This window comes from Gopherus evgoodei, chromosome 7 (genome assembly GCF_007399415.2).
Source record: "Gopherus evgoodei ecotype Sinaloan lineage chromosome 7, rGopEvg1_v1.p, whole genome shotgun sequence".
NCBI lineage: Eukaryota > Metazoa > Chordata > Testudines > Testudinidae > Gopherus > Gopherus evgoodei.
Genome location: NC_044328.1, coordinates 129,719,081 through 129,996,240, shown reverse-complemented (window position 1 = coordinate 129,996,240; position 277,160 = coordinate 129,719,081). Strand labels below are relative to the sequence as shown.

Here is a 277,160-nt window from a genome sequence, read left to right as displayed (position 1 = left end):
GGCTGTCGCTGTTCCACCAAGGTTTAAGGCTGGAGTCCTGGTTCTGTGAAACACAAGGGCGAGCCTGGCTGGCACTTCCGGCTTAAGCTCACAGTAGAAATCGCTACAACCGAACAACCTTCCTGTGTGCCACCTGCTGCCCAGACTGCTGGGCCATAAGGGCTGCCCGAGCTGTTGGACTGGACTGTGACGGGGGCAAATCAAATTATGTTTAAAATCCAAGGTCTCTCTCCTGAGTGGTCACAGCTAACTTAGATCCTGTAATTGTAAATGGATAGTTGGGATTCTGTTTTCCAATGTGCATTACTTTGCATTTATCGGCATTGAATTTCATCTGCCATTTTGTTGCCCAGTCACCCAGTTTTGTGAGATCCTTTTGTAGCTCTTCACAGTCTGCCTGGGACTTAACTATCTTGAGTATTTTTGTATCATCTGTAAATTTTGCCACCTCACTGTTTACCCTTTTCCAGATTGTTGTTGAACAGGACTGGCCCCAGCACAGAGCCCTGGGGGACACCACTATTTACCTCTCTATCTTCTGAAAACTGACCATTTATTCCTACCCTTTGTTTCCTGTCTTTTAGCCAGCTACTGATCCATGAAAGGACCTTCTCTTTTCTCTCCTTACTTTGCTTAAGAGCCTTTGGTGTAGGACCTGGTCACAGGCTTTCTGAATATCCAAATACACTGTACCCAGCGGATCCCCTTGTCCACATGCTTGTTGACCCCCTCACAGAATTCTAGTAGATTGGTGAGGCATGATTTCCCTTTACAAAAACCATGTTGATGCTTTCCCAACAAATTATGTTCATCTACGTGTCTGATAATTCTGTTCTTTACTATAGTTTCAACTAGTTTGCCATGTACTGAAGTCAGGCTCACTGGCTGGTAGTTGCCAGGATGGCCTCTGGAGGCTTTTAAAACAAATCAGCATCACCTTAGCTGTCCTCTCGTCGTCTGGTTCAGAGGCCGATTTACGCCATCGGTTACAAACCACAGTTAGAAGTTCTACATTTCGCATTTAGGTTCGTGCAGAACTCCTGGGTGATACCATCTGGGCTGGTGACTTGTTGCTGTTTAGTTTGGCAGTTTGTTTCAAACTGATACATTAACCTCCTCTATTGCACTCAGTCGGGGACAGGACAGTGCCTTGGTTTTGTCACCTGAAAACAATGGCTCAGGTGTGGGAATCTCCCTCAGCTCCTCTGCAGCACAGGCGCCGACTTCCCCTCTGCCCGTGGGTGCTCAACCCCCCACACCCCTGGCCTCCACCCCCATTCCACCCCCTTCCCCTGGTCCCAGCCCTGCCCTGCCCCTTCTCCGCCACCTCCCCTGAGCGCGCCATGTCCCCGCTCTTCCCCCTCCCTCCTGGAAAGTCCGCAGGGCGCCAAACAGCTGTTAGGTGGCAGGAAGCGCAGGGAGGGAGGGGGAGGAGTGGGGACGCACCATGCACAGGGGACAAGGAGGCGAGGAAAGGGTGGGGGAGGGGTGGGGATGGGGGCAGAGGGAGCTTGGCTGGCGGTGGGGGTGGAGCACCTGCTAATTTTTCCCCATGGGTGCTCCGGGGCTGGAGCACCCTACGCTCTGCAGGGAAGACTGATGCACAGAATTCATTTCATTTCTCTGCAATCCCCCTGTCTTTGCTGAGTGCTCCTGTAGCACCTCGATCGGCCAGTGGCCCCACGGATTCCTGCTTCTGAGCTGCTTAAAAACCCAGGACAGGTACCATGATCCAACGTGCTAGTGTCCTGAGGCTCAGGGTGACAGTAACATGTTATTGGGGAGAAATGGGAATGCATAAGCTCCCGGCCCCCCTTGACAAACCTCCTCTAATGGGGAAGGGGGGCTCCCTGTGTCATGGAGTGTGGGGGAGTCCAGCCCTGCACCCCTCTTCCTGGGACTCACAGCGACTCTCAGCCAGCCAGTAAAACAGAAGGTTTATTGGACAACAGGAACGCAGGTTACAGCAAAGCTCGTAGGCACAGTCAGGACCCCTCAATCGAGTCCTTCTGGGGTTCAGGGTGCTTGGATCACAGCTTGGGGTTCCCTGAATTCCCACCACCCAGCCCCAAACCAAAACTGAAACTAACCCCCTCCAGCCAGCCCCTTCCTTTGTCTAGCTTCCCGGGCAAAAATGTTGACCTCCCACCCACCTGCCTAGCTCAGGTTACAGGCTCAGGTTACAGGCTCAGGTATTGTCCATCCCCTAAAGTCCTCCCCTGCTCTCCCAACCCCCACACAGACAGCCCCTACTCCATCACATCTCTCCCCCCTTCGAGACTGAACTGAGCGGGGTCACTCTGCCCAGTGACCTGGGGAAGTTCAGGGCCCCCCCCCGGACAACGCGTCCGCTGTCAGGTTGGCACTTCCCTTCCCATGGACCACGTCCATGTCATAGTCCTGCAGGAGCAGGCTCCACCTCAGGAGTTTGGCGTTGGCTCCTTTCATCTGGTGCAGCCAGGTCAGGGGAGAGTGGTCGGTGTACACGGTGAAGTGTCGCCCAAAGAGATATGGCTCTAGTTTCTTAAGGGCCCACACCATGGCCAGGCATTCCTCCTCGATGGCCGCGTAGTTCTGCTCCCGGGGTAGCAGCTTCTTACTCAGGTACACGATGGGGTGTCTTTCCCCCTTTTCATCCTCCTGCATTAACACCGCCCCCAGTCCCGTGTCTGAGGTGTTGGTGAACACCATAAAGGGCTTGTCAAAATCTGGGTTTGCCAGAACTGGGCCACTAACCAGAGCCTCCTTCAGCGCCCGGAAAGCCTGCTGGCACTGCTCGGTCCAGATCACCTTGTCTGGCTTCCCCTTTTTGCACAGTTCAGTGATGGGGGGGGCCATGGCACTAAAGTGGGGCACGAACCTTCGATAGTACCCCGCCATCCCAATAAAGGCCTGGACCTGCTTTTTGGTTTGGGGAGCAGGCCAGTCTCTGATCACCTCCACCTTGGCTGGTTCCGGCTTCAGGCAGCCGCTCCCGACCCGATGGCCCAGGTAAGATACTTCAGCCATCCCCACCTTGCACTTCTCAGCCTTTACTGTTAACCCAGCCTTTCGGAGTTGGTCCAGGACTTGTTTAACCTGGGACACATGGTCCTCCCAGGTCTGGCTGAAGACGCAGATGTCGTCAATATACACCACGGCAAAACTCTCCATCCCCTTCAGTAGCTGATCCACCAGGCGCTGGAAGGTGGCCGGTGCTCCCTTGAGGCCGAAGGGCAGGGTCAGAAACTCATAGAGCCCCAGAGGGGTGATAAAGGCCGATTTCAGCCTGGCATCTGCGTCCAGCGGCACCTGCCAGTAGCCCTTTGTAAGATCCATGGTGGTGAGGTACCGAGCACCTCCCAGCTTGTCTAGGAGCTCATCAGGCCTGGGCATGGGGTAGGCATCAGATACGGTGATGGCATTGAGCTTTCGATAGTCCACACAGAACCGGATTGACCCATCCTTCTTGGGAACCAGCACCACTGGCGACGCCCAAGGGCTGGAAGATGGCTGGATCACCCCCAAAGCCAGCATGTCCCTGACCTCTCTTTCTAGGTCCTGGGCAGTTTTCCCGGTGACCCGAAAAGGGGAGCATCTTATAGGGGGATGTGACCCGGTCTCCACCCGGTGGACAGTCAAATTAGTGCGTCCAGGCTGGTTGGAAAACAGCTGTCGGTACAGATGCAGCACCCCCCTGATCTCAGCGTGCTGGGCCAGGGTCAGCTGATCAGAGAGGGGAATCGCCTCCAGGGGGGAACCAGCTTTTGTCCCAGGGAATAGATCTACTAAGGGGTCATCTCCCTGCCCCTCCCAATGTCCACACACGGCCAATACCACATTCCCCTGTCATAGTATGGTTTCATCATATTCACATGGTACACCCGACGGTGATGTGCCCGGTTTGACAGCTCCACCACATAGTTTACCTCATTTAGTTGCTTGACAACCTTGAAGGGCCCTTCCCAGGCAGCCTGGAGTTTGTTTCTCCTCACGGGGATGAGAACCATCATCTGATCCCCAGTGGCGAAGGCACGGGCTCGTGCTGTGCGGTCATACCAGACCTTCTGTTTCCTCTGCGCTAGGGCCAGATTCTCCCTGGCCAGGCCCATGAGCTCGGCAAGTCTTTCCCGGAAGGTCAGGACATACTCCACCACTGACTCTCCCTCGGGAGTGGCCTTCCCCTCCCATTCGTCTCTCATCAGGTCTAGGGGCCCCCTTACCCGCCTTCCATACAACAGTTTGAAAGGTGAAAACCTGATAGATTCCTGGGGTACCTCCCTGTACGCGAACAGCAAGTGAGGTAAGTACTTGTCCCAATCCTGCGGGTGCTGGTTCATAAATGTTTTTAGCATCTGTGATGGAGTAGGGGCTGTCTGTGTGGGGGATGGGAGAGCCAGGGATGTCTTTAGGTGAGGGGCAGGATCTTTAAGCCTGTAACCTGAGCCAGGTATGGGGGGGATCCGGTCCTGCACCCCTCTTCCTGGGACCCACAGTGACTCTCAGCCAGCCAGTAAAACAGAAGGTTTATTGGACAACAGGAATGCAGGTTACAGCAGAGCTTGGAGGCCCAACCAGGACCCCTCAATTGAGTCCTTCTGGAGTTTCAGGGTGCTTGGGTCCAGCACAGGTGTCACGGAGTCACCGGGAGATGCTCTGGAACTGCTCCCCACCAAGCCAGTCAGGACTTTGGGGAGCCTCCTGTCCCTTGGAGCAGACTTATTCAGGGCAAGAAGCTCACACGTCTTCACCTCCTGGGTCTCTCCTTGGAGCATTCAGCATCCTCTGCCCCTCCGTGCACTTCCCACAGCAAGCCTGCCCCAGCGGGGTCCTGGGGAAGCCACATGGTCCTGCACCCCAACCTCTCCAGCCCCTCCTCCTCTGCTCAGCTCCTTTCCTGGGCCAAGAGGTCACCTGATCTCTTTGTCTCCAACATCTTCAGCTGGCACCTTTGCAGAGGGGGGGCCCAGGCCATCAGTTGCTAGGAGAAAGAGTGTCAGGCATTTAGGTGCACTGGCCCTTTGCTCTGCCAGATACTTAAGAACTGCCATGGGGACACTGAGGCACCAAGACCGTATTCAGAGAAAACATTAAGAACATTCCTTGTTCATCACAATAGGATCCCCTGAATTCCCCTCATCCAGCCCAAAACCGAAACTGAAGTGCCCCTCCTCCAGCCAGCCGATTCCTTTGTCCAGTTTCCCAGGCCAAGGTGCTGACCCCCTCCCCACTACCTGGCTCAGGTTACAGGCTTAAAGATCCTGTCCCTCACCTAAAGACATCCCCAGCTCTCCCACCCCCCACACAGACAGCCCCTACTCCATCACAGCATCATCTTCAGTGTCCTGTTGAACCTTTCTACGAGCCCGTTGGACTGGGGGTGATACGCTGAGGCCCAGTTGTGCTGGACCCCGCATTTCTCCCACAAGCACCGGAGCAGGGCTGACATGAAGTTGGACCCCTGGTCCGTTAAGACTTCCTTGGGGAACCCCACCCGTCTGAAAATGGTCAGCAGCACATCTGCCACGGTGTCTGCTTTGATAGAGGACAAGGCCACCGCCTCGGGGTAGCGAGTGGCGAAATCCACCACCACCAAGATGTATTTCTTCCCCGACCGGGTCGTCTTGCTGAGGGGTCCCACTACGTCCATGGCCACCTTCTGGAAAGGTTCTTCTATGATGGGTAAAGGCCTCAAAGCCGCTTTCCCCTTGTCCCGGGCCTTCCCCACCCTCTGGCAGGGGTCACAGGATTGGCAGTACTGTCGGACCTGGGTAAAGACCCCAGGCCAGTAAAAGTTCTGTAGCAGCCTCTGCCTGGTGCGCCGGATTCCCTGGTGCCCTGCGAGAGGGATGTCATGGGCCAGGTACAAGCAGCTTGTGGCGAAACTTCTGGGGAACCACCAGCTGCCTCCTGATCCCCCATGACTCTACTTCCCCTGGGGGAGCCCATTCTCGGTACAGGAACCCCTTCTCCCACAGGAACCTCTCCTTGCAACCTCTCCTCATGGTCTGTACCGCACTGAGGTTAGCTCGGTCCCTGGGCTTCCGCAAGGAGGGATCTTTCTGCAACTCGGCCTGGAACTCAGCAGCTGGGACAGGGATGGGGACCTGCTCTCTCTCGCTGGCTGCGTCTGAGGTCGCAGCCTCTCTGAGCCGTGTTCCTGTGGGAGAAGGGGTTCCTGGGCGTTCCCCCCCCCACCAGGTTAGGGTCCTGCACCTCAGGCAGAGCCCCTTCCCCGTTATCAGGGAGCAGTGCCCTTCGCTGACTCTGACTGCGAGTCACGACCAGGGCACTCTGGGCGTTACTTGGCCAGTTCTCGAGGTCCCCTCCCATTAACACGTCTGTGAGCAAATATGGGTGTACCCTCACGTCCTTAGGGCCCTCCTTGGGCCCCCACTTCAGGTGTACCCTCGCCACTGGCACCTTGAATGGGGACCCGCCCACACCCATCAGGGTCAGGTAGGTGTCGGGCACCATCCGATCTGAGGCCATCACCTTGGGCCGGGCCAGCATCACGTCTGCGCCCGTGTCCCAGTACCCAGTGACCTTCCTCCCATCTACCGCCAGGGGAACAAGGCACTCTCTCCGGAGAGGCAGCCCTGTGCCCACCCTGTAAACCAAAAACCCAGAGCCTGGAGCATCCAGCCCCCCAAAAGAGCTGACCTGGGGACCTCCTCCCTCCTTCACAGGTGGTACGCAGCCAGCCCCCCTTTCCTGGGAATGTTGCCCCTCCTCCAAATGGGTTTTTACCCAGTCAACCCTCTGCGGGTTGGGTCTGCTCGGTCTGTCCCTGAGCTTGGGGCACTGGGCCCGTATGTGGCCTCGTTGGCCACAGTGATAGCAGCCCATGTCTCGTGGGTCCCCTTGAGTGGGTTGGATGGACCTGACGCTGGATGTTCCCCTTTGATGGGGGTTCTCCATAGGCCCCCGCTGGGAGGTCCCATGGTGACTCTCTCTCTGCGCTGAGGCAGGCTTGCTCCTTCGAGACTCCTCCCTGTTATCCCCTGCCTGACTGTCCACAAATTGGTCGGCCAGCTGGCCTGCGTGTTCTCTGGCTTCCAGTCCATCAACCACAGCCTCAGGTCGGACAGGCACTGCTCGTACAGGTGCTCCAGTATGAATAGGTCAAGCAGGTCCTCTTTAGTTTGGGCCCCAGCTATACCCCTGTGCCCGGTTGACCAGTTGTAGGTATGTGACCTCACGGGTTTTACGCTGACTTCGGAACTTTTTCCGGTACATCTCCGGAGTCAGCTCAAACTCGCGGAGCAGGGCCTGTTTGAACAGTTCGTAGTCCCCTGCCTCCGCCCCTTTCAGTCGGCTGTACACCTCCACGGCTGTGGAGTCCAGTAAGGGGGTGAGAAACGGGATCCTGTCTGCAGGGTCAACCCTGTGCAGCTCGCAGGCATTCTCAAAGGCCATCAGGAAGGTATCTATGTCCTCCCCCTCCTTACGCCGGGGCAGCAAGTGCTTATCAAAGCTCTTTGTAGGCTTGGGTCCCCCTCACTCACCGCAGCCGGGGCCTCACTGCTCCTCAGCTGGGCCAGCTCCAGCTCATGTTTACGCTGTTTCTCCTTCTCCTCCAGCTCATGTTTACGCTGGTTCTCCCGTTCCTTCAGTTCTTGCCTCCATAACTTGAGCTCTTCCCGTCTCAGCTCCCTGTCATATTCCAGCCACATCTGCTCCATGGATGCCGAGTGTCGCCGGGAGGATCCCCTGCTGGCCGGGGGGGTCACGGTGCCCTCGGCCTTCACTGGGCTCCTCCCCGCACTTCCCTTAGGCCTAGGAAGGGGGGGTCTCGGGAAGCCCTCGTCCGCCGGCTGACCACTCCCAGCGGGGACAGACACTGGTGCCTGCGCTGCATTTGCCCGGCTGCTTCCCTCAGAGACAGGGCTCCGTTCATTCATGCAGTCTCCCTGCTCCAGCCAGGCAATCAGCTGGTTCTTGCTGAGCCTCCCCGGGCGCAGCCCCGTCTGCTTGCACAGCTCCACCAGGTCGCACTCGCGCCGCCTGGCATACATCTTCCTGCTGGGCACTCACAGGCCGGGGTGCTCGCCGCTCCCCACGGTTTCCAGGGAGACCCCCAGTGCACCAGCCCTTCTTAAGGTCACCACCTCTCTGCCAGGGTCGAGCTGCAGACTCCTCCGCCCCTGGGACTGCTTGCTGCAATCTCCCGGGGGACCCTGTTACTGCAAAGTCCTTCTCACTGGGCACATACTCACAGGGGCTAAGCACCCCTAAAATCGTCCCTTTGTTTTACTGCTCCCCAGTCACTTACTGCAGGAAGCGCCGTCCACAGGGTGCAGTATCTCCTGCCACTGCCACCAGTTGTCACGGAGTGTGGGGGAGTCTGGTCCTGCACCCCTCTTCCTGGGACTCACAGTGACTCTCAGCCAGCCAGTAAAACAGAAGGTTTATTGGACAACAGGAATGCAGGTTACAGCAGAGCTTGAAGGCACAACCAGGACCCCTCAATCGAGTCCTGCTGGGGCTTCAGGGTGCTTGGATCCCAGCTTAGGAGTCCCTGAATTCCCACCCAGCCCCAAACTGAAACTGAAACTAACCCCCTCCAGCCGGCCCCTTCCTTTGTCCAGCTTCCCAGGCCAAAGTGTTGACCTCCCACCCCTCCTGCCTAGCTCAAGTTACATGCTCAGGTATTGTCCATCCCCTAAAGTCCTCCCCTGCTCTCCCATCCCCCATGTAGACAGCCCCTACTCCATCACACCCTGGCACTTCAAGAGCCCACAGATCTGTCTGCAGTGTCTGCGCTGGTGCTGCCAGAATGGGCGGAAAGCTGAGGCCAGGGCTAGAGAGCAAGCGCTGCCGGAGGAGCAGTGTCACCACAGCGTGGGGTTCACGGCTGCTGCTCTCAAGGTGCATTGGGCGCGGCAAGGGGAGCTGGATGGGCCTGGCTCCTTGCAGGGCTCTGGCTCGAAAGTCAAGCCACGCGTTAACAGCCATGCTAACTTGTCCAGCTCTCTGTAACCCTCCTGCTGCAATCCTCTGCTCTGCTGTCCTCACCCTCTGTTCTCATCACCCAGCCTCCCTAGACCTCTCCTCAGGCTTCTTCCACTGCATCCCACTGCCCCACACCCCTCACTGCCTGGGACAACCTCCACTAGCTGCCTCCTTTGCCCCAGGCACATCCAGCCGCTCTGCTCTCAGCTCTGGACCATCTCCCCCTCCTGCCAGCTAAGCACTTTCTCTACTTCACACCCCTCCAAGAACGCCATGTCTCGCATGACTGCTTCCCAGGCAGCCCCCGGATGGCTGTGAGCAGCCCCTGCTCAGCACAGCAGTGTCCCCCACAGTGCAGCCCCCCACTGAGCCGTTTTATCTTCTCTCTGATTGCACACTTCCGCGGCAGAGCCACTGTTGGTCCTGTAAGGCCTGGCAAGCGACGTGTCCTTCGGGTGCCCTGCTGATCACAGCTTGGAACAGAGCCGAGTCAGTTTCTTCACCGGGTCAGTTTCCAAGCCCCCTGTTCAATACATTCATAATCTGGAAAGGCAAGAGAGCAAAATACCAATTTCTTTATGTGAGTCGGGCCCAGCGACGCCTGTGAGGAACTTCAGGGAGACCTCAACACACTTGGTGAATGGGCCCCAGGATGGCAAGGGAAGTTCAGTGTTGATCACTGCAAAGCACTGTACTTCAGAGCAGAAAGTCAAACTCCGGCACGCCCTGCCAACTGCATCCGCTCAGCAACCGGACCTGGTCAGCGCCAGGGGACTCAGCGGAGACCTCTGCTCCGGGTGCAGATGCTAACTCGATGTCAGGGACATAAGGAATATGGAAATATTCTCCTGCCTTAATATTAATCAGTGGGGTGGCCTGAGGGGAGTACTGTCTGCAGGTGGGCAGCCCATCTCCCATGTGATAGCGCAGAGCTAGAGGGGCCCAGAGAAGGGTGATGAGAATGATCAGGGGGCTGGAACCTCCCCCCACCCCATGAAGAGAGGTTGCCAAGACTAGGATGGCTCCTTTGGAAAGGTGAATAAGAGGGGACATGCTGGAGATTAAAATCTGATCAAAGAAAATATCTTTCCACACACCCATATTACACTGTGGAACTTTCTGCCCCAGGAAGTCACTGAGGCCACGAACACTGGCTCCTCCCCTCCACCCCACAACATGTTCTAACTGCCAAGTGCTATTTGCTTTGTATTTATTTGGCCACAGAGAGGCTAGCATGGCCGAGAGTCTCAGTCCACATCTTGCATTGGGCTCCAACCCAGCCCTGGGCCATCCTGGGCCAGTGAGAGGTGTCCTTTGCTCAAGACCTAAGGCCTTGTCTACAGCACACAGACTCTGACTGGCACCGCCTGTAGTGTAGACGCTGAGTGGCCAGCAGCAGGCACCATGCCCTCTATTCTGCCAACAATGTCAGCCTCTTCTTTCCCCAGACAGCCGCCAGAGCTGCTCCTCTCGCCTCCCTCCCTTCCCTCTTGCATGCCCATTTCTCTCTCCAGGCCCCCCACGGGGATGTCTATACCGCAACCCCCCGCAGCAGCAAGTCTCAGAGCCCAGGGCAACCGACTCCAACTCAGGGGCTAAAAATAGCCATGTAGACCCTCCTGCTAGAGCTGGAGCCCTGGCTCTGAAACCTGGCGAGGGGGAGGGTCTTGGAGCCCTGAATGTCTACAGCGCTCTCTTTAGCCCCATGGGCAGGGGTGAAAGTGGGCCAGCACGAGATGGGACGGTGTACCGGTAAGAAGTGGCTGCCAGTCCCAGTCTGTACGCAGCCAGGGTTAAAGCGCTGCTGCGCTGCTGGGGCCAGGGCCAGGGCCAGGGCCAGGGCCAAGCAGGGCAAAGGCCACAGGCCCTTCTGAGGCAGAGGAAGGTCAGAGCAACCCCTGTAGTGGCTCATCTTTAGGCTTCTGTTGATGCACCTAGTCTGCAGGGAGGCTTGGGCTGCTTTCAGGTTGTTGACGTGACACTGCAAGGTGCTGGTTCAGTTTCGTTTTGCTCTTTGGACCCAGTCAGGCCAGTGCTTTGTGATTGAGTGTGTGAATTATTGATACAAAAGCCCAGCTGGTGGCATGACTTCTTGCATAACTGAAGTCCCATAAATACTGGGGAGGGAGTGGGAAACGGGCCCAGATACTGAGTCTGTGTCCCTGGCTCTTTGCCTCTCTGCAGCAGCGACTGCCCAGCTGATGCCCAGTGCTGCAGACACTAATGCACCCACCCACCAGGACAATTCAGTGCCAACCCACCAACAACGGCAGCAGCCCGTTTGGCAGGCTGCAGACTCCTCCACAGAGGCCATGGCTAGGAGGATCCCAGTTGTTTTGAGAAATGGCTAATTCCCTTGTTTGCTTCTGGGAAAACAAGCCATTCCCAAGGGCAAGGAGGTGGGCTTTCCAGTACCAGGGACATTCCACAGCCCACTTGTCACTTCTGAGAATGCCACAGACATCCATGCCGGAAAGCTTCAGCCCAGGTGCCAGCAGCTCCACTGTCCCGGGGGATTGAGTTTAACTGCTGCCCTGAGTGGTGCAAACAGAGACTGGCCCTGAGGCCTTGCAGATAATCTGGCTTTGCCCAGGAAATGGGGCGATGCACCCAGCGGTTGGGGGGTAGCCGGGGCTGGGGAAACCCAGGTGCAACTCTAACCCTAACCCAGCTCACTCAGCCCCCCTGTGCCTGGTCTCACTCTGCCCAACGGGGCACTAGCCCTGCCCTCCCCGCAGGTGGCCTGAGGACGCCCCCATCACAGCGCGGGAGGGGGCGCCCGGCGCAGGCAGATCAAGGAGGAGGGTGACGCTGGTGTAGAGGGGGCTGTGCCGCAGCCGGCTGGCCTGGCACTTGGGACCCGGGGGGGGGGGGGGCTGCCCAGCTCCCTCCCCTCCCCGCCCTAACGCCATGTACCCCCCAATCCCCCCCCCCGGGACTAACCCCGCCCCATCCCCCACCACGTGGCTCCCGTCTTGCCCTGACCCTTTAAATGATACAACCGGCAGCAGTCCTGGCTCCGCCCCCTCCGGATGCTTCGGTTCCCATTGGCTGAGTTGCCGGCGACCCATATCCTGCCGTGCTCCTCCATTGGCCATCAGGGCCGTCCTCGCCGCTGATTGGTGAAACCTCCTCAGCGCCCGCCTCCTGCTCGCTGATTGGGCGGTGCGGGCCGCGCCCCCTCGCCGGGCGGGGCAGCGGCAGCATGGCGGCGGGGCCGGACGCGCTGAGCCTGTTCACGGCCATCGGCCTGAGCGAGCCCAAGGCTCGCGAGACCCTGAAGAACGAGGCGCTGAGCGCGCTGCTCCGGGAAGCCGTGACCCAGGTAACCCGTGACCTCTGACCCCGCCCGGAGCTGCGCCTGACCTCTGACCTCTGACCTCTAACCTGGCTCCCCCCGCCACAAGCTCCTCCCCGAGCTGCGCCTGACCCCTGACCCCTGGCCGGGCCCCCCAGCCATGCAGACCCTGACCTCTGCCTCCAACCAGGCTCCCATCCTAAGCTCCTCCCCGAGCTGCGCCTGACCCCTGACCTTTGACCTCTAACCTGGCCCCTGCCACAAGCTCCTCCCCGAGCTGCGCCTGACCTCTGACCCCTGTGCCGTCCGGCCCTTGACCTCTGCATCCTGATCCTACCCTCTGACCCCCACAAGACCCCTGCCCTTTGGCTCGAACACAGCGCTTCCTGCTCCTCGCTCAGCCCCCTTTCTGCAGCCACTTTCCTGCCCCTCTGTCTCCTCCTCCTCCTACCCCCTGTGCCTCGGCACCAGCAGCAGCCCACCCTCTGCAGGCAGGGGCAGTGCAGGAGAGAGCCCCCTGTCCCCAACGCACACCCTGGGGTCTGCAGGCGCTGCGCCCCCGGAAGTCCCTGGGACCTGGGCCTGCTAACGCCAGGGCTGACTTGGCCCACTATCAGCATGGCTCATGGTGAGGGTCAGGGCCTGGGTGCGGGTTGCAAACCCAGGGTGGAATCGTTACCATCCGAGCCACTGCATAGAATCAGAGAAGAGTTTTCCTCAAACTAACCGCGTTGGCAACTTCCTTGCGCTCTAGCATAGGCTGCACTCTTTGTGGCCCAGCCGTGCTCCTCTCCTGAAACAGCCACAAGCCCGTTATCTTTGACAGCTGAGCCCAGCTCTAGGTGTGTGAAACTCAAGCCCTGCAGCGCTGGGAACATGGAAGTGCTGCCTTGGCTTTTCATTGCCATGCAGGGAAACTGATTGGCAGACACAGAGCATAACCAGGGAGCTGGATTTGTATCATTTGTGTGTTTTAACAGGGTAAGACGTGGTCAGTGACCCGATTGTTTACAACGCAGCAGTTGTATCTGGATAGATGTGCCCCTTTCGGGGAGGCTGAGTCAGTTTTGGTTCCCAGAATGCATCTAACTGCCATGGCTGAATGCTGTAACTTCTCCCTAGTGTGTGACGGGACCCCTAGGCATGGGGCTGGGTCTCTGGGCCGGAGAGAGTGGGCTTGCAGTGTTCAGAGGTTTGGTTTTACAATGGGATTCTTTGCAACAAACAGAAACCGAAACTAACTCCTACCCGTAAAAATTAATATCAGCAATTCCTGGATAGCTCTGTCTTGGAATCCCTGTGCTGCTGACAGCAGGGCTCGGATAGGACATTTATAATGGTCACGTGGCCTGTCCTGGCAGAGAAGCATGTGCTCCAGGCGGAGAGAGTGGGAGAGGAAGCACTGCTTACCCGGCTGCGACTCTCAAACTACAGCGGGAGCACAGCCCCAGAGCCCCCACAAGGCACTGCTGAGTTTGAGCTGTCCCCTCTCTCACGACTCTTCCTAAGACAAAGAGAGGGGTTTGCCCTGGTTGGCCCACTCCTCCGCCCTAGGCTGGTTTTCACTCTCTTCCTACCACACTAACTTCACAGATTTTTTCCCTTTGGGTTTCTCAGAGGAAACATCCCCTTCCCCTTCGATGCCAGGGCTCTGCTTGGCTCCCTTTTCCTGCTGGCTCAGGCTGGGTCTACACCCAAAAGTCAGGGCAACCTAGTGTTGCTCAGGGGTGTGAGAAATTCAACCCTGATCACTGTAGTTAAGCCAGCCTAAGCCCTGGTGTAGACAGTGCTGGGCTGACTGAATAATTCTCTCATCGACCTCGCCGCCCCCTCTCACTGGGTGGGTTTGCTACGGCCACGGAAAAGCCCCATCTGTCGATGGAGAGAGAGTCTGCACCCCAACAGCATAGCCATGGCAACACTGGTAGTGAAGAGGTAGTGTCGCTCGAACTATGTTCTTCCTTCCTGGGCTTTAGGCACAAGGAATCCTGGGCCCAAATGTTGACAAGGCGACTGGAACCCTCCTGTACAATGTGGCTTCCCGGCTTAAGGACCAAAAACGTCTTCGTTTCCTTGTGGGCTGCATCACCAGCAAGAAGATTGTCACAGACTTGCAGCTCAGTGGTATGATATGAGAGGCGGGCAGCTCGATCTGCTCCCCTCTTTCCCATTTACAGCATGGGCTCTGCTGGCCCAGCCTTGCCCTGAGATCCAGCAGCTCAGCCGGGTTTGAATTCCCTGCTCCCACTCCCGGCCAGGCTGCAGTCTGCTCTGTGCGTGCAAAGTGCTACCCAGCTCCCTTTGCTGCGGCTGCGCCTCACCCCTTGTGCCTGCGGTTGAGTCTGGGGGATAATTCCCAATGTAAATGGGACATTTTAACCCCTGCCCAGCAGTAAAATGAGTGTGTTCTCTCGCGAGCCTCAGGCTTTCCCTACTTCAGCTGTCTGCGTGGTCTGTCCCACAGCTTAGCCTGGTCACTCCAGGCACAGGCATCAGCGCAGGCTCCTGTGTGGTGGTCTCTGCCAGCCCGTGGCAGCCAGACCCCGTGGCTGCTTCCTTTCGGTGCTGCTTGTCTGCGCCTGTATTAACAAGAAGGAGCATTTCCTCGTGGAGTGGCCTCCCCAGGGAAGGGAGGGGAGCACCTAACACGTAGATTCTTTAAACAGGGCTGGACAAAGACCTGAGAAACATGCCACAAGGAGCATCCTGCCCTGGCCTGTGGGTGGGACAAAGGAGCCCCAACAAGTCTTGTGCCTTGGATCCCAACCAGTGTCGCCTCCCTGTGCCTTGGGCTGTGTGAGCTGCTTGCTGCAGGGCCCATAGTCTGGTGGTGCTGGTCCCAGCTTGGATAGCGGGAGGGCTCTGGGCATGCAGCCCCCCGGACCACTGCATCCCATGTCTCAGCTGAGCAAGTGCGCTGCAGTGAGCCTGCAGAGCAGCCCCCGGGACCCAGCGTCACACGGGGGCAGCACTCTGTGAGCTTGGCACAGGCACAAACCCCCTGAGAGTTCAGGAACTGGCCTGGCTTTGTACCAGGATCAGATCTGGAGGGAATGTGTCCAGTCCAAGGCAACAGAGGGGGAATCTGATACCTGGGGGGTGGAGCAGGAGCCAGTTGACTGATGTCCTGCCTTGCCTTCTGCGTTGCCTGGTCCGGGCTTATACTGTGAGACCTGGGTGACGTGAGCCTGAAGCCCCAGGCAGAGGGGCCAGCTGCTGCTGCCTAGATGCAGGTCATGTGTCTAGGAGACCCTTGTGGGCAGGCAGGGACCCCCATGGGGTCTCCTGGCTTCTGGAGCCTGGTTGAAGCAGCCCACGGCGCTGCGTGGAAATACCGCTCGCCTGAGCTGCTTGTTTGCCTCCCCCAGCTGCCCTGGAGTACGTGCGGAGCCACCCGCTGGACCCCATCGACACGGCAGACTTTGAGCAGGAGTGTGGTGTGGGAGTGGTCGTGACCCCAGAGCAGATCGAGGAGGCCGTGAGTACAAGGGCCTGGTGTGGGGAGGGAGTGAGCGAGGGGCCTCCCTTCGCAGAGCTGTGGAAGGGCAGCCCATGGTTTGGGGGGCCAGGAGGCCATGTTGATGGCACCACAGGCAGCGTGTCCTCAGTGGGGTGCAGCCCTGGTGGGCTTGGCTGGCATCCCTGCTCCTAGCGGCTGTGGTGGGGCTGTGGCTGGCAGGAGGCTGTTCCTGTTAGCGTGCTGCTCTCGGGGGCCCTGGGAGAGAACGCTCCTGTTTCAGGACTCGTCGCTGGGCCTCCCTTGCTCCAAGGCTGACGCCAGCCTGGACCGGAGGTGCCCTGTGCCCGCTGTCCTTGCAGGACTTCTGGGCACAGGGCAGGGGGGCCAGGTGAGCTCTGCAGGGACTAGGAGGCAGATAGTGCCCATTGCTGTGCATGTCAGAGCCCCGCCAGCGAGGATGCGGCCAGCTCAGCGGACGGGCCCAGGCTGCCCTAGAGCCTCTCCCCAGACGAGATGTGGGGGCCCTTGCTGCGGTGGAAGCTCCTTGCCGGCATGGCCGTACCGGTAGCTCCCTCGGGTGTCTGAGCCCTGCCCGTCTGGCCTGTGCGGTGGCCCTGCCCTGTCCGCGCCGGTGCCAGTCCCCCTCTCCCGTCACTGAGAGGAGTTTGTTACATGTGAGTCTCTGCCCGGCAGCCCGTGTTCCCCGCTTGCTGCCGCCTGGCTCATTTGCACTCTCCTGCTCGCTCTAGGTGGAGGCGGCCGTTAACAAGCACCGAGCCGAGCTGCTGTCGGAGCGGTACCACTTTAACATGGGGCTGCTGATGGGTGAGTCAGCAGCTCAGGCGGGCCAGGGGGTGGGTCTCCGGGGGGGTGACCTGTGTGCGGTTCTCCATGGCGTAGATCAAGAAGTACCCCCCCCTCAGTGTGTCCCTTGGCTCTGTTCCCTCCCACCCTGCTGGGCTCACTCCTTGTGCTTCTAATAGACCAGGCGCAGCGTCCATGTGCCTGTCTCCTCCGCACCTGCCCGCCTCTGTGCCTCCTCTTCTGATCCCCCTCCCAGACCACCCTGCTTTCCCAGTTCTCCAGCATGCCCCCCACGCCTGCCACCTGCCCCACATCTGCCAGAGCTCCCTAACCGCGCCTGGGGGCAGGACCAGGGCAGGAGGCATCGGCCGGTGCCCTGCTGTGAGCACTGTGCAGCGTCTGCTCAGCTGCTGCTCCAGTAACTCGCCCGAGGGCCACAGCCAGAGCACGCAGCATGGCCAGGTTCAACCACAGCTTGTTGGCCAGGAGCCTGCAGAAGAATTCTGGAGCTGAGGTGGGGGTGGTTGTGCCTGGGAATCGGCCGGCAGGATCTGGCCCTGTGCTGGTTGTCTCTGCCCTCCTGACCCTCGGGCTGGCGGGATCTGGTTTGAGGGCTAGCTCCCTGGTGGTGCTGTTGTGTGTGCCCCTAGTCTAGGGGATCCCCCTGGAAATGCTTCTGAGAGCCAAGTGGCTGCGAGCAGGGCTCCTGTCCTGGCTGCCCTGCCCTGGCGCTGAGCTCCTGCCCAGCCGCCCTGTGCCCTAGCACCGCTGGGGCTCTGCTGGGCTGCGTTGAGGAGGTTCCCTGGCCTGTGGGTCTGGCTATTGCAGAGATGTGTGTTGAGCCATCAAGGGTAGGGGTTGCCTGTGCTGGCACGTTGGCTGGAGTCCCCCTCTCCTGGGCTCCTTGTGTGTGTGATTAAAACCATCGCCGGCTCCTGCGGCTGCCTCGGCTCTGGGCCCCTCCTAGCACTCACACCCTGCGAACAGGAACTTGTTCGGAGCCAGAGTCAGAGAAGACAGACCGCCAGCCCCGCTCAGCCCCGCACGCTGAGCCCAACAGCCAGATATAGATCCAAGTACAGGGTTTGCGGTTTCCTGGGAAACTGATTTAGCGCAGGGCGCTGCCAAACAGCGGCCTGAACCCTCCCGAACCTGGGAAAAGAACCACATCAGTCTCCAGGAACACAAAGTGACTCTCTTCAGTCTTTCCATATGTCCGTTCAGAGCAGGGAACAGGCTCTGCCCAGCCACTTCACTGCACAGCCAGAAGGACCAGGATGGGCAGCCTGCGGCTCGGCGACCGCCACCCCCCGCCCGGGGCTCAGCGGCCGCCGCCCCCTGCAGTTCTGCATTATTGGCCTTTTCATGCTCTCAGATGGGTTTGTTTCGATAATATAGAAATGAGTCACGAGATGTGTTTTCTGAAGGAAGTGACACAGACCCAGGATGTACACGGGCATTCGGCTGCTCAGTGCTACATTTACGCAGTTTGCTGCGCTGTCTGCTGCACGTTTACTTTTATTTGTACAGCCCTGAATGAATCTCTGAATCGGCAGCCTTGTGAGCATGGAAGAGGAAGCGCAGTGGCAACGAGACAGTTTTAAATAGAAAACGCCTTAAACTGGGATTAACTAGTATTCCTGGGGCAGTAGAAACCACGGTTTCACCTGGTGAAAGCCAGCTGTGGTCCATCCCTGCTGTGGTCCATCCCTGCTGAGGGCCTCAGTGCCCGAGGCCCCCATGGCAGGGAAGTGATTCAGTGGCCTGCACCCCAGGCCGCAGAGGAAGGCGAACCCCCCCGAGGTCACTGCCCCTTTGCCCTGGGGCGCTCGGTTAGCCCCGGAGCAGGTGAGCGAGAGTCAGCTGCCCAGCACTGAGAGGGAGACGGCTCGGTGCCCCTCAGAGCCCTGGACAACATCCTCCTTCCTTGCGGCTCCTGAGCCAGCTGGGCAAGTGTGTCTGTTGCTAGGCAGGCTGGGAGCCGCTGCGCCCTGACTGTGTTTGGTGCTGTGCAGATGTCTCAGTGCTGCCCCTGCCCGGGAGAGCTCCCCAGCCCTGCCACGAGCGAGTGTGCAGGGGAGACGCCCAGCCATACAAGATCCCTCAGGGCTGGCACTGGCTGACCCAAGAGAGCTGTGCGAAAACATCCCTGCCATGGCTAACCTCTGCCCAGCCGCCCTGGGGGCAGCAGCCCTGGGAGCCCCAGTGTTGTACATGTCAGCGCTCTGCAGAGGTGTGGGCAATGGGGCAGTTCAAGGCCCAGCAGCCTGTTGTCTCAGGGCTGCTGGCACCAGCTCCCCAAGTGTAGGCCCATTCTGCAGCTCCCTCACCCTTGTGCAGCCAGGGCCCTGCTGCACCCGGTGGCTTCGGGGCCTTGTCCAGGTTGGCAGCAGAGAGGCTGCTGGAATCTGCCCGTGGCTGAGTGAGGCTGGGGCCCTGACTCAAGAGGGAGGTGCTGTTGCCTGTCCCAGGGGGATCCCTGAGCTGGGTCTGCCCACACCCGTCCCTTTGTGTTCGCTTGCAGGCGAGGCACGCGGCAGGCTGAGGTGGGCGGATGGCAAGAGCATTAAGAACGAAGTGGACCTGCAGGTAGGTGGGGCTGGGCCGGGCTGCCAGCGAGCAATGGGGCCTGGCTTCTGAAGGCAGCGCTGGCCCCAACGAGCCCTGCGCCTGGTTCGTGGCCCACGCAGGAAGTGCCTGGGCACAGGCCCATGGCCCAGGCAGGGCAGTGGAGGGATGTCCTGCTGGCACTGCCGAGGAGGGGGACCACTGAGATTCTGTCTGGGCTCCAGCCCGAGTATGGTCATGCGGGGGCTGGTGGGGAAAGGAGCTCCACCCAGACTCCTTGCCCCCCGTCCACCCCTGTTCAGGCCCCACTCCCCTCTCCTGCAGGTGCTGCACTTGCTGGGCCCAAAGACAGAAGCTGACCTGGAAAAGAAACCAAAGGTACCATGTGAGCAGGAGAGGAGCCCCGAGCCTGGCTAGCTGGGGGTGTGTGCTCTGGGCGCTGGGAGGAGGGGCCGGGCGGCTGGCGGTGCCCTGAGCGATGAGGGGAGAGGCCGGGCGGCTGGCAGTGCCCTGGGTGATGGGGGGAGAGGCCGGGCGGCTGGCAGTGCCCTGGGTGATGGGGGGAGAGGCCGGGCGGCTGGCAGTGCCCTGGGCGGTGGGGGGCACATATGAGGTCAGTGGAGCTGAAGGGGGCTGGAGCCATTCCCCATCGCTGCGTGGCCAGGGTCCAGGCTCGTTCTGGCTGCGGGAAGCCAGCGTGGAGGGAGATGTGGCCCCAGGGGAGGAGGCTGCTTTGCGGGGCCGGCGCGGGGTCTGGTCTCCACCACAGAGCTGGGCCAGGCGGAACCTGTGGGCGCTGAAGGCTGCTCCCCTTCTGTCCCGGCAGGCTGGGAAGGCCAAGCCGGCCGAGGCGGAGAAACAGCAGAAGGCAGCGGAGGAGGAGAATGGTGAGCTGCTGTGGGGGCCTGGCTGTGCAGGGTCTGGGGGCTCCCCGCATCCTCGTCTGTGCCCTCATAGGTAGCCTGCTGCAGCGGGGCTGGGGAGGGTGCGGCCCGGAGAGCCTGACCTGGGCTGCGCCATGCCCCTCTCAGCAGACACAGGCAGGCATCAGCCGGGAGGGCTCCCCTTGTCCCCGCCCAGGGATCAGTGCTAGGGCCAGCGGGGCATTCGCTCTCCCTGGGGCTGCTGCGGGGCACCCGGCCCATTTCCCACAGCCCCTGGGCAGCTGTCCGGGGCAGGGACCTCACAGCCAGGGCTGGGTTCGGGGCAGCCAGTGGAGTCCAGCCGGGGCCCAGCTCAGCTCCACAGGGTTGAGCCCAGCCCTTGGGTTGCTGCCTGGCTTTGGCGCTCTCTGGAGCCAGGCGGTGCCCTGCGCTGAGCACTATGCTCGGATGCCCCCTCGTGCCCCGGGGCTGCCCGTGGCACGGCCATTGCACAGGCCCCGGCTGGGATCCATAGGTGACGACGGTGCCCTGATCTCAGGGCAGGGCTGTTCCCCTGGGGCTGCAGCCTGCAGCGATCCGGGTGCCAGGGTCCTGGCGGGGGCACGAGCCCAGCATCTGAGCGCGTCCTGTCCCTGGAAAATGCTGTTCACCAGACGGGACCTGCGCGTGCCAGTGTGTTACCTGGGGGGGGCTGTGAGGACAGGGCCATCAAATGCCCGGCCCCCGAGCGGCCCAGTCCCTGGCCATACTGATCGGTCCTGGGAACTGCATTTCAGTGTGCCCTCTCTTGCCCCAGGGCCTGGGGCATCTCCTCCTGGGGCGTGGGGCTGCCCCCCACCTACCACCATGCCCCCTGGGGCCTCAGAGCTCCTCCTGGGGTGTTGGGCTGCCCCCCACCGGCCTCTGAGAGCTGAGGAGCTGACTGCCAGGCCAGCTCCACTCTGCAGCACTAACTGCACACGCAGGGTCCCTTGTGGCTTCAGGGCTCATGTGCTTGCCCCACCGCTGGAGCTGGGAGCTGACATATCGGTCTCCTTGCCTTCAGCTGGGAGCTGGCAGCCTGGCCTGGGCCCTGATTCCTGCTGCTTAGCGCCCCCATCCTCTGGCTTTGCCTGCTGCTGCTGTCCATGGGCGGGGGGCAGAGGGGACCAAGGCCCCTCCCCTGCTGGCTTCATGGTCCCTGCTGCATGGCTGATGGCGGGCCAGCTCCTGTGCGGGTCTTGGCTCTCGGGAAGGGCAGGCCAGCCGTGGCTGGAAAACGATTGGAGAGTTCCCAGGCTGGGAACTGGCCTGGGTTGGCAGGGCAGTGCAGCGAGGCCGGCCTGGGCTGGTGGGTGCCCAAGGGGAAGGGCCTTGGGCCAGGTGGCGCTGAAGGTCTGGGAGCGAGGGGCTGGGTCGCTGGGGCAGAGGTTAACACACCTCGCCCCCTGTTCCCACAGGTGGAGTGACCCTGGAAACAAAGTCGCTGATGGAGCAACTGAGGGGAGAAGCCCTCAAATTCCACAAGCCAGGTGAGTGCGGCCTGCCTGCTCTGGGCTCCTGGGGCCTCGGCCTGGCAGCCTGGGGCTGCTCTCGACTGGCTCTGGAGCCGCTGCTCAGAGGCTCAGGATGGGAGGGTCCGTCCCATGCTGGCTGGGCAAGGTCGGGTCCTGCTGTTAATCCTGCCCCCGGTGTTCTGGAGCCTGTGCTGGGGACACCCTACCCTAGCCTGGCTTCCCCGGGAGTGGGGCAGGGCACTGGAGCCTCCCATCCCAGCCTGGCTCCGGTGCCCCAGGTGGGCAGCCCAGCTATGGAGCCCTGGGGTTGTTCCTGGAGCAGGACCTGTGCTGCTGCTGAGGCACACCAGGCTGGGCCCATTAGCAGAGGGGCGTGTGAGTGGAGTCCCATGCGTCCCTCCCGGCCAGGGGCTCGTGCCCCAGGCCTCCCCCTCCCCGTGCTCACAGCTCGCTGCTCCCCCAGGTGAGAACTACAAGACAGAAGGCTACGTGATCACACCGCACACCATGGCCCTGATGAAGCAACACCTGGAGATCACTGGTGGGCAGGTGGGTCAGGCTCTTCCCCCAGCTCCTCTGCAGTGCCTGGGGATGCCTGCTTCTGTCACTCATTAACCACAATTATGAGTGCTGTCCAGCTAGTCATTAACCCCCACAATGGGCCTCAGAGGCCATTAGGTACATGGGGAAACTGAGGCACATGTGGGAGACATTTGGTGGCAGGGTCAGCTGAAGAGCTGGGGATAGAACCCAGGGATGGGACAGACCCCTCCAGACCCTCCTCTGCCCAGTTTCTGGGGAAAGGGGCATCAGACACCACAGAGACCCTCCTTCCTGCTGAGTGGAAGCCAGCTGAGTGAAATGGGGAGGGGCCAGGCCAGCAACCCCATCCCACCTTCTAGCAAGGGCAGCTGGCCCTGGTCACCTAGCAGCAGCTGGAGGGGCTCTGGCATCTCCCCTGGGTACCTGGCCGGTCCCCTCTCCACCCCCAATTGCTCCTGCTCGCCCCCGCCCCCACACTCCTCATACCCAGCGGTTCCTGCTCTGCCTCCCTCGCCCCCCACTCCTCGTCCCCACAGCCTGGGCACTCCTGCTACCCCCCAGCCACTGCCGCCACCCCCTGTATCCAGCTATTCTCCTCCTCCACGCCTGGAACCCAACCACTCTGCCCCCTGGCCCCGTACCCAGCCACTCCACCATGTCCCGGATGGCGGTGAAGTACTTCTCCTCTTCCTTCTCGGGGTTGGTGTCATCGTACCGCAGGAAGCACACGCCCCCGTTGGCCTGAAGGGGGCACGGTGTGGTTAGCCAGCTCCCAGCACCCCCTGTGCCTGCAGCCCTGCCAGCCCCCATACCTGCCCCTGCACCTGGCACCCCCTGCGCCCGCAGCCCTGCCAGCCCCTGCGCCTGGCACCCCCTGCGCCCGCAGCCCTGCCCACCCCCGCCAGCCCCCGCGCCTGGCACCCCCTGTGCCCGCAGCCCCACCAACCCCCATACCCGCCCCTGCACCTGGCACCCCCTGTGCCCGCGGCCCAGCCAGCCCCTGCGCCTGGCACCCCCTGCGCCCGCAGCCCTGCCCACCCCCGCCAGCCCCCGCGCCTGGCACCCCCGCAGCCCCACCAACCCCCATACCAGCCCCTGCGCCTGGCACCCCCTGTGCCTGCAGCCCTGCCAGCCCCTGCGCCTGGCACCCCCTGCGCCCGCAGCCCCGCCCGCCCCCGCGCCTGGCACCCCCTGTGCCCGCAGCCCCACCAACCCCCATACCCGCCCCTGCGCCTGGCACCCCCTGCGCCCGCAGCCCTGGCAGCCCCTGCGCCTGGCACCCCTTGCACCTGCTGCCCCGCCCACCCCCACCAGCCCCCGCGCCTGGCACCCCCACAGCCCCGCCAGCCCCCATGTCACCCCCGCACTGCCTGCGCCTGCAGCCCTGCCAGCCCCTGTGCCCGGCACCCCCTGCACCTACAGCCCCACCCACTCCCACCAGCCCCCCCACACAGCACCCCTTGCCCACCGCTGCCAGCCCCTGCACCTGGCACCCCCTGTGTCCGCAGCCCCTGTGCCCGACACCTCCTGCACCCGCAGGCCCAGCAGCCCCTACCCTGCAGCCCCACCAGTCCCTGTGCCCGGCAGGCCCCTGCGCCAGCATCCCCATCAGCCCCTGAGCCCGGCACTCTCTGCCCCTGCAGCCCTGCCCACCTCCGCCAGCCGCTGTGTCACGGAGTTCCTGGGTGGTGCTCTGGAATTGCTCCCCACAAAGCCAGGCAGGACTTTGGGGAGCCTCCTCTCCCTTGGAGCAGACTTGTTCAGGACAAGAAGCTCACACGGCTTCACCTCCTGGGTCTCTCCTTGGGGCATTCAGCATCCTCTGCCCCTCCATGCGCTTCCCACAGTGAGCCCACCCCAGCGGGATCCTGGGGAAGCCACCGGGTCCTGCACCCCCACTTTGCAGTCAGACGTGACTCTCAGCCAGCCAGTAACACAGAGGTTTATTCGATGACAGGAACAGGGTCTAAAACAGAGCTTGTAGGTACAGCGAACCGGACCCCTCGGCTGGGTCCATTCTTGGGGGCAGTGAGCCAGACCCCCCATGTCTCCCTCACTCCTCGTCCCCAGCCAGCTCCAGACTAACAACCCCTCCAGGCCCCTCCTCTCTGCTCAGCCCCTTTCAAGGGCCAGGAGGTCACCTGATCCCTTTGTCTCCAACACCTTCAGCTGGCACCTTTGCAGAAGGGGGGCCCAGGCCATCAGTTGCTAGGAGACAGAGTGCCAGGCATTTAGGTGCACTGGCCCCTTCCTCTGCAGCAATCACACCCCCTTATTCCACCACCTAGATATTAAGAACTGCCATGGGGACACTGAGGCACCAACACAGTATTCAGAGAAAACATTAAGAACATTCCCAGTTCGTCACACCCTGCGCCCAGCACCCTCTGCTCCTGCAGCCCCACCAGCCCCTGCGCCCTGCACCCCCTGTGGCACAGGTCAGGGATCAGAGGGGCTGGGCGCAGCTTGGAGGGGGAGAGCCCAGGGCACCACCCTGCCCCAGCTCTGCTGGAAGCTGGTTTCTTTCTGTTTCTAGGCCCTTCTCGCTCCATCAGGAGAGCCCACTGTCCCCAGGGGCTGGAGGCCGCCTGGCCTGTGGGCCAAGTCCTGTGGGGGTGGGGGCTGCATGCCTGCGAAGGGCATGAGGCTGGCGCCTTGTCTGCTTGCGTGGCCTGGCCCAGGGTCGGTAACGCTCCAGACCCTGGGCTAGTGGGTCTGGGAACTCCTCTGCCCTCAGGTGCGGACGCGGTTCCCTCCGGAGCCCAACGGGATCCTGCACATCGGCCACGCTAAAGCCATCAACTTCAACTTCGGCTATGCCCAGGTGAGCCCCCCCTCCCCCCCCCCCGGAGCTAGCTGCACCCACTGGGCCGCTTGGCTATGCCGAGGTGAGAGCCCTCCCCCCCTCCCCGAGCCAGCTGGGCCCCCTGGCTATCCCAAGGTGAGCCCCACCACCGCCAAGCCAGCTGCACCCCCTGGAACCCCCGGCTATGCCAAGGTGAGCCCCCCTCCCCCCCCCCCAGCCAGCTGCACCCTCCTGGGTCCCCTGGCTATGCCAAGGTGAGAGGCACCCCCCCCCCCCGAACCAGCTGGGCCCCTTGGCTATGCCAAGGTGAGCCCCTCCCCCCCCAGCCAGCTGCACCCTCCCGGGTCCCCCGGTTATGCCAAGGTGAGCCCCCCCGAACCAGCCGACCCCCCCGGGACCCCCAGCTATGCCAAGGTGAGGCCCCCCCCCAAGCCAGTCACATCCCCCGGGACCCCCGGCTATGCCAACGTGAGCCCCCCCCCCCCCGAGCCAGCCGCATCCCTTGGGACCCCCGGCTATGCCAAGGTGAGCCCCCCCCCGAGCCAGCCGCACCCACCCCGGCTATGCCAAGGTGAGACACCCCCCTCAGAGCCAGCCGCACCTCCTGGGACCCCTGGCTATGCCAAGGTGAGCCCCCCCCAACCCCCGGAGCCAGCCGCATCTCCCGGGGCCTCCCTGCTATGTCAAGGTGAGTTCCCCCGGAGCCAGCCGCACCTCCTGGGGCCCCCCAGCTACACCAAGGTGAGCTCTTGCCCTGCCCGCCTGTGCCAGATGTGCCCTCCCAGCTCCCCCACGGCACCTTGCTGGTGAGGCCCCTGCTGGTGGGGCCCAGTCTGATCTCAGCACTCTCACACGCCTGACCCCACGCAGGGGCTGGCTCCAGGAAGCTGCTGGCCCTGCCCTCTCCCCAGTGTGTGGGGTGGGCCAGGCTGCGGGCCCAGGGGGTGCCGGGCGTGGGGGCTGGTGGGGGTGGGCAGGGCTGTGGGCCCAGGGGGTGCTGGGTGTGGGTGGGCAGGGCTGCGGGTGCAGGGGGTGCTGGGTGCGGGGGCTGGCGGGGCTGTGGGCGCAGGGGGTGCTGGGTGCTGGGGCAGGTGTAGGGGCTGATGGAGCAGAGGGTGCCGGGCGCAGAGGATGGTCGCGGTGGGCGGGGCTGCGGGCACGGGCTGGTGGGGCTGCGGGTGCAGGGGGTGCCGGGTGCAGGAGATGGTGATGGTGGGTGGGGCTGCAGGCATATGAGGTGTTGGGTGAGGGAGCAGGCGCGGGGACTAGCAGGGCTGTGTGCTAGGGGTGCTGGGCGCGGGGGCTGGCGGGGCTGTGGGTGCAGGGGGTGCCAGGTGCTGGGACGGGTATGGGGGTTGGTGGGGCTGCAGGCGCAGGGGTGGACATGGGAGCTGGCGGGGCTGCAGGGGTGCCAGGTGCGGGGGCTGGTGGGGGTGGGCAGGGCTGCGGGTGCAGGGGGTGCCAGGCGCAGGGGCTGGCAGGGCTGCGGGCGCAGGGGGTGCCAGGTGCAGGGGCGGGTATGGGGGCTGGCAGGGCTGCGGGCACAGGGGGTGCCAGGCGCGGGGGCTGGCGGGGGTGGGCATGGCTGCGGGCGCAGGGGCTGCCAGGCGCAGGGGCTGGCAGGGCTGCGGGCGCAGGGGGTGCCAGGTGCAGGGGCGGGTATGGGGGTTGGTGGGGCTGCGGGCACAGGGGGTGCCAGGCGCGGGGGCTGGCGGGGGTGGGCAGGGCTGCGGGCGCAGGGGGTGCCAGGCGCAGGGGCTGGCAGGGCTGCAGGCACAGGGGGTGCCAGGCGCAGGGGCAGGTATGGGGGCTGGCAGGGCTGCGGGCACAGGGGGTGCCAGGTGCAGGGGCGGGTATGGGGGTTGGTGGGGCTGCGGGCACAGGGGGTGCCAGGCGCGGGGGCTGGCGGGGGTGGGCAGGGCTGCGGGCGCAGGGGGTGCCAGGCGCAGGGGCTGGCAGTGCTGCAGGCACGGGGGTGCCAGCCGCAGGGGCGGGTATGGGGGTTGGTGGGGCTGCGGGGGTGCCAGGCGCGGGGGCTGGCGGGGGTGGGCAGGGCTGCGGGCGCAGGGGGTGCCAGGCGCAGGGGCTGGCAGGGCTGCGGGCGCAGGGGGTGCCAGGTGCAGGGGCGGGTATGGGGGTTGGTGGGGCTGCGGGCACAGGGGGTGCCAGGCGCGGTGCCAGGCGCAGGGGCTGGCAGGGCTGCGGGCGCAGGGGGTGCCGGGCGCAGGGGGTGCCAGGTGCAGGGGCGGGTATGGGGGCTGGCAGGGCTGCGGGCACAGGGGGTGCTGGGAGCTGGCTAACCACACCGTGCCCCCTTCAGGCCAACGGGGGCGTGTGCTTCCTGCGGTACGATGACACCAACCCCGAGAAGGAAGAGGAGAAGTACTTCACCGCCATCCGGGACATGGTGGAGTGGCTGGGTACGGGGCCGGGGGGCAGAGTGGTTGGGTTCCGGGCGTGGAGGAGGAGAATAGCTGGATACAGGGGGTGGCGGCAGTGGCTGGGGGGTAGCAGGAGTGCCCAGGCTGTGGGGACGAGGAGTGGGGGGTGAGGGAGGCAGAGCAGGAACCGCTGGGTATGAGGAGTATGGGGGCGGGGGCGAGCAGGAGCAATTGGGGGTGGAGAGGGGACCAGCCAGGTACCCAGGGGAGATGCCAGAGCCCCTCCAGCTGCTGCTAGGTGACTAGGGCCTGCTGCCCTTGCTAGGAGATGGGGTGGGGGTGCTGGCCTGGCCCCTCCCCATTTCACTCAGCTGGCTCCCACGAGGTCCCTGCATGCTGCCAATGGGAAGCCGGGAGTCCCTGGGGATGCTGACTCTGCCCCAGGGGCCCTGGGCGATGGTGGCTCTGCTTCCTACGAAGCCGGTGGGCGATGGTGGCTCTGCCCCGGGGGCCCTGGGCGATGGTGGCTCTGCCCCGGGGGCCCTGGGCGATGGTGACTCTGCCCCGGGGGCCCCGGGCGATGGTGGCTCTGCCCTGGGGGCCCTGGGTGATGGTGACTCTGCCCCGGGGGCCCCGGGCGATGGTGGCTCTGCTCCCTACGAAGCCGGGCAGGACTCTGGGGAGCCTCCTCTCTCGGAGCAGACGGTCCCCAGGGCAAGAAGCTCCCACAGCTTCCACCTTCCTGGGTCTGAGCTCAGAGCATCCAGCATCCCCTGCCCCTCCGTGCGCTTCCCGCAGCGAGTCGCCCGGGCGGGGTCCTGGGGCAGCCAGTGGGCCCGGCCCCCCCCCCCCCCCCGCAGGCAGACGGGACTCTCAGCCAGCCGGGGAAACAGCAGGGTTATCAGTCACAGGATCACGGCGAAGGGCAGAGCTCGTTAGCACAGAAATCAGGGACTTTCAGCCAAGTCCATCTTGGGAGTCCTGGGCCAGGCAGCCTGGCTTCCCCCCTTCCAGCCCCTCACACAGACTGCCAGCCTCCAGGCGCCCCACCTCCGACACCCCATTGTTCTTCCTCCTTCTCTTTGTCTCGCTGCACCTGGTCACATCCCCTTCCTGGCCCCCCGGTTACGAAGGGCATCAGCCATCACCTAGTGCAGCAAGGGGAAATCCCCACTTTGTCACCTGGGGCAGCCCCCTGTCTCTGGGGCAGAGCCGGGGGTGAGGCTGGTGCTCCGGGTGGGGGACGGGGAGGGAGGGTCTCCCTCATGGGCTCGCTCTGCCATAGGCTACAAGCCGCATGCCGTGACACATGCCTCGGACTACTTCGACCAGCTGTACGTGTGGGCCGTGGAGCTTGTCCGGCGGTGAGTGCGTGGGGTACGCGGGGCTCAGGAGGGGCGGAGCCGCCCATTCTGGGGGGCAGGGTGTGCCTGGCTGCTCCGGGGAAGGGACGGAGCCTAATGGGGATCCCCGCAAACAGCCTGGGCCGCCTGCCAGGGCCAGGCCGCTGGGTCCCGTGCTGGGCTGTGGCTCGCGTGTGTGGGGCGGGCGTGACGTCCTCTCCTCCCCAGGGGCCACGCCTACGTCTGCCATCAGCGGGTGGAAGAAATCAAAGGCCACAACCCTCCGCCCTCCCCGTGGCGGGATCGGCCCGTGGAAGAGTCACTCCTCCTCTTCGAGGTACGTGGGCCTGGCACGTGGACCCCTGCCCCCTGCTGGGCGACCGCCCCGTCCCCCCGGTGACCCCTGCCCCCTGCTGGGCGCCCCCCCCGGGTGACCCCTGCCCCTGCTGGGCGACCGCCCCGTCCCCTCGGTGACCCCTGCCCCCTGCTGGGCGCCCCCCCCGGGTGACCCCTGCCCCCTGCTGGGCGACCGCCCCGTCCCCCCGGTGACCCCTGCCCCCTGCTGGTCGCCCCCCCTGTGACCCCTGCCCCTGCTGGGCGACCGCCCCGCCCCCTCGGTGACCCCTGCCCCCTGCTGGGCGACCGCCCAGCCCCCCCGGTGACCCCTGCCCCCTGCTGGTCGCCCCCCCTGTGACCCCTGCCCCTGCTGGGCGACCGCCCCGCCCCCTCGGTGACCCCTGCCCCCTGCTGGGCGACCGCCCAGCCCCCCCGGTGACCCCTGCCCCTGCTGGGCGCCCCCCCCCGGTGACCCCTGCCCCCTGCTGGGCGACCGCCCCGCCCCCTCGGTGACCCCTGCCCCCCGCTGGGTGACCCCCCCCCCCCTCGGTGACTGCTCCCCCGGCTGGGCGACCGCCCCGTCCCCTCGGTGACCCCTGCCCCCTGCTGGGCGCCCCCCCGGTGACCCCTGCCCCCTGCTGGGCGACCGCCCCGCCCCCTCGGTGACCCCTGCCCCCTGCTGGGTGCCCCCCCCCTCGGTGACTGCTCCCCCGGCTGGGCGACCGCCCCGTCCCCTTGGTGACCTCTGCCCCCCGCTGGGCGACCCCCCCCTCGGTGACTCTTCCTCCTGCTGGGCGACCCCCCCTCAGTGACCCCTGCCTCCCGCTGGGCGACCATCCCGCCCTTCAGTGACCCCTGCCCCTGCTGGGCGACTCCCCCCCCCTCGGTGACTCTTCCTCCTGCTGGGCGACCGCCCCGCCCCCTCGGTGACCCCTGCACCAGCTGGGCCACCCCCCCCCTCGGTGACTCTTCCTCCTGCTGGGCGACCGCCCCGCCCCCTCGGTGACCCCTGCCCCCTGCTGGACGACCCCCCCTCAGTGACCCCTGCCTCCCGCTGGGCGACCGCCCTGCCCCCTTGGTAACCCCTACCTCCCACTGGGCGACCCCCCCCTTGGTGACCCCTGCCTCCCACTGGGCGACCGACGCGCCCTTCAGTGACCCCTGTCCCCTGCTGCGCAACCCCCCCCCGGGTGACTTCTCTCCCTCCTGGGCGACTGCCCCGCCCCCCCGGTGACCCCTGCCCCCCACTGGACAACCCCCCCCGTGACTCCTCTCCCCACCCTCTTGGTGACCCCTGCCTCCCGCTGGGCGACCGCCCTGCCCTTCAGTGACCCCTGCGCCCCCCTCCCCCCCCACTGGGCCACTGCCTCACCCCCTCAGACACTGCCCTGCCCCTTTGGTGACCCCTGCCCCCTGCGGGCCACTCGCCCCACCTCCTCGGTGACTGCCCCACCCCCACGCTGTGCGACCGCCCTGCCCCCCGCTGGCCACTGGCCCCCCCCCCTCGGTGACTGCTCACCCCACGCCCTCAGCAGCCCCCTCCCTCCTCTGGGTGCTCCCCCCACCCCATCCCCACGGGGCCCTGCCCCGCCCCCACAGCCCCCCGGCTGATGGGCCCCGCTGGTCTCCCCCGGCTGTCGCGGCAGGGGATGAAGAGGGGGAAGTTTGAGGAGGGGGAGGCCACGCTGCGAATGAAGCTGGTGATGGAAGACGGGAAGCTGGACCCTGTCGCCTACCGCATCAAATACATGCCACACCACCGGACCGGGGACAGATGGTAGGCTGCCCCCCCCCCCCCCGCCGGGCCCTGCTCTTTGGCCCGACCCCACCGGAGAGGCCTCGCTTCCCGGACCTGCCTAGAGCAGCGCAGGGGACCTGGATGCAGGAGTGGGGGCCGGGACCCTGGGCTTTGCTCCTGTGGTGGGGCAGGTGGCTTCTGTGTTGGGCTGGGGCCTGAGGGGGGTGCAGTTGCTGGCCAGGGGCTGGGGTCGGTGGGGCAGCGGGCACCGGCAAGGGGCTGGTGTCGGAAGGGGGGGCAGCGGGCGCCGGCAAGGGGCTGGTGTCGGAAGGGGGGGGCAGCGGGCGCCGGCGAGGGGCCGGTGACGGAAGGGGGGGCAGCGGGCGCCGGCGAGGGGCTGGTGTCGGAAGGGGGGGGCAGCGGGCGCCGGCGAGGGGCCGGTGACGGAAGGGGGGGCAGCGGGCGCCGGCGAGGGGCTGGTGTCGGAAGGGGGGGCAGCGGGCGCTGGTGTCGGCAAGGGGATGGTGTTGGAAGGGGGGGCAGCGGGCGCCGGCGAGGGGCCAGTGTCGGAAGGGGGGGCAGCGGGCGCTGGTGTCGGAAGGGGGGGCAGCGGGCGCCGGCGAGGGGCCAGTGTCGGAAGGGGGGGCAGCGGGCGCTGGTGTCGGAAGGGGGGGCAGCGGGCGCTGGCGAGGGGCTGGTGTCGGAAGGGGGGGGCAGCGGGCGCTGGTGTCGGAAGGGGGGGCAGCGGGCGCCGGCGAGGGGCTGGTGTCGGAAGGGGGGGGGCAGCGGGCGCTGGTGTCGGAAGGGGGGGCAGCGGGCGCCGGCGAGGGGCCGGTTTCGGAAGGGGGGGCAGCGGGGGCTGGTGACGGAAGGGGGGGCAGCGGGCGCCGGCAAGGGGCCGGTGTCGGAAGGGGGGGCAGCGGGCGCCGGCGAGGGGCCAGTGTTGGAAGGGGGAGCAGCGGGTGCTGGTGTCGGAAGGGGGGGCAGCGGGCGCCAGCGAGGGGCTGGTGTGGGAAGGGGGGGCAGCGGGCGCTGGTGTGGGAAGGGGGGGCAGCGGGCGCCGGCGAGGGGCCGGTGTCGGAAGGGGGGGCAGCGGGCGCCGGCGAGGGGCCGGTGTCGGAAGGGGGGGGCAGCGGGCGCCGGCGAGGGGCCGGTGTCGGAAGGGGGGGGCAGCGGGGGCTGGTGACGGAAGGGGGGGCAGCGGGCGCCGGCAAGGGGCCGGTGTCGGAAGGGGGGGCAGCGGGCGCCGGCGAGGGGCCAGTGTTGGAAGGGGGAGCAGCGGGTGCTGGTGTCGGAAGGGGGGACAGCGGGCGCCAGCGAGGGGCTGGTGTGGGAAGGGGGGGCAGCGGGCGCTGGTGTGGGAAGGGGGGGCAGCGGGCGCCGGCGAGGGGCCGGTGTCGGAAGGGGGGGCAGCGGGCGCCGGCGAGGGGCCGGTGTCGGAAGGGGGGGGCAGCGGGCGCCGGCGAGGGGCCGGTGTCGGAAGGGGGAGCAGCGGGCGCTGGTGTCGGAAGGGGGGACAGCGGGCGCCGGCAAGGGGCTGGTGTCGGAAGGGGGGACAGCGGGCGCCGGCGAGGGGCCGGTGTCGGAAGGGGGGGCAGCGGGCGCCGGCGAGGGGCCGGTGTCGGAAGGGGGGGCAGCGGGCGCCGGCGAGGGGCCGGTGTCGGAAGGGGGGGCAGCGGGCGCCGGCGAGGGGCCGGTGTCGGAAGGGGGGGCAGCGGGCGCTGGTGTCGGAAGGGGGGGCAGCGGGCGCCGGCGAGGGGCCAGTGTCAGAAGGGGGGGCAGCGGGCGCTGGTGTCGGAAGGGGGGGCAGCGGGCGCTGGTGTCGGAAGGGGGGGCAGCGGGCGCCGGCGAGGGGCCAGTGTCAGAAGGGGGGGGCAGCGGGCGCTGGTGTCGGAAGGGGGGGCAGCGGGCCCTGGTGTCGGAAGGGGGGGCAGCGGGCGCCGGCGAGGGGCCGGTGACGGAAGGGGGGGCAGCGGGCGCTGGTGTCGGAAGGGGGGGCAGCGGGCGCTGGTGTCGGAAGGGGGGGCAGCGGGCGCCGGCGAGGGGCTGGTGTCGGAAGGGGGGGCAGCGGGCGCTGGTGTCGGAAGGGGGGGGCAGCGGGCGCCGGTGTCGGAAGGGGGGGCAGCGGGCGCCGGCGAGGGGCCGGTGTCGGAAGGGGGGGGCAGCGGGCGCCGGCAAGGGGCTGGTGTCGGAAGGGGGGGCAGCGGGCGCTGGTGTCGGAAGGGGGGGCAGCGGGCGCCGGCGAGGGGTGGGCGTCCAGCCCTCAGGCCCTGCCTTGCCTTTCAGGTGCATCTACCCCACGTACGACTACACGCACTGCCTGTGCGACTCCATTGAGCACATCACCCACTCGCTCTGCACCAAAGAGTTCCAGGCCCGGTGAGGCGGGGCCAGCAGAGCTGTGTCTCCTCTGCAGCTGTGGGGAGCTTGCTCTGACTGTGGGGGGCAGTGTCGGCGGCTGTGGGGAGCCGGGGATGGTTGGAGGCCAGCAGGGGCAGTGCCTGTGGCCAGTGGGAGGTCAGTGCAGCTGGGGCTGAGCCCAGCTAGCAGCGGGACAGCAGTGTGAGTGGCAGGGCACGGAGGGGGCAGTGGATGGGCAGGGTGTGAGTGGTGGGGGCAGGGCACGGAGGGGGCAGTGGATGGGCAGGGTGTCAGTGGTGGGGGCAGGGCACGGAGGGGGCAGTGGATGGGCAGGGTGTGAGTGGCAGGGCACGGAGGGGGCATTGGATGGGCAGGGTGTCAGTGGTGGGGGCAGGGCACAGAGGGGGCAGTGGATGGGCAGGGTGTGAGTGGTGGGGGCAGGGCACGGAGGGGGCATTGGATGGGCAGGGTGTCAGTGGTGGGGGCAGGGCACAGAGGGGGCAGTGGATGGGCAGGGTGTGAGTGGTGGGGGCAGGGCACGGAGGGGGCAGTGGATGGGCAGGGTGTCAGTGGTGGGGGCAGGGCACGGAGGGGGCAGTGGATGGGCAGGGTGTGAGTGGCAGGGCACGGAGGGGGCAGTGGATGGGCAGGGTGTGAGTGGTGGGGGCAGGGCACTGAGGGGGCAGTGGATGGGCAGGGTGTGAGTGGTAGGGGCAGGGCACGGAGGGGGCAGTGGGTGGGCAGGGTGTGAGTGGCAGGGCACGGAGGGGGCAGTGGATGGGCAGGGTGTGAGTGGTGGGGGCAGGGCACGGAGGGGGCAGTGGATGGGCAGGGTGTGAGTGGTGGGGGCAGGGCACGGAGGGGGCAGTGGATGGGCAGGGTGTTAGTGGCAGGGCACGGAGGGGGCAGTGGATGGGCAGGGTGTGAGTGGTGGGGGCAGGGCACGGAGGGGGCAGTGGATGGGCAGGGTGTTAGTGGCAGGGCACGGAGGGGGCAGTGGATGGGCAGGGTGTTAGTGGCAGGGCACTGAGGGGGCAGTGGATGGGCAGGGTGTGAGTGGCAGGGCACGGAGGGGGCAGTGGATGGGCAGGGTGTGAGTGGAGGGGCAGGGCACGGAGGGGGCAGTGGATGGGCAGGGTGTGAGTGGTGGGGGCAGGGCACGGAGGGGGCAGTGGATGGGCAGGGTGTGAGTGGTGGGGGCAGGGCACGGAGGGGGCAGTGGATGGGCAGGGTGTTAGTGGTGGGGGCAGGGCACGGAGGGGGCAGTGGATGGGCAGGGTGTGAGTGGTGGGGGCAGGGCACGGAGGGGGCAGTGGATGGGCAGGGTGTTAGTGGTGGGGGCAGGGCACGGAGGGGGCAGTGGATGGGCAGGGTGTTAGTGGCAGGGCACGGAGGGGGCAGTGGATGGGCAGGGTGTGAGTGGCAGGGCACGGAGGGGGCAGTGGATGGGCAGGCTGTGAGTGGCAGGGCACGGAGGGGGCAGTGGATGGGCAGGGTGTGAGTGGTGGGGGCAGGGCACGGAGGGGGCAGTGGATGGGCAGGGTGTGAGTGGCAGGGCACGGAGGGGGCAGTGGATGGGCAGGGTGTGAGTGGCAGGGCACGGAGGGGGCAGTGGATGGGCAGGGTGTGAGTGGTGGGGGCAGGGCACGGAGGGGGCAGTGGATGGGCAGGGTGTTAGTGGCAGGGCACGGAGGGGGCAGTGGATGGGCAGGGTGTTAGTGGCAGGGCACTGAGGGGGCAGTGGATGGGCAGGGTGTGAGTGGCAGGGCACGGAGGGGGCAGTGGATGGGCAGGGTGTGAGTGGTGGGGGCAGGGCACGGAGGGGGCAGTGGATGGGCAGGGTGTGAGTGGTGGGGGCAGGGCACGGAGGGGGCAGTGGATGGGCAGGGTGTGAGTGGTGGGGGCAGGGCACGGAGGGGGCAGTGGATGGGCAGGGTGTTAGTGGTGGGGGCAGGGCACGGAGGGGGCAGTGGATGGGCAGGGTGTGAGTGGTGGGGGCAGGGCACGGAGGGGGCAGTGGATGGGCAGGGTGTTAGTGGTGGGGGCAGGGCACGGAGGGGGCAGTGGATGGGCAGGGTGTTAGTGGCAGGGCACGGAGGGGGCAGTGGATGGGCAGGGTGTGAGTGGCAGGGCACGGAGGGGGCAGTGGATGGGCAGGCTGTGAGTGGCAGGGCACGGAGGGGGCAGTGGATGGGCAGGGTGTGAGTGGTGGGGGCAGGGCACGGAGGGGGCAGTGGATGGGCAGGGTGTGAGTGGCAGGGCACGGAGGGGGCAGTGGATGGGCAGGGTGTGAGTGGCAGGGCACGGAGGGGGCAGTGGATGGGCAGGGTGTTAGTGGTGGGGGGCGGGCGAGGCGTGACCAGCTGGGTGATTTCCCCCCCAGGCGCTCCTCCTACTTCTGGCTGTGCAATGCGCTGGGCGTGTACTGCCCCGTGCAGTGGGAGTACGGGCGCCTGAACCTGCTCTACACCGTGGTGTCCAAGAGGAAGATCATCCGGCTGGTGGAGGCGGGCGCCGTCAGGTGAGGGATGTGCAGGCTGCTGGGGCGGGCGGGGCGGCTCCATGCTGCCCCCTGCTGGTCACAGCTGGTGTTGCCGTTTCAGGGACTGGGACGACCCGCGGCTCTTCACGCTGACGGCCCTGCGCCGCCGAGGTTTCCCCCCGGAGGCCATCAACAACTTCTGTGCGCGGGTAGGTGCCCTGGGGCGGGGGGAGCAGGTGCTGGCTGCCCCTCCTGGGCAAGAGCTGAACACAACCTGTGCCCACAGGTAGGGGTGACGGTGGCGCAGACGACAATGGAGCCCCACCTGCTGGAGGCGTGCGTGCGGGAGGTGCTGAACGAGCGTGCCCCGCGCGCCATGGCTGTGCTGCAGCCCCTCCGAGTCATCATCACCAACTTCCCCACCCAGAAGGTGAGGCTGGCAGAGCCTGGAGGGGCGCTGGGGGGCTGCAGGCCTGGGGCGCAAAGGGGCTCAGCATAGCCCCGCTGGTGGCACTGACCTGCTTGCTTCCCTGCCAGGCCCTGGAGGTTTTTGTGCCGAACTTCCCAGCCAACGAGACCAAGGGCTTCCACAAAGTCCCCTTCCAGGCCACCATCTACATCGAGCAGAGCGACTTCAGGGAGGTGAGCAGGGGTGGGGGCACCGGCATTACCCTGGCTCCAGGGCCCCTCCCCATAGGGAATGGGGTGTGGGGGACAAGCACTGGGAGCTGGGCTCCATACAGGGAGTGGGACTAGACTGGTCAGTCGGGGCACCTGCCAGCCGATGAACGGGAGAGCCCAGCCGGTCTGTATGGGTGGGGGCTGGGGCCGGGGCCGGGGCTGGGGCCGGAGCTCGGCTGACGTGGGGCCGGGGCTGGGGCCGGAGCTCGGCTGACGCAGGGCCGGGGCTGGGGCCAGAGCTCGGCTGACGCAGGGCCAGGGCTGGGGCTGGAGCTCGGCTGAGAGGGGCTCGGGACGGGGACGGAGCTCGGCTGATGTGGGCCAGGGCCAGAACTGGAGCTCAGCTGACGGGCTGGGGTCGGGGCTCGGCTGGGGATGGGGACGGAGCTCGGCTGACGCAGGACGGGGCTGGGGCAGGAGCTTGGCTGATGCGGGACAGGGCCAGAGCTCGGCTGACAGGGGCCAGGGCCGGAGCTCAGCTGATGCGGGATGGGACGGGGCTGGAGCTTGGCTGACAGGGGCCGGGGCCAGGGCCGGGGCCAGAGCTCGGCTGACAGGGGCTGGGGCCGGGGCCGGAGCTCGGCTGACGAGTCGGGGCCGGAGCTCGGCTGATGCGGGGCTGGGACAGGGAGGGAGCTTGGCTGACGGGCCGGGGCCGGAGCTCGGCTGATGCGAGGCCGGGACGGAGGGGGAGCTTGGCTGACGGGCTGGGGCTGGGGCCGAAGCTTGGCTGATGCGGGGCCAGGGTCCTAGCTCGGCTGACGGGACGGGGACGGGGACAGGGAGGAAGCTCGGCTGACAGAGGCTGGGGCCTGGGTCGGAACTCGGCTCACAGGGGCCTGGGTCGGAGCTCGGCTGACAGAGGACAGGGACGGAGCTCGGCTGACGGGATGGGGACAGGGAGGAAGCTCAGCTGACAGAGGCTGGGGCCTGGGTCGGAGCTCGGCTGACGGGAGGGGGCTGGAGCTCGGCTGAGAGGGGCTGGGGCTGGGACAAGGGCTCGGCTGATGCGGACTGGGGTGGGGGCTTGCCTGGCCTGTGTTGGGGACAGAGCTCGGCTGACGGGCCGAGGCCCGACCTCGGCTGATGTGGGCCGGAGCTCGGCTGATGCGGGCCGGGGTTGGGGCCGGGGCCGGAGCCGGAGCTCGGCTGATGCGAGCCGGGGCCAGAGCTCGGCTGATGTGGGCCTGAGCTTGGCTGATGGGGGCCAGGGCCGGGGACGGAGCTCGGCCGAGAGGGGCTGGGGATGGGGACGGAGCTCGGCTGATGCAGGCCGGGGCCAGGGCCGGGGCCAGAACCGGAGCTCAGCTGACGGGCCGGGGTCGGGGCTCAGCTGGGGATGGGAACGGAGCTCAGCAGATGCTGGACGGGGCCGGGGCAGGAGCTTGGCTGATGCGGGGCAGGGCCGGAGCTCAGCTGATTCGGGACGGGCCGGGGCCGGAGCTCGGCTCATAGGGGCCGGGGCCGGAGCTCGGCGCACAGGGGCTGGGGCCGGGGCCGGAGCTCGGCTCACAGGGGCCGGGACAGGGAGGGAGCTTGGCTGACAGGGGCCAGGGCCGGAGCTCGGCTGATGCGGGGCTGGGACAGGGAGGGAGCTTGGCTGACGGGCCAGGGCCGGAGCTCGGCTGATGCGGGGCCGGGACAGGGAGGGAGCTTGGCTGACAGGGGCCGGGGCCGGAGCTCGGCTCACAGGGGCCGGGACAGGGAGGGAGCTTGGCTGACAGGGGCCGGGGCCGGAGCTCGGCTCACAGGGGCCGGGACAGGGAGGGAGCTTGGCTGACAGGGGCCAGGGCCGGAGCTCGGCTGATGCGGGGCCGGGACAGGGAGGGAGCTTGGCTGACAGGGGCCGGGGCCGGAGCTCGGCTCACAGGGGCCGGGACAGGGAGGGAGCTTGGCTGACGGGCTGGGGCAGGAGCTCGGCTGATGCGGGGCTGGGACAGGGAGGGAGCTTGGCTGACAGGGGCCGGGGCCGGAGCTCGGCTCACAGGGGCCGGGACAGGGAGGGAGCTTGGCTGACAGGGGCCGGGGCCGGAGCTCGGCTCACAGGGGCCGGGACAGGGAGGGAGCTTGGCTGACAGGGGCCAGGGCCGGAGCTCGGCTGATGCGGGGCCGGGACAGGGAGGGAGCTTGGCTGACAGGGGCCGGGGCCAGAGCTCGGCTGAGAGGAGCCAGGGCCGGGGACGGAGCTCGGCTGATGCGGGGCCGGGACAGGGAGGGAGCTTGGCTGACAGGGGCCGGGGCCAGAGCTCGGCTGAGAGGGGCCAGGGCCGGGGACGGAGCTCGGCTGACGCGGGCCGGGGCCGGAGCTCGGCTGAGAGGGGCCAGGGCCGGGGATGGAGCTCGGCTGATGTGGGCTGGGGTCTCTCCTTGCAGGTGGTGGACCAAGGCTACAAGCGACTGGCACTCGGCCAGCCAGTGGGGCTGAGACACACTGGCTACGTCATTGCTGTCCAGAACGTGGTCAAGGTGGGCTGGGGCCGGCGGCCAGCACTGCCACTGCCTTGGGGTCGCCTGCCGTTAGACTGATGTGCCCGCCACATGCCCTGGCTTCTCGGTGCGACCTGCCTCGTCAGCACCAGGGGGCGCTCCTTCCAATCACTGTCAGCTACATGGCAGGGCAGAGGGCGGGGGAGCCAGGATGCCTGGGCTCTGGGGAGGGGAGGGGGGGGGAGCTAGGATGCCTGGGTTCCAGAGAGAGAGTGAGGGGAGCCAGGATGCCTGGGTTCCGGGGAGGGTGGGGCGGAGGGAGGCAGGATGCCTGGGTTCCGGGGAGGGTGGGGCGGAGGGAGGCAGGATTCCTGGGTTCTGGGGAGGGTGGGGCGGAGGGAGGCAGGACGCCTGGGTTCCGGGGAGGGTGGGGCGGAGGGAGGCAGGATGCCTGGGTTCCAGAGAGAGAGTGAGGGGAGCCAGGATGCCTGAGTTCTGGGGAGGGCAGGGGAGAAGAGCCAGGATGCCTGAGTTCTGGGGAGGGCAGGGGGGAAGAGCCAGGATGCCTAGGTTCCAGAGACCAGGAAGAGGAGGCAGGACGCCTGGGTTCCGGGGAGGGTGAGGCGGAGGGAGGCAGGATTCCTGGGTTCTGGGGAGGGTGGGGCGGAGGGAGGCAGGACGCCTGGGTTCCGGGGAGGGTGGGGCGGAGGGAGGCGGGATTCCTGGGTTCCGGGGAGGGTGGGGCGGAGGGAGGCAGGATGCCTGGGTTCCGGGGAGGGTGGGGCGGAGGGAGGCAGGACGCCTGGGTTCCGGGGAGGGTGGGGCGGAGGGAGGCAGGACGCCTGGGTTCTGGGGAGGGTGGGGCGGAGGGAGGCAGGACGCCTGGGTTCCGGGGAGGGTGGGGCGGAGGGAGGCAGGACGCCTGGGTTCCGGGGAGGGTGAGGTGGAAGGAGGCAGGACGCCTGCGTTCCAAGGAGGGTGGGGTGGGGCGGGGCAGAGCAGGACACCTGGAGTCCGGGGAGGACTCGGCTGTTGCTGGGCCTCAGGCCTGCTTCTCTGTGCTTGGTCCTGGAGCTGCGGGAAGCTCTGCAGAGGGGTGGGAGCTGGCACAGGCAGCCATTGGCCTTGGCTCTCCAGCCCCCAGCCACTCGGCATGCGGCAGACCCCCCCTTCTCCCCAGGCTGCCTGTGTGGTGGGCACAGGCATGAGGCCGTGGGGCATTGGCCCCTGACGCTCCTCTTGCTCCGTGCTCAGGACGCCAGTGGGCAGGTGATGGAGCTGGAGGTAACCTGCACCAAGTCGGACGCTGCAGAGAAGCCCAAAGCCTTCATCCACTGGGTGTCGGAGCCACTGGTCTGCGAGGTGCGGCTCTACGAACGGCTGTGAGTACGGGGGGCGCTGGCTCAGGGCTGTCCCGGGGGTGGGACTGGGCTGGTGCCCCAGCCCTGCTGTGTGGAGCCACGCCCTGGGCACAGCCAGTGGTACCCAGCTCCTCTTAGTAGGTGAACCCAGAGCTGCCACTTCAGCAGCTCTGCTGCTCTCACCAGCTGCCCTGGCAGCCGCAGGCACATCGGTGCCAGCCCCTGCCTGCTGGGAAACACACCAGAGATCTCAGCGCTTCCCAGGCCACTGCGGGGGGGGAGGGCTGCAGGCCTGATGGCTACTGCTGGGGCTGCTAGGTCAGTGGGCTTCCCTGGCACAGCAGAGAGTGGCACAGGGTAGGACCCAGCCAGGCTGAGCAGCTGGTCACTGCAGGGGGCAGGGAAGAGATTTCAGGGATTCCAGCCTGGGGACTCCTGCCCCTGGGGCCCCAGCCCCGGCCCTGACTGGCCCTGTCTTGTTTGCAGGTTCTTGCACAAAAACCCCGAGGACCCTGCAGAGGTGCCAGCTGGGTTCCTGAGTGACCTCAACCCCGTGAGTGCTGGCAGGTGCTGCGGCTTGGCTGCAGCGGGCCAGGCCTCGCTGCTGTGACAAGGTTCCCCGCCAGGTGCCCCGAGTACAACCTGTGCCAGGCCTCTGGCTTCCCTCTTCTGGCTAGGGACGTGCTGCCTCATGTACCACGTCTCCGGCTGGGAGGGCAGGGCCAGCGCCTTGGGGCCTTGCTGGAGGAGTCCCGGAGTGGGAGGGCCTGAGCGGCACTGAGCACGTGACCCACTGGGCAGAGCCGGAGCGGATTCCATCCAGCCTGGAGTGAGGGGAGCACCCCCGTCCGGGGGCCATTGGGAACGGGGACACCTCCCCTGGTTCTCTGCACGCCAGCAGCTCACGGCTAGGGGCAGGAAGAGTGAGAGATACCGAGCTGAGGAGCCTGCCCTGCCAGCCCCCCAGGGTCTCCCTTCCCTCTGCCGCTGGGCTCTCCCCTGCCACCCCACTTGGAAGGTCTTGGCTGTTGGGGCAGGGGGCCAGCAGGGCTGGGGCCACACATGCCTGTTGCCCAGCCACTGAGCAGTGCCCCTCTGTCACGGAGCGGGGAGGAGTCAGGGCCCGGCACCCCCGGGTTCCTGCGATGCACCAGGACTCTCAGCCAGCCAGTAACACAGAAGGTTTATTTAGACGACAGGGACACAGTCCAGGACAGGCCTTGCCGGTACAGACAGCAGGACCCCCTTTAGTTAGGTCCACTGGGGCCCCAGGGAGGCCACAGCCCCTTTGGGGGGGCACCCCTCTCCATTTCCCAGCCAGCTGCAAACTGAAACCCCCCCAGATTCTCAGCCTCCCCCCAGCTCCTTCCCCAGCCTTTGTGTCGCTTTGTCCAGTGTCCCGGGCAGAAGTGTCACCTGGCCTCCAAACCCCCTCCTGGGGTCTCAAGTATCCTCCCTTCCCCAGTGCAACCTTCCCAGGTCAGTGCTCCCCACTCAGCATTCACAGAACACAGCCACAACATTCCCACTTCATCACATCATCTCCCCTGGCCATGGGGTGAGCCGGGGGCCCAGGCGTGGAGTGATGCCGCTGTCCCCTGGCTGTGGGGTGGGCCGGGGCCCAGGCGCTGAGCAGTGCCGCTCTCCCCTGGCCGTGGGGTGGGCCGGGGGCCCAGGCGCTGAGCCGTGCCGCTCTCCCCTGGCCGTGGGGTGGGCCGGGGGTCCGGGGCCCAGGCGCTGAGCCGTGCCGCTCTCCCCTGGCCGTGGGGTGGGCCGGGGGTCCGGGGCCCAGGCGCTGAGCAGTGCCGCTCTCCCCTGGCCGTGGGGTGGGCCGGGGGTCCGGGGCCCAGGCGCTGAGCAGTGCCGCTCTCCCCTGGCTGTGGGGTGAGCTGGGGGCCCAGGTGCTGAGCAGTGCCGCTCTCCCCTGGCCGTGGGGTGAGCTGGGGGCCCAGGCGCTGAGCAGTGCCGCTCTCCCCTGGCCGTGGGGTGAGCCGGGGCTCCGGGGCCCAGGCGCTGAGCAGTGCCGCTCTCCCCTGGCCGTGGGGTGAGCCGGGGGCCCAGGCGCTGAGCTGTGCCGCTCTCCCCTGGCCGTGGGGTGGGCCGGGGGCCCAGGCGCTGAGCAGTGCCGCTCTCCCCTGGCCGTGGGGTGGGCCGGGGGCCCAGGCGCTGAGCTGTGCCGCTGTCCCCTGGCCGTGGGGTGAGCTGGGGGCCCAGGCGCTGAGCAGTGCCGCTCTCCCCTGGCCGTGGGGTGGGCCGGGGGCCCAGGCGCTGAGCTGTGCCGCTCTCCGCAGGACTCGCTGCGCGTGATCGCCGGCGCCCTGGCTGACAGATCCGTCTGCTCCGCCAAGCCCCTGGACAAGTTCCAGTTTGAGCGGCTGGGCTACTTCTCGGTGGATCCCGACAGCACGGAGGGGAAGGTGAGTCCTTGGGGTCCCTGTCGCTCGGCTCCGGGGGGCTGGGCCGGCACTGTCCCTGCTCACAGTGCTGCTCCCTCTCCCCCTACAGATGGTGTTTAACCGGACGGTAACACTGAAGGAGGATCCCGGCAAAGTGTGACGGAGCCGCTGCTGCCGCCTTGGGCCGGGCACAGCCAGAGCCATCGTTCTGGTAGGGGGAGTGTGACCCAGGAACAAGGGCCCGGCCCACGCCCGAGGGCCACAGCTGCCTTAACCCAGAGCTCACGGGGCTGGTGCATCTCACCGCAATAAACGAACACTGGAGCTGCCTTCCCGCCTGCATCACTGGCATGGGGCAGGGACCCAAGGGCTTCTGTGCTGAAGGCTCCCCCCACCATGCTGCCTCCCAGGCCTGACCATGGGGAGCTCTCTTTCCCTCCTGTCCCCCCATGCCAGGCTGTGCCAAGCTTTATGGGCTGGAATCCTGCCCCTCTCCTGGCTGCAGGGTAACCCCCCTCCCACTCACCCCCAACGGTTCATGGGCTCAGGCTGACCTGCCATCTTCCTCCCTGTCCCTAAAGCCAGCATGAGGGAACAGCCAGACCTTGGGGCTCCTCCTGGGGCAGCGTTTCCCTGGGTGAGATGCAGCGGGTCCTGGACCCCTAGCCAGCTGCCTGCTGTGTGCGGGGGCTGTGATGGGTGCCACCCCTGCTGGGGGCAGGGTGCTGTAGTGGGCACAGCTTGTGTGTGTGAGGTTCTCTGCTGCCCCTCGCTGGAGCCAGGCCCCTCTGCAGAGCTCAGCACGGCCCCAGCCATGGGGCTACTCCAGGCAAAGGCGAGGTCACAGCCACTTAGGCAGCCTCTTGGGAGCCAGGGATTAGGGGCAGCCCCCTGAGGAGGAAACCCCACCTGGTTTACACGGGACACCACACAGTGGGGCACCTGGGCACAGCCCTTGGGCTGGCTGCAGGGCCACCCCTCGTCATCCCTGGGCACCAGGGCCACAGAGAGTGCCCTGGAAGGGCCAGGCCGGCCCTAGATCCCCACCCCGTGGGCTGCTCTGTTCCACTGCAGGACCAGGCAGTGGCCGAGGGCGGGACGGAGACTTTCAGGGTACGTCCACACAGCACCCAAAGGCCACAGCTGGCCCAGGCTGCGGGGCATTAAAACTGCAGTGTAGACGCCTGGGCTCCGGGCCGAACCTGAACATCCACATGCCGGCAACGTTTAGCCCTGTATCCCGAGCCCGTCACTGACCCAGACCAGCCCCAGCCACCCCGCAGGACCTTTACTCCAGGGGAGACCTCCCTCAGAAAGCACCCCCAAAGTGGGGAGGGGAGGCCCCTCTGCTCAGCCCGGTGCTGCTGGGAGGGCACCGAGGTGACGCCCACAGTTCCCATGAACGAGGCTGGGTCACATTTTCCCACTGGCTAAGTCACCATCGCTTTCCACAGCAGCCCAGCCAGCAGGACCGGCTCCAGCCCAGCAGCAGGATGGCCACCGGCCCCCAGCCCTGCCTTCAGCATCGCTTCCTAGTTCAAAACTGCAGGTTTGGTTGCATCCCACAGGTGGCTGGGAGCTACCGACCCTGTTCGATCCAGGGCTGGTCCTTGCCCAGCCTGGCCTGCTGGCAGCAGCCCCCCCTCGCGGGCAGGGCAGGACATGCCTGGCCGGTGCGAGTGGCCACCTGGCTGAGAACCAGCAGAGGAAGCAGCCCGGGCTGCCCACATGAACCTCAGGGGGAGCAGAGTCACCCCAGCGTACTGTGCTGCAGCTTGCTGATGAGGGCACCCAGGGGCCTCACTCCCCAATGTGGGTGGGGGTGTCCCAGCAGCACCCAGCTGGGCAGGGCAAGGGGCCCCAGGAGAGCCACTCAGCCAGGCACGGCATGGGCCATGGGGCCTGGTGGAGTGAGGCTGGAACCCAGCAGCTGTTCTGGGAACGGGGAGAGACCCACAAGTTCTAGCTCAGGCCCTGCATGGGGCCAGGGCTGCAGAGCTGGGCCCGGGAGTGCAGGGGGACACCATGGGGAGGGGCTGCGGGCAGCCTGCTTACAGCCCTGGCTGAGGGTCATGGGGTGCCAGGCTCCGCTGGTGCGTGAACCACACTGCAGCGATACCTCGGGGGCCAGCATGGGCTGAATGCCCCCCAGGGCCAGGCCTTCGCCAGGGGCAGGTCTCAGGGTTCTTGGGAGGGGAGGAAGGGAGCAGGGAGCGGAGTGAAGCCAGGGGGCCTGCAGCAGGACAGGGGTGGGAGGAAGGGAGAGGCCAAGTTACTTAGTCTGTGTCCTGAGAGCTGGCCGGGCCCAGCCCACTCCCTGGCTCCTGTTTGCATGTGCCTGGGACATCTGGTTGGGTCCACCCCCACTTCTGGCCAGCGGCGCCTGGGGGGCCATTCTCCAGGTTGGCCAGAAAGCTAATGTGCCTGTCACTGGGCTGTCAGCCTGACCGTGATCCCAGGCTAGACAATGGCACGACTGCTGCGGCCTCCATTACTAGGGAACTAAAGGAGGGTAATGTCAGTAATGGAGCTTGGGCTGGGTTTATGGAGCATGAAGCCCCTCCGACTTTCTGCTGAGATGGCAGGTCTGAGGATGAAGGCCACAGTGTAAGGCTTTGATGTCGTGTGACATGCTGGTTTTAGAAAGGTAATGTTCCCATGGGCCCGCGGCACAGGGGTTCTGAACTGGCTAACGGCTCGCTCGCAAGCTGTAACTAGCTGGGCCATCCTCACAGGGCAGGGCTGGTTCCCAGGAGTCCTGCAGGGATCACAAGATTTATGTCAATGACCTGGAAGAAAAAACAAAATCATCACAGATAAAGTTTGCAGAGGGGAGTGGTGACTAGGGGAAAGGACAGCTGGCCACGACAGAGCCATCTAGGGCACTTGGTAACAGCTAAATGGAAGTGTCCACACCTACAACATCAGAACGGCCAGGCTGGCTCAGACCAAAGGTCCATCTAGCCCTGTGTCCTGTCTGCCGACAGCGGCCAATGCCAGGTGCCCCAGAGGGAGTGAACAGAACAGGGAATGACCAAGTGAGCCATCCCCTGTCGCCCATTCCCAGCTTCAGGCAAACCGAGGCCAGGGACACCATCCCTGCCCATCCTGGCTAATAGCTATTGATGGACCTAGCCTCCATGAACTTACCTAGTTCTTTTTTGAACCCTGTTACAGTCTTGGCCTTCACAACATCCCCTGGCAAGGAGTTCCACAGGTTGACTGTGTGGTGTGTGTGGCATTGATGTGACCATTGCGGGAATCCTGGGTCCAGCTCTGGGGTGCACAATGCCAGGAGGACGTTGATAAACTGCAGAGGGCTCAGAGCAGAGCCAGGAGATGATGAAAGGGTTAGAAACCTGCCTTGCAGGGAGGAAGGCAAGGGCCTCGGTCTGGTTAGCTCCCCCACTAGCCGGGCGGGTGAGTGAGCCTGGCCTGGCCGTGCCCCACAGGAACAGAGTGGGCGAGGGGCTGTTGGCTCCAGCACCGAAGGGGTAACCCGTCCCTGGGGCTGGAGGCTGATGCCAGCAGCCAGGGAACGAGGGAGTTTGGCCTGGAAGGGACTTAACGCTGGGGCAGTTTCCAGGGCCTGGGTGGGGTCTCCAGGGGGGCACGGTTCGGGGAGGGGTGATGCTAACGGGCCGGGCTCAGAGCATGGATCGCACTGGCCCCGCTGGGGATGTGAGACACTAAACGCGGCACCGACCACTGTCAATCTCGCCCTTAATGACACTGACGCTAAGGGCAGCCCGGGCCCAGCCCAGCCCCCCGGTCGGCCCCCAGCCCGCAGAACGGGGCTAGGCTGAGGGACCCTCGGGACAGGCTGTTCGCAGGCGGCCCTGCCTGGGGATCTGGAGGCGGCCCGGGCCGGGCAGAGGGGACCGGGCGGGGCGGGGCGGATCGCGGCGGGGATGGGGCCGGGGCGGGCAGAGGGGACCGGGCGGGGCGGATCGCGGCGGGGCCGGGGCCGGGGTGGGGCAGGGCAGAGGGGACCGGGCGGGGCGGATCGCGGCGGGGATGGGGCCGGGCGGGGCGGATCGCAGCGGGGCCGGCCCGGGCCGGGCAGAGGGGACCGGGCGGGGCGGATCGCGGCGGGGCCGGGCTGCTTTCGGAGCTGGACTCAAGGCCGAGGGAGCCGGGCCTGGACCCCCCGAACAGCGCCGGGGAGCTGAGCTCGCAGCCGGGCTGCGGGCCGGGCTTGCCCCCTGCTCCGGGCCCGCTGGCTCCCGGGCCTCACTTAAGGTGGGCTGGGCTTGGGGGCGGCCTGACCCCCAGGCAGTGCCCGGGCCCGCGGCCAGCGCTGAGGGCCGCAGGCGGGTTTGGGCTCCGGTCGCTGGAGGGGGGAAGCTGCCTTGGGGGGCTGCGGCAGCGCCCCTCCCGCGGGCCACCTTAAGCGGCTGTGTTGGTGCTGCCGGGTGGGAGGCTGCCAGCGAGCACATGGGGCTGTTAAAGCAGCCGGGCCCGGCCCTGGAGCCCGGCTCAGGCGGCGCCTTCCACGGATGCCAGCCGCGGGGCCCTGCCCTGCCCTGCGGTAACGGCGGTGGGGCGAGCAGAGGCAGGGAGCAGCCTGCGCCCGGCTGGCGTGGGGGGAAGGTCCCCTCTGGCAGCCTCCAGCAGCCCTGGCCCTGCACCCAGCAGGGCTGCACTGGCCAGAGCAGGATGTGCCTTAACAAGCCTGTGCCCTGCTCAGCTCCTCTGGGCTGCCCCTACCCCGCTGGCACCACAGCCAGTGGGGCGAGGGCTGGGGGCCGGTGCAGAGAGGGAGTAAGTGGAAGCCAGGCAGCAGCAGGGGGAGACCCTGGGGGCCGGAACAAAGAGAACAGGCGGCCAGGGCTGCTGTGGAGGAGGATGACCCCGTGGGCTGGGCACTCGCCTAGGACTGACCTTTCGGTTCGGTTCAGTTCCTGGCTCTCCCCAAGGCTTGCATGGCTGGGAAAGTGGCTTAGGCCCAGATCCTTGAGGCAGGGAGGTTTTTCTTTAAACCAGCGGAAGGCTCTGGGCCTCCTCAGTTCCCATCTGTCAGTGGGGATGATGCCCAGGCTGAGCTCCCCGGAGGCATGAGGTTTGGTGCGTTGGAGTCGGGAGGTGCCCAGTTACCATGGTGATGAGGCCATAGAAGGACCTTCCATAGCATCTGCACTGGTCCAGCGTGGCACAAAGCGCCGAGGCTGCTGTGGGCATCTCACTGCTGTGGCACAGCTAACATCTGCCTGAGCCTGGGCAGATGGCGTGAAAGCGCCTGCTGGAACCTGGAGGTGACTCCCTGGGCTCTCACTGCCGAGAACTAGCTCCTGAGCCCAGCTGCTTACAATTAGCCCTCGCTCTCCCCACTGGGTCAGTGTAGGAGTGAAAGTGAGCACACAGGGCCTGCATAGGGAGTGGAGGCTCAGCTCAGCTCAGCTCATTCTCCCCTGGTAGCCTGAGGGTCCTGTACTTAGCAACGACTGCTGGAAGATCCTTTTGTGTGGATGGGGTAGGTGCTATAAGCAGGGCCTGCTGTTCCATTTCCTTTTGCCAGCTAAAAGTCTGTCCTCTGACTCTCGGGTAGGCTGTGCCAATTACCTGTGCTGTGGGGTTAAGTTAAATGCTCTGCACGCCCATAACCAGGGCTGCTGTGTGTGTGCGCAACTCCCAGGCTGACACTGGGGCAGAAATTGCTCCGCTGGCGTATAGCTCGTCTGCAAGGAGATTTCATCACTGTGGGCTGTTCCTTGGTAAGGAGATTCTGGATTTGCACAGGGCCCTGCACAACTCAGTTCTCCAACCTCAGGCAGAATTCACAGCCAAATTCACTCTTCCTGGCCTGCTTTAGGCCACAACAGCTGTGCTGAGCTCCCTGGAGCGAGCTGTAACAAAGTGCAGGAAGGTGTTAGCAGGTCACCACCAATGGAAACTATTGAACAGATGCTAAGCAGTGGGCCAGTGTAATCCCTTCTGTAACTCCATGAAGTGGAAGGAGTTACTCGAGGGCTGAATTAGCCCTGCATTTCTCTTCATCTCTGGGTTACCCAGTCTCACTTGCTAGTCTTTAAACTCCCTCCTGTGTGGGATGTTGCCCTGTGTTTTAATTAAACAATTAACCATTTGCTTTCCAACTCACCCAGCCTGGCTGCCTTGTAGCAGGGAGGGGAGTTAAGATGCTTGGACCAATCAAATCCCTCTTTGTGATTGCCCTGCCACATTCTGTCCACACAAACCCTGTGTAACTCATTGCATTGTGAATGGTCGCATAGTGCTGCCTTGCAGAGCCCAGGATACTGCTTCTAAAGCCAGGAAGCAAAGGGAGAGCATGCTAGCTGCAGGGCTCCAACAGGTGATGCATGGAAGACAGGGAGAGTTTTCAGGCAGCTGCATGTCACCCTCACAACTCTGGCCTCACTAAGGATAATACCTGCTAGGTGGAGCACCTCCTGCCTTAGCTGCTGTGGGGACAAGCCCTGGGGTGCCAAGTGCCAAGTGCCTGGGGTGTGTGCTGGAAGTTGCTCCTGTTCTGTAACACTGGAGTTTGTCCTGAGAGGGGAAGAGCTCAGCAGTGAGAGGAGAGGGCATGACAAAGTCACTTCCCAATCATACAAACCACACAACGCTCTCCAAAGCAGCCTTCCGAAATGCTGTGGAGCAAGGTTTGCTTTTGGAAAGGCCTGCAAGCTTCTGTGATGCATTCTCCTGCCCCAGGCGATTTGATTTGACCTGTTGGTGTTTTATTTCCATTATTGACAATGATTGTGAAATCCATGTATCTGTCCACTGCTCAGCTGTGAATATTCTAGACAGAGGGTCTCTGCATTTCTCACCGGCAGGTGTGGATGTTATCTCTGAGCCTTGCTAATATCATGGCTGCTTCAACTGGAAATAGAACTGTGGTTTCCCCCAAAAAAACCCATTCATCTTGTATTTCTACAGCTCCTGATCTTATTCCCTTTACCTGAGTTCAGCCAGAGCTGCTCTTTCTCTCCCACCAATGGGACCCAGTATTTCCCGCCTCTGTCCTCTTCCATGGAGTTGTTTAGCCAGCTCCATCCATAGTGATCAGCACTTTTCCTTCTTCCTCTCTGAATTCCATTCACAGCTACTCTCCTAATTGTCAAAACTTTCACTGGGCATTTTTTTGTACTGAAATAAAAAACTGCTGCCAGAGGACCTCTGTATTGCCCTTTCTAGCCCACAAAAGCGTATGCTCAAATAAATGTTAGTCTCTCAGGTGCCACAAGGACTCCTGTTCTTTTTGCGGATAGAGACTAACATGTCTGCTACTCTAAAACCTGTCGCTCCTGGACTGCATCACATTGGGCCCTGCTCCTCTTGTCAGATGGGTGAGATCACAGGAGGCTGCCTCTGTGGTTGCAGGCGTATTATTTGTTTTTAATTCTTCTTCTATCATTGTCCTACAGGCTTGACTTCATCTTAAAAGGACAGGATGTCAGTTGACAGATGGGGAAAAAGCCAACTTTCAGTCTGCATTTCTCACATCTCTATCTTGTCCGCCATGAAGGGTGTGGGGAGAAGGTGTTAAATCATAGACATGCAGGGCTGGAAGGGGCCTCAAAAGGTCATTTAGGCCATTCTGCTGCCCCCGGGGCTGGCAAGCAGAACGAAACATTTAGTTACTGCTGAGCATCCCAGGTGTTGAGACCCATGTGTAAGGCATCTCAAAGGTACCTAAGCAAGAGACTAAGCCACAGGCAGCCTTCTGTTGTGGGTGAGAAATGACATTCTTTTCCCCTGCCTGGCTGTCACTTGGCCGAGCCAGACTTTCGGGTTCTCCCATTGTAAAGCTCCCTGTGAACGCTGGGTTAAAAGCGTTCACGGGAACTAGTGGTGGGGGACGGGCTGAGCTTGCAGTCACCTGCCCACCATTGGCCTTGTCTCCGGGGCCCGGCCTTCCCCCCAGCAGCGGGCCGGTGCTTTCTCTAGGGCAGGCTGGTTAACGACTGGGCTGTGTCACAGCCCTGTTGGGCTGGGATGAGTCCGGGCCAGACCCCAGCAGATGCAGGGGCTGTGCAGCGCCGTGCACTGGGCCTGGCCCAAAGCCTGGAAGGGGCCCGCAGCCCCACTGCGGCGACGGGGGCTCTGGAATCTGCCCCTCGGCGGGGCGGGGCAGGGGCGGCCCAAGGCGCCCACGGGCGCTAGCTGCAGGCAGCGCCTCCTGCACCCGCTGCCAAGAGCCCAGTCCCGGCGCACGGCCCCTTTAAGGCGCGGGGTGGCTCCGGGCGCGGAGCTCTCGCGGGGCTTGGCGGCCGCGCTCTCGCGAGGCCGGGGCTGAGCGCTGATTGGCTGCGGGGGGTTGAATGTAAGATGGCGCCCAGGGAGCTGTGAGGGGAAAAGAGTCGGGCCGAGGCGGTGGCGGAGCGAGGCGGCGGCGGGGCCAGGGTGAGGCGGGGCCGGGCCGGCCCAGGCCGAGCGGCGGCGGCGCAGGCTTTCCGGGCCGTGGGGGGCGGGCTGGGCCTGGCGGGGCCTCCCGTCCGGCGGGGGTTCCGGGGGCGGCGCGGCCCCGACGGGAGGCGCGGGCCCGTTTGTTGTGTGGCGCTGCCGGGAGCGCGCAGCGAACCGAGGCACCGTGTGCCCGCGCGAGGCCCGTTGGCCTCCCGTGAGAGGCGGGGCGCGTCCCCGTGTCCCCTCCCCCAGCCGCGGGGCGGCCCCTTCCTGCGCCGCTGTTGCTCCCGGGCACGCGCACGGGGCCGCTCGCTCCCGGCGGCGGGGGCGCGCTCTTCTCCGTGCGGCGGGCGCGCGATTGTCCCGTCCCGTGGGGGCGGGCGGGGGGCGCCGGGGCCGGGTTCGGCGCCCGGCGGTGGGCGGTTGTGTGTAGCTCTGGCTGACGCCGCGGCGGGGGCAGCTCTTGCTCTTAAGACGGTTCGAGAGCAGAAGGGCAGGAGCTCTTCAGACCAGGCCTTGCCTAGCCAGAGCCTGTCAAAGTGCCCAGGCTCCTGCCTCCAGAAATCGCGACTTTGGAGACAAAGCAAGAGTCCTAGCTCCTTATGTTCAGCAGATCGGCCTTACTGAGCAGTCTCCTGTCCCGGCAGACCTCTGCAAATTAACTGAGCACAATCTTGCTGCGCATTTATTGGAAAACATCTCCAGTAAGCAAGCACCTGATGTGTCAGGCTCTTGAGTGGGCTCCTAAGAAAGTTTTGCTGTATTGCACAAACCCTTAGTATATTTTGTATAGCGGATGAGTGGTTCAGTAAAGTACCCGTCAAGTCTGTTTACGGTTTTGTTTATTAGCTGCAGCAAGAGCAGCAGATATTTTACATAACTCCATTAAGAGGGTTTTACAAAATCTTGAGGTGTAACCCATCATTTAACAGATGTGTATGGAGTTTAGTCTTCTCTCCATTTAACACTGACTCTTTTTTTAGTGTTTGTTATCTCCTCAGAGAGCCTTAATTGGACTACTGGTCCCCAGCTCTGCCTAGTTACTCTATTCTAACTTGAACACTTGTGAGGAGAACGGAGCAAGAAAAGGCCTCTGGACCTTATGGCAATATTTCCCCCCCACCCCCCCTGCTGCCTTGTTCTAAGTTTCAGTAACTCCCGTGTCCATTGAAAAGTGTTATGTAAGTTCCAGCACAGTTCTCTGTCTCAGAGAACATTCTGCACCATGCAAAAGATGTACATGGAGATCTGTTTGTCTTAATACATGTTCTTAAGATCTGGAAGTAAAACAAACTGGTTAGGAATTGAGCATGTCTTGTAATAATCAGTTAGGAACTATCTATTAAGGGTTTTGCATTTTTATGATTATATTCATTTTGTGTTTGTTTCATTTTCTTAACTCTCTTTTTAAAATACAATTTAACTAAACAATCCAAAGAACGGGGGATAGAAAGGGCTTCTTTGTTCTGTCTTCTCCAGAATGTTACAAGTCTAAGAGCTCAGGACAAGTGCAGCAGAAATACCTGCAACATGGTGACTGGTGAGTCCAGATAGTCCACCTGCTGCAAATCTGTGTGTACATTTTCAGTATCTTTAGTCGCTACGTTCTATGAACTAACCACTTATGCTCATGAACTTGAACTATTTTCCAGATCCTATTTAGTGGAAAATGCAATTAAGCTGAACAGAGAGGAATTATATCCATGTATCCAAGCAGCAACTTTTGCTGAACAATGTAAAAATGCATTCTGCCAAGTTTTAGCAGTGATGAGTATTCACTTCATTTTGAAATGGACTGTATGTAATGGATAAACTGAGTGTATAAGCTGATCCACCCTGATATTTTAATAGCTAGTGGTAAAGGTGTTTGCCTGCCTGACATTATAAATTTGTGTATGTTCTAGTATAAAATCTTTTTTCCTTTAAATGCAATACTAACGTTGCATAAAGAGAATTATATTAAGTGTGTGCTTAGAAACCTGAACAGGTTTTTATTTAAAAAAATAAAAATCTATATGTTAATGCTGAGTAGTAAATATGCCTGAGGGAGGTGGTATATTAGGTGATCAAAGGGGGAGGCTTAGTCCTTTTTGTACTTTGTTTTTTTTAAACTTCTGCTCATGACAATGGAAAAATAAGGCTTCAATACATGTCACCTTCCTGAATCTACAGCCAGTGCTAATACCTCTGCTATTGCTCATACTTTTGCCAAGGGGAAGAAGAGTGAAACGAACAAGAGCCTGGTCAGTTTAACTACTGCAGTTCTGTATTTCTGTAGGTAGCCTTGATATTGACAAGAGTGTGGTTAGGTCAGTTTAGCTGAGCTGCTGCTTAGAAAAAGGGAGACTTGTTTTTAAATTCTCTATATAAATGAAAAGGGAGCATAGGAATGGAGCACTGGAGTCCAGTCTGCCTCTTTCCCAATCTCGCAGAACGTTGGGAGAGGTAGAACAGCAGCGACTCCCCTACTCTTTGGTGCAAGGACCATCTCTGTTCTCTTGGTACAGTGCCTAACATAAGGGAGTCCTGGTCCATGACTAATGCCCCTATGCACTCTGGATAATATGTATATTAGATAATACTCTGAAGTTGCTTAGATACCACAGTGATAAATGCAGTGTAAGAACTTAGTAGGACAGCTGTCAGGAGGCTCTGGGATTGGGAGGGAGAGGAAAAGGAAACTTCCTTCCAGCAGACTGTAGGGGGAGTAAGAGTGGGCTTCTGATTTCAGCTGACTACTAGTCAGAAGCTAATTGAGAGATTGAACACCTAAGTCAAGTAAAGGGACAGTAAGAAAGAATCCCAGCACTTGTTCTACTCCCTCAGCTGTTGGAAGTAGTGGATGGCACCTTGGTACTCACGCCCCTAGACCTCAGTGGTGGTGGGTCCCTCCTTATTCTTTATCTGCCTCTACCTACTAAATATAGATTTCTGGGTTGTGGGTTTTTTGTTTTGGTTTTTAAGCTCTGCCACAGAGCAGTCAGCTGTATATGTGAAAACAGCTTCCAGCACAAGGATCAAGATTTTTCACAAGTAACTGGGGAGGGGGGTGTCAGTTTTTGGGTGCCAATCTTGAGACATTTGAGAGGAGTCTTTCTCAAAATTGCTGAGCACCTGCCTTCTGAAAGTCAGGCCCATTTAATGCATCTCAGATTGGGCACCCAATATAACTATTCATGTCTGAAAATCTTAGTCAAGGTACTCAGGCCAATCTCTGCAAACTTCAGTGGGCTTAAATTCCAACTAAACACACACACACACACGGAAAACTTAACAATTCTCTACGTCAAAGTATCATACTGGGTTTCTGTTTTCTTTCAGTGAGGTTTAATATTCATTTCAGAATTTGTTGATGAAGGCCTGGTGGTCTACTGCAGCACTGAAAACTGATTAGCAAGGCCAGGGTTTCTGTTGGTTTCAGCACAGGTGTAGATAGTGTCAAACTTTTTCTTCCTGAGAGAAGGTAAACTGTTAAAGATGTTTGGAGTGTGTTCTTGGTGGCTTCTGGGGAAACTTGTCACTGAGTCAGCAGTGACACGAATAGCTTAATTAGTTGTGTGTTCCGTGTATAGCTGGTTAGAAAGCTTGTTAAAGTGTAACTTCAGTGAAAGAGAGATTTCCCCCCTCCCCTATTATCAGATAGTTGTATGGAAGCTTCTGTATGCTGTGTTATAAGACATTGTGACCAAAGGACGGTGGCAAATGCAGCTATTCTGTATTAACATCCTTCTCTTAAATGAATGAACAATGTAAGCTTGTACTTTTTATTTGTGTAAGCACAACAGTATAGTTGTGTTCAATATAAATGCTTAGATTTTTGCGCAGGAACCCATTGCAGAAACTTGTCACTTATTTTTAAGGTCCCATAAGTTCTGTTATGCCAGAATTGCCTCACACACGTTCTCTGCCTTTGGGAGCCATACCTCTTTGACAGCAAGCCGGACCCATGTGCTAGTAGTGACTTGTATCCGAGTCCCTCCTGCATGAAGTGTCATGGGTGGGGTGCTGCCTGACCAGGTTGGAGTGGGATTCAGACCAACAATGAGAAATGATTTAGGGTCTGATCCAGCTCCCATTGCAAGAACTCTGCTGCACTTAATGTTGACAGCCTATTACTAACCCCCCTTTTGCTTGCACACTGCTTTAGAAATAACACTTTGGGCCACCTTGTTGAATGAATGCAGTCACTCTTGTGTGACCAAATCAGTGCTGAAATGTTGTACAGCTTCCTTCTTCTCGTCTATTGTTTATATGGTCCCAGTCACCATAAGGTGTGTATATGCAGTATGTCCCTTTCTCCTCTTCTGTGTACATAATTAGACCCAGTCACCGAAAGTTCCCTAGCCTGGTAATTGTGGCTGCAACCCCATATCTCCACACGCCATTTCATGACCACATCAGTAGTGGTAAGGTTACCATCGAAATGTGTTTACCCTTCACCATGAGTTATTACTGCCATAGAAACAAGAATACACTCACAGAAAAGGTGATAGTGAAATAGGAATACTTCTTGTATTTAAAGAAGATAGGTAAGCAATTCAAACAGTACCTGTGAGATAATACCCCAGATGTTAATCTTGGTCTTGGGTGAGTCCTCATTTTGGTTTTTTTTCTCTGTGGTCTTACTTTCTCCCTGATCTTGTTGGTTTCTTTTGCTCTCTTTTCCTTTCTTCACCGTACATCTATCTCCTTTCTACTATACCCTGTTTCATATTGATTTTTTCCTCCTAATATTTGCTAATAGGAGTGTGAGGCCTACTTTTTCAAGACCTCACTGCTTCTTTCCAGGTGCACCGGTCCCATTTAATAGAATCTTTGGACTCCAGCATTCTGTCCCCTGTCCTTTCAAAGAAGTCTGAAAATTCTGCTCAGCAAAGTGAGAGAGAATAATCCCGGTGTAAATGTGGAGATGCTATCTCTTCATACTTCCCTGTCTCCTCCTTCCCATTAGTTACCACAGAGTGTTGTTTTGTTGCCTAATGGGTTGTGATACTTGGTTCTGTCACATCTGTAGCTATGAACCAATCCTTTAGGCAATAGCTTCTCAAATGTTCTTGATACTATATATAGTATTCCATGTTGTAAATGAACACATACAATTCAATAAGGGTTAATTTAGCCTATTCGGGACTGGTCTGGCCTGAGACCGAGTGCATTAGTATAGTCATCAGCAGGAGACAACACTCTGGAGAGAGCTCTTTATACAGGGCAAGTAAGCCTGAAGGGTGGGTTGCAGTGTGCAGTTGTGACTCTTAACAAGGGATTAATTAAAGAAATGCTTAGCTGCATAAAATGGCATGTAAAACTACAGCATTTGTCTCTTAAGGCTTCCGGCTGCCTGTGTTTGTCTCACAGAAATCCAATGTGTGTAAGACGTTATCCACTGGCTTCTTGTGTACCCTTATCCGATATGACTATGAAAGTTGTGAAACGAGTTTTAACTTTCTCCTTTGTTAAGGAATCCTAAGGACCTTGCAATATGAATAATTCTCTGGAGAACACCATTTCCTTTGAAGAATATATCCGTGTGAAAGCACGAACAATCCCTCAGCACAGGATGAAGGAGTTTCTCGACTCTCTTGCTTCCAAGGGGCCTGAAGCTCTTCAGGAGTTCCAGCAGACAGCCACCACCACCATGGTATATCAGCAAGGTGGAAACTGCATTTACACGGACAGCACAGAGGTGGCCGGATCTTTGCTTGAGCTTGCCTGTCCTGTTACAACCAGTGTCCAGCAGCAAACTCAGCAAGAGCAACAGATACAGGTTCAGCAGCCACAACAGGTCCAGGTAAACATCTTTGAATTATTTTGAATGTATGCATTAACTTGTAAGTCAGAGGTCCAGGTATCTACATTTGGGATGTGCAACATGCAGGTCAGATTTTAAAAAGTAGGAATAATTTGAACACTAGTCTGTGGACACCTAGCTTTCCATGTATCAGAATTGTTTCTTTTTCATATGAGAAGTTTGATAGATAATATCTCATGGCATTACTTCTGCAGAGCCCCGCTCTCGGAGGAGTTCCAGACCTAGCAATGAGGTGATGTAAACTTTCTGAGAAATAGTTGGCAGTTTTGGTGTACGTGTAACTCCCTCAAACCCTACATTTCATAGGAAGTGGCTATAAATACCCCATCCCTTCTAGTGGCCTATTAATTTCTCTTTGCTTGCTGGAATAGTCATGGAAACAACCTCTCATTTTTCTGTTCCTTTAGTAGAATAGTTGAGATAGGTGTAGGATACACCTGATAATTTTGGTTTAATTGTTGTAGTTCTTGGGCTGTTTTGAAGTTTTACTGGCTTTGGGTCACCTTGTGCCTTGCCCAAGCTGGTAGATTCCATCTAACAAAAGTGAGAGGCATTCTCCTTTCCCTGCAATTTTTGGTTTGTTATGGTCCTGAAAAGTGTTTTTTGTGCCTTGGGGATGGCCACTCAAACCCAGGTTGCGATATCTGCAAGGACTTCTCTGAAAGCCTGAGGAGAGAGAGAACTCTGCCACTTTCCTGGGGTATCTCGTGTTGTGAGGCACCTCGCTAGCCCCTGCCCTTAGCATGAGGAAGCCTTTTCTGTGCCTGCCAGGGGTCAGCTCCCCAACAAGCCACAGGGTAAACAAGCACTCCCTTCCAAACCTATTCAGCTTCTACTCCCTCTTCACACGTTAGCAGTAGGCACACTCCAACCCTTGAGCCTTCCAAGCATGCCTCTGGAGTGACAAACCCCTGATGCACCAGTCACTCCCTGAATTCACAGACCCGCTGCTCCCAAAGAAACAGTAGACACTAGCTTACCAGTTTCATTGTTCTGTTCAACACAAAGCACTCAGACCTGTATATAGTGAAAACAAGTGAAAGTTTGTTTAATGAAGTACTGTATAGAGATTCAAGATGTAGCAAGCCAAAGTATTGGACACGCATGGTTACATGTACAACAAAATCGTTATATGCCTTCTAGAGCCTAGATTTAGTTAACGAGATACTGTCTTGTCTAATGAATTAGCTTACCTGGTCTTTGCAGTGTTTTTCAGCCAGGCTGATTGTGACCCTCCTTTCATAAGATAGAACATGCTGACAGTTCATCGCTTCTCAGGGAAGGATGAAGGGTGTCTTTTTGCACCCAAAGGTATACCCCCAACAATCCATTGTCTTTACTTGTAAACAGGATCTCGCCCCTGCCCCCCTCCACTAGTGTCTTTTCCTGTGTGCTGCTTTCTAGTTGTTTTTACAATATCGATTAGTATTTGGCTCAGACTATAAATAGGTCGCCAGACAATATGCATTTGACCAGCCAGAGAGAGTTGAGCGTCTCCTCTTCCCTCCTATCTGACAGGAGAAACTGTATCACCGTTTGTTGACTTGCCTTAACTTGCAATCTTAAGAACATAATTTTCAGCACAGAAGCATAACTTCTTGAATATTACCTGTATATGCTTTTCACAATGACTACTGGTTCTCAATAGAGACCTTACATGTCACTCTCTGGTGAATTATTATGCCTAGAAGTGACCCAGAATATCCCTGTAAAACCCCATGCGTCCCCTTGGTCAGTTGGCATCAAGAGGTTCCTAGGTCACAAGAACTATGCTGTGGACTCTGTCCCTGCAAACGACTCATAGCCTGTGAGTTTAGGAGACTTTTCCTAAAATGGATCCCCTGGTATGGCCCCTGTGCCTCCCTTAGTGCAAATCACATGCTAAAAGGAGCCATTCTCTTGTAACAATATCCTATAGGGAACCCTTGAAACCGTTTCAAGGGTTCCCTACAAGATGTTTCCAGGGTCTGAAGCTGGGGTCAAGGAAAACCCCTCTTGTGTGTTTTGGAAACCACTGATACAGTATGGAAGGAAGGAGGGGCTCCAGCAAGGATCCTGTTGTTGACTCTAACCAGGCACCATGGAAATGGCTTTCCAAGATCTTGATGGTCCCAAGAAAGGTAGGATTGTCTTATGAATGGTCCAACTGACCCAGATACATACAGAAGGGTGCCCACTGGTTCACCCTGGCCAAAGCACCAGTAATCAACACTCTTCGAAGGCTCCTGTGGAGGGAATGTCAACATTTGAAACCATCAGTGCTCAGCCTACTCATACTATGTGGAGTCACTCTTGGCTCCTTTGTTTCTCCTCCTCAGATGTTGTCTTAACCACTTCCTTCTGCTCTGGGTGACACAAGGGCCTTTCAGAACACAGCGGGCCAAACAGCATAGCTCTGGGGATTCCTTTGGCAGCTTTACCCAGGAAGTCGTACGCTGACATCTTGGAACCCGCCCACCCACCCTCACATTTCTCCCGTCTGTAGGAAATTCTGCCAACTCCCCCGTGCCCCCAATGCTTCCTGCACCTATAGCTCCTCAGCTGCAGAGGGGAGGGATCACTGTATAGGGATCTGCTCCTCCATCTGCCCAGGACACTTCCCCATTGCCCCTGCACCTGGACCGCCCCTGCACCTGGACCACCCCAGCGAGCCACCCTGATCCCCACCCTACTGAGGCCCAACCAGCTGCATCTGGATGCCCCCACTCAGCCCACCATACCTAGACCCCCCCCCTTCCAAGATCTCAGTGATCTCCCACCTCTGTGCAGCCAGTGCCCTGTGCTTCCTAATGCTATGCTAGAGCCGCTACGTTTATTTGACACACAGAATTTTCAGAATTTTAAAATATTGTGCACAGAATTTGTTAATGTTTTGGCACAGAATGCCCTGAGATGTAGAGAGGTTTGAGAATGCTTTGAAGTATGGGCCATGCATTGCTCTCTAGCAAGCCCTACTGGATCACTTAAGGAGTGGTGTTGGTTACACTAGCAGGGAGTGGGTTGCTACAATGTAAGGCTGGGGAAGGATAAAATATTGAAGATTTATTATTGGAGGGAGTGGGGGGTAATAGGAAAGCAAAGTAGGAATAGCTTCAGTATCCCATTACTTGGGTCCTCACTCAGTATCTCCATTCCGATTAAGTCACTTTGGTGACAGTTAAGGATGTTGACGGTTTCCTTTGGTTCTGGAGAAGTTGTAAAGAATTAGCAGCTCACTTCTTTACCTGTGTCATCCTACCTTCTTCCTGGGTCAGCCTCTTACCTAGGTTCTACATCTCTGGATATCTGGACTAATGGGTACACAAACACAGGAACAGGTTTACAAGACGTGCTATATATTAGTAGTTAACCTGCTACTCCCCAAGAGTAAATCCTATCTCAGGCCTTGCCAATGAAACTCCTTTCCCCTTCCGCCCCCTCGATTCAGTAGGTATATGATCAGGCTCTAAAACAAGGGTTAAAATAGGAAAATGGTGGTGGTGCTGCCCTGGCTGTTTAGGATGGAGATGGTTTTTGCTTGGAAATAACCAGTCTTGTCACCTTTCTAGCTGCACTTTCCTATTGTTGGAGATTGCCTTCTTAGTATGTAATAGAGAGCCGACTCCCGTCCAATGAAATAAGAAACAAAAGTAGTGCCTTCTCCTGGGGACTAACGGCATTGTGGGCTGTATAAGTAGGGGCATTGCCAGCAGATCAAGGGACATGATATTTCCCCTCTCTTTAGTATTGGTGGGGCCTCATCTGGAGCACTGTGTCCAGTTTTGGGCCCCACACTACAAGAAGGATGTGGAAAAATTGGAAAGAGTCCAGCAGAGGGCAACAAAAATGACTAGGGGGCTGGAGCACATGACTTCTGAGGAGAGACTGAGCGAACTGGGATTATTTAGTCTGCAGAAGACAAGAATGAGAGGATGGATCTAGACTGTTGTCAGTGGTACCAGATGACAGAACAAGGAGTAACGGTCTCAAGTTGCAGTGGGGGAGCTTTAGATTGGATATTAGGAAAAACTTTTTCACTAGGAGGGTGGTGAAGCACTGGAATGGGTTCCCTAGGGAGGTGGTGGAATCTCCTTCCTTAGAGGTTTTTAAGGTCAGGCGTGACAAAGCCCTGGCTGGGATGATTTAGCTGGGGATTGGTCCTGCTTTGAGCAGGAGGTTGGACTAGATACCTCTTGAGGTCTCTTCCACCCCTGGTATTCTATGATTCTGAGAGGTGCAGAGCTTTGTGTACATTAAGGCAGTGGAACAGACTTTCTAATCTGAAAAAGTGAATATAAGGAAAGCAGTGGATATCCTGAGAATATGAAGCACAAAGCAAAATAACTTTTTAAATGTAAGGGACCCTGTCACCCTGATCAGGCCCCCTCATTGTGCATTGATATCTATCCTGCGTTTTGGGAGTTGTTTCTAGTGTCACTTTAATTGCTGCCCTCTACGTACACCCCTTCATTGTGTGGCAGCCTCAGGACAAGAATTTTCCAATTTCTCAATCAGCTTTTCGTTCACATTCTTGTTTTGTGTGAAGCTGTGAAAATAACATTGCTTTTTTGTTTACTTCCTATTTGTATCTCTGCATCATTGATATCTGGGCCACCCTAAACTGAGGGCCTGAGTACAGTTAGTGTATTTTAAGTAGCTGCAAAAATAGTGCTGGGTGATTTGGGTTTTTTTTGTCCAGGTATCTCTCATTGTGTATGGTGAAAATCCCAGCCTAAAGAGCATCTGAATGACTTAGAAGCATGAGTCCCATTGAAAGTGCTTCTAAGACACTTAGGTGCTTCTGAAAATCCCACCCAAATTTTGATCTCTGCCTCCTTTAAATACAGGACAGTAAAGACTGATTTTTGTAGATGAGATGAATATTGGTGAATAAAGGAAAAGAAATTACTAACTGTGAAACATTAGCCCATGTGTGACTTCATCTATTTCAGTTAACTGCCTGGTCAGATCATTCATTGATGCAGCTTTAAGTTGTGTTATTGGCAAGAGGCCAAATGATTCTTGTTACCTTGTAGGAAATTAGATCAGATTCACATCCGCATTACGGTGTGTTGCACACTGCTCTAGCCCTGCAGTAGGAACGATTACAGTTCATTGTACTTCCTGTGAGTAGAATCAACTCTTTTCAACAGGTGACTTACAATGGTTCTGTCAATGATGTCTCCTTACCTACCTCAGTTTTCCTTGGCAACTTTTAAGTTACTGCAAACGAATCCTTGAAACATTGTAATAAGCCCTTTTGGAAATCTGAGCTTTTCAGGGACTGGGCGTTCTAGGTAAGGATCACTGTTTGGGTACTGCTGCCATACACGCAACATACAAGTGAGAAACAAAGTGCCCAGTCAGTTCTAGATCCCTGTTTTGCAAATGGAAGTCCAGGCCCCAAAGAGCTCACAGCATAATTTTGTACCCGATAGGTGAGGCAAATAAGAGGGAAGGGTAAGGAAAATCATAGCATGCAGTTACATAGCTTAGCTCTTGGTTCCAGATGGCTTCAGATTGTCAAACCTTTAAAATAAATTTGATGCCCCTGACTAATGTGTTCCATGGCCGTCATTGGTTCCCTGATTTCTTCTAAACATCCTAGAAGTGGGATTTAGGGGAGGAGAGAGTGGTGGCCTAGTAGATGAACTCATGTGAGGAGTTCCATGCAGTCCCTTATGCTGGGAAAGAATCATGTGGATGTTTATGGAACAAGCAGAGAAATGGCCGTTCAAGGCTAGTAGAATTGGTAGAGCAATGGGGTGGGTGCAGTCTGGTAACAGGAGCAGACAAGTGTGGAGGGACAGAGTTGTAAAGGCCTTGAAGATGAGGAGAAGTTTCAGTTTGGTGCAGTGCGGAGCCAGTAGAGGGATTGGAGGATGGGGGGTGACATAGGTTCATAAGTGTAGGGTTGAAAGGGACCTTGAGGTCATCGAGTCCATCTGCCTCAGCAAGAGGGGGCAAGTAAAGCTAGACCATTCTGGACACTCGTTTGTCTAACCCGTTATTAAAAATCTCCAACAAGGGGGATTCAGCAACCTTCCTTGGTAACCTGTTACTGTATGTAACTGTCTTTGTAGTTAAAAAGATTTTCCTACTATGTAATCCGAGTATCCAACGTGGCCAATGACAGGCCTGGAAGAGTATTTCTAGCTGTTAAAATCAGAAGAATTGAATCTTAGATTCCTGTCGGTCCTGAGACTGACTCTCTGGGGATACTAGCAGAAGGAGTTAGCATGGACTCTTGGGCTTCTTCCAGACACTGTGATGAAATGTAACGTCATCAGCGTGTCTGTGTGAAGTTGCTTCTCCTCAACAAGGGATAGGTGTCTTAGTGCATAGGTGAACCTTACACTGATACCTTGGGGTAGTTTTGACTCCATAACTTTAGGAGAAAGAGGAAGGTAGGATTCTTTTTTCCTAAACTAAAAATCAAGATTGTTCTTTGGGTATAAACCTTTCCTTGCATTATTTCAAACCAAGAGCATGCAATATGTTGTGTAAATGCCTAAGAACCCAAAAATGAAATTGAGTGCGGTGTTCTAGTCTAAGCAGAGTTAACTGGAAATGACAAACAAGTAACTAGACTCTCAAAATTCCTCCAGTTCTGAAAATCTGTGGCAAAGGTTACTTAGTTAGGAAAACATCAAAAAGCCATTTTTAACCTAAGTGTCCCTTTCATTTAAACCACCACGTGTTTGACGTCTGCGGTTCCTTCCAACGTGATACCCATTCATTAGTGTCAAGTATCGGGGTACTCATGTTAGTCTGTAACCACAAAAACGAGGAGTCCAGTGGCACCTTAAAGACAAACCGATTTCTTTGGGCATAAGCTTTCATGGGTAAAAAAACCTTCTTCTTCAGACGCATGGACTTTCCATTAATTAGTGCTTCTCTTAGTCTCAAGGTTAAGTAAGTAGACCTCAGTTTTTACGTATAAACACTGTACCCCTCCTTTAAGAGAGTTATCCTGATTTACTTTAGTTAGTGCCCATTGTGTGTGAAGTGATATGATGATTTTGGGGAACTGAGTGGAAACAAAACCTATTGCCTCATTCTTGAAGCATCCTACAGATGAAGAGATTTGTTAGCCAAATGTTTGCATTTGGTAACAAGGTGAATATTAAAGAGTGTTAACACAAGCATTATGATTAAGGCTACGTTTTAGTCACAGGTATTTTTAGTAAAAGTCATGGACAGGTCACGAGCAGTTTTTTTAAAAAAAAAAAAAAAAAAAAAACCAACAAAAAACAGCCAAGAAAACCCCATGGCCTGTGATTAAAATTTGGGGGCCCAGGAACCCCACTGAGGCTGGGCGGGTGATGGCGCACGGCCCAGGACCCCCACTGGCTCTCTACCTGGCTCCGCACCTCCCTTCCCTACAGCAGCAGTTAAGGCACAGGATAGGATGAGGGGACACTGGGTGGTGCTTACCTGGAGGGCTCCCCAGAAACGGCAATATCCCATCACTCAGCTGCTAGGCAGAGGTGTGACCAGGCAGCTCTGTGCATGGCCTGCACCCAGAGTGCCAGCTTCACAGCGCATGGCAGTGGGGCACCGCAGCCAGTGGGAACTATGAAGCCGGAGCTCTGGGTGGAGGCAGCTCAAAGAGCTGCATGGCCATGCCCCCAGGTAAGCACCACCCAGTGCCCCCTCATCCTATCACATGCCCCTTTCCCCCCCTCTCACCTGAACTCTGCTGCGGGGATGGGGCCCAAGACTGCCCATGGGGCTGCCTGAGCCACACCTGGTGCAGGGGCTGCTGCAGAGGTTACAGAAAGTCACAGAATCCGTGACCTCCATGATAAACTTGCAGCCTTAATTATGATTGATGTTTGCATCAGGTTGTAACCTTATGTTGATTTGCTGTGAGGTAGGCTGGATCTCTAATGGTGCACATTCTGTCAGTGCTGACAATTCTTGGGATGCCCGATGTCTGTTTTATAGACTGGAGTAGTTTGGGAAGTGGTGTGTGATACAGTTTGTGAATTTCTTCAGTTTAGAGGTGCAATGAATTGTGCTGAGGAAATCCAGCATTCACTCTGCCTTCCCTTTGTCAGGTAGCTTTGACATCTCCTTGGGCAAGATGCTTCTCTATCTTTTCCTATACTTCCTCTAGGATCTTGTTGATCAAGATTAGTATAACAAATTAATACAAAAGTGAGCACATCAGAGAGTTCTAGAATATAGACATCTATGAGATCTGTTCATGGCCTCACCATTGAACTAAAGTTCTTGTGTTTGAGCACTAACCATTGAATTTTTGCTGTTACAGGTACAAGTCCAGGTCCAGCAGTCCCCACAACAGGTCTCTGCCCAGCAGCTCTCTCCCCAGCTCACTGTCCACCAAGCCTCAGAGCAGCCAATACAGGTCCAAGTTCAGATCCAAGGCCAGGCACAGCAGCAGGCGTCCCAGACAATACAGAGTCAGTCTCTTCAGAGCCCTAGCCCATCTCAGCTGCAAGCGGCTCAAATCCAGGTGCAGCATGTACAGACTGCCCAACAGATCCAGGCCACTGAGATCCAGGAGGAACACATACAGCACCAGCAGATCCAGGCCCAGCTTGTGTCTGGACAGGCCATTGCTGGTGGCCAACAGATCCAGATCCAGACAGTTGGGGCACTGTCACCTCCGCCTTCTCAGCAGGGCTCACCACGGGAAGGCGAACGGCGGATCAGCACCGCTAGTGTCCTTCAGCCAGTGAAGAAGCGTAAAGTAGATATGCCTATTACTGTGTCATATGCTATTTCAGGGCAGCCAGTTGCCACAGTGTTGGCCATTCCTCAAGGCCAGCAGCAGAGTTATGTATCTTTAAGGCCGGACTTATTAACAGTGGACAGTGCGCACCTATACAGTGCCACTGGGACCATTACTAGCCCCACTGGAGAGACTTGGACCATCCCTGTTTACTCAGCTCAGCCACGTGGTGACCTTCAACAGCAAAATATAACCCACATTGCCATCCCCCAGGAGGCCTACAATGCTGTCCACGTCAGTGGCTCGCCAACAACACTGGCTGCTGTGAAGCTAGAGGATGACAAGGATAAGATGGTGGGAGGTGCATCTGTAGTGAAAAACTCCCAGGAGGAAGTGGTGCAAACTATCGCTAACTCGCTCTTTCCAGCACAGTTCATGAATGGCAACATCCACATTCCAGTGGCAGTACAGGCCGTGGCAGGGACGTACCAGAATACAGCTCAGACAGTGCACATATGGGACCCACAGCAGCAACAGCAGCCCACACCCCAAGAGCAGGGGCAGCAGCAGCAGCTACAAGTGACTTGTTCTGTGAGTAAAACTGCTTCTGTTACGCAGGCCCTTGATTTTAATAGGTGACAGAGTCTTGTGGCACCTTATAGACTAACAGAAGTATTGGAGCATGAGCTTTCATGGGTGCGTCTGACGAAGAAGGTATTCACCCACGACAGTTTATGCTCCAATACGTCTGTTAGTCTATCAGGTGCCACAGGAATCTGTCACTTTTTACAGATCCAGACTAACGCGGCTACCCCTCTGATACTTGATTTTAATGACATGTTGATGGGGGTGAAGGGAGAGAGGCTGTCTGTCAGGTATCCTGTGCTTCACAGGATCCTTCTATATAATACTTGTCTGCATTCCAATAATCTACGCATGACACTGAGCATTTGACCAGTCACAGCTGTACATCTGTGTGTCGTCAGTCACTTTGGACAGGGGTATCATTATGAGGGGCAAGAATCAGAAGGTGAAACTGCTGTTCTGTCCTCTAGTGTAAATGAGGCAGTATACTTGTAGCAAATTTTATGATAGCAGGTATTTTAAATACTTCAGTACTCTCCTGTGCTGAGTTAATGTTCTGAGCTGTTCTTGTTACTTATTGGAATAGAGCCCTCGTGAGTGGAACTAAGGGGATGCAGCAGATGCTAGCCACTTCACCAGTCGCTTTGAATCATTCCGCTCAGAGTAGCATGAGACTCTTGACAGAAAGCTGAGGGTTTGTCAGCTGATGGAACACATCTCATTGATGATCAGATGTACCAGTCTGTCTCTGCTGTTTCTAGTAAATGCCTGGTGTGCAGGAATACAGACATAATATGAATGAGTACTGGAAACTAATTTAAATAGCATCTTTTTTTAGTGTGCTTGGTGTACACAATGGCCAAATATATTGCTGTCTTTACAGGGAAATAGGTAACTTAGGGGCAAACCTCTTTAAAAACGTTTTACATTTTAGCTTTTTTAAATTTCATAAATCTATTTGTATGTAAATGTCTGTTACTACACACATAGGCAATGTCAGCTCTGAACATTGTGCTAGTCCACAAGAACAAGAAAGTGACTAGTATGTCACCTACGGAATTTCAAAACCCCTGCCAAAAAATCCACCGGCATAAATGTTTTTAGCAAAGATTTTTTAAAAACTTAAGATGCTAGTAGCAAAAGCAAGGAAGCATTATTTAAAAAATAATTTCAACTTGATTGTGACCTTAGTTCCATAATGCACGTGGTGGTGGGAGTATCCTCTCTTGCTAGGTGTCAGACTAGTAGCCATATGCCTCTCTCGTTTTCATAGGATGAAATCCAGGCTCTGTTGAAATAAATGGGAGTTTTTTCCACTAACTGCAGTGAAGCAATGATTTCACCCATAGGTTTTAAGGTCAGAAGGGATAATTTTAATTAATCCTTATCTGACATCCTGCATAACACAGGCCATAGATTTTCACCAAGTGATTCCTACATCAGTCCTATAACTTCTGGTTGAGGTAGAGAGTATCTTTTTTTTAAATCAAGACTGGACATTCTTTTAAAGAACCCACAACATTTTGGAGTAAGTTCTAGTGGTTAATTACCCTCATTAAAACCTGCCTTATTTCTGGTCTAAATTTGTTTAACTTCAGCTTCTAGCCATTGGATGTTTTGCCTTCATCTGCTAGATTAGAGCCCTCTGATATCAAATCTCCCCCAGCCTCCCTTATAGGTTGGTATTTTAAGAGGTGACTTGATCATGGTCTAACCTTCTCTTGGAGAAACTAGATAGCTTGATCTGCTTTAGCCTCTCACTGTAAGGCAGATTTTTCCAGACCTCTAGTCATTCTCGTAGCTCTCACCTGAACTCTGTCCTATTTGTTGTCATCTTTTGGAAGTGTGAACCCAAGAACTGGAAGCAGTATTTCAGTAATGGTCAGACTAACCCCTCATACAGGAGTAATAACACCTCCCTACTTCTGCTTAGCATTCCCCTGCGCAGCAGTACAGCACACCTATTGCACCTTCTTGGTCTGCTGGGGAGTAGTGTGTTTTGTAGTGCCAGGAATATCTAGGTAAATTGGAATTCAGTCTTCCATTTTAGAGGAAAGGTGATAAAGCTGCCAGGGTAACTAAACCTCTGTCCTTCTGGGCCTGTCTCTGTGCCCACCTGTAGAGTTATCCTATTGGATTATTACTGAAAAGGAAAGGATGGGTCCTTCTGACCCTCATTGCTGCTGTAGGAGTTTGACTTGCTACTGCTGTGGAATGAGCTTCTCAAAACCCAGAGCTTTTCCCAGTACTTTGTACTCCCCATTCACCTGCTGCTGCTGCTGCAGCATTGATATGCCTCCCACCCCCCTGTATCCATCTAGCTGCTGGCAGTCTGGACAGGTATGTTGTTCATGAGTAAGGAAAAGTAGAAGCATGTCAATCAGTTCACTGCACTGGGAATTGCTTCTCCAGCCCAATTGCCAGTCTTTAGACCAGTGGTCCCCAACCTTTTTCGTCTGGCAGGCGCCAGATGACGAGCCACGGAGGATGGTGGTGGCGGACGAGCAGCTGGTGAAATGCCGCCAACAAGCGGTGTCATACAGAGGTGTCACTGCCGAAATTCGGCAGCATTTTTGCGGCGACGCCTCTGGATGCTGCTGCTTGTCAGCGGCAAGTGGCATCATCCAGGGGCATCACCGCCAAAATTGGGCGGCATTTCGGCAGATGCTTGTCTGCCGGCCAATACACGGGCACACTTGGACGCCATGGCGCCCACCGGGGCGTCTGCGGGCACCGCGTTGGGGACCCCTGCCTTCGACAGAGTGATTGTGAGGTACTCACAGGAAGATAGGCAGTGCTCTTCTTGTGCTAGACTAAGTGTCAGTGAAAGTTTTGTCATTTCATGGGGAGCAAGGAGACAGCATTCAAGAAGAGTTGGTCTGCAAATGTGGGGCCATGCTTCACCCCGGGCTCTGTCATTCCCCAAGACAGTTGTTTTTGTCAAGTTAAGCTTCATCCCTGTCTGCCCTGATGGTAAAAGCAAAGCCCCTTCAATTCAAGGACTTGGTCTCAGATTCTGCCCTCGTTCCACTTTCTGTAATATAGGAGCTGATGTGTAAACAGCCACACGCGAGTAATGCAGGAGAGCTGACAGTGGGATGCACTCAGTTTGTGTCTAAAAACCTCAATAGGGTTTGAGCCTTCAGCAGACTTGCTTTTCATTGGTCAGTAATGCTGTGGACTTCTTCCTTGTAAACCTTGCATTGTCTTCACCATAGTTCTGTGGGGCTTCAGCGGAAGAAGACTTCCAAAGGAATGTACTTACACAAACATATATTGAGTGATATATTTATTTTATTTATTTATTGGGTGATACCAAATCAAGCAATTTATGATCTTAATTGTAGCAGCTCTTCCATTTTGGAGGGAGGCGTGTGGCTCCCCTTTTTGTTTAACTTGCCTTTTACCTTCTCTAATGGGAGTGGATGTGAAAAGTGGGCCCTGTATTGGCTAAGAATCCCTCACTTGTAAATTTTCAAGGTAAGTGAAATGCGAATACAGCCCTTAATCAAACGAACAATTAAAGCTTTGTCTTAATCCCATTAGCTTTCAGTTCAGGTAAATACAGAAGCTCTGTATGAGGAGGCGGAAGTGTAGAAGGGGATTAAGTGTATCCCTTCCTGTACAGCGCGTAAAGAACTGATCAGCCTGCATAGGTCGTGCTGCATGAACAGGTTGGAGTGATTGCACAGCGGACACCATGTTGTGAAATAATGTCTGCAGCTTGAGGTGACAAAGCTTTGACTCTGGGGCCCTGTTGTCATGGGAAGGTTCCTCTTGCAGTGTTTTTGTTAAACTTCCCAATAGATAATGTGACAGAGACATTTTCCAGAATATTTGCATAGATTAGCAACTAGTTTTTCAGTAGGTTTGGAGCAGTATACAGAATTTTTGGTGAAATTGACTGGCATTTTAGTATTGGTGATTTGAGCAATCACCAAATATGAAAAAACCTATTCATAAGGGAACAATATGTAATTCTGAGACACTTGGCAATTGACAGAGCAAATGGAGATCTTCACATTCTCTGCCTTTTTAAAGAGGGACTGTATTAAAGGTGGTAGATATCACTATGTAGATTGCATGGTATCTCTGTTCTCTAGCTGCTCCTTCATGTAAATAGATGAAACTGACATTTACAAGCATCCTATCCTTGTAGGATAAGGATGCAGTAGGCTATCAGCAGGACCCCACAGTGTGCACATATGTAGTAACCTACCCAGAGCCTGGCTTATCTAGTGGTATGTTGCTCACCTGGGATTATAATAGTGTTGCAACTGTTGTTTTTTGTATATTAATTGCTTCAGAATCCATTGTGAGTGGCCCTTCTTAGAGTAGGGTGAGTCTTCGTGTCTTTAAATGGCAATGTTGGGATAAGTGCCTTTTTATGAAAGTTCATTTATTAGCCTAATTGCCATTGACTCTACTAGCAACTGTAGAACACAGCTGGTAAAGTGGAGAGAAGGTGCCCTTCTGATAGAATAGAACTAACTCAAAAGTATGTTTTTGTTTTTTTTAAAGTGTTGCCACCTTGCTACTGTCTGCCACTAGAGGCCAGCCTTTGTCTCTAAAAGCTCCAAATACCTGGCTCCTGAGACCAATCTTCAGCGTGCATTGTATTGCTGTTAACTCTATATCTAATACAATGGCTTTTGAAACACTGTTGAAGCTAATTTTCCCTTGTCAACCAAGGAAAAAGTGGTGAAGCTAATGTGACCTGATAAATCAATAGATTCACCCATTCTATTCATGAATACAGGAAAAAAATTACTCTGAGATGTTCTGTGTCCTATAAAGTTCTTTACCTTTGAAAATTTGCCTCTGCGTGCACGCGTAAGTAAAATATAAATGGTCTTCATGACCTGGATGAATGGCTGGGAACACTTCTGGAAAATTTTGCAATACTGTGTTTAAACTACCCATATTGAATGGACTGGAGGCTTTTCAAAATGCCTGCCTGCAGTGAAAATGTAGCTGATCTTGGGGATCAAAGAATATTTTGGATTGTTCATGCATGATCACTGTTATGACATTAAAGTCCTCCTTTTAGGTTCATATATCATGCCTGTTACTGAGATACGAGTGAGTTACTATTCATCATGGCAACGTTTACTACTGGGAGTGGGGAGATGGTACTACAAGACCAGAAAAATGAGGCAAAAAAGACGTGTCCTATTTTGGCTGACCTGTTGCACCTCGAAGGAGATGTGACTAGAAGTGGTTTTCTTTCCTAGGCTCAAACTGTTCAGGTAGCTGAAGTGGAGCCACAGCCACAGCCTCAGCCTTCACCTGAACTCCTGCTTCCGAATTCTCTGAAGCCAGAAGAAGGGCTTGAAGTGTGGAAAAGCTGGGCACAGACCAAGAATGCAGAGCTGGAAAAGGAGTCTCAGAACAGGCTAGCTCCTATTGGCAGTAAGTGTCATGGGAGGGAGTTGTCTGGCATGGTATGTTTTACTCCATGTGTGCACCACTAGAAATTTGGTTTCAAGTAGGGATCAGGTAGCAAATGAAACAAGACTATGCCTGGTTCAGACTAGAGCTACCTATCTAGTTTTCTTGAGCTCCAAATCTCTCTCAACCCTTCCATCTACCCTGATTTTGAGGATCATTTTCCTTTTCAGCAGAACCACTGCAATGTTCCATCCCTTTTGTTAGGAAAACTCCCTCCTGGTTTGAGTGGTGATTGTAGTTTGGGATCGCAAGTTCAGTTTGTCACAGTGTAATGGTTAGGCCTGGCAGAATTGAACTTATGTCTCTATAAAACTTCAAAAGGATGATATTATTGTAAAGTATTTTCCCCTAATTTTATCTTAATTTTCACAGTTATAAGAAATCCTGGGGAGCACAGCCTATAATTATTTAATGACAGTAGTCATTTGAGATTCAAAAAAATACCTTTTACAACTGTTAAACACAAATTTTCAGCATCACATGCTAAAGCATACACGCATAAATATACTTAATCAAACTCTAAGTACTCAAAGTATGAAATGCTGCTTATCTGTAAATTTCAATGATTATCAGTGGAAATATTTTTTCATTAGTTTATCTGTGTACAGTGAAATCGACACTTACTGATTTTTACCAAATAAAAATCTAATCCTTCCAAGTCTAGGAATGGATTGTCTTTGCCAGCTGCATCATGAAACATTCCAAGAAGTATTTGTGTTCCATATTGAGCTACCAGCTCAGGTGGCCGCAGAAAAGGCCATGTGATGGATGAGTGCCAGTTACAGGAACAAAATAGCCCCATACACCAGCTACTTAATGAATCAGCAAATGCTGGTACAGTTTTGTTCTGGCTTTCCCATTGCTGCAGGAAAAATGTTTCATTGCAGAGAATGGAGAAGGAGATGGTCTCCATATAGAATGGGTGGTGGTATCAGTTTTCTCCAAATGTCTTTCCCTGCTTCTTTGAGTTGATTTATGAATGCTTAAGGTCTCCTTTGCTCCCGCTGTTAATCTTATAGTGGAGAGTATGAGGTGCTAAAGGAGCTGTTTGGAAGTGGGCAAGCATATTGGGAGGGAGGAGTGGACAGTGGTGAAATGGAAGATTATGCTTGAAAAACTGTGGCGGGGAGGGTGTGTGGTGTCGTCATGACATTTTGCTGTGCAGGACGCCAGTTGCTGAGATTCCAGGAAGATCTCATCTCCTCTGCTGTGGCTGAGTTGAATTATGGGCTATGCTTGATGACGCGAGAAGCTCGCAATGGTGAAGGCGAACCATACGATCCAGATGTACTCTACTATATCTTCCTATGTATTCAGAAGGTAGGAGCGGAAAGCCCTCATATCTTATTTTATGTTGTGTGAACACAACAAAACCATGCATATGCTGTGATCAGACAGTATTTGTAGATAGCTTTCTCTGTGTAAGACCAAGAAGGGGTGGCCAACCTGAGCCCGAGAAGGTGCCAGAATTTACCAATGTACATTTCCAAAGAGCCACTTCCAGTGCCTCCCACCCATCAGTGCCTTCCCTTCCTCCCTCCCTGCAACTCCAGGTCAGCTGTTCAGTGGCATGCAGGAGGCTCTGAGGGGGAGGGAGAGGAGCGAGGGCATGGCAGGCTCAGGGGAGGGCGTGGGAAGGCGTGCAGTGGGGGCAGGGCTTGTGGCAGAGCAGTCAGCATCCCCCAGCATGTTGGAAAGTTGGCATCTGTAGCTCCAGTGCCGGAGTCAGTGCCTATACAAGGAGCCACAGGTTGGTCAGCCCTGACCCAGAATGAGGGTGGCAGTTGCTGTTAATATCAAGTTCTCCAGCTTTGTTTTATATATGGAAAAGTGAATGAATTAGGGAAACTACTTCTGTGATTGCTGACAGAACATGCAGCTTTAAGAATGGACAGTTTGAGACCTTAATTAGTAGACAGATTTTTTAAAGGGATACTAGCCTGCAATTAGAAACAAAATAGTTCCTATTAACTAAATGGAAATAACATGGTGAGAATTTAATGGGGAAGTTTTCTTTTCCCAAGAAAAGTGTAATGTTCTAGATCAGTCTGTCCTGCTTAAAATCAGTTTCAGCTTGACTTGCCTGAAATGTGAATGAAGGCCTATTACTTGGTGTAGAGAAGAGAGAATCTGGGTTCGCAACAGTATTTTCTTTATTCAATAATGTGAGAGGCTACTTGTACCCTAAAGAAACAATCCCAGTGCACGCAGGGCAAGAATTAAAATGTAAACTTCAAATAAACTCCTCCTTTTGCAAATAAAAAGCTAAGGGCCAGCTACCTTGGCTTTTAAGACTCTTCTTCTTCTTTGTTATCCACTCATACAGCAGTAATTACAATTATTCCTGCATCAGTACAGGGGTATTTGTACTCTCCCAGGTGTACCCTATGGAACCTCTCCAGCAAACAATCCCTACAGTAAAGCAGGAAATGCATAAACCTGACTAGTGCCTGGGCCCTGAGCCTGGGAGGGGGCTCACTCAATCCCAAAGAGAGAGCTACTCTGGTAGGAGCTTGCTTGATGCTGTTATATTGGACTATGTTGTGACTGTCTCTTTTGCAGTATCTCTTTGAAAATGGACGAGTAGATGACATTTTCTCGGATCTCTATTATATACGGTTTACCGAGTGGTTACATGAAGTTCTCAAGGATGTACAGCCCCGGGTCACCCCTCTTGGTAAGAGCTTTTTTTCTGCTTTAGGAAGAGGCCTCTCGGACATGGTAGGGTGGGGTGGGATGCAAGCAAGATTTAAGCATGCTGGTGTCATCTTTCTGAAAGCTGTGACTAGAAACTGATCTGAAGAAGCACTTGAGCAGAGGAACATCCCTTAACTTTCACGGAGCTGGGGAGGGAAGTTCTCCAGAGCTGGCAATAAGTACAAATATTTCAGAGGGTTTTGTGCACCAGACTCCAGTCCTGACTTCTGTTTTAAGGGTTTAGTTAGGCTTGATTCTGTGCACCATTTAACTTACTCTGTAAGGGGTTCGGAGAACTTGTTAATTTTTAGGATATTGGGAGTGTAGGGTTGATGCAAAGTAATGCATTTATCAAAACAGAATCCCAACTATACATATAAAATGATGGGATCTAAATTAGCTGTTATCACTCAGGAGAGAGATCTAGGAGTCCTAGTAGTTAGTTCTCTGAAAACATCCACTCAATGTGCAGTGGCAGTCAAAAAAGCGAACAGAATGTTGGGAGGCATTGAGAGGGATAGATAATAAGACAGCAATATGATATATTCTGCTATATAAATCCTTGGTATACCCGTGTCTTGAATACTGCATGCAGATGTGGTTGTCCCATCTCAAGAAGGATATATTGGAATTGGAAAATGTTCAGAAAAGGGCGACAGAAATGATTAGGGGTATGGAAGAACTTCCATATGAGGAGAGAGTAATAAGAATGGAACTTTTTAGCTTGGAAAAGGGACGACTAAGGTGGGATATGATAGAGGTCTGTAAAATCAAGACTGGTGTGGAGAAAGTAAATGTTTACTCCTTCTCAGAACACAAGACCTAGAGGTCACCAAAGGAAATTAATTGGCAGAGGGCTTAAAACAAACAAAAGGAAGTATTTCTTCACACAATACACAGTCAACCTGTGGAACTCCTTGCCAGGGGATGTTGTGAAGGCCAAGACTGTAACAGGATTCAAAAAAGAACTAGAGAAGTTCATGGAGGATAGGACCATCAATGGCTATTAGCCAGGATGGGCAGGGATGGTGTCCCTGGTCTCTGTTTGCCAGAAGCTGGGAATGGGCAACAGGGGATGGATTACTTGAGGATTACCTGTTCTGTTCATTCCCTCTGGGGCACCTGGCATGGGCCACTGTCAGAAGACAGGATACTGGACTAAACGGACCTTTGGTCTGAGCCAGTATGGCCATTATGATGTTCTTATACTACCTCTTAGTGGCTTACCTTTGGTGTCCATGAGGCAAGCGATCTCATTTGAATTGGCAATGCATTTTGCTTTCAGTGTTCTGTGCCACTGATGAGAGACTAGAGCAGCTTCAAGTGATAAAACCAGAGATTTGCCCTAAGGCGTGGCTTGTTCTGAACTTTAGTGCATTTTGGAATCCATTTGTGGGTGCTTTTAGCAGAGCCTTGGAGATGTTCAGCCAAAAACTTCTGAACATTAACCCTTTATTCAGAGTAGGGTTGGGATGTGTGTGGGCTTCGCTCTGCACATGTTGAGTGTCTGATAAAGGAACAGACCTTGCATGATCAAATTAGGCTAGTGCTGCAGTATTACATCTACTCAGATGAAAACAAAAGGCTCACATTTTCAGGGGACAAATTTGTTTCTTCAGATTTTTATTTCCCTTGCTCTTAGTTTGCTCTGATCATCTGTCAGTCCGTCTTACATTTGTGTTCAGATACTTCTGCTTAAGTAGTGTGGTGGATTTCAGATCTTTTTTTTTTCCCTCTGCCTGTTTGATTTATGCTTTGTTTTCTATGCGTTTGTGTGAACTCTGGAGTTCATACTGTTTGTTGTGTTGCTGTGCATCTAGGTGTTTGGAGTGTAGAACTGTTCTTCTGCACAAGGGGAAATCAAGAGTACACATATCCAAATAGTGTGTTTGACCCTGTACATTGACTGAAGATGCACATAGGGCCAACAGCTCAATTTGTTCCATTCCATCAGCTTGCTTATTAAAGGTTGATATCAAAATGAGTAACTGTGAAATGGGAGAATGAATCTGTTTTCTCTTCCTCAAGGAACCTTTTTCTAGTGCGTATCCCTGGAAGTGCCTCTTGTGTTCATATTGTAACTACCGAGGTGGGTGATGCTGACTTCTGATTGTTTCAGGTTATGTCCTCCCCAGCCATGTCACAGAAGAGATGCTGTGGGAGTGCAAGCAGCTGGGAGCTCACTCCCCTTCCACCTTGCTCACTACACTGATGTTTTTTAACACAAAGTAAGTATTTATTTGAGGTAGTTGATTTAATGGCCAAGGAACTTACAGCATCCTTGACAGGACAGACAGGAAATTGTATTGGACTAAGTGTGGTCACTGCTTTTTAATGGTTAGGGACATGGGAGCAAATCCCAGAGCAGTCCCTTTACACACACAATTGTATGCAGTAAAACAAGGAAGTGAACTAACACAGAGAAACCTGAACTTGCCTCTGCCTTTTCTTGTGTTATGCTGCTCAGAATGCCACCTGACTTCCAGAGGCTGGTTTGAATCCTGGCTGGCTCATAGCAAGTAAAGATCACCACTTCACTGTCAGATGAAAGGCTGCGTAAGGCTTTGTTTGCCCCATAAATGTCCTGTGTCCTATTCTCACTGTTTAGGTACTTCCTCTTGAAAACGGTAGACCAGCATATGAAGTTGGCCTTCTCCAAGGTCTTGAGGCAGACAAAGAAGAACCCTTCCAATCCCAAGGATAAGAGCACGAGTATCCGGTACCTGAAGGCACTTGGCATACACCAGACAGGCCAGAAAGGTAGAGTGTACATCAGGAGAGGAGAAGCAAGCCTTCTTGAGAATGTCTCAGATTGACAGACCTGGTCTGTACTAGTCTTATAAAGAGACTTGCAGATGCCTTCAGGCGGGGTGCAAGAAACCAGTGTCTTTGACAGAAAGATCCTCCCCCAGTAGCTTGATCAGAGATGAAGCACGTCTCTGTGTTTTGTGAGTGTGTGATGCCTTCTGACATAACGTAGAGTGGCTGGAAGCTGATATTTATCTGAGGCACACAGGCCCCCCCATCGGAAGAGTTGGGTATCAGTTTCCAGTCTCATTCTCCCAGGCAGAGGCATTGTTGTGATGCCAGGGCATCTGAGCAGGTAGAGGAGTAGGAGTGGAGCGTGTTCTCTTCTCTCAATGGAAGCACTTGACTCCTGGGAACATTCATGGAGTTGAGGGGTAGAATGTGGCCTGCTGACGTAAGCTTCCACTGGCTCAGGTGCTGGCGTTCCATGTAACCAGACTTCCTGCCTTTCGGGGTTATCGCTAGATGGTGGGTTAATGAGTGGGGTGGGGTGATAAAGCAGGCAGCCAAACGCAATACCTGGAGGTTTCTGGCTGCTGACAAGTGAGCTGTGCTTTGGGGCAGCGATCTGGCTCCTTTTACCTTTCCTGCAGCTGGTAACTTGATGTGTGATGACAGGATTTACAAACATTGAGGCTGCATGACGTTGCTGATTTTATTACCTACTATTGTTCTACTACGAACAGTTTCCTGTACTCAGTTTGACACACTGTGGTTTTGCGGGGGGGTTTGGTTTGCAGTTACAGATGACATGTATGCAGAGCAGACTGAGAATCCAGAGAACCCCCTGCGGTGCCCCATAAAGCTCTATGACTTCTACCTCTTCAAATGGTGAGAGCCCCTGTCACGTGGGGGTGCTTATCCTCTGTAAATGTGTACCTAGATTGCATTTTAGAGCTGCAGAAAGATAGCTAGCTTTGCCTTTGGGACTGTAGTTCTCTCTCCTCCAAAGCAGTTTACTTTGTATGTTAAATACATTAACTAGGATGGGGACTTCAGCAGAGGTGCATGCCCATAATAGAGGGTAAACTTTGATCCAGGGTTGCATTAAAAAAAATTCACTAAAGCCTTGTTTTGCTCAATTGTTGTAAGTGTTTATCCCAGGCTTTACTTATATAGACGTCAGAGCAGTTGAGCTTGTGCACTGGCCCCCTAGCCCACATGTGCACTGACAGTACATCTGATGGTAGTGCCCTCTGCTTTGGATGAGATGTTGAGAGACCCAGGTGGTGGCAGCCACAGAAATGGAAGTTTGTTTTGAATATTAGAGATGACCAAGGTCTCTTAGTAGCTGAATTGCTTCTTCATGGACAGCACCACAACTAGCTTTACTGAAGTGAAAATGGAGTCTGAGAAGAAAACTTGACTCTCTTAAAGGCTAAATGGGAACCTTTGGTACCCAAGTGAAAGGAGTTTAATCTTTCCTAGCGAATATAGGTCCATGTGATAACTGGCGGAGGGGAGGGAAAGGCGGCTCTTTATTGTTAGCCTGGACTCATTCCGGTGGCTGAATGAGTCATTAAGACACAATTCCCCTCTTTCCCCTAGAGGAGAACGGTCTAGGGCTAGGTGGGACCCATTGGTAGGAGAAGCTTGCCCTACCATTGCCCATCATTGTGGCTGTGTTTCCATGGCTCTCCTAGTCCTTGCACCTTTCATCAGCCCAACATTCACTGTAAGGATTCTTAAAGGCCCAGGGTGAATAGGGTGAGGTTACCTGTTCCAGGACATGTTACTAGCCTGCCTGGTTCTGATTTTGTTTCCCTCCTTGCAGCCCCCAGAGTGTGAAAGGCCGGAATGACACCTTTTACTTAACTCCGGAGCCGGTGGTAGCCCCCAACAGCCCGATCTGGTATTCCATCCAGCCAATCAGCAGAGAGCAGATGGAGCAGATGCTCACTCGGATCCTGGTGATACGAGAGATTCAGGAAGCGATTGCTGTGGCTAATGCCAGCACCATGCACTAAGGCATCTTTCCCAGCTCAGAAGGGGGTGGGGGGGATGCTGATGAGCAAGGATAAATTGTACAGACTTTTACACTAAAGGAGATGCCTACATTTTGTTTTTTATTGGTGTAGTTATGAAGCCCTTTTAGGCTTCTTCTGTTTAAAAGAATCTAAAAGGAAAACCTGCCCATTGTGTATCCTACCAAACACACTGAGCTGTTAGAACCATTGGAGGCTGCATTTCTCTGCCAGCTCAGAGCTGTTGAAACTGCTGGTTGACTTTGGTTTTTTATGATGTAGAAAACAGAACATGAGCTATGGGATTGGCCTGGATGGCTGGGGCCTCTGACGCCTCCTCAGAGCACATGCAGCCTGGAGAGCGCAGAATGATGGATGGACGGACCTGCTCAGCCAGCCAAGGAGAGGCAGGTGTCTCTCCTTTGTGCTCAGACATTAATTTGCTGTTGTCCTGGGAGGAGGAGGAGGAGGAGGAGGAGAGTGAACTGCAATTATGATTTCTAAAAATCAATTTCTATTCAGACCTTTAAGTGACATTTTTAGATGTTAAAAGTAAAAAAAACAAAAAAAACTTTACCACACTCTTCTTTTTTTGGCCTGACATTGAGGCCTTAAACCTTGAGGCTCCTGTGCCTGATGGAGTTCTTGTACCATACACTTGTGTATCATATAAAGATACCCCCATTTCTCTTATGTATTCTTACTCTAGGTGTTTGTTAAGAATGACGAGCACGTCTTTTCAACACGCCATTGAACAGTGTCTCTTTATTTGGGGAGGAGCGCAAGAGCTGCAAGAGGGAGCATTTTTAAAAGATCAGTGTAATTGGGTTGTTCTCATCCCCACACATATGCTTTTCAGTGTGATTTTTTTTGTTTGTTTTTTTTTCCCCCTGGACCCTTTTTCCCACCCCGCCAAACTTTGAAGGTCTGAAGGAATTCACTCCTGTTAGGATGTCCAGGTCCTTCTTTAGTGTTGCACATTGGGTCAGCTTTTTTCTTCAGTGTAATAACTTACCGTTGAGAGAAACCAGTTTGCTGATAGAACTTTGTGTCCAGCTGGGAACGTGGGATTTGTTATTGCACCAGATCAGCTTATTGGTCCATCCAGACCAGTGTCCTATCTGCAGCAGAGGTCAGTGTGTGGGGCTTTAGGCACAGGCAATGCCTGCCCCAGCCACAAAGTACCTGACCAGTGGCTGGAGGGTTAGGGGAGAAAATGCTTTTCAGGCTGTATGGCTGGCTGGCTGGCTCGCCTATCAGTATCATAGTTGTATAGTTTCAAGAGTTGTCAGGGGTCGTAATTCTTTTTTTAAATCAGACCCACAGCACTTGCCTCATTGTATCTTCAATGGCTGCTGTATTTTGACAACATAACATTTCTGGTGGCTTCCAAAGAGAACAGATTGTCCGCTGTGCTTGAAATGGGAGCTCCCGCTAGCGAGGCTTGAGGTTACTGAGCTGCCAGTTTCTTGGACGTGAGGAGGTGACACTTCTTCAATCTGCCTTCCCCTCTTCTCCCTCTATTGCAGCCCTGTAAATGGAAGCTCCTCCATTACTGTATGAGAGAGTCTTGAGGCTTCCATTTGTCATCTCCTTCCATTTGCAAGCAAAGTGTGTCCTCCCTCTGATCTGTACATGTGCACCAAGGATAGAATATACCTCTAAATCAGGACTGGCCATACTGTTACCTGCCCGTGTGCCGTCCTATTTGATGTGGAGGTATGTCCAGTGAAGACTTCTGGTCCTGGCGTGTCATACTTGAGCTTGATGGAAGGCTCCTTGTATCAAACACTCAGAATGCAGATATGCCTGAGAATGTGAAAGTGAGGAGGGATTTGCCCCTGAAGAGAACTTTTTAAAAGCCTAACTTGGTAAGAAATGTTTGGATAACTGCTGCAGGAGGTCGTGCATCCCCTGTGCAGTGGGTTTGATGCTACCTTGCTCCCTCTGTTCCTTACCAACATCAACACCCAGAGTGGTGATCTAAGCAAAGTCCACTGACTTAGCTCAAGTCCCGCTTCGACTGCTGGTAGTATCTGGCTGATACTCTAGTCCATGTGGGGCAGGAAAAGAGAATGGAGACAGGTGGAGGGTAAAGCTGCCATCATACCCTCAGCTAAGTGCAGCAATCGGGAGTATCAGCAGCACTTTTCCTCTGTGTCCATGTCAGAAACACTTCTTGGTTTGGCTACTGTCAGATGCTATAACCTTGTCACTGTGTTCCAATGACTGTAGTTCTCTCCAAGCTCCAGTTCAATTATTTAAGGACATAGTTATGGGCCAGGTAGCCATTGCTCTGCTCAAGGGAGCAGAGACGCATGTGTGTTGTGCTAAGGGTGTCTGGGCCTGCATGGAGCTAATATCTAGATCACTTGGGTAAACAGCTGCTCTGAATGTTGGATGTGAGAGGGGAGCATCCTGCCTTGCTCAGAAAGCAAGTGACCCTGAGAAATAAGCATGTGCAGGCTAAACACCCATCCTCAAGTCGCTGTGCCCTGGAATGCCACATATGAAACTAAATCCAGCCTTCCCAGAGGTCAGAGTGGGGCCCATCCACTGTTAATTAAATCCTGAAAGCAACCTGAAAATGGAAGCTGGCTGGCTATTCTTTCCTCCGCCAAGTACTAAGTGGATGGAATGGTTTGAGATGTGGCTTCACATAATGTTTTTGTGTAAGTATAAACTTGCCAGAGCTTGAAATGGTTTGGCAGATGGACAAGACCCAGCAGTGGAATAACAAGGGATTAAGGTTGAGTTGGGGCACACTGGCAGAGCTGGTGGTGAAGCTGTGCGCTATGTTGCTTACAAATGTACTTGAGTCTCATGTATTTATTGCTGTTCACTTGCTACTGTAAAGAGCAAATGAATCAAAAAATGTAAGTGGTGGAGAGTCAAGTAATTCTTTAGGGTCTCCACTTAGCCTAGAGAAGCACAACTCACTTTAACAGGATTGGGAGTTTCGCAGGTGCAGAGGGCCCCATAAACCCCTCTGTCTTTATTGGGTTTGCCCTAGCAAACAGTGAGGATTTTCCATCCCTGTCCTGTCTTTTTGATTTCTCCTGTGTATGGAAGATGAAGGTGCTGACCTGAAGATGCAGTGTTCTGTACTGTCTGGTATCAAAATGTCTGATACCAGTTTTATTTCTTAGGAGACTATCCAATATACTGTGCTTTACAGATGACTTCACAGAACTTGTTTCTAGTCTGCATGGCTCTATGAAACCAGTTTAAAATGTCTGCAATATTTCTGGAGTTTAAATCCTGTATTCTCTGATTAGAGTGATCTGACCTTTCCTTTCTAGTAAGGTCACCCTAAAGCCTTATTTTTAAGGACTCCTGGAAGGAACTCTACCCAGATTAGGCAACAGTGCTCTGTTGGCCTAGGGTCTTACCCAGGTCATTGGCAAATATGCTCCTGGTTAAATGATGTAAAATAGCTCTCTTTAACAGGGTTTTCTATATTCAGTTTGTTTCCACTCCCTGCTTGAGTTTCAGTGATGGACATGCCACCTAACACCTCTTGAGTATCAAACATCTTGCTGCTGTTCATATTTAACCCAGAACTCACTCCCTTCCTTTGCCTTGTATGTGAAAGTGATACAGGGTTAGCCTGGTCTGTTCTATCTCAGCTTGGTTAGTTATTTAGTCTGAGGCCCCCCTGCATTTTGTTTTTTAATTGTTCTGTGCCCATCTGTCTCCACAGAAAGTGTAGCATGATTGAACATGGCAGCTTTGTGAAGCTTCTTGTGTTCTAACCTCTGACCTCCATGTATTGTCCTGTGTCTCATGAAATTGCAATATAACTGCTCTCCTACAGGACACTTACAGTCTGTTACATAGACTTGGTGTCCACTGTGCCATCATGTCCTTATTTCCTTTTTTTGGCGGTGATGGTCACTACTGTAGAATTGGAATGACCAAAGCAGTGGAGGACAGCCTGTGGGAAAAGATCACCCCTTGCCCCTTCCTGCAGAGGTAGGGAGGAAGAGGACAATCTAAGTGTAACTTAATATAGTTCCTTCATTTTCTAATTTCTTGATTCCTAGACTCCCGTATTTCTGGGAGGAGGTAGTCTCCTGTATGTCTGAAGCTGTTTCCAAAGCATGCTGCCTTGGCCTGATTCATTGTGGGAGCTAGAACTTCCATTTTAGGAACTGAAAGTGACTCTAAACAGGACTCCTGCCATGCACCGATCCTCACAGGGTGGAAATGAGACAGATTGCTCCAACCTAGGAGAGAACAAGTCCATTTGCCCTGGTCAACTTGGAATTGAACAAAAGCTGTGTCCACCACCCCAAGTTCTCTATCTGTCGCTAAATAAAAGAGGTGACAATGCCTGAAAAGAGCCCTTTTCCGTCTGTATGGGACAGAGGGTTTTACTGCTAATGTTCTAGCTTCCCTTCTGTTGCTGTACTGTCTGAGGAGTTGCATGATGGCTGCACACTAGGTGTAACCTGTTTAATAATGAAATGGTTAATCTTAACATTCTGACTTCACCATTAAAATGGGATAGAAACTGCTACAGCCTCTGATGTGGGGCCCTTCTCCCAGCTGTGCATCCTGAGCTGCTAGGTTCCAACAGCAGCCTAGAGATTTTTTTCTTTCCCCAGATGTTTTAAGGAATGCACCTTGCCCCATCATTTCAGCCTGTTCTGTTTTATTGGAGCCAGTGCATAGAAAACATCCAAGCTATTGCTGACAACACTAACAAACATCTTCCTACTGTAAGGAGCATTTCAAACCACTTCCAGGAAAGAACTGTTAATGTCCTGGGAGTGGGGGATATTAAGCTGCCAAAAGACATGGGAAGCAATGGCTGTGGCACTCTGCCTGTCAATCCCTTCCTCCAGTGTGGCTCTGGCACAGCTCTCAGCACTGCAGTAGACACTTTTGCCCATATGGCCCTGTGCGCAGCAGCCAAGTTTCCAGTTGCCTGCTTCCATCTGTTCTTGCTACTGAGTTAATCAGGAGGGTTAGGGCAGGACTTAGCCCAGCATAAAGCAGGAATAAACTGGGTCTTGGTCTCTAATGAGGGAATGTAAGAAAAGAACAGGGTGGGTAGGGGATGCATCTCACTAAGTAGTTCAAGTTGCAGCCCAGATCCTTTTTTGGTAATGGTGCAGCCTGCATGCCAGAAATGTCTTGTCCATCCTCCCTCATCGAATCCTAATCTGAACAGCATATGTCATTGCCATCCCGCAAAGTGACCTTCCAGCTCTCCAGTAGCTTTTGCCCCCTGTGAGTTATTCACACTGCAAATCATTTTAAAGAGATGAACTCAACTATTTTTTTAATTTAACTTTACTCTTATACCCTCTGATCTTTGTAATCCCCTTGGAAATGAAATGTCTTTCCCTGCAGCCTTTGTAGTCTGTTTGACAACCATTAAACCTTGCCTTGTGTTTCTAATGGAACAGACGCTAACTTGCCTGTTTGTTTACTACTCTGTGCTCTAGTTATCACTGCTGAGGTTAGCATAAATGTGCCTTGCATTGGAATAGAGCAGCTGTACCACCATCGTCCTTTCCTTTAAAATAAACAAAAGATCTTAAGCAGGCAATACATCCTCACTTCTGGCACTCTTACAGTAGGCAACATTTATTGTTGGTGGAATGTGTCACTTTTTTTTTTTAAAAAAGAAAAACATGTCTAAATGCTCTTCTGCCTGAGTGCTGAGTCAGCCCAACTGGAACAACTGCCTTAATATCGCTACTCTAAGCCACTTGTGGTATGTCAGTCAGGACATCAAATCCTAAACTGCTAGCACCTTATCTCCTTCAGTGTAGTCCAAGAAAATTCTAAATAGGTGGAAATCAGCATGCGGGTGTATGAATTCTGTAACTCTACCTATAACCAGGAAACAATGCACAGATGTATAAAATCACAGCCAGGGATGTTATGAAACCCAAGGGCCATATTTCTCTTTAACAGTTGCCATCCTACAACACAAACTGAAAACTTAATATTGCACAACTGGAAACAGTATTAACTCCAAGGCTGAAGAAAAGGAGTTTAATTTTCCTTCTCTCTCTTGAATGAAATGATACTGCTCTGAGTACTAGGTACAGCTAGCACAGAGTGTGCTGTACCTATTAAGGAAAATTGGGAGTCACTGAAAGAAAACTGCAGTGGTCAATTTCTGTAGTGACTACAGCCTTAAGTTATAAGAGCAGCTTAACAAAACAGTCACGGAGACACCATGCAATATCTAGTATAAAAGATGTGGTGCTGCCCTTAAGTATCAAGTTACTGGAATAAAGTAAACAACCAAAAGTTAAACTAAACTGTTACCCCAATGACAGGCTATAGGCTGGGAGAGCCCTGCTGCGCTGTCATCAGAAGAATCCTATCCAGTCCTAACCAGTTTTATGTGGTAGCAAAGGGAGTGGGACTTTCAAAATGGTTCAGTACCCAAAGTGTTGAGCTTTCTTGAAAATTTGGCCTCAAAAGAGGCACCCTCTGTTGATTGAAACTGAAGAATATGAAACTTTTTGTGATTATTTTTCATAAAGAAACAGACAATGCAAAGTCCAAAAAGGTGCATGACTTAGTTGTATATGTTTTCAAATACCCCACCCTTCACAGGATCTCCAACAGAATTACCCAACTATTCAATTTTACAACTCACTGCAAGACCAAACAATACTACATAGCCATGTTTGGGCAAGACGTGACAGTTATGAAACAGAAAACCTACACGAATAGGAGGCGAAGGGGTTAGGTGAAATGGAAGTCTGGTGGTGATTGAGCCATCTCTGTTGGGTTTTTTTGGTTTGTTTTTTATTTTATTTTTTTTATCCAAATGTATCTAGAAATGGGGTCAACATTTCTTCAGCTGCCAACTCATGCAGGTCTAAATACCACTTCAAAGGAGGGTGTAAAATTGGATAATCTGCTCCCTACATTAGCTCTTATTCTTTTAAAGCCTAAAGTATGAGTTTTAATATCCCTTCCAAAATATACCCTAAGTAGACATTATGTATATAAATGTCTGTCCCTTTTGGCATCTTCAGCTCTTGACCTCAATGGCTGCCCGTGGCACAAAGTTCCACAGCATTTCAAACTGTGTAACTGACACTGTTCCTTTTATCCAGTTTGTTTCCCACCTTTTTAATTGTATGCGCTCTTTTAAGATGCAGGCAGAACAGAAGTTTCTTATTTTATAGAATTTTATTGTGTCCCCTCTTATTGCTCTGGTTTCTAAGGTAACAATCCCAAACTCCATTCATCTCTATTCATGAGAGAATTTCCCTAGGCCCTTGATCATCCTCAGTGCTTCTCCAAACATCTGTAATATCCTGTCTGAGATGGGGTGACCAATCCTGCACACACAATCTGGCTGAGGCTGTGCTATTGAGTATATAATGGTGTATTCTCCACCTCATTCCTTAGGCATCCTAAAATCTTTGGGTTTTTTTAGCACAGCTGTACAATGAGCTGTGTACTATGATATCCAGGTTCTTTTACTGTGTTAATACAGCTTACAGAGGTCTAAATTAACTGTAAGAGTACTTCATTTCCCCCTCCAATGTGCACTGTCTTGTAGTTACATGCATTGACTTTCATTTGCCATCATGTTGCCCATTCACCAAGTTTATTTAGGACTCACTGTAGTTTCTCACTCTCCTCTGTCCTGACTAACCTAAATTACTTTGTCATCTGTAAATGTTGCTACTTCATTACTCACCATCCTTTCCAGATCATTAAGAAAAATATTGAACAACATGGAACCTGCCACGAAACCTAGAGGCCTGTGCTGTTAACCTTTTGTCAGGATGAATATTGACCATTTAATTTGTTTTGTTTCCTAGCCAGCTTTTGATCCATGACAATAGTTTGTCTCTCACCCTATGACCACTTCATAGGCTCTGGGGTGGGACTTCATCAAAGGCATTTTGGAAATCCAAAAAAATTATGTAAACAGGTTCTCCCTTAGCCACTACAACATTGACACAGAGAATTCTGAGAGATTACTGAAACAACATTTTCCTTTGCAGAAATCATACTGATTAGATCCTCTCATGATGTTTCAGGTGTTTTGTTCTGCTTTTAATTATAATTTAAACTGATTTTTCCAGGTATACATTGTAAAGTTCACTAGTCTTGTTCCCAGGATCACTGCTCAAGACTTTTAAAAAAATATTGGTACAACATTTGCTATTCTCTAATCCTCTGCAATCATTGCTGTTTTTAATGAGAAACTGCATATACACTTCTATCCCTATATAATGCTGTCCTCAGCAGCCGAAACATCTTACGGTGTTATAAGTGAAACTGTGTCATATCGAACATACTTTGATCCACCAGTGTGCAGCCCTGCCCCTGGAGCGCTACTTTACCCATGTTCTATCAGGTGTATTTTGTTAGCAGTTCAGCTATTTCATACCTACGTTCCTTCATAACTCTTGGATACACTGTCTGGGCCTGGTTACCCATTGGGTTATCAATTTGCTTGAGCACCTCACCTGAGTCGCTGAGGGCACTTCATCTTTATTACCAGAGAAGAGCAGGGCCCAGGGATGGATTTCCCCAGCATTTCTGGCAGTGAAGACTGAGGTAAAATAATTAAATTTCTCAGTGGTGTCCTACTGTCCTTATCGTCCTCACTGATCCCTTTTTCTCGCTAGTGCTTCAATGGACTTAGCTCTTCTTTCGCACTCTTCCTGTTCTGTTATAGTTTAAAAAAACGTGGAGGCCGTTGGCATCTTCAAGCCTACCAGAGTTATTTGGGCATCAGCTTTCCTGGGTAAAACCCCTGCTTCAGACACAGATGAGGTGGGTTTTCTACCGCACTAAGCCGGGCAGTGTGCACGGTACTGCTGGACTCCGCCCTGTCCGCACAGCAGGCGGAGACCTGGGACTCTCCCGTGCGGGTTGGGCTTTCAAGCCGGGGCTGTCTGAGCTCTAAAATCCATTGTGGCCCCTGCACATTCCCTGTCTCACCTGCCGTGGCCCCCGGGGCCTTCTCCCCCCGGGGCTCTGCCGGGAACACGCCCCGCGGGCCGGGGGGGGCTGGACCCTTCTCCGCCCGGGGCCGGGGGGCTCTGCCGGGAACACGCCCCGCGGGCCGGGGGGGGGGCTGGACCCTTCTCCCCCCCGGGGCTCTGCCGGGAACACGGCGGCCCCCCCGGACACGTGTCGGGGCCCGCGGGGGGGGGGGTGGCCGGCTCGAGGGAGCTCGCTGGGGCGGGGCTGCTGTCCGCGCTCGGCCCCCGTAGGGGGCGGGGCCGGGCCTGCGCGGGTGGAGCTGCGGGGCGCGCGCCGGCGGCGCCTCTTTCTGGGCCACGCGGCCGCAGCCCGGAGCGCGGAGCCGCCATGGCCGATTACCTCATCAGCGGCGGCACCGGCTACGTGCCCGACGACGGGCTGACGGCGCAGCAGCTCCTCAACTGCGGGGACGGGCTGACCTACAAGTGAGCGGGGGGGGCGCTGGGTCTGGGTCAGGTTCGGGGGGGGGGGCGGGTCTGTCGGGGGGGGCGCTGGGTCTGGGTCAGGTTCGGTGGGGGGGGCGGGTCTGTCGGGGGTCCCGGGGAGGGGGCGCTGGGTCTGGGTCAGGTTCGGGGGGGGGGGCGGGTCGTCGGGGGGGGCGCTGGGTCTGGGTCAGGTTCGGGGGGGGGCGGGTCTGTCGGGGGGACCCGGGGGGGGGGCGCTGGGTCTGGGTCAGGTTCGGGGGGGGGCGGGTCTGTCGGGGGGGGGGCGCTGGGTCTGGGTCTGGTTCGGTGGGGGGGCGGGTCTGGGTCAGGTTCGGTGGGGGGGGCGGGTCTGTCGGGGGGCGCTGGGGGGGCGGGTCTGTCGGAGGGGCCCGGGGGGGGGCGCTGGGTCTGGGTCAGGTTCGGTGGGGGGGGCGGGTCTGTCGGGGGTCCGGGGGGGGCGCTGGGTCTGGGTCAGGTTCGGGGGGGGGCGGGTCTGTCGGGGGGGGCGCTGGGTCTGGGTCAGGTTCGGTGGGGGGGGGCAGGTCTGTCGGGGGGCGCTGGGGGGGCGCTGGGTCTGGGTCAGGTTCGGTGGGGGGGGCGGGTCTGTCGGGGGGCGCTGGGTCTGGGTCAGGTTCGGTGGGGGGGGCGGGTCTGTCGGGGGGCGCTGGGGGGGCGCTGGGTCTGGGTCAGGTTCGGTGGGGGGACGGGTCTGTCGGGGGGGGCGCTGGGTCTGGGTCAGGTTCGGTGGGGGGGCGGGTCCGTCGGGGGGCGCTGGGTCTGGGTCAGGTTCGGGGGGGGCGGGTCTGTCGGGGGTCCCGGGGGGGCGCTGGGTCTGGGTCAGGTTCGGTGGGGGGGCGGGTCTGTCGGGGGTCCCGGGGGGGGCGCTGGGTCTGGGTCAGGTTCGGTGGGGGGGGGCGGGTCTGTCGGGGGGCGCTGGGGGGGGCGGGTCTGTCGGTCGCTCCCCCCCAACAAGCCGCGTTGTCCTGCCAGGCGAGTTCCCAGCGCGGGGGCTCCGTGCCCCCCCCCCGCAGCTGGCGCGGTGCCGGTGGGGCCCCCGGGTTCGGGACCAGCAGCGCCTGGCGGGGGCCCCCGAGCGCGCAGTCTGGCTGCTGGTCCAGGCTGTGCCCCCCCGTCCCGCCTGGGCACCGCACCCAGCGCTGGCTGGCTCCCTCCGAGTCCCTGTCCGGGGGGCGGGGGTGCGGGCGGGTGGTGCGTGTCCCTGACATGTAGGTGATTTCAGTTTGTCTCCTTCCATCCCATGGTCCAGTGACTTCCTTATTCTTCCTGGCTACGTTGACTTCACTGCAGACCAAGTGGTGAGTATGAAGGGGAAACTTGCCTTATCCAGAATTAATGTCTATAGGCTGGTGCTCCCTGGCCCCAGATCTTTGCTAACAGGCTCGTGTCTGCTGAAGCGGCCATTCTAGCGGGAGAGAATGATCTTTATTTTTACTCTCTTGGCTGCCCTTGGAGCTAAACTCTTCGAGACATTGGTGCCCCTTTCAAGATCATGGGAACTAAGGAAAACTCTCTGTTGTAAAGCACTGGTGTGTGGCATATTAAGCAAAAATCCATGCTGGTTTCCCTGGTTCGCAGGCCCAGGTAGAGTTGCTTTGGGATGAACTTGCATATCACCCAACAAACCTTTTCTTCTTTTAGGACCTGACTTCAGCTTTGACCAAAAAGATAACCTTAAAGACTCCCTTGGTTTCCTCGCCCATGGACACAGTGACAGAGGCCAGCATGGCCATTGCAATGGCGGTGAGTGCCCTTGGACAGGAACAGTAAAGGTGGGAGAAGCGACTCCTGTAGACTGAAGAATAACTTTGTAATACCGGGTCCCAAGAGTGATGACATCATCTCTGTTAAACTTACAGTTTAAAATAATGTGCTACAGTCTTACACCAGCTGTCACTAACTAGGCTCGCGATTGCCAGCTGTTGTTTTGTCAGATCTCCTTCAGCTGGTCTTGCTGTTAGTGGGTTAGATCTTATTTCTCTGCATCATACTGGAGCTTTATCAATGTCTTCTCCTAGCAGTATAGCCTCTCAGCTGCTGCATTCCGACTCCTCACTCTGCGAGGAAAACAAAGCCTTTGTAACATACAACATCTCATGTGAAATCATCCTGAAAGAAAATTGGAGCATGTTTTGGGCCTGAACATACTCCTTACGCTGGTATCCCATAAGCAGCCATGGGGGTGGGAGGCAAGTCATGTCTTTGGATAAGGAAATCCTGGCATTAATACTGTTTAGATCCTGCCCTCAGAGCATCTGAGCTCCCATTAGCAGCACAGTTTGCTCGGCTACAGTAGTAGTCTGCTGTCTGTACCTGGTTGTTGAATTCTCCAAATAAAATTGAAGGTCCCTGTCATTGCAGTGACTTACTGCTGCCTCTGTGTGTTTTCAGCTCACAGGTGGGATTGGATTCATCCATCATAACTGCACACCGGAATTCCAAGCCAATGAAGTACGGAAAGTTAAGGTAAAGAACAGCTGAAGTAGGAAACTAGGAGCTGCAGCAACTGGGCAAGTCACTAAATGTCCAAAGGGGTCTGGCTCCAGTTTGAGAACCATGAAATAGGCTTCAGCAAAGGAGAGTTGGCAGGCACTCGTTCCCCTTGTACACTGGTCAGTGCAGGCGGATGTATCAGCTCTTCTGTCTTGCCATATTCCACAGCTGCTAGGGACACAAGAACCTGCTTACTGAGTGTGGGGGAATGTTGACCAGGATGCTGGGGTTAAATCCCCCCTGCCTATTTTCAAATATGTCAATGAATTTATCCCCAGAGATGGGCAGATAGGAGCTTGACTTGGTTGATGCAGCGTCCTTGCTACTGCAGTCACTGACCCCAAATACCTGTATGCAACGGACTCTGCCAGCTTGGGGAGAGTGACAGACCTTCACAGCTCTTACCATGAGAAGTGCTAAATGCCTGTCACATTACAGCTCAGTCTAGCCATGTTGTTTACTCTGCTCTCTGAATGTGCTTTGTTTCAGAAATATGAACAGGGATTTATCACAGACCCAGTGGTGCTGAGCCCCAAGGACAGAGTGAGAGATGTATTTGAAGCAAAAGCCCGTCACGGATTCTGTGGCATTCCTATCACAGACAATGGAAAGATGGGGAGTAAGCTGGTGGGGATCATCTCATCCCGAGACATTGACTTCCTGAGAGAGGAGGAGCACGACTTGCCCCTCAGTGAGGTTTGTTACCTGAGGTCCCGCGCTCCTGGTGGGAGAGGGAGGGTTATGTTAGGAAGTGCTACCTTGTGTGGTGATGACACAGGCTCAGTGCTTGAATGAGGTTTGTGAACCAGCCCAGCGGGGACAGGGGCCTGGCTTTGTTTTATTCCAGGTTTAAATTAGTCTTTTTGTTGCTTAGTTGAACTGCTCACCTCTGGGTTCTGTGCCTGTTGCTTCATTCTGTAGCTGCCTATTATTAACATGTTCCAATGACTGCTGGCTTGGATTTGCCATTTGGCACAATCTGGCCATGATCCTTTTTGCTTCCTATAGCAGTCATCAGAGTGCAGGAATCCGGGGGACTGGGGGGCCACACATGGCCTTTCCACTTTTGAAAGTGGACACACCTGGCCCATCCATTGTTCGCCATGGACCCTGTCCCTTCTCTTCCCTCATAAGACTTCATCGCCAGGCCCAGGTGAGAGCGGCCCACACAGCTGTGGGGAGCTGCAGATCCTTTACGTGCCTGGGATGGGGGGCCCGAGAGCCTCTGGGGAAAAGGAGGGGCGGGGCGAGGCCTCGACTCCCACCTACCCACACTTTTTTAAGAAGAATCTGTTGCCCCTGGCAGATGTTCACTATTGGCTGTAGCCATCATCTCTCTCCTGGGTCTGTATTGGCTGCTGCTGCTCCCCTGTAGTGACCTGGCCATTGGAAAAGTGACATTGTTTGAATGCACAGGCTAGAGCCGCCAAGCTCCCATTCACTGAATAGTGCTTTCAGGCTCCTGGTATAATCTCTTTGGCTGGGACTCTCTCAGTGCAGGCTAACTCCTGGGCTCAGTAGGGTCATATTTAGCACTTCCACCGTGCTTCCTGAACCAACTTTCCTTTTCTCCCTCTTGCTCTCACCCATCAGCATGCACTCTGGTGTGTGAGCCTTCTGGGGCTAATCCCGTTGAGCTTCGGTGTTGTCAGATGTCAGCATAGGGTAGTTTTTAGTGCTTCTTGGCCAGTGCCGCCCTCCTGACTTAGGTCAGCATGCGCTAAAGATAGACCCAGCTTGGCATTGCATTCATGTCCCAACTCCGCTTTCCATCTGCTGTTACTAGCCAAAGAGACGCTGACAGTGTCACTTCAAGAATGGTACCAAAGAGACTGATGTTTCTTCAGAGATGCTGAACCGTTCAGAACATCAAACGGCCATAGTGGGTCAGACCAATGGTCCATCTAGAACAGCATTCTGTCTCTGATGGTGGCCAGTTGAGATTCGTGCCAGATCTCCTGCTCAGGCCTCTGAGCATCTACGCTGCAAAACTGGGAGCCCCTCTCCTAGTCTTCTTTCAAACATTGATTCCTATGTATGCAACAGTAGGCAGGGGAGTTTATAGGCCTCTCTGCAACAGCCCTGGTTCCCATCCCACTTATGATCAGCTCTCATGTCCTGCTCATTGCTCTCATAGGCTCTTCAAATAATTAGTGCTGGGTGCTATTCTCTCCCCCCTGCCATCTTTCTGGAATTCTTTTCTGTGCAATCTGAATACAAACTAGCCCCCTGCACTCCAATTTTGGGTTAGATATTACTCCCCTGAACTCAGGGAGGGAGCTATCACATGCTCCCTCATGAGCCCTGTCCAGATGCACACTGGTGCTGGTTTGTCAGAGTGGACACAGGCAGGCATGTTAATTTAGATTAGGCTGTCAAGCGATCAAAAGAATTAATTGCGATTAATCATGCTGTTAAACAACAATAGAATATCATTTATTTTAAATATTTGTGGATGTTTACTACATTTTCAAATACTGATGTCAGTTACAACACAGAGTACAGAGTGTACAGTGCTCACTTTCTATTTTTTATTACCGATATGTGCACTGTAAAAAACCCGAAAAGATGGTACTTTTAATTCACCTCATACAAGTACTGTAGTGCAATCTCTTTATCATAAAAGTTGAACTTACAAATGGGGAATTATGTATCAAAAAAAACTGCATTCAATGTAAAACTTTAGAGTCTGCAAGTCCACCCAGTCCTACTTCTTGGTCAGCCAATCCCTCAGACAAACAAGGTTGGTTACATTTCCAAGGAAATAATGCTTCCCGCTTCTTGTTCACAATGTCACCTGAAAGGGAGAACAAGTGTTCGCATGGCGCTGTTGTAGCCAGTGTTGCAAGATATTTATGTGCCAGATGCGCAAAAGATTCATATGTCCTTTCATGCTTCAATCACCATTCCAGAGGACATGCTTCCATATTGATAGAATATCAGGGTTGGAAGGGACCTCAGGAGGTCATCTAGTCCAACCCCCAGACAGATTTTTGCCCCAGATCCCTAATTGGCCCCCTCAAGGATTGAACTGTCAGCCCTGGGTTTAGCAGGCCCAATGCTGTGGGTTTTACTTTGTAATGATCCAAAGCAGTACAGACTGACCCTGTTCATTTTCATCATCTGAGTCAGATGCCACCAGCAGAAGCTTGATCTTTTATGGTGGTTTGAGTTCTGTAGTTTCTGCATCAGAGTGTTGCTCTTTTAAGACTTCTGAAAGCATACTCCGTACCTCGTCCCTCAAGATTTTGGACAGCACTTCAGATTCTTAAACCTTGGGTCGAGTGCTGTAGCTATCTTTAGAAATCTCATATTGGTACCTTCTTTGCATTTTGTCAAATCTGCTGTGAAAGTGTTCTTAAACTGAACATGGCCTGGGTCATCTGAGACTGCTATGACATGAAACATATGGCAGAGTGTGGGTAAAACAGAGCAGGAGACATACAATTCTCTCCTCAAGGAGTGCAATCAAAAATTGTAGTGATGCATTATTTTTTTAACAAGCATCATCAGCATGGAAGCATATCTTCCGGAATGGTGACCAAAGCATGAAGGGGCATACGAATGTTTAGCATACCTGGCATGTAAGTGCCATGCGAACACCTGTTCTCACTTTCAGGTGACATTGTAAATAAGAAGCAGGCAGCATTATCGTCCATCAGCGTAAACAAACTTGTTTATCTTAGTGGTTGGCAGAATAAGAAGTAGGACTCAGTGGACTTGCAGGCTCTAAAGTTTAATGCTGTTTTGGTTTTGAGTGCAGTTATGTAACAAAAAAAAAAAATCTGCATTTGTAAATTACTTTCCCAGTAGAGACTGCAGTACAGTACTTGTACGAGGTGAATTGAAAAATACTATTTCTTTTGTTTATCATTTTTGCAGAGCATATTTGTAATAAAAATGTGAGCACCATTCACTTGGTATTGTATGTTGTAATTGAAATCAATATTGAAAATGTAGAAAAACATCCAAAAATATTTAATAAATTTCAGTTGGTGTTCTATTATTATAAGTGCAATTAACCGTGATTAATGTTTTTGAGTTAATCGTGTGAGTTAACTATGATTAATTGACAACCCTTCTTTAGATGTGAGTTCTTCCTCCCATCCCCTGCCCTTATTCTGCAGCATCAGGCACTCCCAAGCAGAGTCGTCCTAAAGCCAGCACGTTAGGGAGCGCTATCTGAAAACAAGCCCAATGACTGGTGGAGTTTCTGCCAGAACAGTAAGAGGCTGTGATTAGATCAGACAAATGAGTGCTGGAGTTAGGTTCCTAACCTATTAGAAGTACTTTGGTCTGGACTGTGTAGCTGGTGATGTGAGGGGAGTCTGTGCTGCTGAAATCCCAAGTAGAGGGTGTGAGGTTGTTCTTCCTTCTCTCAGGGTGATGTCCCTGGGCCAGCCGGTAGTATGGAGATACAGCCTATGGAAACAGCTCTGTGCCAGGCTCCATGTGGATTTGAGTGGACTGTCTGAATGGGTATTGAGTGCTGCAGGCTGAAGATTCATTTCCATGGGCTGCTCCACGCTATCACGTGCTCCCTCATCCATCCCATATGTAGTGTTTAGTTGGGACCCTCTGGCTCCTAGCAAGTGGCCGCTGAAGCGTCTTTGCTTGGCAGTTTGTGTTTCCTGTCCTGGATCAAGTAGGAAGGAGCTCTCACTCATGTGTAACTTTTCATTCTTTGCCTCCTTTTCTATCAGATTATGACAAAGCGGGATGATCTCGTTGTTGCCCCTGCAGGGGTAACATTAAAGGAAGCAAATGAAATTCTGCAGAGAAGCAAAAAAGGTACCATGACTAGCTATGTGTTGTGTGAGTGAGCTGTGTCTGGCATAGAGCAGGGGATGAGCGAGGTGGGGCAGATGTGAGCACACACTTTTGCATGTATGGGAAATGCTCTCATGCTTCTCTCTCCGCACATTCAGTTTGTTTCTCAACGCGAATGTTTTTCCCCACAATCAAAGACTGGTACCAGGTGTCCCATGGGGTGTTCCTTCCAAATCTCCTTGGAGAAAAGGGGGTGGTAAAGACAGGCATGTCTTGGAGCCCCAAACGAGCATGAAGACTTGCCAAAAAATTAAAACCTTCATCACCTTCGTCTCTGAGTCTGCTTAGAACTTCAGGGATTCCTGCCAGTCAGGGTGCTGAAAAACTGTAAATGCCAAGAGTGCACTTGGCCGCAGGCTTTTAATTTTGTATCGAGTTTCTAGAGTCTGGTTTCAGAGGCTTGTGACCAGTTCAGTTCTGTGAGGGGTCTGGAGTGACTTGAGTACAAGTGCCCTTTTTGAATTCAAGGCTGTGCGGCACAATCAGGATCATAATCCTGAGCCCTTTCCCAGTCCTACTGACTTCTCATTCTGCCAGCTGGGACAAGAACCTGCTGGGTTTCAAAAGCAAGTCGTGCTCGGGCTGCTGGTGAGCTGGGTTCCTTTAACTGGGAACTCGTGCCCTGAGGGCCAGGCTGGGGTAAGGTTCTGAAATGATGGTGTGTTTATATTTATTTCAAGGCAAGCTGCCAATTGTTAATGAGGAGGATGAGCTGGTGGCTATAATCGCCCGCACAGATCTGAAGAAGAACCGTGATTACCCGCTCGCATCTAAAGATGCTAAGAAGCAACTGCTCTGTGGCGCTGCCATTGGAACCCATGAAGATGACAAGTACCGCCTGGATCTCCTAGTGCAGTCGGGGGTGGATGTCATCGTCTTGGTGAGCACCAGGGTTTGGCTTCTCTTAGCCGAGTGAATTCAACACACTCTGACAAGTTTTTGATTACCATCCCTCTTCATAGCATAGCTTCATCATGGACTTTGTGCCAGTGGCCTAGCTTGGACCTGCAGGGCTGGCGCAGGAGGGAGACTAGTCTAAATGGCCAGTCTGTTCATGGTGGGGCATTCTTATGGCATGTGTGTTGGTACAGATACCGGTCTGCTAGCGTGTGGTGAGCTGTGCAGCTCGATATAGGGACCTCAGGCTAGATGGCTAATTACAAAGGTGCTCTGCTCGCTTGTTGTCTGTCACTGACCATAGGACTAATGTACCAGCACGTGTTGGACTCCTGGTGTGAAATAACAGTATTGTGTCCCATAATTACCTGATAACGCAGAGGGACCAATCTGGAACTCCTCAGCAGTCCGTCCTGTCAGCCCCATGTCTCTAATCATTGGGGCACAGCTGTTTGCACGTGCTCTTGTTGTCGATGGGTTGGTTAGTCTGAGAGCCCAAAGGAAATGGGCGATATTCCCAGAGCATGGTTATCCAGCGCTTGGTTAACAGGCCATCTTAGTTAGCTGAGTTAGTCAGAAGAACCTTCTCTCTCCCATGCTAACAAGGGGGGCTGGTGCACTTAATGTGGGGCCTCCATAAGCAGGGACTGCTGCTGCCTTGGGAAAAAGGCGACTAACTTTTCCTGTCTTAGGGTGTCTTCAGCACACAGGTAACTTGAGTTATAATCCATCTGACCCCTAACTTGACTCCTGTCCACATGCACAGTTCTCTAGCTGGAATGAAGCAGTGCTTGCTAGTTCATGAGGTGGATGGGGCGGTGGTGCTCCAGGGATGCTGACGCTGGAGCTAGTAATGCAGTGAGGATCTCATCAATAGCTAATCCAATCGTTCTGTGCTACTAACGAGCAATCTGTGTAATGCCAGTGTTCTTCTGAAGTGTGGTTGCTGTCAGGCCTGGCCTTAAAACCTAGCTTAGCATAGCTATGGTGTTCAGAGGTGTGAAAAATCCCACGCCTGAGTGCCGTACATAGCTATGCCAGCTGCAGTCAGTTCAAGGGAAGAATGCGGCCATTGCACGGGGAGGTGGAGTTCCTGTGGTGACAGAAAAAACCCTTCCATGGCTGCCATCTGGTCTGGGCTACACTAGAAGTGTAGGTCGGTTCAACTACATGGCTCAGGGGTGTGAAAAAAATCCACGCCCCTGACTGGTGGTGTTGACCTGAGTCCCAATATAGACTGTGCTAGGTTAATGAAAAAATTCTGCTGTTGACCTGCCTGCTGCTTCTCAGGGAGGTGGCTTACCCCGTGCCAAGGAGAGAACGCCGCCTGTTAGCACTGGTTGTCTACACTGAAGGGCTGCAATGGTGCTGCTGCAGCATTCTGTGTCTGCACTGCACTAACAGTTACAGCAGTACAGCTACAGCGCTGCAGCTGTGTGCCACTCTAGTGCTGGTGGGGTAGACGTGGCCTCACCCAAGGTGAGCTAGCGGCAGTACAGGACCCAGAGTGCAAACTTGTGAGAAGTGGAGCGGACTGCTGTGAAGACCCACCCAGAGTTAAATGAATGACAAAAAACGAGCCGCGTGCATGGGACTTGGTAAGAGTCATCCTTGAGCATCTCTGGGGTCTGCCCGAATTCAGTATTCGGGGGGCCCATCACCGTAGTAGCTGAGCACCTGACAATCTTCACCACCCCTCTGAGGCCAGGCAGTCCTGCCATTCCGGTTCTAGGGGTGGGAGACAGGTCTAGTGACTTTACGTGACAAGGTATTTGTGGCAGAGCAGGAACTGAAGCCTGGTCTCCTAGCCCAGGCCAGGGCTCTAACCACACTACCATCCTTCCTCACTCGTATGGACTGTACCATGGACACATGCATTTCTTGAGGGTGGGACAGGACCATTTGGACAGTGAGGACTAGACAGGTGGCACTAAGAGCTTGGAATGACCTCCACCCCACAACCTTTCTTTCCAGGGCAGTATTAGCGAGCCATCCTCTTGTCCTGGGGTTCGCAAGGCAGCTGTCTCTTGGCAGTGTGAAGTTGAGACCCCGAAACACGAATAATTCTCTAAAGAATGCAGCTCTTAGATGTTTCTCTTAGCCCTCGGTGTGAGCTGTTTGTGTGTGCGCGCCCTGCATTCATTAGGCTGAAATATCCTGTAAGATGGAAGTTTGTGATAGTTTTCTCGTGTGGCTTGTGTCTTCCTGGCCTTCTGAGCCTGGGCAGTGGGGTCTTTCGGTACTGAAGTGAATTAATCACCTGTTTGCAACGTGCTGAAGTCTCTATGACTTTCCTAGGGCTGGATTTAAAATCCTTTGTAGCTTTGGTTGATTTTGTTTTTCTTTCTCTTCCAGGATTCCTCTCAGGGCAATTCCATTTTCCAGATCAACATGATCAAGTATATCAAGGAGAAATACCATAACCTACAGGTCATTGGAGGCAATGGTAATTTGCTAATGCAATTTTAGCTTCTAGACTCGGAGTGTTTTCAGCTGTAGTGAAAGACGTGTTGACCTGCTTTAAATGAGCGTCTCTGTCACCTGCCCAATGGGCTTTGACCTGTGCGTCAGATGTATAGAATATGGTCCAGCCCCTCAGCACCTGAGGGACACTTCCGTTCTGTGTGAAAACTTCTCACGCAGGGCTAATGCAGTGTGTGCAGTCCCCAGCCGTGACCCTTTTCTCTCTGGCTCTGTAACATTGCTTTGAAATCCTTCTAGAATTTCATGTGTCTGGTTTTTGGACGACTCCTACCTTTTGTGGAAAATAAATGGAAAGATCCATCTGAATCTGGCAGAGCAGAGTTTAACTCTTTTCCTCGTCTTATCTGCGTTACCAAATATGTTGATAACGCAGCATAGTGCCTCCTCCAGCCTTTTGTCCCCTGCATGGCCCTCAGCATGTCTCACGCTTCCTCTACCATTGTATAATGCATTACAATGGCCTCACTAGTCTAGCTGCAGCACGGGCTCCCCTGTGCCACTGGGTCAGTGGGGAAGCTGTTGTGGATTCAGCAGCCAGTACAATGCCAGTGAAAAGGGCAGTGGAGAAGCATGGCCCTGGGAATCAGTCAGACACAAGCCACGTTGGGAAAGACCCAGTCTTAGGCTAACCCCACCCCCACCCAGGCTCTGGCACCAGGCTGATCCCTCCCAACTCCCCGAGGGGTGGCTGTGTAGGTGTAAAGCTAACCCCTGGTCCCTGCACACCAAGCTGGCAGGGTCTCTTCTAGAGCAGTCAAACATCAAGGCCTGGTTTTCACCCTGGTTCAGTGTGCACGTGCCATGGCTGTGGTGACTGGGGCATGCACGGGAGCAGCAGGGGGATGCGCACACACTTGTCAGTTGACTGAGAACCAGCCATTTGATGCCAGATTGCTGTTGAGCTTTTAAACTGACTTTGTGCATGACCTGTTGTGTTACTGTGCATACCAACACAATTGGCCTGCCGCCAAAAAGGAGCCTTCTCCATCCCAAGATCCCCTGGAGCTGCAAAGCTGAATCAGGTGCTGTTTGTGGAACCCATTGAGATGCCCGAGTGGAAGGTGCTGGGCAAGTGCAGAGAACCCTTTTACTGCCAAGCCAGCTCAGGGAGGAAGCACCTTTGCAGGAAGCTAGGGCAACTGGCTAGCTACTAGTGGTGAAAGGAGACAACATTCTCATTTAAAAACCTTCCTCTGTTTGCTTCAGTGGTGACAGCTGCTCAGGCGAAGAATCTGATTGATGCAGGGGTCGATGCTCTACGGGTGGGGATGGGCAGTGGCTCCATCTGCATCACACAAGAAGGTAAAGAAAATGTTTAATATCTTCTCAGTAGCTAGAAGAACACATCTGCTAAACATCTCTTTCCTACTGAGAACCTGCGATAAGTCTGTGGCGACACAGTCTGTGAGTTCTAGGCGCTGTTGGGGTGGTGGTGATTGTCTGCCGCAGGGCCGGTGTACCAGGGATAGGATCTTACAGCTGGGTAGTGCCAAAGACACTCCAGGGCTGGGTGTGGGAGCGTAGAAGTGCCACTCGACCTGATCTCCATCGAAGTGAGCAGGGCAAAGGAGAGGGCATAGGGTACAGACATTGGGGGGGCAGGTAGGGGGTTTCCATTTGCCCGGCATAGCTAGGAGGGCAGCAGAGAGGATGGTGATAAAAATCCCAGGGTTGTTTGTGTGGCCCTGCCCTGGGGCAGCTGCAGCTGACAGTAAGACCCTTGTGGTGCCAGTGTGCAATTGCCTGCTGAAGATGAGGTTTTTGAATGCAGCTATTGCAGTTAGCAGGATCCCAGGGGAGCCTGTGCCAGGCAGGCAGCGTTCCTAGGCACAGCTCTCTAGCCTAGCGTAGTTACTTGACTCAGTGGCTGGGTATGGCCTGGGATGAAGACTGCAACTGGACATCACGGTTCCAAGTGAAACAAGCAAGCAGGGGAGTGGATGCCTTGTGAGGGGCCATCGCTGCTGCAGAGCCCCTCTCTTGTGCTTCGTCAGTTGCCTTTGCTGTAATGGGCCTGAAACAAGCCGCTGACTAGTAGAAGCAACCCTTTGATATATGCACACAGGGTCGTCTTGCAGATCCCAGCAGCAGTACTTGGGGCCCCACGAGGATCCTGGGGAGGGGTGACACACCTTGGGGACTGCCCCCTGTACCAAGGATCTGTGTTCTCGCTGTGCCTGCTAAGGGAGCACCTGCTGCTTGGAGACTGGCCCAGGTGTGCTGGAGAAACTCTTGTCTCTTTTGTGTAAGAATGTTTAAGTCAAGAGCTGCCCTTCCCTACCCAATCCCCTACTGCACCAGCCGTTCCTGGTTTGGGCCAGGCCATTCATGCACAGCGCTTTCCTGCTCCTTTTCATTCTCCCTTTTGGCGTGCTCACCCACGAAGCACAGGAGGAAGTGATGGCAGGTAGTGTGTTGGATACAGCCAGACTCTGGGAGCTCTGTCCCTCTCGGCAGCAGTGGGTAGCAGGGGCAGCAGACACGGAAGATCTGCACTTCACAGGGGATGTTTGTACCAGAAACGCCAGGAGCAGGTTGAGGAGCCAGGGTTTCAGCATCACATGGATTACTCCATGAAATGTCCTTGGAGTAGGGAGAGCACATGCTGAGTGCCAGGTCGTGCTTCCCTGGACGTGGCCTTCAGCTTGGCATCCTTCTCAGGAGATTGGCCTGAGGGGACCCCTGACGTCCGAGCTCTGGCTCAGTTATCCCAGGCTCAGCCTGGTAAAGTCACTGCTGGGGGGCCCTTTATTCTGCTGCTGCTGTTTGTTTCTAAATTTTATTTATTTGTTTTGTTTAGCTGCTCCACAGATCCCTCCAGAACTAAAGTCCCACAGCCCCAAGTGCCCGTCTTCTGTCATGGGCACCTATAGTAAGTCACTTGCCCTGTTCTGAACCTTAATTCTGTCTTGAAGCAGGACCCTGACTGGCTGCACATGGCCCCTCCGCTTGTTTGAGAATCATTGAGTTGCAGATGCACTTGGGGTTTTGTGGCTTTGGATACTGGTAGTTGACCCAAAGACGGATGCTGAGAAGTCTTTTGGATTTCTAAAGCAGGGTTCTGACTTGTCCTTATCGAGGCCAGTTGGGCTCATCAGTGTCTTTAATCCAAACCCAATTTTAAAACCCGATTCAGCTTCCTCGGGGCACTGCTGAGGCTCTCCGTGGAAGGTGCAGCAGGTGCCTGCATGTGGGAGGATGGTGCCTAGGCAGAGCATGCAATTCTGCTCTGAATCTGGTCTCCTCTCCGTGATGGGAGGGGTTACACATCAGCTACATTTCGCCTTGCGTGAAGCTAGCTGTGCTGTGTGGATGTGACTTTACCAGGGACTTTCACCCTGTAGCGAACCTGGAAGGCGCATCCCAGAACCATGCCCTTTGCCAGTGATTCCGAGCTGCGTGTGAGGAAGGGCTCTTCTCCCCCTCACCTCGCGAGCAATACTTTTGTGCTGCTGTTACAGGATAAGTAGGTGACCAAGATGAATCTTGGCTTTTGCCCTATTTGTGAAGCACTTCCGAGGGAAAGAGGTTTCTGGTTTGGCTCCTGGGTTGTACCCGCTAGCATGACAGTCCTCTCTTAGTGCCACCCTTACAGGCCTTTGCTCCAAGTACAGGTGCAGGCTGCGTACATTTTGAACCCTGCTTTGGAAGCCTGCACCTCCTGTTTCTCTTGGGACTGGGAGCTGGGACACCCAGATACAGTCATGTGACGGTCCCATGTGCCCTGTGCCACGAGGTGAATTGTAAAGGGCTGGTCTCGGGGATTACTTCTCTAAATTAGCTACAAACTTCTGTTCTTTGTAGAGAATAATGGGATCCAGAGGCTTGGGGCCCTGGGTTTCTTTGAAATCAGGCTGGTGCACAGAGGAGATGGTGCCGTCACAGATGGCTGTACAGTAACTCCTCACTTAACGTCCTCCCGCTTAACGTTGTTTCAGAGTTACGTCACAGCTTGTTTAAAGTTGTGCAATGCTCCCTTATAACGCCATTAGGCTGCCTGCTCTGTCCACTGCTTGTAAGATTCTGTAGGAGAGCAGTGACTTTACAAGGGAGCAGCCTCTTCTCCGACTCTTCCCCCTCCCTCTCAGTGCTTCCCCCACCACCAAACGGCACTTAGGACTTTCAGGGGGAAGGGGAAAGAGTGGGGATGTGGTGTGCTCCAAAGAGGCAGTGGAGTGGGGGTGGGGCTGGAGTGGAGTGGGGATAGGAAGAGGTGGGACTGGAGCATCCCCCAGCAAAGTCAGCACCTGTTCTTCTCGGGGGGAGCTGCCACTGCTGCGAAGGTGCTTCCTAGTGTCCTGGCCTGCAGCGGGCTGTGCCTGTGTGGGGTAAGCCAGGGGCACTTCCCAACCACAGTACAGTACAGTATGTCATCCCTCTTGTCTGCCCCCTAAAAATGGCCTTGGAACCTGACCCCCCACATTTACATTAAATCTTATGGGAAAACTGGATACGTTTAACATTGTTTCACTTAAAGTTGCATTTTTTCAGGAACGTAATTACAATGTTAAGTGAGGAGTTGCTGTCCGGGCACCCTCAGTCTCTGCTTCGGCAGTGCAGTACCAAGTGAGACCATCTCTTTAACACGAACAGCATTCACACTGTTACTAGCAGACACTTCTTCATGGCTGGCTGGGTCCAATTAATATTGACTTTCACGATTGCTACCTGGAAATCTCCCAAGCTGAGCTGCGGGTGTGAGCACTAGGAGCACAGGGAGAAATGTGTGTGAGCCAGTGCAAACAGGAGTTTGTAAAGGCTCCCTCTTGTGGCAGAGCACCGGTCTCCTAGGAGTTGGCACACTTGGTGCTGCTCACAGGTGGCAGCTTGAAACCCTGCATCAAACATGATGTTTGCACCCTGAATTACTAATCTTGCATGTTCATAATCTCATCTGGGCGACTGTGCTGATTGTGATTGGAGGAAAGGCCTCCTGGTGACTGTTGCTTGGGGAATCTGAGGGATGGGAAGGTTACTGCAGCATATTCGCATGCACTTGGCTGGTAAATGTACCCAAATACGCGTCACTCAATGGTTTCCCTTCAGGTGTTTCTTTGTACAGTGAAAAGCCTGTAGTTGCTAAAGTGCTGGTAAATCTGTATTTGGCTAAACTTCAAGGAAGCGCTGCAATGCTGGGGAAACACATCAGTCTGCCTCTGTCTTTCCTTTTCTGTTGTTGCATATCAATAGAAACTCACTCCTTTTGATCCATGCCTCTTCCTGGCTGCACACTGACACCCATCATTGTGGTGATAGCAGGGCGGGGAACACAGCAATCGTATGGGACTCACTGGGCTTGGGTTTCGTGGGTCTGGCCCAGCTTCCTTCTGTGTCTTGCAGGACACTAGGTGGTGAGTGAATCACCTTAAGGACTGACCAGCTGGGGTCCATGGTCATTCTGTAACCACTGCGAAAGCTTCTCTATGGCATTGGCGCAGCAGTTACTTCATAGCCCCCATTCACCTGCCTTCTGGGCCGTGGGGTGTATTCCAGGGAGAAGCAGACTGAGAGGTCTGTGTGTGACTGAAAGCCAAAGGGCCTTTAAGCACGGGCACTGCTGCAGCACCTGGTCCTTGACAGTTCACCCTTTCTCTTCCTGGCTCTAGTCTTGGCCTGCGGCAGGCCCCAAGCCACAGCAGTGTACAAAGTGTCCGAGTATGCCAGGAGGTTTGGGGTCCCGGTGATCGCAGATGGAGGGATCCAAACCGTGGGACACGTTGCCAAGGCCCTGGCACTCGGTGCTTCCACAGGTGAGGGGGACGGGGGGAGCTAAGGCCGTTCAGAGGGTGTCTCCTTTCTGGGGGATTTGCTTTGCTGTTGGAATATCAACCCAATGAGTGAGCTTCTGCCTGCCTGCAGCCTGTTCTGCAGCACTTGCTTGGCAGTGTTACGGGAGCTCTACAAGGGCAGTAGCACTGAAAAGTCCTGACCGCGTCAGCATGAGTGGCAACACCATCACAGCCAGGCCAGGAGTGGGAGCTTGCAAGTGTGTTTACATTGCCCCTAGGCACTGATCTACTCCCATGCTCAGGGCAGGGAGACTGCCAGGTCAGTGCAGCATTCTCCAGACAGGTCTGCTTGTGCCAAACCAACCTGGCTGTGTCTTGGCTCCTTCATGATCTAGGCCTGTTGCCCAGAGATACAAGGGCTAACTGCAAACCCAGCGAGCCTCTGAGCTGTTGTCTTTCTCAGTCTGGTTTTCAAGTCCACCTGCTATGTAGGGCCCAGACTTGCCCCTTCCTCAGGTTTTAGCAAACAAAGAAATTAATGACTGAAAAGATAGCTGAGCCCTTCTCCCTTAGCTTGTCTGTTCCTACAGTTCCTCCCTCAGGCCTGCTCAGCCCCCACCTGCCTTAGAGCCAGGTGAGGGTAACACATCCTCCTCCCGGGGGAACTGTCAACACATGATCCTCGCAGCAGCAGCACCTGCTAATGGGGGAGAGGGCCCAGCAAACAATGGCAACCTGGTATATTCTGGCCAGCTCCACTGTCACCGTTTGTCCAGATCACAGGGTCCTGCTGCAGTCTCCCCCCCCCCCCCCAGTGACTACACAAAGCCCTGCCCCATGTAAGCTCCCTCCTGCCCCATGGCTGACTCTGCTGTCGCTAACGTTCTCGCTGGCTCCAGTGATGATGGGCTCTCTCCTGGCTGCCACCACGGAAGCCCCTGGCGAGTACTTCTTCTCGGACGGAATCAGGCTGAAGAAATACCGGGGAATGGGATCGTTGGATGCCATGGACAAGAACTTGGGCAGCCAGACGCGCTATTTCAGGTAGGAGAGACTTGGCATGAGGGGCGGCCTTAGCCTGCCAGCCTTGGTTTGTTCCATAGAAAAAAAAAAATACAAAAACCCAACCTTCCTTCTCCTGACCATCCACAGTGAGACAGATAAAATTAAAGTGGCCCAGGGGGTCTCTGGTGCAGTGCAAGACAAAGGCTCTATCCACAAGTTCATCCCGTACCTGATTGCTGGGATCCAGCACTCCTGTCAGGATATCGGTGCCAAGAGTCTGACCCAAGTCAGGTAAGAGACTTCCCCTGTGAGTGCTTGGCTGATCCTCAGTGCCCTCCATGGAGCTCATCTTGTCACCCCTGAGCTAGCATCTGGTAGTCAAGGCCCACCATGTCTGACCCTGATCTCTGTGGTGCAGCTGAGCTGTAGCCCCTGCTCCTGTCACAGTCCCTAGCGGGCACACCCTGAAGGTGGAGTTGGGATGGGAGAGCACTGCCTGGGCAGCCTTGCTGAAAGAGATGCTGGAGCTGCCTCCTGGCTTTGCTCCTGCCAGAAATGGGCCTGGGGGGAAGCGTGTGGAAACCCCTTGCTGCACTTGGTGTGAAACCTCCTTGGCACTCGCCAGGGGAGCATGACCCCAGATCTGCTTTCCCTGGGCAGAGCCATGATGTACTCAGGAGAACTGAAGTTTGAGAAGAGGACGATGTCTGCCCAGGTGGAAGGAGGAGTTCACGGCCTCCATTCGTAAGTCCCCTGCCAGCGCTGGGCTCTCAGTGGCTCCACACGGTTGGATTTGGATGTGGATGTGGATGTGGCGTGGCCCAGCCCTGCCCTTGCTGTCCCTGGATGCAGTGGTACAGGCTGCATCCCATTGGTTTGCAGTGAGCCTGGCTGCTTGGGGGGCCGGAGCTGTTCCATGATAGCACTGGACTTGGCTTCTCCAGACGGATCAGATCTACTGCAACTGACTGTCCCAGCACAGGCCCTATGGCTTGAGAGCAGTAGCTGCTGCTGGCGTACGGCTCCTGGGGGCAAGCCAGGCCCTGCTCCCTGTGTGCTGGGCTGGGCAGGCCGGGCCGGGCCCCATGGCTAACTTTCCTGTCTGTTTAGGTATGAGAAGCGCCTCTTCTGAAGGAGGGTCCGTGCCTGTACTCAGCACCTTGCTGCTCTGCAGCCCTCAGCTGCCACGCACCTGAGCTGCTCCCTTCACAGAAGTGCCATTATCCTGCAAGTGCCTGCTGCTCCCTGGGCTCAGCAGCTGTTTTCTGGCCCTCTGAAGACAACCTGCTGGTGTTCCCAATGCCCCAGGGTGCAGGCCCCAGCCCGTTTTACAATAAAAGAAAAACAGTCAGGCTCCTTGTCTGTCAGTCCCCTCACCTCAGGCCTCTTCTGCCCAGGTTGCAGCCCCGGACTCCTGTCCCATTGTTGTGGCCACTGGGCCCAGGGGCGGTGAGAGAGGCTGTCATGCCCACAGGTCCCCCCTTAGGCTGGTGGTGTTGCTGGGCCCAGAGTTTGCTCTGGTGCAAGACTGTGAGAGTAACAGCTGTCCCCATGTGCTTGTCACCATTCCCATGTTCCCCCCTCCCGCCCCCTGGGGCAGGTTTTACTGGCCACTCCCACTTGAACATCCCAGCTTGCTGAGGTGCTTCACAGGGGTTATTCTACTGCCTGGGGGATGTGGAGGAGCTGCAGCTGAGCCAACCCCTGGTACCTGTCAGGGCAGGAGTGAGCTGGGCCCAGCCCAGAAACTCTCCTGCAAGGGTGGAGGGGAAGGGGCAGGGCCTAGTACTGCCTGGGGGGCTACAGCCTGTGCCAAGAACAGTTCTGCACCAAGGGAGGGTAGCTGCCCCTGCTTTCCAAGGGCTGCTCTAGCCCCTTTGCTCCCTCCCCAGCAGCAGCCTGATGAGCGACTGGCCAGGCCCAGGGCAGGAGGAAGGAAGCACAGGATGAGGGCAGCCTGCTTTTCTCAAGGCTGCCCAGTCTTCATAGCAGCACTGCGAGGCTGCATGCAGGGCAGCTGCTCACTCTTTATTCTGAAGCATTTTCTCCATCCAGTTCCAGGCCCTGGGAGGTATTTAACCCTTTGCACACAGGCTGGGTGAGTCCCAAGGGCCAGCCAGGTTCAGCTACTGCTACATCAGGGCTCTGCCAGCTCTGGGGGGGATGAGGGCAGCCGCGGTCGCCCGACGCTCGCTTGTCAGGAAGTTGAACGTTGCACAAGCATTAGGCTGTGAAAGAGAAGGCAGAAACAGTCAATGACTAACCCAGAGCCCTTAGCCACATGGAACATTTGCCCCAGCCCCGGCCTGCCTCTCACAGCTAGACACATGATTGTTAGCCCAGGGAACAGAGGTCCTCGCCTGGTGCCTATCAGAAAAGTAACATTAACCTTGTGGTGGCAGGAGTGCATCTCAAGCAAATAGCCACCAGGGCACAGTTGCCCTGCCCCAGCGTGTGCACGTGATCATGAGGCTTCAGCCCTGGTGCACAGTCCAGTGAAATGATACGGAGGGTATGTGGGGCCCAGTGCCAGCTCAGAACACAGCAACTATGGGTCCTTCACACTCCCTGGCCCTGCAGGGTTACTTGTGGCCTCCACCCACCTGAGCAAGGGGCCAGGGGAGGATTGGGGCACCAGGCCATTACCCTTTGGCTGCATTAGGCGACTCGAGTTCCAGCTGCCTGGCTGGGCAGGCACAGACACAGCAGTTACCTTGCCTCATAACATACCCCTGGTTCTGGGCTTCCTGAGCAGATATTCTGACCTGCAGGTCTGCTCAGCTTCACCCCCCGCGGTCCCAGCATGTCCCCCCATACCGTGTCCTGCACCTCCACAGCGATCCCACATTCCCTCATGAACTTCAGGACACCAGGCTCCAGCCGCTCCACCTTGTCCCCTACGCCCAGCACCAGGATTTCTAGCAGCAAGAGACAAGCCCAGGTGAGTGAGGCTGTGCTGGCCACATGGCAAAACCCAGCCCTGCCTCCCCGCCTCAATGGCGTGTGCACAGCACACAACCAGTACAGCCATCCTGGCGCTAGTCAGCTTCAAGGTCCGTCCATTCAGACTGCAGTGGCCAAAGCCTTGTGCGTAAGACCCTGAGTAACTCCAGCTTGGCTGCCCCACTCCCAACGCTTGTTGCTAGGCCGTGTCGGGAAGGGGAAGTTCTGCATTGGCTCAGATAACACACATGGTCAGGGTAGCAGGACACGTGCCAGCACACGCCAGGGGCAGGTCAGAAGTGTGGCTTGGCCAGTGCAGTCCCTGCTCCTGGCTTGCTCTGGGGACTAGCACAGCTCTGCGGGGAGCAGCAGAGTATGCCCCTGTGCCTCCCACCTACCTATTCTCGGCTCCAGCAGCCGGAACAGCACCAGGCTCTCCTTGGTGATGTCCTGGTAGGAGCCAACCTGAAGGAAAGGAAGGACACACAGACACTCACCTGGCTTGGAATGCAGCCTGTGCCCTGCATGGGGGACATGGCCCACTGAGCCATCATGCCCACACTAGTCCAATAGCAACCTGCCCCCGGTGCTCCCTGCTGCCTGGACTGGCAGGTTTCAACACACAGCCAGGGAGGCTCAGGTCAAAGCAAACGCACTCCCCCTTGGGGGCAGGGAAGAGTCAAAGTGACAGACGTGCTCCCACTCAGGCCTAGCTCCCTGGGTCTCCCACACACCCACCCCCAGGACTGGACTAGGCATGGGGAACTCCACTTCCCCCTGGCTGGGAATGAAGCACAGGGGGGATTTGAAGGCCCAGGCCCTGTGGGGAGGGGCAGGTCCTCAGGCTCCACACTCTGCCCCCTGGGGCACTCACATTCCACTGCAGGATGGCACGTGGGATGATGGCACAGGGCCCCACCACCTTGTCCCCATTGATAGTGAAGCCCCGGCTGGTGTAGCTGTCTATGAACATCATGCTGGAGGAGTCCCGCTCCAGCACCTTCAGCATTGTCTTCTGGTAAAGCTCGTCATCTGCAGGGGTGAGGCGGTGACCCCGACGCGGCTGCCTGTCACAGGAGGGCTTGACTGAGACCCATGAGCCAAAAACCCCAGGATTTACTCAGCTTCCTCACCAGTCCCCCTTGAGCAGAGACCTTCCCACACTGTGCTTGGTGGCTGGCTCCTCTACTCCCATGAAGGACTCACCCCAGAGCAGCCCAAGGCTCCCAGGCAGCCTTTGAGTGGCCAGGTCAAGCCGCACCACACAGGGACCAATTACAGGAGCAGCAGCTGGGCCTGGATAAGAGGGGCCATGGGCACTGCTGGTCAGCTCTGTCTTGCTGCTAGAGCACCAGCCAGCCTGGACCTGGACACAGTCCCCGTTCAGAGAAGGGGAAGCTGCTGCTGCTTGCTGGGGTTTGGCCCGGAGCAGCCAGGCTCTGCTAGCTGCTGAGGAAGGCTCACTCTGCCTGAGAGAAGGTCAGGCCAGTCTGAACTGGGCCATGGGAAATCCAGGGAGAGATGGTGCTGGGGCCCTCAGCTCCGCTGGGCTCTCCCAACCTTACCAGTCAGGTCCTTTCCTGGCAGCTGCCAGCCTCCAGCTAGGAGCTAAGCCCCTGCGGCAGAACATCTTCACTGAGGCCAGAATCATCCTGCTGCAATGACATGGAGAGAGGGTTAAAGCCAGAGCTGCTGCCCACGGGAAGGTGCTGGGAGTCCCTGTGCATGCTCACAGCCTGCCTGCCCTGTGCCACAGCTGAGTGCAGCCCTCTGCTGCCGCACGTATGTTACCAGGCCCACAGCCCATGGGCTGCATCTCAGGCTGTAGGCAGGGGCACGATCCCATCTGTAAAGTACCAGGCAACCCTAATGCACTGGAGAAATCACCAATGCCAGGTTCAGTCCAGGTCCAGCACCAGCTGCGAGGGAGAGCCCTGGGCGGAACCACAGAGGGCTGTGGGTTGGGAGTGAGGGCACTGGCAGAGCTGCGGCGGCAGGTCAGGAGCGGGGGGGGACAGAGCTGGGCTAGGAAGGGGCTGCGGATCGGGAGTGAGGGGCACCAGCAGGGCGGGGGGGGCTGCAGGTCGGGAGTGCGGGGCACCAGCAGGGCGGGGGGGGGGGGGCAGACCTGGGGCTGCAGGTCGGGAGTGCGGGGCACCCGGCTGCACGAGCCCCACTTACCCGGCTGGGGACGCTGCCGAGGAGCGGAGCGGCGGGAAAAGCGGCCGGCCGGGCCCTGCCGCCGCTCACGCTGCCCCCTGCTGCCCAGCGCTGGGATCTCCCCCTGGCTCGGGGAGCAGCTGGTGCCGCCCCAGGCTCGCGTGCGGGCCCAGCACCCCCAGCTCTGCCCAGTCTGCCAGGCCCTTGCGGGGCTGTGGTGCCCCCAGGGGCGAGGGGCAGCATGGGGGCTGCTCGGCCAGCCAGAGGGGCTGCAGTGATTTCACAGCCCCCACCCCGGACCTCGCTAGGGCAGGGCTGAGCCCAGTGCCAGGGCTGCTGGAAAGCACCTGCCCTGGGGACCAGGGGCTTTCCCCAGGTGTCAGTTAATTGACAACGAGTCTCAGCCTCAGCAGAGCGGTGCCGGCTTGTCCCTCCCGGGGCGGTGCTGGCAGATGGTGGCGCAGATCACTTCCAAGTGGCCTCGCCATGGTCAGAGGGGAGACGGGCTGGGGGCTCCCACCACCAGCCCCAGCTTGTGCCCCACCTCAGGGATGTTCAGCTAAATAGAGCCCTGGCACAGAGCATCATGCGTAAAGACAGCAGTTTTGGAGGGGGCGGGGGGCCAGCCAAGCCCTCTTGCACTGGGAGGTGGGGAAGCCACCGCCTGGGTAGGGTAGCCCAGGACTCTGCGGATTGGGGCAGAGCTCTGGGAGCTGAGCTCCTAAAGGCCGGAGCTGCAGACAGTGTGGCCAGGCGGAGGACCTGGCCACCGAGTCCGCTCGCTGGGATGGTGACAGAACTCCAGGACATTCCAAAACTGGTTCCAGAGTGGGGCCAGGCCGTGAAATGACACCAGCACTGCCTTAGCACAGGCTGAACACACTCCTTACCGAAGACAAAGAAAGGCTAATGGAGTCTGGCTGCAAACTGCTCTGGAAAGCCAACCTCCTCTCCCTACTGCACTCCACACCTACCGAGGCCCCCAGCTGCAGCCTCACACGCAGGCCTGCACTGCCTGACCGCAGCAAGGACATTTCGTTAGCACTCACCTGGAGGAGGGCCGGACACTCCTACCTGCAAATGGCGCCGTCACACCGGCTGAACCATGGTGGCCAGCATGAGTCCGCTAGGGTGTGGGTTTGCGGCTGCTTAGCACAAGCATGTGGGCCGTGGCTAGGCAGGCAGGCAGGCAGGATGCCCTTGTGGGTAAAGTGCTCTGGGTTCAATGCTGCGCTCTGGCCCAGATTCTCTGTGCCTCACAGACACCAGCACCCCTCCAGAAGCAGCCAAGATATTTTCCCTGCCTCCTGGGGACGGAGGGGCATCGCTTGGGCTCTGTGGGGACAAAGAGGGGATTACTATGACCTCCATGATGCCCCCCCGAGATGTCTGCAGGGGGCTTGGACTGGATCCAAGTAGCCTCAGGCTGCTTTGGGAAAGCAGGAAAGTGGCTGTGGGTGAAGCTGGGGGCAGACCCCCCTCCCCACCGAACACCTGCAAGCTGGAGCTGAGCCACTGCAGAAACCAAAGCCAGCTAATCCGCTTGGATCTTGGGCTCAGGTTTCCCTGCTTGTCCCTGTCAAACAGCAGCAGGGCTGGGCTGGCCAGGGCCCATGTGCCAGTTTCTGTCGCTCTCTGCCAGGCAGTGTAATTCAAGATGCCTTCCCTGACTTGTGCGGTTCAGGCACCTCCTGGCTACACTCCACCGGGGCGGAACCGCCTCTCCCAATGCCACGAATTGCAGTTAGCCGGCCCTGAAAGCTGCACAACGGGGGCTCCATGCACCAGCTGCTTTCCCTGGCACCGTACACAAGAGGGCTCGGGGGATAGTTATTTCTAGGCCTTTCCATGGCCCCATCGCTGTGGTAGCCTCCCAAAGGACACATTTCTGCAAGTTCCATGTTACCTGGGGGCCACGCTATGAAGGGACCAGCACAAGGTTCCTTCCTGACTCCAGATCTGGTGATTGGTTAGACCTTGAGCACATGGGCAGGACCCGGCAGCCAGACACCCAGGAGAGAAGTCTCAGCAGTGACTTGGAGCCCTTCCCAGCTAGTGTCCCATCTCCGGCTGTTGGGATCGTGCTGCTGGGACTCCCAGATCGGCTCCATGCCATCGGAGGCAGCCCCATCACACCATCCCCTCGAAAACGTATCAAGCTCAGGCATGAAGCCAGTTCGGTTTTCTGCCCCCTCTGCAACTCCTGGGGGGCTGCTCCAGAACCTCACTCCTCTGATGGCTAGAAACCCTCTCCTAATTTCCAGCTGAGACTGTCACTTAATTGAAATAACCTCTCCCTGCCTGGTGTTCCCCCTCAGCTGGATTTATAGCCAGTGATCAGCTCTCCCCTCGCCTGCATTTGGCCAGGCTAAACAAGCCAAGATCCTCTCTCATAAGGCAGGTTTTCCATTCCTTGGTTCAGCCTAGTAGCCCTTCTTTGCACCCGTTGCAGCTAGACGGCATCTTTTGTAAACACGGGAGACCAGAACTGCACACAGTATTCCAGAGGAGGGCTCCCAGTGCCTTGTACAAGGTATTAACACTTCCCTGTCTCTCCTGGAAATACCTCACCTGACACATCCTAGGACCGCATTAGCCCTTTTCATGGGCACATCCCACTGGGGGCTCCTAGTTGTGGACAGGAAGGGGAGCGAAGCCAGCCACAGAGCATTCAGACAGCAGGAGTGGAGTGAACCATTGAGTCAAGTTCAATGTAGACGTCCACCTAGATCTGTGCTCCCTTCTGACACACCCTTTTGCCATCCTCATGTGTGCTCCAGCCCGGCCCAGCCTATGGCTCCCTTCGCCTCTGGGGAAGGAAGGCTCCTGATGGCCACAAACTGCAGTGTCCTGGCTGGCTAGATAAGTGGGGCCCTGGCAGCTGCCTCAAACCCTGAAGGCCCAGCAACATGGTGACAGGACAGGCAGCCCTAGGGGGTGGGGCCCTTGGGAAGGCGCCAGGCGAGAGCATGGGTTACAGTGGTGGTAGGTTCATGGATCTCAGCAGCCCAATGGCAGAGTCTAGCCCCCAGGGGGTGGGAGGCCGCCGTGGGAGGGGGATTTCAGCTGTGTGCAGAATTGTGCCAGCACAGTTCACATACTTGGCAGTGGCCGTGCTGGGGTTAAAGGACCATTCTCAGCCCAGCTCCAGTCCCAGGCTGAACACAGGCTTTATCCAGGGCGTAACCCAGCCTGGCTCTGGTATCACCCGAGCTCAGGGGCGCTGAGGCCAGCGGAAGCTCTGGGGAGACAGGCCCATGAGCTCCCAGAAAAGGGGCAGTGGGAACTGCAACTCTCAGTTCATTTGGTTTGTAAATGGATGCGGCAGGTGGAAATCCCCAGCCCTGGTGCTGGCTCAGGACCCAAAGCCTGGCACCTGACACAACTGTGCCAAAGCCATGGAGAGACACTGCCGGCAACAGCCCCTGGCTTTGGCCAGATGCCCCAGGGCCGCTGTGGCCGGCTGGCCCCTCACTGCTTACAGGGGTAGCCTGAGCCAGCGGCCAGGCGCTGCAGAAAGGGCAGGGACTGCGGAAGAGCTGCCCCCCCGCCCCCCGCAAGGGGCAGGCAGGATGGGGTGCCCAGACAGCAAGTGTGAAAAATCGGGACAGGGTTGGGGGGTAATAGGAGCCCAAAAATCAGGCCTGTCCCTATAAAATCGGGCCATCTGGTCACCCTAAGGCACAGCCAGGGCTGACCAGCCCCCAGCACCGACAGCAGGAGGGAGACAAAGCGAGGGGCTGCCCTGCCCTCCCCATGGGGGAGCCCAACCCTGCCCCGGGGCCTGGCCAGGCACCACAGGGTGGAGCAGAGCAGAGAAATAGCAAAAGTGAAACTGCTGCTGCTTGAAAAGGGGAAGTTTGGGGGGGAGCGGCTGGTCCATGATTGGCTGCGCTGGGCTTCCCGAGGGGGAATTGCCTTGGGCGTCTCTGCATAAAACAGCCAGACCTGGAGGGGCAGCCAGGCAAGCGGGGCCAGGCCCCGGCTGGAGAGGGAGGAAAGGAGCCCACCTTCCACCCCACCCCACCCCTCCCCAGCCTCTGCCTCTGGGCAGCCTGGGGCCACCCAAGCAGACTCCACACTCAGCTGGCAGCGTGCAGAGCCCTGCCCCTGGCCTGCCAGGCTCCCTCCTGCCCAGTGCAGCATTCGGCTGGGGCACAGCGGGGGAGCCTTGTGCCCAGAGGACCCCGCGCAGCCCCCAGTCCTACTGGGGGCTGGGGAAGGAGCCTGAACCTGGCACAGGCGGAGGATGGCTGCACAGGACGACGCTCCCACCCTCAGGACTGGCAGGTGAGAGGAGGGAGCTGTGCCCTGCTGGGAGAGCTGCCCTTGACTGGCACAGCTGGGTGCTGGCATTCGATCCCTCACCCTGTCCAGCCACGTGCTGTGGTGCAGGTTTGAATCCCACCCAAAGGTTTCCTATGTGCTCCCTGTCACCCAGGGCGTCTCCTGACCGAGCGACCGACCGAGGGGTGGAGGAGCCAAGTGCCCCTGGGCTGGCCCTGCCATGTGTCTGGGGGCAGGAGAAAGCTGGCAGCACCACAGCTGGGGTGTGGCCCCCAGCGGGGAGCCCGGGCGGAAATCAATCAGAGCACATGGGAGAGGTGCGTGCAGGCTGCCCACCCACCTGTGCCAGGCTGGGAAGCCAGCGCCCTTGGGCAAGGGGATGGGAGAGTATTGGGTCACCCCTTCTCCTCTCCACTGCCCCTCCCTCCCCCAGCCTCTCACCCCCTTGTGGGAGGGCACCTCCCCCAGCTGCGACCACCACGACGAGCCCAGGCCTGCACCACAGGTGGAAGGGCCGAGCGGTGGGCGCTGGCTGTGCTGAGCATGTCTCGTCTCTTTCCCCGCGGACTAGAGCCCTGGAGGGAACACACGGTTCCCCAGCTGTTCACTAAGGCCACTCTCCTATGGCAGTGTCTCTGCGATCCACCATCCCACCCATGCACCCTCCACCCCGCCCCCACCCCTCAGCCTGCAGCCCTGGCTCCTGGCCCACACGAGGAAATCCAGCCCCGGACATGGGAACCCCTCTAAAACCTTCTTGTGACCCACCGCTTGGGATATGCGGGGCTAGGGAGACACCGCTAGCTTAGTCACTCCTCCCTTGGGCTGGAATTCCCCCCAGCCTAGTCCCACGTCTGCCCCATGGCACGGAGAGAGGGAGGGACCTGCTGAACACTTTACCAACACAGGCACTTGCAGGGCTTAATTTGTGCCAGGTCAGAGCCTCGGGCACCTCCGGGCCTGGCGGTTCAGAGCCTCAGGCACCTCCGGGCCTGGCGGTTCAGAGCCCCGGCACCTCCGGGCCTGGCGGTTCAGAGCCCGGCACCTCTTTCATTACAGGAGAAACACTGGGCACTTGTCTTTGTCAGGCATGTGCTGCTGGGACAGTCTGGAACCAGAGTAGCCAGCAGCTCCCCCCACAGCCAGAGCTCCTGCCCCACTCCCCACAATGACCCCCATTAGGAGAGGGTGAGGCTAGAGTATCCGGGAGCTCCCCCCATGGCCAGCACTCCTGCCCTGCCTCCCCTCAGCATCCCCTGAGCACAGGGATACTCTCACAGCCAGCGCTCCTGCCCCACTTCCCACAGTGCCCCCCATTGGGGGAGGCCGGGACCAGAGTGGCCAGGATCTGCCCCCATCCCGCCCACACAGCCAGCACCCTTGCAGCCCGTGCTGTGAGCTGGTGCTTTGCTCTGTCACTGCGAGCTATTGCTCGCTAATATGAAAAGATAGTCTGAATTCCCCTCTGCCCCATACACCACCAACTCTCCAGTTCCTGTTTCCCAGCTCTCCACAAGCATTTCCTCCTTGCAGTTGCTCTGCCTGCCAAGAGCTCTCAGCCCCGCAGTGGGGAAGGGCCCAGTCTGCAGAGGCCAGGTACAGAGCATGCACTGTTGAGGGGGCAAGGTTGCCTGGCCCTGTCGCAGGCAGAGATGGGGGCCGCCCCACATTACAGTGATGATGTCCTATTTATACAGCACTCCAGAGTTGCAAATAGGCGGCAGAGCCCCTGCTCCAAAGAGCCTGCAGCCGGACTGATGCCATTGGGGGATTAGCTAGGGAGCGGTGTATGCGTGTTCAGCTGCCGCCCCATGTCCCACTACCCCCAGCCTGGTGCTCCCAGTGGGGGGGGGGCGGGGTGGAGGGGTACAGGGAAGGATCCTGGAAGGATCCAGTGACTGCTGTATTTGCAATTTGACCCTCTGTGCTTTTCAGCCTGGCTGTGCTGGGCTGGAGGTGCTGCAGCAGTGGGCCATGGCACAACGCAGACCAAGGAGACAGGCTGCCCCGCTTCACCTAGTCAGGCAGGCCCTCCTCACACTGGAGGGGCCAGGCAGCGCAGGCTTGTCAGGGGAGGGGGGTTGCAGACAAGTCCCACTAACGAGGCAGCTTCTCTGTCTGGTGAGAGCCACCTGAGCAGGACTGGGAGTGGTGCCCTCTCCTGGCAGGGCTGAGGGAGTCCTGGGACAGGCAGGGATGAGAAGCAGGACTGGGCCACTGCGGCTCCTCGGTGCCTGTCTGCCCCTCCCCACTGAGCTTGCTACCGTGCACTAGAGCCTGCCCTGTGCCAGTGCCTGCGAGGGGGCAGGCGGGAGGGCAGCGCCGGGGCCTGGAGAGAGCTGAGGAGCAGGGGCGCAGGCAGAGAGAACCTTGAGGTGTCTCTCCCTAGGGATTTCCGCTGTGCCCTCATCTCCAGCCAACACCTTCACCCAAGTAACAACCCATGATTAGCAAGGCCGCCAGCCTCCCCGGGCAGAATCTACCGCCCTCCCCTGCATCCCAAGGCCTGTGGGAGGGGCCCTGCTGGAGCTGGGGCAGGGCTGCTGCTAGTGTAAATCCCAGGCAGGTCTCACCCCCAAAATACTGGGCTTTGCACTTGAAGCACTGCTCGCTGGAACCACACCCGTCACTAAACCCAGGGGACTCGCCCCTTCCATGCAGAGCAGCTCGGCCCCAGGGACCTGGCATGCCCCAGCCCCTTGCAGCGCCAACACATCCTTCCCACAGCCCAGAGGCAGAGCCTGAGCCTTTAGGGTGGCAGACGGTCCAGGGCAGAGCCAGCTCCAAGCTCCATCTTTCCCAGAGCCAAGCCCCACCTTGCGCCAGCTTGTGGCTGTGACTCCCTGCTGAGGAGTCCGGGCACTGCTCACAGCTGACTTTCTGCCAGTTTTCAGAGCCTGCCCTGGAATTACCCTGGGCACGTGGGGGAGGGGGAGCAACTTCACTTCCTGCTCCTCCTCCCATCTGCTCTGATCCAGCCACCCCATGGGCAGCAGCGGACCCCATGAGCCCTGAATGAGGGCGCAGCCGCTGAATCCCCTTACTGAGTGGAAGGCCGAAGCAGCAGGTGGTTGTCAGGGCTGGTCACACCTTGCTAGCAACTGTCTGTGAAACCTTCAGAGAGGAGCAGAAGAGAAGAGAGGCCAGGTCGGGAATTCCTCCGGGATTGCCCCCACCGTCCCTCACAGACCCTCCCTGGGATGTCCCCTCCTTCTACCAGCGCTGGTGCTGCTCCCAGCTCAGCAATCGGCAACCGAACCCTGACTCCTGCTCCCCACCTCAAACCAGCAGCCCCGCCTGCTTCTCCCCTCCCTGCATGAGCCTAGCTGGCCTCTGAGGTGCTGAACACCTCTGGGCCCCCTCCCTCGCTGGCAGCAGAAGCCACCGGTGCCTAAGCCAGGATGAAAGGACAGAGGGAGCGGGGGGGCTGTCTCAGGTTTCCAGGCATTAAAGAAGCCTCTCCTACAATGCCAGATGCTCCTTCCCTAGGAAAGGGCTGGTCCAGGTGAGCTCTTTGTTCTCCTCCGTCTGCCTTTGCAGCTTTAGCCACCCTGTTCAGAGCCCCTCCTGCTGGGAGCAGGGCCAGGCCGGCAGTGCTGCTACCAGCCTCTTCTTACCACCAACACACTGACTCCATCCCTAGAACCATCTTCCAGCATTGCACTGCCTGGGCTCCACCCCAGAGCCAGAGCTTCTGCCCTGTTCCTTGTAGAGCCTCCTGCTGGGAGTGGAACTGCTGCAAGATCCCTCTCCCCCCATTATAACTGTATCTCTACAGCTCCTTCCCTACACCAACCCCTTACAAACCATGCATGTACTCACAGAGCTCACTATACCCACCATCAGACTGCAGCCCCCTCTGGGGTGGAGCACAGAAGCTCTCTAACAGCACCTAGCACCAGCTTTGGAGGAGGAAGTGAAGAAGAATCCCTTGTCTAACGGACAGGGCATAAGGACTTTAGCAGAACATCATCACCCAAATGGTACTTTTGGCCAGGACACATGCCCAGCGATCTTTACTAACCCTGCGTGGGCAGGTCTTCCTGGAGAGAGGCCACCTCCAGCGGCCCAGGCCACAGAGCACCATGGTCACACACTGGGGTCGCTAAAGACCCCGAGGGAAGAGCACCACTTTACATCAACACTTCCTGTAGCTCCCCAGATCTCTAACACCCAGCGCCTGACTCTGCGTAGAGCAGCGTAGCTTACGAAGTCTGAGCAGATCACAGCGCCTGCAACGAATGGGACGGCTCCATTCCTTGGCCCCTCTGCTGAGGTCAGAGGCTTCTCTGCTCCTGTGGCTAGTCTGCATAACGGTGATGGGCCCGCAGCATTGACTAACCATGCTCCTGAGGGCTTGATTCTGGAGGGGTTCCTCTTCCTACAGTGATCTGCTGCACGCTCATGGACCCTGGGAAGAGGCTGCTGGGTGAGTTCAGGATGTTCCCACCTCTCCCTCATGTGGGTCCCACTGTTGGCAGCTGTGGTAAGTGATCGTCCTCTCCTGGATGTATCCCACTAGGCAGTCTCAGGCTGACGTTTGACTGTTCACAGTGTTGTTGTAGCCTTGCTACTTTATGGGGTTTAGTCCGTATCTCTCTACACCCACCCCAGGAATCTGAAGCTGGACTTTCCTGCTGGGCCTGGTTCCTGGGGATTGTGGCACTGGATACCCACCTGCCCACTCAATGGCACGACAGCGGGCAACGGAATCCCAAAAGCAGCTGTCTTCCTCTGAGCATCCCAGCTGCGGTTGGATTTCGTTACCTGCTCTCCTGCCCGGGCATCTGTCAGCACATCCTGCACACCAGGGGTCATAGCATCATATGCATTTTCAAGCGCTCTGCCAGCCCCCGAGACACTGCTCCAAGGACCATTCCTGACAGGTAGGTAGGGTAACCAGATAGCAAGTGTGAAAAATCAGAACAGGAGGTGGGGGCTAATAGATACCTATATAAGAAAAAGCCCCACATATCGGGACTGTCCCTATAAAATCGGGACATCTGGTCATGCTATAGGTAGGCACCAGGGCTTCCTGGGTCTCTTCCTTTGGGATAATGGTTTGTTCTAATGGACTAGAAGTAACTCCTTCCCTTAACAGCCTCTGCAGGACTTTCTCGGCGCAACGGGCCCTTGGATGGTTTGCTGGTCTCTGTGTATGCCAGAGGAGCCAGGCCAGTTTCAGGTAGTTACACAGCCAGCTCTCTGGCTGCTTTAAACAACAGGCCAAGAGGTGGGTGGAATGGCGGCGTAGCAGTGACAGGAACACAGACCACACACATTCCTGTTGTGAGCTAGGGTGAGAGCACCGGGACGCACCACGCTGGGGAGTGAGGCCATGAGCTTTACGCAGTAACCTCTTGGTTTGAGGGGAGTTTGGTTAGTTCCCTGTTGCAACAAAAAGCTCTGCAAAGACAACTGGGTCCAACTGCTCAGAAGTGGGAGAGCTGGAAGAGCAGGGGGCTGCGGGCCAGGGCTAGGAGACGGTGGCAGGGCCGGTCTGGAAGAGCAGGGAGCTGCGGGCCAGGGCTAGGAGACGGTGGCAGGGCTGGTCTGGAAGAGCAGGGGGCTGCGGGCCAGGGCTAGGAGACGGTGGCAGGGCTGGTCTGGAAGAGCAGGGGGCTGCGGGCCAGGGCTAGGAGGTGGCAGGGCCAGTCTGGAAGAGCAGGCGGCAGGGCCAGTCTGGGATAGCAGGGGGCTGCGGGCCAGGGCTAGGAGACGGTGGCAGGGCCGGTCTGGAAGAGCAGGGGGCTGCGGGCCAGGGCTAGGAGACGGTGGCAGGGCTGGTCTGGAAGAGCAGGGGGCTGCGGGCCAGGGCTAGGAGACGGTGGCAGGGCCGGTCTGGAAGAGCAGGGGGCTGCGGGCCAGGGCTAGGGGATGGTGGCAGGGCCGGTCTGGAAGAGCAGGGGGCTGCGGGCCAGGGCTAGGAGACGGTGGCAGGGCTGGTCTGGAAGAGCAGGGGGCTGCGGGCCAGGGCTAGGAGACGGTGGCAGGGCTGGTCTGGAAGAGCAGGGGGCTGCGGGCCAGGGCTAGGAGGCGGCAGGGCCGGTCTGGAAGAGCAGGCGGCAGGGCCAGTCTGGGATAGCAGGGGGCTGCGGGCCAGGGCTAGGAGACGGTGGCAGGGCTGGTCTGAGATAGCAGGGGGCTGCGGGCCAGGGCTAGGAGACGGTGGCAGGGCTGGTCTGGGATAGCAGGGGGCTGCGGGCCAGGGCTAGGAGGCGGGGCAGGGCTGGTCTGGGATAGCAGGGGGCTGCGGGCCAGGGCTAGGAGGCGGGGCAGGGCCGGTCTGGGATAGCAGGGGGCTGCGGGCCAGGGCTAGGAGACGGTGGCAGGGCTGGTCTGGAAGAGCAGGGGGCTGCGGGCCAGGGCTAGGAGACGGTGGCAGGGCTGGTCTGGAAGAGCAGGGGGCTGCGGGCCAGGGCTAGGAGGCGGCAGGGCCAGTCTGGGATAGCAGGGGGCTGCGGGCCAGGGCTAGGAGACGGTGGCAGGGCTGGTCTGGGATAGCAGGGGGCTGCGGGCCAGGGCTAGGAGGCGGGGCAGGGCCGGTCTGGGATAGCAGGGGGCTGCGGGCCAGGGCTAGGAGACGGTGGCAGGGCTGGTCTGGAAGAGCAGGGGGCTGCGGGCCAGGGCTAGGAGACGGTGGCAGGGCTGGTCTGGAAGAGCAGGGGGCTGCGGGCCAGGGCTAGGAGGCGGCAGGGCCAGTCTGGGATAGCAGGGGGCTGCGGGCCAGGGCTAGGAGATGGTGGCAGGGCTGGTCTGGAAGAGCAGGGGGCTGCGGGCCAGGGCTAGGAGGCGGCAGGGCCAGTATGGAAGAGCAGGCGGCAGGGCCAGTCTGGAAGAGCAGGGGGCTGCGGGCCAGGGCTAGGAGACGGTGGCAGGGCTGGTCTGGAAGAGCAGGGGGCTGCGGGCCAGGGCTAGGAGACGGTGGCAGGGCCAGTCTGGGATAGCAGGGGGCTGCGGGCCAGGGCTAGGAGACGGCAGGGCCAGTCTGGGATAGCAGGGGGCTGCGGGCCAGGGCTAGGAGGCGGGGCAGGGCTGGTCTGGGATAGCAGGGGGCTGCGGGCCAGGGCTAGGAGGCGGTGGCAGGGCCGGTCTGGAAGAGCAGGGGGCTGCGGGCCAGGGCTAGGAGACGGTGGCAGGGCTGGTCTGGAAGAGCAGGGGGCTGCGGGCCAGGGCTAGGAGACGGTGGCAGGGCTGGTCTGGAAGAGCAGGGGGCTGCGGGCCAGGGCTAGGAGGCGGCAGGGCCAGTCTGGAAGAGCAGGGGGCTGCGGGCCAGGGCTAGGAGGCGGCAGGGCCAGTCTGGGATAGCAGGGGGCTGCGGGCCAGGGCTAGGAGGCGGCAGGGCCAGTCTGGGATAGCAGGGGGCTGCGGGCCAGGGCTAGGAGGCGGCAGGGCCAGTCTGGGATAGCAGGGGGCTGCGGGCCAGGGCTAGGAGGCGGCAGGGCCAGTCTGGAAGAGCAGGGGGCTGCGGGCCAGGGCTAGGAGGCGGCAGGGCCAGTCTGGGATAGCAGGGGGCTGCGGGCCAGGGCTAGGAGGCGGCAGGGCCAGTCTGGGATAGCAGGGGGCTGCGGGCCAGGGCTAGGAGGCGGCAGGGCCAGTCTGGGATAGCAGGGGCTGGTATTCCTGCACAGCAGCAGAATGAGGGAGACTGGGATACCCCAGGTGGTGGGTGTCAGGAGTTTTAAGCTCTGCTCTTTAACATGCTCGGGCTCCTTCTTGCTGTGGGGGCTCTGGGCAGCCACTCCCATGAATGAGCCCAGCAAGTGCTGTCACTGTGGCTGCCTGCCTTGATCTGGGGAAGCAGAGACTCTGCAGGCAGGAGAAACAGGAAGGGAAGGCAGGGCCTGAACAAGCGAAAGAGAAACCTCCAGTGCCACCCAAGAGTTACTGCAACAGGTGCTTGGCTGCAGACGGGCCTTCCAGGGAGACCCCACTGCTGGGGCGGAGGGGACGGACAGCCAGACAGGCACTCAGCACTTTGCTGGGTGAAGTGGCCAGTTCCCCGCCCTGAGCTGGACTCCACGCAGGGTGCACACCCATCCAGGCACTGTGTTGCCTCTAGGGTGACCGGACAGCAAGTCTGAGAAATCGGGACAGGGAGTGGAGGGTAAAAGGAGCCTATATACAAAAAAGCCCCCAAAATTGGGACTGTCCCTGTAAAATCGGCCCATCTGGTCACCCTAGTTGCCTCTCCAGTGTACTTGAAAGCCCCACCTCAAAGGAGACGTGATCCTGGGACCTACTGCAGCAGCAGTTCTGGGTGGGGCAAAGTGGGCACCCCACAAACTGAACCTAGCTGCAGTTCAAAGGCAGGTCCCAGCTCACATCTGGGCTTGCGTGTGTGGGGTGAGGCACAGTACATCTCCCCAGCGGCCGGGCTCCTCTTTGACATGAGCGAGGTCTGGTTAGACCAGGGAGGAGCTGGCCCCGGTTCCTCGCTGCCTGCGCTGAGCAGGGGGAGCAGCAGGAGGCTGAGTCCACAGGGCTCTCCTGCAGTCTGGTGCTCCTGCTAGCTAAAGATAGCTGCGTGCTTCCTGGGGAGAAACCACCAGAAGAGGCTCTGCAGAAGTGGCAGTCACCAGCTGCCGGCCACAATGTGGATGTGGCCATCTGCAGCAGGCCAGAGAGGACCCCAGCAGGAGGCTAAAGTCACAAGACACATGCACATGCTTCCTGCTGCTGTGAGTGTAACTCAGGCTCGGGGGAGGAGGACTCTTCCCCAGCTCTGCGCCACAGGCTGGGCTTTGCACCAGGTAGTGCTCAGAAAAGGAGGGATCCTGCCAGCCCAGCACTGGGAGAGAGAGAACTCCTGGGCAGAGCCACGGGGGGATGTGGCTGGGAAAAGCTCAGGGTCGTGTCTATAAGGACCTTCCCATTAGCTACTGGAGAACGGACTGGCCTTGCCTGCTAGTGGGTGACTGCACTGTCTGTGGCAGTTCCTCTGTGCAGGTGAGCAAGCCCACAGTGCCTCGCCCCTGAGAAACAGCCTCAGCCTTGGGCAGGAGGGATACACCCAGGGCCAATTGCTCTTCCCCTAGCAGGAGGCTCCCTCCAGGCCAGGATGGAGCGTTTGGGCAGGACTTCACTGTCCTGCTGCCCTTTCGGTTTCCAAGCGGCCTGACCTCCATCTCTAGATGGACAAGGAAAGAGCTGAGGGCAGATGAAATGTTCCTAGACAGCAACTGAATGAGCTGCTCAAAGGCACTGGGCGGGTGGCGGTGGATCCAGGGTTGGTCTGGATGCAGCTCTTGAGAGGAACGGGAAGCGAAGGCAGGGGAAGAACAGTGAGGTCCTGGAGCTCCAACCAGAGCCTCAGCTTGTGCCCTGGGCATGGCAGCAGTGAGATGCAGCAGCAAGCCTGAGGTGCTAGCACGTAACGTTTGTCAGATTCCTCGTCCCTTCTAAATGGGGCTGGGGAAGGGGCACTCTCTGCTCTCAGAGCTCCAGACATAGGAACCAGGGTGACACTGGAGTCACTGTCAGGACACCTGGGGGCAGCGTGGTACTTCCATGGAGAAGCAGCCATGTGGGTGATTTCAGCTGGAACATGACACATTCTAGCCACTGGCGAGAAATTGCTTTGGAATGACACGATCACTCCCGCTGAGCGAGCAGCCAGAGCGCCATCGGGAATATCGTGTCCGTCCAAAGCTCTTTCGGCACCTCCTGGAGGAAGACTGCGCCCCATTGGCCCAGCATGCGATCCCGAGGATCCCACCCTGCCTGCACGGAGCTGTGTGACTGCAGGCAGACCACTCTTCCCCGACTCTCCTGGTCTGAGGCCTTCAGTCCATGTGTGCCTGCCTCTGGAACTCTCAATACAACGTGCAAAATGACTTGATACGTGGCTCATTATTACCTAGCGGGCAGACGAGGGCTGGGCGTCAGGACTCCTAGCTTTGGTCTAGCAGTCAGAGCGGTGGACAAGGGCTCTATTCCAGCTCTACTACTACTCTGTCTGGCCCTTCGTTTTCCTGCGTGGCCTACGGAGATAATACATCCTTCCCTGCCTCCCCCGGGGCTGGCAGCCTTCACTACAGATCCCACAGAAGGGGCTGAGCCAGGCCTGTTTTCCTAGCGCCCCCCCCTTGCTTTGCTGTCTCAGCAGGAAGTGCTCAGTCTGGTTCTGAATTGGTTCCAGCCCATGACAGCCCACACGCCCTCACCACATCCTGTGTCATGGGAAGGCGAGGAGATCTGCGTATTGGGGGAGACCCTCAGGATGTTCTGATCACCACACCCCAACTTCTCAGACTCCTGCTGAGCCATGTGCCCCCAACTCCCAATAATACCGCGTCTCCTTGGCCTGCCCTGCCGAGTTCCCTGAACCGGGGCTGCCTGCTGGAACTGGAGTGGTTCCTCCCTGCTACCGGGGTGCTTGGCGTTGCCCTCCTGATCTCCCTGCTGCACCAGGGGCCAGCTGCTCCTGCAGACTCGCCAGGGCAGGGGAGCAGCCCAAGCCTAGGCCTTTTGCTAGTGGACTTGGCTCCCGCTGCACTGGGTTCTCAGAACTGCACACCCACCAACGGATGCGCCCAGAGGAAGCAATGATGGAAGCCCCAGTGCAGATGTCGTGCTGGAGGTTTCCCCGCTGAGCCGTTGAACCCTGCTCAGAGCAAGCCCAGAGCGGGCAGTGGTTACTGCCGCGCCTTGTCTATACTAGAGCATGAGCGCTGTTGCCAGCTGTGGCGCTGCGATGGTGGAAAACGTAGCCCCAGCCCCACGATCGCTCTCCTGCCTCTCTTCTCTTCTCTTCTCTTCTCTTCTCAGGCTGGACACAGCTGGGCCCGCCGGCTGGAGAGCCCAGCCAAGCTATGCAGGAGCAGGGGAACACCCTGAGGCGCACAGGTCTGGCGTGAGCAGGAATTCTCAGATCACCTCTTGGCTGTGAGTGGTGGTGCAGAGAAGACTGCACCTTTGCTGCATGTCACCCAAGGGAGGAGGAAATGGAGGGGACAGAGAGGTCTCTCCCATCGCTAACCTGTCTGCGGCTACAGGCGGATCCAGCGTGGCCCAACACCCAAAGCTGGCTAGTGGCCAGACATGCAGAGGCCTCTTGGTGCCAGCCCTCCAGTGAACGCCACTTCATTCACGTCTCGTTTCTAACAAACCCAGTGTAAGCAGCTCTCCCTCAGATTGCCCATGGGAAGTGGGCCCCCAGGTGCCCTTCCCCCTCCATGGCTTGTGGGTGTGGCCTAGCATTAGCTTATACGCCCTTTGGGACAGGGAGCTCAGCCTGCCACCCACCTGGCGGCACCAGGCCCACCGGGAGCACTACACACCTAACAACAGTATCTCCAGAGCAAACATGGAGCCCCGAAGGGGACTTCCCAACGTATCAAAGGGAGCCAGATTGTCAGCGCTCACCGAGGCTGGGAAAGCAGGGCAGATCCCCAGGCCTCAGCACACAGTCTGCAGCTACATCTGGGGGATATGATAGAGGTTTAGATGATCAGGAACGGTTTGGAGAAAGTGACTAGGGAAGAGTTATCTACCCCTTCACATAACACAAGATCCAGGGGTCACTGATGAAATGACAGGCAGCAGGTTTAAACTAAACACAACACACAACAAACTTCTTCACACAACACACAGTCACCCTGTGCAACTCATTGCCAGGGATGTTGTGAAAGCCAAAGTAAAACTAGGTTCAAAAACAAATTAGAGAAGTTCAGGGTGGATAGGTCCAGCAATGGCTATGAGCAAAGATGCAGCCCCACACTCTGGATTTGCCTAAGCCTCTGATTGCCAGATGCTGGGACTGGACAACAGGGGACAGCTCACTGGAAGCACCAGGATACTGTGCTAGAGAGACCTTTGTTCTGACCCAGCAGGGCCCTTCGTATGTTCTGTGGCCCAGTGAATTTCCCCAAGTTTCTGCTGGGAAATGCTCCGTTTGTGCATCAGCTACATGTCACCTAAGGGAGAGCGAGCTCAATGGCACTTTGGGCACCCATATTGACGCCAACCACCAGTGCCATGGTGGCAGGAGAGCCCAGGACGCAGGGAGCATGTGACAAAGGAGGCTAAGCTGATAGTCTTCAAATCCACTTGGCCTGCCCTAGAGCCTGCTGCTGGAGGGCCTTGATTTGCGTTGGGCCTCTAGACACTACGGTACCGCACAGCAGTCTGCTGTAGGGGAGAGTCAGACAAAGCACAGCAGCTGTGGTCAGTTTCAGACTGGGTCGTGACATGCCCCCTTCCTAAATGCCCATCTCATCTCAGCTGGGTACTGCCCGTTTTCTGCAGTTCGCAAACCCCCCAAACTACTGCACAACAAACAGCACAGGGCCTAATAACAGTGATCCACCTTGGTGAAGCACTTTGAGATCTAGAGTTTCAACTGCTGCCAAGGTGCTAAGTATGTTAACAATGGTTACAGGCAGCAGAGGACTAAGGGTTTTATTTCCTTTAGGACAGGGCAATATCTACCTTTCTTCGTCATCAGCTAAAGGTTCTCCACTGGGAAGCAATGGACAAAGTTCCTAGATACTGCTCCCTCTGCTCCCCACAGGGTCTGCTCTACCCACAGACCGCTGGCCCAATGGGAAGAGACGTGGGGACGAGGAGAATGGGGTAGGGGAAGAAATTGGAAGTGGGGTAGGTGAATGGCTCTAGTAGTTCCAGTTTTTTTGGAAGCCACCTGTTGGGCAAATTCAGCCATTGCCCATGGCCGTCAGTTGTGGGCTTGAACCGGCCTGAAGTTTGGGATGCCCAAGTTCCACCCCAAAACTGAATGAGTTCTGCTCGTAGCAAGTGGGCAGCAGCACTGTGCCAATGCCCAGCACACAGAGTCACACAGTAGTAGTAGACAGGGAAAGTCAAGAGCAGCAGACACAGCAGCCTGCTGCGTCATGACCTTGGCCATACCGATCACACTTGAGAGCAAAGGTCGCAGCTCTCTAAGGCTGCAGAGACAGCTGCAGGTCTTTTGGTGAAACCACACGGCCCGTGTATGTGGGACATCAGACTAGCTGCTCACAATGCTCTAAAGCCTTCAGGCCTATGATGCTATAAACAGGTGCTTGCAATGATGCCAGGAGGAACTTAGCTGTGTAGATCTGCTGGCCCACTCTGATTGCTGTCTCTGTCTCCTTTCCTGTTGTGCCTGATTAATGAGATGTGCTGGCTCTCCTGCTCCTCACCAGCACTTCCCACCCACCCATGGGAACAAGCCAGTGTAGAATATTAGTGATCTCAGAGAAGAAAACAGGCTTGTGAGTGTGTGGAGGGAGCTGGAGCAGGTTTCCCTTTGCAGACACACTCCTTTATGGCTGAGAAAGAAATAGACCTAATGGAGTTTCAGTAAAGTCCAGCATGGGTTTACTTGGCCCACGCTCAGAGTCGTCAGGATCACAACCGCTGCGTCTGTCCCCATAGCAGACACTAGCAAGTTCCCCTTAGATCAGCCACTTCAGCACCTGTTCAGTCACATCAAGCACCCACCTTCCCCAAGTAGTTAAAGAGACACTGTCAAGTTACAGATTTCAACCCCCCAGCATATATCCCACCTATACTGCCATTAACCTATGAGAGCCTGCTCCTGCAAGGTACCAAATGTCCCTAACTCCCAATGACTTCAGGGCAGTTATTTGGTCTGTAAAAATGCTCAGCATCCTTTTGGGTGCCATAAAAAATAAAGTATCAGAGGGGTCGCCGCGTTAGTCTGGATCTGTAAAAGCAGCAAAGAGTCCTGTGGCACCTTATAGACTAACAAATGTATTGAGGAGCATGAGCTTTCGGGGGTGAATACACTTCATCATGCATCCGACAAAGTGGGTATTCACCCACGAAAGCTCCTGCTCCAATACGTCTGTTAGTCTATAAGGTGCCACAGGATTCTTTGCTGCATAAATAATAAATTAACCCAGAAAAAAGGCAGTTTCCTGGCCACTGTGCTGCACTTGCTGATTGCATTCCTCTCAGCTTGGACAAGGAAGCTGATTACCCCTTTCACTTTTGTTTCTGGTCAGTTTCAAACTGTTTAGTTTGCTGAATTGCAAACACCTCAAGATCCAAACTAGAGTCTAAGAAATCTGTGATGGAAACATTTCAGCTGGTCTTTGGTGTCCTGGCTTATTCCTTTAATAACACCTACATGTGCTGCTTTTAAGCATTGATGACAATGAATGGACAAATCAGACAGGCTAGTCACAGGGTAGACTTCAGGTGTGGCTGCTGCACCTTAGAACCCAGTGCTTTATAGTCAATTCTGTCAACAGCGGAAAATGAAATCCCAGACCTAACCCTGAACAACTGAGTTCTGTACAGGACAGTGTCTGCCCATTCAGCAAGGTGAGCTGAGTTACATTACAGCTCCGTCGGGGGGGGGACCCCAACATTCATGATACAGAAATATCTGAAGGGAGCAGCACAGCCCCTCTTAGTAAGAGCCTGGCCTTCATGTCTTAATATGTCAGCAACTCAGAGAGACACATTGCCTGGCTGGTGCTAATTCCAAGAGTTGTGTTTGTCCCCTAAATGGAGAGGACACTGGGGCTATGAAAGGAGTCCCGACCCTTGTGGGACTGGGCTCCATGATCTCAGGCAGCAACAGCCCCTACTGCGAAGGAGCTGGCATCTTTGCACCTTCCCATCCCGAAAGGTTCAAATAGCAGGAGCAGATTCCAACAGCTCATGAGATGGTTTTGAAAATCATGTGGTTTTAACAAATGGGGTTTTTAGTCCTCCCCCTGGATACTGAGCCCTTAGGTGGAAGCTGCCTGCATTCAAATTGTGTGCAGGGCTGGACTGACTTTCTGGGGGCCCAGTGCCAAACTTATTTGTAGGCCCCTATGGGGGCAACGGAGCATGGTGAAGGGGGGTTGGTCCCCGAAGCTAGGGGGCAGCCGGGGCAATGGGGTATGGCATGGTGGGGGTGACCCCCTCCACCCAGTCCAGTGCGAGGGCACTGGTTTACAAACTGGCAGACACTGGCCTGCCCAACCCTGTGCTACCAGCATGCCCCTTCCCCTCGGGGGCGGGCCTGTGCCACACCACACAGCCCTGCTGCCCAGCACCCCCCGACTCTCTATGCCCAGTGCCACCCTCCACAGACCTCCTCACCACAAATGCACAGCGCCCTGCATGCCACCATCCCTGCCCAGCACTCCCCCATCCACAGCCCCACAACTTCCCAGCACTCCACACAGAACCCTCCACTCCCTAGCACCTCAAACACACAGATCTTCCCCACCCACCACTGTCCAGTGTCCTTCCCCACAGCCCCAGCACAACTACAGTGACCCACAGACCCCCCCCACTGCTTAGCACCTCCCCAACAGATCCCCCCCACAGCCTAAACTCCAAAACACGCAACCCTCCCGCACTGCCCAGCACTCCCCTAAAGCCCCCCCAGACCCACTCCCCCACGCTGTGCCCCCCAGGCACACTCCCTGGCCCTGCGGAGCCAGAGCAGAGCAGGGATCTCACCTCCCAGAATAGTGCTAGGGAGAAAGACAGCTGAAGCTCAGGAGCACAGAGCAGCCCCGTCCCCCAGGCCCTCACCCAGCCCTGCCTGCCTGGCACTCAGGGCCGGCGCTTCCACTTAGGCGGTTGCCTAGGGCGCTAGGATTTGGGAGGGCAGCAGACTGCTCTGGTGGACCTCCCGCAGGCGTGCCTGCAGACGGTCCGCTGGTCCTGCGGCTCCGGTGGAACATCTGCGGTAGATCCACCAGAGGCGCGGGACTGGCGAGCCGGCCCTGCGCCTAGGGCGCTAAAAACCCTGGTGCCATTCCTGCTGGCACTAGTGCCCAGGTGGAGATGACTTTCCCAGCCTGCGGCTTCTGCAGAGCGGCACGAAGAGGCGGGTCCCACCCCCGGGAGCAGAGAGGAGCACTCAGACTGTGAGAGCAGTGGGAGGGGGCCCAGGACGGCTGAGAGGAGCGACTGGGGAAGGGGGGAGAGGAGCCAGCAGTTCAGGGTGCAGTGCAAGTGGAATGGGCCGGGCTGGGGCCCCTTTTGAGCATGGGCCTGGTGCCATGGTAAACCCGGTCCTGATTGTGCACGAGCATTTCACATTCAAAATTCACACACACACACACACACAAATACAGGCTTCCTATTGGCTGCTTGGAGGGATTTCCATGTGCACTCTCCTGAACCTGGGGAGAGGGACCAGCTAGGCTACTCTGCCCTTCTTATCACTAGCCTGTTTCCTCTTCCACACTGCGCTGGCCCTATGTTTCCCCACTTTCCCTTCGCAGTATCCTGCCCCTACATCTCCCCTCTGCCCTTCATTTGCTGGCTTCTGCCCACATTCCACTGCAATCCTTCAGCCTCACCTCCTGCACCCTCATCTGAGTCCCCTACCCCTCAGCCTCCTGCCATGAACCATGGCTCCCTCAGATGCACCTCAGTCTTCCCCCTGTATCCTTATTCCTCTCTCCTACTCCCCACACACCCATGCACACTTCAGTCTCTCTCACAACCCCCAGCACCTTCCTGCATCCTACCTTCCTTAGGAGGTCCCAAGCCAGGGAGCGGCAGCCGCCCAGGCCCAGCTAATGACGTTGTCTCCAGTTTAACTGGAAGCAATGAGATGGTGGCCGTGGCCATCTTCACTTGGGGCTGCCTCACGTCTACATGCAAAGACTATAAGGAAATCGTGGTCAGCTCAACTCAGTATCAACCCTCTTGAAAATACCGTTCTAGATGGCAGCCATTTGGATTGGGGAAAATTCAGGAATTTGACACCAGCGATTTGACACATTGAGATCGTGGGCAACTTAAAAACCCCACCAAGTATCATGAGTTGGTGACTGTGTTTGAAACAACTCACACCATGAGTCTCTCTCATGTAGACAATGGTGCCTCCTCTCCAGCCCAGCCTGTCCAGCACCCAGGAGCTGAAATTACTGCTGTTTCCCACAGCTCGGATCTTGTGCCCTTGAGTCCCTGCCTGTGCACGAAGATCAAGTTCATAAGCCTCACCTGAGACTCTGCTTTGCCCTCCCATAGCACTGAGGTCTCACCGGGACCTTCCCCCCACCATGTGCCCTCCCTCTCCCCCTGCAGACCCATATCTTTGGGGCCCTTCCCCTCGCCCAGCCCCCTCCCCAGGCTGTCTGACACTCCAGCAGTTCTGGGGGGAGGGAGGATTGGGGGGGGACTAGGCAGTGCTGGGGCAGTGCTGAGGGAGAGGGAGGATTTGGGGGGTGGGAGGGGTACTAGGCAGTGCTGGGGGGAGGGAAGATGGGGGGGGCACTAGGCAGTGCTGAGGCAGGGAAGATTGGGCATGGGATGGGCACTAGGCAGCACTGAGGGTTGGGGAGGATTTGGGGTGGGTGGGCACTTTGCCAGCGCTGGGGGGATGGAGGATTCGGGGGGCACTAGGCAGTGCTGGGGCAGCGGGGAGGATTTGGGGGGGCACCAGGCTGGCGCTGAGGGTCGGGGAGGATTTGGGGTGGGAGGATATGGGGGGTGGGGGAGCACTAGGCAGTGCTGGGGCAGAGCTGAGGGGGAGGGAGGATTTGGGGGGTTGGGAGGCACTAGGCAGTGCTGGGGGGAGGGAGGACTGGGAGAGGCACTAGGCAGTGCTGGGGCAGCGCTGAGGGGCGGGGAGGATTTGGGTGATGGGGGGGTGGGGTGGGAAGAACACCAGGCCAGGACTGACAGGGGAGGGAGGATTTGGGGGGGTGGGGAGGGCACCAGGCCAGTGCTGAGGGTCAGGGAGGATTTGGGGGGGCACCAGGCCAGCACTGAGGGTTGGGGAGGATTTGGGGTGGGTGGGCACTTGGACAGCGCTGGGGGGATGGAGGATTCGGGGGGCACTAGGCAGTGCTGGGGCAGCGGGGAGGATTTGGGGGGGCACCAGGCCGGCGCTGAGGGTCAGGGAGGATTTGGCGTGGGAGGATATGGGGGGTGGGGGGTCACTAGGCAGTGCTGGGGCAGAGCTGAGGGGGCAGGGAGGATTTGGGGGGCTGGGGTGGGCACAGCACCAGACCAGCGCCAACAGGGGAGGCAGGATGGGGGGGTGGGCACAGCACCAGGCCGGCGCCGACAGGGGAGGGAGGGTTGGCGGGGGGGGGGCACAGCACCAGGCCGGCGCTGAGGGGCGGGGAGGATTTGGGGGGGGAGGAGCAGCGCGGGCGCCAGGGCGGGGGGGCGGGGCCCCAGCGGGCGGACGAGGGGGCGGGGCCCGGCCGTATGAAGGGCGGGGGAGCGAGCCGAGCCGGGAGGGGCAGGGCCGGAGCCCTCGCTGTTATTCGGCGCCCGGGAGCGCCCGTCTCCCGGGGCCCAGCCCCATCTCCACACCTAACATGTCCGCCGCCACTCGCCCTGCACGCTACGGGCAAGATGGCAACTCCACTCTTCCGGCGACACCCAAGATGGCGTTCGCGGAACTTCCGGCCACACCTAAAATGGCCACTGACATCTGCCTCCACACCCAAGATGGCTGTTCGAATCTGTGACGCTACTTCCGGTTATGCAAACAGGAAGTTGCCCATCGACCATTGCCCCCGAATCCCTGGTGGGGGGTTCCGGTTTCGGGAGCTGCCTCGGTCCCTATGGAGACGGGCGGGGGCCGATTCGGGGTGTCGGAGACCCTGGGGGCCCTGAACGCGGCGCTGAAGAAGAAACCCGGCCCCCCCGCCTCCGTCTGGTTCAAGGAGAGCAGCGCCCGGAACCTGCGAAGCCGCGACTTCCTCGCCCCCCAGGCCGCGCTGCGGCCTCTGTTCCCAGGGGGGCAGGTAGGCGGGACGAGCAAAGGGGGAGGGGACTGTGGGCCAGGGGCGGGGCCTAAGGCCAAACGGGCAGGGGAGAGGGCGGGGCCTGTGGGCAAGGGGCGGGGCCTAAGGCCAAGGGAGGGATGGGAGAGGGCGGGGCCTGTGGCCAAGGGGCGGGGCCTAAGGCCAAGGGGGGATGGGAGAGGGCGGGGCCTGTGGCCAAGGGGGAGGAGCCTAGTGCTAGTGAAAGGTGACTCTGTGCCACCCGGGGGGGGGGGGGCAGCACACATCAGCCCCCAGGAGCTCAGCCCCGAGTTTGAGGCCAAGGGGGGGGGGGGTCCTGGAGGCCACTGGGTCTCACTGCAGGGGTTGCAGAGCAGGAGGTTACCCTGAGGAGAACACATTGTCTAGGGCCAGTTTTGGAGTGTGCGGATCACAGGTCCTCTGTGTAAACTACGGGAATTACAACACAAGGGCCAGCTCCGCACTGGGACACAGCAACCATTTTCCCTCAAGTAGCAACCCTGCACACCTATTTCACATGTGGTACAGAGGCTGGGGTGATGCTCTGCAGGAGAGGTAAATAAAACCTTAGGAATCTTGCAGCCGGAATCTTGCAAAATGTATCTCAAGAACTTTTAGTAACTAGAACCTCTTTCACTTCTCATTCAAAATCACCTCTAATAGCATAGCCCCCCTTTACTGCGGGGGGCATTCTGTGACAAAACATTGAAAAATGTGCACTAAAAATATTAAGTTCTGTGCACAATATTTTAAAACATTGCATAATTCTGCAAATTTTATTTGTCAAAATAACACTACATACTCATGCCAGTTTGAGTTATTTTGGTAATTTATGTCAGCAAGTATGTCTGTAACAATACAGGCACCCACAAAAATGCCTCCTGGCAACAGAGAGTTAAAGAAACTTCTATGACAACCCAGTTCCAGTTTCTCTGCCCCCTTCCTACCCTAGAGCCCAGACGGGGGAAGGGAGGAGAGACACCTGCAGGCCCCTCCCCCCCAATACACCTGAACCCCCTGCTTCCCAGAGCCCAACTCCAGGCCCCCGCCCCCAGCCCACATACCCTCAGCCCCCCCGAGTCCAGCTGCAGGGCTCCCCCTTGCCCAGACACCCATCTTCCTGCCCCCCAGATCCAGAGGGAGAAACAGCCCGATGCTCAGTCCCAGGCTTGTAGAGTTTCCTGCATTCCCCCAGGGCAGGCTGGGAAGTGCAGCTGCCAGGAACCCTCAAGCTCCCTCTCCCTCCCCCCAGCAGTGTCTTCTACGTGCAAGCTGAGCTCAGGGACTCCAGCAGCGGCTAGCAGCATGCAGCCCATTTCTGTGGTGGAAAGGAAATTCTGCACGCACGTTAATTTCTGCAAAATTCTACATTGCACAGTGGTGCAGAATTCCCCCAGCAGCACCCCTTTCACCACACTGGGGTCCTAGGCTCACAACTGGCACCGAAGGGACAGCAGCACCTACTACCGTGGGCTGCAGTAACAGCCTGAAAGTTTATGAATCTCACCGAGACTGGTGAGATTCCAGCTAGTTTCTGTCAGTAAGAGGGAGGAATTTGCAAGATGGCACGCTGGTGTTAAAGAAGGTGTCTACTAGAGGAGCTTTTCACGGGTCTGTCTTGTCTTCTTGCAGGTTCCCAAAGACATCATAGAGGATGTGATTTCACTAAAATGCCCTGGAGTACCACCTCTCCAGAGCTGCCAGCAGACCCCCCTGGGGCTGACTGTTCAGTTACAGAGACCGGCTGCCTTCCAGCAGGTCCTGAATTCTATTGCTGAGTTCACAAAGCCTTTCCAGTCCGCAGGTGGGCAGAGTATCATCCTCAACTGCACACCCCTCTGGAGCTGGAGAAGCCTGGACATGCTTAGCCTGAGCAATCTGAGAGCCATTCTAGTAACTGACCACTTGGCTGAAGTGCTCAGAATACAAGGGTCAGTGGATTGAATTCTCCAGCTCTTTAAATGCTCTTCCTTGGCTTTTTTACAGGCTCGTGCTCAGTGAGAAAGAGAGCAAAGAGCTTGTGTTTCATACCAGTTCTGCATGGTAAATGGTGTTTGTATTTGATTCTAGGCTGAACGTCCACCTGGTTCCTGCTGTGCCTGACGAAGGAATCCAGAAGTTCCTGCACCAGCTGAGAGTTGACTGGTCCTCAGAGTTGGAAACGACATTCATTCCTGAGGATGTTTTGGCCTTGAAACAAGTCCTCAGCCAGTGCCCTTATGCTACAGTCCCAGGACTGGAGCCAGGGCAGACGAGGCTGGCTGACGATGTAATATTTAAAGTGCATTTGAAAAACTTCCTGGCGCAGCAGAGCTTGGAGGGCTACGACCCCAACCTAGATGTCTGTCTTGGTAAGTGTCACACATTTAATGTTTGCTGTCTGATTGGGTGGGCACAAGGCTGCAGATGGCTCTATTTTCACACAGAAAATAAGGGGGGTTCGGTCTCAAATCCCCCTTTTCCACTCCCTTTGCTCCTTCCTGGTTCTGGCGCACCAGCCTTTAGCAAGTCATGGCCCCAAAGGACACTGAGTGAGGCAACAACGGCTGGGATGGAGACAGGGTGCAAAGAGCTTGTACCTCCCTTTCTGAGTCTTCTCCTCCTCCTTGGCAGTGACTGAGGAGAAACTGCGGGTCCTGGCACAGCTGCGACAAATGGCCCTGCGCTGTGCGGTGAGTAACCCTGCTGCTCTGGTAAACGGAACCCAGAGTGCCTGCCCTGCTCCTTCCTGGGCTTGGCGGGAGCCCATCTAACCAGGCTGCTGCTTTGCTGCAGGGCACGGGGCCCGGAGGCTGCTGCAGGGTGGTGCATGTGGTGAGCTGTGAGGGAGAGTTTCAGCAGCAGCAGGTGGATTTGCTCTGGAGGATGTTGGACCTGGGAGCTCACACAGCCTTGCAGGTGAGGCACGTCTCTGGCTCCCCCATTGCTGCCTCCCATGGCAGCACCCAGCAGAGGACAATGATGTGAGTGTTTCCTGCTGCTGTGTGAAGTTGTCTGAGTTGGGGCATCTGAGCATGGCTCCCTCCGATTTCCCCCAGGAAGAACTCATGGTGAAAGGGGACCGTATCTCCTTGAAAACCTTCCTTTTCCTCCTCTGTAGCCTCCCCCTGCCCTTCTGGTCAAGCACTACAGATGAGAAAGGCAGTGTTCCTGCCTCCGAAGACCTTGATGCTAAGGTGATAGGGCATCGGAGGAGGGGGGTAGACGAAAGTGGAATCACTCACAGCACGGCTGGTTTCTTTTGACTGAATAAGCTGTGACCTTACAGCGGTCTGGGAGCCGGGGCTGAGGTTTGTGTGTGGTGCCCATCACCCTGGGATCTAAGCACAGCTGAACGGCTGGTACTGTCTGGCACACTGAGTATTTCATGCATCCCAATGCTCCCTGAAAGGGGAAAGCCCTTGGTGAAGTGCAAAAGGCCAGGGAGCTGTTTGCCCCTCCTTTGTCCCAGGATTCACTCTCTCCTCCTCTCTCTCAGAAACACCTCGTCTGTGGGCCAGTGAAGGTCGCTAACTCCCCCTCTCCTGTGGGGGCACCCCAGTATTTCCAGTAAGTTGGCACTGAGCAAGGACTCTGCTGCAGCCGTTCAACCGAGCGCGTTTCACTGCGTCCTGCTGAGGTGGCTGATAATCAGGGTGTTTTTTCCTTCTGTAAAAGTGCTGCCCAACCTGCCAGCGCTGTAGAATATTCTGTAACCCTCGCAGTGCTTCTTCAGCACAACTCCTCTGTACAGAGGTGGTAGCACAGCCAGGGAGGAGGGTTAATCGAAGTTCCACAGGGAGCACTGGGAAGAGAACCTTGGTGCCATGACTTCCAGTCTCGTTGACCCTGATCTGCATAGCCCTGCAGGGCAGAGGAGCAGGCCTTGACTCCGCCCCACTTGCTCAGTGGAGGGCTAGTGGTCACTGGTTAATGCTGTGGGAAATGGAAAGAGGGGGGAAGCCCTTCTTCCAGCCTCTGTCCTGCAGAGGCACTGTGGGGAGGTGAGGACAGAAGCAGGCAGGCCTGATAGAACTAGGCTGGGGTTTTGGTGCTGGATTGACAGCTCCCAGCAGCATCTCTGATGGGCGGGTCTGGGCATGAACAGTTGCGTATCCAACCTGCTGTCTGCCCCCATTTCTTGCTCTGCTCTGGCCAGAGAGATTCCTGCCCGGGTCCGTGGCTGATGCAGGGACCTGGGCAGGAAAGAGGTCTGCATCCTTAGGGTTCTAATCAACGGCTTTCTGATTTCCTTGGCCATTGAAAGGTGAGAAAGGCCACTTAGACCTCCTCTCTTCTGCTTCCTGTGAGGGGCCCAGCTCGATGAGGTGCGCCAAAGGCCCAGCTGTCCTCACATCATGAAGCAGAGTCCCATATTACCAGTTCAGTAGCAGAGGGGCCCAGTCTCTGGCAGCATGGTCAGGATCACAGCCTTTCAGGGAGCTGGTTTCAGTTTGATGCTATCCTTGCTGCATGGAGCTCTGCCCCAGGTTGTTTTCACAGCCAGTCCCAGCTTGCTGGGTTGCCACTCTGCTGCCCAAGAGAAATGAGCCCTGGTCTCTTAGCTCAGCCTCTCTGCGCTGGCAGAGCTGGAGCCAAAACCCTGGCAGCCAATGGGAGTGGGCAGAGATGTGACCAAGGGGGGATTCCTTGCTACAACACGCCAAGAGGAGTGCCCCTTTCTGCTGGGTGGCTCTTTTGGACACTGTCCGATCCCCAGCTCTGTTGGGTGGGTGTTGCCCTGGTACTCAAGAGAGGCCAGGGCAGTGCCAAGTGCAGCTGAGAGCTGGCAAGGAGATGATAGCCCTGGGCTCTCTTGCATCACTGCATTTATTTCTCCCAGGCTTCGCAGGTGCCAGATGTACGAAGCCTCGGTCATGAAGTATGGAGACCTTGTTCAGGGTAAGGCTTTGTGCCTTTGCTTGGCCAGGGATGCTTCCTCCTGCTGCTGCACCTTCATTGGCCCAAGGAGACCAGGCAGAGCCCCTGGAGTCTCCTCGCCCGCAGGTTGCATTAGTGCAGGCAGCCGCTCACCAGAGCTAGTGGCACCCACGGCTCCTCCTGCTGCACACTGGCTGTTGTGTGTGTGTGAAGTCTCTGGAATGAGCTGCTGGAGGAATAGCGCTCATGGCTCTTCTCTCCCTGGCAGCACTACACCACGCTGCCACGGGCCTGCTTTTTCCAGAGTTCAGAGCCCTTCAGTAGCGCACCCACATCCGAGCCGCAGGCATGGTCCATGGATTTCAAGCAGATTTGCAGGGTTCTCCCAGCCAGATGAGCAGGGACTTTAAATCATTCCCACCATGGGTGTCTGCTGAGCCTCCGGGAAGGGTGGTCGTCCGGTGAGGAGGCGTCCAAACCACCATCACCAGGCTACTAGCTGGGGCCTCAGCAGAGACCAGTCGCTTCACAAGCAACAGCCAGCAAGCTCCCTCTTGCCCCCAGGGCAGGCTCCTGGGCAAGGCTGAGGTATGCCGATGGGGAGAGAAGTGGGGAGCATGCCCAGCCAGGGCCAGCATGGCATGTGGAGAGAGGAGGCGCTGGCCCCCACAGCTGTACCCCAGCCACCTGCACGAAGCTTACAAAAAGACGGTTACTCACCTTTGTAACTGTTGTTCTTCGAGATGTGTTGCTCATATCCATTCCAGTTAGGTGTGCGCGCCGCGCGTGCACATTCGTCGGAAAACTTTTACCCTAGCAACTCAGTGGGCCGGCAGGTCGCCCCCTAGAGTGGCGCCACCATGGCGCTCCATATATACTCCTGCCGGCCCACCCGCTCCTCAGTTCCTTCTTGCCGGCTACTCCGACAGTGGGGAAGGAGGGCGGGTGCGGAATGGATATGAGCAACACATCTCGAAGAACAACAGTTACAAAGGTGAGTAACCGCCTTTTCTTCTTCGAGTGATTGCTCATATCCATTCCAGTTAGGTGAATCCCAAGCCTTACAAAGGCGGTGGGGTCGGAGTGAAATGTGGCAGAATAAAACTGCTGAGCCAGAGGCTACAGCCTCTCTTGACTGCTGAACCAGGGCATACTGCGAAGCAAAGGTATGGACCGAGGACCAATGGAGCTTCGCGACAGATCTCGTGGGTAGAAACACGAGCCAGCAAGGCGGCAGATGAAGCCTGAGCCCTGGCAGAATGCACAGTGATGTGGCTTAGGGAAATATGAGCCAAATCATAACAAGTGGGGATGTCCGCCATCACCCAAGATGAGATCCTCTGAGAGGAAAACAAGTAAGCCCTCCCTTTGGCCCGCTACCGGGGCAGAGCTGGGGCACCTTAGGAAATGATTCTGTCAATATAATGCGAGCACTCCACAGATGTCCAAGGAGTGCAACGGTTATGCCCATTGCGTTAAGCTGTGGGTAACATGAAAGGCCAAAACACCTTAGGGAGGAAAGCCGGGTGCGGTCATAACTGCACCTTGTCTTTGTGGAACCTAGTGTACGGCGGAACCCCCGTAAGGGCTCTGCTCTCAGAGACCTGTCTGGCCAAGACTAGGTTGAGGTCCCAGGGCGGGGCTGGGCGGCGCACCCGAGGGTGCAAGCGCTCCAAGCCCTTGAGGGACCTCGAACCCATAGAGCGTGGGACACTGAACGTCCATCTTAGCCTGCTGGAAGGTAGAGATGGCTGCCGAGAGTATCCTCAGCGATGATACCGCCAGGTCCTGCCGCTGAAGGCCAGAGGCAGGCCAAACAGAGGGGATCGAGACCTCAGCAGGAGCAAGATCGAGCGTACTGCAGCTGTAAAGGAAACGCTTCCACCTGGCCCGGTACGTTGACCAGGTGGAAGGCTGCCTGTCACCCCGAGTCAGGTACGCAGGAGCCACCGTGAGGCGAAGAGGCTGCAGGTCCGAGCGACGAAGTCTGTCGTTGCCCTGAGTGATGAGGTCTGGGCTGACAGGCCGAGCAACGTGGTACGCCAGTGCTGCCTGGACCACTCTGGAGTGATCATGATGATGCACGCTCTGCCCCTGCGGAGTTTGAGCAGGACCTAATGAACCAGTGGGAACAGTGGGAAGGCATAATGCAGTTGGCCTCTCCACGGCATCAGGAATGCGTCCAAGATCGATTCCGAGGAGAGACCTTGGAAGGAGCAGAACACCTGGCATTTCCTGCTCTCGCGGTGAGCGAACAGGTCTGTGTGAGGAAACATCTCCACTTCCGGAAAGCGGGACGCCTCACATGGGGCAGAGTGATCACTCGTAAGACAGGAAAAACCTGCTGAGTCAAAGAGTTAAGACGTTCCGAACGCCTGGGAGAAAGGACGTCGCCAGCTCCATCGAGTGGGCCATGCAAAAGACCCGGAAATGGATGGCCTCCTGACAAAAAAAAAAAGGGGGGAGGACTATGTCCCCCCTGAATACTTATGAAGCACCTGGCCCTTGTGTTGGCTGTAAACACCGAGATACAACGGCCTCGCAGCTGCCGCTGGAACCCCTGGCATGCCAGGCGGACTACTCTCATTTTTGGGGCATTAACGAGGAATGCCAGCTTCTTAGAAGACCAAAGGCCTTAAGCTCGGAGGCGACCATGAGCACTCGAGCAGAGAGATGATGCGTCCGCCGTCAGGGGCAGTGAGGGCTGGGGCGGATGAAACCGCATCCCTGTCCACACCAAGGAGGGAGTTAGCCACCACTCTAGGGAGCCTAAGACGTTCGAGGGAACGGTGACTACCATGACCATTGGCTCCCTGTCCAAGCGGTACGCCGAGGTGGGCCGGACTTGGAGAGGACGGAGGCGGAGCTTGGCGTGTTTGGTTACAAACTTGCGGGCAACCATGGACCCAGGAGACTGAGACAAGAGCGAGCTGAGGTCGTTGGGAAGCCTTCAGACCTCAGATGATTGTTGCCCTCGCCTAAAACCGCAGTTGTGATAAGCAGGCTCCGGCTAGGTAGGAGACCAGGATAGCCCCTAGGAAGCCCAACCTCTGCGTGGGAACCAGAGTGGATTGCTCTATAGTAATCATCAGGCCTTGATCTGTGAATAAGACCGTGACGATGCCCACGGCTGAGCGGTTTGTGTCTCAGAGTCTCCTCGGATAAGCGAATCGTCCAGATACGGAAAAAACGCATATCCGACATCAGCGACGGAAGGCGGCGACTATGGCCGTAAACCGGGAGTATTCACCGCTGGCTATAAAGCGGAGGCATCTCCCGTGTGGAGGGAAGATGGCACTGCGAAAGTACGCGTCCTTCATATCCAGGGCGGCATAGTAGCCCCCAGGAGGCAAGGATGGAATAATGGTTCCCAGGGATACCATGTAGAACTTCAACCTTATCCTAAACCGGTTGAGTCCATGCAGGACCAGGGAGGTCTGAGACCTGTGTTCGAGTGGGGGACTAGGGCATAACGGGAGTAAAACCCCTTGCCCCTTTCGTCCGCTGAAGGGGGACAGGGCTGGAGCAAATTAAAGGTGGTACCTATGCTCCATCGTGCGCAGGACCCAGCGATCTGAAAGTAACTGGGGCCATGCCAGGAGAAAGCGGGATCGGGATCCCGTCCTGCGACTGGTACACCGCCCTCCGGCGAACCTTGGAAGGTCCGTCTTTGGTCCCAGTGGTAATTGCGAGGGACCTTGACTTTGGCTTTTTAGGGGGCTGACGTTTGTCTGCAACCACCTTGGCCTTGCCGTTTTCCAGAGTTCTGCCTCTGGCTAGGCACAGAGTATGGCGGCTGGGGCCATAAAGGCCTGCGTTTGGTCGCTGGCGTATACATGCTGAGACGCATTAGGACCCTATTGTCCATCAGGCTTCGCAGTCTGGGGCTGTCTCTGCCGCGAAGATGCCTTACCCACAAAGGGTAAATCCTGAATGGCATACTGCAGCTCCGGCCGGAGGTTTAAAACCTGAAGCCATGAAATGCACCTCATGGCGACACCCAAGGCCAGAGTGCTGGCCGCAGAGTCTGCTGCGTCCAACGAGGCCTGGAGGGACGCTCTGGGAACCTTCTTTCCCCCGTCCTCCAAGACGGCAGCGAACTCCAGGTGGGAGTTTTGAGGGAGAAACTCCTTCACCCAGGTGTTATAATTATCGCAGCTAAGCAAGGCTTGTTGCTTTGCTACCCAGAGCTGCAGGGCCCCTGCAGAGTACACCTTGCATTCGCCAAACCTCTTTCTGCTTCGGGGCTGGCGCCCGCTGGCCATCATATCAGGATCGTGGTCCTGAGCATAAAATCTGCGCATATGGGATGACACGGATGCGCGTCCGGACTGCCATGGGGGTACTAAAAGAAGGCACGGGCAGAGCCTCTGACTCACTCGGACCTTGCCCAACTCGGCACCGGGGACCGGCATCGGGAGGCGTATCGGTACCTGGCACGAGATCCAGACCCGCACGGTGTCGGGAGGTCGACCGAGATCTCGAGGCTCGGAGAAAGGCTACAGGAGTCAAGGTACCTGCCCCGGTGCCAGATGTCGGAACGGTGCCGATAGCGGGTCGGCGAACGGGATACCGACCGGTGCAGCGAGTGCGACCAGTACCGAGGAAACCAGCACCGGGACTGCCAGTGGTGTCCGGCGTGCCGACAGGACTTGGAGTGTCTGCGGGACCGGGACCATGAACGGTGCCGCTCTGCTGTACTGACAGGGGACAGTCCCCTGAAGAGACTGTATTACCCGTACCGGCGGTGCCCGGGTCAGGCAGCACTGACTCTGTCATGGCACTGAGAGCCCTCGCCGTTGGTAACATCTCCGGCGTGAAGGGAACAGCAGGCTCAACCACAGTGTGTACTGGGGAGCTATCAGGCACCGGATTCGATGGCCCTCGTGGGACCGGGATCCACGGTACCGAGGTCATCAGAGCTTCGGTAGGTGCCGGTGCCGGGCGAACCTAGTTAGATAAGTTGTCTAGCTGCGGTGCCGTCAGCACTGAAGCAGCGGGAGTAATACGCTCAACCACGGCGCGTGCCGGGGAGCCGTCGGACACCGGATTCGATAGCCCTTGTGGGACTGGAATCGACGGTGCCGATGTTGTCGGTGCCTCAGAGGCTTCGGTGCCGGGCAATCCGACTTAGACTAGCCCTCTGGCTGCGGTGCCGTTGGCATGGAAGCAGCCGGAGCAGGAGCTCAACCACGGCGCGTGCCGGGGAGCCGTCAGGCACCGGATTCTACGGCCCTTGCGGGACCGGGATCGACGGTGCCGACGTCATCGGTGCCGCAGCAGGTGTCGGTGCCGGGCGATCCGACTTAGACTAGCCCTCTGGCTGCGGTGCCGTTGGCATGGAAGCAGCCGGAGCCTTAGCTCGACCACGGCGCGTGCCGGGGAGCCGTCAGGCACCGGATTCTACGGCCCTTGCAGGACCGGGGATCGACGGTGCCGACGTCATCGGTGCCGCAGCAGGTGTCGGTGCCGGGCGATCCGACGTAGACGAGCTCTCTGGCTGCGGTGCCGTTGGCACGGAAGCAGCCGGAGCAGTAGCTCAACCACGGCGCGTGCCGGGGAGCCGTCAGGCACCGGATTCTACGGCCTTTGTGGGACCGGGATCGACGGTGCCGACGTCATCGGTGCCGCAGCAGGTGCCGGTGCCGGGCGATCCGACTTAGACGAGCCCTCTGGCTGCGGTGCCGCTGGCACGGAAGCAGCAGGAGCAATACGCTCAACCACGGCGCGTGCCGGGGAGCCGTCAGGCACCGGATTCTACGGCCCTTGTGGGACCGGGATCGACGGTGACGACGTCATCGGTGCCGTAGCAGGTGTCGGCGCCGGGCGATCTGACTTAGACGAGCTCTCTGGCTGCGGTGCCGCTGGCACGGAAGCAGCAGGAGCAGTAGCTCAACCACGGCGCGCGCCGGGGAGCCGTCAGGCACCGGATTCTACGGCCCTCGTGGGACCGGGATCGACGGTGCCGACGTCGTCGGTGCCGGGCGAGCCATCTTAGACGAGCTCTCTAGCTGTGGTGCAGTTGGCACAGAAGCAGCAGGAGCAGTAAGCTCTACCACGGCGCGAGCCGGGGAGCTGCCAGGCACCAGATTCCGTGGTCCTGGGGGACTGGAATCGACGGAGCCGAAGTCATCGGTGCCTCTGCAGGTGTCGGTGCCGGGTAACGCAACTTAGGCGAGCTCTCTGGCTGCGATGCAGGTGGCACGGAAGCAGCGGGAGCAGGGGGCTCAACCACGGCGCGTGCCGGGGAGCCGCCAGGCACCAGCAGGAATCGTAGACTCTCTCGACCTCGGAAGAAGGGAGCAGTGCCGAGTCGACCTCGGTGCCGGCGACGGTCGGTGCCGAAAGGCCTTGGTAGTACCGGCGGGGTCCGGTGCCGAGGAGGCGCTTCTGCCCGCCGCTTGAACATCGCTCGGCGCCCAAGGTGGAGGGGTAAGTGAAAGTCCCGCACCTTTTTGTTCTCGGCTTAAAAGCCTTGCAAATGGGGCACTTATCTGTCAAGTGTGATTCCCTGAGGCACTTCAAACAGGAGTCATGTAGATCTCTCTTCGGCCGCGGCTTCTGGCAGGCCGGGCCCTTTTTAACCCGGTGAGCCATGCATGGCTCCGGCACTGGGCTCATGGAAGGGGCTACTTCCTGAACCCCGCTAACTAAACTAACCATGTTAGCAAAGAAAACACGTATAACCATACAAATATATAAATAAAAGTGTTATAACTGCATAATTATATACGAGAAAAACGAGTAGCTAGGGAAGTGGAGGTCAGCTAAGCCGCGCTCCACTGTTCCAACGACCGACACGGGCGGTAAGAAGGAACTGAGGAGCGGGTGGGCCGGCAGGAGTATATATGGAGCGCCATGGTGGCGCCACTCTAGGGGGCGACCTGCCGGCCCACTGAGTTGCTAGGGTAAAAGTTTTCCGACGAATGTGCACGCGCGGCGCGTACACCTAACTGGAATGGATATGAGCAATCACTCGAAGAAGAAGGCCATGTTCCTCAGGTGGTGGCTGGGCTACCACCCTGACGTGCCCTCCTCTTCCGGCAAGACGTGGACCTGTCCCAGCTATGACCACGAGTGCCCTGCTCATGGTGTTTGACTAGGGAGTGTGCAGGCTTAGCGGGTGGCATGGCTGATGGGCTCAGCCAGGCACTTCGAGTTGTATGTTCTTTGCCACAATTTCTGTGCAGATAACTCTTGGACTGAGATCATCAGCGTCTTGACATCAGCTGCCATGAGGTTTGAAATGCTGAGTACAGCCCATCAGAGTCAGGTAAGCGCAAGAAGGAACCACGTTGCTTTTCCTTCCTGGTTACTAAGAGGCAGTCCCTGTTTATGCTGCCCCTTGGCCTTAGAGGGGCCACAGGCAGTGAGCAGCATCCCACCGTTTACAGCAGGGGTCCCCAACGCAGTGCCTGCGGGCGCCATGGCACCCATGGGGGCATCTAAACGCGCCCGCGTCCTGCCCGGTGGTCGAGCAGCCACCGAAGTGCCACCAAAATTTGGCGGCGACGCCTCTGGATGACGCTGCTTGCCACTGATAAGGAGCATCATCCAGAGGCGTCACCGTCGCAATTCGGTGGCATTTTGCTGGATGCTCAAAGGTTGGGGACCACTGGTCTAGAGGGCTTAGGAATGCAGGGAGGACAGCTAGCCAGGAAAAGGCAGTCAGTACGTTTCAGGGAAAGGACTCTGAGACAGACAAGAACCTGGGAAGCCGTGACCCTGACAGACCTAGGAGATAACACACAGCAAATCAGAGAGGAGCTTCTACAGCGATATTGTAGTGGAACAAGTAATTCTGAGCTGCAACCCGGAGCAAGTCTCCTGACAGTCACCTGCAGCAGCGGTTTTGGGTGTAGCTCTTAGCACCAGGAGGAGGAGGACAAATTAGAAGAACCTCAGAGACAAGTAACAAAAATAGGGATGGGTCGGGAAAGGCTTAGGAGGAAAGATTAGAGCTAGACAGCTGTCTTTTGGGCTCCTAAATGGCTAAGGAGCCGGCCTTTGAAGGAGGTTAACGTGGGGAGGGAAAAAAATTGGTCAGGGTGTGACTACGAACAAAGGGATGAAATGAAGCAAAGGCAAATGGATGGTTGATGATCGGGAATCCTTTGCTAGCAGGGAGACCGTGCATTGGTCTCCCAAAAGCATGGATGGGGGCCCTGTTGCTTGGAACGTGTGAATGGTCAGGGGAAAGCTGTGGCAAATCTGCCCTGAGGAAGCATTTCCTAATGGTCTCCAGGCTGGGGCCTAGGTGTGACCTGGTACTTGCCCAACTCTTCTTCCCCCAAGAGAATAAATGTAAAGTAATGCACATTGGAAAAAATAACCCCAATTATACATTCAATATGTTGGGGGCTAATTTAGCTACAACGAGTCAGGAAAAAGATCTTGGGGTCATTGTGGATAGTTCTTTGAGGATGTCCACGCAGTGTGCAGAGGTGGTCAAAAAAGCAAACAGGATGTTAGGATTAAAAAGGGGATAGAGAATAAGATGGAGTATATCTTATATAAATCCATGGTATGCCCACATCTCGAATACTGTGTACAGATGTGGTCTCCTCACCTCAAAAAAGATATTCTAGCACTAGAAAAGGTTCAGAAAAGGGCAACTAAAATGATTAGGGGTTTGGAGAGGGTCCCATATGAGGAAAGATTAAAGAGGGTAGGCCTCTTCAGCTTGGAAAAGAGGAGAGTAAGGGGGGATATGATAGAGGTCTATACAGTCAAGAGTGGTGTGGAGAAAGTGGATAAGGAAAAGTTATTTACTTATTCCCATAATACAAGAACTAGGGGCCACCAAATGAAATTAATAGGCAGCAGGTTTAAAACAAATAAAAGGAAATTCTTCACACAGCGCACAGTCAACTTGTGGAACTCCTTACCTGAGGAGGTTGTGAAGGCTGGGACTATAACAGCGTTTAAAAGAGAACTGGATAAATTCATGGTGGTTAAGTCCATAAATGGCTATTAACCAGGAAGGGTAAAGAATGGTGTCCCTAGCCTCTGTTCATCAGAGGATGGAGATGGATGGCAGGAGAGAGATCACTTGATCATTGCCTATTGGGTTCTCTCCCTCTGGGGCAACTGACATTGGCCACTGTCGGTAGACAGATACTGGGCTAGATGGACCTTTGATCTGACCCGGTACGGCCGTTCTTATGTTAGAAGGCCAGGGTCAGATCCCACCAGGGGAAAGTGGTGCAGGGGCTCATGGGAATAGGGAGGAAGTAACCACTGCTGGGCAGACAGACCACTGAGGAAAAAGTAAGAGAGGAACGGAGCTGGTTTCCCCCCCTCAGATTTTCCTCAACCTGGAGGACAGCAGCATCTCCACAAAGGGAACGAAAAGCGGAGCCTTTGTGATGTACAACTGCGCTCGGCTTGCTACGCTCTTCAAAACGTACCAGCAGGCTGTGGAGCAAGGTGAGTGCCAGGACTGCCTGCCCAATCAGCTGCGGGCAGGATGCTCTGCTCAGCTCGGGCCCGAACCAATTCAGGGAACGACCCCTGGGAGCGATGGCACCAATTGGCCAGGCTGGGCCTTACTGGTCATCAGGGCCCACAAGAGACTCCAGGGACTCAGGGTGGACGGACTCATAGCCCTTGGTCTGACTGAGCCAGAATGCTGAGAAAATCCTTTGTGAATGGGCCTGCAACAAGCAGTCTGACAAAACCGCTCCAAGGGGTGGGGTCCAACAGGCCAGGCGGGTCCAGCCTATTCACCAAGCCCAGCAGGGTTCAGGCCAACGGCCCCAGCATCACGGCAGGAAGGTGCTGGGAAGGCTTCCCCCTGCAGTGGGCTGGAAACAGCACCAAAAGCCATGGATGATGTGACTGAGGCAGCTTCACTCGCTGGGAAGGATCTTTTATGTTAGATTCCTCCAGGCAACAAACCCCCGCCCGCCTCTGAGCTGCTGCCAATTGCAGATCTTCCCCGGATCTGTGTAACCAGGCACTGAACTTCTGTTCCAGGTGCATACCCAGCCTTCCCCCCAGCATCAGAACTGAACTTCTCCCTGCTCAGAGAAGAGGTGAGTGGCCCAGGGCAAGGGCCTGGACCAAGAGACCCATGGCTGGAGGGGCTGCCAGTCAAGCTTATTCTCACTTCCCCCCTCACCCCACCCCCAGCCATTTCCTCCTGTATTTGGGAGGATCAGATCCACTGGAATCTCAGACAGCCCAGAGTTCAGACTGGCTCCCAGGAGAACCATCACTGGGCCTGATGGCTCTGTCCTCCCCTGCCCTGGCTTCCAGTCCTCTCCACCTTCCAGTCCTGCGGGGCTACCCGAGCTGGGCATGGGGTGAGGGGGGAGAGCTCCAGGGACTGCTGGGAGGTGACTGACATTTCTATTCCTTCCACAGGGCGAATGGCTTTTGCTGTTCAACTACATTCTTCCCTTCCCAGAGACCCTGAGCCAGGCAGCACAACTGCCCCTCTCCAGCAAAGGGATTCGAATCACAGCCAGCACAGAGGCGGTGAGATCAGCAACACTGGGGGCGGGGATGATCTGCAGGCTACCCCCCCTCCTCCCGCGTGATGAGGGCTCTGGGCAAGCTGCCTTACTGGGGACAGAGCCCCAGGCGGGTGCAAGGGCTGCTCCAGCCTGGAGGTTTGCAGGTTGTCTGTGGAGCACTAGAGAGGGCTGCTTTGGCGCTAGAGCCACTGTTCTTGAAGAGATTCATTACACGGCTGCAGTGCCTTGAGGTCCCAGTCAGAACCAGGGCCTGCTGAGCCCTGTAGAGTTCAGTCTGATCTAACACAAGCTGCAAATTAGTTTGGTAAACAGGAGTGCAGGGAGGACAAGTAAGTGAAAGCCTGCAGGGACTAAGCCTGGCTGCTGCTAAATAACCCTGTTCCAAACAACTGCACCCCCTGCTGCCTTGCAAGGGGGGGGGCACAGCATTGTGCCGGGCAGGACCGGGGGTCTGCAGGAGAGCATGCTGCCCTTACACGTTAGTTCATGGAGGGAGGGACTGATTACAGGGCAGCGGTGAGCAAATGGGTGTCCCAGGCTGACAGGCCTAGCAGTGTGGCAGGGCAGTTCGGGGCAGGGGTGGAGAACAGGGAGCTAGTCTCTTGTGTCTGCCTCCAGGGCATTGCCCCAGGGGGACTGCCCGAGGGGGGATAACCCCAGCAGTCTGGTCAGCCGCCTCAACAGCCTGGCGAATGAATGATTCAAGGCAGAGGCAGGCTGTTGCCACAGGTCCAATGGAGGCAGCAGCACAAGCTGCCTTGCTGACAGCAAGAGGAGCTCATGCTCTGTGGCCCATCCAGTCCTTGGCCTCTGCTGAGCTGGCCAGGCCCAGGGTGCTGTGCAGCAACGGGTGCCATGTGGCCCTGGCCACTGCGGTTACAGGCAGGGTGCTAGCCGCCTTCTGCTGGGCTCCTCTCGGGCGTCTGTATAAAGCAGTCGTGCAAGCAGCCTCTAATTGTGGTTCTCCGCTGGGACTGAGGCCCAGGCTGCTCCCTAGAGCACCTCTGGGGGCCACTGCTGCTTTCCCATTCCTGGGAACCCAGCACATGTCAGCAGGAGCCCCAGGGAGGAGACAGGCGTGGAGCTGCTAGCTCCAGCCAGGCAGTGTTGGATGTAGGGGCAGATGGCCAGGACCACGATGGGGTGATTGACTAGGCAGACTGGGATGGGTGTCACCGTAGAGAGCGAGCACACAGTCCCTGACCACCCCGTGGGAAGGAGGGTTTCTAGCGGCTCTGCTTTGTGTGGCAGGTGTGCAAGTTCCTGATCCACCTGAGCATGGACTTCAGCTCCTACTACAACCGCGTTCACATACTGGGGGTAAGCAGGGACCCTCCTGGGAAACAGCCTGCTCTCCCTGCCAGGCAGCAGCAGCTGCTGCTCTCCCTCTCATCCTGCAGGCTTCAGTGCCCAACTGGGCATGCCCCTCCATGGGAAGCGAATGGGACGGCAGTGCACTAACGGGGTGCCCAGCTAGGAAAGCCTGGCTTGCTGGCTAGGGCACACTCAGTGGCGGAGGACCCCCATCCAGCAAGGGGGCTGCGACAATGGGGAGAAAAGGAGGAGGGACTCCAGGACGCCTTCCCTATACGGAGCAGGAGCTGCAGGGAGCCCTGCCCCTGGAGCGCAGGGAAGCTGCAGCTGCTGCCCCCTCTCTTCCAGGAGCCACTGCCTCACTTGTTCAGCCAGATGTTTGCTCGGCTACAGCTGATGAGAGGAGTGAGAGACGTGATCCACAGGGCCCTGGCTACCCTCCACCTGCCTCCTCTCAGCCAGATCTGAGCCATGCGGCCACCGCGCAAGTGCCAAACGGGGAGCAGAGAGTCTGTTCTGAAGCTGCTGTTAGGAGTTCACGGGGTAACCCTGTTCTAGAGGGTGGGGGAGGGGGAGGGGTTCCCCACAGGGTTAGTTGCTCTCTGGAGGGGCTGGCTGTTTTGGAACAGAAGGGGTTCAATGCCCTTTCCACAGCTAGGGCTGCCGCACTGCTGGCACCTGGGCCTGGGCTCTGCCTCCCAGCCACTGATGCCAACCTTGCTGGGGAGCCGGGTCCCAGCCACCATCAGCCCTTCGGGATCTGTCTGCCTTGAGCCCCTGCCCCAGGGGTGGAGTGGGGCACCCAGCAGGCCAGGCCAGGCCTCAGTGGTGTTGTAACAAGTGGTTCTTTTGGCTGTTTTGCTCTGAACTGGCTGAGGTCCCCACTGGCCCCAGGGACGCCCGTCCCTGCCCCGAGCCTACAGCCTTGGTGTTTGGGTCCAAATACACATTGTTATGGAGCAGGCGCTGCTTCCTTGTTTAACCCCCCCCCCACACCCTCCGCCGTTCCAGTCCTGGGCCCCCTCCCACAGCTCTGCCGCGCCCCGATCCAGAACCCCCGCCCCCAGCTCTGCCGCGCCCCGATCCAGACCTCCCCTCCACAGCTCTGCCGCACCCCGATCCAGACCCCGTCCCCAGCTCTGCCGTGCCCCGATCCAGACCCCGCCTCCACAGCTCTGCCATGCCCCGATCCAGACCCCAGCCCAATCTGGGCCCCCCCTACATCTCTGCCGCACCCCGATCCAGACCTCCGCCCCCAGCCCAATCTGGGTCCCCCCACAGCTCTGCCGCACCCCGATCCAGACCCCCCCCTCCACAGCCCTGCCGCGCCCTGATCCAGACCCCCCCTCCACAGCTCTGCCGTGCCCCGATCTAGACCCCCCTCCACAGCTCTGCCGCGCCCCGATCCAGACCCCCCCCTCCACAGCTCTGCCGCGCCCCGATCCAGACCCCATCCCAATCTGGGCCCCTCCTACAGATCTGCCGCACCCCGATCCAGACCTCTGCCCCTAGCCCAATCTGGGCCCCCCGCGCCCAGCTCTGCCACGCCCCGATCCAGACCCCCCACGCCCAGCTCTGCCGCGCCCCGATCCAGACCCCCCCTCCACAGCTCTGCTGCGCCCTGATCCAAACCCCCGCCCCCAGCCCAATCTGGGCCCCCCCCCACAGCTCTACTGCATCCCGATCCAGACCCCTGCTGTTCCAGTCCTGGGCCCCCGCCCACAGCTCTGCCGCAGCCCGATCCAGACCCCCGCCCACAGCTCTGCCGCACCCCGATCCGGGACCCCCACCATTCCAGTCCTGGGCCTCCGCCCACAGCTCTGCCGCACACTGACTCAGACCTCCCGCTCAGCTCTGTAGCACCCCGATCCAGACCCCGACCCCCCACTCCCGCCTACAGCTCTGCCTCAGGCCCGTCCCCCACTGCTCTGTCTAGACTCGTCAGCCTGGCGGCTCAGCAGTGAAGTGAGGCCCTGCAAGCGAGCTGGCAGGAGTGGTGACCCTGTGCTCTACGTGGCAGTGTGGCACTGGCTGCGCCGCTGCTAGTGAGCCCCGACAGAAGAGCCCGAGAGAAGCAGAGGCTGAAGCTTTTCTGCCCCAAGGACCACGAGACTCTCCCAGTCAAACACTAGCCCCTGCAGCCCCCAGGGCGGCACCCTTGCACCGAGACAGCACCGTACCTGTCCTGGCCTGCTGGTCCCCGGCACCATCTTCCCCGTTTCTCCCAGGCACCTGGCTCCTCCCGAAGGATGGGGTCACTTCCATCTTCGTGGTGCAGCCTGTTGCCTGCAGCCCCCGTGCCTGCCTAGGCTCCTCCAGGGGCTGCCCTTTGCTTTGCTCTCCTGAAGAGCCACCTCTGGAAGGTCACTCGGGCTCTACCCTGTCTCCCGGGATGGTCCACGTCAGGCTGGTGTGCTGCGAGGGCGCAGAGCAGTGCACACCTCCCCCTCGTTCTGTGTTCCTCACTTCCCCTGCAACTCAGCCTACGTGACAGCCAGAGCAGCAGCTCACCTGAGCGACTGGCCCAAGGGCCATGGAGCTGTCAGTGCACAACAGCTGGGCTGCACAAAGGGGCCTGGCACAGCCTCTGCAAACTGCGATCCACATCTATGAAATACGTATGTGGCACTTGGAGAGCATGTAACCCCAGCCAGCCCAGGCTGCAGGGCACTGAATTACTGACCCTGAGCTGCAGAGCCAGCAGCGCAAAGCATCTCCTAGCACATTGCACCCTGGTCCCAAGCCCCCAGGGCACATGGCAAAGTGCAGACACCACCCACTGGAGGAGCCTGAGGATGGGGAACAAAACTGCTCATGGCACTGGCACTTGGGGTCTGCTGGGCCCTGCGCCCCGTTAGCGTGTTCCCCAGCATCTGCCATCTCAGGTTGGCACTAGGATGTCTCCTTCGTCCAGGTGGTGTTGTCAGACCCTGACCCACAGTGGTGGGACCCCTCCAAGGACTCTGCAGTCAGGACATACTGTCAGGCACAGCCAAGCTAGGCAGCCCCCCAATGTCCATCCTGGAGCTGAGCAGCTGGCCAGCACACAGCATGCCGAGCGTGTACGCAGCAGGGCAAGAGTGCAGGGGTGGGTGTCAGAATGCCTGGGTTCTGTTCTCAGCACCATGGGACCCTGCTTGTCACTCCCACACCATGACTCAGTTTTGCCATGGGGCAGAAAGGGATCAAGCTGCCTTGCACCAGCTCCCAAAAGATATGGGGCTTCATCAGCATGTCAAAGGCTTGCAGACCCCTGGGGTACGGGGCTCTGGAACAGCCAAGTGTTATTAGGGTCACTGGTGGGCCTGGGCAAGGCCCCACTGGGTTCCCAGGCTGCTCTGCCCAGAGGGAACTGCCAGCATTTCAGATGCATCCTCAGCTGACGTGCCACCTCCCCGGGGACTAGGACCAGTGTGAAGCGGCAGGATGGAGTGCCAGTTGGAGAGAGGGTTTAGAGGCCTGGTGACAATGGAAGCAGAGGGCTATGGAGGCTCTGCGGTTCCCGTAGCAACAGGCAGGCTGCCCCACACAAATAAGGCAGCTCAGGCCTTGCCATGTGCTCTCCTTTATTCGAAAGCCCCGCAGGAAGGGAGCTGCTGGGTATCTGCTCTGGCCATGCACCAGACAATCTCCAGGCCCTGCCCGCAGAGCACACAGCCATAGCCCCGCTCCTCGCTTCCCCAGCAATCCAGCTCAGCCACATCTGCCACGTGGCAGAACCTGCTGCCCAGGAAGACGAGGATGTCCTTGCCCAGACGCCAAAGCATCAGGCGCTGGTCCACAGAGGCAGAGACCAGCAGGTCTGGCCGCAAGACCCTGAGTCCTGTCACATGGGCCGCGTGGGCACATGGCCTTGAGAACGCCTCCAGCAGGAGAATGCGAGCCCCGGCACTGGCTCCAGGGGGCACTACATCCCAAGGAAGGGAGGAGGATGGCTCACTCAGGGCTGTATCCACAGCAACGAGACAGATGTGGATGGAGCCGTCATCACTGCCACTGGCCACCAGGTACCGTCCTGCCGCTGTCTGCCGAATGTGGAGGCTATTCACGCCACAGCTGTGAGCCTGGACAGTCAGGGACGGGGCCCCCAGAGCTGAGAAAAGAAGAGCTCAATGACAACCAAGGGCAAGCAGCAACAGTCACCTCTGCTGCAAAGGAAAGTGGCTGCTGCCAGGAGGTGCCCCGGGAGGCAGCCCCAGGCACCGAAAGCTGGGAAACACCTACCGAGGGGCTGCAGCTCTCCACTCTCCAACTCCTGGGCGGCTGCAGCATGCTCAATGGTGGCAGTTATATCCCAGAATGCAATACTCCCATCAGTGGCTGCGCTGCACAGGAAGTGTCTCCTGGGAAACCACACACATTGGGGGAGGTTCCTGGCTGAACTAAGCGTAGACTGTTCAGTACACAAACCAGCTGCCCTAGATGGGACCCAACGGGGAGTCGGCAGCGATTCCAGCCCCTGCAGTGAGCAAACCTTTGGATCTCGGCTCCTCCGTTCTCCAGCGTTTCGTCTGACCACAGAGCCACAGCACCCTGAGCCGCCACAGCGAGGCTGAGACCTGCAGCTGTCCCGGCCCTGCAGCGCTGGTGAGGGTAGGTTTGCCAGGCCAGAGCAATCTGGACACAAAGCGTCCCTAGATCCCTGCAGGACGGAGACTATGGGACCACGCTGGCTCCCACCCATGCAACCTCCGCTGGGATTAATGCCCTCGTTCAGATGGGAGGATTGGCGGTCAAGATCCAGGGCAAAGCCATCCCGAGGGTGAGGGTGCTGGCCAGAGGGGGCATGAGCCTCCCTGTACCCCTCCCCTTCGTCTGCTCTCCTCCAATCACAGCTGAAAGCGTCTCTCCCCATCTAGCTGCAGGGAGGCCCGATGCAGCACAGTGCTCACCTCCTGTCTCCCGCTACCCTCTGCGTAAATGTCTCCACTTTCAGGACGCAGCGCTGATGGTGAAAGGAATGGGCCACAAGCAGCAGCTTCTGGGCAGACTCTAGCATCAGGAAGATCCTGCAGTAGCAGCAAGGGAAGGCAGTCAGGGCAAGGGAACGGGGGCTGGGGGGGGGGGCAGATTTCACTGCAGCTCTGCCCAGGTGCCCGCTCTCCTGCCCCTGTGGCTAGATTCAGGGTATGTTCTCCCAACCCAGAGAGGCCGGGAGCAGCTGGGGAAGGGGGAGCGCTTTCCGGCGCCTGCACACAGGTGGAGTTAGGAAGGCTAGGGGAGCAGCTGCTTTCATCGAGCCCACTCTGCTGCGTCTCTTCCTCCAGGGCTTTGCACTCCTTCTGGATCATACTGTGTCTCCTTCCCCTGGCAAGCTGGAACAGGCCAGGCCATTGGGGGAAAGTGGATCTCTGGGATCACAGCCAAGACTCCTCCTTACCGGACAGATCCATCACTGCAAGCGGCAGCCAGGAATAGGCAGGGAGCATCGGTACCAGCCACAACTGAAATGGACATGTACCTGGAGCAAACACAGCAACCAGTCAGCCCATTGGCCAGGCAGATGGCCAGCAGCCCCACAGCATGACTACAACCCCCAGCACAACACGCTGCACAGCTCCGACATCTCAGAGGAGACAACAGGAGGGACTCAGTCCACACCCTAGTCCCTGCCTCCACACTGGGGGCAGCAGAGCCCTGCCCTGATCAGCAGAGCCCACCAGCCTGGCAATCTCCAGGTCGACTGGCAGCATGAGGGACACTGGGTGAGCTCTCCAGGACAGGAGGGCACTGGTCCCTCAGCTACGTGACTGGCGGGGAGGAGGGAAGGGAGAAGAGAGCTTTGGCCCAGACAGACTGAAGGGCTGAGGACTGCAGGGGTCTCAGGCTCGCTCTCCAGGGCCATGGTAGAAACTAGGTCCCCATCTGGCCCAGCCCACATCCCTGTTTCCCTGGGGAAGGCCGGGGTGTTACCTGGTTTCTGGGTCCATCTTGATGACTCTGTGCTTGTTCCTCATGTGATCCCAGTGCTCGTCCAGGTGGTGGGAGGCCACGTGGATGACCTGGCAGGTCACGCCATTCCTGGCATCATGGTCACAGCTGAGCAGGAGCCTGTAGCACTCTATCTGAGCCCTGCCCCCAGCAGAGAACAGGACAGCAGACCAGTCAGATGTCTCCTTCTGCCAACTGCCACTGGCCACGGCCAGAGTTCTCACGCTTGAGATGTGGTCGCCGATGGCTGCGAGTGGAGTCAATGAATGGGACGACTCACTGACGGCAATCACGTTGGAAGTCATGTCCTCACTGCTGGTCACAAGGATATCCACCAGCCAGCACCCGTGGGTCCTTATTGTGCCCACGTGCCGCACGCATGTCATCTCCCGCCCATGCAGAGGCTCCCTCAGCACGTGCTGCCTGCTGGGCCTGCACCTGCTCTGATAGACCAAGATGTCCCCAGACTTGATGTAAACAAAGACCTCAGAAGCAAGCCCGCGGCCATAACTCCACGAGCGGTGACCCCCGCCACATGGCACACAGTGCAGCTTCTCGTTGGTCCGGGTACTCCACAGCACAAAGTAGCTGGCGTGGAAGCCCAGCACCAGCAGGTTCCCGTCAGGGGTGAAGTGCAGCTGTTCGATCCACTCCAGCCCTTTGCATGGCTTCTGCTTCCTGAGCACCTGCAGCTGCTGGTCCTGCACTCGCAGCTGGCGGTAGCAGCCGTCCCTGCCCGTGCTATAAATAAAGCCATCATGGCAGGTCACTGAGGTCACACCCAGCTTCCCATGAAGCCCAAACAGCAGGGAAATGGGACCTTGCATGGGGCAGTTTCCTTCCCCCTGGGAAGAAATCAAACCTGGCTTGTCACCTGAATCTTTACAGACCAAACCATGACCCACAGGGTCATCAGCAACATCCCCTTGTCCTGCCTTTAGCATTTGTTCTGTGCCAGATTCCAGAGCTGTGCTGCAGGGAAACAGCAGCAGGGAGCCCCTGCGGTCACCACAGACCAGAAGCCCCTCCTGGGGCAAGAAGGCAATGCTTGTATGCCACCTGTGCCTGCAGACTGGCAAGAGATAGCAACATTTCTCCACCACTGAAGCCACTCGTCCAGAGGAGCAGCAGGAGACCTCCAGCCAGAGCAGAACACCCCCTGGGCCAGAGACAAAGAGCACACGCCTGCTGGGATCCACACCTGGGCACACGGCCCAGCTCAGGCTGTGGACCTTCCCCCCATACAGCCTCTTCTCCTCACTTTCTGTGGAGCAGCAGAGGGAGAAGACTTTGACATGCCCCGTCAGATTGCCCATGGCACACAGCACGATGCCATTGGCTAGCTGCACAACTTCCAGGAGACTGTAGGCCTGATAGTTTGCATCCTCCATGACCAAAGCCCAGCCTTTAGAGGCCAAGTCGTAGCTGTAGATGGCCCCCGCATCAGTCATCACAAGGAGCCGGCTTGCGTCCACCAGCTTTACGGCTTTGGGGGATCCATTCCTATGGGGCGGGCTGAAGTTTAGCTGCACAAGGCCATTCCCATTGGATTCAGGTCCTCTAATGTGCCAGAGTCTAACCCCAGTGTCAGCCCCACCTGTGGCCACCCAGCCCTGTGCCTCGTGGACAGCCACTGCCCTGACACTGCGCCCTTTGTGCCCTCTAAAGCTCTGAACAACCTCTCCATTGTAGTTCCACACAATGCAGGCAGAGTCCTCCCCGATGCTGATGAGATAGTCACTCAGCAGTCTGACAGACCACACCCTTGACTGGTGGCCATAACACACCAGGAGGCAGCGCACCGGATCACGAGGTGCTTGCAGGTCCCCAACATCCCACACCCTAATGCTCCGGTCATCTGAGGCTGAGGCCAATATGCCTTTGCTCTTCAAGTAGCAGATGCTAAAGATGACTCCGTCGTGTCCACTGACCCTCCTCTGGGGTTTTATCCTCGCTTCTTCATTGCTCCCGTCAGCCACACGCCAGACCACAAGCTGGTTAAAGACTGTGCCAGCCACTACCACCAGCTCATCCCAGCTGTCTCCAATCAGATAAGCAGAGTAAAGGATGCACTTCTCCTCGCAGTGCAACTCCTGCAGGGTCCTGTGACTGGCATAGTCATAGAGTGCCACAGAGTTATGGCCAAGGGCCAACCCAACATAAGTGAGGGTCCCTGTGCTGCCTGCCAGCCACTGCAGATCCCATATCCAGTCATGCAGCTCACAGAGCTGGCAGAGTTCAAACAGACTCACTTCCTTCCCTCGCACACACAGCTCCAGGACAATGAGACCTTTGCCCCCAAAGACAGCCAGAGTCCTCTGCTCGGCTTCTGGAGAGGGACTCCTCTGCTCCTTGATCCCGTGGATGCGATGGTTCCGAAGCACACTCTGCCAATGGATCCCCGCCTCTCTGCCATCAGCATCCAGGCTGTACACCACCACATTGGGTCCTTCACCTAAGAGGCAGTAAGCGATGGGCGTTAAGCCAGAGCCCTTCCCAGCAGTGCCCTCCCTGGGCCAGTGCAGCACCTGCCACCACACCAGGCGCCCTGTCACACCACAGCAGCACTTGGTGCCGCAGCGAAGGCTGCACCGGAGCTTTCCCTTGTTTGCCAGAGGCCTTCCACTGTCTGCACTCACGTGACGGGGGTCCCGCAGGCAGCCGCCAGCCGGGGTAGGGGATGCCTGGCATGGTGGAGGGGCCACAGGGCTGAACCTTCCCAGGAAGGGCCCGTGGATGAGCACAGCAGGCAAGCGCTGACCAGCCCAACCGGCTCCGTGGTCGCCCGGGCGGGACTGAACCACGCAGACCCACCCATTGCCTCCCCACTCCTCCTGCCCCCCTTTCCTGGCTCAGCTCCCCGTGGTACCAGCCCCCTTCCCCCGGCTCACCCTCCCCCCCCCCTCGGGGTACCAGTCCCCCAGCTCACATCCTCCCCTGCCCCCTCTCCCGGCTCACCCCCCCCCCTCAGGGTACCAGCCCCCCCGCTCACATCCTCCCCTGCCCCCTCTCCCGGCTCACCCTCCCCCCCCCGGGTACCAGCCCCCCAGCTCACATCCTCCCCTGCCCCCTCTCCCGGCTCACCCTCCCCCCCCGGCTACCAGCCCCCCCGCTCACACCCCCCGCGCCCGGCCCCACCTGCCACCAGCCGGGCTCCCCCCACGAACCGCAGGGCCGTGACGGGAGCGCGCAGCAGCCGCGACTCCATGGCCCCGCACAGCCCCTGACTCCGCCCCGGGCTCGCGCGAGTTCTGCGCCGGCCGGATACGGGGACCGGAAGCGGGAATCAATTCACCTCAGGCGCCTCGGCCCCGCCCACACTCCACCAACCAATCGAGAGGCTCCTTACTACCCCGCTCGCCGCTCCGCGTCCCGGTTCTCTGACGCTGCGCCCCATTGGCCGGCGGTCGCTAGGGCTGTTGCGTGCCCTGTTGCCAGCGTCGGCTGCACATGTGGCCGGCCCGTGGCAACAGGATTAATAGCTATATGTCCTAGGGACCTGTGGCATTTCTAGTGGCCTCTCCTCCAATACCGTGGTCGCCTCTTCAGAAGACAACCTGACATAAGGTCCTGCCCCCTGCAGCATTTACCCAGGCTGGTTTGTAACATTACAGTGCAGCATCACAACATGCCACCCCCACCTGCTGCTGCTGCTAAGGGTGGGAGTTTGCAGAAAACTGCAGTCCTGCCCCAAGCACAGTCAACACCTGGAAACGCATTACTAATGCCAGAGTCAAAGAGTTTTCAAAACTTTATTTTCAGGACAGACAGCCTGGCTTCTTTGCCCATGGATATAATAAATTAAATAAATATTAAATAAGGGATGAAAAACTTATTGGGTGCACATGAGGATATGGAATACACAGAAAACCAAGGGCAGACAATGGTCAGTCACTTGCACATGCAACTGATAGTGCCAAGTCACTCAAACGAGCTAAGAGTAGCAAAAAGATTGATTGCAGGCTTGGCAGATCCAATAGAAAGTCATGCCTTCTGGAGAATAAATAAAATGACATCACATCACTCTATGAAGAAAGCATCTGAGCTACAACATCTTAAAAAAATAATGTACAAAATCCTCCATTCTTAGATTAGTCTCTGCTGGTAAAGTGGAACAAACACAGGAAGGGGCAGCAACGCCCCCTAAGCACACACCAAAGCCCAGAATCCCAGTCAAGTACATACAGCTAGAAAGGGTTCCAACTGGTCAGATTCAAGCTGCACTGAACATGACCAGTCATTGGAGTCTTTATATTCCTGCTACCGAACAACCAGGGTTACTCTCTTCCAGAAGACCTTTCACAATACACTCCTGCTAACCTGCTCACTAAGTGGCAGCAGGGTTCCAGTGTGCACCTGGAAGAAAGAGAAATGCGATAAACACGCTGTTAACCCTTTGCAGTGCCTTGGTAGGAGATCCCCTACTGCAGGTTTGTTTCTGGATGCACATTCCTCTTGGTCTCCTTGTCTGGGAGGGCTGCATGGTGGCAACATGCATTACTAGCTTAGTGCCTCTCCTATTTCTGCTTGGGTAGCAGTACAGTAACACAGGAATAATTACTAGCAACATACCCAGTTCCCTAGTGCTGGGGCTACAGGACAACCCCCATTCTTTGGGGCAAATGTTCTGTTGAACATTTCAAACTGCTCCCAAAACCCAGAGAGAGCAATAAAAGGGAATTAGATTTCATAGCAACACTTCACCGCACCTGCCTTCTGCCATGGCTAAGCCCCCTGCGTGGCAGGGTAACTTGCAGCAGGACTGTGGTCAGACTGCCCTGATGCAGTAAGTTTTCTCTCACTAGCATGGCATGTAACCTAATACTATTACACTGGGATAGAGTTGTGATCATCAGTGCATCCACCTGGCCTTACGGCTAAACATCAGGCACTAAAGTAGCACACTGAGCCCTCTCCTCAGTTCAGCAGCTTTCAAACAAACAAACAAACAAACAAATAAATAAATGAATGAATAAATAAAGCCAAACCAACCAACCCAGCTCCCACCTCAGCCACAACTCCAGCCACTTCCTCAGCATACGGCTGCACATCCAACAGGCTCACTCAGCCCTAAGGGCTGCATGGACCTTCACTTGACTTTCTGGATGTACTAGCCGGGAAGAAATCCCATCTCCAGAGCGTGCAGTCATGCATTCAGCCCATGCCCTGTGCTGTGGCAAGGCAGGGATCTGTTCCACTCCTCACTACATTTCAAATTCTTTCCTTCCCACAAAAAGAGACCACCGACTGAAATCTAAAGCAGTTAGGGAAGAAAATGCTTCAAGCTAAGGTGAGCCGTGAATGACCAACTCCTCAGCACGTGAGGATCAGATGACGATACACAGAGACCTCTTCTGTTCAGTTGTCCGGAGAGAGGCACTGGGAGTCACTCCCGCAATGCGCTTCCAATTTGCTACAGAGACATTGGTATATATACGTAGCTCCGTGACTGGGGAGAAAAGAATCACTTGGCAGAAGGAACCTTCAGGAAACAAACACCTAACAAGACAGGCACACAAATCACGGGGTTAGAGTGAAACTCTCCCCCTACACACACACACTTAATCAGCTCTGCTGCTATTGCACATAAAAGCTTCCCTTCTCCTTGATAGTCAACACAACATAAAAGCATTTCAGAATCACATCAACCCCTGAGAAGGATTCACCATTAGCATTATACTCCAAGATCTCCATAGGCACACAGTCGCACCTGAAACACTTCCCTTCCTACCAATACGGGAGGACTGACACCCCTCTGCCCCTGATCAGTCTCACATCATGGGGCTGGAATTTAGGGAAGTGACTTAATGCAGAAGCTCAGTGATCCCACTTCCCATGTTCCCTTCTGGAATATACAGCCTCCATACCAGAGGGCTCTGGCTTGACTGACAGTGCTGCCAGTTACTGGTCAAGAGAGCCAAGCCGATGCTCTGGAGGGAGGAGGGAATAGCAGCAGGACACTCTAGGGACAGAAACTGGCAGGTGCCAAGGAAAGCCTGAGAGGCAGCTAAAAAGAGACCGAATCCATTTCAATGGGAAAACAAAAAATTGAGACCCAGGATGAAGAGGGGTTGAAACTCTACAGAACCACTGACAGCACCTTTCCCCTGAAGAAGGCCCTGCCTGGAGAGGCAAGAAGCCTCAGCTGGGCAGGACTCACTGATACTTGGACCTCCCACACGAAAAAAGAAACCTGAAATAAAAATATATTTTGTCAAAATCTTCCTCAACCTCTGACTCATTAGCATGAGGCCTGCTTCCCAATGGGCTTGTTACCGTAGTGCTTTCCCCAGTCTGACCAACAGAGATGCAGGCTACAGCAGAGCCCGGACTACTGCAGGGATGTGTGTGGGGAGGGTGGAGGGGTAGAATACCAAAGGACTTAAATCAATATAAACTAAACTGGCAAGTGCTAAAAGGGTCCCACAGTGCTATTGAAGAGGCATCTCCAAGCCCAGCTGCGCTGGGACACTACAATTCCACATGCACGTTTCTGTAGGATTTATCTACAGTCCATTCGTTCTGGGCCTCATCCCCCTCTTTGGCATAGCGAGCCATCTCCTGCTGGAACTGGAGCTGGCGCCTCTTATTGGGATCAACATTGATCCAGTTGTTGGCAATCCATTTGGTTCCTTGAGTGACGAGGCAGCCTCCATGCAGGGAATATTCATCCAGGTCGCCAACCCAGCCTGCAGAAGGAAAACAAAACACAACTGTCACTGCACTCTACTGTACATCACAACCCCGCAGTGTCTCCCTTGGGCAGTGGAGTGCAGACAGGCATGTGGCCGAGGACTAACTTCTGGCCTGCATATATAATTCTCCTGTTGACAAGTACAACAATCCAGCCCAAAAGGAGATGTCAGGCCACGTCAGCCACTACAATTTTAGGACAGTGACTTGTTTAAGGGAGAACCCCAGGGATTAGCTTTGCCATAGGTAGCTAACTAATCACCACCTATGGACTGAGTGCTGGTGGATGTGAAGAACAGTTTTCAAAGCAGGACAGAAATGACAGATGCTGCCAGTAGAAGGCTTTGAAAGGCAAAATCCCAGGGTTGCTGGAAGGTAAAATCTGTCTTTTAAAATAATTAATCGTATCGTGTAAAAGAAACAACTGACTTTACAGAAGCTTTAGCTGATCCCCAGCACCTTCCAACAGCACCACCGATTCTCTCTGCCCTACTCTGCATCAGACCCACATCAGCGGCTATTCTTTGCGTTCTGTTTGTTTGCTATTGAACAGAGCCACTGGGATCTCAATGACAGCACACCGAGGCGCTCTAGTCTTGTGCAGTGGCTGGAGCCCAGACCTGTCCTTCAGTCTCCCCATGGCAGTGATGCCTCACTGCCCTTCAGTGATGCCCTTCCCATGGCAGTGATGCTGGGATTTCCTGCAGGAGAAACCACAGGCTGCTCACAAGGCAGCTGTAATCCCCTTTCCTTTCTGCACCATCATCTCAAAATCTAATGCAGCATGTCTCAAATGTGGCCACCAGGGGGGTTTCTTGCGGCCACAGCCTCCTGGGCTGCGATTGAGGGGGGAAGGCAGACAAAGTAGCAGCCCCTCCCTGCTGTTCCTGGATGCACCGCCTTGACATTGGTTGCTGGGGCCACTGGCAGCATTGGGCCCTGCTCCCCCTGTGGAGAATCTGGGGCACAATGCTGGAGACCAGGCAGCCGGTGAGTTTTCCAAGGAAGTTAGGAACCATTGATCTTCTGGCTGTGAACACAGGAAGATTTAGCCCAGCTACTACCAAGGAGAATTCAGCAGTGCTCATCAGTTCCTGGCTGCTGCTCCTTGGCCGTCCTTGCAGAATTCATGGGAAGAAATGCCCCAACCCACAACACACAAACAGCGAGGCCCAAAGAAACAGGCTGCTGTCCTCCCAAAGCCTCTCTCTTCCCTTCCCCACAGGCGTAGTGCTGAAGTGGGACAGTACCTTCCCCATCTGACAGGTAGTTGTACCAGAAGACAGCAGTGCCCTGCTGTGGCTTCACTCGCAGGTTGCCCTTATCACAATTTTTCCGTGTATCTCGTAGATCAACATCATTCTGAATCAGAGACTGAGGAAAAGACATGAGAATAAACATTGCCCTGTAAACAGGACTGGGATGAGGAGCCTCTGCCCCCCTTCATCATATCCCTCTTTATCAGCCCCTTCCATTAAAACAGCTTTACATTTGCATTAGGCAGAACAGGAGGCTCACATCTGCAGCAGCCAATTTAGGGTGTACAGAAGTCAGGGTGTTGCCTGCCCTCCCCACCCTGCCCCAGGTGCTCTGCTATCCTTCTGGCCATCTCAATAGTGCACCAGCTGGAGTGACAGCAAAGTGCGTACAATGAGAAGAGCTTTCATTCTCCTGCAAGGAAATCTGCCAAGAGGCAATCAGCAAAGCAGAACCTGTGCTGGGCACTGGCTCACTCTCCCCAGGAGGCTCTCCAGTGTCCCCCTGTTAGTCACAGCCCTGTACTAGTCTCTTCCCTCTGGGCTTTGTCACATTCATTATCACTTGGTTTAAAACATTCTCTTGTCCCCTACTTAGAGACTAGCATGTGTAAACCCAAGCCCCAAATCTGCCTTTCCCCAACCACATCCCACAAACTCAGGGGCCAGCAAGAACACAGACGGGGGCAGGTGAGGGAGAGGCTCCTTTACCATCTCTTCATAGGTTCTGTTATCAGCTATAGGAAAGATGGTCTCTCCTCCCCCCGTCACATTGTTCAGGTAGAACAGCACTGTCGCGTAGCTGTAAGACAGAGAGCACAGCTGCTTACAGGGTGGAACTGGAATAGTGAAGATACCCACAGGCTGTCGCACGAGCCCTTCCCTAAACTCCGTCCCCACAACCAATGGGCTAGATTTGCTGGCACGTGCATAGGGGCTCAAGCATGTATCGCCTGGCCCAGAGCCTGAATAGAGTGTTCTCCAAGGAGAAAGCTAACAGGGACCATCTCATCTGCTCTCCAGGGTGTGGCTAAAATGCAGGATTATCCCCACTATGGAGGATTGTTCTAGCCTCCAACAGGGATGGGCCAACAGCTTCCTGGAGCCAGTCAGTGCCTCTCCTTGTATTGGCCAGAGGGACCAAAGGGGTTGAGCAAGGTAGCAAGCAAACCCACAATGTATGTGCAGTGAAGTGAGCTGCCTTTAGCCCCCCGTCTCACACTGAGATCACTTTAGATAGGTCTCCTTTTAATCTGCTCCCGGACTGAGCCCTGGCACCAAGATGGCTTGGTGTGAAGCTAAAAGCTGAGCGCACGACTCACCGACAGGAGGTCTCAAAGGGAACGCTCTCGTTGGTGATCAGTTTGGTGTGGCTGCAGGCTGTCTCTTGGAACACTGGCCCGCTGTCCATGTGGGCGTGGTAGTGCCCTCCCTGGTCATACCGCACAACCTGCAGGGGCTCGCTGTGCTCCACAATCTCAGGAGGCAGACGGGTCAAGTGCATCACCCTGGGAAAGCCAGAAAGCAGGTTGGGGAGAAGCAAAACAAGCCAACCTTCATCTGTAGAGGTTTTTAAGGCCTGGCTTGACAAAGCCCTGGCTGGGATGATTTAGTTGGGCATTGTTCCTGCTTTGAGCAGGGGGTGGGACTAGATACCTTCTGAGGTCCCTTCCAACCCTGAGCTTCTATGAATCCCACTATAGCCACCAGGAACGTGCACCGTGCTCTACAGACAGGGAGATGCTTCCGGCCTCAAAGAGCTAAGAGGACGACAGTGGAGAAGAGCTGCAGCAAGTGGACCCAGTGATAACTAGTCAAGGCCTTGATAAGACACACTGAAGGTTCTCAAGCGTATAAACTATCCCACGGCCTCTCTCCTTGGTCTTATGAGTTGGGGACTTCATGCACTGTCAGGGTAGAAGAGTCTTCAGGAGGGATCTAAGTGCGGGGAAACTGGTTCCTCCCTTTTGAATCACTCCTGTAGGTTCCAGCCTGCCTCACAGCCTCGGTCAACCCCAGCACCTGGTTTCCCCATGGCATATTATTCTCAGCTGAGATGCACAGAATGTTTTAAACAGTTTAAAATGTTCCCCTTTCCCCTAGTTAGAGAGACTAGCGCGTGCAAACCCAAGCTCCCTCAACCCTGAGCAGAAGCCAGGAGCCTGACGTAAAGGGGAAATGCCAATGTATGTTCAAAAGCACCCTAGAGGGAGCTCTGCCTGAATGCATCAAACTGCATTAGAACAACACACAGTGTGGCAATCAGTCGGGGCGGAAGGTGATATTTGTCATTTAAGTCAATTGGTAGGTCACCTCATTGCAGTAGCAAAAGGCATCGTGCCAAGAAGAAAGGTCACCAGATACTCAAAGCTGCTTACAAGACAACTGCAAAACATGTTTCTGCTAAACACTCAGCGAGTTACTCACTGCACAGTCCGCATCAGCACGATGCAGTGGGTGAAACGGACCAGTGACCAATACCTCCCTGCTCTGAGGACCCTGGAGTCCAGAGGACCAGCAGGTACTGTGTGTACTTTTATACCTGAGTTTCTTTGGGAAGACTGTGCACAACACCACACCTAGTGCATACAGAATGAGGGGACCCATCACAGAACTGGACAGCCAGAACAATGGAACAGAAAAGCCTAGTCAGTGTTAGTCAGAAACTTCCTGGCTAAGCTGCTCTCACTCAGCATGGCTGCCACTTGCTGGGAAAGATTCCTTTCTGTACATGTCCCTGGAGACCTCCAGGTGCCATGTCCTCCCCTTCCCCAAGGTTCTGCAAATGGCCCTATAGAGCTCAGAGATAAATAGCAAAGCAGAGGGACCATGATAGGACTGCATGGAAGGGCAGAAAGACTTAGCTATCAATAGCCTGATCACATTTCCCATCTGTCCTCTGCCTCCTGTTCTGCACTATTCCCAACAGGACTGAGGTGCATGGGAAGCAAGCACTGAGACCAGACCTTGGAGCTCTAGGATTTCTGTCCCCCTCAAGAACTTCCTACATCTCTGATCATCCCCAAAGCAAGCAGGAACCTCTCAGATACACTGCAAGAACCCAGACTAGTTACCCCATTGGGATTGGGGAAAGGGGACTGCAGTGCTAGACCTGGATCATGAAATCCATACCAGGATTATGTGGGCTCTGGCTTCTGAGAATCTCCAAATCCTACAAAGGATTTTAATGGCAGCCTTTGGAACAGAAAGCTTCTGCTTCAGCAGGGACACCCCAACACTGCCCAAATAAGGGTCACGCTGGCATTGCATCAGGAGCCCCTGGGCTCCAGCTAACAGGCACAACGCACACAGCAGCTGCTGCCCCCTCTAGTCAAGGTGGGACCAGTTCTCTTTCTGGGACACACTGAAGAGGAGGGTGGACAAGAGCCACTTTTAGGCCTTGAACCGCTTTAGCCACCCACTTGTTGGCCAAGACTAGCTGTGCATGGCTCAACTATTGGCTCTGTGGGTGTGAGAGACCATGATCTGCTGGGAGATGGAAGTGACTTCCAGCTGCATCTGTAGCGAATGAGCGTCCCAGATCAGGGATTGGCAGGAGGGCTGGGTCTGAGGTCTGTGCAGGGCTGAATCCAATCTCAATGGATGGACAAATGGGGCCACACTGTCACAGCGAGACCTATCACTGGATGTATGCTCAGAGGATTAAACTGGCTTAGCTAAATTGGAATAAAGCTACACTTGTTAGCTGTCAGTGAGAAGATCCAGGTGAGATGTACGAGTAGTTAAAGGAAATGCACAGTAATTACTGGCAAAGGGTAACAATTTCACCCGGTGAATCTTTCCATTACTTATCCCATGTAACACTGAGTCTTTGTGATTCTATCAAGCTGCTCCCAGAAGCAGAGTTGCTGAAAACTTCATTTCTGTCCACAGAACAATGCGTTTGTAGATGAATTTCAAGCCTTAATGGGAATCTCCCTCTTCGGTGTCAGCATTCACTGATCCCAGTCTACTAACTGCTCTCACTCCATGATGACTGAACAGATTACCACACTTCATGTTGTCCTGGGACCCGAGGCACAGCCGCTTTGCACTGTGTGTATATTGCCCCCCATGTGTGTGCATCCCACCTTTCCCCCGACACGATGGAGTGCCTACACAGCATCCTTACCCTGCCAGTGCCTTTACCTTTGCTGTATGGATCTCATGACCTGATGTGCCCCCTCACCCTGGTACAGCCATGTGTGTTGGCTGTTCCGCACCAGATCGCTCATCTTCACTTTCTGGCTCCCCATGTACTTGTGGAAGTCACGAATGTTTAGCTGTTTAAACTCTTCCAAACTCAACACACCTATGAAAGAGAAGGAAAGCAGGCTGTCTCTTCAGCTTTCTGGTCCAGGTGCATGTTTACCTGGTAGAGTCCAGCCTTCAGGGAGAGTTAGGCACCGCAGCGTTTTACCCTTCTAAAGCATGCCATTCCAAGGCCTGCAACTGTGTCTGAGGGCTGCACTGGCAACTCATTGGTAGCCAGAGAGCCGCATCTGATAGGTCTTAGAGAAGATTGCCCTTGCTCTTATCTCTAATATGGAGATGCACTTGTGAAGACAACAGGTCCCAGCATGCAACATTCTGTCTTTATCTGGGCAGAGGCCATGCTGGGAACTCTAGGAACACAACAGCCATGAGATGTCGAATTCTCGGGCTATATTTTGGCTACCCACATTTTCACTGTGAATAGCTCTGAAAAAACACAACGTAATCTACTACAAAGAAATAAACAGCCTCTCCAGATTTGTCCTTTGAAATGCCTTAGCTAAAATGCTGCACTGCCCCTTTAAATGGACTTGTTACTTGGATGAATAAATAGACTCTGATTTGAAAACTCTGCAGAAGGGCTCTGCCCACATTTCAAACAATAATTTTATCTGCCAGTTTTGAACAGTGAATGCAAAACAGTTTATAAGCGGATTGTGAAGCTTTTCTGCATTTATGTAATGCAAAGAGAAATGTGAAAGGCATATGCACAGAGTATGTTCTGGTTACTGAGAGAGTGACGATAATCAAGAAATGAGATGTAAAAGGTGGCTTCCATTAAAACACAGACATTTCTTTCCTGACATGCATGCCTGGACTCTCCCCTGTAATGGTGATGCATGAGTAGCAGAGGACAGGATTATCTTTTTGCCTTTCCCAGTTTATGGAAGACCGACATTTTTGATTTTAAGAAGAATCAGGTTTGGTGTCTAGCCCTGTGTGTCACACACTGGCAGTGTGGCAACCTCACAGGCCAGCACAGCAACCAGCATGTATTCAGACAGCTCTGCACATCTAACTTTGGATTAGAAATGTTTGCCTCCAATCGGCTGCCCCTGAACTTCAGAAAACTAACTGTGCTGACGAGAAATTATGGTTCATGGCCACAGCTAGGCTTCAAGCTCCACTGTCCCCTTTCCCAAGAGGGAAGAAGGGGGCTTGTCAGAGGGAAAGTTAGGACAGTTTCCCCAGACGCTGGCACTCTCAGCTGAACTATTAGCTGTCACCATTTCCAGCTGTCCGCACACATCCTCTGTCCCCCGCTTCCGCCTGCCTCTAAGGACACAGTGCCATCCAGGTTGTGACCTGGCCTGCCCGTTGATCTGGTAACAATGGAGGCAAGCAGGACTCCGGAAGTGAGGCTCTGCCAGTGGCACAGAGCACGGCCCCGGGGGTAGATCTGAAGCTTCTCATTTATTAAAGTTCAGCATGGTGGAAACATCACAGTTAGCTCATCCGCCCTTTACCCAGCCAAGGACATCATGAGCCAAGAGAGCACTGAGGCAAGCGTGCTGACTGGATATTTAGCCAAATTTCCCATTCACCAAATGCGGCTCCCCTGCTCCAAAGCAGTTTCTCAGGGCTGCCCAGAGAGCCAGGCCACTGGAAGTGAGTGGGTACAGACTGCATGTTTACTTAATTTGATTAGGAAATGGAGAGTCACTCAATTGACGGCGCTCTAATTAGAGCAGGAGAGGTTAAACTGCATGCCTGGGACAGTGGGAGCTCTTGGAAAGCCAGAGGAAGGATGGGCGGAACTGGATTTTTGGAACATATTAAAACTCTGATGGCAAGAGAGAGGGGGAGAAGCACCAAGAGTTGACTGAGGAAACTGCCTTCATGTCCACTGACCCCGACAGCCTTTCATCAGGAAGGGGAGCTAGCAGGGCAGCGCTCCAAATCTGGGAACAGCAGGAAGGAGACATGACTCACCCCAAAAAGGTGGGGGTATGGCAGCAGCATCTTACAGCTCCAGTGATTAAAGGGGCTGTAGGTCCCCAAGAACTAACGAAAGAGGAACAAAGCAGAGCTGCACCCAAAGGATTCTCCATTATGCAGTGGCACAAATTAAGGCTGAGCTTACAGGGCCCCTTGTGCATTACACAAATATACACACTTGTACACCACCACTCAACTGGGGCTGAATCATGTGCCTGAAATGGTGCAATCCTGGCTCCCCCCACACGTTTACAGCCATTAGGCTACGTCTACACTTAAAACGCTGCAGCTCTTCAGTATAGACACTCACTATGGCGACAGGGGGAGTTCTCCTGTCACTGTCCTTAATCCACATCCCTGAGAAGCAGGAGGTAGGTAGAGGCAAGAATTCTTCTGTTGATCTAGCGCTGTCTACACTGGGACTAGGTCAGCTTAACTGTGTTGCTCAGAGGGGGTTTCACACTCCTGAACAACACAGAGGGATTGATCTAGCTTTTCAGCGTAGACCATTCCTTAGATACGCAGCGATCTCAAATGCCACCTTCAAAATAATCAGCGTAGATTATTATAATTAGACCTACAGTCAAAAAAGGGTGTTAAGCAGTTAGCACCATAAGGCAAATGCTAAGGGATTGTTAGAGCAGGGGGAAGGGAGTCCGGAGGTGTCGGTTCTCTTCCCAGCCCTACAGGCAGCCTTTTGCGTGGGCCCAGGCAAATCACTTCTCTATTGTAAAGTACGGGGTGTGTGTGTGTGTGTGTGTGTGTGTGTGTGTGTGTGTGTGTGTGTGTGTGTGTGTGTGTGTGTGTGTGTGTGTGTGTGTGTGTGTGTGTGTGAGAGAGAGAGAGAGAGAGAGAGAGAGAAAATAAAACCTATTCACACGGGGGCTCTGAGGGTTGGTGGGGACTAGTCGGGGAAGAAAGGGGGCTTTGTGCCTGGATTTTGCTTTTTGGTATATATCGGGGTAGGCAACCTCTGGCACGTGTGCCAAAGGCGGCACGCGAGCTGATTCTCAGCGGCACTCACACTGCCCAGGTCCTGGCCACTGGTCCAGGGGGCTCTGCATTTTAATTTAATTTTAAATGAAGCTTCTTAAACATTTTAAAAACCTTATTCACTTTACATACAACAATAGTTTAGTTACATATTATAGTCTTATAGAAAGAGACCTTCTAAAAACGTTAAAATTTATGACTGGCACGTGAAACCTTAAATCAGAGTGACTAAATGGAGACTCAGCACAGCACTTCTGAAAGGTTGCCGACCCCTGGAATATATAAAGCAGGCTCACATTACAGCACTGGATCTAGTCTCCAGTGCACTAGAGATAAAAGGGATTCTCAGAGGCTGTATTTCAAAGCCCCTCTCACCATTTCCATCAGGATCTGCCTTGACCGCCGTGTACATCTCCCGGATACTCTGAGGGGTCATCCACCTGCCATTCCCTAGGCGGGTGTGGGTCAGCACCTGAAATTACGAATAAGATTGTCACATCCTGGGCAATGATTCGTTCCTCTGTAATGCTAATTAAACCCTATGGGCTGGTAGCTCTGAATCCTGAGACAGCTTCTCTGAAGGACATCAGCTAGCAGGAGAAAGGGATACAAATGGAAGCTATTTTGCAACCTTAGCTATAGCAGTGTGACCAGCACCTGCTCTAACATTTCAATTTATGCCATCATAAAAGCACAGCTGGAAGTAAGACAGCCAATAGCCAAGCAAAGGCAGCAAGTGTCTCTCTTTCCCTTGGAGGGAGAGTGAACTGAACAGCTACAGAGGCCATGGCTACACTGGCGCTTTACAGTGCTGCAACTTTCGTGCTCAGGGGTGTGAAAAAACACCCCCCTGAGCGCTGCAAGATACAGCGCTGTAAAGCCTCAGTGTAAACAGTGCCGCAGCGCTGGGAGCATGGCTCCCAGTGCTGCAAGCTACACCTGTAGAGGATCTGGAGTACGTGCAACGCTGGGAGAGCTCTCTCCCAGCGCTGGCGCTGCGACCACACTTGAAACTTCAAAGCGCTGCCACGTGCAAGTGTAGCCATGCCCAGAGTTAATGTTTTCACTTGTGCCATTTAAAGACTTTTGAAGGGAACGGTTCAGAAAGAAATGCTTGCTCTCTGAAGAGGATCCAGGAAGGAAACGCCTCAGAGAGCTACAGGCAGACTCCTAGCTTTGGAGGAAGAAGGCCTGTCCTGCAGTCACACTATGATCAAGAGCAATACTCAGCAACTACATAGCGCTTTTCAGTTGCATACCTGAAGGCACTTCACAAAGGAAGGTAAGTGTCATTAGCCCCATTCGACATCTGGGGAAATGTGACACACATCCAGGGAAAATGAGTTGCTCAGGGTCACACAGTGAGTCAGGGCACGACTGGGATCCAAGTCGTGACTCCCAATCTTGTGCTGTAACACTATGGCCGCATTCATTCTGAGGCCTTCTCTGCACTTGCTTACCCTAGCAGACTCAGTAGCTTACACACACATCTATAATTCTAACCAGTGACTCTGCAGTGCCCTGCTCACCATGGGAAGGCATGGCAAGCTCTGCAGGCTTCACCAAGCAAAGCCCTCCCAGTGCCAACTACAGCCCTGAAGATACGAAACAACACATAACTGCACATTCGCTCTTATTTCTGCATAGGAGCCTTTGCCCAGCTGATCATGAGACATTTCCTAGCAACTCCACAGCAGGATCACTGCTAGTGAACATATCAATCTGAGAAACGAAGTCTCTTTTACATGCAAAAGTCCTGTAGAGACCTGACCTCCTCCAATTAAGTAATGAAATGTGCTGTGCTGGGCTCAGCCATGCCTTGGTACAGTTAACCATACAAGGATGAGCAACTTCACAACAGCCTCTCTTTTTGAGTCCCCATATCAAACCTCTCTAGGTTTCTCTCTACCTCTCTGAGCTGCAGCTGCCCATCCTGATTGTGGTCCAGCAGGTTGAAGATGTCCATTTGGCTGATTTCTATCATTTCCATGGCCTCCTCATAGTCTTCAGTAGGCAGGATCTGGCTTTTCTGCAGCCCTTTCAACTGAGCTAGGTGGATAATCAGCTTACACTCTTCTTCAGTCAGGAAATCTGGAATTTCTGCAGAAAAAAAGAGAGACAGACAGAGTGTGTGAATGAAAGACCAAGGAAACTGTTGCAGTGAAATCCCTAACTAACGGCAGACAACAAAGAAAGGAGGAGAATATTAGAAGCTTCCCAACAGATTTGGGGGAGGAGAAAGTTTAATATTCTTTCCTTCTATGCACCCCACTCATCCCCATGGAACTCGATCCCAAAGGGGCAGCATAGAGCACTACCCACTGAGCTGCTAGGGACTCTACTAAATACCTAGTTGCAGGAAATTACTCTAGAGGCAGAGACTGCAGAGCCTTTGTGCTGGCATGTTTGCAGTGCTGTTACGCTTTCTTTGCCCTTATTTGGAGGGGAATTTGGCAGAGAACCAGGTGCTCTTAAGTGGAGCCTGGTGTAGGCCAGGTCCACACTACAGCGTTAAATCGATTTAACGCTGTACCCGTCCACACTACAAGGCACTTAAAATCGATTTCTGTATTCCAGCTAAACGAAAGGAGTAACCCTAAAATCGATATTACTAAATCGATTTAGGGTTAGTGTGGACGGAAATCGAAGTTAATGGCCTCCGGGAGGTATCCCACAGTGCACCAGTGGCCGCTCTGGACAGGTAAAGGAACTCTACTGCTGGCCAGGTATACAGGAAAAGCCCCGGGAACTTCTGAATTGCATTTCCTGTTTGGCCAGCGTGGAGCTCTCAGCAGCACAGGTAACAATGCAGTCTCCTGAGAATAGGAAAAGAGCTCCAGCGTGGAACACACAGGAGTTACTGGATCTGATCGCAGTATGGGGAGAAGATTCTGTGCTATCAGAACTGCATTCCAGTAGACGAAATGAAAAAACTTTTGAAAAAATTTCTAATGCCATGAGGCAGAGAGGCCATACCAGGGACTCGGTGCAGTGCAGAGTTAAAGTGAAGGAGCTCAGACAAGCGTACCAGAAAGCAAAAGCAGCAAATGGCAGATCCAGATCTGGGCCAAAAACATGCCGCTTCTACGCGGAGCTGCATGCAATTTTAGGGGGCTGCGCCACGACAAACCCCCCCTTGTCTGTGGATTCCAAGGTGGGGGTAATAATCTCAGCCATTGCTGACGATTCTGCGGAGGGTGAAGATGAGGAGGAGGAAGAGGACGACGACCTTGCAGAGATCACACAGCACTCCATTCTCCCCAACAGCCAGGAGCTTTTTCTCACCCAGACAGAATTACCCTCCCAGCCCTCCCAAGCCACTAGTCCAGACAATGAAGCCATGGAAGCGACCTCTGGTGAGTGTACCTTTGTAAATATAAAACATAGTTTAAAAGCAAGCGTTTTTTAATGATTGATTTGCCATGAGGGCTTGCATGCATTAGCTGCCAGTAAAGTTACTGGAAAAGTCTGTTAACATGTCTGGGGATGGAGCGGAAATCCTCCAGGGACATCTCTATGAAGCACTCCTGTAGGTACCCCAAAAGCCTTTTCAGAAGGTTTCTGGGCAGGGCAGCCTTATTCCGTCCACCATGGTACGAAACTTTACCACGCCATGCCTGGAGCACGTAATCGGGTATCATTGCATGACAAAGCCTAGCTGCGTATGGTCCTGGGGATTGCTGGCATTCAAGAAGCATAATTTCTTTTTCTCTGTCTGTAATCCTCAGGAGAGTGATATCGTTCATGGTCACCTGGTAAAAATTAATGTATTTTATTAAGGGGACAGAGATGACCATTCCTACGGTGATGCTTTCCTGCGGCTTAAAAGAAATCCTTCCCTTGCAGTTAGCCATGCGGGGGGAAGGGAAAAAGCTGCCCATTCCTACGGGGAGGTGTCTCTAATGGCGCTGACCTTTTTAAGCATTTGGGCAGCAGGAATTTTCGCTGCTAATTGCCAAGGGAGGGGGGGAAAGGGGGAGGGGGTAAAGTTTCAGTGACCTGCCATTACAGCAGACATGCAGAGTGGGGGGGAAACAATTCACAATTTCCTCTAGTGCTTAACCTTTCTGATGGCATAAGAAAAAAAGCAAAAGATGTGCTTTTTAGCAGTTTGGCTGCACAGCCTGAATTTTACCTGCTAATAGCCAGGGGTGGGGGAAAAGGTGGAGGTTGTACGGTTAAGTGCCATTAGATGTATGCCTTACCATGTCCGCCTGCAAGCTGATTTGTAATCCCCGGACCTGCGTCTGTGTTGATCTGTTACACCACAGCCGCAAGCACTAAATACTAAAAGAATCCAAAGGCGACCTTGTAGTGAAGTGACATGTGCTACGTATGGTGAATAGTGTAGTTCACTGTGAAAGAGTATAACCATTGTTCTGGGAAATGTATCTCTTATGATCATTCTATCACTCTTTTCCCCCTCATGCAGCTGCACATTTTTCAAGCCTCCCTACTCCAGTCCGAAGGATAGGTCAGATAAGGAGGATCAGGAAGAAGAGGACACGGGATGAGATGTTCACAGAAATCATGGCAGTAACCCGCAGTGAAAGAGCTCATCTGGGGGAGTGGAAAGACGTGGTAGCAAAGTACAGGAAAGATACCAGTGAACGTGAGGACAGGAGGGACGCTCGAGATGAGATGTGGCGGCAGGAAGATCAGAGGTGTAGGCAGAAGATCAGCGGTGGCGGGATGCAACGCTGGAGCTGCTGCGCGATCAAACTGACATCCTCCGAAGTCTGGTGGAAGAGCTGCGGGGTCACAGAGTCCAGCCCATGTTTAACCTCCCTCAGTACTCACCATGTCCCATATCTTCCACACCCAGACGTGTAAGAACGCGTGGGGGAAGGCTTTCTGCACCTGCCCACTCCACCCCCGTGGACAGTCCAACCAAAAGGCTGTCATTACATTGAAATGTCCTTAATGGCCTTTTTCTTCCCTCCTATACTCCTCCCAAATCACTCCCGGGGTACCTTTTTATTTCTCTTACTCTTCTTATAATTACATGCTATTCAAAGCAAGTGGGAGGGTGGGTTGGTTACAGGAAATGACTTTATTTCCATAAGCAAGCTGTTAGGGAAGGGTGGAGGGTAGGTTGCTTGCAGCAGGAGTCAATACAGGGGGGGAGGTTCATGAAGGGGAAAGAAACACAGCGGTCACACCGTATCCTGGCCCATGATGAAACTCGTTTTCAAGGCTTCCTTAATGGCCTTTTTCTTCCCTCCCATCCTCCTACAAAACCACTACCGGTGTACCTTGTTATTTCTCTGTATCTATTTTTAATTACATGCTTTTTAAAAGCAAGAGGGAGGGTGGGTTGCTTACAGGGACTGACTTTTAATAAAGAATACAAGGTTTTTAAAAGATAGTAACTTTATTTCCATAAGCAAGCAGCTATGGAAGGGTGGAGGGTAGGTTGCTTGCAGCAGGAGTCAATACAGGGGGGGAGGTTCGTGAAGGGAAAAGAAACACAGCAGTCACACCGTACCCTGGCCCATGATGAAACTCGTTTTCAAGGCTTCTCTGATGCACACCGCTTCCTGGTGTGATCTTCTAATCGCCCTGGTGTCTGGCTGCGCGTAATCAGCGGCCAGGTGATTTGCCTCAGCCTCCCACCCCGCCATAAAGGTCTAACCCTTACTCTCACAGAGATTGTGAACCCCACAGCAAGCAGCAATAACAAAGGGAACATTGGTTTGGCTGAGGTCTGAGCGGGTAAGTAAAGTTCTCCAGCGACCTTTGAGACGCCCAAATGCACATTCTACCACCATTCTGCACTTGCTCAGCCTGTAGTTAAACAACTCCTGACCACTGTCCAGGCTGCCTGTGTATGGCTTCATGAGCCATGGCATCAATGGGTAGGCTGAGTCCCCCAGGATAACTACAGGCATTTCAACATCCCCAACTGTAATTTTCTGGTCTGGGAAGTAAGTCCCTTGCTGCAGCCGTTTAAACAGAGTAGTGCTTCTGAAGACACGAGCGTCATGAACCCTTCCTGGCCATCCCACGTGGATGTTGGTGAAACGTCCCTTGTGACCCACCAGTGCTTGCAGCACCATTGAAAAGTATCCCTTGCGGTTTATGTACTGGGTGCCCTGGTGCTCCGGTGCCAAGATAGGGATATGGGTTCCATCTATGGCCCCCCCACAGTTAGGGAATCCCATTGCAGCAAAGCCATCCACTATGACCTGCACGTTTCCCAGAGTCACAACCTTTCGTAGCAGCAGCTTAATGATTGCTTTGGCTACTTGCAACACAGCAGCCCCCACAGTAGATTTTCCCACTCCAAATTGATTCCCGACTGACCAGTAGCTGTCTGGCGTTGCAAGCTTCCAGAGGGCTATTGCTACTCGCTTCTCCACTGTGAGGGTTGCTCTCATCCTGGTACTATGGCGTTTCAGGACAGGGGAAAGCAAGTCACAAAGTTCAAATAAAGTGCTCTTACGCATGCGAAAGTTCCGCAGCCACTGCGAATCGTCCCACACCTGCAAAACTATGCGGTCCCACCAGTCTGTGCTTGTTTCCCGGGCCCAAAATCGGCGAGCAATGGGTAGAACCTCCCCCATTACCATCAGGAGCTCCAAAGCGCGGGGGCCCGCGGTTTCGGAGAAATCAGTCTCCAGGTCCTCATCACTCTCGTCGCCGCGCTGCCGTAGCTGCAGCCTCCTCTCCTGCGTTTGCAGTTCATGGTTCAGCATAGACAGCACGAGAATGCGTGAACTGTTTACAACGTCCACGATCAAGGTACTGATCAGACCAGGGTCCATGCTTGCTGTAAAATGGCGTTTGCTCACTTCACCCAGTAAAAAACGTGCGAAATGGCTGTCTGCTGCTTTCAGGAAGGGAGGGGGTGAGGCTGTACCCAGAACCACCCACGACAGTGATTTCTGCCCCATCAGGCACTGGGGTAGTAACCCATAATTCCAAGGGTCAGGGAACACTGCAGGAACTATGGGATAGGTACCCACAGTGCAACGTTCCGGAAATCGATGGACGCCTGGGACCATGGACGCACAGGTTTATAAACCCTGTTTTATAAAATCGATTATATTAATTTCGATTTTAGTCTGTAGTGTGGACGTGGCCTTAGAGAATCCACTGATGTGAAAGGGGAAGGCAGCCTCCAACCTAACTCCCACACCCTCAGCTCCAAATTAAGATGACTGATCTCTGAGCACAGATTTATAGCACAGCTGAAGAAGAGAGAGAGTCCATCGACAGGGTCACAAAAATAAGGGGTAGGTGTATTATAGACTTTACAGAATCAAGACACTATATCTCATCAAAGCCTCTCTCACACACACACACACACACACACACACACACACACACACACACACACACACACACACACACACCATCGTTAGCAACACAAAGCTATCAGTTTAGAGCCAATACCAAGATTATATACAATTTTCAAAGGAGAAAAGTTCCATCTGTGATTATGTGGCCAGGAGAATTCCAGTCAAATGGAGTTTGGGGTTAACAATCTTTTCAGTGAGATACTGGAGAGATCTCATAGGACACACCAGCGACACTCAAACCTCATTAACACTGAAGATATTTTAGGAAGGGGGAAAGCACATCTGGTCCAGTTTTGAAAACTCAAATACCACACTCCTGCTTTCTGAACTACCTCCCCTAGAATTTTGGCAAGTCTCTGGGCTAAGAACAGACCACAGTTCAACCAAGAAACACACTGAAAAGAAAAAAAATTAAGGTAGTTACTTCTGTTTCGAATTGAGGCTGTCTGCTAAAATCCCCAGTGAGCAGGCGGCTTCTCATTCGGTACAGCAAGGTGCTAAGTCTGCAGAAAACAACACTGCCGCTTGCTTCCCAGAAAGCCTTCCCAAAACACATGTCCACAACCCCCCTGGTAGGGAACAATTCCTGTCACAGGCAACACACATAATCCTCTTCATAGAAATACTGCAGAGCTGCAACATCCACCTGCCACTTTCTAGTTAGTGGCATAACACAAGTTAAGAATTAACTGAGCAAACTGACAAGCAATACCCTCAATACTTAACCTTCCCTAAACTGGACTGAAATAACATGACAAAGGTTTGGCATTTAATTACAAGCTAGAGCAGGAACAACTTCTCCTAAATTACAGCAGCTGGATTTCATACCAAAAATACAATTTATATTCACTAGAATGAGCTTGCTATGGCACAGGCTGCTAGATGAAGAGTTTGTCAATCAAATGCTGGTAATCCTGTGTGTAAACAGCCTCCCCTATGGCCGCAAATGAACTGCTCTGACCAAACTGGGCAGAGAGTTCCCTGAAATGGTTAACTTCCGAACACGGGGCCATCCCACCCCATTGCCTGTTTAACAATGGATCAAGCTACACAAATGGCTCCTAATTGACTTGGGGCAACACTTGATTGCTTTTCCACAAAAACAAAAGGGAGAAAAACATTGGCATTTATAAAATAATGACTAATCCGGGGAGAAGAGGATGGGCCAGCCTAATGGTGTTGAACAGAGTGCTCCAAGCCATGGGGGCCCCAAGCCCTTCCACAGCGTCACACCCCCCCCAAACACCTGCTGATCTCAGCCAAGCCCCCTACAAAAATCCAAACAATCAAGGCAAACACAAACTGTGGTATTGTCTTCCAACAAGAGCTCAGAGAGAGAGCTGCATGTAATGAGACTGGATTAGCAGAGAGGTGGCTTCATGCTATAAAAACCATCTCCCAGTGAGAAGCAAGTCAGTCCACAGTGCACTGCAGAAGGCAGAGCCTCACCTGCTCTCTGAACATTTTACAGCTACTGGTCCGAAGAAAGAATGGATGCAGCAAATTGCAGATTTCCCAAACTGAGCATGCAGTGGCTGTTGGCTGTCTCCATGTATCTGTTAACCTGGGGCTCCCCAGGAGTCCATGGGTACCTCCTGAGGAGCTCCTCCAGGTGTATGCTCATTCCAAGAAGTATGGCCTTGTGCTACGACATTGGATATTCAGAGATGCGCATCCCCAACCTGCTGGAACATGAGACTATGGCAGAGGTGATCCAGCAGTCTTCTAGTTGGCTGCCCTTGCTAGCCAGAGAGTGCCACCCAGATGCCAGGATCTTCCTCTGCTCACTCTTTGCACCTATCTGCTTGGACAGGTAAGGCATTTCAGATATGTTATTTCAACATGGTCTGTCAGATAAAGCTTCCTAATAGGAGAACAGTCTCCTGAGATGAGCTGGGGAACCCAATTACTGGAGTCATTTAGAACTAGACTGGACAAAGCACCAAAGTATTGTAAGGAACAGTGTGCCCTGGGCAGGGGGATAAATGAGACGACTCACTAGGGGTTTTCCCCCTCTACTTCGCGGCATTTCTGATGGGAAATAAAAATCCTGCCATAGAAGTGAAATGTGTCCTTGGTTTTGAATTTAGTTTGAAGAGCAGCTGCCTTATAACCCACACACTTCTCTAACTGTAATTACTTCAAAAAACCTGCTGGTAGGTTTCTACCTGCAGACCATGCTGGTCTTCACCCAATGCTCCAGCTTCTGTACAGTATGCAAAAAACCTATCTTCTCCTCTCTTCACTTCCACACAGTGAGCTGGCCATGCCTGAAATATCAGCACAGTAATTCTCTCCTCTCCTTGTCTCCCACCACCAGCAAGCCTTGTATTCCTGCTTCTAAATTCTTTGCTCTCCTGTTCTAGGTGTTGGCCCCTTTGCATTTCACCGCCTCCACATGTCTCTCACACACAGCACATGGGTTCACCTGGAGTCCAGTTTCTTGCACAGTTGCACACAATGAATTTCTATTGACCTACACACAGTAACTCCTCTCTTCTACTCCAGGTTTCCAGTAACTTTCCTATAAATATCCTTGGCTTCCACTCCTCTTGTCCTGAACCAAATAATCCTGCTCCTGCATCACTACCAGCAACCTCTCCTTACACAACACTCCCCCACCCCAGCACTAGGGGTTCTTACAAAGGAAAAATTCTAGTTCTTGTGGTGGCTTGGCAACAAACTGCACAGCAATTTAGGAGCTCCAAGGACCTAGTTAGAACAGAACAGAAGTACAAGCCGCAGCTGCACCACTAGAGCAAGTGCTTTCACCTATGGAAGACAGGAGCTCGTGGCAATACCCTACACCCTTCACAAGGAGAAGGGAATGGCTCTTAGCCCTTAATTTCATCCTATTATATCCTCTCCCATTTGTGTAACACCCTTCAAATACTCAAACATTTATTGTTTGGTTTCAAAAGGTGCATATTCACAATGTATGTCAAAATTTCTACAGCACCATTAAAATGCAAACCTGTAAAGGCAAAGCCTGTGGAAGTTAATCCCAATTTAAAACACTGGTACAGACAGTTTACTAATGGTTTCTGGAAAAATCAGTACCAATTTTTGAGACAAAGTACTCGGATGTTTCCTTCCTAGAGAAAATCCCCGGGACCGTAATTATTGTATTCTGCAAACTAAATTTACTGTAGGGAATATGAATGTCATTCCAAAGTACCACACGATGCTGTTAATTTAGGAAGGAAGGTGGTTTGAGCTTGCTCTGGAACAGTTAAGTCTTCACTTGTGCTTGCAGCGAAAAGCTCGAGCCTCAGTGCAGTCCTGTTTCTCTCACTAGGTTCATCTACCCCTGCCGCAGCCTGTGTGAAGCTGTTAGGAACAGCTGTGCTCCAATCATGGCTTGCTATGGCTACCCATGGCCTGAAATCCTGAACTGCAACAAATTCCCTGTGGATCACAACTTATGCATTTCAACAATCACTGATGAAACCACTTCAAGCAGGAGAAGTAAGACATTTTGCTAACTCACTTCGCCATATATAACATTTAAAGGTGAATGGCAAAGCAAAAACGGGCCTGCACCGTGTTTGGGCTTTTCTTTTTAAAATGACCTCTTTACATTCTGCTAGGCTTTCGTACAATGGAAATGCTGGTTTCGTGCACCCAGGAGAGCTCTATGGTAACCGGAGAACTGAGGAAATGAGAGAAAACAGAGCAGCTAGGAGGGGAAAGAATTTTTAGTCAGACTATTTAGAAGTCTGGGTTTTTATTTCTGTTAAAACCTGTTCAATTTCAATCACTATTTAACATTTTGGAGAACCAAGGACTTTGTTCTAGATTTAATATGCCTGCCCCTCCAAGCAAGGCATGAGAGTTAATACTACACAGGCTCAGACAGCCACAAGATCCTCCAGCAAAGCCAATGATGTTCAGCTCAATATTAAGGTTAAAAAAAAAAAAACATGCATAAGAAAAACCATTCAGGCCTTATTTGTACATCAGAAAACAGCTAAAACCGGCACAACTCCTCTCTTGGTCAGTGGGTGTGAAGCAAAATTCAAACAGCTTTGAAGTAAAATTTAAAGGGGAACTCCTACCTGACCCCACCTTTCCCGCATTCTGCGGGTGTTGCCAGCATTTCCAGAACAAGTGCATAACTGACAGTTCTACCACACACGAAGAACCAATCCCATCCACTCAGGCTGGCCCCTGTTAACTACTGTTATGCGACTACCAGTTAACCAACACCAGACACTCCACAAACATCTGTTCCCAGACACAAGGGGTTGTAGAGTGCCTACAGTGTCTGTGAACGGGAGTTACAAGAGGACATGAAGCTCTAGTCTAGACAAACTCTGACTGCACCTGTAGCAGCACTATACCCTGCTCTCCCTTTTGAATGATGCTCTAGCAGTTGAAGCATTTGCTGGTGCTAGGCATCCTGGGCTGAAAACAGACTCTGGAAGCCCCTGAGCAGAGCACAGAAGTGATGTGCTTTAATTTCAGAAGGGGTAAAGCAGCCAGACTGCCAAATACAGTACACACTCATCCTTCCTAACCCATGCAACAAACAACATTTGCATTGCCTTCAAAAGCAGCTGCCCACTGATTGACCCCCCCCAGTCTTCCAGCTGGAAGCTAGGGTAAGTCTTCAATGCAAAAGAAAAAGTGTTCTTAACTCAGGTGAGCTACCTTGGGCTAAAACAGCTGTGAAGACATGGCGTTTAGTTTGGGTGAGCAGCTTGAGTTAGAGCCTCCAGAGGAGCCTGGCCTTGAACTTGAGCACTAATCCCCTAGCCCCAGTTAGAAGCAGAGCTGCTGTGTCTTCATTGCTGTTTTACGCCAAGTTAGCTGATGAGTGAAGAACAAACCTTTGCTTGTTTGTGGTGAAGACACCCTGCGATGCCATGAGCAGAAGGGAATGGCAAAGCTGAGCATAAGCAAAGCACAGAGAAAAACATTAATGAAGAGAGAACACAAAGGAAAATGCAGACAACGATGAACACTGCCCTGGCAAGTTGGGAGATGATTTTTCCTTCTTTAATTTCTCACTGTTGCTGCCACTGGTGGTAGTGGCGCTGTGAGCGAGTGTTCCCACCACTGTATTCATCTACACCTGCCCTGGGCAAGTGGTAGTAATAGGCTCTTTGCCTGCACACGTCCCAGTGTTATTTCCCCGTCTCACACAAAGCCCAAGGAGTGAATGAGTCAGAGGCTGCACTCCATCTCAACCACCAGTGAGCTGCTCCAGTTCAGAGGGGGAGCACACTCACGGTGGAAGCTGGCAGTGCCACTGCTGTTAGTGGGCCTGTTAGAACTCTTGAATCTCCCGGGCTTTCAATGGCACATCAAGGAGCTTTTGGAAAAGTTCAAGAAGAATGTTATAACCTTGTCTCTGTTGCAGCAGTGCCCCAAGCCAGCTGTAGGGACTGTGAGCTCGAGGAAGCCAGCACCGCCAAGGAGATACTGGAAAACATCTGTGCCAATGACTTCAGTGAGTACATACACCTTTTCTTCCCACCTCTGCTGCTGGCTTCCCCTCTGATAGCCAACCAAATAGCAGCATCCCCTGGAAGCCTCTTCTATTTGCTATAAGAAAAGGCTTGGAAAAGGGATGGTTCCAGCTTTTACAGTTTTCATTCCTCACCTATATGCTGAGCGTCAAGCGTCCAAACTGCTCAGGGCTGCTCTGGCAACTTGCCTACAATTCACAACTTGCACCAAGGCCAACATCCTGCATTATGCTTTTTTTTTTTTTAATTGGTTTTGGTTCTATTCCCCCATAGGCTGAGAGAGCCAATCATGTGGTTCACTTTGGAGATGAGAGTTCAAATCAGATTCCTATCAAGACAGATACACTTGGTCATCTCCAGCCTACACATATCAAACCCTAAGACATATATCCCAGCAATTCCCTGTTTCTGCTCTGAGGCCAGAGACTGGAGCAGGTAGTGGGGTTGGGCGAATCAGTTTGCTTAACTTTCAATTTTCACAAAGTTCTACAGCATTCAACCACACAATCTTCATGGCTAAATCCTGGACAACTTTGACAAGGATATTAGTGCTCGCAGCCCCTGCTCTGAGGAGAAGGCTAAGACTGGAACAACAAAGGGAGTGCAGAGCAGAATTGAGGTGCACTTGGCAGATGCACAAGGCCTCCTGCACAACTTCTTCCTGCCCTGTACCTCTGCCTATCCAGTGGCATTAGTCTCCTTCGTGAGCACTCATCCTTCTCCCTACTCAAGGAAAGGGGAAGTGAGGAGAACAGTTATTGGCACTAGAAAGGCTGTAATCACAGATTTGGAGGATTACAAATTGAGCACAACCTCTTGGATTTGGCTGGGACATCACTGAGTCAGGAAAACACCTATAACGCTTACTGCATTCAAAACGGAAAAGTTCTGTATGTTGCCAACAGAAGTGGTTGGGAGGTAGTTAGCCACCAGCAGTAAAGAAATCCCAAAGGGAATGAACATAAATCAGGTGGATAACAACACATCGGTAACTGTTTCCCATTTGCTTCTTTCAGCTGTAAAAATCAGAATCTCCAGGAAGAACACAACCTCCACCATCTCTGCTTTTGACCTGGACTCCAAGCTGGAGGTTTTGAAGCACGGCCCCCTCCTCAGGGTGGAAATCCACCCAAAACTGCAGCACTGGCTGGACCTAGATGCCACATGTGTTCACAACATCATGAGAGGTACACACACAGGAGTCTATGTCATTAGTGGGGAGGTGCAGAATGACAAGGTGTTTGTAAATAAGGCCTATGCATGGCACAAGAAGAACAGGAACCTGCAGCTCGCCGTGCGGCGATGGAAACATCACTGGTGTCGTGCATAGTCTGGCAGGAGATTTCAGCAATCTCTGCTCTACTGACAGGAAATTGCTCTCCTCCCTGTATCTAGCAAACGATCTGTGACAACCAGAGCTTTGGAGCTGTGGGTCAGTACAGTGGCTATTTTTTAGTGGGATTCAGTGTAGTCGATAGCCAAAGTCTAGGGGCCATACCACAGAGCATTTCACTAAGGGATTGCTATACAACATGTTCGTTAATTAAGAGCTTAGGGAGTCACCTGTTGCTCCAAGAAATGGAAAGACACAAACATGCTGTGTTCTTCTTCATCTCCTCCTGCACTGGAAACCCAGTTTCTAATAGATTTGGCAAGCTTGTGTAGAAGCAGGAATAAGTGAATTGAAGTCCTCAGCTTAGAATGGACTGGAGGAGATACCTAATAGCTATTCCTGTCTGTTCCCTTCACACTGAAACTGGTAGTAATTTCAGTCCTGTGGTTTGTCCCTGAAACACAAGCTTGCTGTAGGTCCAGAGATATTACAAAGACATTTCCACACACAGGTCACCTTGCTTGGTGGGACATGCAGCCAGCAGCTGTATTCACCACTTGCAACTACCCCCCCGGGGCTGCCTATGGAATGGCTAAAGTTTTAAAGGACACCTGTGAAGGAAACTGTTGGATTTCTGCCCTTTTTACTTTCTGATAGAAAAAGGTGGCCCCAAAAGGGTTAATTCGAAAAGGGAATTAAAAAAAACAACAAAAAACAGTTGACCTAGGAAGACCCTGGTGACTGAAGAACTAATGATGTGAGGACTTCAAGAGTCAGGAGAGAAAGCTGAACAACTGGGAGATGAAGGGATTTTTAGTCAGACTGCTTAAAAGTTTTTTTGTTAGCACCCACTTAATCCCAGTGACTAGCATGCATTTTGGAGAAAGGATGTCTCTCCTCAAGATTCAACACCCCCCTCTTCAGTGAAGTACGGTCTGAGACCATTTGAGAAGTCCCCTGTCAAAACCTGGGAAGATCAGACTCAATGCTTCTGATATTTCAAAGGTTAAACAAAGCAGGGAGGGAAAAAAAACATTAACTGTATCCCTCCACACCATCTTTCTTTATCCAAGAGAGTCAAAAATGGCAACAGGAGCATTTTTCTAAAATCCTTTGCAGATCCCCTATATCAAAAGCAGCACTTAACAGCAGTCATTTTCAAGGACAGGTGTGGTTCTCCTGCTTTCCAGACAGGCATTGCCATCACTGTGGACCACAGGCCTTGAAGCAGAGCACAACAGCCATGCGCAAACAAAGAGAGTGAGTTAGTTTTCCAGAATTCCTGGTGAAAGGAAATGTCATGCCTGGAGGATTCCTAAACTAGAGCAAATACAGTAAATACAGGACTGAACTAGGGAAGCAAAGAAAACAAGCTTTGGGGATAAATGGGTCTTCCTCGTACAGTGACAATTTACATGTTTACCTACAACGTGAGGCTTGTTTTGTTTCTTGATCATTTTAACGATCATCCAGCGTGCTGAGGGGAGATGCATGGAACATTTGTTTGGACAGAGGTGCATTTCAGGTACCATTGTCTCTAAATGCTCTTAAAGTGTTTCATTAATTGGCAACCAGATTTTCTCTTTAGCTCTGGCAGTACCCAAGGTGAGGCTTGCGGCCCCAGGACTTTCCCTGTTTAAATTCAGTTGGGGAAACTGGCCACATCCTGACATTTGTGCAAATTTAACTTCTGGACCACTGAGGCATAGAGGATTTTATAGATTCATTGTGTAAGACCAGAAAAAAAGGAACCACTGTGATCACCTACTCTGACCTCCTGTATGACAAAGGCCACAGAATGTCACCAAAATAACTCCTAGAGCAGATCTCCTCGAAAAACATCCAACCTTTCATTCAAAATCGCCAGAGATCCACCACACTTTTTGGTAAACTGTTCCCATGTTTAATGACCCTGACTATTGAAAATTTACACCATATTTTTAGTTAGAATTTGTCTAGCTTCATCTTCCATCCATTAGCTCTCTCTGCTAGACTGAAGAGCCCGTTATTAAATATTCATTCCCTGTAAGGCAGATTGTCTAATCCTTTAATCATTTTCACTGCTCTGCTCTAAACCCTCTCCAGTTTATCAGCATCCTTCTTGAACTGGGGATGTCAGAGCTGGACAGCATTCCAGCAGCAGTCACGTCAGTGCCACATTCAGAGGTAAAATAACCTCTCTACTCCTACTCAAGACGCCCCTCTTTATGCATCCAAGAATCGCATTAGCCCTTCTGACCACAGCGTTGCACTGGGAACTCATGTTCAGCTGCTTACCAACCAAAACCGCCAAATCTTTTTTCACTCTCCCATCCTGTAAACATGCCCTGCATTCTATGTTTCTCAATGTACATTTAGTAGTATTAAAACACACAGTTTGCTTGTGCCCTGCTTACCAAGCCACCCAGACTGCTCAGTACGAGTGACCTGACCTCTTCATTATTTACCTCTCTCCCAATTTGTGTGTCATCTGCAAATTTTATTGATGATTTTATGTTTTCCTCCAGGATATCGATATAAATGTTAAATACTATAGAGCTAAGAACTGATCCCTCTGGGGCCCCACTAGAAAAACATCCACTCCATGATTCCCTACTTACAGTTACGTGTTGAGAACTACCAGTTAAGCCAGTTTTTAATCCTTTAATGGGTGCCATATTACTTGTACATCATTCTAGTCCTTTAATCCAAATCTTGTACAGTACCAAGTCAAACACCTAAAAAAAACAGCGAGACTCCCTGCTTTTATTTCCCCCCTCGGCTCAGAAATTTGAGCCCAAACCATAGAGTTCCTTGCCAAGTGATCTCTTACAAGACAACTGCCTCAAAGCAGATTGCACTCTAAGTTATCACAGCATCTATAAAGACCGAAAAAGTCCTGTCTGGTGCTTGTTTGATGCTAACAGGATTATTTGATTACTAGTGCTTCTCATAAGGAGGAAAACATACAGGGCAAGAACCTTTCCTAGCTCCATGAAATAATAAGCTTGGTTTCAACGGCAGATGGTTCTTTGTCATTTGTAAATGTTTAAGTATTAAAAACCAAAAGAACAATTTCCCAGTAGTGCCCTCTGCCACACTCCCAAACACAAGGCTGCTGAGAAGTCTTTAATATGACATCCTTTGCCTGAAATCAATGTTACACTGCACTTTCCTGAAGGCATTCAGAATATGGACTAGTCACTCACTTCTATACTTGTCCTCAAACTCTGCAAAACGTTTTGATAAATATAAACGCCTTTGAATTAATTAACTTGGAAAGTCCTTTACAGCTAGAGCCTCTATGCTTTGTCTACACATAACAGGTGTTGATTTCTTATTGATGTAAGTGAAAATAGATACACTTCAATCTGATGATGAGCATCAACACAGTGGGGCTGTTCCAACTTCACATCAATTTTTAAACCAATTTTGTTAAATTGAAACAACCTGTGAGTCGAGAATGCCTTAGTGGTCTTTTAAAGTCAACCCCGCCTCCTGGGAGGCTCAGTGGGGTGATAAGAGCTGCCTGTGAGCTGAAGTTCCTAAATAGGAACTCCTTATCAGACAACAAAGCAGAGCAAGCCGAATAAGGCCCTAAAGCGCTGGACATCAAGCACTGTTCCAGGAGTGATGCATTTCCACATAACAGGATCAGAAAACAAGGCCTACCCCAGAATCCGGAAGAGAGATGTTAAACTGGATTAATAAAGTTGTGAGTCTACTATGCCATAAGTCTGTTTTTTGTCAGCTACAGCTGCTTTCTTGAAGGCCAGGATCAGCTCTGTTCGGTGAATGGCATCAATAAGGGTAAATAAGTTAGAACTGAGGGCCCAAGGGAAACTTAATTAGTAAAATCAAACTGACCCCTCACACTCTGTTCCCTGTCATTAAATTGAGGCTTTTTGTGCGTATGACTTTTATAAGACATCAGTTCCAAACTTCAGACTTTACACACTACCAGAGAGAAAATTATTTTGGAATTTACAAGTTATGAATACTGTGTATTTAGAAACCAATGACAGAGCCGTATGCATTTCTTAAAGATGCTTGTTGCATTAAAAGGATTTAAATAAGAAGGTTGTCTGGGTTTTTTCTGAGCTTTCACTTTGAATCAGGTAGTGTGAACTACAAGGATCCTTTTTTTCTTATTCATAGCACACAACAACAGTGAAAGTGCCATAAAGAATTCAGAGTAGCAGCCTTGGTAGTCTGTATCCGCAAAAAGAACAGGAGTACTTGTGGCACCTGAGAGACTAAGAAATGTATTTGAGCATAAGCTTTCGTGGTGGAAACAGTTTCTCTCCACCTGGACATGCAAAACTTGTACACAATTCTGCCAGTAAGAGTTATTCACATCTTTTCAATACACTAAAGTGAGATCTAGCTAAGAGGAATCCTTGTGTACTGTGGAATGGCTAGGAACTAAAAGTGTGAATAGCATGCCATGCCAAGGAGAGTGGAAGGCACTATTTCTCCTACTATCTTTGTTATTCATTTCCTCTCCTAGATACTTAAACAGCAATGCTAAGTTGCCTTATCATTTACTTTCAAACGTTCCAGGGTCCCTTATATCTCCCTAATATCTCGATCTCTAGCATCTTTTTGACAGGATCTTAGGTCCATGGGATTTTAAAAAACCCCAAACATAGAAAGGGAAGGGGTTGTTTGTTTGAGTTTGGATGTTTTTGGGTTTTTTTTTGGGGGGGGGGGAAGAAGGAAGAGAACCTGAGGGAAATTAACCAGTTTTCCAAACTCTCCTAAGTGGACTGTCCAAAATTAATAATCTCTATGGACAGTGGATCAAAACATCTTAAACACAAAGGGTGAACATACTTAACCAGGGTAGCACAACATGATTTAAGGAATTTAACTGTTGGAGGAGAAATGAACATGAAAACTCCCCTTCCCGATTAAAAATTAAAACAGAAGTCCCTTAAAAAACCCAAACCATTTGACTGTTCCAAGGAAAGTCAACCTCTACATCAATGGAAGCACTAAAAAAATTAACAAAAACCAAAGTAGTGACCTATACATGCACAGTCGTTTCTGCCATATTGTACATACAATGCTCCCAGCTGCACAATCCATGGCTTGTATCTTGATTCTCCAGAGATTAGGAGGTAAGAAGGCAAATTGAGATGGAAACTGATTTAAGAAAAAAGGTGACTAACATTTCATGGAATTCAGATCCGTTCACTTATTCTTCAAATTATACTAAAAAATAAAAGCAAAAGAACTGGTAAGCAGCTCAAAAGTTTGAACTGATTCTTTCTGCCTTAATAAGTAAATCTTAATAAAGATCTGAACAAAAGTCTGAAAAATCTATTTCCTAAAGGCAGGAGAGAAGAGCTACAAATGTTATAATGTCAGCATCAGTCACTTCTGTGTGCCCCATGGGAGTAATCAGAAGAGCTACAATCAAAGCAGGTTGCCAAAGGCAAACTGGCAACTGGATTTCCGCCAATCTTCGAAATTCACACAGGCCTGTTTTTATTGCACTGGGCTGCGAACAATGTTAAAGGGGACACATATGTACACATAAGCCATCACATGTATATACTGTATAAAACAAAGCACATAAAAGGGCACAATCATGCTCTGCCTCCTTGGAACATCAACTAAGTAACAGATATCAATTTTCTCTAATTCATCCGAGCAGAGACGCTCAATCTACTAGTCAGGTATTAGTTACCAATCCCTTGATGCTTCAAAGATTTTGTCTTCATCGCAAAGTTAACTCAAGTTACAACTTGAGTGTTGTGCCTAACTCGAGTCCTCTCCACACACACACACGAGCCGTTAATTTGTGCACACTGATGCTTTTAATTCCCGTTGGCTGGCCTGAGAGGAGATGTAAGCTAAGCTTGAGTTAGTCCAACTCAGCAGCTTGCTAAATGACCACACTGCTTCTAATGCTATCCCACAATTCCCCCAGCATTCCCAGAAAGGACAGAAAAAGTTTTCACACAATTCACTGTGAAAGCATTTACACAGCATCTCATCTTACTGATGTGCAAATAAGTATGGGCTGTGCCCACAGAAGGGCCACACACAGCAAGTGCGGTGGCAGTGTGCACACAGCAACTCAAGTGTTATTTCACAGTATGGCTGCTCTCACTGGAGCTAGGCTAACTCGGGAGCAATAACTGGAGTGTAGATAACTCAAATTAATTCTGCAGGAAAGGCAGATCCAATGAAAGGCACAAAACCTTCTACCACGGACAGTGGTTCTCACCCATGTACACTATTCCTTCTGAAGCTACCACTTAACAAAGAATTCAGACATCATTTCACACCAAACGAACAGCATCTACAAGGACACAAACTCCACTTTCATGATTTACTACAGAAGTTTCTCCTTTTTACAAAGAGGTGTTTTTTATTTATCAACTAGATTCTGAATTACCATAACTCCCATGCTCTCTCTTTATTGGCTTGGGGCCCATAATGGCCACAAATATATCCAGACTGCAGTGGGGATTAAAATACCAATGGGATTTCAGCCACTGTGTTAGCAGGTCTTGTGCAGTGCCTTGTCTTACCGAAAAGAAGCGGTTTCAAGCTGAGAGTTTTCATGAAATGGACTTTGTTAGGGACCAGCTCCACCTTTTGCTTATGGCCCACCTGGGGGGAAAAAACAGCAGGAGTTAACATACTACATTCCAGGCACAAATTTTCAGTGCTTCCCCCCCCACTGTGCATCCAACAATCACTATGCAAAAAAGCAGCAGCTTGCCTGCAATTCTGGACTGCATCTGTACAGGCATAGCAGGCAGTCAGGAGTCCCTTTCTATACAGCTCATGTGCTACTGCAGCTGGATGTCTGAGTTCAACTCTGGGCACCTCATCACTGGATCTGGACAGGTTAGTTCTTGGTTTAAACTCAGCTGAAAGGGGTTAAAAATTCAGCCAAGGTGCAGCTGGGATGATGGCGTGACACACATTTATAGCAAGGCCCAATTTACCCCCAGGTCGGTAAGAAGCAGAGCGGAGAACGGCACCAAGCTGGCAGGGCTCTGACCCCGATCGGCTGTTTCTTGCTAAGGTCAAACCTCAGTGAGCCGTGCCAAGCCAGGCCAGCCTGTGCCAAGGCCTTCCAAACCGAGCAATGCTGAGACAGGCTGCCCGTGCCAGCCCGTACCATGGGCACCTCCCCGAGCCAGCCTAAGCGGCAGAGGGCCGGGCCGGGCCGGCCCGCGTCGGGGAGAGCCGAGCCGAGCCGAGCCGAGCCAGGCCCAGCCCGCCCACGCCAGCTCCTTGCCTTGATGCCCTCGCGGCGGGGCAGGGCGTCCCCGCGGGGGCCGGGCTCGCTGGGGGGCGGGGGCCCGGGGCCCGGGCCGTCCCCCGCGCTGAGGTGCACGAAGAGCAGCAGCCCCAGCACGTTGAGCACGTAGAGGTGCGCGAACACCATCAGCACCACGAAGTAGGGGCGGGAGCAGATTTGCCGGGGCCGCCCCCCCGGGGGCCCGGGCAGCGGGGGCCCCTCCGCCCGCGCCGCCTCCGCCGCCATCGCCCGGCCCCGGAGCGCCCACACCGTCACCCCGGCAACCGCCCCGAGGGGGGTGGAACGACAGTGATGTCGTCACCACGCACGAGGGGGAGAGCGAGCGTCACAGCACAGACAAGTCACGCTGAGGAGACTGGCCAATGGCCATCGTGACCACACAGGGGCGGGGCTGGATGAACTGCCTGACGTCAGCGCATCCAAGACACTTGGTGGAAAGAGCGGTCGGAGCCGCCCCGCGGCCATCTTTGCTGAGGGTAGCCTGGCTTCCGGCCCACTGAGAACAGGGGAACGTGACGGCCATCTTTGCTGAGGGTAGCCTGGCCGCAGGCCCACTGCGAACAGGGGATGGTGGGGGCCATCTTTGCTGAGGGTAGCCTGGCCGCAGGCCCACTGCGAACAGGGGATGGTGGGGGCCATCTTTGCTGAGGGTAGCCTGGCTTCCGGCCCACTGCGAACAGGGGATGGTGGGGGCCATCTTTGCTGAGGGTAGCTTGGCCTCAGGCCCACTGCGAACAGGGGATGGTGGGGGCCATCTTTGCTGAGGGTAGCCTGGCTTCCGGCCCACTGCGAACAGGGGATGGTGGGGGCCATCTTTGCTGAGGGTAGCCTGGCTTCCGGCCCATTGCGAACAGGGGAACGTGGCGGCCATCTTTGCTGAGGGTAGCCTGGCTTCCGGCCCACTGCGAACAGGGGATGGTGGGGGCCATCTTTGCTGAGGGTAGCCTGGCTTCCGGCCCACTGTGAACAGGGGAACGTGGCGGCCATCTTTGCTGAGGGTAGCCTGGCTTCCGGCCCACTGCGAACAGGGGAACGTGACGGCCATCTTTGCTGAGGGTAGCTTGGCCTCAGGCCCCCTGAGAACAGGGGATGGTGGGGGCCATCTTTGCTGAGGGTAGCCTGGCCTAAGGCCCACTGCGAACAGGGGATGGTGGGGGCCATCTTTGCTGAGGGTAGCTTGGCCTCAGGCCCACTGCGAACAGGGGATGGTGGGGGCCATCTTTGCTGAGGGTAGCCTGGCTTCCGGCCCACTGCGAACAGGGGATGGTGGGGGCCATCTTTGCTGAGGGTAGCCTGGCTTCCGGCCCATTGCGAACAGGGGAACGTGGCGGCCATCTTTGCTGAGGGTAGCTTGGCCTCAGGCCCACTGAGAACAGGGGAACGTGGCGGCCATCTTTGCTGAGGGTAGCCTGGCTTCCGGCCCACTGTGAACAGGGGAACGTGGCGGCCATCTTTGCTGAGGGTAGCCTGGCTTCCGGCCCACTGTGAACAGGGGAACGTGGCGGCCATCTTTGCTGAGGGTAGCCTGGCCTCAGGCCCACTGCGAACAGGGGATGGTGGGGGCCATCTTTGCTGAGGGTAGCTTGGCCTAAAGCCCACTGAGAACAGGGGAACGTGACGGCCATCTTTGCTGAGGGTAGCCTGGCCTCAGGCCCACTGAGAACAGGGGATGGTGGGGGCCATCTTTGCTGAGGGTAGCCTGGCCTCAGGCCCACTGGGGATGGTGGCGGCCCAGTGCCCGAGGCACGGTGCACCTTCATCCCCATGGAGCATAGGGGGGAGCTCGCGGCCACGCCTAGGGAGGGCATAGACGTGCCTGAAGCTAAATGACGGCTCTCTGCCCTGGGGGGCCCGCTGATGCCATTGGCCACGTTGGCACTAGGGGTAGTGATGTTTTGGTTTCCCTAGTGAGAAACTGCGTCCAAGTGACCAGTGACAAATCTAGCGACTGCCACTGCCCCTCGCAGTGACATTCAGAGACGTCGCCAAGCCCGCTAGTCACCACTTCATTCACCAGCGCTCAATGTGTTAATACAATCCAGTCCCCGTGCACCCCACGCTCCTGGGCTGGGGCTCTGTCCCGGCCGGTGGCCCCGAGACCCTTCGAGAGAGAAGCAGACTGCTCTGCAGCCGCAGCTAACAGCCAGCTGGCTTTTACCTCATGCCGTACAGGCCCACGCGCTAAGCTCCAGCAATCCCAGGTTTGCTCCCGCCGCTGACTACCGGGCTCTGCCGGCGTTACACGTGCCCTCCCTCCTACATTCTGGTACACACCAAGTCAATGCCAGTACCCCTCACCGGAGCACGTCCTTGGAAGGAATCGCATGCCAGGGCTGAGATCACTATCACCTGCAGGCGACAAAAACAGTCTGTGGAGGCTAATTCAATACCTGTTAAAGCCAGGTGCACGTTGGAGAGAGCAGCACATTAGCCATTTTTACCCAAATGTTCTTTCTCACTGCTCTGTAGTAGATAGCACACCCTGTGATGCAGGGAAAGATGGCTAATGATGTGGATAGGGCAGGGGAGACAGGTTAGCCAGATAGGACAGGTGCACAGAGGGAAGGTGGGGTGGGATGAAACAGGGCCATGTGCCCCAATGGGGCAGGGGGCACTGTGCCTCCAGAGATGAAGCCCTTTACTCCTTCCCCTGGCTTGGCATGGGCTTAGCTGCCCAGAAATGAAACCTTGGAAGCAGGGGGAAGGGGTCTGGCTAGCAGATTTTTGTTTTGATATCTACTTTATTGGCTCCCTGCAGCGCCGAGCTTAGGTCAGATGAATGTCCTCTTCCCCCTGGCTCTGGGATCTGCCCTTCACTAACCTGTCGGCTCAAGTCCAGGCTGGCACGAAAGGGAGGCCCGACTGAAATTAACTAACCCAACGACCTGGGCTGGCATGTACAGAGCGGCCTGCCCAATGAGCAGAGGGCACCCGCCTGATGACAGCGTACTGTTGTAGTTGCTTCTGGTGCGTAAGAGAATGTAGTAAGAAGAGAATGGAATGGATTTGATTAACTCTATTGAGCTGCTTGTGAATGATTTTGTGACTATAGCTACATGCATGTATATAAATAAAATTATCTGAGAATTTTGTTCAGTGACAGTTTTGACTCTTTTTGAGTGCTTAAACAACTACATGTAGGGTTTGGTGACTTCCTGCTATGTGGAATTGGCAGCACTGTTGGTGAGCACTTGCCAGCAGGTGCAGGCCGCCCGGTCGGGGAGCGGGAACACACGGGGCCCAGTCCCCGACACAGAATGAGCAGCCGGGTTCAGCGTGGGAGGTGCACATTGACAACATGCATTAATAGCTGTGAAGGGGTAACGCTCAGCCTCGGACTGCTGTCATTAAATGGGGGTCGGACCCCCGCCCCACTGCCACTCCTGGGAGAATCTGAAATTTAACAAGGTACACTTCTCTTCCACCCCCCACCCCCAGTTCCATGCAACCGAACATTCAAATAAGTACAAATCTTAAAATAGTCTCCCTCTTTCCCCTCAGTTACAAACAAGGACACCCAAATTCTGCCAGGCCCAGCAGGCAAAATGCTCATCAGCTCCAGCTGGGACAGCACACCGCTGCGGCATGAAAATTATTGACGAGCTATACCCTGACCTGACTAGATTTCTTTGTCCAGAGGTGGGCACAGAGCCATAAAATGGCATGAAGGCCACCTCAACCAAGCCTTCCCCAGAGCAGCTACAAGGTTGAGTTCTTGGGAGGTTAAGCCTTTTGGACCCCAAAACATGAATTATTTAAAACTAGACAAGCCTTCACTCATATGTGCTCCATGTTGAACAGGTATTGTAGAAATGCTTATCAGCAGCATAGGCATCAAGCTTCGCAAGCTTGTGTTCTTTTAAAAGTGATCTGTTGTATTATAAGATTTTTTTGTTTTGTTTTTAATTTCAACTTCAAGGAGTTTGATAGTTTTGGTGATTTGAATGAAGCCTGTCATCTACTATAGGACATAAGTTACCTACAACTAGTTCAATATATCAAAACCTTTGGTAATGCTGCTTGTTAATAGTGTATGTTTGGTTTTTAGAATATCTACTAATTAGACAAAAAATATTGGGCTGAGGAAGTGGGTATTCACCCACGAAAGCTCATGCTCCAAAACGTCTGTTAGTCTATAAGGTGCCACAGGATTCTTTGCTGCTTTTACAAAAAATATTGGCTATTCTTCATTTAGAGAAAGTCAGCAAAAAAGGGAACAGGATTACTGCATATTCGGAATATCCTCCAATAAGCAACAGTCCCATGCTTGTTACTTATAAGAGTTTGTTTAGAAGGTGACACTATTTTACCTAAATTGGACCGAAAATTCAGCACCATGTGTGTTTTTAAAAATCAGGAATTACAATTGGCATGATTCTCTTCCTTTATGCTAATATTTTAATACATCAACCCCAAAGCTGTGCTTTGACTTTTCACATTGCTTTATAGGGTTTTTATGGCACTCTTCATCATAGCTGTCAAGAGCTTCAAAGTCCAGACTTCGTTTCTAAAATACCCTTTGCAGTAGGGTAGTATTTTCTCATTTTACAGATGGGAAATGGAGGCAGAGAGATTAAGTGACTTTGCCAAAGTATCACAAAATCAATGGCACAGCCAGGAACACAATCTCCCATGTGCCTTAATCCTAAAACCTTCCTCCCTACCAGCATTTTAGTACTGTTGTAGCACCCCAATTATGATTTGTCTATTAGCTGCTGCACGTGATTCTAACAGCCCATGTCTCACTGCTTGACACATTAATAAGAAGAAAAATTAAGCAGAGGTTTTTCACCTAAAAGCTGATGGAACAAAGACACTGTACACACCTTTAAAATTATAAATTCACAATTTATTTCAAATAAACCACTCCACCTCTGGGAAATATTTCAAGGGCATTTTCCTTTGCCCCTTCCCCTCCAATGCCTATAAAGAAAAGCTAAGAATGGTGTCAGTTTCTTGGAGAAGACCTCGCCAATGGAACAAGGCAGCCAGGAAACAGCAACACTCTCCATAATACTAAAGCTCCCACAGCAGCAGCTGCTACCTGAAATCCTGGAGAACAATCCAACTGAGCAGATGCAGGTGAGAAAAGGAGTCCCTAGAACAAGTCTCATTTAAAAATAAAGTTCTATTTATCACCTGCTTAAAAAGTCTACAAGTTTGAATGTGAAATTATAGTACAGAAACCTCCTGCTGTTCCTGTCCCACATAGGTACAGTGAGCAATTCATGTGCGGAGCAGCAGTCATGCAGTTTATATTGTCAGTAAAAAAACCTTTGTATGGTCCGGGAAGTCTGATGACTGTTAGAGATCTGAGTCACCCAGTGCATTAGCATGAGCAAAGAAGAAATAATGAGCATCAGATGCAAGGATGGAGAGAGACGTCAGGCTGACCTAGGAATAGCAAAGCAGCTGCAAAAAGAGGAAGGGACAAACACTGCCAGATTACCATGTTACTGGTGCCAGGGAAAATGTGTACCTTTTAGAGTTAATAGCCTGATCCAACTTCTATTCTCAGGCCACCTCATTGACTCAAAAGGGGCTGTGTTCACAAAAGAGAATTTGCCCCTTTACCTTTGATCTTGAGAACACTAATTTCTTTCCTATCAGTCACCCACCTCTCAAACAGCAGCAGCTTATCCTTTTCAGATGCCAGAATGAGCAGGAAATGGGAGATCTCCCCACAGTTTTACCTGTTCCTATACTACAGCTGCACAAATGTTGCCCTGTTTGGGCTCACACTGCAAAGAGACAATCCAGCCTTGTTTTCTACACAGAGGGTAGAAGCAGGATCTGTTCATGGGAACCAGGAAATTCTCAGCCTCCTTTCTGGAAGAGTTTTGGAGAAACAAAACCTTGTTGACAAAGCTTGAGTTTTGTGTACCTCCAAAGAGATGGCTTTCAAAGCAGTCTGTATTTGTACAGATTTCTTAAGTGCTCATCACCAAGGTGTCTGAGCAGTCTGGACTGCGAGTCAACTCTCAGGGTCGTTTGGCAATTGGTTCCTGCCATCTGACCTACACTGCTCCAGGAATGAGGATTTAAAAACACTTTTATGCTTATCCTGGTTCAGAGCTAAATGCTTATGCGATGTAAGTGAGCAGGGAGGAACGGGCACCATCTGGCAGCAAAGCTGAGTATTTAGGATTAGAAAAGATACCTCCCTACACCTCTCTGGCAAACAGGCCAACTTTCACCCGACTGCAGCTAGCTTAACTAGAACATCAGTTCATATCCTATATTAGTACTTTACGCTTTACACCTTTAAAGCACTGGATAAACATTAACTCTGCACAGTACTGTACAAGCTCTGTCCACAAGATTAGTTCATAGAAGAAGTATCCCTCTCAAACTGAGGGCCCTCTCTTTCCTCCCACCTTCACATGGTTAAAACCTACATACCCAGTTCTGGGGGCTAGAGTCATATAGTGCATGTGTCTCATATAAAAAAGAGTAGCTTATTTTGTCAAGCAGGAATTACGAAGACTCCAGTCAGTCTTTTAGCCTGTCAAATCAAAAAGGGTGAAAATAAGAATATCCTAGTGAGGAATGTGTCAGGGCAACATTCCTCATGAAAATGGCATGGAAGGGAATTCCCTACTTTCATACTAGACTTGGGGATTTCCTCAGCTCAGACACTCAGCTACTCCATTTTTGCCTGCCTACAGCAGATGCACGTACAAGTCCCTGTGTTACATAGGCACTTGTACATGGTTAATCCACTGTCATAAAGTGTTGGCATTTAAGCCACTGTTTTGAAGTGACTCCCTCATTAAGATGCATTGGGGAGGTCACTTTTTTAAAAAAATTATATTTTACATTAAACATGCCATACAAAAGCTCTGAGAGTCCCAGACAATAATCAGACTTATAATAACCATCCAGCAGCTTTAATACCGATATAGACATACATTAACTCCAGCAGTCAGTTTTCAGTCTGGCTTGACGCAGAACAATGTTAGCTCTAGCACTTGGTTCAGAGTGACTGTCACATTGCCAAGGTGTGTGTCAGGGACCACACTATGCATTACTGTTCCCCCTTGACTTGCAATGCGACTTAGGCTTCCCTAGGTAAATGGGAGCGAAGTGGTTTGATCATGTTACACTCCATGTGTGACCGATCTTTACAAAGCGGTACACATTGAAGTAACATGGCTTGTTCCACTCTGCCTAACAAGACCAAGCCTATTTAACACTGTTAGAACAACTGTTCTAACAGTCTCCCAAACACCATAGTTTTGGCAGCATAGAAAACCCCTAAAAACCAACTAAAGCAAAAATCCACATGGAAGACCTTAAATTCACTGAATGCAAAGATCTGAATTACCGCTCGGCATATCTCCTATGTTAACCTGATCTCTGCCCTGTAACACCTCCATTTGCTTTGGTTCATGCAGCACAAACTACTGCTGAGAGAAGAGATGCCACACACAGTTGTGCTGATATGTAGCCACCACAGATGCTGTAAGGCGCAAACACAGCAGCAGCCACCCTCTGTGCTCCAGCCACTCTCCTCGTGCAGCCACAGGCCAGTGCTACAAAGCACATGTTAGAGGAAAGGGAAATCTAGCTGGGTTATTTCATAACCCTCAGTGCATAAAAGGATTTTGGGACAGAAGCCCATTTAATTTACAAGCAGATTATTAAGGAAAAACACTCCACTGCCAATTTATTTTTAAAAAGGGTTGTGTGTTATTCTAGGGTTTGTTTGTATAATTGTACAACTGTTGAAAATTACATAAATTGTAATGATCTAATACTATTAACAGCCATTCAGAAAAATTCCCTCTCTCAAAAGCCATCTGGCGTAGGAGGAAACATCCCATGAACGATGCCAATCTGAACTCCAGCCTCTAGCCTGGCAGAAATGAAAAGCAGAAAGATAAAAAACAGAAAGGGTCTAGATGAGGTGTTTGCACGTGTCTGTTTTGCAAGGGGAGGGGATGGTTTTGTCCTTGGCCGGGTTCTCCCACAGGCAGTGCTCATTTCTCTCGAGGAAGCCACTGTCACCTTGCTTGCTGCTCTCACCCCTGCACCTCACCACCTCCTTCCACCTTATGTGTCATGGAAGTCTTTAAGCAAGGTCCTCCTCCTCTGTTCTGCTATATGCATCTGATTCTCTAAATCCTGGAACAAAGAACAGCAAGGCAGAACCCCATTAATCTGAACTCCCCAGAGGAAAAGAAAAGGCACTTGTATGGTAGAATGTGAGGCCCAGTCACTGCTTCTCAAGCAAATTAAAGACTGCAGGGACCCTTCCGATTTGATAGTGTATAAAAGGAATGTCCCTCTGAACCCAATTCTCCTTACATTTCCCTTCTTAGAGGGTTTCTGATGCTCCCTTCCACCTCCCAAAAGCAAAAAAACCCCGCACACTAGGGTCACTTCGCCTCCAGCATAGGGCTGAATGCATCTTCCTTCAGAGCCTGTCAGCCCTGGTTCAGTCAGCCAGGAGTCATTGCTGGAGAGCAGCAAAGTTCTCCCCCCATCCCCCCAACCAGGAAGCAAGCATCTGCAGGCCAAGTGAACAAAAGGCCAGACTCAAAGCTAATCTGATTGTCTTCACCTGCCTGCCAAGCTGGCCTGGGCACTTTTGTGCAGGTACTAAGCCACCTGTAAGTGCAGGGCTGCCCAGCAGCCGCAGGGGAATAGATAACTTACCCCTCTGTCATAGCTGTCCGCTCGTTCAACCTTCCAGGAGAGGTTTTCTATTTCAGCTTCCAGCTGAGCCTGCTGGTATTCAAACTGATCAACAGTACGGACAATTAGAGAAACCAATCTACCCCGAGCAGCTTTATGCCACCAAACAGGTGTGGCGAGAGGAAGCACACACCCCTAGGGTCCTTTCTCTCCGCAACAGGTTTGGGGGAGCAAATCTCTGGAATACTTGGGAAAACAATGAGCACTACAATGTGGCATGTCCAGTGACTTCAAAATCCTAAGGAAGATGGATTTTTGTATATTCAACTTTTAATTATTCAAGCATTAGGATACGCCCAACAAGGAGGAAACTGACACCACCAACTGGTGTTTGCAGTCTGGTGAATCTCCATCCCACTTACGGGCTAGAAATGCAGTTTCTGCCCTGTACACACCTTCATGTAAAACAAGGCCCAGCGCTATGGCGTTACCAACAGGGAAACTTTACCCCAGAATCCCAGTCTCAAAACCACTTAGTGTAAATCACGTTGGGCCTACCAAAGCGGCCTCCTTGACAGTAAAGTGATTTAAGTGACTGAGCAGCTGGGTTGGCTCGTAATTAACAACAGGGACTTCAGTCAGTCGTGGAAAGAATAAGGTTCATTTATTTGTCCTTCCCCCACTATAAACTTGGGAAAGAACCAAAAGTCAGCAAATGTCTAGCTGAAGGTTATGTCTACACGGCACTCAAAGGTGTGTCTGCAGCACAGGTAGACAAACCCCAAGCTAGATTTGATCTCACTAACTCAAATACTAGCAGCAAAGCAAAACTCAAGTCAAACAATAGCATGTAGAGCCCCAGATGTTGGCTTGCCAGCCAGCTCTAGGGCAGCGCACCCTGGCTAGCGCCCTACCATTTGCACAGAGGTTTACTTCCTCCATTTTTATACAGGTTCCTGAAAGGTTAACCTGCTGCTGTAACTCTCCCATTTCCCAGGAGCTAGGAGCCAGTAAAAACCAACTCAGATTCTAGATATGTGTGTTTGCTTATGATGTGAATCCTTACGGGGAAAAATAGTTTGACAACTAGTTTGTCATTCACAGTGTAGTACTGTTCTATAGTAAAGTCTGTAAAAATAGGGACGTCTCTGTAACGACAGCCAACAAGAGCTTTGCTATTAAATCTCTGACGGGGAGTAGGGGGGAGGGTTTGGAGCCGATTATGAAGTTTGAGGATACGTGAGGTTCAATGTCACATACATGTCATTACATGGATTTATTATACACATGCAAACTTTGGGACTGAAGACACAAATCTAGGTGTCTGCTTGGCTTACTATGCTCCCTAGCTAGATGCCAAGAAGTCTGAGCAAACACCTTACCAATTTCTTCCTGGGGCCAGACTCCATGTAGTAGGCATACGGATATGTGTACTGCAGCGTGTAACGACACTACAACAGAAGAGGAAAAGAGTTTTAGACTTTGATGTCGTTAGCACAGCTTATTTCTATGACTAATATAGGGACACACGAGTTGCCAGACCAGTCCAGTATAGCAGAGGCCATTATCAGATGCTTCTGAGGAAGGTGCAGGAAACACCTGTCAGGACCAATTATGGAATAACCTGCTCAGAAAGGCATCCTCCTGCTAACGTCAGGCAGTTAGTGTCTGATTCAGGGCATAACATCCTTACAGATCTAACCCCTGAATTGCCTCCCTCTTCAGTATGCTACTCAGATGGAAGTGTTTTGGTGTGTAGGCTCTCTCCTGTGGACTGAAAGAGCCCAAAACACCCACCTTTGCAAGCAGCTTTGCAGCGTTCTGCAGGTACTGCCAGTCTATCCACGTTCCCAGGTTGTTCATCACCCTTTCCTGGATCTTCTCCTGAATTCGCTGGTATGTCTGTGCCTCTAACTGCAAGCTTTTATTGTGATTCTCCCACTGCAAATGTAGAAGAAAAAGGGCATGAGATCAAAGTACAGATACAAGCTCCAGCAAACAGGAAGTAAGATGGGGCTGGAGTCCAGCAGGATAGGATATGCCGTGGGCAGGAGGACAGCAAGGCAGCACCCCCCACTTGCAAGCCCATGGAAGTTGCGTACACTGTAAGAGGCAGGTGGGAGCAGGGAGCAAATCCAGCCCCTCTGTAGAAATGCCCTATGGTCACATCAGCATCTTGTGAGCGACTAGAAGGAGTAAAATAATAGGAACTTCCCCACTTAAGAGGCCTCTGCCAAGGGATTTAGATTAACCTTTAACATGGGCTTACTGAAAGCTGACACATCTGTGCTATGAAACATCATTGTAAAACATGGCCATTTCCCAGAGTCCCTTGATCTGGAAAGTCAAGATTATTAATTAATTATTATTTTAAGACTAGACTAATGCTATGAATAAGCAGCCGTTGATCGCTGAATTAGGAAACGAGTGCATGCTGACCTCACAGAAAAGTGGCAACCTTGGATCTACAGTGTTTTCTTCTAGCGAATCTGCATTAGACCTGTACAGTTTGACCAGTCCTGTTCGCGCCTGCTGCAGGGAAAGAGGAGCTCTGACTGTCTCACTGGTTAGTGACAGATTCCAAAAGCCTTTCTTTAAACATGTCTTGACATGAAATTCCCTTAACGTTTCATTAAACCACATGATGGAGTTTTAATTTAAACAACCGAGATTTGTTTCTTCTTGGTCCCTACAAATTCACACCGTAAGAACCTTTGGAAAGTTCCCTGGTCCTGTGAGGAAATGGTTGCAGTGATATTGCATGAGTGTAGGGATGGGATTAAATGACCTCTCGAGGTCCCTTCCAGTCCTATGATACCTATCTGCAACAACACAGTAGCATCGTGCAGAGGGACACTATATCAAAATTATTATTTTGTGTTATTTGTAGCACCTAGGAGCTCTACTCGTGAATGAGAATCCCATTGTACTAGTTGCTGTGAAAGAAGAGAAAAATGCAGGACATTAAGTTTCCTGATGCTGCAGAAAATCAGAAGCAATCTCACGTGGTTTGCTTCAATGGAGAACAAACATTAACAGCTTAGTAGGACTTGTTGGGCAGAATTTTGAGTCTGAAGGAACAAAGACGACCTAAACTGGGACTCCAGAAGCTACTTCATCTGTACCGAATCCTTTGTTTGTGTGTTTCTTACACCGACATTGCACCAGGCAGGGACATTAAAAGGCTACAGCAGCTCTGGCCAAAGAGATGTGTCCTACCCGCTCAAAATAGAACAAGTACTTCTTAAGGGCCTCCCTGGCCTGTGCTTGCTGACTCTGGTTTACAATATCAGGATTCTCTTTGTACCGACTGCATTCATAGTACTCGCTACCGTGGGTCTTCCAGTCCCCCAGACACATCCAGCAGAAGTCTGCAGAGAACAAGGCACAATCACTGTGATGCATAGAAAAAATGAGTTTCCAGAAACCAAGTTACAGAGAAACAGCCCCTCTGTTTCAGGGGCTTCCTTTAGCCAAGCAGCATGTAGTTTATTTGTGCCATCTTGCCCAGGGAGAAACAGAATACAGCTTGTGGGCCAAATACAACCCCATCTTGGGGGTCTATAGCTAAATATGCAGCTTGTGGGGTAACACTTCCAGCATGCTCCAAGGGGACACTGCCTGGATCCACAAGGAGTGTTGGAAACTGGGACCTGTAGTCTCTGCAGGCTGCACCTCATAGTTAAAGAAAAGGGCACCTGCAGTCCTACTAGCTAGTGAGCTGCAGCTCTCTCACTACTGGCAACTTGCCAGCATGGGTCTCTGCTGGATCAGATTGGAAGGATCCTAATCTGATCCAACAGTGAACAAACCCACACAGACAATCCACTATCCATTCTCACGGGTGCACACTGGGGGGTGTTGGTGACTTGTGACACACAACTCAGACTAGATGATCTGATAGTCCCTTCTGGCCTTAAATTCTGTGACTCAGACACCTATCCATATCCAATGGTTTAGGAGAGAGCTTCAGACCAGAAATCCCTGAGGACAAGCCTACACTTGAAACACTGCTTTGGCACAACTGTGCTGCTGTAGCACTTCAGTGGAGACACTCCTACGTTGACGGCAGAGAGCTCTCCCGGCGACCTAGTTAATCCACCTCTGCAAGAGGTGGTAGCTATGTCACGGGGAGAAATCTCTCCTGCTGACACAGCGCTGTCTACACAAGGGATTGCGTTGGTATACCTATGGTGCTTGGGGTGTGGGGTTTTCACATCCGAGCCCCGTAGTTATACAGATATATGTTTGTAGTGTAGACCTGACCTGAGTGGGAGGACGTAGGTAAAAGCTAAGGAGAAAAAGCAGAGCAACGGCTAAACCCACAAAACAGAAGTGCCTGGTTTTAGAGCTGGGATACTTGCAGTGTTCTGTCAGGAAGGAGAAAAGAGGAGGTTAAACAGTTGCTGTACGAATCACTTCTGGAAGGCTTACCTTTCCCATTCAGTGGGCTTGAAAACTGTTAAGTCCACCCAAGGGCTAGCTTGCTCTCTTTCGAGTTTCAATCACTGCGGTATCTAGAAACTTGTTGCTCACCTACTCCTGATACCACAGCATCCCACCAAGTCACTATCATTCCTGCTGACCTTCTAGCAGCAAAGGAAGTGAACTGGGAGGGGTAGATTCTAAATGTTTTCTGAAGTGGGTTATCTTCCTCAGCCTCCCTACCGGCTGGTAGCAGAGTTGCAACATGGGAGGCCCAGCAACAGGTAGTCTCACTCACTTGCTTGGGGTTAGAGAAATTTAGTATCCCACAAAAGCCATTTGCTTTGCATTCCTGATATTTTTCAGGGCTTTAATAAGGGCTGAGGACAGCCAGGCTGCTTCTCGCATGGGAGTGGACTGAGGAGCAATCAAGCAGATAAGGTTAGAGAGATCAACAACAGACCTACACACCTGCTTCTGTGGCTTGGTCTATGTAGGGTCTCATTTTGTCCATCAGTGAACATAAAGACTAAGTCTAGTTTGACATAAAGGCTCAGAGAGTTCCATTACAATGCAAGTGGTTTCAGCTGGTGGGGCAGAAATCAATGTACAGAACAAGAACTCCATCAGGAAAGCTTTTAAATACCAGAGCACATTTCTGAGGAGCATCAATCTCATGACAGAAAAGGAGCTGATGACATTTTTACAGCCTTAAATCTAAATGAAGAATCAGAAACCAGTTAAGAACGTAGCAAGTGAAACAATAAGACTTTATCACCAAGTTCGATGTGTAATTAGAATCCTCTTCATATTTGTACTGGGAATGGTTAACTGGCTATTTAAGACAACAAAATTTACGACTGGGGTAATAAAGGAATATTCCCTTTCCCCAACGGATTCCAGATACTGCTACTTACCGTGCTTGCATTTGGAGCATTGCTGGAAAAGAAGGAAAGAGGAGGCATTAGCAGTCTGCAAAAGGACAGAAAGGTTTCAGCTAAGGACAAGGAAGATCTGAAGTATTCAGGGAATTGCTCACCATGTGATTGCAGCCTCCATTCTTTTCAATGCAGATATTGCACTTGGGACACTGGGGAAACCAGAAGCATTCATTAGATCCAGCTGTTCTCTAATACTCCTTAAGAACACAATTCCGGCTCTATTATTACACATACGCTATTCCTGTCAAACCATTTTAAAGCGGGATGAAGGGGGGATGGATGGATGACTCAGGGCATCAACAACAGATCAGTGGTTTGAGATAACAGCTCCAAGAAGTGAGGTCTTTATTCTTAGCATTACCACTTGTGAATCAAAGTTCACTCTCAATAGTTACCATTAACTGGCGGGTCAGGTTTAGCAATTCAACCAGTTTACGTAGAAAGACAGTACTGGCCATAGTGACTAAACCATAGGACCATCTAATTCTGTATCCTGCCTTCAGTAGTAGCCGATGGGTGACTGCTTCAGAGGAAGTACAAAGCCACCATACACCCGCCTGACTATACAATGCTTTACCTAGGTTTCTTTGTTCCACAGGTAATCGGTTGATATTCTGCACAATTTGACTGGTACTATATTTTCTTGGTTTGCACAGCTATAGGAAGTAATCCAGCTTTGCCAGTTTGAATCTGAAGACACCAAATCATATCACAGTCCAGAATTATTACTACCAATCTGGATTAGACTGTGGTTTCTGACCTAGAAACTAAGGGCACTGAATCCATAACCATTTTCCTGAACCATAAAGTCCTAAATTAAATCCAGCTACAATGAATTCTACAAGTTCACCATATACTGCATAAATAGCTTCTTTTCTCAAGTCTAAATTTGTTGCCTTTAAATTAATCAAGTGCTCAGAAAACCAAAGTTACGGACAAAGACCTTTTAAGTCATGGAGTCCCTCTGGCTCCCCCAGCCAGAACAGGACTAGGCCTTCCAATAGGCATATTCCTTTTCATACCGCCCTGCATATCTGTGCATCCCCCACTTCAGGCTAGATAACCCTAGCCTTTGCTTAAAGCCTCATCCTGCAAATGGAAATTGACACTCAAGGGCTTTTCATTCTCTGAACTCCATGGTTAGAAGCGAAGCTACATACTACTGCAAATGGGGATAGGCTAGATTATCTACCCTTTGTGTATCTGCGCATTCTCCTTTTAAAAAAAAAAAACCAAAAACTGCAGCTGTACACCAGACAAGTGTTTGAGCCAATCACCATGCTGCTTCTCTGCATTAGAGGGCAACAGACCCAGCTGCAGATTGATGCTCGCAATGAATTTAGCAGAATGAAGACTAGCATATAGAGGGAGCACTTCAGTACTCAGTCCTACACACAGATGGGTTTCCCAGTTTAAAGTATATTTGCAGGAATAGAGTCAGCCACAGAACCACAGAAATGTAGGACTGGAAGGGACCTCAACAGGTCGTCTAGTCCAGTCCTCTGCACTGAGACAGGACTAGGTATTATCTAGAATCTAGACCATCCCTGACAGGTGTTTGTCTAACCTGTTCTTAAAAATCTCGACGACAGACTTTCGACAACATCTCTCAGTAATTTCTTCCAGTGCTTAACCACCCTGACAGTTAGGAAGCTTTTCCTAATGTCTAACCTAAATTTTCCTTGCTGCAATTTAAGCCCATTGCTTCTTGTCCTGCCCTCAGTGGAAGAGGAGAACAATTTAATACCCACCTCTTTACAATGTTTTACAAACTTGAAGAGTTATCCAGTTCCCTCGGAGTCTTCTCTTCGCCAGACTAAACAAACCTAATTTTTTCAAACTTCCCTCCTAGGTCATGTTTTCTAGACTTTTAATCATTTGTGTTGCTCTTCTCTGGACTTTCTCCAGTTTGTTCACATCTTTCCCAAAGTGTGGTGCCCAGAACCGGACACAATACTCCAGTTGAAGCCTTATCAGTACTGAGCAGAGTGGAATCATTACTTCGTGTGTCTTATTCACAACACTCCTGCTAGCACATCCCAGAATGATGTTCACTTTTTTTGCAAGTGTTACATTGTTGACTCCTGTTTAGCTTGTGATCCACTGTAACCCCTCCGATCCTTTTCTGCAGTACTTGTTCCTAGGCAGTCATTTCCCACTTTATATTTTAATACTGATTATTCCTTCCTAAGTCCAGTACTTTGCATTTGTCCATAATGATTTTATCCTATTTATTTCAATACATTTCTCCAGTTTGTCAAGAACATTTTGAATTCTAATCCTGTCCTCAAAAATGCTTGCAAACCCTACCAGCTTGGCATCATCCACATGCTTTATAAGTGTAGTTTCTATGCTATTCTCCAAATTATTTTTGAAGATATTGAATAGAACCAGACCCAGGCCAGATCCCTTTAGGACCCCACTTGATATGCCTTTCTTGCTTGTGTGAACCACAGATAATTACTCTCTGAGTACAATTTTCCAACTAGTTGTGCATTCACCTTACAAGAGCTTCATCTAGGCTGTACTCCCCTAGTGTGCTTAAGAGAAAGTCATGTGAGATAGTATCAAAAGCCTTATTAAAGTCAAGATATATCACATCTACTGCTCCCCGCCCCCCCATCCACCAGGATTATTATCCTGTCAAAAAGCATTTTAGGCTGGTTTGACATATGTTGTGACAAATCCATGTTGACTGTTACTTATCACCTTATCTTCTAGCTACTTATAGAACGATTGTTCCAGTCCAGATTTGCTCCATTCCCTTTCTGGGTACCAAACTTAAGCTGACTCGTCTACTGTTTCCTGGGTAGTCCTTATTCCCCTTTTTATAGATAGATACTATACACGCCCTTTTTCAGTCCTCTGGGATCTCTCCCACTCTCGCCATGAATGAGTTTTCAAAGATCTCTTCAGCCAGTTCCCTACATATTCTAGAATGTATTTTCGCAAGCTCTGCCAACTCGAAGACATCCAACTTGTCTAAGCTTTGTGTCCACTAGCACTTTTGTTGGCATGAGTTTCACCGACAAAACAGCTCTCTCCCACCAGCATAGAGCGGCTACACAGGAGGCCTTACAGCGACGCAGCTGCAGTGGTACAGCTGTACCGCTGTAAGGTCTGTAGTTTAGACATAGTCTAAGTGATTTTTAATTTGTTCTTTCCCAAATCAGCCTCAGCTCCTGCCTCATTTACACGGATGTTCACTAGGTTAGTCATACTATCACTGCAAACCTTACTGGTGAAAACTGAAACAAAACAGGCATTTAACACTTCAGCCATTGCTGCGTTTTCTGTTATGGTCTTTCCTTCCTCATTGAGTAATGGGGCTTACTTTGTTCTTGGTCTTTCGTCTGGTGTGTTTGTAAAATGTTTTCTTGTACCCTTTATGTCCCTAGCTATTTTAATTTCACTTTGTGCCTTGGCCTTTCTAATTCTGTCCCTACACGCTTGTGGGTTTTGTTATACTCATCCTTTGTAATTTGACCCAGTTTCTACTTTCTGTACAACTCTTTTTTTGAATTTCACGTCATTGAAGATCTCCTGGCTAAGACAGCGTGGCCTCTTACCATACCTCTTTTCTTTCCTACGCATTACGGTAGTTTGCTCCTGTGCACTTAATAGCGCCTCGCTAAAAACCGCCAACTCTCCTGAACCCTTGTTTCGCTTACACTTGCTTCCCACAGGATATTACCTTCAGTATTTGCTGAGTTTGCTAAAGTTCACCTCCTTGAAGTCCATTGTCTTTATTCTGCTGTTTTCCCCTTTGTCATTCCCTTAGACTCTTGATCGCTATCATTTCCTGATCGCTTTTATCCAAGCTGCCTTCCACCTTCAAATTCTCAACCAGTTCCTCCCTGTTTGTTAGAATCAGATCTCCCCTAGTCACTTCCTCTACCTCCTGTAATAATCTGTCTCCAATGTATTTCAAGAATTTGTTGGATAATTCGTCCCCTGTATTATTTTCCCAACAGATGTGCAGGTAGTTGAAATCCTCCATCACTACTCCTTTTATCCTCAACTCTCTCAACCTCAGTTCAAGCGTATCTATCTGATAGACACAGCAACCCCTCTTCCCTGTTCTCCTTGCCTGTCCTTCCTGAACAAGCTGTATCTTTCTATACCAGCATTCCAGTCATGTGAATTATCCCACCAAGTCTCTGCGATACCAATGATGTCATAACTGTGAATATTAAGTAGTATTTCCAGTTCTTCCTGTTTATTCCCCATACTTCTTGCATTAGTGTATAGACATCTAAGACGGTCATTAGATTTCAAGGTATTCAAGATCTTTGCACCAAAACCCCAAGTGGGAATTTACTAACGTTATTAAAAAAGCAGCATAAAGTGCTACAATTGCACGGAATTGCCCCTCCCTTCTCAGCAGGACTAGATGCCTGAAAGGAATGTTGACGTGCTCTCCCTTACATCTTTAGTGTGAGCACTGATGTAGTTGGCTGTTTCAGAGTCGTCTGCACACTTGGTGAGCCATTTCCGGATGGTGGCACAGTCTGTGGGCGCGTGGTACATCTGCCGACACTTGAAACTTAACAGGAAGAGAAAGAAATACCAGTGTTCAGGGGAGTTAATACATTGTATTAATAACCAAGAAGTCAGTCTTTCCTCATGACCAGGATCTGGATGGGAAATAGGCGTGAGGAGACAAGCAGTTCATTCCTAAATACCACAATGAGAGGGGCTGGGTTCAACCTTTAGAACTCCCGCCAGGTCCTTCTGGGAAAGATCACTTCCTTCTCCTGAAACTCTTTAACATATCACTACCTTTCTTCTGAATGGAAGTGAATACAGGGCTCCCTCTCAGACAAGTGAGCATCTGGCTGTCTGATGAACAGCCATCATCTTTTCCCTGGAGCCCCAGCATCACTTTTAAGATAATGGAGCAAGCCTATGTCATCCCAGATAAATTCCAAATACGCTCCTGTTCAGGGTTAATTGCATGCAACTAGTGGGCGGCTTGGTTACTAACCCATGTATATTACTGTCCCTGGACACTCACGATGCAGCTACACCTTTGGAGTAGGGGGTGTCAGAAGATACTCCAGCAGCAACCCTTTCGATATTACTCCTAGTTCTGTTACTCCTCTCCTGGACGCTGCAAGCCAGGAAAGCACCATTAGCTTTCCTATCCAGTGGAAGTTTATTCTTATGCTGGGGAGGACCTCACGCACATAGAAGTTTAAAGATATTCTAGCCTTCATATACAGAAATCAACTGACATCTTATCCAAATGCTACACTTTGTTTCTATGCATGTTTAGGAGCATTCATACCATGGAAGCCTGTGTGTGTATTTAGGATATCTGAGTCCCCTGGCTTTATAGTTCTCTGGATATTGGGAATGCACAAAGTATACAAATATACAAACACAGGCATCAGACAGGTTCCAGCAGCAGCCATTAAGGCTTCATACCCAAAATCACTCACCAATGCTTGTATCATAATTTGTAGATTAATCCAAGCTACAGAAGAAACTAGACAAGACTTGTTTTCCTTAATTAATAAGAGCTCAATTTTCAGAGGTGCTCAGAACCCCCAGCTCCCATTGAGTTCAGCGAGAACTGACCACCACTGAAAGGCAGGCCCCGGCCTACACCCTTATTACACAGATGGCTCCAGTTACAAGCAATTCCAGTAATGTGTCTGTGATGCCTCGACACACTAGACCTGTTCTCAAATGAAGTGACCTTAAGGAGAGCATATGCCTGTGCCACATGCTTTCCTCACAGCCTTTAAGCCTTTTAATTCCTTACCAGAAAACTTCATTGCATCGATTGCACTGCACTCGTCGAGCTTTGGGCTCCTGTACCTGTATGACCATGGGGCAGTCTGCACCGGGACACAGCTGCAGCTGGTAATGGCTCTGCAAATACACCGAGTGGAAAGGTAAGCAATTGGTATGGGAGAATATTGATTTCTATTCTTAGCTAGTAAAAATCATGCCTTTTGTTAATGTGAATCCGTAGTTCTTAGATCTGGAGAAGACAATGGAAAGAGCCACCAGAAGATGCCCAACCAATCTCTTCTACATGCGGAGGAGGTTAGTTAGTTATTAAGTGCTTGTTCCAACAAAAGATTTGGAGGCTTTATATTTTGCATTTGTTCAAAGCTGAGGTTGCAGTGGTTAGTCATGAAACGAGGAAATTTGAGATCCCATCCAGAATGTCAGGAGACCATGATGAGAAACTCCAAACAGATCTAGAATCTCACTCTACTTGAACTCCTTCCCCCCTAGCCCCATCTTCCATCCCCCTGCTGCCCCAGTGCACGGACTCTGCTTCTCAATTGTGGCTAGTCTGTCCCCTTCCTGTGACTCCCCACAATTACTGGGGAGAGGGTGTCACTAAAGTACTTCCTTCTCTGTCCAAGTCACTGAGTTACTTCCTCTAAATCTTGTCTTAAACATTCTCGTTCTCGCTAGCTTAGATACGACTCACGAAGCTTTGCAGAGTGAAGGCACATACAAAGGATGCTGTATAATAGTGACCTGCGCTGCATCGGGATGAGGGGCAAGTCTGTAGCTGCCTACAAATATTTCTTGGTCTTGCACCAATATTTAACATTCAGTGTAAGTTTTCTGCTCTAACACTAGAGCACTCTGCTTCAAGATATAGGCCAGGCACCAGCTGCTATCACTGGGATGACATTAGAGGAAAATTTACTCTGGCAAATCATTTGAGAACTCTGACAGTTAGCCCTGCACCACAGCATGAGCCACAGACAACATGCCTGTCAGCTACAATCCTGCAGCAGCTGCTGCATCTCCAGCCCCTGAACTCTCTAGAGAGGCATCATCAAGAAGCTCAGACACCAAGATCAATATTTTACAAGTCACTAGTGATTTTGGGTGCCCAGCTTGGGACACTTGACAGCAACATTTCTCAAGTGGTGCCACCAGGGGCTTTTCTTGCAGCCACAGCCTCCTGGGCTGTGACTGGGGGTGGGGAGGAGCAAAGCAGAGGCCCCTCCCACTCCTTGGTGCTCCTAGATGCATCACCTTTGTGATGGTTGCTGGAGCTGCCAGCAGGGGTTTGGTCCTGCCCCACTCTGGAGACACCTTGGGCACAATGCGGGAGCACCAGGTAGCCAGTGAGTTCCCCATCTTCCCAGGGGCTGCGGGGCTCAGGCTTTGGGCTTGAGCTCTGAGGCAGCAGGGCTTCAGGCACGAGTCCCAGGCTCCAGCTGCACGGTGGTGGGCCTCAAGCTCCAGCCGCATGGCTTTGGGCTCTGTCCTCCGGCCACAGGGCTTCAGGCTCCAGCCCCGCTCTGCCTCCCCTGACCTCCCATCCAGGGCTTAATTTATCCCCACTTGCCAGGGCTGAGTAATTCTGCTGTGAAAAATAATACTTGTATGTTTGTTAATATCATTTTTCACAACAGACTTACTAGCTAGCAATAAATACATTACAATGATTTGGATGTGTGTATGTGCATATTTATTTGTTTTTCCTAAAGCTAATTAAATAATTTAGGAAAAAGGGTGAGCAGCCACCAGCAAGAGTTGGTGGCCACACTCTGAGGCCATCAAATAATTTGCCTTGGGAACTCTGCTTTACAAGGTCCTGTTTTGCAAGGGGAGGGTGCTCAACATTTTTGGAAAAAAACAAGTCCTTTTAAGAGGTCTCAGTTTGGGCCCTAAAAAATGAAGCTCTCAAACTAGTCACTTCTGAAAATCTTGGCCCAAATATCTGACTACTGGGCAGGGTCAGGGCACAGGCCTACAGGAATATGAAGCAGAAAATACCTCCACGTAGTCCCTGAAAAGGTAGCGCCGATATTTGTCTTTCAGCTCCTCGCTCGGCAGCAGTGGAAACACAAAGTCTTCTGGTGTCCGAAGTGGACAGTCCTGAGCCATGCAGGAGACCCCTATTAAAAACAGAGGACAGTTGCTGCACAGTGCGATATGAACTGAGAAACTCATGCACGCAGATCAGAGATGTGCTGGGCCCAATACTGCTTCTCAAGTGCAATTAATTGTTCTGATGCAAGTGATTACAGCAATTCCATTTATCAGGGCTGCTGAAAAGCTGGAGTCCAGCTGCTTTCAGTGGAAGATGACAGAGTTAAGGGCATCTTGGGCAGTTCACAGTTACTGCTGTGCAACTGAAGGTCAGGTGAGGAGAAGCCAGTCAACCTGCAGTAGCAACACACAGGGGGCCCATGGAAATACACTCAAAGATCCAACAGACATCGAGGACAAAGTGCTCAAGAAGAATTGCAATCTTTATACACCGCAATCTTGCAGCTTCAAACACCTCAGTGATGATGTGATAATTGGGCCTACAAATTTTCCCTAATTGTGAGTTCAGCTGTAAGGAGTGAGTGAAAGTTCATAAAATGTCACAGTAACTTATAACAATAAATGTTGATGGAAAAAGGTGCAAAAAGTCGACAGAAAAACAGAATTAGTACAAACAAAAAGTCCTCCTGACATAATTCCAGGACTGTGTTAAGGTAATGCCTAGAAAACACGAACAGTGAGAGTCTGGGAGTCAATGAACCTAAATTGGCGGGAGAGTAATTAGGCCTAATTGATGGACAACATAACGAGGGGATGGGCTATTCCACCTATCACTCCCTTCTGGAGCCCTCAAAAAGAGACCCTGGGGGAACCAAGCTGACTGCCAAAACGCTGGCTGACTGAAAGACAAGAGAAAGGGAAGGCACAAGCTTCACTATCCTGGTTGCCACCTGCACCCTGAGCCTTCTTCATCCTATCCTGAAAGACGTCCTGGCCAGGTTAGACTACAGGGAGCCAAATGACATTCACCACCAGCTCTAGCTAAATCCCCAATACCACCTGGGATGTGAAACTGCGCTACTTTCCCACCCCGCGGGGTGTGTTTTTCCTTCCCCACTTTATTTCTTGGCCTGCCTAGCCCTCTAATTTTTCTGTCTATTTACAAGAGTCTGGCTTAGTTGGCCAAGACTGTATACAGCTACACTGCGGTAAGTCTCTCTCTGTCCAGAAAGAGGCAGCTAAATGTAACACCTTAGACAGCCCAACCCTGGTACAAGTTTGCCAGGTCTCGGGCGGGGGGGGCTGATAAGATCACAGGCTATGCTTATGTTTTTCCAGCAGTGAGACTACAAATGAGCCCATCTCAGAGGCAGAAGCTGCAGTTTCTACCTTTGCTGTTCTTTTCTCTTCCTCTTTTGTGTGTGTTCATCTTATTTCGTCTTCTACAAAACGGGATCAGATTTTAACAACTGCTCCAGCCTCTCTTAGCTAACTTCTCTCTTTTCCCCAAAAAGAATCATTATTACCATCCAAGAGAGATCCACATGTGGGTTTCTCCCTCTCTAAAGACTCCAACTAAAGGGGCAGGGTACCAGATGTTAGGATGAAAGCCTTACTTAATATTTTACATTTCAAATGCTTTAACTGTTCCCCCCCCCACACCCATATTTTTAATACAGAGCTAAAGAGATTTTTAATGATGTTTGCACCATGGTACTAAGCAGGCGGAGGTCTCTGTATTCTAAACTCTGAACCTTGTTTAAAACAGTTTAATGTTGGACATTTACAGGGTCATGATAAAGGCCTTCACCTCTCTGGGCCCATATTCCACCTAAATTAATACAACAGTGACCTGTGATCATGGCCTGGCAGGATCAGAAAGATGAGAGCAAGAGAACACAGACGAAAAGCTATGTCCAATTTATAGCAATGTTTGCCATAAGTACTGATAATTAAGTCCATTTTATAAGTGCTATATACACCATTACAGAAGTACTTTTAAGTACAAGTATGCTGTGGAAATAGGACTTATAAATAGATAAATAAAAGAACAAAAACTTCCAACTCCTGTATTCCCTGCAATTGTTAGGTCAATTTATGGACAACTACTTAAATAATATAAGCACAGAGTGGAAGAGAGAGAACCAGCAACAATGAAGTTGTATTAATATACATAAATAGCCAAGGAATAACCATGAACAAATCCCCAATTTCCCAACAACCCTGCAGTGTTGGAGCATGCACAGGGGCTGGTAAGCATTTCCTACACCACCCTGCAGGGGATGCAGTGATTGGTCCTGTTCTCTCTGTGGACATTGAGAGGTATCTGTCTCCCCGCTGCTGCTGGCCTGGGCCAGGCAGCATGTCTCCCTAATGCCAGCTGCAGTGACCTATCAGCAGTGAAGTGGTGGGGCCACTATACTCCTTGGCTGGTGCACCAGTCAGGCTAACAGAACAAAGCCTGGGCAGTCAGAACTCAGAGCCTGAATGTCCCAAGTCAGGGCAATGGGTCCTGGACCTGTCAGAATCCAGGACAGTCGGGAGAGATGTGATTTAAAAAAAAACCCAAACCAACGCTGTTTTGAAGAAGTACTTGCAGATTAGGAAAAAGTTATGTATGCTTGAAGTACCTTTAAAATGTACTTAAATCCAAGTGCTAAGTACAGACTCTTTAAAGTCCTTAATTAGACGTATATAGAGCACTTCAAAATATGTCAGTATGTACAGATGTACTTAAGTACACGGAAGTGGTGCTTTATAGTTCCTTGTTGGGAGGCAGTGGCATCCTCTAGGGACCAGCCTAAGATTATTGAGATCCTGGCAATTATGGATTCAGTCCAAACCAGTTTAAATCCATTTTAAGACACTGATTTTCATACAGATCAACTGCATGCTTCATTTTCTCAATATTAAGATATTAACGTGACTGGTCCAGCTGCCTTGGGGAGTGGGGGAGGAGGTCAATGCATCAAATAAAAACCCACCAAAGCGTCTGCCTTGAACTCACCAACTCCGACACCATCCTTGACGAGCACTGTACAATGCTGCTCCCAGCAGCTACGGCAAAACTGGTGCTGACAAGCCAGAGAGAGTAAGTTCTCCTTTCGCACAAACTGCATACACACTGCACAGTGATGGGAGGAATGTACCATTGTCTGAAAGAGAGGTGCAAATCAGAGCTGGGCTGAAATGGGTCCTGGCATCACTTAGCTCTTCTGGCCCTTTAAGCCCAAAATGACCCTCACCTGCCCTTACATGGCACTGTTGTGGAAGGAGCCCAGTATTGTCTTTAAAACTTTACCCCAGGACAGACTCACTTTCACCTAATTCAGACTGCCCTTGGCTTCAGCCCATCAGAGGCTGGGAGAAGGAGCCATCTAGGAAAGGAGCATGCCGCTTCACCAATTAATTATTTTTAGCAGCCTTTTAGGTGTCAGAGGACAACAGACAAGTCTCGCTTTTCTCATCCCGGTCACTGGACTGCCTGTGCCTCGGATCTGGTGTATTCCCCACAAGCAGATTTGTTTTTCTGCTCTCCATCCTTGTCCTGCTACCAAATGCAGATTAATCATCCCTTTTAAATATACCATTGCATTATTTCTTTCTTCAGTTAGTTTTTCCATCTACCTTGTTAGCACAGGTCAGTTCAAAGGGACTTGTTCATTCACTGTCTGGCTAGATCCCAGGAAGCAATCGTTCTGGGAACTCACCTATCAGTGTCTGGCTGGCTGGACAGCACTTTCAGATAACAAATGATGCAAGCCAATGCAGCACCTTTATGCACATCAGTGTTTGTGGTGTGGGAAAGCAGATCCCAGTTCACTGTGAAGTTCAAGGAACCTCTCCTATCTCTTCACCTTCACTTGTGCCAACATTGCATGCAGACACCATCCTTCTGGCAGAGGAGGAATGAGCAGGATTCATTGCAAAGTCATTGTTACTCCCAGGCCCTGCTGGTCCAGGAAGCAAGTCACTAGGAGACAATCTGCAGAATGAGCCACTAAGCAACACATGCAGTCCCTTAGCTACTCACATTATGTTTCATCTCACCCTTTCAAGCTGAAGGGGAAGTAGGCTAACAGAGCACCACCAGAAGCAAGATTGTGCCTCCACATCTGGAAGCCAAGTTTATACACCCATTTGTCCCTTTCAGACTGAAGCCATAATGCAAATCCCATTCTAACGCCTTAAAGCTTTGGTACCTTCCAGAGAAACCTGCATGGGATAACTCACCTCCCAGGCCTGACTATGCACTCCTAGGACACAGCTACTGCTGAACGACAGTGCAAGGGCCTGTTCACACTAGGCATACAACACTGTTGTAGCATCGTTGTCTGCTACAGTAGAAGCATCTTTGTTCTAGGAGACCTATTCCTATTGTTGCTGAGAACAGTTCTCTAACAGTGTTAGGGATCACTTATTGCCTAGATCAAGAAAACATTTATTTGGGCAGAAGGCAGTTTCCCGAGTTCTAGCTAATTGTCTCTCCTATAATCCTCTTGTAGACTTGCTGCAGAAGGACCCACTGTTTCTTGGCAAGTAGAAAGGATTTCCACCATTCCCATTTTTATACACATCACAGTTTCACTCCAAGAAAAGCAACTTTTATCATCTGTTTGAGAATCTGAACCGGACTCTCCCCTCGAATCTTCCAGCTGGTGCCTTTCCCTATGGCATTCTAGAACACATGCTCTCCCCACACTTCTCCCATCCAAGTAGCATAAGCAGATTCAGAAGAACACTGAAAATACTTTCTTCTCTAACCTATGCTGGAGGAGTTCTCTGGGGCAGGTGTGTATTCCTAGGTGGCGGCACAATGAGCATTTTCATTTAGGGTTGTGTACAGAACTTTCACAACCTGGGGCCTATATATTCTGCATTCAAGACGTGGTGCATTCCAGAGCATTTAATGTGTTTCCACAAACTGTGTAAACACACACTTTACAATACAATCTTAAATGCATGAGACCTATTGGGACCAGTACCTCAGTTTAGACAGCTTGGAGTCAGAGTGAGTCTTTCCACTGACAAAGAGGGAAAATTCCTCCTTCCATAATGTTGCCTTCACATGTGGAAAAATCTGATTGTTCATAGAGGGGCACTACTATAACAAATTACCTTGAGAATAGCACCTAAAGGTCCCAGCCAAGATCAGAATCGCACTGTGACAGGCATTGTATAAATATGGTAAGAGAAGCCTCTCCCCGAAGAGTTCACATGGTAATAGACCAGGCAACCGACGCAGTATGCTCATTTTACAGAGAGGGAACTGAAGCAGAGTGACTTGCCCCAGCAAAGCATGTAGCAGAGCTAGGAACTGGACCGAGATTTTCCAAGTCCTAATCCAATGCCTTAACTACCTCACCCTTCCTCCCAAAGGCACAGAACAGCATTTCAAAGGAGGACACCTAGATGAAAGCAGATACAAGAAAACTAGATCAGGTTCATAAGTGCTCAGGGACCTTTTCACAACATATGTAGTAATAAAGATTAAGTTAGTCTGGAACTCAAATATTCATAGATTCTAGGACTGGAAGGGACCTCGAGAGGTCATCGAGTCCAGTCCCCTGCCCTCATGGCAGGACCAAATACTGTCTAGACCATCCATGATAGACATTTATCTAACCTACTCTTAAATATCTCCAGAGATGGAGATTCTGCAACCTCCCTAGGCAATTTATTCCAGTGTTTAACTACCCTAAACCTAAACCTCCCTTGCTGTAGTTTAAGCCCATTGCTTCTTGTTCTATCCTTAGAGGCTAAGATGAACAAGTTTTCTCCCACCTCCTTATGACACCGTTTAGATACCTGAAAACTGCTGTCATGTCCCCTCTCAGTCTTCTCTTTTCCAAACTAAACAAACCCAATTCTTTCAGCCTTCGTCATAGGTCATGTTCTCAAGACCTTTAATCATTCTTGTTGCTCTTCTCTGGACCATCTCCAATTTCTCCAGATCTTTCTTGAAATGTGGTGCCCACAACTGGACACAATACTCCAGCTGAGGCCCGACCAGCACGGAGTAGAGCGGAAGAATGACTTCTCGTGTCTTGCTTACAACACATCTGTTAATGCATCCCAGAATCATGCTAGAGAGTTTATTTTAAGTTCATGTAGCCTTCCACTTTTAGCTTTTTTCCTTTTTCTTTTTCATCAGTGGTAGCTACAAGTTGACTCAGATGCAACAGCAACTATCCATTGTAAAAAAGCACCCTCCTCTAGATCCAATATTCTGTAATCCAGCTTCTGACAAGTCACAATCCATTCCCAGAATAACCATTGTGACATAACACATTGGACTGCAACACCTACAGCGAATGAATCCTGTCAACATGCAATAGAAAGCTTCTAACTGAGAGGCAAATTTCCAAGGACTCTGGCCACCACTGCTTCAGAACCTAAACTGGGTTCAAAGGTCACTATGAAACTGGTTGGGAAGAAGCATCCTTTGAAGATTAGCCTCAACATCCTCAAGCAGAGCAATGCAGCCACCTCAAGGCAACACCCAATTTCAGTAACAAATAGGCCTTATTTTCTCTATCAGCTCACAGTTCTCCTAAAGCCTCTTTTACAAACAGAGAGCAAGATGAGAAGAGCCCTCTTGGGCCATGCAGTCTGCTCCTGTGGATTCTGCAGAACTCTCACTCCCATGTTTTGTCTAACCTGCTCTTGAAGAGCTACGGTGATTTAATTTACTCATCTGTAGAGGTTATTCTTGAACATTAACTACACCACCATATGAAGGCTTATATTTAAGTGCCAGAGACATCTTGGCTATGTCTCACCGTAAAAGAGCAGCAGGAGGTATTGGGTTAAGGTTTAAAACATTAAGTCTGCAAAAAATGTTAGAGTGAGGCAGGCCAGGCAGTGAGAAAGGTGATCCTAGAATCAGGTGGTGCAGACTGAAGTTGCCAGTTACTTACATGTTTGGATGAGGTGGGTTGAACTTGTGCTTCCACTAGCAACTGGGCAGAATTGGACTTGTGCCTGGAAGGGTGAATTTAAGAATTAAACTCTTGCATCAAAATGCATTTTGATTTTACAAGAACCATTTTGCGACTAATGAAGAGTAGTTTCTGGTTGAACTGGAGTGCAGTCTCACAGGATATTTGATCAAGGAAAGTCTAAGCCCATTCTTCATGGAGGCTCTTAGTGCAGCAAAGTGGACTCTTGCAAATAAAACCCTCCTTTTTTGGACATAACTAGCATAGGGTTGCCAACTTTCTACTTGCATGAAACTGAACACCCTTGCCACACCCCCACTCACTCCATCACCCTTCCCTATGTTGCTCACTCTCCCCACCCTCACTTACTCGCTCATTTTCACCAGGTTGATTCAGGGGACTGGGGTGCAGGAAGGGGTGAGGGCTCCAGGGTGGGGACAGAAATGAAGAGTTCAGGGGGTTCCGGGCTGAGGCCATGGGGTGGGATGCAAGAGGGGGTGAGGGCTCCACCTAGGGGTATGGGCTCTGGGATGAGGGGTTTGGGTTGCAGGAGGGGGTTCTGGGTGTGGAGCCGAGAGGTTCAGAGTATAGAAGGGGGCTCTGGGCTGAGGCAGGGGGCTGGGGAGTGGAAGGAGGTACAGGTTCTGTGGCTGGGGGTGCAGGTTCCAGAGTGGAGTCAGAAATTAGTGGATCAGGGTGCAGGAAGGGGGTTGTGGGCTGGGGGTTGGTGTGCAGGAGGAGGGGGTGAGGGCTCCGGCTGGGGGTGCAGGCTCTGGGATGACTGAGGATGAGGGGTTTGGAGTGCAGGAGGGTGCTCCGGGCTGGAGCTGAGGGGTTTGGAGGGAAAAAGGGGGATCAGGCCTGGGACAGGAAGTTGGCGTGCGGGAGGGGGTGAGGGGTGCAGGCTCCAGGTGGTACTTACCTCAAGCAGCTCCTGGAGGCTGCAGCGTGTCCAAACTCCGGCTCCTACACAGAGGTGCAGCCAGGCGGCTCTGCGCATTACCCCATCTCCAGGCACCACCAATGGGATCTGCGGAACCAGGGCTTGGGGCAGGGGCAGTGCATGGATCCCCTGGCTTCCTCTACGTGTAGGAGTTGGAGGGGGGACATGCACTGCTTCCGGGAGCCGTGCAGCGCCGCTGCCTTAGCCCAGACTTTTAACAGTCAAGTCAGCAGTGCTGACCGGATTTCGACCGGGCGTTCTGGTCGAAAACTGGGCAACCCTAAACTAGCACATGCAACCCACCTGGCAACCCTAAGCTAGCGTTGTTCAAAAAATAGTGACTATGCTTAACATGGTTGATAAAAATTGTTTTTAATAAAAAACTGGATTTATCTGCCCATTTAAAATTTACATTAAATACAGTTTTATTTAAAAATATATATTTAAAATGATATTTGAAATTATATAGGCCTTTACTTAATATAAAGAAAATAATTAAAATGTTAAAAATATTAAGCAGGACATGTTTGCTGAAGAAGTTTTAAAGAAAGTCAAACTATTGAACTGTTGGAAGTCACTGGCTAAGCACCTTGGAACCACAGTTTAAGCACTAACCTAATTTTTAGCAGCAGTTCCTTCTGTTGGTGTAGAGAATATTTTCTTCATTTCAGTTTATTCAACTAGTTCAGTTCAGCGCCTAGCTGATTCAAAGCTAAGAAACTAATCGCAAGTTGAAAAGAAGGAAAGCTTTGTTTTCCTGTTCAAATTGCAGAATAAAAAACTAGCTACAAGAAGGTCAGGTTTACTAATTCTAAAATCCTGAAGGAAATAGTGGCCAGAAACAATCAGTTCAATTCACTAACTACGGATATTACTTTCTTTGTTTAATAAATCAGGTGTAAATGCAAAGCCTGTTTTGATAAACTTTTTTCTTATGTATGCAGCACATTTTAGGTAATTTTATTTAACTAATTTTTTTAAATGCTGGTACAGTGCATCTGAATTCTCATCCAAAAAGCTTGACACAAATTAAAAGTAAAAAATTAGTTTAAACAAGAAATGCATCATTTACCATAATAAAAATGCAAAAATTCAGAATCTGACTAAGGAAGAAGCTGTATAATTGCTTAAATAAATCTCAGACACATAGATTCAAAGACCAAAAGGGACCACTGTGGTTAGCTAACATGACTCCTGTATAGCACAGGTCACAGAACTTCCCAACAATAATTCCTAGAGCAGATATTTTAGAAAAATATCCAATCTTGATTTAAAAATTGCCAGTGTATCCTCCTGGTTAGCAAAAAGCAGCACAAACTAGTGTAAAGTTGTATTTAGTGGCAAATCATCATAGTTTAATGGTTACCAACTAGTGAGAATAAACTGTGTAGGAAAACAACAAAAGTACTCATGCAAAATGAGGTTAAAAATCAATTATTTAAATGACCGTTTCCTGCTCTCTGATTTAAATCGCTTTGACTTAAATCAGTCCAGCCTGGTGTTTTATCCAAATGTGAACTAGATTTCCCTTATATTCTTAGACAGGATAGACCAACTGGATTTTCGTAATCTAAATCCCCTTTCAACAAAGGCTGTTGACATTTCACACTTCAGTTTGATCTCACTTTGATTCCAATACATTATCTAGCTAAGTATTTATGCAATTGTATCAGAGCCCCTATGCCCTCCAACACCACCAAATAAGAAATAAGCAGCATTAGAAGTAGTCACATGTTGCTGTTTGGGGTTTCCAACACTGCAGAGGAAGGTTTTCACAATGGATGTAAACATCACTAAATTAAATCCAAGTCATTTCAGTTCATATTGGGATATGTGAACCTCCTCTTCTCCTCACTCCACAACTTTTAGGGATTGAAATTAGGGCCTCCACTGAATTTATATCAAATAGCTAAGGAAGGAAAATAGATGTTTGACATTAGCTTGAGGACCAGATGCACTAAGAAACAATCTGTAATGTTGCAATTTTAAAAATAAAGCTCCTCCTCGATGTACTCCTGTTCCAGATCTGACCACTTACATTGCAGAAGAGCAGTGGCTCCCATGCAGAAATCCCATCTTCTGGAGCTAGTTCTGGACTCCCTGGGGACCAGCTGCGTGCCGTGGGAAGCTTGCTTGCTCACTCAATGTGAGCTACACATCACCTCGAGAGTCATGAACCACGGAAACTGCATTTCTCCCACCCTCTCTGGAAGAGGTTGATTGCTAACAGGGACTTGTGGGGCAGATTCACTCTCACTATTTCTGGACCAGCCAGAAGGAGATGCAAAGAGGCACTGGCCGCTGGCATGTGCTTCTCAGATAGGTTTGGACACAATTCACACTCTGCCTTTGCAGCCTGTTGATCTGCTATAAGAATTGTTCAGCACTACCTGAGTCGCTACTGAGCCAGTATCCCACTTCCCAATATCCTGACTCAACATCTTTTCGGTGCTCTCCAGAAAAATCCCCAACTGTATGCAGAAGGAGCAAAAAGCTTTAATCCAAAAGCATGACTGCCTGATAAGCCGGCACTAGTTCAGTACCTGTTTATGGCCAGGGATCAGATTCTTCTCTCATGGAAAAACTTACTAGAAACAGAGTTAAGAATACAAAGGAGATTCTAAAGGAAATTTCCCCTTTGTTATAATCAATTACTGCTGCAGTTTTCTCAATATACAGGTTCAAATTTAAAGCAAAATGCATTTGAATTGCTTAACAATCCCTTAAAGAGATGGGAGCCCTCCAGGACAAACACACCATTTCCCTCCCTTTATTCTACTTACATTAGCTGGTCAGCTAGAGGAATTCATCTGATCAAAATGCAGCCTTCCTCTTCACCCCCGGGAGTACAGTATGCAACCACCCGCTGGCCCAACTGTTCTCTTGTATAGACATCAGTGGGAAACAGCCTGGTACATTCATATTTGCAAAACAGTAAGAGTGAAAAGCGACTGGAATGGGATACATACAAGTCAGTCACACTCACCTTTCCAAAATCTCCGAGACTTGCCAGTGGAAACTAACTAATACAAGCTTAGCAACTGCATGAGACACCTGAGGAAAGAAAAAAAAAAAAAAGAATCAAGAGGCATATTTCCAGAGTCCCACCCTGTACACGTAGGGGTTTGCGTGCACGCACGCACGCACACACTATGCAGGTCACTGTTCAGACTTTTCCGTGCTAGCGGTCTGGGCTGGAAAATATTCCTATGAAATTGTTTCTCAAACCATCATGCATAGTTCATGCTTTCACTCACTATCAGGTGTCAGGGCCAAAAGAAACCTACAGCAAAACACAATGCCTGCCAGTATTTTCACCCAGAACCTGCAGGCCATTAATTTTCCAGCTCAGGCTTTAAAGAAGGGTCCCAGTTTAAACAGGTCCCATCAATACAAGGGTTAAACAATGCCATGGGTGGGGAAAGGAGCTACACATACAGCCGTATCTAAAGTAATCCCTGTTCTAACAGATGCAGCCAAGTGTGAGAAACTCAAAACCTGACTGTTGCTTCCCCTGGCTAAGCCTGAAAAGGGTGGGACTCAAGAGAGGAGGCAGGGGCCAGGTCAGAACTAAGGGTAAGATTTGTCACTGTTATTTTTAGTAAAAGTCACGGACAGGTTGTGGGCAACAAACAAAAATTCACGGGAGCCCATGACCTGCCTGTGACTTTTACTAAAAATAACCAGGTGGGGGAGGGGAATGACAGCTGGAGCCCCATGGGGTGGGGACTGACAGCCTGAGCCCCACTACCCCGACGGGGGCAGGGACACACAGCAGCAGTCCAGGCGCCGGCCAGCTGCACTGACAACGGAAACCGAAGAAGTCACAGAGGTCCGGTAAAGTCGTGGAACCAGTCACCCCCATGACTAAAGTGTATTGTTACTCATAATAGAGCACACTATGCCATGTGACTTGTGCATGAGCAGACAGACACCTCTTAACGAGCAGGGCGGAGGAGAGGTGACCAGCTGCACACGGGGCACAGATTATGGTAAGAACAAAAAGGAAACATTTAGCTTTCCCGTCACAGGACTAGAGATGGTACAACTTCCAGTGATGGGTTGATACACTGCTACAGGTCTGGGCAGAGGCTAGAATTAAATAATTTCTACTGGCCTGAGCAAGGTAACCCTGTGTAATTTGAGAGAAGGGATAAATGAAAAATATTTCCAGGTAGCCCCAGAAGAGGAAGCAAATTAAAAGTTTCAAATCTGACATTGTTTATCTTGGTGCAGTATTAATAGGAGCATACAAGTGTGATGGGGCTGTGGAGTAAAGCTGAACTATGAGACAATACAGGTACTGAACACTTGCTTTTAAAATGCGAGGCTGTGAATTAGAGTCCTATAGAGATTCCGATATCTTGGAGCAGCTCAGGAGAATGGGCACGGTTAGCAGGACCAGCCTTTAGGACAAGCACTGTGCACTGCCTGCTTCATTTTGACTGAGAAGGATGTTAAAGAGCTGCGTGCTAACTACAAGAGTAAGTGATTGTCCCTGGTCTTGGCCAAAGCTCCACAAAACCACCCCAGATAAAATGCATCAGTTTCAATTATTCATAACTAAGGTTAAGATTTTGTCACAGTTATTTTAGTAAAAGTCATGGACAGGTCGCGGGCAATAAACAAAAATTCACTGGAGCCTGTGAGCTGTCTGTGACTCTTACTAAAAATAACCGCGGGGTGGGGGGGGCGGGAAAAGAGGGAGAACGATGGCCCAAGCCCACTGCAGGGGGTGGGGGCACTGATAGCCCAAGCCTCACGGCAATAGGACAGAGGGCACAGCCCCAACCAAGCCATGGGGCCCTGGCAGCCCCAGCTCCGGCCATGGGGGGGAGGGGGGAGCACAGCCCTGACTTCAGTCCTGCCGCAGCTGGGGAGGGGAGGTACAGCCCTGGCCGCAGCTGCTGACAGCTGAAACAGTGCCAAACTGACAGCCCCTAGACACTGAAGGACTATGCTTATTCTCAAAACACATTGCAGCATGGGTAGCTGAAGTGCAAACTCCATACACTGAAGGAGTGAGGGCACAGCACCTCGTCCTCCTAGATGAGCAGGCATCTCCATGGCAGAGTTACAGAACAATTAGCAAGACACCATAAATTGCTGGGCAAAGGTAACTTTCTCAAGTACTGAAAAGCGGTAATGCTATAAACACGATCAATTTCTGCATACAGGAATTGAGACCATTGTTTCACCCCACTGGAGTAGCATATGAGACAGAGTTCTGCAGATGATGTGGTTTGTTGATCTCCAATATATAAAGCCCAATTAGAAAATTTTTCCCCTATTCTGATGTCCAGATTAATCAAGTTGGGTGGTTTGATTTACAGTCCTCAGGTTCTTGTCTTTTTTCAGGGTAAGAAAAACTCATCATATTGATGTGTCCTGGAAAGTTTATCTTGCCCAAGAGAATGCTGAAACATCTGAAGGATTGGATAAAGGAATTCTCTGGGTGCTCTATTCCTTCTTGAAGGTTGAAGAGCGTAGAGTTAATTGGCTGTGTCCTCAGCTCATTTTCCTAGACAGGCCACCTTATTTTCCAGCAGTTGCAGCCTGGCCCCCACCTATGTGGTCTTGTTCAATATCCTCATCAATGATGTAGATAATGGCATAGAGAGTATACTTAGAGTTTGTGGATAATACCATGCCGGGAGGGGTTGCAAGTGCTTTGGAGGATAGGATTAAAATTCAAAATGATCTGGATAAACTGGAGAAATGATCTGAAGTAAACAGGATGACAGTCAATAAGGACAAATGCAAAGTACTCCATTTAGGAAGGGACAATCAGTTGCACACATCCAAAATAGGAAATGACTGTCTACGAAGGAGTACTGAGGAAAAGGATCTGGGGGTCATAATGGATCATAAGCTAAATATGAGTCAACAGTGTAAAACTGTTGAAAAAAAAGCGACCATCATTCTGGGATATATTAGCAGGAGTGTTGTAAGCAAGAAATGAGAAGTAATTCTTCCACTCTACTCCATGCTGATTAGGCCTCAACTGGAGTATTGTGTCCAGTTCTGGGTGCCACATTTCAGGAAAGATGTGAACAAATTGGAGAAAGTCCAGAAAAGAGCAACAAAAATGATTAAACGTCCAGAAAACATGACCTATGAGGGAAGATATGAAAAAATTGGGTTTGTTTAGTCTGGAGAAGAGAGTACAGAGGGGACATGATAACATAAAAGGTTGTTACAAGGAGCAGGGAGAAAAATTGTTCTCTTTAATCTCTGAGGATTGGACAAGAAGCAATGGGCTTAAATTGTAGCAAGGGCAGTTTAAGCTGCACATTAGGAAAAACGTCCTAACTGTCATGGTGATTAAGCACTGGAAGAAATTGCCTAGGAAGGTTGTGGAATTTCCATCATTGGAGCTTTTTAAGAACAGGTTAGACCAGAGACAGGCAACCTATGGCACGGGTGCCGAAGGCGACACGTGAGCTGATTTTCAGTGGCACTCACACTGCCCAGGTCCTGGCCACCAGTCCAGAGGACTCTGCATTTTAATTTAATTTTACATGAAGCTTCTTAAACATTTTAAAAGCCTTATTTACTTTACATAAAATAGTTTAGTTATATATTATAGACTTATAGAAAGAGACCTTCTAAAAACATTAAAATGTATTACTGGCACGTGAAACCTTAAATTAGAGTGAATAAATGAAGACTTGGCACACCACTGCTGAAAAGTTGCCAACCCCTGAGTTAGACAAACGCCTGTCAGGGATGATCTAGATAATACTTAGTCCAGACCTGAGTGCTGGGGACTGGATTAGAAGACCTCTCAAGGTCCCTTCCAGTCCTACAATTCTATGCGAGACATCTGTGGCTATAATTTTTCAACCATTGCCACTTGGCCTTGAGAGTGGTCCACCCAGGTAGAAATTTGATCCTAAAGCTTAAAGAGTGTTTCATGTTTGAGAACTTAGAATCCTTAATGGTGATTAATTTAGTGTAGTAGCTGTGCAGCTCCCCCCATCCTGAATGTCTTCCCGGTTTGACTTGCTTTTCTGGAGCTCTGTTTTCATTGTGGATTTTGCAGAGATCTTCTGATGGCATTTTAAAGAGAATTCCTAGGGACAGTCTTAGACTAAGTTCTAACTGGTCCACAGAAAAATCCATTTTTCCCAACACACAGATTTTGAGATGTGCTGACTGGGAACCCATAAGAGTGCAGCTTGACCCCGTGCTCATTACATGACCACTTAAGGAGAGAGTACATTAGGGGTCAGTCGGAGTCAACACATCCTGTGATTTTAAGTGAGGCTGACAACGTCCTACAAAATCAGGGTTGTGTTTGGAAGTGCCTGGCCAGAGAAGAGAACAAACCTTGTAGGAAGGAGAAAGGAGAAAAAAACAAACATTTAAACTGGCTGGGCTCACTACTGCTGCGGCTGGGAATCTCTCCAGGGAGAAACCAGGAAGAAAGTCCTCTTTCCCCAGCTGAGCCAACACTGGGTTTTAACTACTGTAATAAACGTTTTTCTCTAAGCCACAAAGGTAAGAAAATATTTCTGAGAAGTTTTCCTTTTAATCCTAGAACGTGACTTTCCAGTGGTTACAACTTTGGATTGTCTCATCAAGAGAAGGTAATTGGTGACCAAGATAAATTACTGCTAGATCAAACGCTTACAGACTTACACCAATACTTTGGCATGATCAAAGCAACCCACAAAGAGCAAGAGCCTCTGCAACCACCATGGCTGATGAACAATGAAGATAGAGTAGATGAGGTCAATTTAGACAACTCCAGCCTTCCGAACCGTACCACCACAAGGAACTACGGCAACTCCCAAAATTAGATCCCAGCTAGGAAACACTATATTTTGCTGAAAACTTCTGAAGATGCTTGACCTTCATATACTGTACTAACTAGACAGAAACATATCTAAGTAAAAGTTCAACCTGAAAAGGAAAAAAATAAATCTTTTGTGCTTCTTCATCATTCATAAAGAAGACCGGAGATATTTTCACTAGAGACAGATATCAACTTCTGTGATTTTGCTGGATAATTCCTTGGAGAACTGTAGAAGCAGTGGGACTGAGGCACTACAGGAAACTGAAACCTGGGCAAAATGAAAGACTTTTTTCATCATACTGTTTACAACTTTTAATTAACACCTACTTAACTCAGACTTCTGACACATTGGGTAGAAAATTTTGAAAGTTCTAAGCATTCAGCGTATTGCTTAGAATTAGACTGACATTTCAGCCTCTCCCTCAGCGACAGATTGTGAGCTATAGAAGAAGTAGGAGACATGCAGTTCAGACTCATGAGCTGTAGCACTGATATCATGGAACAGTCTTGACAGCCTGCATGGCACAACTATTTCTAAATCGGGGGGGTTAATCTCCTCCCGTCACCTGGCCACAGGCGTGCAGACACCCAACGTCAGCCCACAAGATTAGAAACATATTCACGAGTTAGAGTGCAGTGAAGGACTGATAAATACCACAAGTGCTGCTAAGCAGGACTTGCAAGTGTTTTCAGTCCACAACATAGTTTGCTGCGCACTGAATAAAGAGGATCTCACATTAAGTCTTAACTCCTTGTTCTCTGTACTTAATCATTTTACATTAGCCTTAATCTACCTGGTCTCCCGCGCACACAGTGGAGATTTCAGCTGCCAAGTGGGATCGGTAGTGCTTTAGCTAGGGAAAACGCAAAGTGCTGCATTTCTCAGACTGCATGTTATTTTTCCAGGGGAGACAATGCAAGCTCAACGAAAAGAAGTTCTAAGCAAGACATTATCCAGAGGGGTTGTGTTAGCTGCTGCTGAGTTGTGCTCACTCAAGCCATACGCTGTGCCCCAGCAGGCCAGCCAACTCCAGTTAAAAGCACCATCACACTCAAGTAAAGTGTGTGTGTGGTCACGACTTGAGTTCTCTGCAGTAAAGACAAACCAATCTTCTGCCCCGTTTCACCACCTCTCTCTGCTAGAGGATCCCAGGTGTGTTTTTAAGAAACAAACTGAAGGAAAGAGAAAAAATTGCTCATATAAAGGCCATCACTTCAGGGTACACAGAATGGCAATTTGACAGCCATAGCATGTATTTTAACTGCCTCGCACAGCTTCTGTGCTCATCTGGTCCAGCTATAAGATGGCAATGTGAAACTCAGATTAGATATTTCCATAGTGCTCTCTCTTCCCTCCACCTCCCACCAAGATCAGACTCATCAACAGCTGTGAGCTGCCATGTTCACGCAGTGAAGATCCAGACAGGCTGCAAGTTTTAGGTGATGCACGAATCAGAGAAGAGAAAAGGAATGGGATTTAATCAACCCACACATCTGTAATTAGTTTTTCCATCAAGCTGGAAATAGCAACAAGCTGACGACTTGGGCAGTGAGGACTAAAACTGACTTTCCTCAAATAATCCTGTGTAACTGCTAACTTTGCAAGTCCTGGGCTTTCCTGCCAGCTCTATGATCTTTCCAGCCAAAGGTCCACTCCAGACATTCTGGTACATTGGATTTTGAGGTAATTGTTTAAGGAGTATTGTTTTATTTTGTCTCAAAATATTTTTTGAGCAGATACTGCATACTGAAGACCACAAACTTACAAGCCTTATATGAAAGGAATAATCCTTGTCCCACTGAAGTTGAGTTTATTATTGGTACTACCCATACTTTACACATTTGCTAGATAACAGTACAGTTTCAGTGTAACATACAGAACTCCTCTCTGTTGCGTGTAAGCAGTAACAGCAACAGCTAAGGGAACAAACTTTCAGAAGATATTATTTGTACTACAGTAGAACTCAAGTACCCCAATCAGGGACTGACGACTCCTTGTGCTAGGTACTAAAGATTAAACAACAAGCTCTTGGTGGCAGGGTCTATCTAGTTCAGGGATCAGCAACCTTTCAGAAGTGCTGTGCCGAGTCTTCATTTATTCACTCTAATTTAAGGTTTCGCGTGCCAGTCATACATTTTAATGTTTTTAGAAGGTCTCTTTCTATAAGTCTATAATATATAACTACATAAACTATTGTTGTAAAGTAAATAATATTTTTTAAATGTTTAAGAAGCTTCATTTAAAATTAAATTAAAATGCAGAGTCCCCTGGACCGGTGGCCAGGATCTGGGCAGTGTGAGTGCCACTGAAAATCAGCTCGCATGCCGTCTTTGGCACGCGTGACATAGATTCCCTACCCCTGATCTAGGTTAATGTAGCATACATGCTTATCATATGATGAGTACATTCATTACTATGTGATAAGGAGTCTCTTCAGTTGGGTAGCTAACTTCAATAAGAGTTAGGCCAAGCCAAACTTCACATAGAAAGTGCCATGTGACTTATAAGGGATGGAGGGCTGTAGGTGGGAGGAGACAGCCCAGAAGGTTTCTAGGATGGGTCCAATATACCTCACACTGCAAAGAGAAAACAGACATTCAAGATTGGAAGCTAACCTGGACAAGCAAGAATGCTGTCAAAAGAAATAGGTGACCAGAGCAGTCAATTCACAACTGAATCAAATTCCCATTAAGAAATATCAGCATCTGTTGTAAGTGTGAAGACAAGGGTAGAATACTTGCTGTAGTGGCCATGGTCCCAGTGCAGCCCAGTCACCACCCTGTAGAAAAAAAAATTGTTCTAGAAGCCGTCAGAGAGGGAATCCCAAAGAATAAGACAAATGGAAGTGCAAGGCTCCCTGCACTACTGGGCCCTTGTGCAATGCTATCCCGGGAAATGAACGACCTGCAGAGTCTAGTTCTCTGAAGCACAGAACAGCGATGGATGTGAGCCAGATCGATAGCACAAACAGCAGGTCAGTTCAAAAGGCAGCTTTGCTGTTGCTTCCCCAGGCTAACAAAGAACAGAGGTGGCACAGAAAACAGTCTCCCAGGGGTGGGAGCCAGGTGCACAGCTTCTGCACCTTGGATTATTTCCAACACTGTAGTTCCTCAAATGGTCTTTAATTTACCCTTCAAACTTTCCTCTGAAGGGGCAAACACTGCCTAAGTACTAACCTGCCCCAGTCCTTGCAGAGAAAGGTGGCACTGACTCTAGGGAGGGCTCCTGACCCACAGCACAGATCTTACAACCAACTGCTCTATAAGCAGTCTTGGAATAAATGAGCTGGGGAATCACTAGTCTCCCTAAGGAAAAAGAGTGATCATCATAATATACCTAGAGTGATGGCAAGAAGTGTGAAAAATCCTCATGCAAAGGAATGGGCTGTTAGCCATAAGTACAATACAACTTATGAAGAAATCCATCTTAACGGGAAACTGCTATCGATTTGTTAAGACCTTAGAGATCAAGGACATTACTACATAAGGAGTCTAAGAGAATTTCTAACAATTCTCAGAAAAATCAGCTACTATTTCAGTATCTCAGGACCAGGAATAGCAGAGGATCTCTCAATGCGGGCAGGGGAAGATCACCATTCAATGATACTATATTGTTTTCTTAACAGCAGCTATCCAACGTCCCCATCTCCATGCTTGCTAATGGGAGCTGAATTTTCTTCATCATAATATGAAGATGACAAAGTGGCAGCGTCTCAATTTTTTAACGTTTTTATTGAAACAGAAAATAAGGGGACAGAAGAGTCTGCATGTTAGATACACATGAAAGATGAGAATCCTAAGAAATGGTCAACTCTTATTCTACAGGGTACCAGTGACAAAAACATGAAGGCAGCAGAGTTAAAGTTAAAAATTTCACATGGAGTGGGCACTAGAGAACAGCAAGGAAAGAGCAGCTTCCCACTTGATAGTAGTTATATTTCTGACACTCAGCTAAACATTTTTAGTGACTTTTGTGACTAGATGAAGCTGTTAGAGATCTTAAACATTACAATGGTATCCTTTAAATACTCTCTGCAACAGGCTATAGCAAGCCAATAAATGCCAAGAACTGTACTGAGAGGTACCCAAATATAAATCAGACACAGCCTCTAGAGCAGTATGGTCAATACCTCATACAACACAATACAGGCACAGATTTCTTAAGGCATAACACAAAACCCCATATATTCTCAGCTTGCCAAAAACAGTGCAATCTTAAGTGATGCTAGCAACTAATTAACGTCAGATGCGTCTAACAAGAGGGTGGGCCCATTCAGATTTAGAAGGGTGCTAGACCAGACATGCCAAGCAAAGCCAGTATTCTGTTACCACTCAGATTGCTGTTTATATCCAGCATGTCCAGAAGAACGGAAGTCATATCCTGAATACGAACAGGTACAGCAACTCAAATGCTGAAAGGAAAACTGATTCTAACTGACTAAAGCAAGAAGGACCCTTCATCTCATAAGCAACAAATTCCTGAGTCTTTGGGATGCATCCCACAAGGCTGCTCTTAATGCACAAGCAAAGGGAGAGAATAGGAACTATTGAACTGTCTCAGATCTGTGAAATGTCTCCCAGTAGACACCTCACAAATGAGTTTGTGTGTATGGTGGACCAAGTTGGGAAGAGGTAGCTAGGCTGTTCATGCAGGGAAAGAAAGTTAAATTAATGTCTTGCTACAGCTGCATCAGAAAAGCAACCTATTTGGTTAAGAGCATAAGACCCCAAGGGTCAAAATGAATGCTCTTTACTGCCCCCAGCCCAATGCCATTCCCACTTGGTGGGCAACAGGTAATTAAAAGCTTTACTAGATTAAAACAAACGTATCATGTGAGCGCTCTCAGCCTTAATACGGGAGATGTAGCCTGCGCATGGGGTTGACTACTCCATTCCAGCCCAAGCAGTGGTTGTTCTAAGCACAAGGGAGTATTGCTCACGGGGACCTGTAGCCTTCAGGAGCCACACCACTTTATTAAATGGGCACATGTTAATTAAAATAAATCCTTCTCTGTTACAAGATTATTAAAACAATTTTTAAAATACTATTTGCCCTTCAAGTGATTTGTTTGCTCTTTGGAGTTCAATCAGCTTGGAAGAGACGGACTATTTAGCTTCACTTTGTCTACACTGAGTTTCTACAATTTTATTTTCATGCAATCGCCAAAAGCTGCAATGTTTGGTCTCTGAGCCTATAGCCCATCAAGAATATATACACTTGTCTTGAGGTCCAGGTGGAGGTGAGGATTGACCAGCTGAAAGTCTCTGGGTGAAGACAAAAGGGGGAAAAACCAGGAGTGAAATTGAGGTAGGGGTCTACTATAGATCAGCAAATTAGGAGGAGGGGGAGCATTTCTAGCACAGCAGAATTACCCAAAACACAAAATCTATTGGTAATGGGGGCTGTGGTAGGGCAGCTGCCCCACATAGGTAGATGGAGGGTTAAAGCAACCCTCAGGGAGACCACACAAAACACAACCAATGGGAAGAGGGCTTGTAGAGAGCCAGTCAGGAGAAGGTTGGTTGGAGCAGCCAATCAGGGCTGGGGGAGCCATATAAGAAGGGCTGCTCAATACCACAGAGTCAGTCTCTTCCTGGAGTGCAAGGGAGAAGGACTAGCTGCCTTACAGAGAGCAGTATTGGGTGGAGGAGCAATAGGGAGCTCCAGACTGAGGCTCCTGATACAACAGGCTGGGAAGGTGCTAGGGCTATAGGGAAGTAGCCCAGGAAAATAGGCAGCAGGAGTTGGAGGAGTGGCAGCTGGCTATAGGGTCCCTGGGTTGTGGCCTGGAATAGCATGTGGGCCCTCCCCCTCCGTTCTCCCCCACTTGCCACAGAGGGTGTGGCCAGTTTTTGGACTGCAGTCTCGCCCGTGAGGTGAGGGGCTAGACTGAGAGCTGCAGGAAGCCACAGTGGCAAGTAGAGGACTAGACACAGCCAGTTCCCCCAGAAAGGGGGAGAAAGTGAAGTGGGGCACAGTCGGAGGGCTGTGCCCAGAAGATGATGCTGTGGTCTGGGGTGTGATGTGGGTCTTAGAGGTGGAGCAGAAGTGATGGCAGTGAGACACCACTAGAGGAAGGTGCACTGGCAATCAAGAGCTAATTCCCCGCACGGCCAGCAGGAGGTGGTGAGTCACATCCCAGCACATGGACTTTAGGTACCCAGATATCTCTTGGAAAAGTAATACTACAAAATATAAAATGTCCAATAACAATTTGTTTCAGAAAGTGGAGGCTGTAGCCAAGGCGATGGCAATTTTAGATTTGATTCTCTGTAATAGGAAGGAATTGGTTGCAAATCTGATGGCAACTTGAGTGAAAGTGATCAGGAAATGACAGCAGCAACAGAATAAAGATAATGAATTTAAAAAAGACTTAACTCAGAACTGAAATGTAACGTCTGATGGGAAGAAAATCTAAGGGAAAAAGGAGTTCAGGGGAGCTGTGAGCTTCTCAAAAAGATATTGAAGGCACAAGAGCAAACTATTCTGAGGTGAAGGAAAGACAGGAAGAATAGTAAGAGGTCGATATACCACCATCAGCTCTGTATTTGTCTGAAAAAGAGGGAGGACAAAAATTGCAAAGCAAAAATACAAAATAGCACAAACATGTAGGGACAAAATCAAAGTTACACCTCACAAGGGACATAAAAGGAAATAAGAGGTTATTTAAATACGTTAGGAGCAAGTAAAAGATTAAAAGTGAAGGGGCACTACTTAAGCGGGGAAGGAGAGCTAATAACGGATTACATCAAGAAGGCTGAGATGTTTAATGCCTATTTTGGCATCAGTCTTCTATTCTGTATCAGTCTTCACTAAAAAGGTTAATAGTAACCAGATACTTACAACAAATAAGTATTCACCCACAAAAGCTCATGCTCCAAAACATCTGTTAGTCTATCAGGTGCCACAGGACTCTTTGCTGCTTTTACAGATCCAGACTAACCCGGCTACCCCTCTGATACTTAACAAATAATATGAAGGAGGAAGGCATGCAAGCCAAAATAGAAGAGCCAGTTAAAGAATATCCAGATAAGTAGATGTCACCTAATCAGTAGTGCCTGATGAAACTGATCCGTGGCCTTGTCTACTCTACCGCTTAAGTTGACGTAAGTTATATCACTCAGGGGTGCAAAAAACTCACCCCCCAAGCAACATCACTTACATCAACTTACTGTGGTGTCTATACCATGCTATGTCAGCAGGAGATACTCTCCCATTGACAGCTTCCGCCTCTCATTACAGTGGAATTATTACATCAACCTTGGAGCACTCTCTCATTGACCCACTGAGTCTTCACCAGATCCACTAAATTGACACCACTGTATCAATTGCAGCAGTGCTGATTTTGCCCTGTAACAAAGACAAATCCTTAGAGTACTTCGGGAACTAGCTGAAGCAACACTGGAACCATCTGTGTACATCTTTGAGAACTCATGGAAGAGAGGTGAGGTCCCAGAGGACTGGAGAAGGCAAACATAGTAGCTATCTCCAAAAAGGGAAACAAACAAAGAGGACCTAGGCTATTATGGACCAGTCAGCTTAACTTCAATACCTGGAAAGATACCAGAACCAATTATTAAATGATCAATTTGTAAGCTCCTAGAGGACAATAGGGTTGTAAGGAATAGCCAGCATGGATTTGTCAGGTGCAAATAATGCCAAACCAAGGTAATTTCCTTCTTAGACAAGGTTACTGGCCTAAGGGATAGGAGATAAGCTGCACATGTGACATCTTGATTTTTAGGAAAGCTTTCAATATAGCTCCTAAGAATGTCACATGGGACAAACTATGGAAATGTGGTCTAGATGAAGTTAGTAAAACGTGAGTGCATAACTGGTTGAAAGATCGTACTCAAAGAATAGTTACCAATGGTTTGCTGTCAGACTGGAAGGATGTATCTATTGAGGCCTGGCAAAGGTCTGTCTGGATCCAGTAATATTAAATATTTTCATTAATGACTTGGATAATGGAGTGGAGAATATGCTTATAAAAGCTGCGGATGACACCAAGCTGGGAGGGGCTGTTAGGTTTTTGGAAGGCAGGATTAGAATTCAAAATGACCTTGAGAAATTGAAGAGAATTGGTCTGAGACCCTGGATTTTTTGTCTTCTTCTGCAGTGTGTGGCACTGATCACCTGATGGTTTGAACTAGAGTAAATGATGGATTATCTATAATTTAAAAGTCTTTAGATCAAGATTTGAGGACTTCAGTAACTCACATCATAGCATATACAGGAAGGAATGGGTGAGGTTCTGTGCCCTGTGATGTGCAGGAGTTCAGATGAGATGATCACGATAATCCCTTCTGGCCTTAAAGTCTATGATTTTAAAGATGAGGGCAACTGTAGTCTTCACTGTTTTAATACAAATTCGATGCTGTCCTCAGGTAAGGATACTCTCAGACTTTAAAACTGAAAATCTAGTGTTTTCATTCATTTGATTTAATGGACAAGTCACTTACCCCTTTTAAGTGGGTGCATCATGAGTCACTCAGGCATGAAGCAAAATGACTTTCTAAATATTTACTGAATCACTTAAAAATGACAGTGACTGGAAGCCAGATCCAAGTGCAGGTCAAATCCTCCCATTTACCCCCTCCTTTTGTCCACTTTATCTAGAATCTGGAAGGGATGGGGGAAACTCTGAGCTAGAATGTAAGTGTTCTAGAAAAGAATGATGTGACCAAGAGCCAGCTAGCTATGGTAGGGGAGAATGGAATATTAAATTGCTTGAAACAGTAGATGGTTAAAGTGGGCATCAAGGACAGCAGGATCAGATAAAGGTGTGGGTGGCATGTTGGTGACTATGATGTACTGCTATCAAAACATTACTCAACTTTTGTTTAGTGTGATTGTTTCTCTCCAGCTTCCCGTGGCCAAGGGTCCACATCACAACATGACATCATCACATCTGACACAACATGGCAGACCCACTGACAGCTTTAGCTGAGGTGTCAAGATCTGAAAGCATCTTAGAGACTGAATTCTCCTCTTACTTCTATAAGCTGTTCCTCCATGATGGGAATGATGCACAGTGGTAGTGCAGTGCAAGAAAACGTGCATTGCTACTAGCCTGTAATATACTACCAGTTGCACAAAAGGGATAATGTAGTACTCAAGAGACTACTTAATGTCAACAGGCTGACTTACAGAAGTGGAAATCTTCAAGGAGGAATTAGTCATTAGTATAACAGCAGATAAGCTCACCACCCTTAATCAAATAGCTTGTCAATGCAATGATAGCTCAGATCTCCTGCACCAACCCTATCTTTCTGAAAGTCTCTCAAACTGGCGGGGTATGTGTGCTGAGCTTTATGCTCTTAGCATGGCTTGCCTCTGGCCAGTCATTTTCTGAACAAACGTAAGTACAACTATTTGTAGTGTCTGATGTCTTTTCATGCTCTTCGCTTTACCCTGGTTTAGAACTCTCCAGTAATAGTAATGAAGTAAGTTCAGCTCTGAAAATTCTCAAAGGTTCTGTAAATAGCTTTCTAGGATCAACCCCCAGAGCCAGTATACTGTAATCTGTGTAAAGCCCTGAGTCGGCTCAGAACTACTAACCTTAAACACCACTCTCCCTCAAAGCAGTGCTCCAAATCAAATTTGGGATCAGTATTTGCTGTTTCAGTCATACAGCCTTATGTGCACACCTGATGAATGCAGAAACATTTGCTCACCTTTAATGTGGAGGCCAAGCTGACCATGTGTTCATTCAAGGTGCTCTCCGACTCCTTGTAAGTCAGGCAGGTAAACTGATATTCTTCTGGATCAAAGGCATCTGCTCCCTGCTGCTCCACATCGTTAGCTACCCCAATATAATAATCCTCGATATCCCCAGGATCCTCATCCTCTTCCTCCTCCTCGCAGTTAGGGTCATAATCCTCTTCATTGCTGTCAGAGCCCTGGCTGTTCATGTCCACAGACATCTTAGTGTCCTGCCAAACTGTGGACCAGGAAAGCAACCACAGCTTCTCTTTCTCCGCCACCCTTTATCACTCCTTTGAATTCATCTGACTTCTGTCTCCTAAATGGGGGAGGAAAAATATTGTTTTTTCTTGTGCCTAAGAAATTGTAACAGAATATTTCAATACCACGCAGATGATCGAACAGTCAGAAATGCACTGACCTGATGCTGAGCTAGAGAGCAACATTCTATCATGAAGGTCCATGACTAGAGATCAGCTCTGACTTCTGCACCTGCAAAACCTGGGCACGTCTCACTAGTGTGGTTCTCAACCAGGGCTTACTGCACTGTTTCCTAGTGCTTCTACCAGGACTTAAAGATGTCTTGTCATCTGGAAATCGCTGTATAACCTCTACCATACAGTTTGGTCAGGGATGTAACTAGATAATATCTAGTATGTCACGTCTTCAAAATACTTCAGCTACTTCTTACACCCTTCACATAAGGTAGTTTAGGCACATATGGGAAATGGGTTGTCACAGCAATTCAGTGGAGAACCCAGGAGCCCATGCTCAGCCCATGCCGCCTCTAGAGCACAGAATTTAACTGGCAGCTCAGAATGAGGATGGGGAGAGAATCCTAGAGCTCTGAGCTGCACCCAAAGCAGTGGCTCAGAAAGGCAAAAGCTCCTCAGTATGTTCCCTTACTTGGAATCTGGCAGACATGTCTTGGCTTACACTTGCCTGGGGCCTTATATCCAAAGAGGAGAACTACAGAAATTAGTCCATTTTCTTGATATTCTCAGTAAAAAATGAATGTTTAGCTACTAAAATTACACAAGGATCAACATAGCAAAATTATGCTTTACGTTTTCATTGCTGTTGGCAAAGTAGTCAATTTTCTCTTAGTTACCTGTCTTGCACAACTTCTACTCAAGTCACCAATATAATGACCACAACGTATTCGTCATAAAAGAGTCATTAGACAGCACAAGCTGATAAATCCTTGAGTTATGAGTATCTCTGTAATAAAACAATCACAAGCTAGGATCTAATCAAGTTAGTTTTGTCTCAAGAGGGTCTGTATTAAATACAAAAAATAAAAGCTGGAATACACTGTCACTGAGTTTTAGATGTAAAAATTTCAACGTTACTTCCCATGGGAAGTATAAATTGGGCCCTTGCATATATGTGGTATGTTGAATTGCTGTTTGTTGTTAACTTTAATCTTTTAATATATATATGTGCAATTTGGCAAGTTACTGTTGCTGTGGGAACCAGAACACTGAATTTCCTGACTTTAGTGCATGGACAACCTCAACCAGAGGATTTCATTATTTCCCTCACTCTTTGTTTCTTGATTTAAACACAGTTGTTAGGTGCTCTAAGTCATTCAGGAGCCAACTTAATGTATAATTATTCTGAGGCACTGCAGTCATTTCAGCAGATTTAAACCTCCTCCTATAGGAGAGGATGAGAGTTGGAAGCTAGTCACATTAGACTGCTAAATTCTGTTCTCCGTACCCATAACATACGTCATGATTTCTTGACTTATTTGCAGTGTGTCACATCCACGTTTTTTATATCATTCAGTTTCCTCTAAAACCAAAGGAGTGGAGAGTCGGGATTATGGAGAGAACATTTAGGTTTTGGTATAACTTTATTTTGCCAAATTACATGGAACTCTGAGTAATAGTCTTCAGCGAACGATGTTCCTATACCAGAACATTGATACTATAGTGATGAGCACTATAGAAAGACCAATAAAACACGTTACTCAAGTTGCCATAGACAAATATTCACCTTTTCTGCCAGATGAAAAAGACACCAAATCCAAGTAATTAAGTTACATCACTGAGAAATTATCCACACAACAGATTCTAAAAGCAGGGTCTTCTAATGCTATATGAAACCCCTTAGGTACAAGAGAGTCCTCAGGCTTCCCCAAATGGAAACATTTAGAAATTAAGGGAAGGAGACAAATGGGCTTTAAGGAAAATATCTGGAAAAGCTGATGTATTTGGTAAGTATGTTTTAAGTGCAGCTGATGTCTCTCTTATTGGGTTTCCAAGCAAAGATTCCTCACTACTATATTTCATAATCAGTGCTGAGTTCTGCTTTTGCCAAGTCCAAAGCAAATATATACTTTTGTGTGTATTTTTTTTAATATATATACGCGCGCACACACACACACACTGTTTTGAGCCTCTCCACGAAAAGGTTAGTCACAGGTTAAGGATAGAAGGGACCATTATGATAATCTGATCCCCTGCAACAAGGCAAGCCATAGAACCTCACTCAGTAATTCCTGCACAGAGCCTGTACATTCTGTTTGAGTGAAGCACATTTGTCTAAAAGATATGCTAGTCTCCAGGAATTTAGAACCACCTGAGGGTAGTCCTTAATAATCACCCATACAAAGTCTTCAAGAATCTAATGGTTATGCCAGTTTTATCTAGCAGATCTCATAGATCACTCAGGACAGACATACATTACTAGTTAGGAAAGCATTCAATCCTACCCAAGGAGTCATGCTCATCCTGCGGAGAAAGACGAGCTACATTTAAATTGATCTGTTTACTCCAATGTACAGGGGATTCACACTGATGCCGTGGGATGTTTTGGGAGCAGAATAAGGGCCTTACGTAACAAGTAAACAGTTGTGTTCCACTCAGGGGAGAATGCAAGGCTTTTAGGAGTGGTGATATTTCTGTCCTTCTGGGAGATTTGCCTATCCAACTTCCCTATTTGCATTTACAACTGCAGCACCTGCATGTACAAATCAAGAACATAATAATATGTCTGAGTGATTTGACACTGGACTAATATAGATTTGGGAATTCACACCTCTTAAAGCCATTTCAAACTAAGACAGTCATACATTAGATTTTCTATTCCAGGATGTCAAACTTTAAAAAAAAACACAAAACTTGCATTTTGCAGATTCTGAACTTGTCATGGACCCAAAGACTTACATCAAGTAGATAGCATCCAGCCAGTAGGCCAAGAGTATGTCACTCCTGTCATATCTGTGGGAAAGGATTCCCCTTCAGCATGCCTGCTGAAGTTAGAGTGCCACATGTGGAGGACAGAAATCATTACCAAATTAAACAGAATCCTTCCAGACCTAATTTCATTTAACAGCACTACAACAGAGATGCACAAAAAGCCTATAGTAAGTTGCACTTAAAGTTTCCCCATTTTCAAATTACTCTATATAATGGTACACAGCCCACAATTTTATCTGAGAATCCCACTAAAGCTTTTCCTAAGAATCAGTGTATTGTGCTCCTCTCTATGTCCCTTGGAGTACCACTACCATCTAGCACACAGGTGGGAGAAGGCTATATTCCCAGCTGGGCGGGGGGTGGGAGCGGGCACCCCGCAGCCCCCCGGTGAGAGCAGTCTCTGGGGAGGGGGCACCACACAGTCCCCCCTCCCCTCCTCGGCAGGAGCAGTCTTTGGGAAGGGGGCACCCTGCAGCCCCCCGGGGTGAACAGTATCTGGGGAGGGGACACACCACAGCCGGGCGGGGTGGGAACAGTCTCTGGGCAGGGGGCACCCTACAGCCCCCCCGGTGGGAGCAGTGTCTGGGGAGGGGGCACCCCGCAGCCCCCCAGGGGGGAGCAGTCTCTGGGGAGGGGGCAGCCCGCAGCCCCCCGGGGGGGAGCAGTCTCTGGGGAGGGGGCACCCCGCAGCCGGGCGGGGTGGGAACAGTCTCTGGGGAGGGGGCACCCTACAGCCCCCCCGGTGGGAGCAGTCTCTGGGGAGGGGGCAGCCCGCAGCCCCCCCGGGGGGGAGCAGTCTCTGGGGAGGGGGCACCCCGCAGCCCCCCCGGGGGGGAGCAGTCTCTGGGGAGGGGGCACCCCGCAGCCGGGCAGGGGGGGAGCAGTCTCTGGGGAGGGGGCACCCCGCAGCCGGGCAGGGGGGGAGCAGTCTCTGGGGAGGGGGCACCCCGCAGCCGGGCAGGGGGGGAGCAGTCTCTGGGGAGGGGGCACCCCGCAGCCGGGCAGGGGGGGAGCAGTCTCTGGGGAGGGGGCACCCCGCAGCCCCCCGGGGGGGAGCAGTCTCTGGGGAGGGGGCAGCCCGCGGCCCCCCGGGGGGGAGCAGTCTCTGGGGAGGGGGCAGCCCGCGGCCCCCCGGGGGGGAGCAGTCTCTGGGGAGGGGGCAGCCCGCAGCCCCCCCCGGGGGGGGAGCAGTCTCTGGGGAGGGGGCAGCCCGCAGCCCCCCCCGGGGGGGGAGCAGTCTCTGGGGAAGGGGCACCCCGCAGCCCCCCCGGGGGGGAGCAGTCTCTGGGGAGGGGGCAGCCCGCAGCCCCCCCCCGGTGGGAGCAGTCTCTGGGGAGGGGGCAGCCCGCAGCTCCCCCGGGGGGGAGCAGTCTCTGGGGAGGGGGCAGCCCGCAGCCGGGCGGGGGGGGAGCAGTCTCTGGGGAAGGGGCACCCCGCAGCCCCCCCCGGGGGGAGCAGTCTCTGGGGAAGGGGCACCCCGCAGCCCCCCCCGGGGGGGAGCAGTCTCTGGGGAAGGGGCACCCCGCAGCCCCCCCCGGGGGGGAGCAGTCTCTGGGGAGGGGGCAGCCCGCAGCTCCCCCGGGGGGGAGCAGTCTCTGGGGAGGGGGCAGCCCGCAGCCGGGCGGGGGGGGAGCAGTCTCTGGGGAGGGGGCAGCCCGCAGCCCCCCGGGGGGGAGCAGTCTCTGGGGAGGGGGCACCCCGCGGCCCCCCCGGGGGGGAGCAGTCTCTGGGGAGGGGGCAGCCCGCAGCCCCCCCCGGGGGGGGAGCAGTCTCTGGGGAAGGGGCACCCCGCAGCCCCCCCGGGGGGGAGCAGTCTCTGGGGAAGGGGCAGCCCGCAGCCCCCCCGGGGGGGAGCAGTCTCTGGGGAAGGGGCAGCCCGCAGCCCCCCCGGGGGGGAGCAGTCTCTGGGGAGGGGGCAGCCCGCAGCCCCCCGGGGGGGAGCAGTCTCTGGGGAGGGGGCAGCCCGCAGCCCCCCCGGGGGGGAGCAGTCTCTGGGGAGGGGGCACCCCGCAGACCCCCGGGGGGGAGCAGTCTCTGGGGAGGGGGCACCCCGCAGCCGGGCAGGGGGGGAGCAGTCTCTGGGGAGGGGGCACCCCGCAGCCCCCCGGGGGGGAGCAGTCTCTGGGGAGGGGGCACCCCGCAGCCCCCGGGGGGGAGCAGTCTCTGGGGAGGGGGCAGCCCGCGGCCCCCCGGGGGGGAGCAGTCTCTGGGGAGGGGGCAGCCCGCGGCCCCCCGGGGGGGAGCAGTCTCTGGGGAGGGGGCAGCCCGCGGCCCCCCGGGGGGGAGCAGTCTCTGGGGAGGGGGCACCCCGCGGCCCCCCGGGGGGGAGCAGTCTCTGGGGAGGGGGCAGCCCGCGGCCCCCCCCGGGGGGGGGAGCAGTCTCTGGGGAGGGGGCAGCCCGCAGCCCCCCCCCGGGGGGGAGCAGTCTCTGGGGAGGGGGCAGCCCGCAGCCCCCCCCGGGGGGGGAGCAGTCTCTGGGGAAGGGGCACCCCGCAGCCCCCCCGGGGGGGAGCAGTCTCTGGGGAAGGGGCACCCCGCAGCCCCCCCCCGGTGGGAGCAGTCTCTGGGGAGGGGGCAGCCCGCAGCTCCCCCGGGGGGGAGCAGTCTCTGGGGAGGGGACAGCCCGCAGCCGGGCGGGGGGGGAGCAGTCTCTGGGGAAGGGGCACCCCGCAGCCCCCCCGGGGGGGAGCAGTCTCTGGGGAAGGGGCACCCCGCAGCCCCCCCCGGGGGGGAGCAGTCTCTGGGGAGGGGGCAGCCCGCAGCTCCCCCGGGGGGGAGCAGTCTCTGGGGAGGGGGCAGCCCGCAGCCGGGCGGGGGGGGAGCAGTCTCTGGGGAGGGGGCAGCCCGCAGCCCCCCGGGGGGGAGCAGTCTCTGGGGAGGGGGCACCCCGCGGCCCCCCCGGGGGGGAGCAGTCTCTGGGGAGGGGGCACCCCGCGGCCCCCCCGGGGGGGAGCAGTCTCTGGGGAGGGGGCACCCCGCGGCCCCCCCGGGGGGGAGCAGTCTCTGGGGAGGGGGCAGCCCGCAGCCCCCCCCGGGGGGGGGAGCAGTCTCTGGGGAAGGGGCACCCCGCAGCCCCCCCGGGGGGGAGCAGTCTCTGGGGAGGGGGCACCCCGCGGCCCCCCCGGGGGGGGAGCAGTCTCTGGGGAGGGGGCAGCCCGCAGCTCCCCCGGGGGGGAGCAGTCTCTGGGGAGGGGGCAGCCCGCAGCTCCCCCGGGGGGGAGCAGTCTCTGGGGAGGGGGCAGCCCGCGGCCCCCCCGGGGGGGAGCAGTCTCTGGGGAGGGGGCACCCCGCAGCCCCCCCGGGGGAGAGCAGTCTCTGGGGAGCGGGCACCCCGCACCCCCCGGGGGGGAGCAGTTTCTGGGGAGCGGGCAGCCCGCGGCCCCCCGGGGGGGAGCAGTCTCTGGGGAGGGGGCAGCCCGCGGCCCCCCCAGGGCAGCCCCCGCCGCAGTGGCTCCGTGCCGGGCTCGCGGGGGGGCGGTGGGACACGGCCCAGGCCCAGGCCCAGGCCCAGGCCCTGCCCCCGCGGCCGGGAGGAGCCGCCCGTCCCCAACAAGGCCCGGCGTCCCTGCGACTTACCGGGGCGCGGGGGGGACCGCCGGGAAGGGGGCTCCGCTTCCCCCGGGCTGCTCCTGCCGGGCCGCTACTGCCTGCGCACCGGAAGTGCTGGCGTCCGGCAGAACGTCATTTCCGGCGGCGCGGGGCTCGGAGAAGGTAGCGTGACCGCGGCGGAGTCCGGGCTGGGCCCCCTGGAAGGCGGCGGCGGCGGTGCCCCCGGGGGGGAGGGGAGCCTCCGCCCTGATCCCGGGGAGCTGCTGATCTGCCCTGAAAGCCTCCGGCCACGGGCCCTGAGTGCAGCTCGGGCTGGTGGAAGAGCCTTCGCCGCGCCCGTGCCTCCAGCCCCAGCCCGGCACCAGCAGGCCTGTGTCCCAGCCAGCCTCTCTGCTCTTTCCATTTATCAGCATCCGTCAGCTGTGGGCATCAGAACTGGGCACCTATCCTCGCAGGAGTCACAGCAGTGAGAGAACCTCCCTGCTCCAGATTCCCATGGATACATCCAAGGATTGCATTAGCCATTTTGGGAGTTCACGTTTACATGATTATCCATCATGATCCCCAGATGTTATTCCCCGGATGGAGCCCCTCAGCCCATAAGTATGGCCAGCATTCTGTGTTCTTAGGTATCTTTGTTTGGTCAAAATAGCACAAATATTCTATGCTTATGTCCAGCTTACCAAGCAATGCAGATCACTCTTTAACAGGGACCTGTTCTCTTCATTATCAATTTGTGTGTTATCTGCAAACTTTACAGTGATGGTTTTAGATTTCCTTCCAGGTCATTAATAAAAATGTTTAATAGCAAAGGACCAAAAACTTGTTCCTTAGAAATACACCTACTCAATGATGATTCCTCATTTACCATTATATTTTGACACCTATCAGTTAGACAGTTTTTAATCTAACTAATGTGTGCCATGTCAACTTTATGTCATTCTAGTTTTTTAATCAACATGTCTTGCGGCACCACATCAGATGCCTTCCAGAAGTGGAAGTATATTTCATCAATGCTATTATCCTTATCAACAAGACTTGTAACTGCATTTAAAAAAATGTCATCCAGTTAATTTGACAGGATCTGTTTTCCATAAACTACCTACCCTTCTGTAATTATTAATCCAATCCTGTATCAGTTGTTTTATTATTCTTCCTGTGAGCAATGTCAGGCTGACAGGCCTATAATTACTCTGGTCATCCCATTTGTTCTTTTTATAAATTGGCACAACACTAGCATTCTTCTAGTCCTCTGGAACTTTCCTGTTGTTCCAAGACACATTGAAAATCAACATGAATGGTCCAACAAGCTCATCAGCCAGCTCTTTCAAAGCTTCTCGATGTCAGTTATCTAAACCTGCAGATTTTAAAATGTCTAATTTTAACAGCTTCTGTTAATATCCTCCTGAGTTGCTATTGCAATGGAATTTCATTGTCGCTGTATTATATGATTACATAATCTGTTTTTTGCTAAATACAAAACAAATATTTACTATTTCTGCTTTTTCTGCATTATTACTAACAGTTCTAACGTTTCCATTTAGTAATGGACCAGTACCATTGTTAGGATTCTGTTTGTTCCTAATACACTTTCAGAATGCCTTCTTATTGTCTTTAACTTTGCTGGCCATATGTTTCTTCTATGTTTGTCCTTTTGCTTCCCTTAAGAATTGTAGAAAATTAGTATCTTCTGATTTTTATTTATTGCAATCAACTTCCCTGCTCTTCCATTGCATTGATGTGGCTTTGTTCTCTCCTTACATAGATTCCATGAGGTTATAATTAATCTTCCTTTTCACTGATGGCTTTCACTTCCTTAGTCCTTCAGTGTGCAGTCTTAAGATGCTAGGAGAAGATCAGGAGAGAGGCTACAGTTCCCTCATGTTTTCTAACTTTGGCCCCGATAAGGCTTGTTCATGTTCATGGACAATCAAACTGTAGCAGTGATCAGAAATGCTTTTTCCCAGCTTTTGACTTTGCCCTTTCTTCTCAGGTACAGACTTGACCATAGGGAGCTAAGCTTTTGATGTATAGCATAAATAACATTCATAAGCAGGAATCAAACCTGGGACATTCAACACCGAAAAGGCGTGCTGAATGAGAGCTTACTGATAGCAAACACTCCTCTAACTCAAGTGGTACGTGGCAGAGCCGTATTCTTGCTAGGGCCAGCTACTGGAGTGAGACAAGATCACACACTAGGCCAGTGAATCACACTTTTATCACTCCTAGACTGAATTATTGCGATTACTTTGGGCTAATCCTGAAGGCAATTCAGAAACTATAACCAGCAGCCTTCCAGCTAGGTAGGACAGACTAACATCAGCACATCACACCCATCTGTTGTACTGTATCTTGTTGTCATATCCAATAGTGGGATATCACAGAAAGAACGGCTTTTGTTTTGCACTGTGTCACAGCAGTTGCATTCTATAAAGATACTCAAGCTAGTAGAGTCCAGATTTGTACATGCAAGTACTGGGGACAGGCTATTCCCACTGGAGGGACCTTAGCTGGGAATCCACAACTACTGGAGACCAGACTGAGTTCGAGACTTGCCATCTTTAATGTGTAATGCAAGATTCACCTCTTTCAGCAAGCCGCCTCCTACAGTTACTTTTGCTGCAGTCCCTTGTGGGCTTTCTGATGACATTAACAAACCACCCACCATTACCTGAGAATAACATAAAAGAATTGCAGCTAAATACCGCACAGCTGTTGGGTCAGTATTCCTTATATCCCTTACTAAAATATTAAATTGGCTGGGGAGCAAAGGGACTCTGGGACACCTCCTGGCATTGCCATGCGAGAATTGTAGGTTCAGTGTGACCTTCTGATTGCCTCCATGGGATGAGGGAGACTAGGCAGCATGGGCAGGCGGGGAAGTGACTGAACATGTGTATCAGGGCCTTTCAGATTTATTAGAGACTAACAGTCTCTGAAAAAGTTCACTTTTCCAACTTGGCTTTGTTGACACTTGGAAAATTATTACAGTAGAACCTCAAAAATACAAATGCCAGAATTACAGACTGACTGGTCAACAGGACACCATGTGAAAGCAGGAGTAATCAATCAGACAGCAATAGAGACCCCCCAAAAAAGCAAATACGTACTGTGCCTGAATTGCATCTTAAAGGTAGGCACATCTGGGCTGCCTGTCCCCACCCCCACACACTGGGCCCCCACTGACAGCTAGGAGTTGAAGATGCTGAGATTCTCAGGCAAAGCTGTGAGCCCTGTGCAGAAACAGCATTGGTGTCTGCACTGCTTTCCTGTAAGACACTGGTGCTGTTTTCACATGCAGCCCTCTCCTGGCTGGGGGTGAGGTCACTGGTGCTGTTTTCACATGCAGCCCTCTCCTGGCTGGGGTGAGGTCACTGGTGCTGTTTTCACACATACACCCCACTGGGAGAGGGCACTGTTTTCACCACCACCACCCCTTGGTGGGGAGGGGGACAAGCTTGTTCAGAAAGAAGCTGTCTGCAAGGAAGCTGCCTCGCTGCCTCTGGAACCTGGCCCAGAGTGTGAACTGCCGGAGCCAGAGCTTTGTTTTCTTCAGAGTTATGGAGAACCTGCACTCCGGAGGGGTCTGTAACTCTGAGGTTCTGCTGTACCCATTGTTCAGCAGTGAGTCAGCCATGCTTTACTTGCATTGGTGTAAGTACCGGGGTTTAATGACAGTGCCAGGAAAAGCCAGTGGTAAAAACACTTCCGCCTTGTCTGCATTAGTGGTTGCATCACTGCTCCAAACCAGAAACAACTTTTCCTCTCTGAGGTCAAGAGCTACCTGGTATCAGCTGCCTCAGGAACACTGGTTTCCTAACACCGCACCAGGAAAACGGAACAGCGGCGAGGCCGCACCCCTGCCCAGAGCCCCTGGCACAGCAGACGGGGTGCGGAGTGGTTTGTGTTCAGACACCCCGCCGCAGAGAGCGGGCTCCTCTTACTCCGCCCTGCGGCTGGAACCGGACCCTCGGCAGCACGAAGGGGGAGACGCGCCGAGACACGGCTCGCTGCCCCGCACGGCCCCGCTCCGCCGCGGCTGGGGGAGCAGGTGTGGCGGCACGGAGCAGAGGGCGGCGGGCTGGCTCCAGAACGCGCCAGGGGGCACGAAGAGCCGCGCGGGAGCTAGAGCTCGGCCAGGCCAGGCCCGGTCAGGGAGCCCGGGGGTGGCAGCCCGCTCTGAACAGCAGGACTGGCCGGGAAGCCCGGGCCCGGCTCACCCCAGGCCAAGGACACGCGGGGGCCCAGCCCGGCCCGGCCCGGCCCTGCTGCAGGGCGGGACCCCCGCCAGCGGGAGTACAGCGCATGCGCATCACAGCGGAGTGCCCAGGGCGCCAACTCTCCGTCTAGGGCGCCGCCCCGGCAGCCCAGTCCTTCACTGTCCCGCCATGCCTTGCGGCGCGGCACTGGGGTAAAGGTTAGCGCGCGGGCTCTGCGCGGGGCTCCGCTCCTGCCGCGGCCATGGCGAAGCAGCCGCAGCCCATCAGCCCCGTGAAGAACTTCTTCGCTGGCGGCTTCGGCGGCGTCTGCCTGGTGTTCGTGGGGCACCCGCTGGACACCATCAAGGTGAGGGGGCGGCGCGGGGGAGAGTACTACAGCTCCCGGCCTGCACCGCGCGGGGGGAGGGAGGAGTACTACAGCTCCCGGCCTGCACCGCGCCGGGGGTGGGGGGAGTACTACAGCTCCCGGCCTGCACCGCGCCGGGGGAGGGGGGAGTACTACAGCTCCCGGCCTGCACCGCGCCGGGGGTGGGGGGAGTACTACAGCTCCCGGCCTGCACCGCGCCGGGGGAGGGGGGAGTACTACAGCTCCCGGCCTGCACCGCGCCGGGGGAGGGGGGAGTACTACAGCTCCCGGCCTGCACCGCGCCGGGGGAGGGGAGGTATTACAGCTCCCGGCCTGCACCGCGCGGGGGGGGGAGGTACTACAGCTCCAGGCCTGCACTGCGCCGGGGGGAGGGGAGGTACTACAGCTCCCGGCCTGCACCGCGCGGGGAGGGGAGGGGGAGGTACTACAGCTCCCGGCCTGCACCGCGCGGGGAGGGGAGGGGGAGGTACTACAGCTCCCGGCCTGCACCGCGCGGGGGGGAGGAGGAGTACTACAGCTCCCGGCCTGCACCGCGCCGGGGGGGGAGGGGAGGTACTACAGCTCCCGGCCTGCACCGCGCCGGGGGAGAGGGGAGGTACTACAGCTCCCGGCCTGCACCGTGCCGGGGGGAGGGGAGGGGGGAGTACTACCGCTCCAGGCCTGCACCGCGCCGGGGGGGGGAGGGGGAGTACTACAGCTCCCGGCCTGCACCGCGCCGGGGGGGGAGGGGAGTACTACCGCTCCCGGCCTGCACCGCGCCGGGGGGGAGGGGAGGTACTACAGCTCCCGGCCTGCACCGCGCCGGGGGCGGGGCGTACAGCGCGGGGTGGGGTATAACCCCTCCTAAGCTTGTTTCTTTCATCAGCAGATGTTGGGCCAATAAAATGTATTGGCTCATCCACCTTGTCTGTCTAGTGAGTCATGGTAGTTTGGCATAAAACCGCCTGACCAGCCTGGAGGGTGCCCCTCTGGGCAGTGGAATCTAGTAGCATCTGAAGAGAGCTGGTAAAGATGCCAGAAGTCCCTGTGTGCCTTAGGTAAAACTGACACTAAGGGATTCACAAGACCAGGCAGCCAGTTCTGAGAACATCTAGCCATGAGGGGTGTGCAGAGACTCTGGCAGAATTGTATCTGGACATGGATGCTGCGTATCGCCCCTCCCCTTTTTTCCCCTTCATTATTCTTACCGTATGAAAATGGGACTGACCTGAAAGCTTTGTGTTGTCTGACCTGTGATATATCCTACACACACAGTATTATCACAGGGCATGACCTCTTATCTTGGCAGCAATATTTGCATCTAGTTTCTGGCACCTGTGGTAGTGTTTAGAATTCCTGTATCCTCTAGAATGGTGCGTGATCTCTGCTGTTTTTGAGAAGCCCTTCATTTCACCAGCTAACTCGGTCAGTTTAAGGTGTACACTTCCTACCGCACAGAGGCAGCACTGATGTGTCACTCACCATTAGCTCATGATATCAATGATCCTGTTTTGTTAGAATTTCCCAGGCTGATCATTATCACTTTATTTTAAAGGAGAGACATGAATGGGATATCTGGTATTCTTTGTTATGTCACTTTGATAGTATATGCAAGTGACTTTTTTAAAAAGAGAAATTACTACGCTAGCATATGAAGGCAACTCCACTTCGGTCTAAAATCAGACTGATATTCTCTTTGGAGCATTTCTACTCTCAGCCTGTCATAGCTGGAACTCCCTTGGCCTCCCTTCTGCCATTAATTGAAATAAAAATCTCCCTAAGCTCACTTCTATCCGAGTGTGAACAGTTTCATTATGTTAGCCTATTGGGGGGGAGGGGTTGGAGTGTTCTTTGTACCACTCTGTTTCTGGCACTCAGATAGCTCCCAGTACCATAGCATGTGAACACCTCACAAACGTTAATGTATTTATCCTCACAACACCCTGGTGAGGTAGAGAAGTGCCATTATGCCTGTTTTACACTTGGAGAACTGAGACACAGAGAAACTAAATGACTTGCCAACATCACAAAGGAAGTTTGTGGTAGAGCTGAGAATTGAACTTAGGTCTCCTGAGTCTCAGGCTAGGCCCCTAACCACAGGCTCACCATTACTCTCAAAATGGTAGCATCCATCTGTTTTAACTATGTATTTGTTCCAATCTGTGTTTTGCTTGTCTTCATCTAGCCAGCGCGTTCATCTTAAGACACTCAGAAAAGTCCAGTTCCCATCCAGAAAAATCAGTGATGTCTGGAAATCAAAACTCTTGTTCCAAAAAGCAGTTACAAATTAAGGGACATTTGTGACCTTGAGCCCCAATAACTAATTGTTACATGTGTTTAAACACTGTTATGGCAAAGGAGCCTAGAATTTGAGAGGGGGAAAGGTAGATAAAGAAGTAACTGAAGACCAGGGAACAGCAAAGATCTCCTCTTTAATATAGACATCAGACCTGTGGCGGGTACAACTTCCAGAGCATGATGGCCCATCGTGATATGAGTGGGAGCTTTTTGGAATTTAACAAGTATTTGTTCTGCATTATTGATCTATGGATTGATGAAACTGGACATGAGATGTTTCCTTTCCTTTTAATTATATTCTTTAATCTGAAGATAAATAAAACCAAGTTTCATTGGTGACCATACTTGCATACTGAGTTTAGCAGATGGGGAAAGAGAGCAGTAGAAATGGCACTGGATCTCAGAAGTGCTTAAAGCAGCCACACTGCTGTTTAGAGAGCATTAACTTGAATTTAAATTAATATTGAAATAACAAGGTATTTTTGTTCTTTTTTAGATATTTGCACAAGCTAAAATACTGAGTTTTAACCCTTGTACTGATATTACAATGTCTGATTATAAAACCTATGACTTTAATATGGCTCTCTGGAACTAATCCTAAAAAAATCATGTATCTTAAAAAAAAAAAAAAAAAGCAAACTTTTTTTTCTTGTTTTACAGGTCAGACTACAGACCCAACCAAAACCTCAGGCTGGGCAGCCTCCACTCTATTCTGGGACCTTCGACTGTTTCAGACAGACTCTCGTTAGAGAGGTATTGTATACTGGCATTTGCTATGCCTGCCAAAAATGTCAATTGCTCATGTATGTCATTGGAGTGGAATTTTGTGGGAATCTGGCCCCCTTGAGACTATAAAATTCTCAGGTTATCAGTTCAAATGGTTCTAATCCAAATTTTCCATCACATTACAAAATTTGACAGAACTGGTAGAGGGAGAACATAATAATCTTTGGAATGTGTGATTTGATATATATGTTGTTGTTTTTTTACGTCAGCAATGTGGTGTTAATACCTAAAGTTCAAGGCTGTAATGAATATATTTTTCTTAAACTGTGGTGCCCAGAACTGGATACACTGCTCCGGCTGAGGTCTCACTGGTGCTGAGCAATTACCCCCAGCATCTTGCATATGACACTCCTGTTAACACACTGGGCTGTATTAGCCTTTTTTGTAACTGCATCATGTTGTCTGGTATTCAGTTTGTGATCCATTATAACCCCCAGATCCTTTTTCAGCAGCACTACCCTCTAGCCACTTACTCCCCATTTTGTAGCTGTGCATGTGATTTTTTTTCCCTTCTTAAATGTACTACCTTGCACTTGTCTTTATAAAATTTTATTTGATGTCTTCTGTAAATCTTATAAGCACACTTTCCACTCCATTATCCAAGTCATTCATGAAAATATCGAATAGTACTGAACTCAGGACTGATCCCTGTGGGATCCCAATAGATATGTCATCCCAGTATGACAGTGAACCCTTGATATAGCTACTGTCTATCAACCACTTTATAGTAAATTTATCTCAATCAAACATCTCCAGTTTGTTTATGAGAGTGTCATGTGGGCCTGTGTCAAAAGCCTTATTAAAATCAAGAAATATCATGTCTACAGTTTCCCTCCTATTTAAGCCAGTAATCCTGTCAAAGAAGAAAATTAAGTTGGTATGGCATGATTTGGTTCTTGACAGATCCATGCTAGGTATTCTTATAACCCGTTTATTCTCTAGGGGCATATAAATTGTTGAATAATTTTGCTCCAGTTTCTTTCTAGGTGTCCAAGTTTGGCTAACTAGTCTATAATAATGACCCAGGTCCTCTTTGTTCCACTTGTTGAATATAGGTACTGTGTTTGCCTTTCACCAGTCCTCCATGAGTTCTCGAAGATCATTCCTAATGGTTCTGACATTGCTTTAGCTAGTTCCTTAAGGACCCAAGAATGGATTTCATGAGGCCCTGCCAGCATGAATACATGTAACTTATTTAACTATTCTCTAACCTGTTTTCCCCTATTTGGCATGCTTTTCTCCCCCCATTACACTGGTCTACAATTTTTGAGAAGTCGTCTGCTTCAGAGATAAAATGTGATATTTATTATGTATTTTGATGTGCTGAATTCAAATATGACAATTAAAACAACTGATTGGCTACTGTTTCTAAGATATTTAAGTTTTTACATTTTATGTCTATGTATATTGTGTAGATAGTAGAGTTTTAATCATAAATTGTAAACCTAGGTCTTTTCATGTGTTTATGGTTGCTTTACATGATAATATTTCACCTGTCCTGTTTATGTAACACTTTAAAAATCAGCAAAAGGGTTATATAAATAAAATATATTATGAAACAAAAGGCAGAAAACTATTATGTACATAGTTTAGTCCTATCCAGTGTCTACTCGGCGCTTCTTAGCTTGTCTCTTGTATTCATTAAATGGAGCATCTCTTGTCACTGTCCAGCAATAGTCTGCAAGCATTGACGGACTCCATTTGCCCTGATAGCCTGCCAGGAGATTCCACTGCTGTAGTCTGGAGCCCAACAGCTCTGCCTTACTCTTGAGTAGTTCCAAATCCCTGACAAGGTCATTCAGTTCACCTTGTGTTATGAGGTGTGGTTCAGAGGAGGAGGATGGGAGAAAATGTGGGTCCTGTGACATTGATGGTTCAGGACCAGAAGTTTCATCCCCTTCCTCTTCCTCGTCTGACTCAAGTGAGAATGATTCTGGTGCATCAGGAACCGGCAGTCCTTCTCCGTGGGGTACTGGGCGTATAGCTGATGGAATGTTTGGATAATGCGCAGTCCACTTTTTCTTCTTTGACACACCTTTCCCAACTGGAGGCACCATGCAGAAGTAACAATTGCTGGTATGATCTGTTGGCTCTCTCCAAATCATTGGCACTGCAAAAGGCATAGATTTCCTTTTCCTGTTCAACCACTGGCGAAGATTTGTTGCACAAGTGTTGCAGCATATGTGTGGGGCCCACCTCTTGTCCTGATCTCCAATTTTGCAGCCAAAAGAAAGGTGATAGGCTTCCTTAACCATAGTGGTTATACTGTGCTTTTGTGATGCAAAAGTCACTTCACCACAAACATAGCAGAAGTTATCTGCACTCTTCACACAAGTACGAGGCATCTCTGCTCACTTTGGCTAAACCGAAATGTGTCCCTTTGCAAAATCAAACACTGACAAATAAGAGAGCACGACACTGTAAGATTTCTAGAGCTGATCTAGGGCAATTTGTTCAGCAGAGTGATGTAAGCTTCGTTATGATTGCATCATCCATGACGTCTAGGAATAACATGATGCAATTCCTATCATGTATGACGCAATACCAGCTTCAGATTGCATCATTCATTGTTTTGCCTAAAAAGCAAGTACTGTCCAAACCCAGTCATAGATTTATTCATAGATCCAGTCAAAGATGTATTTTAGTCAATTCTGGTTTAAATTGAGCTCCCTTCCCTTTATAACTCACTTATCCTCCACTATTCCCAAGTCAAGGGTCGTATATACTGACCCAATAGCATATCTTGAAAACTAGAGCCAATCAACAATTTTAAGCATCATTTTCGTTCTCAGTGACCCAGAATTAGTAAAGTTGGACTACATTTATTTCAGAAGCATTTTGGCTGTAGAGCAGTGTTGTATATGTCATATATTTGGTCACAATCTTTTTAGGAAAGAGTGAAGCAAAACAGGCATCAAGAACGCTCAGGTGTTTAAAGTGTTCTGTTATTAGCTCTCCTTCTCCACTAAGTAGAGAAACTTTTTATTCATCTTTCTCATGCTCCTCACGTATGTGTAAAATCTCCTTTTACCCCTAGGAGGGGACATGAAAGGCAATAACTCCTTTTGTGCAAAATCTCCCTACGTGCCTTTGCTATTTTGTACTCATCCTTAGCAATTTGTCTCTGTTTCCACTTCTTGTAGTAGTCGATTTTGGAATTTCATATAATTAAAGAGTTCACTATGGAGGCATACTGACCTCTTACTATTCTTGCTATTTTTCCTTTGCATTGGGGTAGTTTGCAGTTGTGCCTTTAATATTGTCTGATTGAGAAACTACCAACTCTCCTTAACTCTTTTTTGTTTTTTTTTCCCCCTTTACATTTTCTTCCCAGGTGCCCTTACCTCTCAGTTCTGACTTTGTTAATGGACTTCAGAAAAGCAGAGTTTGGCCTTATTCTGCTGCTCTCACTCCTTTTCCTTAGAATCCTGAAATCTATGAGTTCATGTTCACTTTGACCCAAATCGCCTTCCACCTTCAGATTTTCCACCAATTCCTCCCTGCTAGTCAGAATTGAGGTTGAAATGGTTTGTCTTCCTGTTTATTTCATCCACCTTCTGAAACAAAAAGTTGTCCCCAGTACGTTCTAAGAACTTATTAGTAATGGCATTTTGCCATATTACTTTTCCAATAGATGACTGGGGGGTTAGAGTCCCCATTGCTATGGAATCTTGTGTTCATCTAGTCTGACTTTATGCATAACACAGGCTTTCACCCCAGTGACTCCTGCATCAAGCCCATATGTGTGGCTTTTAGAAAGGCATCTAGTATCCATTTAGAGTCTTTGGCCATGTCTACATCTAAAATTTTGCAGCGCTGGTTGTTACAGCTGTATTAGTACAGCTGTATAGGGCCAGCGCTGCAGAGTGGCCACACTTACAGCAACCAGCGCTGCAAGTGGTGTTAGATGTGGCCACACTGCAGCGCTGTTGGGCGGCTTCAAGGGGGGTTCGGGGAACGCGAGAGCAAACCGGGAAAGGAGACCAGCTTCGCCGCGGTTTGCTCTCGCGTTCCCCGAACCCCCCTGCAAACCGCAGGGAAGGAGACCTGCTTGCTCGGGGGTTCGGGGAACGAGAGAGCAAACCGGGAAAGGAGACCAGCTTCACCGCGGTTTGCTCTCGCGTTCCCCGAACCACCCTGCAAACCGCAGGGAAGGAGACCTGCTTGCTCGGGGAACGCGAGAGCAAACCGTGGCGAAGCTGGTCTCCTTTCCCGGTTTGCTCTCGCGTTCCCCGAACCACCCTGCAAACCGCAGGGAACGAGACCTGCTTGCTCGGGGGTTCGGGGGACGAGAGAGCAAACCGGGAAAGGAGACCAGCTTCGCGGCGGTTTGCTCTCGCGTTCCCCGAACCACCCTGCAAACCGCAGGGAAGGAGATCTGCTTGCTCGGGGTTCCGGGAACGCGAGAGCAAGCCGGGGAAGGAGACCAGCTTGATTACCAGAGGCTTCCTCCTTCCACGGAGGTCAAGAAAAGTGCTGGTAAGTGTCTACATTGGATTACCAGCGCTGGATCACCAGCGCTGGATCCTCTACACCCGAGACAAAACGGGAGTACGGCCAGCGCTGCAAACAGGGAGTTGCAGCGCTGGTGATGCCCTGCAGATGTGTACACCTTCAAAGTTGCAGCGCTGTAACTCCCTCACCAGCGCTGCAACTTTCTGATGTAGACAAGCCCCTAAAGTGGTAAAGAATCCACTGTCCCCTTTGGTAAGTTGTGCCAGTGATTAATTACCCCCATTGTTAATAAATTGTGCATTCTATCTAGTGTGAATTAGCTTCAGCTTCCACCCATTAGATCTTGTTATCCTTTTGTCTGCCAACTAAAGAGCACTGTGGTGTCAGAAATCTCACTCCATACTTGAATTTGTATTCTGTGCTCAAGTCACCTCTTAACCTTGTCTTGGATAAACTCCATGGATTGAGCTTCGTAAATCTCTCATGATAAGGGAGACTTTTCAGATGTCAGATAATTCATGTAGCTCTTCTCTGTACTTTTTCTGTTTCCTGAATATCCTTCTTGAACACCAGAACTGGACACAATATCCGCTAGTGGTTTCACTACTGCTAGGCACAAAGGTAATCCTACCTCCCTACTCCTACTTCATGTTTACTAGCTTACACAGCCAAGAACAGTTAAGTCTTTCCCTTTTGGAGGCCCTCTTGGTATCCTCCTTGTGTGAGCTGGCCAAGCAGGACTTTCAAAGGTCCGTCTCACACGGAGTTTCTTGCACAGTGGAGTCATACATGCTTGCCAGCTAGTCATGCCTTTCAGTGAAAGGAAACATGTAAGAATGTGTTGAAATTATTAGGGCTGTCAAGCAATTAAAAAAATTAAGCATGATTAAAAAGATCACAAGATTAAAAGGCTTGTGCCATTAATTGCAGGATTAAACAATAATAGAATATCATTTATTTAAATATTTTTGATATTTTCAATTCCAATGCAATACGAAGTGTACAGTGCTCACTTTATATTCTTTATTAGAAATATTTGCACTGTAAAGAATAAAATAGTATTTTTCAATACACCTAATACAAGTACAGTAACTCCTCGCTTAACATTATAGGTATGTTACTGAAAAATGCTACTTTAAGTGAAACGATGTTAAGCACATCCAATTTCCCCATAAGAATTAATGTGAATGGGCGGAGGGGGGAGAATTAGGTTCCAAGGATTTTTATTTTTTTTAATTCTATTTTTTTTTGCTAGATAAAAGACATTATATACACAGTATAAGTTTTAAACAAATATTTAATACTGAACACAGCAATGATGATTGTGAGGCTTCGTTGAGGTGTTGGAGTTGGAGGGTGGGATATTTCCCAGGGAATGCCTTGCTGCTAAATGATGAACTAGCACTTGGCTGAGCCACCAAGGATTAATGCATTGTTGTTAATGTAGCCTCACACTCTGCAAGGCAGCAGGAATGGAGGGAGGAGAGACAGCATGGCAGAGAGAGACAGAGACGGGGATGCACTGTGAGTGCATGTGTGAGAGAGAGAGATGCGCATTCCCCCTTTAAGTACACTGACCCCATGCTAAGTACATTGCCTTTTTAAGTAGATCAATAGGTTGAGACAGCAGCTGCTGCCAGCAAGCTTCCTCCATCCTGAGCCCTGTCCTGTCAGTGGAGATGGGGTGCAGGAGTGGGGGGAGGGGGACACTGACATTAGCACCCCTCTTTTCCCTTCCTCCCCTTCTGCACAGCAAGCAGGAGGCTCCTGGGAGCAGCTCCAAGGCAGAGGGCAGGAGCAGCACATGGCAGTCGGGGGAGGGACGCCTCAATTGCCTGGCAATTGATAGCCTGCTGGGCAGCTGCTGCACAGGAAACTTGGAGCTGCTGCCCCCCCAGCTAGCTCCAAGGGGCTGCTCTTTCTGCAAGCACAGGACAAAGCAGGCAGCTGCCAAACTACATTATAAGGGAGCATTGTGCAACTTCAAACAAGCACGTTCTCTAATTGCTGATCAATGTAACAACGTTAACCGGGACGATGTTAAGTCAGGAGTTACTGTACTGTAGTGCAATCTCTTTATCATGAAAGCTGAACTTACAAATGTAGAATTATGTACCAAAAAAGAACTGCACTCAAAAATAAAACAATGCAAAACTTTAGCGCCTACACGTCCACTCGTGTGATTGATTGGCTGAACAAGAAGTAAGACCAAGTCTGGTTACATTTGCAGGAGATAATACTGCCCGCTTCTTGTTCACAAAGCCTGTCTCTCTCTCTCACACACACACACACACACACACACACACACACCCCAGCAAGTCCTGGTATGATTTCCCAACAGCCCCTCTGGATCACTGCAAAGCCCTTTCATTCATGCAGCTGGCCGCCTTTGCTGTGATCATCTTGTATAGTAACTTCATTTGCTTGATGCGGTGAAATATTTATCCTCCTGAAGAATGCTTCATGAAACCTAAATAACCCCTGTGTCTTGCAGGGAGTCCGAGGCTTGTATAAAGGAATGGCAGCTCCGATAGTTGGAGTGACTCCCATGTTTGCTGTGTGCTTCTTTGGATTTGGTTTGGGGAAAAAACTCCAGCAGAAGAATCCTGATGACATTCTGACGTAAGTTCTGGGTTGTTCAAACGCTTGGGATACCTTTTCTACGGCTCCCAGCCTGCTGTGTTGAATTACACGTTCGGTTGTAGTGTAAATGTGGCTCCTCTCTGGATTATAAATATATTTTAAAACAAACACTGGTGGTGGTAATACTCCTAAAAGCGTGGGACTGATAGCACAGGCTAAAAACAGACAGCAGGTGGGCAAGTACTGTGCAATTCCCTCCCTGTGCAGAAAGACAGTCATTAAAGAACAACTCAGTTGTAGCTGAATACCATGTGTGTTACATAATGATAATGACTTGCTGTTAAGGGAAACTGAGTGGAAAGATTACATGTATATTCCAATATAGCCACCTGACAGAGCTGGGGGTCACAAGACATGACCTTTCCTTCTTGCTAGTGGGAAGTGGGACTCTCCCTGCATCCCCTTTGTAGGTTAGGTTATTAATCACAGGAGTGTTTCTCTTGGTTATGGCTAAAGAGGCATTTCAACGATCGGACTCTTTTCAGGCACACGGACCCTTCTGCAAAAAATGACTTTTTGGAACAAAATTTCTCCTGCTGCATTTTTGGCCCCATATTGGAATTCTGTGGATGGCTGATAAAATTTTATGCATCTGTGACAGGTTATTTGTGAATGAGAAGTTTTTTAATTAAAAAAAATGATTTTTGAAATGTTCAGCTTGTCATAGACTTAGTCTCTAGTGAGGACCAGTGAAGAAATCTGGCTTAGGTGTTTGAAAATCCTGTACCACTCATGCATACTACTCATCCACTTGCTGGGGTTTTTAACAGAAATAGCACTCCGGATGCACATATAATATACTTGTGTGTGCATCTGTTCAAGAGCGTTGCTCACTCTACTGTTCCAAATCCGTCATGGTTCTCTCAAGTTTTCCTATAAATCAGGAAATGTAAAGCTTGTTTCATATACGTGCTTCCCACTGAACTCAATTGTTCAGTGCTTTACTGAATTGGGCCTTAAGACTCGTAGTTCTAGAGTAGTGCTTCTCAGACTTCCTTGATTGTGTTCTCCTTCTTCGTGTCTGTAATTGCCTCCTGCTCCTCCCCCATACATGCAGCAGCGCCCTGCCAGCAGCAGCACAGAAGTAAGGGTGGCAATGTGGATGGATATTTGTCAGGATCACTTTTCACAGCAGACTTAGCACTCCATTGCCACCCTTCTGCACTGCTGCTGCCACCCCAAAGCTGACAACTAGAGTCCCGCCACTGCCTCCTGGTGAGGGATATGGGGAGCCCAGGCGGCAGGCTCTGACTCTCAGCCCCTGGGCGATGGGGCTCTACCTGTTGCCTTTAGCCCCCCCCCCCCGCCCCCCCGCTCCTTCTCCCAGCTGTGCATGGCCCTTCTGTACAAGCTCCAGCCACCCGGGGCTGACAGCCAGAGCCAAAGGGGGTGGTGAGCACACAGCTCAGGCCCGCCAAATGACTTGGTCACACTCTGTATATTGTAGCATAAAACGTAAGCACATTGAGTAATACAAAATACTGTGAATGCACAGGAGCAGAAGTATACTTGCTGAGGTAACCATAGCTTTGGATTTCCAAACTCTTGTACATTTAACTGTAACGTTGCATTGTTAAGTCCTTTCACGCTGACTATATTAAATGCCATGTTTATTGGATTATTTATCTTGGGATCTTTATTTTCCTGTTTTCTCTGCACAGATATCCCCAGCTGTTTGCTGCTGGCATGTTATCTGGAGTGTTCACAACAGCAATCATGGCTCCAGGAGAGAGGATCAAATGCCTTTTACAGGTAAGATGTTGTGTGTGGAGGGGCAGAAATTCCCACCCTTTAATCTCAGGAGCATTGTCTGATTTAAAAAGCCCTTGCTTAGGAAGATATAATTCCTCTAATTAGCATATTTACTCTGTACTGAATTTAGAAAGTGCCCCTTTCAGCAGGGCTAAGGCATAACTTGATGCGACTCTGTTGTGGAGAAGCATTATACAGCTTCCCTTCCTGACAATCTGTTTGGTAAATACAACGTGCACTCCTATATACACCATTCAGCATATATGCATCCTCACCCTAGGATACCAGCTGACTTCTTAGGATACTCTCTAGATTTCAGAAGTGCCCATCTTCTTACGTAAAACAAAGCCTTTATAGAAACAATCAGGTTCATGAAACTCTTGCATGATAAAGATTTTGCCCCTAGTTCCCTGGAATCCTTGTATGTAACAGAAGGACCTATTTCAAAAATATATAAAACAAGCTATTATAAAACTAGTCTAGTGAGCAGAAACTTTCAGCCTGTCACAGCTCTTGGTTTTTGAAACCCTGGTGGGAAATGTGAATTTGAACAAATGAAAATACTATCTGTACCAGACCTGATCTCTACCCTGTCTCACAGTGACTGCTGTTCTTAGTGTTTTAATGGATGTTAGATATTGATTCCAATATGCAAAGCATTATCACAGGACATCTTTTATTCAAAAAATATTGTCTGAGTTCTGTGAAATTTTCTTGGAGTCATTGTCAGTGTAAATCTGGAGTAACTTGACTGATTTCAGCTGAGTTATTTCAAACTTAAACTAGTGAAAATTAGGTAAGCATCAGTTCTTAATTTGGCACGATCCAGCCAGTGCATGGTTCAGTAAACACCTATGGAAACAAATCCTTTTCAATCTGGGTAGCAGAGAAATTTTAGTAAGTGTAAACTATGCAGTGGCTTAACACAAAGGGGAGTGTTTATTAGATCAGCAGTTCCCAAACTGTGGGTCAGGTCCCCAAAGTGGGTCGCGGCCCCCTTTGAATGGGTCACCAGGACTGGCTTAGATTTGCTGGGGCCTAGGGCTGAAGCCCAAGCTCCACTGGGGTTACATTGGCCTACTAGCGTTTCTCAAGTGCAGCCACCAGGGTTTTTCTTGCGGCCACAGCCTCCTGGGCAGTGACTGGAGGAGGAGCAGCAGAGGCACAGACACCAGAAGAGCAGACAACCAGTGTGAGTTTCCCCACCTTTCCAGGGACAGTGGGATTCAGGCTTCTGGTTTCAGCTCTGGAGTGGTGGGCTCTGTCCTCCGGCCACATGGCAGCCGGCTCCATCCAACGGCTTTGGGCTCCAGCCCCAACCCTCGGCTCACTACCCAATCGCCCATGGTGCTGCCCCTGTCCCCCTGCTGCCAGCTTACTCACTGCTCTATTCAAGGCTTGATTTGTCCTCCGCTTACCAGGGCTGAGTAAGTCTGTTGTCTGTTGTTAGTAAGTCTGTGGTATCTGTATGTTTGTTAATATCACTTTTCACTTTCTTCTAGCTATCAAGTCTGCTGCTATGAAAAGTGATATTAATAAACATTCAAATATCACTTTTGCTAGCTAGTAAGATTGCTTCTGTGAAGTCATTAAGAAAGTGCCCCCCAACATGAAACATAAATAATGTACTTTGCTATTATCTTTAGATCCAGTAAGGAATACATACAACTATAAATTATTTTTATTATTAGATCTACAAAAAACCCTACATAAATAAATTACTCTGATTGGAGCTGTGTATTTGCATATTTATTTGTTTTTTCTAAAGTTAATTAAGTATTTTAGGAAAAATTGTCAGAGCGGCCACCAACAAGAGTTTGTGGCCACACTCTCTGACGCCACCAAAATTTTTGTTGTGAGAACCCCTGGCCAACATCACAGGGGTGTCTGCCAGTTGAGGAAAGACTACAGGGATAAAAGGGAGGAAAAGCAGGCTGGGAATATGGTGACTTCACATGCATTGTACCAGTCTGTGTCTATATCAGCAGGAGCCCAGTGGCATTCATTCCTTGGGTGGCTTTTGTTTACAGGAAAAAGGGCTGGGCTGGTAACTTCCACTTGACAATGTAGCTTTAGAAAGCACAAGCGTTCCAAATTACTATTTGGGTTACGCCTGCTAAACCATCGCTTTAATCCTCCAGATCCAGGCTGCTTCAGGTGAAATTAAGTACGGCGGCCCAATGGACTGTGCAAAACAGCTGTACCGTGAGGCTGGGATTCGAGGCATATACAAAGGAACCGTGCTCACCCTCATGAGAGGTAATTCTAACAGTACCCCTGCAGGAAGAGAAGCATCAGAACAAAACTGACCCAACATCCTAAATCTCACCCTGGGCCATCGAGCTATGTTCTGCATCAGTCTTAGGTGCTGCAGTTTTCACAGCTGCCCCTGTGTCTCATGGGGATTGAGAATTGCAACTAGGATGTGTCGCAGTCTTGGTAGGGGCGGTGAGAGGAAGCGAACTAGAGGAGTACAGAGGGAATGAGGGGAGGAAGGCTAGAAATGGACACAAAGGGACTTGAGAGGTAAAGACCAACCAAATCCAAGACGCAGAAGGCTACGATTGAGTTCCAGGACGGGCGAGGGATGATGGGTCTGGGGAGAGAAGCGGAGAGGCAGAGAAGAAAAAAGAGGAAGCATTTTCTTAACTTTGGGATGGGGTTTGTACATGAGACTCCCAGTCTGTGATGGTCAATTGGATTGGTTAATGAATTATTCTTTGTCCCAGCTTGAAAGTGGTGTTTATTCACTCATTTTTGGTATGGAGGAAAAATACCTTGTGTGTCCATCATGTTCCTTTCCCTCTCTGTTTTTTAAAGGCACCTATAATGAACAAATTAAAGCCCCATGGGTCAGGTTAGAAATATGTTTGGATGCTTTCTCCCCTGAATGAGGTTAAAATACGCCCCGTCTGGGGCAGTGATTTCACCTGAGCATCCTCAAATAGAGAAACTGTAGGCATTTTGCAGTTCCACCAGCCCAGGAAATGATCTGTCCCATCACTCCCATAGGATTGTAACAGGTAGCAGCATGGACAACATGCCTGACAGAACTGGTTGTCTGATCCTAGCCGTGGGCTTGAGCATTGGCTGCATGAGGATATAAAAAAGCAGAAAGTTTGGTTGGAACAAACTGGCTGTGAACATGTCACAAAGCTACTGAGACTGGCTTAATCTGCCCAGTCTCCAGTCTGGGGATCTTAGACCTCTCTCATAGTCAAGGTAACAATGTGACTGGAAGGGCTGGTGACTCAGGGGTTCAGGAATAAGTGATTCTGCAGCATGCCCCTGCTCTTTCTGAAAATGTTTGTGCTGTTCCATCCAGAGAGACAGCCGTTTGCACTGGAAGGCTCAGAAAGGGAAATTAGTGGTACTTGATGGCATTGCTGAGGCTGGTGCAGAACAGTCCCAAAGGTTGGCAGCTGATGTGAGCCCAAAGCTTCCCCTTAGGAGTGAAAACTTCCTTTCCTCTCTCTTTTTCCCCTGCGTGCGGAGGTGATCAGGTGTCATTCTCCTACTTCTCTTAGTTTCTTTGTTGTTCTCCCAACTAGATGTTCCAGCCTCTGGAATGTACTTCATGACGTATGAATGGCTGAAGAACATTCTGACCCCTGAGGGGAAGAGGTTAGTTAAATCCTAAATCAGGGCCATGCTGACTTTCTCCAGACACTTCCAGTCAATTTCTCCTGCTAAGCAGATGAGAGCAAAATCACCAGAGTAGTGTCTTCTGTGATTGCTGAGGAGTTTGCTGTCAGTGGCTTTCCCATCGAGATGATTCATCTCACTGTGGGATTGGATTGATTGTTGAATGGTATTTGAAGCACTCCTCTTAATGGCACAATTAGAAAAGCATTCAGTGTGAGATGCACCTGTTCTGCGTCCCTGCTGTGTGCTAAAAGCTGGTCTTTCAGGCATCCTTGTCATGCTGCAAGTATGAGAGAGCAATAAGAGTTGAGCCTTTCCCGTGGGGAGAGAGCACATTATGGCCACAAGTTTCTCTGAATTCCTACAGTGGCTGTTCTCATGCCAGGTCTGTACCATTGAAATGTCTTATCTCTCAGCCAAGCTGCCTTTCTGGTCTTAGTTTAAAGACAGACACCTTTTCAATTCAATATTTCTGCAGTGTCAGTGACCTCAGCGTGCCTAGGATTCTCTTTGCTGGGGGTATGGCAGGGATCTTCAACTGGGCTGTTGCCATCCCTCCGGATGTGCTGAAATCCCGCTTCCAGACTGGTGAGTCAGATGTCAGTCGTGTAAGAGCTCCACAAGATGGAGCATTTCTGTGGGCCGGGTGGACAATCCAATAGAGAAGCTTACGGCTGGGCAGAATTTTAGAAAGGAGGAAGTGTGGCCTAGCTCCTACAGCACTAGACTGGGACCCAGGAGACCTGGGTTCTATTTCCAGCTCTGCTACAGGTTTACTGGGTGACTTTGAGCAAGTTACTTCATCTGTGCCCTCATGTATAAAATGATACATCCTTTGCAAAGTTCTTTGAGAACTGTGCTGAAAGGTGCTGTAGAAGAGCTGGGTGGTATTTATTACAAATATACCCCTATTGAAAGTGCTTAATCATTTCAGATAAGACTGGGCATGCTTGCATCGGTTCAGACAGGTGATATTGAAAATAAAATCACAGTGGAGCAGGGAACACCATAGCTATGTGTGTCTCTCACAATCCATTGCTTTGTGACTGGCAAATCTGCAGACCTCATGGAAATATCTGCAGTCTGTGCTCCATAAAATTGCAGTAGGGACAGCCCAGACACTTGGGGTACTGGGCTCCAGCAAAGGCTGCTGTAAAGGTTCTGGTTGATTCCTTCGGCATTCCTCCCAGAGGAATAGCCCTGTACAACAGAGCTCTGCAGCAGCCTCTAGCAGGACTATTCTCTGGCTCTGCCTTGCATTAACAAGATCCCTGCATCTTCTCTGTCGTGCATCAAGGACATAGGCAGAGCTTCTGTCCTAGTGCGTCCAACAGTGGTTGCTGATACAGGAAAATCCTTTTGTTTGTGGTGTGTTTTTTGTTTTGTTTGTTGGCTGTGTAATTTAGCTTCTGTGATGCTCCAGACCAAGGGAGAAAAACCTGAATGGGATATAGTAGAATATTGCAGCCCCTGCTCCACGAGTCACTTTCCAAAAGTTGTTTGTGACTCTGGAGGAGCTGGTCAAGGGCCCCGTCATGGTAATACTTTCCAGTGGCATGTCACATGATTAGGTAGCTTGTTCCTATAAAATCACTTTCCTCAAACACCTGGTCAGATCTGTGTAACATCAGCATTAAAATGAAGCCTGTCGTTTTCACTGGAAAGCCACTGCCATTCCTGGCTCTAGTGTGTGGGAGGATATTTGTGAGAACGGACCAGCGTTTTCTCTTGCAAACCAGCTTTATCGATTGATGCACCACTGACTCTCCACTCTGCCCATGCTGTTAGCGTGACCAGCAGTAATAACGCTAGATTAAAGCTCCCAGTTTTCTAACCCTTCGCTTAAGTTCCTCTTTTTTTTTTTCTTCTCCCCTAGATGACCTGATTATTATTTAAAATCATTACAGTGCTGGGGTGCATATGGCGCCTGCTCACTGGGTCTTTGTTCGAGTTGTCAGTGATGTACTGGACTGAAGGGGGGAAGGATAGCTTAGCGGGCCAGTGCACACACTACTGAACACAGGGTTGGGAGTTCAGCCCTTCAGGGGGCCAGGTAGGGATCTGGGGCAAAAATCTGTCAGGGACGGTACTTGGTTCTGCTGTGAAGGCAGCAGGCTGGACTCAATGACCTTTCAAGGTCCCTTCCAGTTCTGTAGATCAGTATATCTTCATATAATGAAAATAAATTAAAAAATAGTCTTTTGAAATCATTTGTTACTTGGAAAATAATCCGTATGAATTACAGTGGAAGGCCACAGTGTAACCATTAAAGTCTCAGCCGGCTGCATTCCCAAATCGTAGATGCCATGTTCTGCTTCTGTCAACAGCTGCTTCAGGGAAGTATCCTAATGGCTTTAGGGATGTGCTGAGGGAGCTTATCAGAGAGGAAGGAGTCTCATCCCTATACAAAGGGTTCACAGCCGTTATGATAAGGGCCTTTCCCGCTAACGCAGTAAGTAAACCTTGATATCTAGTGGGCTGCAGGGAGCTGGCTACTTGCACCCTAAATACCTAGTGAGTGTAAAGGAGGCAGTTAACTCTGATTCCAGACTGTTTGACTGTTTATTATTTCACTAGTGCTGCTTACGTTAGAGCACACACTCTTGGGTGTATTGTCTGGGGGATCTGTTTCCAAGCTTTTAAAATACTGGCTCAAATCTGTGTAGCTGGGAAACTAAAGTAGGCTGTAGGGATAGCGCTAACAGGAATAGGGTCACAGTCTTTGCACTAAACCCCTCTTGTGTTAGAATAAACTAACAGTTCTACACATCTGCTAACACCAAGTGCCAGCATTTTGGATGGCTAGATTGAATCTGCACCTGTTTTAAATGGAAGGATCTAACAAATGACACTGAAGATCAGAAATTCTGTCTCTGCTATAGAGGGACCCAGTTATGTCATTACTTCCAGTTCAAGATCAGTCATGGTGGGGTGGGGGAGGACAAACCATGTTTGGGGTTTATAATGCTGCTGTATCCCTCAGCTTTGAGAAGACCTTTTCCAAACACTCCAGCTTTGTGTGCTTAAGGCTCATCTGATCCTCGTGTTCTGTGTCTGTTCCAGGCCTGTTTCCTTGGTTTTGAAGTTGCTATGAAGTTCCTTAACTGGATTGCACCAAGTCTGTGAAGACTAGGAAATGTCCTCCTGGGACAAGAAAAAAAAGACCATGGTGATGGATTTAAGGGTGACTTGAGAAACGATAGGAATTATTAGTTTTCTAATCCCAATTGCCTTACTCACATCCTCTGGGTGGTATAATAGGTGCCATTCTGAACCCTGAGCCATAACTCTGATGCAGAGTTTTCATGAGGAAGGGGAAGTATGAGTGCACTTACCTTCTGAGCCAAATGCACCATAGCAGTGATGCTGCTAATAGACACTTATCGCTATTACAGTGAGAGTCCTTAAGTACTTCCTCTGGAAGAAGGGGAGACTTTTAATTTCTTTCTTTGTTTACTGAAGAATCAGTGCTGAAAATCTTTCAAAATTGTAATTACCAGCCAGTGTGCACTTAATTCTCAGGATATAGCTTAACACTTTATTGCCAATGTTGAGGTGAGACACTATTTTCCGTCAGTTATAGATAGTCTCATCAGCTGTTATCATGTTTATGGTGCCTTTATTTTATGTGCATGTAATGAGGGGCAATGTGGAACAGAACAGATTATAGCTAAAAAAAATCCTAATTCTGGGCAGAGGGGGCAGGGAGGGATTCTAAAGCATTCTAGAGGACCTTGTATGGTGACGATCTTGAACCGATGAAAGGTGCACTGTGGAACTAAGAGTTAAAGTAAATTACGCCCATCTTCCTTGACTAAGCACTGCTAACCTGGTTGGCAGGGGCATTCAGCAGAGAAACAAGTTCTAACTGATCTCATTTCTCTGCAAAATCCTCTTTCCCCCTCTGAAATCCCTTTGGTATTTACTGATTCGCTGATTATATCCAGAACACAACTTCACAAATACCATATGATTCTTTGCAATCTGTGCTATATCTGATGTCCCTGAACGATGCATTCTGAGAGATGGTGGCCTAGGAAGTACAGAGCAGATTTCAAAGTGGGAGAAGACTTAAATTTCTTTTGGTGCTGAATTCCCTCCATGGCTTCCTTAATGGGAACAGTCAGCCCTGAAATCAGCATCTGGCTCCTCAGCTCAGCATTAAGAGATCTTGTTAAACAACAAATTTTGAGTTGACACGATTGATGCAAGGGACAGGCAAGACAGTCTGTAACCTGTTCCAGTTGTGATTAAATGATCCTGTTTTATCAGGACTCAATAAAGTTTGCTGCTGCTCAGCTAGAATGTTTGCTTGTGGTTTTGTGCGCTCTGTATTTTGGTGCATGATTAGTGTATGCAAAGGCCATACAAATATTCCCTTACACTTTGTTCAGAGATCTGCCTACCTTAAAGGCCTGCAGACAACTTACATATGGATGGGTAGCCTGTCTTTGGTGGTGATAATTCTATGCCTCTCAATCTTTAGACCTGCCCCTCTCTGATACAACCCACTGAAATGTGTGACAAATGGCTGAAATGGGCAACACCTGAGGGTTTTTTTGTTAGGTTAAAATGTTTTTTTAAGGCTGTTTTCTCATGATGAGATGCAAACAAACCAGCTGTTACAGGTGTGGGGGTGGGGAGGGGAATTGGGTTAGGGAGAAGATCCGTGCCTAGATTCCTCAGGAGGCACCAAGGGAAGTGAGGGCTGGGGAATGAGGAGTTGTCCCTAACCAGGCTCACTAAGGTATACAATTAATTTAGCATGCTTTCCATTAATTAGGCTGTCCCTGCCAGGCTGTCCCCAAGGATGTTCTTTTACGTGCTACGGTACCAGCAGCTCAGGACCCTGCTCCTCGCTCCCTTTCTCTTGTAAGGAGCAGAGAGGAATCATCCAGCTGCTTCTGTGTTACCCTTTGTTTTCCCAGAAGTTGAGGGAGCAAGGTGTTTTGTTTTGTTTACATGGGTGGGGAGGACAGAGTGGATCCTCCCACTATTTGAAGAGCCCCACAACTCAGGACTACCTCTCCACTTCCCCTTCCAACTCTGGATGCTCTCTCCCATCCCCAAAATACCTTGCCAGTTCTTCCACCTTAGGAGCCTCTCTGCTCCTTGGAAGAGAGAAGGGGAAGCAAGAGGCCCAGAGCTGCCGAGGAAGGTGAATATGGCCCTCCTTTACCTGCTACTGCTCCCTGTCCTGCCGTACGCTGCCTGTGAGCGTGACTGACTGTGACACGTTCAGTTTCATACACTTGAGATCTGGTTAACCCAGCTGCTTCTGAGACAGCTCAGATCAGTAAAATCAGTAATTTTCATGCTCTCCTGGGAGTGATGTGGGTTTAGCCAAGTTCTAACAGACGTTGCTAGCTAAGCCCTATATGCTTACTGGAACTCTTACAGCAAAAGGCTGTAGATCAGGTTCACTTTCCATTGTTGGAGATGACCGTTTGAACCTAGATTGGCTAAGGATCATCATGTAGTTACTAACCCCAGGTACCACTGATTAATGATTAAAAACATTTGCATATGCAAAGTGGCAGGCTCACTCCTTGCACAAGGCTCTGTGCAGGTTTATACTGTCTGTGCTGCTTCCCTGGGTGTGAGCAAGAAGGAGAACAAACTGTGAATGTTTCAGTAAATATTTATCGACCAAACTGCTGGTTCTTGGTTCCCTGTGCTGGGAGCCTGTCCTAGAGCAGTTCAGATCCTGCCTTTACTTTCCTAATATTTATTTGCTGGGAGCTGCCCTCCTCCTCTCTTTCTCCAGCCTTTTATATGTTGAAAGAATTCTGAAGTTGGATTAATCCTTTAAATATGTTCCCTCTCCTCTTGGACACTGGAGACAAGTGAATTAATTTTCAATCCCTTACCTGCCCCTAACTCCTTGCTTGACCTACACCACAGCCAGCTAAAATTATTGAAAAGGGGGTTCAGCTGGGTCTAGTTAAGGTCCCTTGCAATTAGGTTAAGCTAACGAATGGCCATACTGGGTCAGACCAAAGGTCCATCCAGCCCCATATCCTATCTTCCAACAGTGGCCAATGTCAGGTGCCCCAGAGGGAATGAACAGAACAGGGAATCATCAAGTGATCCATCCCCTGTTGCCCAGTCCCAGCTTCTGGGAAACAGGCTAGGGACACAATTCCTGCCCATCCTGGCTAACAGCCATTGATGGACCTATTCTCCATGAATTTAGCTAGTTCTTTTTTGAACCGTTATAGTTGTGGCCTTCACAACATCCTCTGGCAAGGAGTTCCACAGGCTGTTTACACCTGACAAGCCTTTGGCTACATCTACACTAGCCGCCAGATCGGCAGGTAGGGATCGATCTGTCGGGGATCGATTTATCACGAGTAGTGTAGACACGATCAATTGACCCCCGATCGCTCTCTCGTCAACTGCTGAACTCCAGCAGTGTGAGAGGCGGAAGCAAAGTTGACGGGGGAGCCGCGGCCATCGATCCACCACCGCAAGGACGTGAAGTAAGTAATTTTAATTTGATCTAAGATACGTTGACTTCAGCTATGCTATTCTCATAGCTGAAGTTGTGTATCTTAGATCGATTTTTTCCCCCCCAGTGTAAACCAGGCCTTAGAGTTTCCCCAGGCCTAACCCTCACTTAAGCTTCTGGCTCTATGCCAATTGCTTCCAGACAATTGCCTGCCAGTTCCTGGCCTGAGGCAATGTTTGAGATGCTTCCTCTCATGCTGAGGGAGGAAGTATGGCTGAGAACTGGCTCCTCCCAGATTCCCCATCTGCCCCACTTACTAGCAGGCAGAGACCTGTCCCACTCCTTGCTACAGCAGCATTTAGTGGCCTGGGTAAACCCTACTCCTGGACATTAGCTAGTGTGGCAATGTACAGTCTTGTACAATTCTTCAATAGCATTTTGGACAAGGCTGGTTTGAAATGTTTCCTCAGATGGACAATAATATTGTCTGCTAATTCCTTAATACGAGGACTGGCTCTTTGCTGATGAAAGCTGCTTTCCTGAGTGTGTAGCCAGCCAGAGACAGGGCCGGTTCCTTTGTGACAGAAACTGCCTGTTTGAAATATTTGTGAAAGGAACAGGGCACAAGGCAATTAAGAGTAAGAGTCACTCTTGAAGTTTCTTATTAACTTCTGCAAAAGGAACCTGTCTGCTAGGGTTGTTTTAACCTAGGTGTTTAGGATTCTGAGAGGGATTCTGAGCATTTCCCCCTCGGTTAAAAATGGAGGAACAATGGCTAAAGCAAAAGCCTGACATGAACAGCCTGGCTGGTTACGCCTGACAAGCACTGAACTGAGGTCAGTTACCACTGCAAGGGAAAGGTCAAGGGGCTGTACCAGCCAGAGAGACAGGGTTAAAGCAGTATTCCCCAGTAACTGTGGTCTCGAAGCAAAGGAGTGCCATTCCGAACAGGGCACATGCAGTTTAATAACTATGGGCTTGGCTACACTGGAGAGTTGCAGCACTGGTGGTGGCTTTACAGCGCTGCAACTCACTCTCTGTCCACACTTGCAAGGCACATCCAGTGCTGTTTCTCCCTGGCTGCAGCGCTGCATGTACTCCACCTCGGCCTGGGGAATAACGACTGCAGCGCTGGTGATGCAGCGCTGCTCTGCCAGTGTGGCCACCAAAAGCGCTGTTGTTGGCTTCCAGAGGTATTCGGAGGTATCCCAGAATGCCTGTTCAGCCACTCTGCTCATCAGTTCGAACTCTACTGCCCTGGCCTCAGGTGACCCACCCTTTAAATGCCCCAGGAATTTAAAAAATCCCCTTCCTGTTTGCTCAGCCAGGTGTGGAGTGCAATCAATCGGTGACCATGCGTCCACGCGCCAAACGAGCCCCAGCATGGAGCAATGGCGAGTTGCTGGACCTCATCAGTGTTTGGGGGGAGGAAGCTGTGCAGTCCCAGCTGTGCTCCAGCCGTAGGAATTACGATACCTTTGGGCAGATATCAAGGGCCATGCTGGAAAGGGGCCATGACCGGGACACGGTGCAGTGCAGGGTTAAAGTGAAGGAGCTGCGCAGTGCCTATTGCAAAGCCCGCGAGGGAAACGGCCGCTCTGGCGCTGCTCTCACGACCTGCCATTTTTACAAAGGGCTGGACACGATACTTGGGGGTGACCCCACCGCCAATCCGAGGACCACGATGGACACTTCAAAGCGGGGGGATAGGAGTGGAGGGGGGGCGAGGAGGAAACCGAGAGTGAGGTACTGGGGTGGGGGGGGACATCCCAGAGTCCCTGGAGGCATGAAGCCAGGAGCTCTTCTCAAGCCAGGAGGAAGGCAGCCAGTCGCAGCAGCCGGTACTTGGTGAAGGACAAGCAGAGGAGCGGGTTCCCGGTAAGCGGCTTTTATTTTCAGGATGGAAATTTTTCGGGAGAGGAGGGAGGGTTAGGGCTGCATGCATGCCTAGATGTGGAGTAGCATGGGCAATGCGCTTGTGCAAGTTTATAGGGAAGAGCCACTGTGGTCCTTGTCCCAGTCAGGCTAACGTGTCCGCGCCACTGTGCTGCGAGAGGTGGGGGGACCATGGCTGCACACAGGCAAGCTGCATAGGGGCCAGGGCGGAATCCGCATTGCTGTAGAAGACCCTCCCGCTCTTCCCAGGTGACCCGCAGCAGCGAGATATCTTCCAGGATCAACTCCTGTGGAAAATGTTGGGAGAGTGTTCAGTGTAGGTGCCTCCTGCAGCAGTTTGCTTTCCCCAATACACAGAAACCCCGAGGAAAATACAGCCCTGAAGCAATCAGTCCCCCTTACTCACCATTTCAGGGCTCCTCTGGGCTATATGCGCTCTCTTTGGTGTGGGAAAATTATGCTATTGTGAAGACTGTAAACTCCTTCGCGGTATGGGAATAACTGTCTGATATAAACAATGCTGCCTCTGTTAACTGTTGCCTTTTTTGCCTTTCCACAAGCAACATTGAGTTCTCGGCTGCCCGTGTTATCAACAGCTCAAAGACTCCAAAACCTCCGGAAGAAGCCGTGAAAAAGCAAAGAAGACCTGCTGCAAGCAGTTATGCAGCACTGTCACAGAGAATCAAAAAGTGCAGGACTGGAGGGAAAAGGAAAGCAGGATCCACCAGAAAAACGCAGCAGCCAAGAAGAAAAGCACAAAGCAGCTGATAAGCATCCTGGCGCGCCAAGTGGACTCTATCCAGGCACTCGTAGCCATGCAGACAGAGCACTACCGCACTGCTCCCCCCCCCCCAAGCTCTTTCCCTTGTGCCCCAGTGTCAGCTCCAAACCCCCTTCCCCAGCATCCAGGTTCTTATCTCCACCAGCTGCCTCCAACACCTGTACGTTCACCAACCAGCCCCGAGAACTATGACCCTTACCTTCTGCACTCAACCCCCATCACCATGCAGTATTTTAATCCTGAAGTGCAGCAGTCATTGCACAGCACTCCAGACAGGACATATTCAAACCTCTGACTGTACAGTTCACCCCTCCACCCCCCCTGCACTTTTAGGTTCCCAAAATGTTGTGTGTCTGTCAATAAAGTTATTTTCTTTTCAATAAATGAATTCTTGGCTTTGAAAAGAGTCTTTATTATTGCAGAAAGTCAAAGATACCTTAGCCCAGGAAAGAAACAGGCACTGCAAATCAGCTTAGGAAACACAGATTCCTACTAACATTGTAACCACTGCACTTCACTCCCGTGCAAGGCACCAAACATTACTGTTGGTTTTCAGCCTCAAAATCCTCCCTCAAGGCATCTCTAATCCTTGCAGCCCTGTGCTGGGCCGCTCCAGTAGCCCTGCTCTCTGGCTGTGCAAATTCAGCCTCCAGGCACTGAACCTCAGAGGTCCATGCCTGACTGAGTCTTTTACCCTTCCCTTCACAAATATTATGGAGGGTACAGCATGCGGATATAACCGCAGGGATGCTGCTTTCCCCCAAGTCTAGCTTCCCATACAGAGATCACCAGCGTCCCTTTAAACGGCCAAAAGCACACTCCACAGTCATTCTGCACCGGCTCAGCCTGTAGTTGAACCGGTCCTTGCTCCTGTCAAGGCTCCCTGTGTACGGTTTCATGAGCCAAGTCATTAACGGGTAAGCGGGGTCTCCAAGGATCACAATGGGCATTTCGACGTCCCCTACTGTGATCTTCTGGTTTGGGAAAAAAGTCCCTGCCTACAGCTTCCTGAACAGGCCAGTGTTCCGAAAGATGCGTGCATCATGCACCTTTCCAGGCCAGCCTGTGTTAATGTCAATGAAACGCCCATGGTGACCCACAAGTGCCCAGAGTACCATAGAGAAATACCCCTTCCGATTAACGTACTCGGATGCTAGGTGGGGTGGTGCCAGAATAGGAATATGCGTCCCATCTATCGTCCCTCCACAGTTAGGGAAACCCATTTGTGCAAAGCCATC

General features: G+C 52.8%; 11 protein-coding genes and 1 long non-coding RNA gene across 27 annotated transcripts; 8 read left to right on the top strand and 4 right to left on the bottom strand.

Moving 5' to 3' along the window:
- The first annotated feature begins 12,116 nt into the window (after window positions 1–12,116).
- Window positions 12,117–42,629, top strand: QARS1 (glutaminyl-tRNA synthetase 1). Of its 4 annotated transcripts, none has more exons than XM_030569269.1 (24): window positions 12,117–12,259; window positions 14,209–14,356; window positions 15,601–15,710; window positions 16,442–16,517; window positions 19,021–19,085; window positions 19,389–19,442; window positions 19,891–19,951; window positions 21,388–21,459; window positions 21,908–21,993; window positions 24,725–24,811; window positions 27,114–27,213; window positions 28,460–28,538; window positions 28,746–28,854; window positions 30,500–30,630; window positions 32,878–32,970; window positions 35,336–35,473; window positions 35,556–35,643; window positions 35,721–35,864; window positions 35,972–36,076; window positions 38,489–38,581; window positions 39,797–39,924; window positions 40,390–40,456; window positions 42,195–42,320; window positions 42,409–42,629. In XM_030569269.1, the coding sequence occupies exons 1-24, from the start codon at window positions 12,140–12,142 to the stop codon at window positions 42,457–42,459; spliced, it is 2,331 nt and encodes a 776-aa protein (XP_030425129.1). In that variant the 5' UTR covers window positions 12,117–12,139; the 3' UTR covers window positions 42,460–42,629. The 4 variants fall into 4 exon arrangements, with proteins under 4 accessions (XP_030425129.1, XP_030425133.1, XP_030425130.1 ...); XM_030569271.1 differs by lacking the exon at window positions 12,117–12,259 and adding an exon at window positions 12,771–12,860; XM_030569273.1 differs by lacking the exon at window positions 14,209–14,356.
- Window positions 42,630–50,579: 7,950 nt separating this feature from the next.
- QRICH1 (glutamine rich 1) lies at window positions 50,580–79,414 on the top strand. Of its 3 annotated transcripts, none has more exons than XM_030568208.1 (11): window positions 50,580–50,669; window positions 52,152–52,212; window positions 56,131–56,460; window positions 64,739–65,752; window positions 70,981–71,158; window positions 72,363–72,517; window positions 73,760–73,874; window positions 76,014–76,122; window positions 76,503–76,654; window positions 77,443–77,533; window positions 78,477–79,414. In XM_030568208.1, the coding sequence occupies exons 3-11, from the start codon at window positions 56,152–56,154 to the stop codon at window positions 78,667–78,669; spliced, it is 2,316 nt and encodes a 771-aa protein (XP_030424068.1). In that variant the 5' UTR covers window positions 50,580–50,669; window positions 52,152–52,212; window positions 56,131–56,151; the 3' UTR covers window positions 78,670–79,414. The 3 variants fall into 3 exon arrangements, with proteins under 3 accessions (XP_030424068.1, XP_030424070.1, XP_030424069.1); XM_030568209.1 differs by lacking the exon at window positions 50,580–50,669 and adding an exon at window positions 51,109–51,376; XM_030568210.1 differs by lacking the exon at window positions 52,152–52,212.
- An 8,505-nt stretch (window positions 79,415–87,919) lies between these two features.
- On the top strand, window positions 87,920–106,887 carry IMPDH2 (inosine monophosphate dehydrogenase 2). 2 transcript variants are annotated; one of them, XM_030569352.1, is made up of 15 exons: window positions 87,920–88,079; window positions 89,347–89,395; window positions 89,739–89,840; window positions 90,489–90,563; window positions 91,080–91,286; window positions 95,294–95,381; window positions 96,101–96,300; window positions 98,673–98,763; window positions 100,008–100,103; window positions 101,602–101,673; window positions 104,408–104,551; window positions 105,430–105,574; window positions 105,683–105,826; window positions 106,196–106,279; window positions 106,646–106,887. In XM_030569352.1, the coding sequence occupies exons 1-15, from the start codon at window positions 87,982–87,984 to the stop codon at window positions 106,665–106,667; spliced, it is 1,617 nt and encodes a 538-aa protein (XP_030425212.1). In that variant the 5' UTR covers window positions 87,920–87,981; the 3' UTR covers window positions 106,668–106,887. The 2 variants fall into 2 exon arrangements, with proteins under 2 accessions (XP_030425212.1, XP_030425213.1); XM_030569353.1 differs by lacking the exon at window positions 101,602–101,673.
- Window positions 106,888–107,493: 606 nt separating this feature from the next.
- Window positions 107,494–110,712, bottom strand: NDUFAF3 (NADH:ubiquinone oxidoreductase complex assembly factor 3). Of its 2 annotated transcripts, none has more exons than XM_030569354.1 (6): window positions 110,660–110,712; window positions 110,044–110,133; window positions 109,353–109,545; window positions 108,877–108,943; window positions 108,353–108,453; window positions 107,494–107,763 (listed from the first exon to the last, which is right to left on the bottom strand). In XM_030569354.1, exons 2-6 carry the CDS (start codon window positions 110,127–110,129, stop codon window positions 107,668–107,670), a joined length of 543 nt encoding a protein of 180 aa, XP_030425214.1. In that variant the 5' UTR covers window positions 110,130–110,133; window positions 110,660–110,712; the 3' UTR covers window positions 107,494–107,667. The 2 variants fall into 2 exon arrangements, with proteins under 2 accessions (XP_030425214.1, XP_030425215.1); XM_030569355.1 differs by having other exon boundaries at window positions 110,607–110,663.
- A 3,807-nt stretch (window positions 110,713–114,519) lies between these two features.
- Window positions 114,520–128,618, top strand: LOC115655255 (protein enabled homolog). The gene is made up of 3 exons (XM_030570500.1): window positions 114,520–114,928; window positions 119,313–119,411; window positions 125,696–128,618. The coding sequence occupies exons 1-3, from the start codon at window positions 114,520–114,522 to the stop codon at window positions 125,782–125,784; spliced, it is 597 nt and encodes a 198-aa protein (XP_030426360.1). The 3' UTR covers window positions 125,785–128,618.
- A 4,461-nt stretch (window positions 128,619–133,079) lies between these two features.
- On the top strand, window positions 133,080–151,232 carry DALRD3 (DALR anticodon binding domain containing 3). Of its 3 annotated transcripts, XM_030570322.1 has the most exons (14): window positions 133,082–133,617; window positions 135,250–135,548; window positions 135,688–135,968; window positions 136,231–136,289; window positions 136,393–136,515; window positions 136,656–136,793; window positions 137,096–137,166; window positions 138,440–138,498; window positions 145,668–145,750; window positions 147,783–147,906; window positions 148,456–148,514; window positions 148,846–148,959; window positions 150,210–150,278; window positions 150,621–151,232. In XM_030570322.1, exons 1-14 carry the CDS (start codon window positions 133,435–133,437, stop codon window positions 150,738–150,740), a joined length of 1,782 nt encoding a protein of 593 aa, XP_030426182.1. In that variant the 5' UTR covers window positions 133,082–133,434; the 3' UTR covers window positions 150,741–151,232. The 3 variants fall into 3 exon arrangements, with proteins under 3 accessions (XP_030426183.1, XP_030426182.1, XP_030426184.1); XM_030570323.1 differs by lacking the exon at window positions 150,210–150,278 and having other exon boundaries at window positions 133,080–133,617; XM_030570324.1 differs by lacking the exons at window positions 136,393–136,515; window positions 136,656–136,793 and having other exon boundaries at window positions 133,084–133,617.
- Window positions 151,233–153,821: 2,589 nt separating this feature from the next.
- Window positions 153,822–159,837, bottom strand: WDR6 (WD repeat domain 6). The gene is made up of 6 exons (XM_030570321.1): window positions 159,342–159,837; window positions 156,186–158,658; window positions 155,653–155,733; window positions 155,165–155,281; window positions 154,497–154,615; window positions 153,822–154,365 (listed from the first exon to the last, which is right to left on the bottom strand). The coding sequence occupies exons 1-6, from the start codon at window positions 159,409–159,411 to the stop codon at window positions 153,839–153,841; spliced, it is 3,387 nt and encodes a 1,128-aa protein (XP_030426181.1). The 5' UTR covers window positions 159,412–159,837; the 3' UTR covers window positions 153,822–153,838.
- Window positions 159,838–159,941: 104 nt separating this feature from the next.
- Window positions 159,942–192,611, bottom strand: P4HTM (prolyl 4-hydroxylase, transmembrane). 3 transcript variants are annotated; one of them, XM_030570325.1, is made up of 9 exons: window positions 192,593–192,611; window positions 191,994–192,075; window positions 173,268–173,458; window positions 171,734–171,830; window positions 168,302–168,464; window positions 165,475–165,660; window positions 164,864–164,954; window positions 164,147–164,270; window positions 159,942–162,892 (listed from the first exon to the last, which is right to left on the bottom strand). In XM_030570325.1, the coding sequence occupies exons 1-9, from the start codon at window positions 192,593–192,595 to the stop codon at window positions 162,675–162,677; spliced, it is 1,155 nt and encodes a 384-aa protein (XP_030426185.1). In that variant the 5' UTR covers window positions 192,596–192,611; the 3' UTR covers window positions 159,942–162,674. The 3 variants fall into 3 exon arrangements, with proteins under 3 accessions (XP_030426185.1, XP_030426187.1, XP_030426188.1); XM_030570327.1 differs by lacking the exon at window positions 192,593–192,611 and adding an exon at window positions 192,417–192,436; XM_030570328.1 differs by lacking the exon at window positions 192,593–192,611 and adding an exon at window positions 192,188–192,366.
- Window positions 180,118–187,263, top strand: LOC115655149 (secreted frizzled-related protein 5-like). Its single transcript, XM_030570329.1, has 4 exons — window positions 180,118–180,475; window positions 181,961–182,130; window positions 184,028–184,117; window positions 185,153–187,263. The coding sequence occupies exons 1-4, from the start codon at window positions 180,153–180,155 to the stop codon at window positions 185,464–185,466; spliced, it is 897 nt and encodes a 298-aa protein (XP_030426189.1). The 5' UTR covers window positions 180,118–180,152; the 3' UTR covers window positions 185,467–187,263.
- Window positions 192,612–197,563: 4,952 nt separating the features above from the next.
- On the bottom strand, window positions 197,564–250,531 carry ARIH2 (ariadne RBR E3 ubiquitin protein ligase 2). Of its 4 annotated transcripts, XM_030571184.1 has the most exons (16): window positions 246,674–246,803; window positions 243,065–243,150; window positions 239,864–240,210; window positions 225,371–225,438; window positions 221,421–221,484; window positions 217,508–217,655; window positions 214,504–214,625; window positions 212,513–212,622; window positions 211,171–211,288; window positions 206,841–206,891; window positions 206,719–206,740; window positions 204,596–204,747; window positions 203,174–203,317; window positions 202,759–202,827; window positions 201,398–201,481; window positions 197,564–200,863 (listed from the first exon to the last, which is right to left on the bottom strand). In XM_030571184.1, the coding sequence occupies exons 3-16, from the start codon at window positions 240,110–240,112 to the stop codon at window positions 200,792–200,794; spliced, it is 1,473 nt and encodes a 490-aa protein (XP_030427044.1). In that variant the 5' UTR covers window positions 240,113–240,210; window positions 243,065–243,150; window positions 246,674–246,803; the 3' UTR covers window positions 197,564–200,791. The 4 variants fall into 4 exon arrangements, with proteins under 4 accessions (XP_030427044.1, XP_030427045.1, XP_030427046.1 ...); XM_030571185.1 differs by lacking the exons at window positions 243,065–243,150; window positions 246,674–246,803 and adding an exon at window positions 250,434–250,531; XM_030571186.1 differs by lacking the exon at window positions 243,065–243,150 and having other exon boundaries at window positions 201,398–201,466; window positions 246,674–246,804.
- On the top strand, window positions 246,818–248,448 carry LOC115655583. Its single transcript, XR_004001425.1, has 2 exons — window positions 246,818–247,249; window positions 247,593–248,448. It is a non-coding gene; the product is annotated as an uncharacterized LOC115655583 (long non-coding RNA).
- A 494-nt stretch (window positions 250,532–251,025) lies between the features above and the next one.
- Window positions 251,026–271,099, top strand: SLC25A20 (solute carrier family 25 member 20). 2 transcript variants are annotated; one of them, XM_030571188.1, is made up of 9 exons: window positions 251,026–251,215; window positions 254,174–254,266; window positions 261,249–261,376; window positions 263,059–263,149; window positions 265,291–265,408; window positions 266,701–266,773; window positions 267,273–267,382; window positions 269,122–269,246; window positions 269,858–271,096. In XM_030571188.1, the coding sequence occupies exons 1-9, from the start codon at window positions 251,111–251,113 to the stop codon at window positions 269,918–269,920; spliced, it is 906 nt and encodes a 301-aa protein (XP_030427048.1). In that variant the 5' UTR covers window positions 251,026–251,110; the 3' UTR covers window positions 269,921–271,096. The 2 variants fall into 2 exon arrangements, with proteins under 2 accessions (XP_030427048.1, XP_030427049.1); XM_030571189.1 differs by lacking the exon at window positions 269,122–269,246 and having other exon boundaries at window positions 269,858–271,099.
- Window positions 271,100–277,160: the final 6,061 nt, after the last annotated feature.

Coding starts and splice junctions, on each gene's coding strand:
- QARS1 (XM_030569269.1), top strand. CDS start 12,140: ATGGCGGCGGGGCCGGACGCGCTGAGCCTGTTCACGGCCATCGGCCTG. Junction 35,474..35,555: donor GTGGAGGCGGGCGCCGTCAG/GTGAGGGATGTG, acceptor TTGCCGTTTCAG/GGACTGGGACGACCCGCGGC. Junction 40,457..42,194: donor TCCTGAGTGACCTCAACCCC/GTGAGTGCTGGC, acceptor CGCTCTCCGCAG/GACTCGCTGCGCGTGATCGC.
- QRICH1 (XM_030568210.1), top strand. CDS start 56,152: ATGAATAATTCTCTGGAGAACACCATTTCCTTTGAAGAATATATCCGT. Junction 71,159..72,362: donor CAGGCTAGCTCCTATTGGCA/GTAAGTGTCATG, acceptor TTTGCTGTGCAG/GACGCCAGTTGCTGAGATTC. Junction 77,534..78,476: donor GACTTCTACCTCTTCAAATG/GTGAGAGCCCCT, acceptor CCCTCCTTGCAG/CCCCCAGAGTGTGAAAGGCC.
- IMPDH2 (XM_030569352.1), top strand. CDS start 87,982: ATGGCCGATTACCTCATCAGCGGCGGCACCGGCTACGTGCCCGACGAC. Junction 101,674..104,407: donor TTCTGTCATGGGCACCTATA/GTAAGTCACTTG, acceptor TCCTGGCTCTAG/TCTTGGCCTGCGGCAGGCCC. Junction 104,552..105,429: donor GGCACTCGGTGCTTCCACAG/GTGAGGGGGACG, acceptor CGCTGGCTCCAG/TGATGATGGGCTCTCTCCTG.
- NDUFAF3 (XM_030569354.1), bottom strand. CDS start 110,129: ATGATTCTGGCCTCAGTGAAGATGTTCTGCCGCAGGGGCTTAGCTCCT. Junction 109,546..110,043: donor GCCAGGAAAGGACCTGACTG/GTAAGGTTGGGA, acceptor CTCCTGTGACAG/GCAGCCGCGTCGGGGTCACC. Junction 108,944..109,352: donor GTGCCATCCTGCAGTGGAAT/GTGAGTGCCCCA, acceptor CCTTTCCTTCAG/GTTGGCTCCTACCAGGACAT.
- LOC115655255 (XM_030570500.1), top strand. CDS start 114,520: ATGATTGGCTGCGCTGGGCTTCCCGAGGGGGAATTGCCTTGGGCGTCT. Junction 114,929..119,312: donor CCCACCCTCAGGACTGGCAG/GTGAGAGGAGGG, acceptor CTCTTCCTACAG/TGATCTGCTGCACGCTCATG. Junction 119,412..125,695: donor TCCCACTGTTGGCAGCTGTG/GTAAGTGATCGT, acceptor TTCTCTTCTCAG/GCTGGACACAGCTGGGCCCG.
- DALRD3 (XM_030570322.1), top strand. CDS start 133,435: ATGGAGACGGGCGGGGGCCGATTCGGGGTGTCGGAGACCCTGGGGGCC. Junction 137,167..138,439: donor GGGGCACCCCAGTATTTCCA/GTAAGTTGGCAC, acceptor TATTTCTCCCAG/GCTTCGCAGGTGCCAGATGT. Junction 138,499..145,667: donor GTATGGAGACCTTGTTCAGG/GTAAGGCTTTGT, acceptor ATTTCTGTGCAG/ATAACTCTTGGACTGAGATC.
- WDR6 (XM_030570321.1), bottom strand. CDS start 159,411: ATGGAGTCGCGGCTGCTGCGCGCTCCCGTCACGGCCCTGCGGTTCGTG. Junction 155,282..155,652: donor TGCAGTGATGGATCTGTCCG/GTAAGGAGGAGT, acceptor CTGCTACTGCAG/GATCTTCCTGATGCTAGAGT. Junction 154,366..154,496: donor TGGAGAGCTGCAGCCCCTCG/GTAGGTGTTTCC, acceptor TTCTTTTCTCAG/CTCTGGGGGCCCCGTCCCTG.
- LOC115655149 (XM_030570329.1), top strand. CDS start 180,153: ATGGATGCAGCAAATTGCAGATTTCCCAAACTGAGCATGCAGTGGCTG. Junction 180,476..181,960: donor GCACCTATCTGCTTGGACAG/GTAAGGCATTTC, acceptor TTCTCTCACTAG/GTTCATCTACCCCTGCCGCA. Junction 184,118..185,152: donor CATCTGTGCCAATGACTTCA/GTGAGTACATAC, acceptor TGCTTCTTTCAG/CTGTAAAAATCAGAATCTCC.
- P4HTM (XM_030570325.1), bottom strand. Junction 168,465..171,733: donor GGCAGATCCTGATGGAAATG/GTGAGAGGGGCT, acceptor TCTCTTTCATAG/GTGTGTTGAGTTTGGAAGAG. Junction 164,271..164,863: donor ACAGAACCTATGAAGAGATG/GTAAAGGAGCCT, acceptor TCTTTTCCTCAG/TCTCTGATTCAGAATGATGT.
- ARIH2 (XM_030571185.1), bottom strand. CDS start 240,112: ATGTCTGTGGACATGAACAGCCAGGGCTCTGACAGCAATGAAGAGGAT. Junction 225,439..239,863: donor GCTTGGCCTCCACATTAAAG/GTGAGCAAATGT, acceptor TTCTTTCCTCAG/GTGTCTCATGCAGTTGCTAA. Junction 202,828..203,173: donor CTGCAAAGCTGCTTGCAAAG/GTGGGTGTTTTG, acceptor CTTCTGTTGTAG/TGTCGTTACACGCTGCAGTA.
- SLC25A20 (XM_030571188.1), top strand. CDS start 251,111: ATGGCGAAGCAGCCGCAGCCCATCAGCCCCGTGAAGAACTTCTTCGCT. Junction 251,216..254,173: donor ACCCGCTGGACACCATCAAG/GTGAGGGGGCGG, acceptor CTTGTTTTACAG/GTCAGACTACAGACCCAACC. Junction 254,267..261,248: donor GACAGACTCTCGTTAGAGAG/GTATTGTATACT, acceptor TGTGTCTTGCAG/GGAGTCCGAGGCTTGTATAA.